Source organism: Loxodonta africana, unplaced genomic scaffold (genome assembly GCF_030014295.1).
Source record: "Loxodonta africana isolate mLoxAfr1 unplaced genomic scaffold, mLoxAfr1.hap2 scaffold_28, whole genome shotgun sequence".
NCBI lineage: Eukaryota > Metazoa > Chordata > Mammalia > Proboscidea > Elephantidae > Loxodonta > Loxodonta africana.
Window position 1 is genome coordinate 2,208,632 of NW_026975002.1, and position 288,358 is coordinate 2,496,989.

Sequence of the window (288,358 nt, forward strand, 5' to 3'; positions counted from 1 at the left end):
TAACTACACCATTTATTCCCTCTTTTTTGTTTTGGTGTCATCATTTACATATTGATGTCTTTGGTTCCCTGTTTTTAGCCTTTTAGCTTTGTTTTATTTTTAAAATTCTTTATTTGGGTTGGTATCTGGGTGGTCTGTCCTGCATCCAAATATCAGATTATTGTTTAATGTTTTTGGTTCTCTATTCGAAGGACTCTCTTTAATATTTCTTGTAAGTTTGGTCTGGTTTTTACAAATTCCCTTAATTTCTGCGTATCTGGAAATATTCTAATGTTGCCATTGTATATGAGAGACAGTTTTACTGAATATAGAATTGCCGACTGGGTTTTTTTTTGCCTTCAACCTTTTATATAGGTTTTCCCACTGTCTTCTTGCCTACGTGGTTTTAGCTACATAGTTGGAGATTAGTTTTATTGGTTCCCCTTTTTAGATAGGTGACTTTATTTTTCCTTAGCTGATCTCAGGATTCTTTGTCTTTGGTCCTTTTTATTTGCACATTTGTTTATAAGTCTTGGTGACTTTCTTTGGGCTCTATCCTGTGTGGGGTTCATTGCGCTTCTTGGATGGGTATCTTCTTGTCTTTCATGATGATAGATAGCGAAGTTTTCTGCCAGGATTACTTTGACAATTGTCTCTGTGTTTTGCATTGCACCCAGCCCCATCCATTGGATCTCTTATCATATGCAAGTTTTTCCTCTTGATAGTGTCCCACATAATTATTAGGATTTCTTCATTCTTTTTTCTGATTTTTCCTCAAATTGGTATCAAGGGACTTTTCTTTAATTTCACTAATCTGTCTTCCATCGTTTCAATTCTGGTCCTATATCCTTCTTTTGAGTTGTCTGTTTCTGAAATTTTATTCTTAATCTTTTGGCTTTCTAGTTGATGTTTTTGTATGGTTTCTAGTTGTTTCATTTTTATATTGTTTTCCTGCATTCTTTATCGCTTTTATGAGTTGTAAACAACTTGACAACAATGGGTTTTTTGTTTGTTTGTTGCTTTCTTTCATTTTGTCAGTGCCTTCCTCGATTTTGTCTATATTTTTCTTGGTTTTGCCTGTGTTTTCACAGGCTGTTTCTTACCCCCGGCAGTTTTTTTGTTCTTTATTTCAGTCACTTGCTGACTCCATCCTGTCCTGCTTCTTTTTGTGATTTGATATTGTCTGTTGTTTCCGAAGCATCAAGAAATTATTATATGTATTTATTTACTGTGTGTTTGTTGAACCCTGAAATTTTGTTTTGTTTTGATATATCCAAGTAGGCTGGGCCTGTGTTTTGCTCTGGTCTCTAATTTTGCCATTTTGATGCTCTCACTACCCTTCTCAGGGTTGGTGGAGGAATGACTGACTGCATGTGTGAGTGTGGGTCTCTCCTGGGGCTGTTGAGGATATAGGTGGTGTTTCTGTTGAGGTGGTGTGTTTGTCTGTCCAGCTGGACCCTGGCTGTGGGTGCAGTGGGTGATCTTCCTAGTTTTGGGGTTGGGTGCTGTGTGTGTGCTCTGCTGATTGCAGGGTGGTTGGGTTTGGGGTATCTGGGTTGTTGGTCCCCAGATGAGTTGTCTGGAAACTCTCATCAATGGTTCCAGGTGAGCAGGGTTATGTGGGGATGTTTAGAATTAGAATATAGAACACAGAAGAATATACAATACACATTATAGAAGAATATACACAGTAGACTATACAATACAGAATATAGATTATACAAGAGCATATAATACAGAATTTAGAATATAGAAAGTAGAATGTAGAATACACAATATAAAATGTAGAATAAAGACTATAGAATAGAATACAGATTATAAAATACAGAAAATTATGGAATGTAGAATGTAAAATATAGAAGAATACACTATATTCTATTTTCAAAGTTCTTTTACATTCTGGATTCTATCTTCAGTGTTCTATGTTCCATATTCTATATTTCAAATTCTCTATTTTCTGTAATCTATGTTCTTCTATATTCTATATTTTTGTATATTCTATATTCCATACTCTGCATTCTATATTCAATGTTCTATATTCTATATTTTTCTACATACAATATTCTTCTATATTCTATATTTCATATTCCATATTCTACATTGTATATTTTAAATTCTTCCATATTCTATGCTCTATATTCTGTATTCTACATTCTAAATTCTTTATTCTATGTTCTTCCATATTCTATATATTTTTCTGTATTCTATATTCCACAGTCTACATTCTTCCTTCTATATTCTACATTTTTCTATATTCTATATTCTTCTATAGTGTATATTTTGTTTTACATTCTATATTCTTATTCCATTATCTTCTATATTCTATAATCTATATTCTTCTATATTCTGTGTTCTTTATGCTTTATTTATATTCTATATTTTGTATTCTACATTTTATATTCTTCTATATTCTATATTTTCTATATTCTAGATTCCATCCTGTGTTCTGTATTCAATGTTCTTTTTCCATATTCTATAATTTTCTGTATTCTATATTCTACATTCTATACTCTTCTATAGTCTGTATCATATATTGTTCTATATTGTATATTCTGTATTTTGCATTCTACATTCTATATTCCATAATCTTCTATATTGTATAATGTATACTCTCTATATTATGTATTTTTATTCTATATTTTATATTCTGTATTCTACATTCTATTTTCTAAATTCTATATTTTCTAATTCCTTTGATTTTATTCTCTATTTTTTTCTAGTCTATATTTTTAATAATTTTCTGTATTCTATTTTCCATATTGCATATTCTGTATACTCTATTCTACATTCTATATTCTCTTATATTCTATCTTCTATATTTAATTCTACATTCTATATTCCAGAATCTTCAATATTCTACAATCTATATTCTTCCATATTCTACGTTCTTTATTCTATATTTTGTATTCTACTTTGTACATATGCTATTCTATATTTATCTCTATATTTTTCTATATTCTCTATTCCATACCCTGTATTCTATATCACATATTGTATATTCTGTGTTCTATATTCAATATTTTTTATATACTATATTCTTCTGTATTCTATATTATATATTCCATATTCTACATTCTGCATTCTATATTCTATAGTCTTCTATGTTCTGTATTCTATACTCTTCTACATTCTTATTCTACATTCTATATTCTTCTCTTATAATCTATATTCTTCTATCTGCTATATTCTGTATTGTACATTCTGAATTTTATATTAAATATTCTACAGTCTACATTCTATATTCTAAATTTTGTAATACTCTTTTTCTTCTCTATACTCTATTCCACATTCTATGTTCTCTATTCTACATTCTATATTCCATTTTCTTCTATATTCTACGTTTCCTATTCTAAATTTTTCTGAATTCTATGTTCTTCTATATTCTATATTTTTTAGTATTTATTCTACCTTCTAATCTCTATATTCTATATTCTTCTGTAATCTAATATTCTCTTGTATTCTCTATTCCATATTCTCTATTCTACATTCTATATTCTTCTATAGTCTGTAATCTATATTCTTCTACTTTCTTTATTCTATATTGTTCAATAGTATATATCCGATACCTTATATTCCATATTTGTCCATATTCTATTTTCTTCTACGTTCTATCTTCTATTTTCTGTAGTCTGTCGTCTATATTCTGTATTCTTCTATATTCTGCATTCTATATCCTATATCTTCTATATTCTAAATTTTTGCTCTATATTTTCCTATATTCTGTATTCTGTTTGTCAGTTTTCTATATTCTTCTATAATTATACTCTACATTCTCCTATTGTCCATATTCCATATTCTTCTATACTCTATATTCTTTTTTCTTTTATATTCTGCATTGTATTTTCTATGTCCTATGTTCTTCTATATACTATATTCCTCTATATTCTATGTTCTACGTTCTAAATTTCTCTATATTCTATACTTTATATTCTACATTCTAAATTCTATATTCTCCTATGTTCTATATTCTTTTATATTCTCTTTCTATATTTTTACATATTCTAGGTTCTATATTCCATACTCTGTATTCTATATTGTATATTCAAAGTTCTATGTTCTACATTCTTTGTTTTTATATATACTATATTTTTCTGTGTGGTATATTCTATGTTCCATATTCTATAGTCTACATTCTGTATTCTTTTATATTTTACTTTCTACATTCCATAATTCTTTGTATTCTACAATCTGTATTCTATAGTCTTTATTCTGTATTTTATATTCTGTAGTCTACATTCTATATTCTAAATTCTGTATTCTATGTTCTTCAGTAATCTATATTCTTTGTTGTATAGTTTTCTACTGTGTACATTCTTCTATAATGTATATTCTGTATTCTTCTGTATTCTATATCCTAATTCTTCTATATTCTCTATTCCATATTCTGTATTCTTCAATATTCTGTATTCTACATTCTACTATATTCTTTTTCTTGTATTTCCCATACCCTTGTATATTCTATATTCTTCTATATTCCGTATTCTATGTTCTCCTATATTCTATATTTTACACTGTACATTCTATATTCCATTATTTTCTATATTGTATGATTTATAATCTATACTTTCGTGTATTCTTCACTGTATACTTTGCATTGTGTAATCTGTATTCTACATTGTACATTTTATATTCTTCTGCATTCTATATTCTAAATTTATATTCTATTTTCTTCTATATCCTGTATTCTTTAAGCTATATTCTTCTGTAACGTATATTCTATATTCTTCTTTATTCCAAATCCTCTATACACTATATTGTTCTGTTTACAAAGTTCTTTTATATTCTGTATTCTATCTTCTGTGTTCTATGTTCCATATTCTATATTTTAAATTTTCTATATTCTATAATCTATATTCTTCTATATTCTATATTTTTGTATATTCTATATTCCATACTCTGTTATTTTATATTTGATGTTCTACATTCTACGTTTTTCCACATACACTATTCTTCTATATTCTATATTTCATATTTCATATTCTATATTCTACATTCCACATTGTATATCTTAAATTCTTCCATATTCTATGCTCTGTATTCTATATTCTACATTCTAAATTCTATATTCTTCCATATACTTCTAGTCTATATTTTTCTATATACTATATTTTTCTGTATTCTCTATTCCATATTCTTCCTTCTATATTCTACTATATTCTGTACTCTATATTCTTCTATATTGTAGTCTGTATTTTAAAGTCTATATTCTACATTCCGTTATCTTCTACATTCTATAATCTATATTCTGTGTTCTTTACCCTTTATTTTATATTCTATATTTTGTATTCTACATTCTATATTTTTCTATACTCTATATTTTCTATATTACATATTCCATACTCTGTGTTCTATATTCAATGTTCTTTTTCTATATTCTATATTTTTCTATACAATTTTCTGTATTCTATATTCTTCATTCTTTACTCTATATTTTTCTATAGTCTGTATCATATATTTTTCTATATTGTAAATTCTGTATTTTACATTCTACATTCTATATTCCATAATCTTCTATATTGTATAATGTATATTCTCTATACTATGTATTTTTGTTCTATGTTTTATATTCTATATTCTGTATTCTACATTCTGTATTCTACATTCTGTATTCTAAATTCTTTATTTTTCTATATTCCATTGTCTGTATTCTATATTCAATGTTGTTTTCTATATTCTATATTTTTCATAATTTTATGTACTCTATATTCCATATTGCATATTCTGTAAACTATATTCTACATTCTATATTTTCTTATATTCCATCTTCTATATTTAATTCTATATTCCAGAATATTCTATATTCTATAATCTATATTCTTCTGTATTCTATGTTCTTTATTCTACTTTGTACATACTCTACATTCTTTAAGTCTATTCTATATTTTTCTATATTCTCTATTCCATACTCTGTATTCTATATTCCATATTCGATGTTCTATATTTTTTATATCCTATATTCTTCTGTATTCTACGTTCTATATTCCATATGCTATATTCTACATTCTGCATTTTATATTCTTCTATGTTCTGTATTCTATACTCTTCTACATTCTTATTCTACATTCTATACTGTTCTGTTGTAATCTATATTCTTCTACCTGCTATATTCCATATTGTACGTTCTAAATTCTATATTCAATATTCTAGTCTACATTCTATATTCTCAATTTTTCAATATTCTTTATTCTTCTCTATTCCCTATCCCATATTCTATATTCTCCATTCTACATTCCATTTTCTTCTATATTCTATATTCTGCATTTTATATTCTAAATTTTTTCTGAATTCTATATTCTATATTTTTTATGTATATTCTACCTTCTAATCTCTATATTCTATATTCTTCTGTAATCTATTCTCTTATACTCTCTATTCTACATTCTTCTATATTTTGACATCTGTATTTTTCTACTTTATTCTCTATTCTTCAATACTGTATATCCTATACCCTATATTCCATTTGTCAATAGTCTATTTTTTTCTACATTCTATCTTCTAAATTCTGTAGTCTGTCATCTATATTCTTTATTCTTCTATATTCTGCATTCTATATCCTATATCTTCTAAATTTATGCTCTATGTTTTCCTATATTCTGTATTCTATATTTTTCAATATTCTACATTCTTCTATAATTATATTCCACATTCTCCTATTTTCCATATTCCTTATTCTTCTATACTCTGTATTTTTCTGTATTCTTTTTTCTTTTATATTCTGTATTGTATCTTCTATGTTCTTCTATATACTATATTCCTCTATATTCTATAGTCCATATTCTATATTCTACGTTCTAAATTCTTCTATATTCTATATTTTATACTCTACATTCTAAATTCTATATTCTTTTATATTCTATTTCTATATTCTTCCATAATCTAGGTTCTATATTCCATTCTCTGTATTTTATATTGTATATTTAAAGTTCTATGTTCAGTATTCTTTATCTTTCTATATACTGTTTTTCCGTATGGTATATCCTATGTTCCATATTCTATATCCTATATTCTACATTCTGTGTTCTTCTATAGTATGCATTCTATATTCTTCTGTATTTTACATTCTACATTTCATAATTTTCTATATTCTATAATCCATAATCAATACTCTCCATTTTATATTTTATATTTTGTATTCTACATTCTTTTCTTTTATTCTACATTCTAGTTTCTATATTCCAAATTCTGTATTCTATGTTCTTCTATAATCTATATTCTGTATCGTATAGTTCTATAGGGTAGCCCGCATGCATGAACAGGCCCGAATAGCGGAGCCCCGCAGGTGAGGAAAAGCCCGAAAGGACGCAGACAAGAATAGTCTCGAAAGGAAAGCCCCGCAGGCATGAATAGGCCCGAACAGAGAGTTCTGCAAGCAAGTATAGGCCCAAATGGAGAATCCCGCAGGCAAGGATAGGCCCAAACTGAGAGTCCCACAGGCAAGAATATCCCCTAATAGAGGAGCCCCACAGGCAAGAACAGGCCCAAATAGCAGAGCCCCGCACGCAGAAAAAGGCCTCAATAACGGAGCTCCACAGGCACAAAGAGGCCGGAATAAGAGGAGCCCCGCAAACAAGAGGAAGCCTGAAAGGAGAGTCCCGCAGGCAAAAATAGTCCCGAACTGGGACTCACGCAGGCAAGAATAGTCCCGAACCGGGACTCAGGCAAGCAAGAAAAGGCCCTTACACAGTCCCGCGGGCAAGAATAGGCCTGAATAGAAGAGCCCCGCAGGCAAGAATAGGCCCGAACAGAGTCCCGCAGGCCAGAATAGGCTTTAACGGAGAGTCCCGCAGGCGAGAATAGGCCAGAATGGAGAGTCCCGAAGGCCAGAATAAGCCCGAACGGAGATTCCCACAGGCCAGAACAGAGGAGCCCTGTAGGCAAGAATAGGCCTCAACAGGGTCCTGCAGGCAAAAACGGACCTGAACGGAGAGTCCCGCAGGAAAGAATAGGCCCAAATGGAGAGTGCTGCAGGCAAGAATAGGCCAGAACGGAGATTCCTGTAGCCAAGAATAGGCCCGAACAGAGTCCCGAAGGCAAGAATAGGACCGCACAGAGGAGTCCCGCAGGCAAGAACATGCCCGAATAGAGGAGCCCCACACGCAAGAACAGGCCGGAATAGCGGAGCCTGGCACGTACGAACACGCCGAATAGCGGAACCGCCACACAAGAACACTCACGAATACCGGAGCTCCGCAGGCACGAGCAGGCCCCAAGAGCGGAGCCCCGCACTGACGAACGGCCCCAATAGCAGAAGCCCGCACGTGCGGACACGCCGAATAGCGGAGCCCCGCACGCATGAACAGGCCCGAATAACGGGGCCCGCAGGCTCAAACAGGCCCGAATAACGGAGGCCCGCAGGCTGAAACAGGCCCGAATAACGGAGCTCCGTAGGCACGAGCAGGCCCAAATAGAAGAGCCCCGCAGGCAAGAGGAGGAACGAAAGGATGCTCCCGCAGGCAAGATTAGGCCCGAACGGAGGTTCCACAGGCAAGAATAGGCCCAAACGAATGATCCCACAGGCAAGAATAGGACCGAACGGAGTGTCCCACAGGCACGAATGGGCCCGAACGGAAGGTTCCGCAGGCGAGAATAGGCCCGGACGCAGAGTCCCGCAGGCCAGGATAGGCCCGAATAGCGGAGCCCCACAGGTAAGAAGAGCCCCTAACGGAGAGGCCTGCAGGCGAGAACAGGCCGGAACAGAGAGTCCCACAGGCAAGAACAGGCCAGAACAGAGGAGCCCTGTAGGCAAGAATAGGCCCCGACGGAGAGTCCCGCAGGCAAGAATAGACCTGAACGGAGAGTCCTGCAGAAAAGAATATAGAATGTTGAGTACAGTATAGAGAATATGGAATATAGAATACACAAAAATATAGTATATGTAAATATATAGAAAATAGAAGATTGAATATAGAAAAATATAGAATATAGAAAAATTGCAAATGTTTAATATAGAATGTAGAATATAGAAGATTTTAAAATGTAGCCTATACAATATGGAATATAGAATACAGAAGAATATAGCATAGAGAAAAATATAGAATATAGAACATAGAACATCGAATATAGAATAGAGACTATGGTTTATAGGATATAGGAAAATATAGAATATAGAAGATAGAATTTAGAATGTGGAATATAGAATATAGAAGAATTTAGAATATAGAATATGGAATATAGAAGGAAATAGTACATAGGAGAAAACTGAACATAGAACACAGAAGATAGAATACAGAATGTAAAAGAATATAGAAAATAGTAGAATATAGAATATACAAGAATATGGAATACAGAAGAATATAGAATACAGAAGAATATAAACAAGAATATGGATTATAGAATATACATTACAGAAGAATATTGAATATAAATTTAGAATATAGAAGAATGGAGAATAGAGAAGGCTGTAGAAAATACAAGAAAAAGAAGATAGTAGAATGTAGAATACACAATATGGAAGAATAGAGAATATAGAAGAATTAGAATATAGAATACAGAAGAATATAGAATATACATTATAGAAGAATATACACAGTAGAAGACTATACAATACAGAATATAGATTATACAAGAACATGTAATACAGAATTTAGAATATAGAAAGTAGAATGTAGAATACAGAAATAGAATATAAAATATAGAATAAAGACTATAGAATACAGATTATAGAATATAGAATATAGAAAATTATGGAATGTACAATGTAAAATATAGAATACACTATATTCTTCTATTTCAAAGTTCTTTTGCATTCTGTATTCTATCTTCAGTGTTCTGTGTTCCATATTCTATATTTTAAATTCTCTATATTCTATAATCTATGTTCTTCTATATTCTATATTTTTGTATATTCTATATCCCATACTCTGTATTCTATATTTTTCTACATACAGTATTCTTCTATATTCCATATTCTATATTCTACATTGTGTATTTTAAATTCTTCCATATTCTATGTTCTGTATTCTACATTCTAAATTCTTTATTCTATGTTCTTCCATATTCTATATTTTTCTATATACTATAATTTTCTGTATTCTGCATTCCATATTCTACATTCTTCCTTCTATATTTTATATTATTCTATATTCTGAATTCTATATTCTTCTATATTGTAGATTCTGTATTTTACATTCCATATTCCATTATTTCTATATTCTATAATCTATATTCTTCTATATTCTGTGTTCTTTATGCTTTATTTCATGCTCTATATTTTGTATTCTACATTGTATGTTCTTCTATATTCTATTTTTTCTATATTCTATATTCCATACTCTGTGTTCTATATTCAATGTTCTTTTTCTATATTCTATATTTTTTTGTATAATTTTCTGTATTCTATATTCTATATTCTTCTATAGTCTGTACCATATATTGTTCTATATTGTATATTTTACATTGTACATTCTATATTCCATAATCTTCTATATGCTATAATGTATATTCTCTATATTATGTATTTTTTATTCTATATTTTATATTCTGTATTCTACATTCTATATTTTTCTATATTCCATTGTCTGTATTCTATATTCAATGTTTTTTCCTATAGTCTATATTTTTTTTATAATTTCAGTATTCTATATTCCATATTGCATATTCTGTAAACTGTATTCTACATTCTATATTCTCTTATATTCCATCTTCTATATTCCAGAATCTTCTATATTCTGTAATGTATATTCTTCTATATTCTATGTTCCTTATTCTATATTTTATACTCTATATTCTCTATTGTACTTTGTACATACTCTATATTCTATATTTATCTCTATTCTATGCTTTTCTATATTCTCTATTAATACCCTGTATTGTATTCTATATTCCAAATTCCTCTGTATTCTATATTCCACATTCTAAATTCTATGTTCTTCTATATTCTATATTTTCCTTTTTTTTATATTCCATACTCTCTATTCTATATTCGATGTTCTATGTTGTATATTCTATATTTTTCTTTATACTATATTCTTCTGTATTCTATATTCCATAAAGTATATTCTACATTCTATATTCTAAAATCTTCTATATTCTACATTCTGTATTCTACATTCTTCTATATGCTATGTTCTATATTCAATCTTCCATTTTCTATATTTTTACATATACTATATTTTTGTGTATTCTATATTCCATATTCTTGATACTATATTCAACATTCTATGTTCTTCTATATTCCGTATTCCATATTCTCCTACATTCTATATTCCATAATCTTCTGTATTGTATAATTTATAATCTTATATATTCTATAATCTATATTCTCCTATATTCTTCATTCTATATTTTGCATCCTGTAATCTGTATTTCACATTGTACATTTTATATTCTTCTGTATTCTATATTCTAAACATATATTCTATGTTCTTCTATATTCTGTTATCCATGCTATATTCTTCTATAATGTATATTCTGTATCCTTATTTATTCCAAATCCTCTATACACTATATTCTTTTATTTTCAAAGTTCTTTTATATTCTGTATTCTATCTTCAGTGTTCTATGTTCCATATTCTATATTTGAAATTCTTTACATTCTATAATCTATGTTCTTCTGTATTCTATATTTTTCTATATTCTATAGTCCATACTCTAGTCTATATTCGATGTTCTATATTCTATATTTTTCTACATACAATATTCCTCTATATTCTATATTGCACATTTCATATTCCATATTCTACTTTCTGCATTGTATATTTTAAATTCCTCCATATTCTATGTTGTATTCTATTTTCTTCCATATTCGTCTATATTTTTCTACATACTATATTTTTCTGTATTCTATATTCCATATTCTTCATTCTTCCTTCTATATTCTATATTCATCTATATTCTGTATTCTATATTCTTCTGTATGTATATTCTGCATTTTATATTCTATATTCCATTATCTTCTATATTCTTTATATTGTTCTATATTCTGTGTTCTTTATGCTTTATTTCATATTCTATATTTTGTATTCTACATTCTATATTCTATGTTCTTCTACATTCTATATTCCATACTCTGTGTTGCATATTCAGTGTTCTTTTTCTATATTATATACTTTTCTATATAATTTTCTGTATTCTACATTCTATACTCTATATTCTCCCATAGTCTGTATCATATATTCTTCTATATTGTATATTCTGTATTTTACATTCTACATTCCGTAATCTTCTATATTTGTAATGTTTATTCTCTATGTTATGTATTTTTATTCTATGTTTTATATCCTTTATTCTGTATTTTTCTATGTTCCATTGTCTGTATTCTATATTCAATTTTTTTATATAGTGTATATATTTTATAATTTTCCATATTTTATATTCCATATTGCATATTCTGTATACTATATTCTGCATTCTATATTCTCTTATATTCCATCTCCTATATTCTGTATTTAATTCTACATTCTGTATTCCAGAATCTTCTATAATCTATATTCCTCTATATTCTATGTTCTATATTCTATATTTTATATTCTAAATTCTACTTTCTACATATTCTATTCTATAAAAAAAATTTTTTTTTATATTCTATAGTCTATATTTATCTCTATTCTATATTTTTTCTATATTCTCTATTTCATACTCTGTATTCTATATTCCATAGTCAATGTTCTATATTCTATATTTTTATATACTCTATTCTTCTGTATTCTACATTCTATATTCCTTATTCTGTATTCTACGTTCTATATTCTTCTATGTTCTGCATTCTATACTCTTCTACATTCTTATTCTATATTCTTCACTTATAATCTATATTCTTCTATCAGCTGTATTGTATATTGTACATTCTAAATTCTATATTCAATATTCTGCAGTCTACATTCTATATTTTAAAATTTTCAATATTCTTTATTCTTCTCTGTACCCTATTCCATATTCCATGTTCTCCATTCTACATTTTATATTCAATTTTTTTCTATATTTTACATTTTATGTTCTAAATTTTTCTGAATTCTGTATTCTTCTATCTTCTATATTTTTATTGTATATTCTGCCTTCTAATCTCTATATTCTTCTGTAATCTAATATTCTCTTTTATAGTCTATTCCGTATTCTCTATTCTACATTCTATATTCTTCTATAGTTTGTAATCTATATTCTTCTACTTTCTGTATTCTGTATTCTTCAGTAGTGTATATCCTATACCCTATATTTGTGAGTATTCTATTTTCTTCTGCGTTCTGTCTTCTATATTCTGTAGTCTGTCATCTATTTTCTTTATTCTTCTATATTCTGCATTCATATATCTGTATCTTCTATATTCTAAATTTATGCTCTATGTTTTCCTATATTCTGTATTCTCTATTTTTCAACATTCTATATTCTTCTATAATTATATTCTACATTCTCATATTTCCATATTCTATATTCTTCTATGATCTATATTCTTTTTTCTTTTATATTCTGTATTGTATCTTCTATGTTCTATATTCTATATACTATATTCCTCTGTATTCTATAGTCCATATTCTATATTCTACATTCTAAATTCTTCTATACTCTATATTCTGTATTTTATATTCTATATTCTACATTCTATATTCTTCTATGTTCTATATTCTTTTATATTCTATTTCTATATTTTTCCATAGTCTAGGTTGTATATTCCATATTCTGTATTCTGTACTGTATATTCTATGTTCTATATTCTAAAATCTTCTATATTCTACATTCTGTATTCTAAATTCTACAGTCTATATTCTTCTAGATTCTATATTCTAGATTTTTCTGTATTCTATGTTCTATATTCAATTTTCTTTTTTCTATATTTTACATATACTATATTTTTGTGTATTCTATATTCCATATTCTTGATACTATATTCAACATTCCATATTCTTGTATATTCTGTATTCCATTTTCTCCTATATTCTACATTTTACATTCTACATTGTATTTTCCATAATCATGTCTATTGTATAATTTATAATCTTCTGTATTCTGTAATTTATATTCTCCTATATTCTTCATTCTATAGTTTGCATTCTATAATCGCTATTCTACATTGTACATATTATATTCTTCTGTATTCTATATTCTGAATTTATATTCTATTTTCTTCTATATTCTGTATTCTTTATGCTATGTTCTTCTATAATGTATATTCTGTACTCTTCTTTATTCCAAATCTTCTATACACTATATTCTTCTATTTTCAAAGTTCTTTTATATTCTGTATTGTATCTTCAGTGTTCTCTGTATCATATTCTATATTTTAAAGTCTCTATATTCTGTGATCTGTGTTCTTCGATGTTTTTCTACATTCTCTATTTTTGTATATTCTCTATTCCATACTCTGTATTCTATATTTGATGTTCTATATTCCATATTTGTCTTCATACAATATTCTTCCATATTCTACATTGCATATTTTATATTCCACATTCTATATTTTAAATTCCTCTATATTCTGTATTCTATAGTCAACGTTCTTCCAGATTCTCTTTTTACATACTATATTTTTCTATATTCTATACTGCATATTCTACATTTGTCCTATATTCTTCTATATTGTGTATTCTATATTTTACATTCTATATTCTATAATATATATTCTATGTTCTGTGTAATTTATACTTTATTTCATAATGTGTGTTTTGTATTCTACATTCTATATTCTATGTTCAATATTCTGAATTCTTCTATACTCTATATTTTCTATATTCTCTATTCCATACTCTATGTTCTATATTGAATGTTCATTTTCTAAATGCGGCAAACGGGTCGTCCGTATCCCCACAACCATAAACCATTGGACTGATGGGGCCCAGGCAGCCAGGATTTCGGCCTTGCCTTCGGAGCCCGGCCACATACGCAGAAATCCACCAGAGGCGGGGACATGGAGAGAGCAAAAACTTGGAAAATGGCAGTGACTCCTTGATTTCCCTGGCATCGGCCTTTCTGAGCGGCATGCTTTCTTTCCTAGTAGGATAAGGCACTGACGGAGAAAGGAATGGCTTATGTATGGAGGAAAGGTGTGTGCTTAGAGGGTGACGATGCTGAGACCAGGTTGGGATCTTTAGTCCCAGGAGAGGCCACTGGCAGCTGTGGGTCAATGTTCTCTGCCCATCCCACTTGGCAGGGAGAGCTTTTCACCACACAAAGCACCCGCAGAATTATTCGTCGCCGGAGAGGTTGCATCTGCCCACGAGTTCCACCTGGCCAGGGTCCGCCCCCACTGTATTGCACATGTCGATCAAAAGAAGCTAAGACCTTCCAGAGAGACTACCTACTATTCTATAGCCACGGGGAAGTGGTACATCCAGAAGCCTACCCCGTTTCATCTCCAGGCTCTCTCTCAGGCCCCTCATACTTGTGATGTGTCTCAGGGGTAGAATGAAGAGATTTCTCTGAATGACCACATACAGAGAGGGGCCATAGATGCTGAGGAAGGGCGCCTTGCCTACTGGTACCCTAGTGTAAGTGGAAAAGAGGTACTCCCTGCTGTCCCAGTGTGTCGAACGTGTCCACATAAGCAGTTGCCTACTGTGAAGTTATTCCCTGGGTGCCCTCGATTTTGTGGCCAAGGACAGAAGGGGCCGTTGCGTGTCCATGGGTAAAATGGAGGGCTATGCGGAACCGGCCGGTTAGGCTGGACCTCTCCTATTGGCTCAGAGTTTGTGACCCGTCCACGTCAGAAGTTCTGGCCAGCCTTGCGGTGGCTGTCTCCATGGTGATTGGGAAAGAAGCCTTAGGCCCCGCACTCAGCCTTCACCTGGCACACCTGGCCTCTTTACCGTCATCTAGACCGCTGTGTAGATGAAAGAAAGGATGTTGGCCACTGACCACGTGTCCTCATTTCCTTTGAAGGATTAGGCTCCTTGCCTGGGCAGAAGACAGACACGGGCAGCCTGAGCCTAGACACCTAGTGACCTGTGACACTGCAGACAGTGATAGATGTTGATGTCCACGCTCAGGTATCCGCAGGTGGCGGATCGAGAGTGGTCGGAGGTGAAGTATAACTAGAGGTGACACACTCACAAGGGCACGGGCCAAAGGTCGGGAAAAATAGCTGAGGTCGTGGAGCTCTAGCGGAGCCAGTCTAGGGCCGAGGCCTCCCTCCTGTACGTGGCAAAGAGGTGATCCGTATGCCGCCATGCGCAGCCTCTGGACTGCTGGGGCCCTGGATGCCCGGATTTCGGCCTTGTCTTCGGAGAAGTGACGCACATGCAGTGTGCCACCGGAGGCTGTGGCCCAGCAGAGGGCAAAATCTTGAAAATGCGGGCTTCAGTTGACTTTACCTGTGCTCTCCTTTGGCTGAGTGCCATCGTGTGTTTCCTAGCAGGAGAAGGCATTCGTGGAGAGAGGCGGATTCCCTGTGTGCAGGCAAAGTGTGTGCTGAGATGATGAGTTGCTGGAGACCGGGGTGGACTCTTCAGACCCAGGATAGGCCTCTGGCAGGTATGTGTCAATGTTTTCTGCCCTTCGCACTCAGCCAGGTATTTGCATACAATGTTACCAGCGGAAGTAGTAGTCTCCGGAGAGGCTGCCGCATGTCAGCAAGCTTCACCTGGCCAGGGTCCGCCGGTGATGTAGCTACCCCATCAGTCACTACTCTCTAGACCTTCCAGATAAACTACCAGATCTTGTCTGCCCATGGGCAACCAGTAGAGCCAGAGGCCTTCCCCCTTTGCTCTTTGGTCTCTAGGCACTCTATCAGGCACTCCAAGCTGTGAAGTGACTCAGGGGGAGAAGGAAGAGATTTCAGAGAATGAACACATCCAGAGAGAGACAGAGAGAGGCAAGAGATGCTGAGTGGGGATGCCTTGCGTAGTGATATCCTCAGGAAAGTGGGAAAGAGGTACCTGGCCTGCTCTGCCAATGCCCTGAACCAGTCCGCACCAGGGGCTCCCCTGTGCCTGCGTAGGCTTTCCCAGGGTGTGCTCAAATCCTGTGGCCACTAGGTGTCATAGGTCATAATGGAGGGCCCTGTGTCATCTGCCTGGCGGGCCAGATCTCTGCCATTGGCTCAGTCTTGTCACCGGGCCCATCATACGCTCCGCCTACTCTTCCGGTGGTGGGACTGTCTCCATGGTGATGGCAAAGGAGCCTTAGTCCCGCCCACCTGGCCTTGACTTCACCTAGCTGGCCTGCTGACCCTCACTCAGACCTCTGTGTTGATAAAAATTAATGTCGGCCAGTGCCCAGGTGTCAGCATCTGGGATAAAGGATTCCGGACCTTGCCTGGGGCAGAAGGCAGCCTAGGTCAGCTGGTACCTGGAAGTCTAGTGACTCGTGGCACTGCTGCCAGTGACAGACAAATGGTGACTCCCACACTCACATATCCCCTGGTGGCAGAATGATAGTGATGGGTGGAGAAACATGGCTCTGGAGCACTCGCGCAATGGGGCACCGGCCAAAGGCCAGGGCCAGTAGTGGACGTCGCGGAGCTGAATGGCGAGCCAGTGAAGGGCCCAAGGATTCCTCTTGTATGTGGGAAACATGTCATCCGGGTCCCCACGTCCATAAACCACTGGATTGCTGGGGCCCAGGATGCCAGGATTTCGGCCTTGCCTTCGCAGCCCGGCCACATAGGCAGCCTTCCACCGGAGGCGGGGATATGTAGACAGCAAAAATGTGGAAAATGGCAGTGTCTCCTCGATTTCTCTGGCATCGGCCTTTTTGAGCGGCATGCTTTTTTCCTAGTAGGATGAGGCACCGACGGAGAAAGGCAGGATTATGTGTGCAGGAAAGGTATGTGCTGAGAAGGTGACAAGGTTGAGACCAGGTTGGGATCTTTAGTCCCAGGAAGGGCCCCTGGCAGGTGTGGGTCAATGTTCTGTGCCCATCCCACTTGGCGTGGGGAGGTTTACACCATACAAAGCAGCAGCGGAATTATTCTTCCCCCAGAGGTTGCATGTGCCCACAAGCTCCACCTGGCCAGGGTCCGCCCCTACCGTATTGCCCATGTCGATCAACAGAAGCTGAGAGCTTCCAGAGAGACTAACTGCTATTCTCTAGCCACGGGGAAGCGGTATAGCCAGAAGCCTCCCCTGTTTCATCTCCAGGTTCCCTCTCAGGCCCCTCGTAGTTGTGATGTGTCTCAGGGGTAGAAAAAAGAGATTTCTTTAAAAGAACACATACAAAGAGGGGCCATAGATGCTGAGGAAGGGCGCCTTGCCTACTGATATCGTAGCGTAAGTGGAAAAGAGGTACCTGCCTGCTGTCCCAGTATGTCGAACGTGTCCACATCAGGGGTTGCCTACTGTGAAGTTATTCCCTGGGTGCCCTCGATTTTGTGGCCAAGGACAGAAGGGGCCGTTGCGTGTCCGTGGGTAAAATGGAGGGCTCTGCGGAACCGGCCGGTTAGGCTGGACCTCTCCTATTGGCTCAGAGTTTGTGACCCGTCCCCGTCAGAAGTTCCGGCCAGCCTTGCGGTGGCTGTCTCCATGGTGATTGGGAAGGAAGCCTTAGGCCCCGCACTCAGCTTTCACCTGGCCCACCTGGCCTCTTTACCCTCATCTAGACCGCTGTGTAGATGAAAGAAAGGATGTCGGCCAGTGACCACGCGTCCTCATTTCCTTTGAAGGATTAAGCTCCTTGCCTGGGCAGAAGACAGCCAAGGTCAGCCTGAGCCTAGAAACCTAGTGACCTGTGACACTGCAGACAGTGATAGATGTTGATGTCCACGCTCAGGTATCCGCAGGTGGCGGATCGAGAGTGGTCGGAGGTGTAGTGTAACTAGAGGTGACACACTCACAAGGGCACGGGCCAAAGGTCGGGAAAAATAGCTGAGGTCGTGGAGCTCTAGCGGAGCCAGTCTAGGGCCGAGGCCTCCCTCCTGTACGTGGCAAAGAGGTGATCCGTATGCCGCCATGCGCAGCCTCTGGACTGCTGGGGCCCTGGATGCCCGGATTTCGGCCTTGTCTTCGGAGAAGTGACGCACATGCAGTATGCCACCGGAGGCTGTGGCCCAGCAGAGGGCAAAATCTTGAAAATGCGGGCTTCAGTTGACTTTACCTGTGCTCTCCTTTGGCTGAGTGCCATCGTGTGTTTCCTAGCAGGAGAAGGCATTCGTGGAGAGAGGCGGATTCCCTGTGTGCAGGCAAAGTGTGTGCTGAGATGATGAGTTGCTGGAGACCGGGGTGGACTCTTCAGACCCAGGATAGGCCTCTGGCAGGTATGTGTCAATGTTTTCTGCCCTTCGCACTCAGCCAGGTATTTGCATACAATGTTACCAGCGGAAGTAGTAGTCTCCGGAGAGGCTGCCGCATGTCAGCAAGCTTCACCTGGCCAGGGTCCGCCGGTGATGTAGCTACCCCATCAGTCACTACTCTCTAGACCTTCCAGATAAACTACCAGATCTTGTCTGCCCATGGGCAACCAGTAGAGCCAGAGGCCTTCCCCCTTTGCTCTTTGGTCTCTAGGCACTCTATCAGGCACTCCAAGCTGTGAAGTGACTCAGGGGGAGAAGGAAGAGATTTCAGAGAATGAACACATCCAGAGAGAGACAGAGAGAGGCAAGAGATGCTGAGTGGGGATGCCTTGCGTAGTGATATCCTCAGGAAAGTGGGAAAGAGGTACCTGGCCTGCTCTGCCAATGCCCTGAACCAGTCCGCACCAGGGGCTCCCCTGTGCCTGCGTAGGCTTTCCCAGGGTGTGCTCAAATCCTGTGGCCACTAGGTGTCATAGGTCATAATGGAGGGCCCTGTGTCATCTGCCTGGCGGGCCAGATCTCTGCCATTGGCTCAGTCTTGTCACCGGGCCCATCATACGCTCCGCCTACTCTTCCGGTGGTGGGACTGTCTCCATGGTGATGGCAAAGGAGCCTTAGTCCCGCCCACCTGGCCTTGACTTCACCTAGCTGGCCTGCTGACCCTCACTCAGACCTCTGTGTTGATAAAAATTAATGTCGGCCAGTGCCCAGGTGTCAGCATCTGGGATAAAGGATTCCGGACCTTGCCTGGGGCAGAAGGCAGCCTAGGTCAGCTGGTACCTGGAAGTCTAGTGACTCGTGGCACTGCTGCCAGTGACAGACAAATGGTGACTCCCACACTCACATATCCCCTGGTGGCAGAATGATAGTGATGGGTGGAGAAACATGGCTCCGGAGCACTCGCGCAATGGGGCACCGGCCAAAGGCCAGGGCCAGTAGTGGACGTCGCGGAGCTGAATGGCGAGCCAGTGAAGGGCCCAAGGATTCCTCTTGTATGTGGGAAACATGTCATCCGGGTCCCCACGTCCATAAACCACTGGATTGCTGGGGCCCAGGATGCCAGGATTTCGGCCTTGCCTTCGCAGCCCGGCCACATAGGCAGCCTTCCACCGGAGGCGGGGATATGTAGACAGCAAAAATGTGGAAAATGGCAGTGTCTCCTCGATTTCTCTGGCATCGGCCTTTTTGAGCGGCATGCTTTTTTCCTAGTAGGATGAGGCACCGACGGAGAAAGGCAGGATTATGTGTGCAGGAAAGGTATGTGCTGAGAAGGTGACAAGGTTGAGACCAGGTTGGGATCTTTAGTCCCAGGAAGGGCCCCTGGCAGGTGTGGGTCAATGTTCTGTGCCCATCCCACTTGGCGTGGGGAGGTTTACACCATACAAAGCAGCAGCGGAATTATTCTTCCCCCAGAGGTTGCATGTGCCCACAAGCTCCACCTGGCCAGGGTCCGCCCCTACCGTATTGCCCATGTCGATCAACAGAAGCTGAGAGCTTCCAGAGAGACTAACTGCTATTCTCTAGCCACGGGGAAGCGGTACAGCCAGAAGCCTCCCCTGTTTCATCTCCAGGTTCCCTCTCAGGCCCCTCGTAGTTGTGATGTGTCTCAGGGGTAGAAAAAAGAGATTTCTTTAAAAGAACACATACAAAGAGGGGCCATAGATGCTGAGGAAGGGCGCCTTGCCTACTGATATCGTAGCGTAAGTGGAAAAGAGGTACCTGCCTGCTGTCCCAGTATGTCGAACGTGTCCACATCAGGGGTTGCCTACTGTGAAGTTATTCCCTGGGTGCCCTCGATTTTGTGGCCAAGGACAGAAGGGGCCGTTGCGTGTCCGTGGGTAAAATGGAGGGCTCTGCGGAACCGGCCGGTTAGGCTGGACCTCTCCTATTGGCTCAGAGTTTGTGACCCGTCCCCGTCAGAAGTTCCGGCCAGCCTTGCGGTGGCTGTCTCCATGGTGATTGGGAAGGAAGCCTTAGGCCCCGCACTCAGCTTTCACCTGGCCCACCTGGCCTCTTTACCCTCATCTAGACCGCTGTGTAGATGAAAGAAAGGATGTCGGCCAGTGACCACGCGTCCTCATTTCCTTTGAAGGATTAAGCTCCTTGCCTGGGCAGAAGACAGCCAAGGTCAGCCTGAGCCTAGAAACCTAGTGACCTGTGACACTGCAGACAGTGATAGATGTTGATGTCCACGCTCAGGTATCCGCAGGTGGCGGATCGAGAGTGGTCGGAGGTGTAGTGTAACTAGAGGTGACACACTCACAAGGGCACGGGCCAAAGGTCGGGAAAAATAGCTGAGGTCGTGGAGCTCTAGCGGAGCCAGTCTAGGGCCGAGGCCTCCCTCCTGTACGTGGCAAAGAGGTGATCCGTATGCCGCCATGCGCAGCCTCTGGACTGCTGGGGCCCTGGATGCCCGGATTTCGGCCTTGTCTTCGGAGAAGTGACGCACATGCAGTATGCCACCGGAGGCTGTGGCCCAGCAGAGGGCAAAATCTTGAAAATGCGGGCTTCAGTTGACTTTACCTGTGCTCTCCTTTGGCTGAGTGCCATCGTGTGTTTCCTAGCAGGAGAAGGCATTCGTGGAGAGAGGCGGATTCCCTGTGTGCAGGCAAAGTGTGTGCTGAGATGATGAGTTGCTGGAGACCGGGGTGGACTCTTCAGACCCAGGATAGGCCTCTGGCAGGTATGTGTCAATGTTTTCTGCCCTTCGCACTCAGCCAGGTATTTGCATACAATGTTACCAGCGGAAGTAGTAGTCTCCGGAGAGGCTGCCGCATGTCAGCAAGCTTCACCTGGCCAGGGTCCGCCGGTGATGTAGCTACCCCATCAGTCACTACTCTCTAGACCTTCCAGATAAACTACCAGATCTTGTCTGCCCATGGGCAACCAGTAGAGCCAGAGGCCTTCCCCCTTTGCTCTTTGGTCTCTAGGCACTCTATCAGGCACTCCAAGCTGTGAAGTGACTCAGGGGGAGAAGGAAGAGATTTCAGAGAATGAACACATCCAGAGAGAGACAGAGAGAGGCAAGAGATGCTGAGTGGGGATGCCTTGCGTAGTGATATCCTCAGGAAAGTGGGAAAGAGGTACCTGGCCTGCTCTGCCAATGCCCTGAACCAGTCCGCACCAGGGGCTCCCCTGTGCCTGCGTAGGCTTTCCCAGGGTGTGCTCAAATCCTGTGGCCACTAGGTGTCATAGGTCATAATGGAGGGCCCTGTGTCATCTGCCTGGCGGGCCAGATCTCTGCCATTGGCTCAGTCTTGTCACCGGGCCCATCATACGCTCCGCCTACTCTTCCGGTGGTGGGACTGTCTCCATGGTGATGGCAAAGGAGCCTTAGTCCCGCCCACCTGGCCTTGACTTCACCTAGCTGGCCTGCTGACCCTCACTCAGACCTCTGTGTTGATAAAAATTAATGTCGGCCAGTGCCCAGGTGTCAGCATCTGGGATAAAGGATTCCGGACCTTGCCTGGGGCAGAAGGCAGCCTAGGTCAGCTGGTACCTGGAAGTCTAGTGACTCGTGGCACTGCTGCCAGTGACAGACAAATGGTGACTCCCACACTCACATATCCCCTGGTGGCAGAATGATAGTGATGGGTGGAGAAACATGGCTCCGGAGCACTCGCGCAATGGGGCACCGGCCAAAGGCCAGGGCCAGTAGTGGACGTCGCGGAGCTGAATGGCGAGCCAGTGAAGGGCCCAAGGATTCCTCTTGTATGTGGGAAACATGTCATCCGGGTCCCCACGTCCATAAACCACTGGATTGCTGGGGCCCAGGATGCCAGGATTTCGGCCTTGCCTTCGCAGCCCGGCCACATAGGCAGCCTTCCACCGGAGGCGGGGATATGTAGACAGCAAAAATGTGGAAAATGGCAGTGTCTCCTCGATTTCTCTGGCATCGGCCTTTTTGAGCGGCATGCTTTTTTCCTAGTAGGATGAGGCACCGACGGAGAAAGGCAGGATTATGTGTGCAGGAAAGGTATGTGCTGAGAAGGTGACAAGGTTGAGACCAGGTTGGGATCTTTAGTCCCAGGAAGGGCCCCTGGCAGGTGTGGGTCAATGTTCTGTGCCCATCCCACTTGGCGTGGGGAGGTTTACACCATACAAAGCAGCAGCGGAATTATTCTTCCCCCAGAGGTTGCATGTGCCCACAAGCTCCACCTGGCCAGGGTCCGCCCCTACCGTATTGCCCATGTCGATCAACAGAAGCTGAGAGCTTCCAGAGAGACTAACTGCTATTCTCTAGCCACGGGGAAGCGGTACAGCCAGAAGCCTCCCCTGTTTCATCTCCAGGTTCCCTCTCAGGCCCCTCGTAGTTGTGATGTGTCTCAGGGGTAGAAAAAAGAGATTTCTTTAAAAGAACACATACAAAGAGGGGCCATAGATGCTGAGGAAGGGCGCCTTGCCTACTGATATCGTAGCGTAAGTGGAAAAGAGGTACCTGCCTGCTGTCCCAGTATGTCGAACGTGTCCACATCAGGGGTTGCCTACTGTGAAGTTATTCCCTGGGTGCCCTCGATTTTGTGGCCAAGGACAGAAGGGGCCGTTGCGTGTCCGTGGGTAAAATGGAGGGCTCTGCGGAACCGGCCGGTTAGGCTGGACCTCTCCTATTGGCTCAGAGTTTGTGACCCGTCCCCGTCAGAAGTTCCGGCCAGCCTTGCGGTGGCTGTCTCCATGGTGATTGGGAAGGAAGCCTTAGGCCCCGCACTCAGCTTTCACCTGGCCCACCTGGCCTCTTTACCCTCATCTAGACCGCTGTGTAGATGAAAGAAAGGATGTCGGCCAGTGACCACGCGTCCTCATTTCCTTTGAAGGATTAAGCTCCTTGCCTGGGCAGAAGACAGCCAAGGTCAGCCTGAGCCTAGAAACCTAGTGACCTGTGACACTGCAGACAGTGATAGATGTTGATGTCCACGCTCAGGTATCCGCAGGTGGCGGATCGAGAGTGGTCGGAGGTGTAGTGTAACTAGAGGTGACACACTCACAAGGGCACGGGCCAAAGGTCGGGAAAAATAGCTGAGGTCGTGGAGCTCTAGCGGAGCCAGTCTAGGGCCGAGGCCTCCCTCCTGTACGTGGCAAAGAGGTGATCCGTATGCCGCCATGCGCAGCCTCTGGACTGCTGGGGCCCTGGATGCCCGGATTTCGGCCTTGTCTTCGGAGAAGTGACGCACATGCAGTGTGCCACCGGAGGCTGTGGCCCAGCAGAGGGCAAAATCTTGAAAATGCGGGCTTCAGTTGACTTTACCTGTGCTCTCCTTTGGCTGAGTGCCATCGTGTGTTTCCTAGCAGGAGAAGGCATTCGTGGAGAGAGGCGGATTCCCTGTGTGCAGGCAAAGTGTGTGCTGAGATGATGAGTTGCTGGAGACCGGGGTGGACTCTTCAGACCCAGGATAGGCCTCTGGCAGGTATGTGTCAATGTTTTCTGCCCTTCGCACTCAGCCAGGTATTTGCATACAATGTTACCAGCGGAAGTAGTAGTCTCCGGAGAGGCTGCCGCATGTCAGCAAGCTTCACCTGGCCAGGGTCCGCCGGTGATGTAGCTACCCCATCAGTCACTACTCTCTAGACCTTCCAGATAAACTACCAGATCTTGTCTGCCCATGGGCAACCAGTAGAGCCAGAGGCCTTCCCCCTTTGCTCTTTGGTCTCTAGGCACTCTATCAGGCACTCCAAGCTGTGAAGTGACTCAGGGGGAGAAGGAAGAGATTTCAGAGAATGAACACATCCAGAGAGAGACAGAGAGAGGCAAGAGATGCTGAGTGGGGATGCCTTGCGTAGTGATATCCTCAGGAAAGTGGGAAAGAGGTACCTGGCCTGCTCTGCCAATGCCCTGAACCAGTCCGCACCAGGGGCTCCCCTGTGCCTGCGTAGGCTTTCCCAGGGTGTGCTCAAATCCTGTGGCCACTAGGTGTCATAGGTCATAATGGAGGGCCCTGTGTCATCTGCCTGGCGGGCCAGATCTCTGCCATTGGCTCAGTCTTGTCACCGGGCCCATCATACGCTCCGCCTACTCTTCCGGTGGTGGGACTGTCTCCATGGTGATGGCAAAGGAGCCTTAGTCCCGCCCACCTGGCCTTGACTTCACCTAGCTGGCCTGCTGACCCTCACTCAGACCTCTGTGTTGATAAAAATTAATGTCGGCCAGTGCCCAGGTGTCAGCATCTGGGATAAAGGATTCCGGACCTTGCCTGGGGCAGAAGGCAGCCTAGGTCAGCTGGTACCTGGAAGTCTAGTGACTCGTGGCACTGCTGCCAGTGACAGACAAATGGTGACTCCCACACTCACATATCCCCTGGTGGCAGAATGATAGTGATGGGTGGAGAAACATGGCTCCGGAGCACTCGCGCAATGGGGCACCGGCCAAAGGCCAGGGCCAGTAGTGGACGTCGCGGAGCTGAATGGCGAGCCAGTGAAGGGCCCAAGGATTCCTCTTGTATGTGGGAAACATGTCATCCGGGTCCCCACGTCCATAAACCACTGGATTGCTGGGGCCCAGGATGCCAGGATTTCGGCCTTGCCTTCGCAGCCCGGCCACATAGGCAGCCTTCCACCGGAGGCGGGGATATGTAGACAGCAAAAATGTGGAAAATGGCAGTGTCTCCTCGATTTCTCTGGCATCGGCCTTTTTGAGCGGCATGCTTTTTTCCTAGTAGGATGAGGCACCGACGGAGAAAGGCAGGATTATGTGTGCAGGAAAGGTATGTGCTGAGAAGGTGACAAGGTTGAGACCAGGTTGGGATCTTTAGTCCCAGGAAGGGCCCCTGGCAGGTGTGGGTCAATGTTCTGTGCCCATCCCACTTGGCGTGGGGAGGTTTACACCATACAAAGCAGCAGCGGAATTATTCTTCCCCCAGAGGTTGCATGTGCCCACAAGCTCCACCTGGCCAGGGTCCGCCCCTACCGTATTGCCCATGTCGATCAACAGAAGCTGAGAGCTTCCAGAGAGACTAACTGCTATTCTCTAGCCACGGGGAAGCGGTACAGCCAGAAGCCTCCCCTGTTTCATCTCCAGGTTCCCTCTCAGGCCCCTCGTAGTTGTGATGTGTCTCAGGGGTAGAAAAAAGAGATTTCTTTAAAAGAACACATACAAAGAGGGGCCATAGATGCTGAGGAAGGGCGCCTTGCCTACTGATATCGTAGCGTAAGTGGAAAAGAGGTACCTGCCTGCTGTCCCAGTATGTCGAACGTGTCCACATCAGGGGTTGCCTACTGTGAAGTTATTCCCTGGGTGCCCTCGATTTTGTGGCCAAGGACAGAAGGGGCCGTTGCGTGTCCGTGGGTAAAATGGAGGGCTCTGCGGAACCGGCCGGTTAGGCTGGACCTCTCCTATTGGCTCAGAGTTTGTGACCCGTCCCCGTCAGAAGTTCCGGCCAGCCTTGCGGTGGCTGTCTCCATGGTGATTGGGAAGGAAGCCTTAGGCCCCGCACTCAGCCTTCACCTGGCCCACCTGGCTGTGTAGATGAAAGAAGGGATGTCGACCAGTGACCACGCGTCCTCATTTCCTTTGAAGGATTAAGCTCCTTGCCTGGGCAGAAGACAGCCAAGGTCAGCCTGAGCCTAGAAACCTAGTGACCTGTGACACTGCAGACAGTGATAGATGTTGATGTCCACGCTCAGGTATCCGCAGGTGGCGGATCGAGAGTGGTCGGAGGTGTAGTGTAACTAGAGGTGACACACTCACAAGGGCACGGGCCAAAGGTCGGGAAAAATAGCTGAGGTCGTGGAGCTCTAGCGGAGCCAGTCTAGGGCCGAGGCCTCCCTCCTGTACGTGGCAAAGAGGTGATCCGTATGCCGCCATGCGCAGCCTCTGGACTGCTGGGGCCCTGGATGCCCGGATTTCGGCCTTGTCTTCGGAGAAGTGACGCACATGCAGTATGCCACCGGAGGCTGTGGCCCAGCAGAGGGCAAAATCTTGAAAATGCGGGCTTCAGTTGACTTTACCTGTGCTCTCCTTTGGCTGAGTGCCATCGTGTGTTTCCTAGCAGGAGAAGGCATTCGTGGAGAGAGGCGGATTCCCTGTGTGCAGGCAAAGTGTGTGCTGAGATGATGAGTTGCTGGAGACCGGGGTGGACTCTTCAGACCCAGGATAGGCCTCTGGCAGGTATGTGTCAATGTTTTCTGCCCTTCGCACTCAGCCAGGTATTTGCATACAATGTTACCAGCGGAAGTAGTAGTCTCCGGAGAGGCTGCCGCATGTCAGCAAGCTTCACCTGGCCAGGGTCCGCCGGTGATGTAGCTACCCCATCAGTCACTACTCTCTAGACCTTCCAGATAAACTACCAGATCTTGTCTGCCCATGGGCAACCAGTAGAGCCAGAGGCCTTCCCCCTTTGCTCTTTGGTCTCTAGGCACTCTATCAGGCACTCCAAGCTGTGAAGTGACTCAGGGGGAGAAGGAAGAGATTTCAGAGAATGAACACATCCAGAGAGAGACAGAGAGAGGCAAGAGATGCTGAGTGGGGATGCCTTGCGTAGTGATATCCTCAGGAAAGTGGGAAAGAGGTACCTGGCCTGCTCTGCCAATGCCCTGAACCAGTCCGCACCAGGGGCTCCCCTGTGCCTGCGTAGGCTTTCCCAGGGTGTGCTCAAATCCTGTGGCCACTAGGTGTCATAGGTCATAATGGAGGGCCCTGTGTCATCTGCCTGGCGGGCCAGATCTCTGCCATTGGCTCAGTCTTGTCACCGGGCCCATCATACGCTCCGCCTACTCTTCCGGTGGTGGGACTGTCTCCATGGTGATGGCAAAGGAGCCTTAGTCCCGCCCACCTGGCCTTGACTTCACCTAGCTGGCCTGCTGACCCTCACTCAGACCTCTGTGTTGATAAAAATTAATGTCGGCCAGTGCCCAGGTGTCAGCATCTGGGATAAAGGATTCCGGACCTTGCCTGGGGCAGAAGGCAGCCTAGGTCAGCTGGTACCTGGAAGTCTAGTGACTCGTGGCACTGCTGCCAGTGACAGACAAATGGTGACTCCCACACTCACATATCCCCTGGTGGCAGAATGATAGTGATGGGTGGAGAAACATGGCTCCGGAGCACTCGCGCAATGGGGCACCGGCCAAAGGCCAGGGCCAGTAGTGGACGTCGCGGAGCTGAATGGCGAGCCAGTGAAGGGCCCAAGGATTCCTCTTGTATGTGGGAAACATGTCATCCGGGTCCCCACGTCCATAAACCACTGGATTGCTGGGGCCCAGGATGCCAGGATTTCGGCCTTGCCTTCGCAGCCCGGCCACATAGGCAGCCTTCCACCGGAGGCGGGGATATGTAGACAGCAAAAATGTGGAAAATGGCAGTGTCTCCTCGATTTCTCTGGCATCGGCCTTTTTGAGCGGCATGCTTTTTTCCTAGTAGGATGAGGCACCGACGGAGAAAGGCAGGATTATGTGTGCAGGAAAGGTATGTGCTGAGAAGGTGACAAGGTTGAGACCAGGTTGGGATCTTTAGTCCCAGGAAGGGCCCCTGGCAGGTGTGGGTCAATGTTCTGTGCCCATCCCACTTGGCGTGGGGAGGTTTACACCATACAAAGCAGCAGCGGAATTATTCTTCCCCCAGAGGTTGCATGTGCCCACAAGCTCCACCTGGCCAGGGTCCGCCCCTACCGTATTGCCCATGTCGATCAACAGAAGCTGAGAGCTTCCAGAGAGACTAACTGCTATTCTCTAGCCACGGGGAAGCGGTACAGCCAGAAGCCTCCCCTGTTTCATCTCCAGGTTCCCTCTCAGGCCCCTCGTAGTTGTGATGTGTCTCAGGGGTAGAAAAAAGAGATTTCTTTAAAAGAACACATACAAAGAGGGGCCATAGATGCTGAGGAAGGGCGCCTTGCCTACTGATATCGTAGCGTAAGTGGAAAAGAGGTACCTGCCTGCTGTCCCAGTATGTCGAACGTGTCCACATCAGGGGTTGCCTACTGTGAAGTTATTCCCTGGGTGCCCTCGATTTTGTGGCCAAGGACAGAAGGGGCCGTTGCGTGTCCGTGGGTAAAATGGAGGGCTCTGCGGAACCGGCCGGTTAGGCTGGACCTCTCCTATTGGCTCAGAGTTTGTGACCCGTCCCCGTCAGAAGTTCCGGCCAGCCTTGCGGTGGCTGTCTCCATGGTGATTGGGAAGGAAGCCTTAGGCCCCGCACTCAGCTTTCACCTGGCCCACCTGGCCTCTTTACCCTCATCTAGACCGCTGTGTAGATGAAAGAAAGGATGTCGGCCAGTGACCACGCGTCCTCATTTCCTTTGAAGGATTAAGCTCCTTGCCTGGGCAGAAGACAGCCAAGGTCAGCCTGAGCCTAGAAACCTAGTGACCTGTGACACTGCAGACAGTGATAGATGTTGATGTCCACGCTCAGGTATCCGCAGGTGGCGGATCGAGAGTGGTCGGAGGTGTAGTGTAACTAGAGGTGACACACTCACAAGGGCACGGGCCAAAGGTCGGGAAAAATAGCTGAGGTCGTGGAGCTCTAGCGGAGCCAGTCTAGGGCCGAGGCCTCCCTCCTGTACGTGGCAAAGAGGTGATCCGTATGCCGCCATGCGCAGCCTCTGGACTGCTGGGGCCCTGGATGCCCGGATTTCGGCCTTGTCTTCGGAGAAGTGACGCACATGCAGTGTGCCACCGGAGGCTGTGGCCCAGCAGAGGGCAAAATCTTGAAAATGCGGGCTTCAGTTGACTTTACCTGTGCTCTCCTTTGGCTGAGTGCCATCGTGTGTTTCCTAGCAGGAGAAGGCATTCGTGGAGAGAGGCGGATTCCCTGTGTGCAGGCAAAGTGTGTGCTGAGATGATGAGTTGCTGGAGACCGGGGTGGACTCTTCAGACCCAGGATAGGCCTCTGGCAGGTATGTGTCAATGTTTTCTGCCCTTCGCACTCAGCCAGGTATTTGCATACAATGTTACCAGCGGAATTAGTAGTCTCCGGAGAGGCTGCCGCATGTCAGCAAGCTTCACCTGGCCAGGGTCCGCCGGTGATGTAGCTACCCCATCAGTCACTACTCTCTAGACCTTCCAGATAAACTACCAGATCTTGTCTGCCCATGGGCAACCAGTAGAGCCAGAGGCCTTCCCCCTTTGCTCTTTGGTCTCTAGGCACTCTATCAGGCACTCCAAGCTGTGAAGTGACTCAGGGGGAGAAGGAAGAGATTTCAGAGAATGAACACATCCAGAGAGAGACAGAGAGAGGCAAGAGATGCTGAGTGGGGATGCCTTGCGTAGTGATATCCTCAGGAAAGTGGGAAAGAGGTACCTGGCCTGCTCTGCCAATGCCCTGAACCAGTCCGCACCAGGGGCTCCCCTGTGCCTGCGTAGGCTTTCCCAAGGTGTGCTCAAATCCTGTGGCCACTAGGTGTCATAGGTCATAATGGAGGGCCCTGTGTCATCTGCCTGGCGGGCCAGATCTCTGCCATTGGCTCAGTCTTGTCACCGGGCCCATCATACGCTCCGCCTACTCTTCCGGTGGTGGGACTGTCTCCATGGTGATGGCAAAGGAGCCTTAGTCCCGCCCACCTGGCCTTGACTTCACCTAGCTGGCCTGCTGACCCTCACTCAGACCTCTGTGTTGATAAAAATTAATGTCGGCCAGTGCCCAGGTGTCAGCATCTGGGATAAAGGATTCCGGACCTTGCCTGGGGCAGAAGGCAGCCTAGGTCAGCTGGTACCTGGAAGTCTAGTGACTCGTGGCACTGCTGCCAGTGACAGACAAATGGTGACTCCCACACTCACATATCCCCTGGTGGCAGAATGATAGTGATGGGTGGAGAAACATGGCTCCGGAGCACTCGCGCAATGGGGCACCGGCCAAAGGCCAGGGCCAGTAGTGGACGTCGCGGAGCTGAATGGCGAGCCAGTGAAGGGCCCAAGGATTCCTCTTGTATGTGGGAAACATGTCATCCGGGTCCCCACGTCCATAAACCACTGGATTGCTGGGGCCCAGGATGCCAGGATTTCGGCCTTGCCTTCGCAGCCCGGCCACATAGGCAGCCTTCCACCGGAGGCGGGGATATGTAGACAGCAAAAATGTGGAAAATGGCAGTGTCTCCTCGATTTCTCTGGCATCGGCCTTTTTGAGCGGCATGCTTTTTTCCTAGTAGGATGAGGCACCGACGGAGAAAGGCAGGATTATGTGTGCAGGAAAGGTATGTGCTGAGAAGGTGACAAGGTTGAGACCAGGTTGGGATCTTTAGTCCCAGGAAGGGCCCCTGGCAGGTGTGGGTCAATGTTCTGTGCCCATCCCACTTGGCGTGGGGAGGTTTACACCATACAAAGCAGCAGCGGAATTATTCTTCCCCCAGAGGTTGCATGTGCCCACAAGCTCCACCTGGCCAGGGTCCGCCCCTACCGTATTGCCCATGTCGATCAACAGAAGCTGAGAGCTTCCAGAGAGACTAACTGCTATTCTCTAGCCACGGGGAAGCGGTACAGCCAGAAGCCTCCCCTGTTTCATCTCCAGGTTCCCTCTCAGGCCCCTCGTAGTTGTGATGTGTCTCAGGGGTAGAAAAAAGAGATTTCTTTAAAAGAACACATACAAAGAGGGGCCATAGATGCTGAGGAAGGGCGCCTTGCCTACTGATATCGTAGCGTAAGTGGAAAAGAGGTACCTGCCTGCTGTCCCAGTATGTCGAACGTGTCCACATCAGGGGTTGCCTACTGTGAAGTTATTCCCTGGGTGCCCTCGATTTTGTGGCCAAGGACAGAAGGGGCCGTTGCGTGTCCGTGGGTAAAATGGAGGGCTCTGCGGAACCGGCCGGTTAGGCTGGACCTCTCCTATTGGCTCAGAGTTTGTGACCCGTCCCCGTCAGAAGTTCCGGCCAGCCTTGCGGTGGCTGTCTCCATGGTGATTGGGAAGGAAGCCTTAGGCCCCGCACTCAGCTTTCACCTGGCCCACCTGGCCTCTTTACCCTCATCTAGACCGCTGTGTAGATGAAAGAAAGGATGTCGGCCAGTGACCACGCGTCCTCATTTCCTTTGAAGGATTAAGCTCCTTGCCTGGGCAGAAGACAGCCAAGGTCAGCCTGAGCCTAGAAACCTAGTGACCTGTGACACTGCAGACAGTGATAGATGTTGATGTCCACGCTCAGGTATCCGCAGGTGGCGGATCGAGAGTGGTCGGAGGTGTAGTGTAACTAGAGGTGACACACTCACAAGGGCACGGGCCAAAGGTCGGGAAAAATAGCTGAGGTCGTGGAGCTCTAGCGGAGCCAGTCTAGGGCCGAGGCCTCCCTCCTGTACGTGGCAAAGAGGTGATCCGTATGCCGCCATGCGCAGCCTCTGGACTGCTGGGGCCCTGGATGCCCGGATTTCGGCCTTGTCTTCGGAGAAGTGACGCACATGCAGTATGCCACCGGACGCTGTGGCCCAGCAGAGGGCAAAATCTTGAAAATGCGGGCTTCAGTTGACTTTACCTGTGCTCTCCTTTGGCTGAGTGCCATCGTGTGTTTCCTAGCAGGAGAAGGCATTCGTGGAGAGAGGCGGATTCCCTGTGTGCAGGCAAAGTGTGTGCTGAGATGATGAGTTGCTGGAGACCGGGGTGGACTCTTCAGACCCAGGATAGGCCTCTGGCAGGTATGTGTCAATGTTTTCTGCCCTTCGCACTCAGCCAGGTATTTGCATACAATGTTACCAGCGGAAGTAGTAGTCTCCGGAGAGGCTGCCGCATGTCAGCAAGCTTCACCTGGCCAGGGTCCGCCGGTGATGTAGCTACCCCATCAGTCACTACTCTCTAGACCTTCCAGATAAACTACCAGATCTTGTCTGCCCATGGGCAACCAGTAGAGCCAGAGGCCTTCCCCCTTTGCTCTTTGGTCTCTAGGCACTCTATCAGGCACTCCAAGCTGTGAAGTGACTCAGGGGGAGAAGGAAGAGATTTCAGAGAATGAACACATCCAGAGAGAGACAGAGAGAGGCAAGAGATGCTGAGTGGGGATGCCTTGCGTAGTGATATCCTCAGGAAAGTGGGAAAGAGGTACCTGGCCTGCTCTGCCAATGCCCTGAACCAGTCCGCACCAGGGGCTCCCCTGTGCCTGCGTAGGCTTTCCCAAGGTGTGCTCAAATCCTGTGGCCACTAGGTGTCATAGGTCATAATGGAGGGCCCTGTGTCATCTGCCTGGCGGGCCAGATCTCTGCCATTGGCTCAGTCTTGTCACCGGGCCCATCATACGCTCCGCCTACTCTTCCGGTGGTGGGACTGTCTCCATGGTGATGGCAAAGGAGCCTTAGTCCCGCCCACCTGGCCTTGACTTCACCTAGCTGGCCTGCTGACCCTCACTCAGACCTCTGTGTTGATAAAAATTAATGTCGGCCAGTGCCCAGGTGTCAGCATCTGGGATAAAGGATTCCGGACCTTGCCTGGGGCAGAAGGCAGCCTAGGTCAGCTGGTACCTGGAAGTCTAGTGACTCGTGGCACTGCTGCCAGTGACAGACAAATGGTGACTCCCACACTCACATATCCCCTGGTGGCAGAATGATAGTGATGGGTGGAGAAACATGGCTCCGGAGCACTCGCGCAATGGGGCACCGGCCAAAGGCCAGGGCCAGTAGTGGACGTCGCGGAGCTGAATGGCGAGCCAGTGAAGGGCCCAAGGATTCCTCTTGTATGTGGGAAACATGTCATCCGGGTCCCCACGTCCATAAACCACTGGATTGCTGGGGCCCAGGATGCCAGGATTTCGGCCTTGCCTTCGCAGCCCGGCCACATAGGCAGCCTTCCACCGGAGGCGGGGATATGTAGACAGCAAAAATGTGGAAAATGGCAGTGTCTCCTCGATTTCTCTGGCATCGGCCTTTTTGAGTGGCATGCTTTTTTCCTAGTAGGATGAGGCACCGACGGAGAAAGGCAGGATTATGTGTGCAGGAAAGGTATGTGCTGAGAAGGTGACAAGGTTGAGACCAGGTTGGGATCTTTAGTCCCAGGAAGGGCCCCTGGCAGGTGTGGGTCAATGTTCTGTGCCCATCCCACTTGGCGTGGGGAGGTTTACACCATACAAAGCAGCAGCGGAATTATTCTTCCCCCAGAGGTTGCATGTGCCCACAAGCTCCACCTGGCCAGGGTCCGCCCCTACCGTATTGCCCATGTCGATCAACAGAAGCTGAGAGCTTCCAGAGAGACTAACTGCTATTCTCTAGCCACGGGGAAGCGGTACAGCCAGAAGCCTCCCCTGTTTCATCTCCAGGTTCCCTCTCAGGCCCCTCGTAGTTGTGATGTGTCTCAGGGGTAGAAAAAAGAGATTTCTTTAAAAGAACACATACAAAGAGGGGCCATAGATGCTGAGGAAGGGCGCCTTGCCTACTGATATCGTAGCGTAAGTGGAAAAGAGGTACCTGCCTGCTGTCCCAGTATGTCGAACGTGTCCACATCAGGGGTTGCCTACTGTGAAGTTATTCCCTGGGTGCCCTCGATTTTGTGGCCAAGGACAGAAGGGGCCGTTGCGTGTCCGTGGGTAAAATGGAGGGCTCTGCGGAACCGGCCGGTTAGGCTGGACCTCTCCTATTGGCTCAGAGTTTGTGACCCGTCCCCGTCAGAAGTTCCGGCCAGCCTTGCGGTGGCTGTCTCCATGGTGATTGGGAAGGAAGCCTTAGGCCCCGCACTCAGCTTTCACCTGGCCCACCTGGCCTCTTTACCCTCATCTAGACCGCTGTGTAGATGAAAGAAAGGATGTCGGCCAGTGACCACACGTCCTCATTTCCTTTGAAGGATTAAGCTCCTTGCCTGGGCAGAAGACAGCCAAGGTCAGCCTGAGCCTAGAAACCTAGTGACCTGTGACACTGCAGACAGTGATAGATGTTGATGTCCACGCTCAGGTATCCGCAGGTGGCGGATCGAGAGTGGTCGGAGGTGTAGTGTAACTAGAGGTGACACACTCACAAGGGCACGGGCCAAAGGTCGGGAAAAATAGCTGAGGTCGTGGAGCTCTAGCGGAGCCAGTCTAGGGCCGAGGCCTCCCTCCTGTACGTGGCAAAGAGGTGATCCGTATGCCGCCATGCGCAGCCTCTGGACTGCTGGGGCCCTGGATGCCCGGATTTCGGCCTTGTCTTCGGAGAAGTGACGCACATGCAGTATGCCACCGGAGGCTGTGGCCCAGCAGAGGGCAAAATCTTGAAAATGCGGGCTTCAGTTGACTTTACCTGTGCTCTCCGTTGGCTGAGTGCCATCGTGTGTTTCCTAGCAGGAGAAGGCATTCGTGGAGAGAGGCGGATTCCCTGTGTGCAGGCAAAGTGTGTGCTGAGATGATGAGTTGCTGGAGACCGGGGTGGACTCTTCAGACCCAGGATAGGCCTCTGGCAGGTATGTGTCAATGTTTTCTGCCCTTCGCACTCAGCCAGGTATTTGCATACAATGTTACCAGCGGAAGTAGTAGTCTCCGGAGAGGCTGCCGCATGTCAGCAAGCTTCACCTGGCCAGGGTCCGCCGGTGATGTAGCTACCCCATCAGTCACTACTCTCTAGACCTTCCAGATAAACTACCAGATCTTGTCTGCCCATGGGCAACCAGTAGAGCCAGAGGCCTTCCCCCTTTGCTCTTTGGTCTCTAGGCACTCTATCAGGCACTCCAAGCTGTGAAGTGACTCAGGGGGAGAAGGAAGAGATTTCAGAGAATGAACACATCCAGAGAGAGACAGAGAGAGGCAAGAGATGCTGAGTGGGGATGCCTTGCGTAGTGATATCCTCAGGAAAGTGGGAAAGAGGTACCTGGCCTGCTCTGCCAATGCCCTGAACCAGTCCGCACCAGGGGCTCCCCTGTGCCTGCGTAGGCTTTCCCAAGGTGTGCTCAAATCCTGTGGCCACTAGGTGTCATAGGTCATAATGGAGGGCCCTGTGTCATCTGCCTGGCGGGCCAGATCTCTGCCATTGGCTCAGTCTTGTCACCGGGCCCATCATACGCTCCGCCTACTCTTCCGGTGGTGGGACTGTCTCCATGGTGATGGCAAAGGAGCCTTAGTCCCGCCCACCTGGCCTTGACTTCACCTAGCTGGCCTGCTGACCCTCACTCAGACCTCTGTGTTGATAAAAATTAATGTCGGCCAGTGCCCAGGTGTCAGCATCTGGGATAAAGGATTCCGGACCTTGCCTGGGGCAGAAGGCAGCCTAGGTCAGCTGGTACCTGGAAGTCTAGTGACTCGTGGCACTGCTGCCAGTGACAGACAAATGGTGACTCCCACACTCACATATCCCCTGGTGGCAGAATGATAGTGATGGGTGGAGAAACATGGCTCCGGAGCACTCGCGCAATGGGGCACCGGCCAAAGGCCAGGGCCAGTAGTGGACGTCGCGGAGCTGAATGGCGAGCCAGTGAAGGGCCCAAGGATTCCTCTTGTATGTGGGAAACATGTCATCCGGGTCCCCACGTCCATAAACCACTGGATTGCTGGGGCCCAGGATGCCAGGATTTCGGCCTTGCCTTCGCAGCCCGGCCACATAGGCAGCCTTCCACCGGAGGCGGGGATATGTAGACAGCAAAAATGTGGAAAATGGCAGTGTCTCCTCGATTTCTCTGGCATCGGCCTTTTTGAGCGGCATGCTTTTTTCCTAGTAGGATGAGGCACCGACGGAGAAAGGCAGGATTATGTGTGCAGGAAAGGTATGTGCTGAGAAGGTGACAAGGTTGAGACCAGGTTGGGATCTTTAGTCCCAGGAAGGGCCCCTGGCAGGTGTGGGTCAATGTTCTGTGCCCATCCCACTTGGCGTGGGGAGGTTTACACCATACAAAGCAGCAGCGGAATTATTCTTCCCCCAGAGGTTGCATGTGCCCACAAGCTCCACCTGGCCAGGGTCCGCCCCTACCGTATTGCCCATGTCGATCAACAGAAGCTGAGAGCTTCCAGAGAGACTAACTGCTATTCTCTAGCCACGGGGAAGCGGTACAGCCAGAAGCCTCCCCTGTTTCATCTCCAGGTTCCCTCTCAGGCCCCTCGTAGTTGTGATGTGTCTCAGGGGTAGAAAAAAGAGATTTCTTTAAAAGAACACATACAAAGAGGGGCCATAGATGCTGAGGAAGGGCGCCTTGCCTACTGATATCGTAGCGTAAGTGGAAAAGAGGTACCTGCCTGCTGTCCCAGTATGTCGAACGTGTCCACATCAGGGGTTGCCTACTGTGAAGTTATTCCCTGGGTGCCCTCGATTTTGTGGCCAAGGACAGAAGGGGCCGTTGCGTGTCCGTGGGTAAAATGGAGGGCTCTGCGGAACCGGCCGGTTAGGCTGGACCTCTCCTATTGGCTCAGAGTTTGTGACCCGTCCCCGTCAGAAGTTCCGGCCAGCCTTGCGGTGGCTGTCTCCATGGTGATTGGGAAGGAAGCCTTAGGCCCCGCACTCAGCTTTCACCTGGCCCACCTGGCCTCTTTACCCTCATCTAGACCGCTGTGTAGATGAAAGAAAGGATGTCGGCCAGTGACCACGCGTCCTCATTTCCTTTGAAGGATTAAGCTCCTTGCCTGGGCAGAAGACAGCCAAGGTCAGCCTGAGCCTAGAAACCTAGTGACCTGTGACACTGCAGACAGTGATAGATGTTGATGTCCACGCTCAGGTATCCGCAGGTGGCGGATCGAGAGTGGTCGGAGGTGTAGTGTAACTAGAGGTGACACACTCACAAGGGCACGGGCCAAAGGTCGGGAAAAATAGCTGAGGTCGTGGAGCTCTAGCGGAGCCAGTCTAGGGCCGAGGCCTCCCTCCTGTACGTGGCAAAGAGGTGATCCGTATGCCGCCATGCGCAGCCTCTGGACTGCTGGGGCCCTGGATGCCCGGATTTCGGCCTTGTCTTCGGAGAAGTGACGCACATGCAGTATGCCACCGGAGGCTGTGGCCCAGCAGAGGGCAAAATCTTGAAAATGCGGGCTTCAGTTGACTTTACCTGTGCTCTCCTTTGGCTGAGTGCCATCGTGTGTTTCCTAGCAGGAGAAGGCATTCGTGGAGAGAGGCGGATTCCCTGTGTGCAGGCAAAGTGTGTGCTGAGATGATGAGTTGCTGGAGACCGGGGTGGACTCTTCAGACCCAGGATAGGCCTCTGGCAGGTATGTGTCAATGTTTTCTGCCCTTCGCACTCAGCCAGGTATTTGCATACAATGTTACCAGCGGAAGTAGTAGTCTCCGGAGAGGCTGCCGCATGTCAGCAAGCTTCACCTGGCCAGGGTCCGCCGGTGATGTAGCTAACCCATCAGTCACTACTCTCTAGACCTTCCAGATAAACTACCAGATCTTGTCTGCCCATGGGCAACCAGTAGAGCCAGAGGCCTTCCCCCTTTGCTCTTTGGTCTCTAGGCACTCTATCAGGCACTCCAAGCTGTGAAGTGACTCAGGGGAAAAGGAAGAGATTTCAGAGAATGAACACATCCAGAGAGAGACAGAGAGAGGCAAGAGATGCTGAGTGGGGATGCCTTGCGTAGTGATATCCTCAGGAAAGTGGGAAAGAGGTACCTGGCCTGCTCTGCCAATGCCCTGAACCAGTCCGCACCAGGGGCTCCCCTGTGCCTGCGTAGGCTTTCCCAGGGTGTGCTCAAATCCTGTGGCCACTAGGTGTCATAGGTCATAATGGAGGGCCCTGTGTCATCTGCCTGGCGGGCCAGATCTCTGCCATTGGCTCAGTCTTGTCACCGGGCCCGTCATACGCTCCGCCTACTCTTCCGGTGGTGGGACTGTCTCCATGGTGATGGCAAAGGAGCCTTAGTCCCGCCCACCTGGCCTTGACTTCACCTAGCTGGCCTGCTGACCCTCACTCAGACCTCTGTGTTGATAAAAATTAATGTCGGCCAGTGCCCAGGTGTCAGCATCTGGGATAAAGGATTCCGGACCTTGCCTGGGGCAGAAGGCAGCCTAGGTCAGCTGGTACCTGGAAGTCTAGTGACTCGTGGCACTGCTGCCAGTGACAGACAAATGGTGACTCCCACACTCACATATCCCCTGGTGGCAGAATGATAGTGATGGGTGGAGAAACATGGCTCCGGAGCACTCGCGCAATGGGGCACCGGCCAAAGGCCAGGGCCAGTAGTGGACGTCGCGGAGCTGAATGGCGAGCCAGTGAAGGGCCCAAGGATTCCTCTTGTATGTGGGAAACATGTCATCCGGGTCCCCACGTCCATAAACCACTGGATTGCTGGGGCCCAGGATGCCAGGATTTCGGCCTTGCCTTCGCAGCCCGGCCACATAGGCAGCCTTCCACCGGAGGCGGGGATATGTAGACAGCAAAAATGTGGAAAATGGCAGTGTCTCCTCGATTTCTCTGGCATCGGCCTTTTTGAGCGGCATGCTTTTTTCCTAGTAGGATGAGGCACCGACGGAGAAAGGCAGGATTATGTGTGCAGGAAAGGTATGTGCTGAGAAGGTGACAAGGTTGAGACCAGGTTGGGATCTTTAGTCCCAGGAAGGGCCCCTGGCAGGTGTGGGTCAATGTTCTGTGCCCATCCCACTTGGCGTGGGGAGGTTTACACCATACAAAGCAGCAGCGGAATTATTCTTCCCCCAGAGGTTGCATGTGCCCACAAGCTCCACCTGGCCAGGGTCCGCCCCTACCGTATTGCCCATGTCGATCAACAGAAGCTGAGAGCTTCCAGAGAGACTAACTGCTATTCTCTAGCCACGGGGAAGCGGTACAGCCAGAAGCCTCCCCTGTTTCATCTCCAGGTTCCCTCTCAGGCCCCTCGTAGTTGTGATGTGTCTCAGGGGTAGAAAAAAGAGATTTCTTTAAAAGAACACATACAAAGAGGGGCCATAGATGCTGAGGAAGGGCGCCTTGCCTACTGATATCGTAGCGTAAGTGGAAAAGAGGTACCTGCCTGCTGTCCCAGTATGTCGAACGTGTCCACATCAGGGGTTGCCTACTGTGAAGTTATTCCCTGGGTGCCCTCGATTTTGTGGCCAAGGACAGAAGGGGCCGTTGCGTGTCCGTGGGTAAAATGGAGGGCTCTGCGGAACCGGCCGGTTAGGCTGGACCTCTCCTATTGGCTCAGAGTTTGTGACCCGTCCCCGTCAGAAGTTCCGGCCAGCCTTGCGGTGGCTGTCTCCATGGTGATTGGGAAGGAAGCCTTAGGCCCCGCACTCAGCCTTCACCTGGCCCACCTGGCTGTGTAGATGAAAGAAGGGATGTCGACCAGTGACCACGCGTCCTCATTTCCTTTGAAGGATTAAGCTCCTTGCCTGGGCAGAAGACAGCCAAGGTCAGCCTGAGCCTAGACACCTAGTGACCTGTGACACTGCAGACAGTGATAGATGTTGATGTCCACGCTCAGGTATCCGCAGGTGGCGGATCGAGAGTGGTCGGAGGTGAAGTGTAACTAGAGGTGACACACTGACAAGGGCACGGGCCAAAGGTCGGGAAAAATAGCTGAGGTCGTGGAGCTCTAGCGGAGCCAGTCTAGGGCCGAGGCCTCCCTCCTGTACGTGGCAAAGAGGTGATCCGTATGCCGCCATGCGCAGCCTCTGGACTGCTGGGGCCCTGGATGCCCGGATTTCGGCCTTGTCTTCGGAGAAGTGACGCACATGCAGTGTGCCACCGGAGGCTGTGGCCCAGCAGAGGGCAAAATCTTGAAAATGCGGGCTTCAGTTGACTTTGCCTGTGCTCTCCTTTGGCTGAGTGCCATCGTGTGTTTCCTAGCAGGAGAAGGCATTCGTGGAGAGAGGCGGATTCCCTGTGTGCAGGCAAAGTGTGTGCTGAGATGATGAGTTGCTGGAGACCGGGGTGGACTCTTCAGACCCAGGATAGGCCTCTGGCAGGTATGTGTCAATGTTTTCTGCCCTTCGCACTCAGCCAGGTATTTGCATACAATGTTACCAGCGGAATTAGTAGTCTCCGGAGAGGCTGCCGCATGTCAGCAAGCTTCACCTGGCCAGGGTCCGCCGGTGATGTAGCTACCCCATCAGTCACTACTCTCTAGACCTTCCAGATAAACTACCAGATCTTGTCTGCCCATGGGCAACCAGTAGAGCCAGAGGCCTTCCCCCTTTGCTCTTTGGTCTCTAGGCACTCTATCAGGCACTCCAAGCTGTGAAGTGACTCAGGGGGAGAAGGAAGAGATTTCAGAGAATGAACACATCCAGAGAGAGACAGAGAGAGGCAAGAGATGCTGAGTGGGGATGCCTTGCGTAGTGATATCCTCAGGAAAGTGGGAAAGAGGTACCTGGCCTGCTCTGCCAATGCCCTGAACCAGTCCGCACCAGGGGCTCCCCTGTGCCTGCGTAGGCTTTCCCAGGGTGTGCTCAAATCCTGTGGCCACTAGGTGTCATAGGTCATAATGGAGGGCCCTGTGTCATCTGCCTGGCGGGCCAGATCTCTGCCATTGGCTCAGTCTTGTCACCGGGCCCATCATACGCTCCGCCTACTCTTCCGGTGGTGGGACTGTCTCCATGGTGATGGCAAAGGAGCCTTAGTCCCGCCCACCTGGCCTTGACTTCACCTAGCTGGCCTGCTGACCCTCACTCAGACCTCTGTGTTGATAAAAATTAATGTCGGCCAGTGCCCAGGTGTCAGCATCTGGGATAAAGGATTCCGGACCTTGCCTGGGGCAGAAGGCAGCCTAGGTCAGCTGGTACCTGGAAGTCTAGTGACTCGTGGCACTGCTGCCAGTGACAGACAAATGGTGACTCCCACACTCACATATCCCCTGGTGGCAGAATGATAGTGATGGGTGGAGAAACATGGCTCCGGAGCACTCGCGCAATGGGGCACCGGCCAAAGGCCAGGGCCAGTAGTGGACGTCGCGGAGCTGAATGGCGAGCCAGTGAAGGGCCCAAGGATTCCTCTTGTATGTGGGAAACATGTCATCCGGGTCCCCACGTCCATAAACCACTGGATTGCTGGGGCCCAGGATGCCAGGATTTCGGCCTTGCCTTCGCAGCCCGGCCACATAGGCAGCCTTCCACCGGAGGCGGGGATATGTAGACAGCAAAAATGTGGAAAATGGCAGTGTCTCCTCGATTTCTCTGGCATCGGCCTTTTTGAGCGGCATGCTTTTTTCCTAGTAGGATGAGGCACCGACGGAGAAAGGCAGGATTATGTGTGCAGGAAAGGTATGTGCTGAGAAGGTGACAAGGTTGAGACCAGGTTGGGATCTTTAGTCCCAGGAAGGGCCCCTGGCAGGTGTGGGTCAATGTTCTGTGCCCATCCCACTTGGCGTGGGGAGGTTTACACCATACAAAGCAGCAGCGGAATTATTCTTCCCCCAGAGGTTGCATGTGCCCACAAGCTCCACCTGGCCAGGGTCCGCCCCTACCGTATTGCCCATGTCGATCAACAGAAGCTGAGAGCTTCCAGAGAGACTAACTGCTATTCTCTAGCCACGGGGAAGCGGTACAGCCAGAAGCCTCCCCTGTTTCATCTCCAGGTTCCCTCTCAGGCCCCTCGTAGTTGTGATGTGTCTCAGGGGTAGAAAAAAGAGATTTCTTTAAAAGAACACATACAAAGAGGGGCCATAGATGCTGAGGAAGGGCGCCTTGCCTACTGATATCGTAGCGTAAGTGGAAAAGAGGTACCTGCCTGCTGTCCCAGTATGTCGAACGTGTCCACATCAGGGGTTGCCTACTGTGAAGTTATTCCCTGGGTGCCCTCGATTTTGTGGCCAAGGACAGAAGGGGCCGTTGCGTGTCCGTGGGTAAAATGGAGGGCTCTGCGGAACCGGCCGGTTAGGCTGGACCTCTCCTATTGGCTCAGAGTTTGTGACCCGTCCCCGTCAGAAGTTCCGGCCAGCCTTGCGGTGGCTGTCTCCATGGTGATTGGGAAGGAAGCCTTAGGCCCCGCACTCAGCCTTCACCTGGCCCACCTGGCTGTGTAGATGAAAGAAAGGATGTCGGCCAGTGACCACGCATCCTCATTTCCTTTGAAGGATTAAGCTCCTTGCCTGGGCAGAAGACAGCCAAGTTCAGCCTGAGCCTAGACACCTAGTGACCTGTGACACTGCAGACAGTGATAGATGTTGATGTCCACGCTCAGGTATCCGCAGGTGGCGGATCGAGAGTGGTCGGAGGTGAAGTGTAACTAGAGGTGACACACTGACAAGGACACGGGCCAAAGGTCGGGAAAAATAGCTGAGGTCGTGGAGCTCTAGCGGAGCCAGTCTAGGGCCGAGGCCTCCCTCCTGTACGTGGCAAAGAGGTGATCCGTATGCCGCCATGCGCAGCCTCTGGACTGCTGGGGCCCTGGATGCCCGGATTTCGGCCTTGTCTTCGGAGAAGTGACGCACATGCAGTATGCCACCGGAGGCTGTGGCCCAGCAGAGGGCAAAATCTTGAAAATGCGGGCTTCAGTTGACTTTGCCTGTGCTCTCCTTTGGCTGAGTGCCATCGTGTGTTTCCTAGCAGGAGAAGGCATTCGTGGAGAGAGGCGGATTCCCTGTGTGCAGGCAAAGTGTGTGCTGAGATGATGAGTTGCTGGAGACCGGGGTGGACTCTTCAGACCCAGGATAGGCCTCTGGCAGGTATGTGTCAATGTTTTCTGCCCTTCGCACTCAGCCAGGTATTTGCATACAATGTTACCAGCGGAATTAGTAGTCTCCGGAGAGGCTGCCGCATGTCAGCAAGCTTCACCTGGCCAGGGTCCGCCGGTGATGTAGCTACCCCATCAGTCACTACTCTCTAGACCTTCCAGATAAACTACCAGATCTTGTCTGCCCATGGGCAACCAGTAGAGCCAGAGGCCTTCCCCCTTTGCTCTTTGGTCTCTAGGCACTCTATCAGGCACTCCAAGCTGTGAAGTGACTCAGGGGGAGAAGGAAGAGATTTCAGAGAATGAACACATCCAGAGAGAGACAGAGAGAGGCAAGAGATGCTGAGTGGGGATGCCTTGCGTAGTGATATCCTCAGGAAAGTGGGAAAGAGGTACCTGGCCTGCTCTGCCAATGCCCTGAACCAGTCCGCACCAGGGGCTCCCCTGTGCCTGCGTAGGCTTTCCCAGGGTGTGCTCAAATCCTGTGGCCACTAGGTGTCATAGGTCATAATGGAGGGCCCTGTGTCATCTGCCTGGCGGGCCAGATCTCTGCCATTGGCTCAGTCTTGTCACCGGGCCCATCATACGCTCCGCCTACTCTTCCGGTGGTGGGACTGTCTCCATGGTGATGGCAAAGGAGCCTTAGTCCCGCCCACCTGGCCTTGACTTCACCTAGCTGGCCTGCTGACCCTCACTCAGACCTCTGTGTTGATAAAAATTAATGTCGGCCAGTGCCCAGGTGTCAGCATCTGGGATAAAGGATTCCGGACCTTGCCTGGGGCAGAAGGCAGCCTAGGTCAGCTGGTACCTGGAAGTCTAGTGACTCGTGGCACTGCTGCCAGTGACAGACAAATGGTGACTCCCACACTCACATATCCCCTGGTGGCAGAATGATAGTGATGGGTGGAGAAACATGGCTCCGGAGCACTCGCGCAATGGGGCACCGGCCAAAGGCCAGGGCCAGTAGTGGACGTCGCGGAGCTGAATGGCGAGCCAGTGAAGGGCCCAAGGATTCCTCTTGTATGTGGGAAACATGTCATCCGGGTCCCCACGTCCATAAACCACTGGATTGCTGGGGCCCAGGATGCCAGGATTTCGGCCTTGCCTTCGCAGCCCGGCCACATAGGCAGCCTTCCACCGGAGGCGGGGATATGTAGACAGCAAAAATGTGGAAAATGGCAGTGTCTCCTCGATTTCTCTGGCATCGGCCTTTTTGAGCGGCATGCTTTTTTCCTAGTAGGATGAGGCACCGACGGAGAAAGGCAGGATTATGTGTGCAGGAAAGGTATGTGCTGAGAAGGTGACAAGGTTGAGACCAGGTTGGGATCTTTAGTCCCAGGAAGGGCCCCTGGCAGGTGTGGGTCAATGTTCTGTGCCCATCCCACTTGGCGTGGGGAGGTTTACACCATACAAAGCAGCAGCGGAATTATTCTTCCCCCAGAGGTTGCATGTGCCCACAAGCTCCACCTGGCCAGGGTCCGCCCCTACCGTATTGCCCATGTCGATCAACAGAAGCTGAGAGCTTCCAGAGAGACTAACTGCTATTCTCTAGCCACGGGGAAGCGGTACAGCCAGAAGCCTCCCCTGTTTCATCTCCAGGTTCCCTCTCAGGCCCCTCGTAGTTGTGATGTGTCTCAGGGGTAGAAAAAAGAGATTTCTTTAAAAGAACACATACAAAGAGGGGCCATAGATGCTGAGGAAGGGCGCCTTGCCTACTGATATCGTAGCGTAAGTGGAAAAGAGGTACCTGCCTGCTGTCCCAGTATGTCGAACGTGTCCACATCAGGGGTTGCCTACTGTGAAGTTATTCCCTGGGTGCCCTCGATTTTGTGGCCAAGGACAGAAGGGGCCGTTGCGTGTCCGTGGGTAAAATGGAGGGCTCTGCGGAACCGGCCGGTTAGGCTGGACCTCTCCTATTGGCTCAGAGTTTGTGACCCGTCCCCGTCAGAAGTTCCGGCCAGCCTTGCGGTGGCTGTCTCCATGGTGATTGGGAAGGAAGCCTTAGGCCCCACACTCAGCCTTCACCTGGCCCACCTGGCTGTGTAGATGAAAGAAGGGATGTCGACCAGTGACCACGCGTCCTCATTTCCTTTGAAGGATTAAGCTCCTTGCCTGGGCAGAAGACAGCCAAGGTCAGCCTGAGCCTAGACACCTAGTGACCTGTGACACTGCAGACAGTGATAGATGTTGATGTCCACGCTCAGGTATCCGCAGGTGGCGGATCGAGAGTGGTCGGAGGTGAAGTGTAACTAGAGGTGACACACTGACAAGGGCACGGGCCAAAGGTCGGGAAAAATAGCTGAGGTCGTGGAGCTCTAGCGGAGCCAGTCTAGGGCCGAGGCCTCCCTCCTGTACGTGGCAAAGAGGTGATCCGTATGCCGCCATGCGCAGCCTCTGGACTGCTGGGGCCCTGGATGCCCGGATTTCGGCCTTGTCTTCGGAGAAGTGACGCACATGCAGTGTGCCACCGGAGGCTGTGGCCCAGCAGAGGGCAAAATCTTGAAAATGCGGGCTTCAGTTGACTTTGCCTGTGCTCTCCTTTGGCTGAGTGCCATCGTGTGTTTCCTAGCAGGAGAAGGCATTCGTGGAGAGAGGCGGATTCCCTGTGTGCAGGCAAAGTGTGTGCTGAGATGATGAGTTGCTGGAGACCGGGGTGGACTCTTCAGACCCAGGATAGGCCTCTGGCAGGTATGTGTCAATGTTTTCTGCCCTTCGCACTCAGCCAGGTATTTGCATACAATGTTACCAGCGGAATTAGTAGTCTCCGGAGAGGCTGCCGCATGTCAGCAAGCTTCACCTGGCCAGGGTCCGCCGGTGATGTAGCTACCCCATCAGTCACTATTCTCTAGACCTTCCAGATAAACTACCAGATCTTGTCTGCCCATGGGCAACCAGTAGAGCCAGAGGCCTTCCCCCTTTGCTCTTTGGTCTCTAGGCACTCTATCAGGCACTCCAAGCTGTGAAGTGACTCAGGGGGAGAAGGAAGAGATTTCAGAGAATGAACACATCCAGAGAGAGACAGAGAGAGGCAAGAGATGCTGAGTGGGGATGCCTTGCGTAGTGATATCCTCAGGAAAGTGGGAAAGAGGTACCTGGCCTGCTCTGCCAATGCCCTGAACCAGTCCGCACCAGGGGCTCCCCTGTGCCTGCGTAGGCTTTCCCAGGGTGTGCTCAAATCCTGTGGCCACTAGGTGTCATAGGTCATAATGGAGGGCCCTGTGTCATCTGCCTGGCGGGCCGGATCTCTGCCATTGGCTCAGTCTTGTCACCGGGCCCATCATAAGCTCCGCCTACTCTTCCGGTGGGGGGACTGTCTCCATGGTGATGGCAAAGGAGCCTTAGTCCCGCCCACCTGGCCTTGACTTCACCTAGCTGGCCTGCTGACCCTCACTCAGACCTCTGTGTTGATAAAAATTAATGTCGGCCAGTGCCCAGGTGTCAGCATCTGGGATAAAGGATTCCGGACCTTGCCTGGGGCAGAAGGCAGCCTAGGTCAGCTGGTACCTGGAAGTCTAGTGACTCGTGGCACTGCTGCCAGTGACAGACAAATGGTGACTCCCACACTCACATATCCCCTGGTGGCAGAATGATAGTGATGGGTGGAGAAACATGGCTCCGGAGCACTCGCGCAATGGGGCACCGGCCAAAGGCCAGGGCCAGTAGTGGACGTCGCGGAGCTGAATGGCGAGCCAGTGAAGGGCCCAAGGATTCCTCTTGTATGTGGGAAACATGTCATCCGGGTCCCCACGTCCATAAACCACTGGATTGCTGGGGCCCAGGATGCCAGGATTTCGGCCTTGCCTTCGCAGCCCGGCCACATAGGCAGCCTTCCACCGGAGGCGGGGATATGTAGACAGCAAAAATGTGGAAAATGGCAGTGTCTCCTCGATTTCTCTGGCATCGGCCTTTTTGAGCGGCATGCTTTTTTCCTAGTAGGATGAGGCACCGACGGAGAAAGGCAGGATTATGTGTGCAGGAAAGGTATGTGCTGAGAAGGTGACAAGGTTGAGACCAGGTTGGGATCTTTAGTCCCAGGAAGGGCCCCTGGCAGGTGTGGGTCAATGTTCTGTGCCCATCCCACTTGGCGTGGGGAGGTTTACACCATACAAAGCAGCAGCGGAATTATTCTTCCCCCAGAGGTTGCATGTGCCCACAAGCTCCACCTGGCCAGGGTCCGCCCCTACCGTATTGCCCATGTCGATCAACAGAAGCTGAGAGCTTCCAGAGAGACTAACTGCTATTCTCTAGCCACGGGGAAGCGGTACAGCCAGAAGCCTCCCCTGTTTCATCTCCAGGTTCCCTCTCAGGCCCCTCGTAGTTGTGATGTGTCTCAGGGGTAGAAAAAAGAGATTTCTTTAAAAGAACACATACAAAGAGGGGCCATAGATGCTGAGGAAGGGCGCCTTGCCTACTGATATCGTAGCGTAAGTGGAAAAGAGGTACCTGCCTGCTGTCCCAGTATGTCGAACGTGTCCACATCAGGGGTTGCCTACTGTGAAGTTATTCCCTGGGTGCCCTCGATTTTGTGGCCAAGGACAGAAGGGGCCGTTGCGTGTCCGTGGGTAAAATGGAGGGCTCTGCGGAACCGGCCGGTTAGGCTGGACCTCTCCTATTGGCTCAGAGTTTGTGACCCGTCCCCGTCAGAAGTTCCGGCCAGCCTTGCGGTGGCTGTCTCCATGGTGATTGGGAAGGAAGCCTTAGGCCCCGCACTCAGCCTTCACCTGGCCCACCTGGCTGTGTAGATGAAAGAAGGGATGTCGGCCAGTGACCACGCGTCCTCATTTCCTTTGAAGGATTAAGCTCCTTGCCTGGGCAGAAGACAGCCAAGTTCAGCCTGAGCCTAGACACCTAGTGACCTGTGACACTGCAGACAGTGATAGATGTTGATGTCCACGCTCAGGTATCCGCAGGTGGCGGATCGAGAGTGGTCGGAGGTGAAGTGTAACTAGAGGTGACACACTGACAAGGGCACGGGCCAAAGGTCGGGAAAAATAGCTGAGGTCGTGGAGCTCTAGCGGAGCCAGTCTAGGGCCGAGGCCTCCCTCCTGTACGTGGCAAAGAGGTGATCCGTATGCCGCCATGCGCAGCCTCTGGACTGCTGGGGCCCTGGATGCCCGGATTTCGGCCTTGTCTTCGGAGAAGTGACGCACATGCAGTATGCCACCGGAGGCTGTGGCCCAGCAGAGGGCAAAATCTTGAAAATGCGGGCTTCAGTTGACTTTACCTGTGCTCTCCTTTGGCTGAGTGCCATCGTGTGTTTCCTAGCAGGAGAAGGCATTCGTGGAGAGAGGCGGATTCCCTGTGTGCAGGCAAAGTGTGTGCTGAGATGATGAGTTGCTGGAGACCGGGGTGGACTCTTCAGACCCAGGATAGGCCTCTGGCAGGTATGTGTCAATGTTTTCTGCCCTTCGCACTCAGCCAGGTATTTGCATACAATGTTACCAGCGGAATTAGTAGTCTCCGGAGAGGCTGCCGCATGTCAGCAAGCTTCACCTGGCCAGGGTCCGCCGGTGATGTAGCTACCCCATCAGTCACTACTCTCTAGACCTTCCAGATAAACTACCAGATCTTGTCTGCCCATGGGCAACCAGTAGAGCCAGAGGCCTTCCCCCTTTGCTCTTTGGTCTCTAGGCACTCTATCAGGCACTCCAAGCTGTGAAGTGACTCAGGGGGAGAAGGAAGAGATTTCAGAGAATGAACACATCCAGAGAGAGACAGAGAGAGGCAAGAGATGCTGAGTGGGGATGCCTTGCGTAGTGATATCCTCAGGAAAGTGGGAAAGAGGTACCTGGCCTGCTCTGCCAATGCCCTGAACCAGTCCGCACCAGGGGCTCCCCTGTGCCTGCGTAGGCTTTCCCAGGGTGTGCTCAAATCCTGTGGCCACTAGGTGTCATAGGTCATAATGGAGGGCCCTGTGTCATCTGCCTGGCGGGCCAGATCTCTGCCATTGGCTCAGTCTTGTCACCGGGCCCATCATACGCTCCGCCTACTCTTCCGGTGGTGGGACTGTCTCCATGGTGATGGCAAAGGAGCCTTAGTCCCGCCCACCTGGCCTTGACTTCACCTAGCTGGCCTGCTGACCCTCACTCAGACCTCTGTGTTGATAAAAATTAATGTCGGCCAGTGCCCAGGTGTCAGCATCTGGGATAAAGGATTCCGGACCTTGCCTGGGGCAGAAGGCAGCCTAGGTCAGCTGGTACCTGGAAGTCTAGTGACTCGTGGCACTGCTGCCAGTGACAGACAAATGGTGACTCCCACACTCACATATCCCCTGGTGGCAGAATGATAGTGATGGGTGGAGAAACATGGCTCCGGAGCACTCGCGCAATGGGGCACCGGCCAAAGGCCAGGGCCAGTAGTGGACGTCGCGGAGCTGAATGGCGAGCCAGTGAAGGGCCCAAGGATTCCTCTTGTATGTGGGAAACATGTCATCCGGGTCCCCACGTCCATAAACCACTGGATTGCTGGGGCCCAGGATGCCAGGATTTCGGCCTTGCCTTCGCAGCCCGGCCACATAGGCAGCCTTCCACCGGAGGCGGGGATATGTAGACAGCAAAAATGTGGAAAATGGCAGTGTCTCCTCGATTTCTCTGGCATCGGCCTTTTTGAGCGGCATGCTTTTTTCCTAGTAGGATGAGGCACCGACGGAGAAAGGCAGGATTATGTGTGCAGGAAAGGTATGTGCTGAGAAGGTGACAAGGTTGAGACCAGGTTGGGATCTTTAGTCCCAGGAAGGGCCCCTGGCAGGTGTGGGTCAATGTTCTGTGCCCATCCCACTTGGCGTGGGGAGGTTTACACCATACAAAGCAGCAGCGGAATTATTCTTCCCCCAGAGGTTGCATGTGCCCACAAGCTCCACCTGGCCAGGGTCCGCCCCTACCGTATTGCCCATGTCGATCAACAGAAGCTGAGAGCTTCCAGAGAGACTAACTGCTATTCTCTAGCCACGGGGAAGCGGTACAGCCAGAAGCCTCCCCTGTTTCATCTCCAGGTTCCCTCTCAGGCCCCTCGTAGTTGTGATGTGTCTCAGGGGTAGAAAAAAGAGATTTCTTTAAAAGAACACATACAAAGAGGGGCCATAGATGCTGAGGAAGGGCGCCTTGCCTACTGATATCGTAGCGTAAGTGGAAAAGAGGTACCTGCCTGCTGTCCCAGTATGTCGAACGTGTCCACATCAGGGGTTGCCTACTGTGAAGTTATTCCCTGGGTGCCCTCGATTTTGTGGCCAAGGACAGAAGGGGCCGTTGCGTGTCCGTGGGTAAAATGGAGGGCTCTGCGGAACCGGCCGGTTAGGCTGGACCTCTCCTATTGGCTCAGAGTTTGTGACCCGTCCCCGTCAGAAGTTCCGGCCAGCCTTGCGGTGGCTGTCTCCATGGTGATTGGGAAGGAAGCCTTAGGCCCCGCACTCAGCCTTCACCTGGCCCACCTGGCCTCTTTACCCTCATCTAGACCGCTGTGTAGATGAAAGAAAGGATGTCGGCCAGTGGCCACGCGTCCTCATTTCCTTTGAAGGATTAAGCTCCTTGCCTGGGCAGAAGACAGCCAAGGTCAGCCTGAGCCTAGACACCTAGTGACCTGTGACACTGCAGACAGTGATAGATGTTGATGTCCACGCTCAGGTATCCGCAGGTGGCGGATCGAGAGTGGTCGGAGGTGAAGTGTAACTAGAGGTGACACACTCACAAGGGCACGGGCCAAAGGTCGGGAAAAATAGCTGAGGTCGTGGAGCTCTAGCGGAGCCAGTCTAGGGCCGAGGCCTCCCTCCTGTACGTGGCAAAGAGGTGATCCGTATGCCGCCATGCGCAGCCTCTGGACTGCTGGGGCCCTGGATGCCCGGATTTCGGCCTCGTCTTCGGAGAAATGACGCACATGCAGTGTGCCACCGGAGGCTGTGGCCCAGCAGAGGGCAAAATCTTGAAAATGCGGGCTTCAGTTGACTTTGCCTGTGCTCTCCTTTGGCTGAGTGCCATCGTGTGTTTCCTAGCAGGAGAAGGCATTCGTGGAGAGAGGCGGATTCCCTGTGTGCAGGCAAAGTGTGTGCTGAGATGATGAGTCGCTGGAGACCGGGGTGGACTCTTCAGACCCAGGATAGGCCTCTGGCAGGTATGTGTCAATGTTTTCTGCCCTTCGCACTCAGCCAGGTATTTGCATACAATGTTAACAGCGGAAGTAGTAGTCTCCGGAGAGGCTGCCGCATGTCAGCAAGCTTCACCTGGCCAGGGTCCGCCGGTGATGTAGCTACCCCATCAGTCACTACTCTCTAGACCTTCCAGATAAACTACCAGATCTTGTCTGCCCATGGGCAACCAGTAGAGCCAGAGGCCTTCCCCCTTTGCTCTTTGGTCTCTAGGCACTCTATCAGGCACTCCAAGCTGTGAAGTGACTCAGGGGGAGAAGGAAGAGATTTCAGAGAATGAACACATCCAGAGAGAGACAGAGAGAGGCAAGAGATGCTGAGTGGGGATGCCTTGCGTAGTGATATCCTCAGGAAAGTGGGAAAGAGGTACCTGGCCTGCTCTGCCAATGCCCTGCACCAGTCCGCACCAGGGGCTCCCCTGTGCCTGCGTAGGCTTTCCCAGGGTGTGCTCAAATCCTGTGGCCACTAGGTGTCATAGGTCATAATGGAGGGCCCTGTGTCATCTGCCTGGCGGGCCAGATCTCTGCCATTGGCTCAGTCTTGTCACCGGGCCCATCATAAGCTCCGCCTACTCTTCCGGTGGGGGGACTGTCTCCATGGTGATGGCAAAGGAGCCTTAGTCCCGCCCACCTGGCCTTGACTTCACCTAGCTGGCCTGCTGACTCTCACTCAGACCTCTGTGTTGATAAAAATTAATGTCGGCCAGTGCCCAGGTGTCAGCATCTGGGATAAAGGATTCCGGACCTTGCCTGGGGCAGAAGGCAGCCTAGGTCAGCTGGTACCTGGAAGTCTAGTGACTCGTGGCACTGCTGCCAGTGACAGACAAATGGTGACTCCCACACTCACATATCCCCTGGTGGCAGAATGATAGTGATGGGTGGAGAAACATGGCTCCGGAGCACTCGCGCAATGGGGCACCGGCCAAAGGCCAGGGCCAGTAGTGGACGTCGCGGAGCTGAATGACGAGCCAGTGAAGGGCCCAAGGATTCCTCTTGTATGTGGGAAACATGTCATCCGGGTCCCCACGTCCATAAACCACTGGATTGCTGGGGCCCAGGATGCCAGGATTTCGGCCTTGCCTTCGCAGCCCGGCCACATAGGCAGCCTTCCACCGGAGGGGGGGATATGTAGACAGCAAAAATGTGGAAAATGGCAGTGTCTCCTCCATTTCTCTGGCATCGGCCTTTTTGAGCGGCATGCTTTTTTCCTAGTAGGATGAGGCACCGACGGAGAAAGGCAGGATTATGTGTGCAGGAAAGGTATGTGCTGAGAAGGTGACAAGGTTGAGACCAGGTTGGGATCTTTAGTCCCAGGAAGGGCCCCTGGCAGGTGTGGGTCAATGTTCTGTGCCCATCCCACTTGGCGTGGGGAGGTTTACACCATACAAAGCAGCAGCGGAATTATTCTTCCCCCAGAGGTTGCATGTGCCCACAAGCTCCACCTGGCCAGGGTCCGCCCCTACCGTATTGCCCATGTCGATCAACAGAAGCTGAGAGCTTCCAGAGAGACTAACTGCTATTCTCTAGCCACGGGGAAGCGGTACAGCCAGAAGCCTCCCCTGTTTCATCTCCAGGTTCCCTCTCAGGCCCCTCATAGTTGTGATGTGTCTCAGGGGTAGAAAAAAGAGATTTCTTTAAAAGAACACATACAAAGAGGGGCCATAGATGCTGAGGAAGGGCGCCTTGCCTACTGATATCGTAGCGTAAGTGGAAAAGAGGTACCTGCCTGCTGTCCCAGTATGTCGAACGTGTCCACATCAGGGGTTGCCTACTGTGAAGTTATTCCCTGGGTGCCCTCGATTTTGTGGCCAAGGACAGAAGGGGCCGTTGCGTGTCCGTGGGTAAAATGGAGGGCTCTGCGGAACCGGCCGGTTAGGCTGGACCTCTCCTATTGGCTCAGAGTTTGTGACCCGTCCCCGTCAGAAGTTCCGGCCAGCCTTGCGGTGGCTGTCTCCATGGTGATTGGGAAGGAAGCCTTAGGCCCCGCACTCAGCCTTCACCTGGCCCACCTGGCCTCTTTACCCTCATCTAGACCGCTGTGTAGATGAAAGAAAGGATGTCGGCCAGTGGCCACGCGTCCTCATTTCCTTTGAAGGATTAAGCTCCTTGCCTGGGCAGAAGACAGCCAAGGTCAGCCTGAGCCTAGACACCTAGTGACCTGTGACACTGCAGACAGTGATAGATGTTGATGTCCACGCTCAGGTATCCGCAGGTGGCGGATCGAGAGTGGTCGGAGGTGAAGTGTAACTAGAGGTGACACACTCACAAGGGCACGGGCCAAAGGTCGGGAAAAATAGCTGAGGTCGTGGAGCTCTAGCGGAGCCAGTCTAGGGCCGAGGCCTCCCTCCTGTACGTGGCAAAGAGGTGATCCGTATGCCGCCATGCGCAGCCTCTGGACTGCTGGGGCCCTGGATGCCCGGATTTCGGCCTCGTCTTCGGAGAAGTGACGCACATGCAGTGTGCCACCGGAGGCTGTGGCCCAGCAGAGGGCAAAATCTTGAAAATGCGGGCTTCAGTTGACTTTGCCTGTGCTCTCCTTTGGCTGAGTGCCATCGTGTGTTTCCTAGCAGGAGAAGGCATTCGTGGAGAGAGGCGGATTCCCTGTGTGCAGGCAAAGTGTGTGCTGAGATGATGAGTCGCTGGAGACCGGGGTGGACTCTTCAGACCCAGGATAGGCCTCTGGCAGGTATGTGTCAATGTTTTCTGCCCTTCGCACTCAGCCAGGTATTTGCATACAATGTTACCAGCGGAAGTAGTAGTCTCCGGAGAGGCTGCCGCATGTCAGCAAGCTTCACCTGGCCAGGGTCCGCCGGTGATGTAGCTACCCCATCAGTCACTACTCTCTAGACCTTCCAGATAAACTACCAGATCTTGTCTGCCCATGGGCAACCAGTAGAGCCAGAGGCCTTCCCCCTTTGCTCTTTGGTCTCTAGGCACTCTATCAGGCACTCCAAGCTGTGAAGTGACTCAGGGGGAGAAGGAAGAGATTTCAGAGAATGAACACATCCAGAGAGAGACAGAGAGAGGCAAGAGATGCTGAGTGGGGATGCCTTGCGTAGTGATATCCTCAGGAAAGTGGGAAAGAGGTACCTGGCCTGCTCTGCCAATGCCCTGCACCAGTCCGCACCAGGGGCTCCCCTGTGCCTGCGTAGGCTTTCCCAGGGTGTGCTCAAATCCTGTGGCCACTAGGTGTCATAGGTCATAATGGAGGGCCCTGTGTCATCTGCCTGGCGGGCCAGATCTCTGCCATTGGCTCAGTCTTGTCACCGGGCCCATCATAAGCTCCGCCTACTCTTCCGGTGGGGGGACTGTCTCCATGGTGATGGCAAAGGAGCCTTAGTCCCGCCCACCTGGCCTTGACTTCACCTAGCTGGCCTGCTGACTCTCACTCAGACCTCTGTGTTGATAAAAATTAATGTCGGCCAGTGCCCAGGTGTCAGCATCTGGGATAAAGGATTCCGGACCTTGCCTGGGGCAGAAGGCAGCCTAGGTCAGCTGGTACCTGGAAGTCTAGTGACTCGTGGCACTGCTGCCAGTGACAGACAAATGGTGACTCCCACACTCACATATCCCCTGGTGGCAGAATGATAGTGATGGGTGGAGAAACATGGCTCCGGAGCACTCGCGCAATGGGGCACCGGCCAAAGGCCAGGGCCAGTAGTGGACGTCGCGGAGCTGAATGACGAGCCAGTGAAGGGCCCAAGGATTCCTCTTGTATGTGGGAAACATGTCATCCGGGTCCCCACGTCCATAAACCACTGGATTGCTGGGGCCCAGGATGCCAGGATTTCGGCCTTGCCTTCGCAGCCCGGCCACATAGGCAGCCTTCCACCGGAGGGGGGGATATGTAGACAGCAAAAATGTGGAAAATGGCAGTGTCTCCTCCATTTCTCTGGCATCGGCCTTTTTGAGCGGCATGCTTTTTTCCTAGTAGGATGAGGCACCGACGGAGAAAGGCAGGATTATGTGTGCAGGAAAGGTATGTGCTGAGGAGGTGACAAGGTTGAGACCAGGTTGGGATCTTTAGTCCCAGGAAGGGCCCCTGGCAGGTGTGGGTCAATGTTCTGTGCCCATCCCACTTGGCGTGGGGAGGTTTACACCATACAAAGCAGCAGCGGAATTATTCTTCCCCCAGAGGTTGCATGTGCCCACAAGCTCCACCTGGCCAGGGTCCGCCCCTACCGTATTGCCCATGTCGATCAACAGAAGCTGAGAGCTTCCAGAGAGACTAACTGCTATTCTCTAGCCACGGGGAAGCGGTACAGCCAGAAGCCTCCCCTGTTTCATCTCCAGGTTCCCTCTCAGGCCCCTCATAGTTGTGATGTGTCTCAGGGGTAGAAAAAAGAGATTTCTTTAAAAGAACACATACAAAGAGGGGCCATAGATGCTGAGGAAGGGCGCCTTGCCTACTGATATCGTAGCGTAAGTGGAAAAGAGGTACCTGCCTGCTGTCCCAGTATGTCGAACGTGTCCACATCAGGGGTTGCCTACTGTGAAGTTATTCCCTGGGTGCCCTCGATTTTGTGGCCAAGGACAGAAGGGGCCGTTGCGTGTCCGTGGGTAAAATGGAGGGCTCTGCGGAACCGGCCGGTTAGGCTGGACCTCTCCTATTGGCTCAGAGTTTGTGACCCGTCCCCGTCAGAAGTTCCGGCCAGCCTTGCGGTGGCTGTCTCCATGGTGATTGGGAAGGAAGCCTTAGGCCCCGCACTCAGCCTTCACCTGGCCCACCTGGCCTCTTTACCCTCATCTAGACCGCTGTGTAGATGAAAGAAAGGATGTCGGCCAGTGGCCACGCGTCCTCATTTCCTTTGAAGGATTAAGCTCCTTGCCTGGGCAGAAGACAGCCAAGGTCAGCCTGAGCCTAGACACCTAGTGACCTGTGACACTGCAGACAGTGATAGATGTTGATGTCCACGCTCAGGTATCCGCAGGTGGCGGATCGAGAGTGGTCGGAGGTGAAGTGTAACTAGAGGTGACACACTCACAAGGGCACGGGCCAAAGGTCGGGAAAAATAGCTGAGGTCGTGGAGCTCTAGCGGAGCCAGTCTAGGGCCGAGGCCTCCCTCCTGTACGTGGCAAAGAGGTGATCCGTATGCCGCCATGCGCAGCCTCTGGACTGCTGGGGCCCTGGATGCCCGGATTTCGGCCTCGTCTTCGGAGAAGTGACGCACATGCAGTGTGCCACCGGAGGCTGTGGCCCAGCAGAGGGCAAAATCTTGAAAATGCGGGCTTCAGTTGACTTTGCCTGTGCTCTCCTTTGGCTGAGTGCCATCGTGTGTTTCCTAGCAGGAGAAGGCATTCGTGGAGAGAGGCGGATTCCCTGTGTGCAGGCAAAGTGTGTGCTGAGATGATGAGTCGCTGGAGACCGGGGTGGACTCTTCAGACCCAGGATAGGCCTCTGGCAGGTATGTGTCAATGTTTTCTGCCCTTCGCACTCAGCCAGGTATTTGCATACAATGTTACCAGCGGAAGTAGTAGTCTCCGGAGAGGCTGCCGCATGTCAGCAAGCTTCACCTGGCCAGGGTCCGCCGGTGATGTAGCTACCCCATCAGTCACTACTCTCTAGACCTTCCAGATAAACTACCAGATCTTGTCTGCCCATGGGCAACCAGTAGAGCCAGAGGCCTTCCCCCTTTGCTCTTTGGTCTCTAGGCACTCTATCAGGCACTCCAAGCTGTGAAGTGACTCAGGGGGAGAAGGAAGAGATTTCAGAGAATGAACACATCCAGAGAGAGACAGAGAGAGGCAAGAGATGCTGAGTGGGGATGCCTTGCGTAGTGATATCCTCAGGAAAGTGGGAAAGAGGTACCTGGCCTGCTCTGCCAATGCCCTGCACCAGTCCGCACCAGGGGCTCCCCTGTGCCTGCGTAGGCTTTCCCAGGGTGTGCTCAAATCCTGTGGCCACTAGGTGTCATAGGTCATAATGGAGGGCCCTGTGTCATCTGCCTGGCGGGCCAGATCTCTGCCATTGGCTCAGTCTTGTCACCGGGCCCATCATAAGCTCCGCCTACTCTTCCGGTGGGGGGACTGTCTCCATGGTGATGGCAAAGGAGCCTTAGTCCCGCCCACCTGGCCTTGACTTCACCTAGCTGGCCTGCTGACTCTCACTCAGACCTCTGTGTTGATAAAAATTAATGTCGGCCAGTGCCCAGGTGTCAGCATCTGGGATAAAGGATTCCGGACCTTGCCTGGGGCAGAAGGCAGCCTAGGTCAGCTGGTACCTGGAAGTCTAGTGACTCGTGGCACTGCTGCCAGTGACAGACAAATGGTGACTCCCACACTCACATATCCCCTGGTGGCAGAATGATAGTGATGGGTGGAGAAACATGGCTCCGGAGCACTCGCGCAATGGGGCACCGGCCAAAGGCCAGGGCCAGTAGTGGACGTCGCGGAGCTGAATGACGAGCCAGTGAAGGGCCCAAGGATTCCTCTTGTATGTGGGAAACATGTCATCCGGGTCCCCACGTCCATAAACCACTGGATTGCTGGGGCCCAGGATGCCAGGATTTCGGCCTTGCCTTCGCAGCCCGGCCACATAGGCAGCCTTCCACCGGAGGGGGGGATATGTAGACAGCAAAAATGTGGAAAATGGCAGTGTCTCCTCCATTTCTCTGGCATCGGCCTTTTTGAGCGGCATGCTTTTTTCCTAGTAGGATGAGGCACCGACGGAGAAAGGCAGGATTATGTGTGCAGGAAAGGTATGTGCTGAGGAGGTGACAAGGTTGAGACCAGGTTGGGATCTTTAGTCCCAGGAAGGGCCCCTGGCAGGTGTGGGTCAATGTTCTGTGCCCATCCCACTTGGCGTGGGGAGGTTTACACCATACAAAGCAGCAGCGGAATTATTCTTCCCCCAGAGGTTGCATGTGCCCACAAGCTCCACCTGGCCAGGGTCCGCCCCTACCGTATTGCCCATGTCGATCAACAGAAGCTGAGAGCTTCCAGAGAGACTAACTGCTATTCTCTAGCCACGGGGAAGCGGTACAGCCAGAAGCCTCCCCTGTTTCATCTCCAGGTTCCCTCTCAGGCCCCTCATAGTTGTGATGTGTCTCAGGGGTAGAAAAAAGAGATTTCTTTAAAAGAACACATACAAAGAGGGGCCATAGATGCTGAGGAAGGGCGCCTTGCCTACTGATATCGTAGCGTAAGTGGAAAAGAGGTACCTGCCTGCTGTCCCAGTATGTCGAACGTGTCCACATCAGGGGTTGCCTACTGTGAAGTTATTCCCTGGGTGCCCTCGATTTTGTGGCCAAGGACAGAAGGGGCCGTTGCGTGTCCGTGGGTAAAATGGAGGGCTCTGCGGAACCGGCCGGTTAGGCTGGACCTCTCCTATTGGCTCAGAGTTTGTGACCCGTCCCCGTCAGAAGTTCCGGCCAGCCTTGCGGTGGCTGTCTCCATGGTGATTGGGAAGGAAGCCTTAGGCCCCGCACTCAGCCTTCACCTGGCCCACCTGGCCTCTTTACCCTCATCTAGACCGCTGTGTAGATGAAAGAAAGGATGTCGGCCAGTGGCCACGCGTCCTCATTTCCTTTGAAGGATTAAGCTCCTTGCCTGGGCAGAAGACAGCCAAGGTCAGCCTGAGCCTAGACACCTAGTGACCTGTGACACTGCAGACAGTGATAGATGTTGATGTCCACGCTCAGGTATCCGCAGGTGGCGGATCGAGAGTGGTCGGAGGTGAAGTGTAACTAGAGGTGACACACTCACAAGGGCACGGGCCAAAGGTCGGGAAAAATAGCTGAGGTCGTGGAGCTCTAGCGGAGCCAGTCTAGGGCCGAGGCCTCCCTCCTGTACGTGGCAAAGAGGTGATCCGTATGCCGCCATGCGCAGCCTCTGGACTGCTGGGGCCCTGGATGCCCGGATTTCGGCCTCGTCTTCGGAGAAGTGACGCACATGCAGTGTGCCACCGGAGGCTGTGGCCCAGCAGAGGGCAAAATCTTGAAAATGCGGGCTTCAGTTGACTTTGCCTGTGCTCTCCTTTGGCTGAGTGCCATCGTGTGTTTCCTAGCAGGAGAAGGCATTCGTGGAGAGAGGCGGATTCCCTGTGTGCAGGCAAAGTGTGTGCTGAGATGATGAGTCGCTGGAGACCGGGGTGGACTCTTCAGACCCAGGATAGGCCTCTGGCAGGTATGTGTCAATGTTTTCTGCCCTTCGCACTCAGCCAGGTATTTGCATACAATGTTACCAGCGGAAGTAGTAGTCTCCGGAGAGGCTGCCGCATGTCAGCAAGCTTCACCTGGCCAGGGTCCGCCGGTGATGTAGCTACCCCATCAGTCACTACTCTCTAGACCTTCCAGATAAACTACCAGATCTTGTGTGCCCATGGGCAACCAGTAGAGCCAGAGGCCTTCCCCCTTTGCTCTTTGGTCTCTAGGCACTCTATCAGGCACTCCAAGCTGTGAAGTGACTCAGGGGGAGAAGGAAGAGATTTCAGAGAATGAACACATCCAGAGAGAGACAGAGAGAGGCAAGAGATGCTGAGTGGGGATGCCTTGCGTAGTGATATCCTCAGGAAAGTGGGAAAGAGGTACCTGGCCTGCTCTGCCAATGCCCTGCACCAGTCCGCACCAGGGGCTCCCCTGTGCCTGCGTAGGCTTTCCCAGGGTGTGCTCAAATCCTGTGGCCACTAGGTGTCATAGGTCATAATGGAGGGCCCTGTGTCATCTGCCTGGCGGGCCAGATCTCTGCCATTGGCTCAGTCTTGTCACCGGGCCCATCATACGCTCCGCCTACTCTTCCGGTGGGGGGACTGTCTCCATGGTGATGGCAAAGGAGCCTTAGTCCCGCCCACCTGGCCTTGACTTCACCTGGCTGGCCTGCTGACCCTCACTCAGACCTGTGTGTTGATAAAAATTAATGTCGGCCAGTGCCCAGGTGTCAGCATCTGGGATAAAGGATTCCGGACCTTGCCTGGGGCAGAAGGCAGCCTAGGTCAGCTGGTACCTGGAAGTCTAGTGACTCGTGGCACTGCTGCCAGTGACAGACAAATGGTGACTCCCACACTCACATATCCCCTGGTGGCAGAATGATAGTGATGGGTGGAGAAACATGGCTCCGGAGCACTCGCGCAATGGGGCACCGGCCAAAGGCCAGGGCCAGTAGTGGACGTCGCGGAGCTGAATGGCGAGCCAGTGAAGGGCCCAAGGATTCCTCTTGTATGTGGGAAACATGTCATCCGGGTCCCCACGTCCATAAACCACTGGATTGCTGGGGCCCAGGATACCAGGATTTCGGCCTTGCCTTCGCAGCCCGGCCACATAGGCAGCCTTCCACCGGAGGCGGGGGTATGTAGACAGCAAAAATGTGGAAAATGGCAGTGTCTCCTCGATTTCTCTGGCATCGGCCTTTTTGAGCGGCATGCTTTTTTCCTAGTAGGATGAGGCACCGACGGAGAAAGGCAGGATTATGTGTGCAGGAAAGGTATGTGCTGAGAAGGTGACAAGGTTGAGACCAGGTTGGGATCTTTAGTCCCAGGAAGGGCCCCTGGCAGGTGTGGGTCAATGTTCTGTGCCCATCCCACTTGGCGTGGGGAGGTTTACACCATACAAAGCAGCAGCGGAATTATTCTTCCCCCAGAGGTTGCATGTGCCCACAAGCTCCACCTGGCCAGGGTCCGCCCCTACCGTATTGCCCATGTCGATCAACAGAAGCTGAGAGCTTCCAGAGAGACTAACTGCTATTCTCTAGCCACGGGGAAGCGGTACAGCCAGAAGCCTCCCCTGTTTCATCTCCAGGTTCCCTCTCAGGCCCCTCATAGTTGTGATGTGTCTCAGGGGTAGAAAAAAGAGATTTCTTTAAAAGAACACATACAAAGAGGGGCCATAGATGCTGAGGAAGGGCGCCTTGCCTACTGATATCGTAGCGTAAGTGGAAAAGAGGTACCTGCCTGCTGTCCCAGTATGTCGAACGTGTCCACATCAGGGGTTGCCTACTGTGAAGTTATTCCCTGGGTGCCCTCGATTTTGTGGCCAAGGACAGAAGGGGCCGTTGCGTGTCCGTGGGTAAAATGGAGGGCTCTGCGGAACCGGCCGGTTAGGCTGGACCTCTCCTATTGGCTCAGAGTTTGTGACCCGTCCCCGTCAGAAGTTCCGGCCAGCCTTGCGGTGGCTGTCTCCATGGTGATTGGGAAGGAAGCCTTAGGCCCCGCACTCAGCCTTCACCTGGCCCACCTGGCTGTGTAGATGAAAGAAAGGATGTCGGCCAGTGACCACGCGTCCTCATTTCCTTTGAAGGATTAAGCTCCTTGCCTGGGCAGAAGACAGCCAAGGTCAGCCTGAGCCTAGACATCTAGTGACCTGTGACACTGCAGACAGTGATAGATGTTGATGTCCACGCTCAGGTATCCGCAGGTGGCGGATCGAGAGTGGTCGGAGGTGAAGTGTAACTAGAGGTGACACACTCACAAGGGCACGGGCCAAAGGTCGGGAAAAATAGCTGAGGTCGTGGAGCTCTAGCAGAGCCAGTGTAGGGCCGAGGCCTCCCTCCTGTACGTGGCAAAGAGGTGATCCGTATGCAGCCATGCGCAGCCTCTGGACTGCTGGGGCCCTGGATGTTCGGATTTCGGCCTCGTCTTCGGAGAAGTGACGCACATGCAGTGTGCCACCGGAGGCTGTGGCCCAGCAGAGGGCAAAATCTTGAAAATGCGGGCTTCAGTTGACTTTGCCTGTGCTCTCCTTTGGCTGAGTGCCATCGTGTGTTTCCTAGCAGGAGAAGGCATTCGTGGAGAGAGGCGGATTCCCTGTGTGCAGGCAAAGTGTGTGCTGAGATGATGAGTCGCTGGAGACCGGGGTGGACTCTTCAGACCCAGGATAGGCCTCTGGCAGGTATGTGTCAATGTTTTCTGCCCTTCGCACTCAGCCAGGTATTTGCATACAATGTTACCAGCGGAATTAGTAGTCTCCGGAGAGGCTGCCACATGTCAGCAAGCTTCACCTGGCCAGGGTCCGCCGGTGATGTAGCTACCCCATCAGTCACTACTCTCTAGACCTTCCAGATAAACTACCAGATCTTGTGTGCCCATGGGCAACCAGTAGAGCCAGAGGCCTTCCCCCTTTGCTCTTTGGTCTCTAGGCACTCTATCAGGCACTCCAAGCTGTGAAGTGACTCAGGGGGAGAAGGAAGAGATTTCAGAGAATGAACACATCCAGAGAGAGACAGAGAGAGGCAAGAGATGCTGAGTGGGGATGCCTTGCGTAGTGATATCCTCAGGAAAGTGGGAAAGAGGTACCTGGCCTGCTCTGCCAATGCCCTGAACCAGTCCGCACCAGGGGCTCCCCTGTGCCTGCGTAGGCTTTCCCAGGGTGTGCTCAAATCCTGTGGCCACTAGGTGTCATAGGTCATAATGGAGGGCCCTGTGTCATCTGCCTGGCGGGCCAGATCTCTGCCATTGGCTCAGTCTTGTCACCGGGCCCGTCATACGCTCCGCCTACTCTTCCGGTGGTGGGACTGTCTCCATGGTGATGGCAAAGGAGCCTTAGTCCCGCCCACCTGGCCTTGACTTCACCTAGCTGGCCTGCTGACCCTCACTCAGACCTCTGTGTTGATAAAAATTAATGTCGGCCAGTGCCCAGGTGTCAGCATCTGGGATAAAGGATTCCGGACCTTGCCTGGGGCAGAAGGCAGCCTAGGTCAGCTGGTACCTGGAAGTCTAGTGACTCGTGGCACTGCTGCCAGTGACAGACAAATGGTGACTCCCACACTCACATATCCCCTGGTGGCAGAATGATAGTGATGGGTGGAGAAACATGGCTCCGGAGCACTCGCGCAATGGGGCACCGGCCAAAGGCCAGGGCCAGTAGTGGACGTCGCGGAGCTGAATGGCGAGCCAGTGAAGGGCCCAAGGATTCCTCTTGTATGTGGGAAACATGTCATCCGGGTCCCCACGTCCATAAACCACTGGATTGCTGGGGCCCAGGATGCCAGGATTTCGGCCTTGCCTTCGCAGCCCGGCCACATAGGCAGCCTTCCACCGGAGGCGGGGGTATGTAGACAGCAAAAATGTGGAAAATGGCAGTGTCTCCTCGATTTCTCTGGCATCGGCCTTTTTGAGCGGCATGCTTTTTTCCTAGTAGGATGAGGCACCGACGGAGAAAGGCAGGATTATGTGTGCAGGAAAGGTATGTGCTGAGAAGGTGACAAGGTTGAGACCAGGTTGGGATCTTTAGTCCCAGGAAGGGCCCCTGGCAGGTGTGGGTCAATGTTCTGTGCCCATCCCACTTGGCGTGGGGAGGTTTACACCATACAAAGCAGCAGCGGAATTATTCTTCCCCCAGAGGTTGCATGTGCCCACAAGCTCCACCTGGCCAGGGTCCGCCCCTACCGTATTGCCCATGTCGATCAACAGAAGCTGAGAGCTTCCAGAGAGACTAACTGCTATTCTCTAGCCACGGGGAAGCGGTACAGCCAGAAGCCTCCCCTGTTTCATCTCCAGGTTCCCTCTCAGGCCCCTCGTAGTTGTGATGTGTCTCAGGGGTAGAAAAAAGAGATTTCTTTAAAAGAACACATACAAAGAGGGGCCATAGATGCTGAGGAAGGGCGCCTTGCCTACTGATATCGTAGCGTAAGTGGAAAAGAGGTACCTGCCTGCTGTCCCAGTATGTCGAACGTGTCCACATCAGGGGTTGCCTACTGTGAAGTTATTCCCTGGGTGCCCTCGATTTTGTGGCCAAGGACAGAAGGGGCCGTTGCGTGTCCGTGGGTAAAATGGAGGGCTCTGCGGAACCGGCCGGTTAGGCTGGACCTCTCCTATTGGCTCAGAGTTTGTGACCCGTCCCCGTCAGAAGTTCCGGCCAGCCTTGCGGTGGCTGTCTCCATGGTGATTGGGAAGGAAGCCTTAGGCCCCGCACTCAGCCTTCACCTGGCCCACCTGGCCTCTTTACCCTCATCTAGACCGCTGTGTAGATGAAAGAAAGGATGTCGGCCAGTGGCCACGCGTCCTCATTTCCTTTGAAGGATTAAGCTCCTTGCCTGGGCAGAAGACAGCCAAGGTCAGCCTGAGCCTAGACACCTAGTGACCTGTGACACTGCAGACAGTGATAGATGTTGATGTCCACGCTCAGGTATCCGCAGGTGGCGGATCGAGAGTGGTCGGAGGTGAAGTGTAACTAGAGGTGACACACTCACAAGGGCACGGGCCAAAGGTCGGGAAAAATAGCTGAGGTCGTGGAGCTCTAGCGGAGCCAGTCTAGGGCCGAGGCCTCCCTCCTGTACGTGGCAAAGAGGTGATCCGTATGCCGCCATGCGCAGCCTCTGGACTGCTGGGGCCCTGGATGCCCGGATTTCGGCCTCGTCTTCGGAGAAGTGACGCACATGCAGTGTGCCACCGGAGGCTGTGGCCCAGCAGAGGGCAAAATCTTGAAAATGCGGGCTTCAGTTGACTTTGCCTGTGCTCTCCTTTGGCTGAGTGCCATCGTGTGTTTCCTAGCAGGAGAAGGCATTCGTGGAGAGAGGCGGATTCCCTGTGTGCAGGCAAAGTGTGTGCTGAGATGATGAGTCGCTGGAGACCGGGGTGGACTCTTCAGACCCAGGATAGGCCTCTGGCAGGTATGTGTCAATGTTTTCTGCCCTTCGCACTCAGCCAGGTATTTGCATACAATGTTACCAGCGGAAGTAGTAGTCTCCAGAGAGGCTGCCGCATGTCAGCAAGCTTCACCTGGCCAGGGTCCGCCGGTGATGTAGCTACCCCATCAGTCACTACTCTCTAGACCTTCCAGATAAACTACCAGATCTTGTGTGCCCATGGGCAACCAGTAGAGCCAGAGGCCTTCCCCCTTTGCTCTTTGGTCTCTAGGCACTCTATCAGGCACTCCAAGCTGTGAAGTGACTCAGGGGGAGAAGGAAGAGATTTCAGAGAATGAACACATCCAGAGAGAGACAGAGAGAGGCAAGAGATGCTGAGTGGGGATGCCTTGCGTAGTGATATCCTCAGGAAAGTGGGAAAGAGGTACCTGGCCTGCTCTGCCAATGCCCTGCACCAGTCCGCACCAGGGGCTCCCCTGTGCCTGCGTAGGCTTTCCCAGGGTGTGCTCAAATCCTGTGGCCACTAGGTGTCATAGGTCATAATGGAGGGCCCTGTGTCATCTGCCTGGCGGGCCAGATCTCTGCCATTGGCTCAGTCTTGTCACCGGGCCCATCATACGCTCCGCCTACTCTTCCGGTGGTGGGACTGTCTCCATGGTGATGGCAAAGGAGCCTTAGTCCCGCCCACCTGGCCTTGACTTCACCTAGCTGGCCTGCTGACTCTCACTCAGACCTCTGTGTTGATAAAAATTAATGTCGGCCAGTGCCCAGGTGTCAGCATCTGGGATAAAGGATTCCGGACCTTGCCTGGGGCAGAAGGCAGCCTAGGTCAGCTGGTACCTGGAAGTCTAGTGACTCGTGGCACTGCTGCCAGTGACAGACAAATGGTGACTCCCACACTCACATATCCCCTGGTGGCAGAATGATAGTGATGGGTGGAGAAACATGGCTCCGGAGCACTCGCGCAATGGGGCACCGGCCAAAGGCCAGGGCCAGTAGTGGACGTCGCGGAGCTGAATGACGAGCCAGTGAAGGGCCCAAGGATTCCTCTTGTATGTGGGAAACATGTCATCCGGGTCCCCACGTCCATAAACCACTGGATTGCTGGGGCCCAGGATGCCAGGATTTCGGCCTTGCCTTCGCAGCCCGGCCACATAGGCAGCCTTCCACCGGAGGCGGGGATATGTAGACAGCAAAAATGTGGAAAATGGCAGTGTCTCCTCCATTTCTCTGGCATCGGCCTTTTTGAGCGGCATGCTTTTTTCCTAGTAGGATGAGGCACCGACGGAGAAAGGCAGGATTATGTGTGCAGGAAAGGTATGTGCTGAGGAGGTGACAAGGTTGAGACCAGGTTGGGATCTTTAGTCCCAGGAAGGGCCCCTGGCAGGTGTGGGTCAATGTTCTGTGCCCATCCCACTTGGCGTGGGGAGGTTTACACCATACAAAGCAGCAGCGGAATTATTCTTCCCCCAGAGGTTGCATGTGCCCACAAGCTCCACCTGGCCAGGGTCCGCCCCTACCGTATTGCCCATGTCGATCAACAGAAGCTGAGAGCTTCCAGAGAGACTAACTGCTATTCTCTAGCCACGGGGAAGCGGTACAGCCAGAAGCCTCCCCTGTTTCATCTCCAGGTTCCCTCTCAGGCCCCTCATAGTTGTGATGTGTCTCAGGGGTAGAAAAAAGAGATTTCTTTAAAAGAACACATACAAAGAGGGGCCATAGATGCTGAGGAAGGGCGCCTTGCCTACTGATATCGTAGCGTAAGTGGAAAAGAGGTACCTGCCTGCTGTCCCAGTATGTCGAACGTGTCCACATCAGGGGTTGCCTACTGTGAAGTTATTCCCTGGGTGCCCTCGATTTTGTGGCCAAGGACAGAAGGGGCCGTTGCGTGTCCGTGGGTAAAATGGAGGGCTCTGCGGAACCGGCCGGTTAGGCTGGACCTCTCCTATTGGCTCAGAGTTTGTGACCCGTCCCCGTCAGAAGTTCCGGCCAGCCTTGCGGTGGCTGTCTCCATGGTGATTGGGAAGGAAGCCTTAGGCCCCGCACTCAGCCTTCACCTGGCCCACCTGGCCTCTTTACCCTCATCTAGACCGCTGTGTAGATGAAAGAAAGGATGTCGGCCAGTGGCCACGCGTCCTCATTTCCTTTGAAGGATTAAGCTCCTTGCCTGGGCAGAAGACAGCCAAGGTCAGCCTGAGCCTAGACACCTAGTGACCTGTGACACTGCAGACAGTGATAGATGTTGATGTCCACGCTCAGGTATCCGCAGGTGGCGGATCGAGAGTGGTCGGAGGTGAAGTGTAACTAGAGGTGACACACTCACAAGGGCACGGGCCAAAGGTCGGGAAAAATAGCTGAGGTCGTGGAGCTCTAGCGGAGCCAGTCTAGGGCCGAGGCCTCCCTCCTGTACGTGGCAAAGAGGTGATCCGTATGCCGCCATGCGCAGCCTCTGGACTGCTGGGGCCCTGGATGCCCGGATTTCGGCCTCGTCTTCGGAGAAGTGACGCACATGCAGTGTGCCACCGGAGGCTGTGGCCCAGCAGAGGGCAAAATCTTGAAAATGCGGGCTTCAGTTGACTTTGCCTGTGCTCTCCTTTGGCTGAGTGCCATCGTGTGTTTCCTAGCAGGAGAAGGCATTCGTGGAGAGAGGCGGATTCCCTGTGTGCAGGCAAAGTGTGTGCTGAGATGATGAGTCGCTGGAGACCGGGGTGGACTCTTCAGACCCAGGATAGGCCTCTGGCAGGTATGTGTCAATGTTTTCTGCCCTTCGCACTCAGCCAGGTATTTGCATACAATGTTACCAGCGGAAGTAGTAGTCTCCGGAGAGGCTGCCGCATGTCAGCAAGCTTCACCTGGCCAGGGTCCGCCGGTGATGTAGCTACCCCATCAGTCACTACTCTCTAGACCTTCCAGATAAACTACCAGATCTTGTCTGCCCATGGGCAACCAGTAGAGCCAGAGGCCTTCCCCCTTTGCTCTTTGGTCTCTAGGCACTCTATCAGGCACTCCAAGCTGTGAAGTGACTCAGGGGGAGAAGGAAGAGATTTCAGAGAATGAACACATCCAGAGAGAGACAGAGAGAGGCAAGAGATGCTGAGTGGGGATGCCTTGCGTAGTGATATCCTCAGGAAAGTGGGAAAGAGGTACCTGGCCTGCTCTGCCAATGCCCTGCACCAGTCCGCACCAGGGGCTCCCCTGTGCCTGCGTAGGCTTTCCCAGGGTGTGCTCAAATCCTGTGGCCACTAGGTGTCATAGGTCATAATGGAGGGCCCTGTGTCATCTGCCTGGCGGGCCAGATCTCTGCCATTGGCTCAGTCTTGTCACCGGGCCCATCATACGCTCCGCCTACTCTTCCGGTGGTGGGACTGTCTCCATGGTGATGGCAAAGGAGCCTTAGTCCCGCCCACCTGGCCTTGACTTCACCTGGCTGGCCTGCTGACCCTCACTCAGACCTCTGTGTTGATAAAAATTAATGTCGGCCAGTGCCCAGGTGTCAGCATCTGGGATAAAGGATTCCGGACCTTGCCTGGGGCAGAAGGCAGCCTAGGTCAGCTGGTACCTGGAAGTCTAGTGACTCGTGGCACTGCTGCCAGTGACAGACAAATGGTGACTCCCACACTCACATATCCCCTGGTGGCAGAATGATAGTGATGGGTGGAGAAACATCGCTCCGGAGCACTCGCACAATGGGGCACCGGCCAAAGGCCAGGGCCAGTAGTGGACGTCGCGGAGCTGAATGGCGAGCCAGTGAAGGGCCCAAGGATTCCTCTTGTATGTGGGAAACATGTCATCCGGGTCCCCACGTCCATAAACCACTGGATTGCTGGGGCCCAGGATGCCAGGATTTCGGCCTTGCCTTCGCAGCCCGGCCACATAGGCAGCCTTCCACCGGAGGCGGGGGTATGTAGACAGCAAAAATGTGGAAAATGGCAGTGTCTCCTCGATTTCTCTGGCATCGGCCTTTTTGAGCGGCATGCTTTTTTCCTAGTAGGATGAGGCACCGACGGAGAAAGGCAGGATTATGTGTGCAGGAAAGGTATGTGCTGAGAAGGTGACAAGGTTGAGACCAGGTTGGGATCTTTAGTCCCAGGAAGGGCCCCTGGCAGGTGTGGGTCAATGTTCTGTGCCCATCCCACTTGGCGTGGGGAGGTTTACACCATACAAAGCAGCAGCGGAATTATTCTTCCCCCAGAGGTTGCATGTGCCCACAAGCTCCACCTGGCCAGGGTCCGCCCCTACCGTATTGCCCATGTCGATCAACAGAAGCTGAGAGCTTCCAGAGAGACTAACTGCTATTCTCTAGCCACGGGGAAGCGGTACAGCCAGAAGCCTCCCCTGTTTCATCTCCAGGTTCCCTCTCAGGCCCCTCATAGTTGTGATGTGTCTCAGGGGTAGAAAAAAGAGATTTCTTTAAAAGAACACATACAAAGAGGGGCCATAGATGCTGAGGAAGGGCGCCTTGCCTACTGATATCGTAGCGTAAGTGGAAAAGAGGTACCTGCCTGCTGTCCCAGTATGTCGAACGTGTCCACATCAGGGGTTGCCTACTGTGAAGTTATTCCCTGGGTGCCCTCGATTTTGTGGCCAAGGACAGAAGGGGCCGTTGCGTGTCCGTGGGTAAAATGGAGGGCTCTGCGGAACCGGCCGGTTAGGCTGGACCTCTCCTATTGGCTCAGAGTTTGTGACCCGTCCCCGTCAGAAGTTCCGGCCAGCCTTGCGGTGGCTGTCTCCATGGTGATTGGGAAGGAAGCCTTAGGCCCCGCACTCAGCCTTCACCTGGCCCACCTGGCCTCTTTACCCTCATCTAGACCGCTGTGTAGATGAAAGAAAGGATGTCGGCCAGTGGCCACGCGTCCTCATTTCCTTTCAAGGATTAAGCTCCTTGCCTGGGCAGAAGACAGCCAAGGTCAGCCTGAGCCTAGACACCTAGTGACCTGTGACACTGCAGACAGTGATAGATGTTGATGTCCACGCTCAGGTATCCGCAGGTGGCGGATCGAGAGTGGTCGGAGGTGAAGTGTAACTAGAGGTGACACACTCACAAGGGCACGGGCCAAAGGTCGGGAAAAATAGCTGAGGTCGTGGAGCTCTAGCGGAGCCAGTCTAGGGCCGAGGCCTCCCTCCTGTACGTGGCAAAGAGGTGATCCGTATGCCGCCATGCGCAGCCTCTGGACTGCTGGGGCCCTGGATGCCCGGATTTCGGCCTCGTCTTCGGAGAAGTGACGCACATGCAGTGTGCCACCGGAGGCTGTGGCCCAGCAGAGGGCAAAATCTTGAAAATGCGGGCTTCAGTTGACTTTGCCTGTGCTCTCCTTTGGCTGAGTGCCATCGTGTGTTTCCTAGCAGGAGAAGGCATTCGTGGAGAGAGGCGGATTCCCTGTGTGCAGGCAAAGTGTGTGCTGAGATGATGAGTCGCTGGAGACCGGGGTGGACTCTTCAGACCCAGGATAGGCCTCTGGCAGGTATGTGTCAATGTTTTCTGCCCTTCGCACTCAGCCAGGTATTTGCATACAATGTTACCAGCGGAAGTAGTAGTCTCCGGAGAGGCTGCCGCATGTCAGCAAGCTTCACCTGGCCAGGGTCCGCCGGTGATGTAGCTACCCCATCAGTCACTACTCTCTAGACCTTCCAGATAAACTACCAGATCTTGTCTGCCCATGGGCAACCAGTAGAGCCAGAGGCCTTCCCCCTTTGCTCTTTGGTCTCTAGGCACTCTATCAGGCACTCCAAGCTGTGAAGTGACTCAGGGGGAGAAGGAAGAGATTTCAGAGAATGAACACATCCAGAGAGAGACAGAGAGAGGCAAGAGATGCTGAGTGGGGATGCCTTGCGTAGTGATATCCTCAGGAAAGTGGGAAAGAGGTACCTGGCCTGCTCTGCCAATGCCCTGCACCAGTCCGCACCAGGGGCTCCCCTGTGCCTGCGTAGGCTTTCCCAGGGTGTGCTCAAATCCTGTGGCCACTAGGTGTCATAGGTCATAATGGAGGGCCCTGTGTCATCTGCCTGGCGGGCCAGATCTCTGCCATTGGCTCAGTCTTGTCACCGGGCCCATCATACGCTCCGCCTACTCTTCCGGTGGTGGGACTGTCTCCATGGTGATGGCAAAGGAGCCTTAGTCCCGCCCACCTGGCCTTGACTTCACCTGGCTGGCCTGCTGACCCTCACTCAGACCTCTGTGTTGATAAAAATTAATGTCGGCCAGTGCCCAGGTGTCAGCATCTGGGATAAAGGATTCCGGACCTTGCCTGGGGCAGAAGGCAGCCTAGGTCAGCTGGTACCTGGAAGTCTAGTGACTCGTGGCACTGCTGCCAGTGACAGACAAATGGTGACTCCCACACTCACATATCCCCTGGTGGCAGAATGATAGTGATGGGTGGAGAAACATCGCTCCGGAGCACTCGCACAATGGGGCACCGGCCAAAGGCCAGGGCCAGTAGTGGACGTCGCGGAGCTGAATGGCGAGCCAGTGAAGGGCCCAAGGATTCCTCTTGTATGTGGGAAACATGTCATCCGGGTCCCCACGTCCATAAACCACTGGATTGCTGGGGCCCAGGATGCCAGGATTTCGGCCTTGCCTTCGCAGCCCGGCCACATAGGCAGCCTTCCACCGGAGGCGGGGGTATGTAGACAGCAAAAATGTGGAAAATGGCAGTGTCTCCTCGATTTCTCTGGCATCGGCCTTTTTGAGCGGCATGCTTTTTTCCTAGTAGGATGAGGCACCGACGGAGAAAGGCAGGATTATGTGTGCAGGAAAGGTATGTGCTGAGAAGGTGACAAGGTTGAGACCAGGTTGGGATCTTTAGTCCCAGGAAGGGCCCCTGGCAGGTGTGGGTCAATGTTCTGTGCCCATCCCACTTGGCGTGGGGAGGTTTACACCATACAAAGCAGCAGCGGAATTATTCTTCCCCCAGAGGTTGCATGTGCCCACAAGCTCCACCTGGCCAGGGTCCGCCCCTACCGTATTGCCCATGTCGATCAACAGAAGCTGAGAGCTTCCAGAGAGACTAACTGCTATTCTCTAGCCACGGGGAAGCGGTACAGCCAGAAGCCTCCCCTGTTTCATCTCCAGGTTCCCTCTCAGGCCCCTCATAGTTGTGATGTGTCTCAGGGGTAGAAAAAAGAGATTTCTTTAAAAGAACACATACAAAGAGGGGCCATAGATGCTGAGGAAGGGCGCCTTGCCTACTGATATCGTAGCGTAAGTGGAAAAGCGGTACCTGCCTGCTGTCCCAGTATGTCGAACGTGTCCACATCAGGGGTTGCCTACTGTGAAGTTATTCCCTGGGTGCCCTCGATTTTGTGGCCAAGGACAGAAGGGGCCGTTGCGTGTCCGTGGGTAAAATGGAGGGCTCTGCGGAACCGGCCGGTTAGGCTGGACCTCTCCTATTGGCTCAGAGTTTGTGACCCGTCCCCGTCAGAAGTTCCGGCCAGCCTTGCGGTGGCTGTCTCCATGGTGATTGGGAAGGAAGCCTTAGGCCCCGCACTCAGCCTTCACCTGGCCCACCTGGCCTCTTTACCCTCATCTAGACCGCTGTGTAGATGAAAGAAAGGATGTCGGCCAGTGGCCACGCGTCCTCATTTCCTTTGAAGGATTAAGCTCCTTGCCTGGGCAGAAGACAGCCAAGGTCAGCCTGAGCCTAGACACCTAGTGACCTGTGACACTGCAGACAGTGATAGATGTTGATGTCCACGCTCAGGTATCCGCAGGTGGCGGATCGAGAGTGGTCGGAGGTGAAGTGTAACTAGAGGTGACACACTCACAAGGGCACGGGCCAAAGGTCGGGAAAAATAGCTGAGGTCGTGGAGCTCTAGCGGAGCCAGTCTAGGGCCGAGGCCTCCCTCCTGTACGTGGCAAAGAGGTGATCCGTATGCCGCCATGCGCAGCCTCTGGACTGCTGGGGCCCTGGATGCCCGGATTTCGGCCTCGTCTTCGGAGAAGTGACGCACATGCAGTGTGCCACCGGAGGCTGTGGCCCAGCAGAGGGCAAAATCTTGAAAATGCGGGCTTCAGTTGACTTTGCCTGTGCTCTCCTTTGGCTGAGTGCCATCGTGTGTTTCCTAGCAGGAGAAGGCATTCGTGGAGAGAGGCGGATTCCCTGTGTGCAGGCAAAGTGTGTGCTGAGATGATGAGTCGCTGGAGACCGGGGTGGACTCTTCAGACCCAGGATAGGCCTCTGGCAGGTATGTGTCAATGTTTTCTGCCCTTCGCACTCAGCCAGGTATTTGCATACAATGTTACCAGCGGAAGTAGTAGTCTCCGGAGAGGCTGCCGCATGTCAGCAAGCTTCACCTGGCCAGGGTCCGCCGGTGATGTAGCTACCCCATCAGTCACTACTCTCTAGACCTTCCAGATAAACTACCAGATCTTGTCTGCCCATGGGCAACCAGTAGAGCCAGAGGCCTTCCCCCTTTGCTCTTTGGTCTCTAGGCACTCTATCAGGCACTCCAAGCTGTGAAGTGACTCAGGGGGAGAAGGAAGAGATTTCAGAGAATGAACACATCCAGAGAGAGACAGAGAGAGGCAAGAGATGCTGAGTGGGGATGCCTTGCGTAGTGATATCCTCAGGAAAGTGGGAAAGAGGTACCTGGCCTGCTCTGCCAATGCCCTGCACCAGTCCGCACCAGGGGCTCCCCTGTGCCTGCGTAGGCTTTCCCAGGGTGTGCTCAAATCCTGTGGCCACTAGGTGTCATAGGTCATAATGGAGGGCCCTGTGTCATCTGCCTGGCGGGCCAGATCTCTGCCATTGGCTCAGTCTTGTCACCGGGCCCATCATACGCTCCGCCTACTCTTCCGGTGGGGGGACTGTCTCCATGGTGATGGCAAAGGAGCCTTAGTCCCGCCCACCTGGCCTTGACTTCACCTGGCTGGCCTGCTGACCCTCACTCAGACCTGTGTGTTGATAAAAATTAATGTCGGCCAGTGCCCAGGTGTCAGCATCTGGGATAAAGGATTCCGGACCTTGCCTGGGGCAGAAGGCAGCCTAGGTCAGCTGGTACCTGGAAGTCTAGTGACTCGTGGCACTGCTGCCAGTGACAGACAAATGGTGACTCCCACACTCACATATCCCCTGGTGGCAGAATGATAGTGATGGGTGGAGAAACATGGCTCCGGAGCACTCGCGCAATGGGGCACCGGCCAAAGGCCAGGGCCAGTAGTGGACGTCGCGGAGCTGAATGGCGAGCCAGTGAAGGGCCCAAGGATTCCTCTTGTATGTGGGAAACATGTCATCCGGGTCCCCACGTCCATAAACCACTGGATTGCTGGGGCCCAGGATACCAGGATTTCGGCCTTGCCTTCGCAGCCCGGCCACATAGGCAGCCTTCCACCGGAGGCGGGGGTATGTAGACAGCAAAAATGTGGAAAATGGCAGTGTCTCCTCGATTTCTCTGGCATCGGCCTTTTTGAGCGGCATGCTTTTTTCCTAGTAGGATGAGGCACCGACGGAGAAAGGCAGGATTATGTGTGCAGGAAAGGTATGTGCTGAGAAGGTGACAAGGTTGAGACCAGGTTGGGATCTTTAGTCCCAGGAAGGGCCCCTGGCAGGTGTGGGTCAATGTTCTGTGCCCATCCCACTTGGCGTGGGGAGGTTTACACCATACAAAGCAGCAGCGGAATTATTCTTCCCCCAGAGGTTGCATGTGCCCACAAGCTCCACCTGGCCAGGGTCCGCCCCTACCGTATTGCCCATGTCGATCAACAGAAGCTGAGAGCTTCCAGAGAGACTAACTGCTATTCTCTAGCCACGGGGAAGCGGTACAGCCAGAAGCCTCCCCTGTTTCATCTCCAGGTTCCCTCTCAGGCCCCTCATAGTTGTGATGTGTCTCAGGGGTAGAAAAAAGAGATTTCTTTAAAAGAACACATACAAAGAGGGGCCATAGATGCTGAGGAAGGGCGCCTTGCCTACTGATATCGTAGCGTAAGTGGAAAAGAGGTACCTGCCTGCTGTCCCAGTATGTCGAACGTGTCCACATCAGGGGTTGCCTACTGTGAAGTTATTCCCTGGGTGCCCTCGATTTTGTGGCCAAGGACAGAAGGGGCCGTTGCGTGTCCGTGGGTAAAATGGAGGGCTCTGCGGAACCGGCCGGTTAGGCTGGACCTCTCCTATTGGCTCAGAGTTTGTGACCCGTCCCCGTCAGAAGTTCCGGCCAGCCTTGCGGTGGCTGTCTCCATGGTGATTGGGAAGGAAGCCTTAGGCCCCGCACTCAGCCTTCACCTGGCCCACCTGGCCTCTTTACCCTCATCTAGACCGCTGTGTAGATGAAAGAAAGGATGTCGGCCAGTGGCCACGCGTCCTCATTTCCTTTGAAGGATTAAGCTCCTTGCCTGGGCAGAAGACAGCCAAGGTCAGCCTGAGCCTAGACACCTAGTGACCTGTGACACTGCAGACAGTGATAGATGTTGATGTCCACGCTCAGGTATCCGCAGGTGGCGGATCGAGAGTGGTCGGAGGTGAAGTGTAACTAGAGGTGACACACTGACAAGGGCACGGGCCAAAGGTCGGGAAAAATAGCTGAGGTCGTGGAGCTCTAGCGGAGCCAGTCTAGGGCCGAGGCCTCCCTCCTGTACGTGGCAAAGAAGTGATCCGTATGCCACCATGCGCAGCCTCTGGACTGCTGGGGCCCTGGATGCCCGGATTTTGGCCTCGTCTTCGGAGAAGTGACGCACATGCAGTGTGCCACCGGAGGCTGTGGCCCAGCAGAGGGCAAAATCTTGAAAATGCGGGCTTCAGTTGACTTTGCCTGTGCTCTCCTTTGGCTGAGTGCCATCGTGTGTTTCCTAGCAGGAGAAGGCATTCGTGGAGAGAGGCGGATTCCCTGTGTGCAGGCAAAGTGTGTGCTGGATGATGAGTCGCTGGAGACCGGGGTGGACTCTTCAGACCCAGGATAGGCCTCTGGCAGGTATGTGTCGATGTTTTCTGCCCCTCGCACTCAGCCAGGTATTTGCATACAATGTTACCAGCGGAAGTAGTAGTCTCCGGAGAGGCTGCCACATGTCAGCAAGCTTCACCTGGCCAGGGTCCGCCGGTGATGTAGCTACCCCATCAGTCACTACTCTCTAGACCTTCCAGATAAACTACCAGATCTTGTCTGCCCATGGGCAACCAGTAGAGCCAGAGGCCTTCCCCCTTTGCTCTTTGGTCTCTAGGCACTCTATCAGGCACTCCAAGCTGTGAAGTGACTCAGGGGGAGAAGGAAGAGATTTCAGAGAATGAACACATCCAGAGAGAGACAGAGAGAGGCAAGAGATGCTGAGTGGGGATGCCTTGCGTAGTGATATCCTCAGGAAAGTGGGAAAGAGGTACCTGGCCTGCTCTGCCAATGCCCTGCACCAGTCCGCACCAGGGGCTCCCCTGTGCCTGCGTAGGCTTTCCCAGGGTGTGCTCAAATCCTGTGGCCACTAGGTGTCATAGGTCATAATGGAGGGCCCTGTGTCATCTGCCTGGCGGGCCAGATCTCTGCCATTGGCTCAGTCTTGTCACCGGGCCCATCATACGCTCCGCCTACTCTTCCGGTGGTGGGACTGTCTCCATGGTGATGGCAAAGGAGCCTTAGTCCCGCCCACCTGGCCTTGACTTCACCTGGCTGGCCTGCTGACCCTCACTCAGACCTCTGTGTTGATAAAAATTAATGTCGGCCAGTGCCCAGGTGTCAGCATCTGGGATAAAGGATTCCGGACCTTGCCTGGGGCAGAAGGCAGCCTAGGTCAGCTGGTACCTGGAAGTCTAGTGACTCGTGGCACTGCTGCCAGTGACAGACAAATGGTGACTCCCACACTCACATATCCCCTGGTGGCAGAATGATAGTGATGGGTGGAGAAACATCGCTCCGGAGCACTCGCACAATGGGGCACCGGCCAAAGGCCAGGGCCAGTAGTGGACGTCGCGGAGCTGAATGGCGAGCCAGTGAAGGGCCCAAGGATTCCTCTTGTATGTGGGAAACATGTCATCCGGGTCCCCACGTCCATAAACCACTGGATTGCTGGGGCCCAGGATGCCAGGATTTCGGCCTTGCCTTCGCAGCCCGGCCACATAGGCAGCCTTCCACCGGAGGCGGGGGTATGTAGACAGCAAAAATGTGGAAAATGGCAGTGTCTCCTCGATTTCTCTGGCATCGGCCTTTTTGAGCGGCATGCTTTTTTCCTAGTAGGATGAGGCACCGACGGAGAAAGGCAGGATTATGTGTGCAGGAAAGGTATGTGCTGAGAAGGTGACAAGGTTGAGACCAGGTTGGGATCTTTAGTCCCAGGAAGGGCCCCTGGCAGGTGTGGGTCAATGTTCTGTGCCCATCCCACTTGGCGTGGGGAGGTTTACACCATACAAAGCAGCAGCGGAATTATTCTTCCCCCAGAGGTTGCATGTGCCCACAAGCTCCACCTGGCCAGGGTCCGCCCCTACCGTATTGCCCATGTCGATCAACAGAAGCTGAGAGCTTCCAGAGAGACTAACTGCTATTCTCTAGCCACGGGGAAGCGGTACAGCCAGAAGCCTCCCCTGTTTCATCTCCAGGTTCCCTCTCAGGCCCCTCATAGTTGTGATGTGTCTCAGGGGTAGAAAAAAGAGATTTCTTTAAAAGAACACATACAAAGAGGGGCCATAGATGCTGAGGAAGGGCGCCTTGCCTACTGATATCGTAGCGTAAGTGGAAAAGAGGTACCTGCCTGCTGTCCCAGTATGTCGAACGTGTCCACATCAGGGGTTGCCTACTGTGAAGTTATTCCCTGGGTGCCCTCGATTTTGTGGCCAAGGACAGAAGGGGCCGTTGCGTGTCCGTGGGTAAAATGGAGGGCTCTGCGGAACCGGCCGGTTAGGCTGGACCTCTCCTATTGGCTCAGAGTTTGTGACCCGTCCCCGTCAGAAGTTCCGGCCAGCCTTGCGGTGGCTGTCTCCATGGTGATTGGGAAGGAAGCCTTAGGCCCCGCACTCAGCCTTCACCTGGCCCACCTGGCCTCTTTACCCTCATCTAGACCGCTGTGTAGATGAAAGAAAGGATGTCGGCCAGTGGCCACGCGTCCTCATTTCCTTTGAAGGATTAAGCTCCTTGCCTGGGCAGAAGACAGCCAAGGTCAGCCTGAGCCTAGACACCTAGTGACCTGTGACACTGCAGACAGTGATAGATGTTGATGTCCACGCTCAGGTATCCGCAGGTGGCGGATCGAGAGTGGTCGGAGGTGAAGTGTAACTAGAGGTGACACACTGACAAGGGCACGGGCCAAAGGTCGGGAAAAATAGCTGAGGTCGTGGAGCTCTAGCGGAGCCAGTCTAGGGCCGAGGCCTCCCTCCTGTACGTGGCAAAGAGGTGATCCGTATGCCACCATGCGCAGCCTCTGGACTGCTGGGGCCCTGGATGCCCGGATTTCGGCCTCGTCTTCGGAGAAGTGACGCACATGCAGTGTGCCACCGGAGGCTGTGGCCCAGCAGAGGGCAAAATCTTGAAAATGCGGGCTTCAGTTGACTTTGCCTGTGCTCTCCTTTGGCTGAGTGCCATCGTGTGTTTCCTAGCAGGAGAAGGCATTCGTGGAGAGAGGCGGATTCCCTGTGTGCAGGCAAAGTGTGTGCTGAGATGATGAGTCGCTGGAGACCGGGGTGGACTCTTCAGACCCAGGATAGGCCTCTGGCAGGTATGTGTCAATGTTTTCTGCCCTTCGCACTCAGCCAGGTATTTGCATACAATGTTACCAGCGGAAGTAGTAGTCTCCGGAGAGGCTGCCGCATGTCAGCAAGCTTCACCTGGCCAGGGTCCGCCGGTGATGTAGCTACCCCATCAGTCACTACTCTCTAGACCTTCCAGATAAACTACCAGATCTTGTCTGCCCATGGGCAACCAGTAGAGCCAGAGGCCTTCCCCCTTTGCTCTTTGGTCTCTAGGCACTCTATCAGGCACTCCAAGCTGTGAAGTGACTCAGGGGGAGAAGGAAGAGATTTCAGAGAATGAACACATCCAGAGAGAGACAGAGAGAGGCAAGAGATGCTGAGTGGGGATGCCTTGCGTAGTGATATCCTCAGGAAAGTGGGAAAGAGGTACCTGGCCTGCTCTGCCAATGCCCTGAACCAGTCCGCACCAGGGGCTCCCCTGTGCCTGCGTAGGCTTTCCCAGGGTGTGCTCAAATCCTGTGGCCACTAGGTGTCATAGGTCATAATGGAGGGCCCTGTGTCATCTGCCTGGCGGGCCAGATCTCTGCCATTGGCTCAGTCTTGTCACCGGGCCCATCATACGCTCCGCCTACTCTTCCGGTGGTGGGACTGTCTCCATGGTGATGGCAAAGGAGCCTTAGTCCCGCCCACCTGGCCTTGACTTCACCTAGCTGGCCTGCTGACCCTCACTCAGACCTCTGTGTTGATAAAAATTAATGTCGGCCAGTGCCCAGGTGTCAGCATCTGGGATAAAGGATTCCGGACCTTGCCTGGGGCAGAAGGCAGCCTAGGTCAGCTGGTACCTGGAAGTCTAGTGACTCGTGGCACTGCTGCCAGTGACAGACAAATGGTGACTCCCACACTCACATATCCCCTGGTGGCAGAATGATAGTGATGGGTGGAGAAACATGGCTCCGGAGCACTCGCGCAATGGGGCACCGGCCAAAGGCCAGGGCCAGTAGTGGACGTCGCGGAGCTGAATGGCGAGCCAGTGAAGGGCCCAAGGATTCCTCTTGTATGTGGGAAACATGTCATCCGGGTCCCCACGTCCATAAACCACTGGATTGCTGGGGCCCAGGATGCCAGGATTTCGGCCTTGCCTTCGCAGCCCGGCCACATAGGCAGCCTTCCACCGGAGGCGGGGATATGTAGACAGCAAAAATGTGGAAAATGGCAGTGTCTCCTCGATTTCTCTGGCATCGGCCTTTTTGAGCGGCATGCTTTTTTCCTAGTAGGATGAGGCACCGACGGAGAAAGGCAGGATTATGTGTGCAGGAAAGGTATGTGCTGAGAAGGTGACAAGGTTGAGACCAGGTTGGGATCTTTAGTCCCAGGAAGGGCCCCTGGCAGGTGTGGGTCAATGTTCTGTGCCCATCCCACTTGGCGTGGGGAGGTTTACACCATACAAAGCAGCAGCGGAATTATTCTTCCCCCAGAGGTTGCATGTGCCCACAAGCTCCACCTGGCCAGGGTCCGCCCCTACCGTATTGCCCATGTCGATCAACAGAAGCTGAGAGCTTCCAGAGAGACTAACTGCTATTCTCTAGCCACGGGGAAGCGGTACAGCCAGAAGCCTCCCCTGTTTCATCTCCAGGTTCCCTCTCAGGCCCCTCATAGTTGTGATGTGTCTCAGGGGTAGAAAAAAGAGATTTCTTTAAAAGAACACATACAAAGAGGGGCCATAGATGCTGAGGAAGGGCGCCTTGCCTACTGATATCGTAGCGTAAGTGGAAAAGAGGTACCTGCCTGCTGTCCCAGTATGTCGAACGTGTCCACATCAGGGGTTGCCTACTGTGAAGTTATTCCCTGGGTGCCCTCGATTTTGTGGCCAAGGACAGAAGGGGCCGTTGCGTGTCCGTGGGTAAAATGGAGGGCTCTGCGGAACCGGCCGGTTAGGCTGGACCTCTCCTATTGGCTCAGAGTTTGTGACCCGTCCCCGTCAGAAGTTCCAGCCAGCCTTGCGGTGGCTGTCTCCATGGTGATTGGGAAGGAAGCCTTAGGCCCCGCACTCAGCCTTCACCTGGCCCACCTGGCTGTGTAGATGAAAGAAAGGATGTCGGCCAGTGACCACGCGTCCTCATTTCCTTTGAAGGATTAAGCTCCTTGCCTGGGCAGAAGACAGCCAAGGTCAGCCTGAGCCTAGACACCTAGTGACCTGTGACACTGCAGACAGTGATAGATGTTGATGTCCACGCTCAGGTATCCGCAGGTGGCGGATCGAGAGTGGTCGGAGGTGAAGTGTAACTAGAGGTGACACACTCACAAGGGCACGGGCCAAAGGTCGGGAAAAATAGCTGAGGTCGTGGAGCTCTAGCGGAGCCAGTCTAGGGCCGAGGCCTCCCTCCTGTACATGGCAAAGATGTAATCCATATGCCGCCATGCGCAGACTCTGGACTGCTGGGGCCCTGGATGCCCGGATTTCGGCCTCGTCTTCGGAGAAGTGACGCACATGCAGTGTGCCACCGGAGGCTGTGGCCCAGCAGAGGGCAAAATCTTGAAAATGCGGGCTTCAGTTGACTTTGCCTGTGCTCTCCTTTGGCTGAGTGCCATCGTGTGTTTCCTAGCAGGAGAAGGCATTCGTGGAGAGAGGCGGATTCCCTGTGTGCGGGCAAAGTGTGTGCTGAGATGATGAGTCGCTGGAGTCCGCGGTGGACTCTTCAGACCCAGGATAGGCCTCTGGCAGGTATGTGTCAATGTTTTCTGCCCTTCGCACTCAGCCAGGTATTTGCATACAATGTTACCAGCGGAAGTAGTAGTCTCCGGAGAGGCTGCCACAAGTCAGCAAGCTTCACCTGGCCAGGGTCCGCCGGTGATGTAGCTACCCCATCAGTCACTACTCTCTAGACCTTCCAGATAAACTACCAGATCTTGTGTGCCCATGGGCAACCAGTAGAGCCAGAGGCCTTCCCCCTTTGCTCTTTGGTCTCTAGGCACTCTATCAGGCACTCCAAGCTGTGAAGTGACTCAGGGGGAGAAGGAAGAGATTTCAGAGAATGAACACATCCAGAGAGAGACAGAGAGAGGCAAGAGATGCTGAGTGGGGATGCCTTGCGTAGTGATATCCTGAGGAAAGTGACAAGCTTCACCTGGCCAGGTCGGCCCGTGATGTAGCTCCCCAATCAATGGCTACTCTCTAGACCTTCCAGATAGACTAGCAGATCTTCTCTGCCCATGGGCAACCAGTAGAGCCGAGGCCTTCCCCCTTTGCTCTTTCGTCTCTATTCCCTCTGTCAGGCACTCCAAGGTGTGAAGTGACAAGGGGGAGAAGGAAGAGATTTCAGAGAACGAACACATCCAGAGAGAGACAGAGAGAGGCAAGAGATGCTGAGTGGGGATGCCTTGCGTAGTGATATCCTGAGGAAAGTGGGAAAGAGGTACCTGGCCTGCTCTGCCAATGCCCTGAAGCAGTCCGCACCAGGGGCTCCCTTGTGCCTGCGTAGCCTTTCCCAGGGTGTGCTCAAATCCTGTGGCCACTAGGTGTCATAGGTCAGAATGGAGGGCCCTGTGTCATCTGCCTGGCGGGCCGGATCTCTGCCATTGGCTCAAGTCTTGTCAGCAGGCCCATCACAAGCTCCGCCCACTCTTGCGGGGGGGACTGTCTCTATGGTGATGGCAAAGGAGTCTTAGCCCCGCCCACCTGGCCTTCACTTCACCTACCTGGCCCGCTGACCCTCACTGAGACCTCTGTGTTGCTCCAAATGAATGTCCGCCAGTGCCCGGGTGTCAGCATCTGGGATAAAGGATTCGGGACCTTGCCTGGGGCAGAAGGCAGCCTAGGTCAGCGGGTACCTGGAAGTCTACTGCCTTGTGACACTGCTGCCAGTGACAAATGGTGACTCCCACACTCACATATCGCCTGGTGGCAGAATGATAGTGATGGGCGGAGAAACATCGCTCCGGAGCACACGTTCCGTGGGGCACCAGCCAAAGCAAAGGCCAGGGCCGGTAGTGGACGTCGTGGAGCTGAATGGCGAGCCAGTGAAGGGCCCAAGGGTCCCTCCTGTATGTGGCGAACAGGTCATCCGTGTCCCCACGTCCATAAACCATGGGACTGCTGGGGCCCAGGCTGCCAGGATTTCGGCCTTGCCATCGGAGCCCGGCCACATACGTGGCCTTGCAGCGGAGGCGGGGACATGTAGACAGCCAAAATTTGGAAAATGGCAGTGTTTCCTCGAGTTCCCTGGCATCGGCCTTTTTGAGCGGCTTGCTTTTTTTCCTGGTAGGAGAGGGCCCTGACGGAGAAAGGCAGGATTACGTGTGCAGGAAAGGTGTCTGCTGAGAGGGTGACGACGTTGAGACCATGTTGGGATCTTTAGTCCCAGGAGAGGCCCCTGGCGGGTGTGGGTCAGTGTTCTCTACCCATCCCACTTGGCGGGGGGAGGCTTTCACCATACAAAGCAGCAGTGGAATTGTCCGTCGCCGGAGGGGTTGCATCTGCCCACAAGCTCCACCTGGCCAGGGTCCGCCCCTACTGTATTGTCCATGTCAGTCAACAGAAGCTAAGACCTTCCAGAGAGACTCCCTGCTCTTCTCTACCCACGGGGAAGCAGTACAGCCAGAAGCCTCCCCCGTTCCATCTCTAGGCTCTCTCTCAGGCCCCTCATACTTCTGATGTGTCTCAGGGGTAGAAGGAAGAGATTTCTCCGAATGAACACATACACAGAGGGGCCATAGATGCTGAGGAAGGGCGCCTTGCCTACTGATATCCTAGCGTAAGTGGAAAAGTGGTACCTGCCTGCTGGCCCCGTGTGTGGAACGTGTCCACATCAGGGGCTGCCTACTGTGAGGTGATTCCCTGGGTGCCCTGGATTTTGTGGCCCAAAAGAGAAGGGGCCGTCGTGTGTCCATGGGTAAAATGGAGGGCACTGCGGAAGTGGCCGCTTAGGCTGGACCTCTCCTATTGGCTCGGTGTTTGTGACCCGTCCCCGTCAGAAGTTCCAGCCAGCCTTGCGGTGGCTGTCTCCATGGTGATTGGGAAAGAAGCCTTAGGCCCCGCACTCAGCCGTCACCTGGCCTACCTGGCCTCTTTAGCCTCATCTAGACCGCTGTGCGGATGAAAGAACGAATGTCGGCCAATGACCACATGTCCTCGTTGCCTTTGAAGGATTAGGCTCCTTGCCTGGGCAGAAGACAGCCAAGGTCAGCCTGAGCCTAGACACCTAGTGGCCTGTGACACTGCAGGCAGTGACAGATGTTCATTTTCATGCTCATGTATCCGCAGGTGGCGGATTCAGAGTGGTCGGAGAAGAAGTGTAACTAGGGATGACACAGACACGAGGGCACGGGCCAAAGGTCAGGGAAAATAGCTGAGATCGTGGAGCTCTAGCGGAGCCAGTGTAGGGCCCAGGCCTCCCTCCTGTACGTGGCAAAGAGGTGATCCATATGCCGCCATGCGCAGACTCTGGACTGCTGGGGCCCTGGATGCCCGGATTGCGGCCTTGTCTTCGGAGAAGTGACACACATGCACTGTGCCAGCGGAGGCTGTGGTCCAGCAGAGGGCAAAATCTTGAAAATGGGGGCTTCAGTTGACTTTGCCTGTGCTCTCCTTTGGCTGAGTGCCATCGTGTGTTTCCTAGCAGGAGAAGGCATTCGTGGAGAGAGGTGGATTCCATGTGTGCAGGCAAAGTGTGTGCTGAGATGATGAGTGGCTGGAGACCAGGGTGGACTCTTCAGACCCAGGATAGACCTCTGGCAAGTATGTGTCAATGTTTCTGCCCATGGCACTCAGCCGGGTATTTGCATAGAATGTTCTCCACGGAATTAGTAGTCTCCGGAGAGGCTGCTGCATGTCAGCAAGCTTCACCTGGCCAGGTCGGCCCGTGATGTAGCTCCCCAATCAATGGCTACTCTCTAGACCTTCCAGATAGACTAGCAGATCTTCTCTGCCCATGGGCAACCAGTAGAGCCAGAGGCCTTCCCCCTTTGCTCTTTCGTCTCTAGGCCCTCTGTCAGGCACTCCAAGGTGTGAAGTGACAAGGGGGAGAAGGAAGGGATTTCAGAGAACGAACACATCCAGAGAGAGACAGAGAGAGGCAAGAGATGCTGAGTGGGGATGCCTTGCGTAGTGATATCCTGAGGAAAGTGGGAAAGAGGTACCTGGCCTGCTCTGCCAATGCCCTGAAGCAGTCCGCACCAGGGGCTCCCTTGTGCCTGCGTAGCCTTTCCCAGGGTGTGCTCAAATCCTGTGGCCACTAGGTGTCATAGGTCAGAATGGAGGGCCCTGTGTCATCTGCCTGGCGGGCCGGATCTCTGCCATTGGCTCAAGTCTTGTCAGCAGGCCCATCACAAGCTCCGCCCACTCTTGCGGGGGGGACTGTCTCTATGGTGATGGCAAAGGAGTCTTAGCCCCGCCCACCTAGCCTTGACTTCACCTACCTGGCCCGCTGACCCTCACTGAGACCTCTGTGTTGCTCCAAATGAATGTCCGCCAGTGCCCGGGTGTCAGCATCTGGGATAAAGGATTCGGGACCTTGCCTGGGGCAGAAGGCAGCCTAGGTCAGCGGGTACCTGGAAGTCTACTGCCTTGTGACACTGCTGCCAGTGACAAATGGTGACTCCCACACTCACATATCGCCTGGTGGCAGAATGATAGTGATGGGCGGAGAAACATCGCTCCGGAGCACACGTTCCGTGGGGCACCAGCCAAAACAAAGGCCAGGGCCGGTAGTGGACGTCGTGGAGCTGAATGGCGAGCCAGTGAAGGGCCCAAGGGTCCCTCCTGTATGTGGCGAACAGGTCATCCGTGTCCCCACGTCCATAAACCATGGGACTGCTGGGGCCCAGGCTGCCAGGATTTCGGCCTTGCCTTCGGAGCCCGGCCACATACGCGGCCTTGCAGCGGAGGCGGGGACGTATAGACAGCCAAAATTTGGAAAATGGCAGTGTTTCCTCGAGTTCCCTGGCATCGGCCTTTTTGAGCGGCTTGCTTTTTTTCCTGGTAGGAGAGGGCCCTGACGGAGAAAGGCAGGATTACGTGTGCAGGAAAGGTGTGTGCTGAGAGGGTGACGACGTTGAGACCATGTTGGGATCTTTAGTCCCAGGAGAGGCCCCTGGCGGGTGTGGGTCAGTGTTCTCTACCCATCCCACTTGGCGGGGGGAGGTTTTCACCATACAAAGCAGCAGCGGAATTATCCGTCGCCGGAGGGGTTGCATCTGCCCACAAGCTCCACCTGGCCAGGGTCCGCCCCTACTGTATTGTCCATGTCAGTCAACGGAAGCTAAGACCTTCCAGACAGACTACCTGTTCTTCTCTACCCACGGGGAAGCAGTACAGCCAGAAGCCTCCCCCGTTCCATCTCTAGGCTCTCTCTCAGGCCCCTCATACTTCTGATGTGTCTCAGGGGTAGAAGGAAGAGATTTCTCCGAATGAACACATACACAGAGGGGCCATAGATGCTGAGGAAGGGCGCCTTGCCTACTGATATCCTAGCGTAAGTGGAAAAGTGGTACCTGCCTGCTGGCCCCGTGTGTGGAACGTGTCCACATCAGGGGCTGCCTACTGTGAGGTGATTCCCTGGGTGCCCTGGATTTTGTGGCCCAAAAGAGAAGGGGCCGTCGTGTGTCCATGGGTAAAATGGAGGGCACTGCGGAAGTGGCCGCTTAGGCTGGACCTCTCCTATTGGCTCGGTGTTTGTGACCCGTCCCCGTTAGAAGTTCCAGCCAGCCTTGCGGTGGCTGTCTCCATGGTGATTGGGAAAGAAGCCTTAGGCCCCGCACTCAGCCGTCACCTGGCCTACCTGGCCTCTTTAGCCTCATCTAGACCGCTGTGCGGATGAAAGAACGAATGTCGGCCAATGACCACATGTCCTCGTTGCCTTTGAAGGATTAGGCTCCTTGCCTGGGCAGAAGACAGCCAAGGTCAGCCTGAGCCTAGACACCTAGTGACCTGTGACACTGCAGGCAGTGACAGATGTTCATTTTCATGCTCATGTATCCGCAGGTGGCGGATTCAGAGTGGTCGGAGAAGAAGTGTAACTAGGGATGACACAGACACGAGGGCACGGGCCAAAGGTCAGGGAAAATAGCTGAGATCGTGGAGCTCTAGCGGAGCCAGTGTAGTGCCCAGGCCTCCCTCCTGTACGTGGCAAAGAGGTGATCCATATGCCGCCATGCGCAGACTCTGGACTGCTGGGGCCCTGGACGCCCAGATTGCGGCCTTGTCTTCGGAGAAGTGACACACATGCACTGTGCCAGCGGAGGCTGTGGCCCAGCAGAGGGCAAAATCTTGAAAATGGGGGCTTCAGTTGACTTTGCCTCTGCTCTCCTTTGGCTGAGTGCCATCGTGTGTTTCCTAGCAGGAGAAGGCATTCGTGGAGAGAGGCGGATTCCCTGTGTGCAGGCAAAGTGTGTGCTGAGATGATGAGTGGCTGGAGACCAGGGTGGACTCTTCAGACCCAGGATAGACCTCTGGCAGGTATGTGTCAATGTTTCTGCCCATGGCACTCAGCCGGGTATTTGCATAGAATGTTCTCCGCGGAATTAGTAGTCTCCGGAGAGGCTGCTGCATGTCAGCAAACTTCACCTGGCCAGGTCCGCCCGTGATGTAGCTCCCCAATCAATGGCTACTCTCTAGACCTTCCAGATAGACTAGCAGATCTTCTCTGCCCATGGGCAACCAGTAGAGCCAGAGGCCTTCCCCCTTTGCTCTTTCGTCTCTAGGCCCTCTGTCAGGCACTCCAAGGTGTGAAGTGACAAGGGGGAGAAGGAAGAGATTTCAGAGAACGAACACATCCAGAGAGAGACAGAGAGAGGCAAGAGATGCTGAGTGGGGATGCCTTGCGTAGTGATATCCTGAGGAAAGTGGGAAAGAGGTACCTGGCCTGCTCTGCCAATGCCCTGAAGCAGTCCGCACCAGGGGCTCCCTTGTGCCTGCGTAGCCTTTCCCAGGGTGTGCTCAAATCCTGTGGCCACTAGGTGTCATAGGTCAGAATGGAGGGCCCTGTGTCATCTGCCTGGCGGGCCGGATCTCTGCCATTGGCTCAAGTCTTGTCAGCAGGCCCATCACAAGCTCCGCCCACTCTTGCGGGGGGGACTGTCTCTATGGTGATGGCAAAGGAGTCTTAGCCCCGCCCACCTGGCCTTCACTTCACCTACCTGGCCCGCTGACCCTCACTGAGACCTCTGTGTTGCTCCAAATGAATGTCCGCCAGTGCCCGGGTGTCAGCATCTGGGATAAAGGATTCGGGACCTTGCCTGGGGCAGAAGGCAGCCTAGGTCAGCGGGTACCTGGAAGTCTACTGCCTTGCGACACTGCTGCCAGTGACAAATGGTGACTCCCACACTCACATATCGCCTGGTGGCAGAATGATAGTGATGGGCGGAGAAACATCGCTCCGGAGCACCCGTTCCGTGGGGCACCAGCCAAAGCAAAGGCCAGGGCCGGTAGTGGACGTCGTGGAGCTGAATGGCGAGCCAGTGAAGGGCCCAAGGGTCCCTCCTGTATGTGGCGAACAGGTCATCCGTGTCCCCACGTCCATAAACCATGGGACTGCTGGGGCCCAGGCTGCCAGGATTTCGGCCTTGCCATCGGAGCCCGGCCACATACGCGGCCTTGCAGCGGAGGCGGGGACGTGTAGATAGCCAAAATTTGGAAAATGGCAGTGTTTCCTCGAGTTCCCTGGCATCGGCCTTTTTGAGCGGCTTGCTTTTTTTCCTGGTAGGAGAGGGCCCTGACGGAGAAAGGCAGGATTACGTGTGCAGGAAAGGTGTGTGCTGAGAGGATGACGACGTTGAGACCATGTTGGGATCTTTAGTCCCAGGAGAGGCCCCTGGCGGGTGTGGTCAGTGTTCTCTACCCATCCCACTTGGCGGGGGGACGTTTTCACCATACAAAGCAGCAGCGGAATTATCCGTCGCCGGAGGGGTTGCATCTGCCCACAAGCTCCACCTGGCCAGGGTCCGCCCCTACTGTATTGCGCATGTCAATCAACAGAAGCTAAGACCTTCCAGAGAGACTACCTGCTGTTCTCTACCCACTGGGAAGCGGTCCAGCCAGAAGCCTCCCCCGTTTCATCTCCAGGCTCTCTCTCAGGCCCCTCATACTTGTGATGTGTCTCAGGGGTAGAATGAAGAGATTCCTCTGAATGAACACATCCAGAGAGGCCACAGATGCAGAGGAAGGGCGCCTTGCCTACTGATATCCTAGCGTAGGTGGAAAAGAGGTACCTGCCTACTGTCCCAGTGTGTCGAAGGTGTTCACATCAGGGGTTGCCTACTGTGAAGTTATTCCCTGGGTGCCCTCGATTTTGTGGCCAAAGACGCAAGGGGCCATTGCTTGTCCATGAGTAAAATGGAAGACTCTGTGGAACTGGCCGGATAGGCTGGACCTCTCCTATTGGCTCAGTGTTTGTGACTCATCCCCGTCAGAAGTTCCACCCAGCCTTTCGGTGGTGTCTCCATGGTGATTGGGAAAGAAGCCTTAGCCCCCGCACTCAGCCTTCCTCTAGCCTACCTAGCCTCTTTACCCTCATCTAGACCGCTGTGTGGATGAAAGAAAGGATGTCGGCCAGTGAGCACGTGTCCTGATTTCCTTGGAAGGATTAGGCTCCTTGCCTGGGCAGAAGACAGCCAAGGTCAGCCTGAGCCTAGACACCTAGTGACCTGTGACGCTGCAGCCAGTGATAGATGTTGACTTCCACGCTCAGGTATCCGCAGGTGGCGCGACAGTGTGGTCGGAAGAGAAGTGTAACTAGAGATGACACGCTCACGAGGGCACGGGCCAAAGGTCAGGGAAAATAGCTGAGGTCGTGGAGCTGTAGCAGAGCCAGTCTAGGACCCAGGCCTCCCTGCCGTACGAGGCAAAGAGGTGATCCATATGCCGCCATCCGTAGACTGTGGAGGGCTGGGGCCCTGGATGCCCGGATTTGGGCCTTGTCTACCGAGAAGTGACGCACATGCAGTGTGCCACCGGAGGCTGTGGAGCAGCAGAGGGCAAAATCTTGAAAATGGGGCCTTCCGTTGACTTTGCCTGTGCTCTCCTTTGGCTGAGTGACATCGTGTGTTTCCTAGCAGGTGAAGGCATTCGTGGAGAGAGGCGGTTTCCATGCGTGCAGGCAAAGTGTGTGCTGAGATGATGAGTTGCTGGAGACCAGGGTGGACTCCTCAGACCCAGAATAGGCCTCTGGCAGGTATGTGTCAATGTTTTCTGTCCATGGTACTCAGCCGGCTATTTGCATAGAATGTTATCAGCGGGATTAGTATTCTCCAGAGAGGCTGCCACATGTCAGCAAGCTTCACCTGGCCAGGTCCGCCCGTGATGTAGCTCCCCAATCAATGGCTACTCTCTAGACCTTCCAGATAGACGAGCAGATCTTCTCTGCCCATGGGCAACCAGTAGAGCCAGAGGCCTTCCCCCTTTGCTCTTTTGTCTCTAGGCACTCTGTCAGGCACTCCAAGCTATGAATTGACTCAGGGGGAGAAGGAAAGAGATTTCAGAGAATGAAAACATCCCGAGAGAGACCGAGAGAGGGATGCAAGAGATGCTGAGTGGAGATGCCTTGCGTACTGATATCCTCAGGAAAGTGGGAAAGAGGTATCTGGACTGCTCTGCCACTGCCCTGAAGCAGTCCGCACCAGGGGCTCCCTTGTGCCTGCGTAGCCTTTCCCAGGGTGTGCTCCAACGCTGTGGCCACTAGGTGTCATAGGTCACAGTGGAGGGCCCTGTGTCATCTGCCTGGCGGGCCGGATCTCTGCCATTGGCTGAGTCTTGTCACCAGGCCCATCACAAGCTCCACCCACTCTTGCGGTGGGGGGACTGTCTCTATGGTGATGGCAAAGAATCCTCAGCCCCGCCCACCTGGCCTTGACTTCACCTACCTGGCCCGCTGACCCTCACTCAGACCTCTGTGTTGATAAAAATGAATGTCCACCAGTGCCTAGGTGTCAGCATCTGGGATAAAGGATTGGGGACCTTGCCTGGGGCAGAAGGCAGCCTAGGTCAGCGGGTACCTGGAAGTCTAGTGACTTGGGACACTGCTGCCAGTGACAAATGGTGACTCCCACACTCACATATCCCCTGGTGGCAGAATGATAGTGGTGGGTGGAGAAACATGGCTCCAGAGCACACGTTCAATGGGGCACCAGCCAAAGCAAAGGCCAGGGCCAGCAGTGGACGTCGTGGAGCTGAATGGCGAGCCAGTGAAGGGCCCAAGGGTCCCTCCTGTATGTGGCAAACAGGTCATCCGTGTCCCCAAGTCCATAAACCATTGGTCTGCTGGGGCCCAGGCTGCCAGGATTTCGGCCTTGCCTTCGGAGCCCGGCCACATACGCGGCCTTGCACTGGAGGCGGGGACATGTAGACAGCAAAAATGTGGAGAATGGCAGTGTTTCCTCGATTTCCCTGGCATTGGCCTTTTTGAGCAGCTTGCTTTTTTTCCTGGTGGGATAGGGTCCTGACGGAGAAAGGCAGGATTCTGTGTGCAGGAAGAGTGTGTGCTGAGAGGGTGACGACGTTGAGACCATGTTGGGATCTTTAGTCCCAGGAAAGGTCCCTGGTGGGTGTGGGTCAATGTTCTCTACCCATCCCCCTTGGCGGGCAGAGGTTTTTGCCATACAAAGCAGCAGCGGAATTATTCGTGGCCAGAGAGGTTGCATCTGCCCACAAGCTCCACCTGGCCAGGGTCCGCCCCTACTGTATTGCGCATGTCAATCAACAGAAGCTAAGACCTTCCAGAGAGACTACCTGCTGTTCTCTACCCACTGGGAAGCGGTCCAGCCAGAAGCCTCCCCCGTTTCATCTCCAGGCTCTCTCTCAGGCCCCTCATACTTGTGATGTGTCTCAGGGGTAGAATGAAGAGATTCCTCTGAATGAACACATCCAGAGAGGCCACAGATGCAGAGGAAGGGCGCCTTGCCTACTGATATCCTAGCGTAGGTGGAAAAGAGGTACCTGCCTACTGTCCCAGTGTGTCGAAGGTGTTCACATCAGGGGTTGCCTACTGTGAAGTTATTCCCTGGATGCCCTCGATTTTGTGGCCAAAGACGCAAGGGGCCATTGCTTGTCCATGAGTAAAATGGAAGACTCTGTGGAACTGGCCGGATAGGCTGGACCTCTCCTATTGGCTCAGTGTTTGTGACTCGTCCCCGTCAGAAGTTCCGCCCAGCCTTTCGGTGGTGTCTCCATGGTGATTGGGAAAGAAGCCTTAGCCCCCGCACTCAGCCTTCCTCTAGCCTACCTAGCCTCTTTACCCTCATCTAGACCGCTGTGTGGATGAAAGAAAGGATGTCGGCCAGTGAGCACGTGTCCTGATTTCCTTGGAAGGATTAGGCTCCTTGCCTGGGCAGAAGACAGCCAAGGTCAGCCTGAGCCTAGACACCTAGTGACCTGTGACGCTGCAGCCAGTGATAGATGTTGACTTCCACGCTCAGGTATCCGCAGGTGGCGCAACAGTGTGGTCGGAAGAGAAGTGTAACTAGAGATGACACGCTCACGAGGGCACGGGCCAAAGGTCAGGGAAAATAGCTGAGGTCGTGGAGCTGTAGCAGAGCCAGTCTAGGACCCAGGCCTCCCTGCCGTACGAGGCAAAGAGGTGATCCATATGCCGCCATCCGTAGACTGTGGAGGGCTGGGGCCCTGGATGCCCGGATTTGGGCCTTGTCTACCGAGAAGTGACGCACATGCAGTGTGCCACCGGAGGCTGTGGAGCAGCAGAGGGCAAAATCTTGAAAATGGGGCCTTCCGTTGACTTTGCCTGTGCTCTCCTTTGGCTGAGTGACATCGTGTGTTTCCTAGCAGGTGAAGGCATTCGTGGAGAGAGGCGGTTTCCATGCGTGCAGGCAAAGTGTGTGCTGAGATGATGAGTTGCTGGAGACCAGGGTGGACTCCTCAGACCCAGAATAGGCCTCTGGCAGGTATGTGTCAATGTTTTCTGTCCATGGTACTCAGCCGGCTATTTGCATAGAATGTTATCAGCGGGATTAGTATTCTCCAGAGAGGCTGCCACATGTCAGCAAGCTTCACCTGGCCAGGTCCGCCCGTGATGTAGCTCCCCAATCAATGGCTACTCTCTAGACCTTCCAGATAGACGAGCAGATCTTCTCTGCCCATGGGCAACCAGTAGAGCCAGAGGCCTTCCCCCTTTGCTCTTTTGTCTCTAGGCACTCTGTCAGGCACTCCAAGCTATGAATTGACTCAGGGGGAGAAGGAAAGAGATTTCAGAGAATGAAAACATCCCGAGAGAGACCGAGAGAGGGATGCAAGAGATGCTGAGTGGAGATGCCTTGCGTACTGATATCCTCAGGAAAGTGGGAAAGAGGTATCTGGACTGCTCTGCCACTGCCCTGAAGCAGTCCGCACCAGGGGCTCCCTTGTGCCTGCGTAGCCTTTCCCAGGGTGTGCTCCAACGCTGTGGCCACTAGGTGTCATAGGTCACAGTGGAGGGCCCTGTGTCATCTGCCTGGCGGGCCGGATCTCTGCCATTGGCTGAGTCTTGTCACCAGGCCCATCACAAGCTCCACCCACTCTTGCGGTGGGGGGACTGTCTCTATGGTGATGGCAAAGAATCCTCAGCCCCGCCCACCTGGCCTTGACTTCACCTACCTGGCCCGCTGACCCTCACTCAGACCTCTGTGTTGATAAAAATGAATGTCCACCAGAGCCTAGGTGTCAGCATCTGGGATAAAGGATTGGGGACCTTGCCTGGGGCAGAAGGCAGCCTAGGTCAGCGGGTACCTGGAAGTCTAGTGACTTGGGACACTGCTGCCAGTGACAAATGGTGACTCCCACACTCACATATCCCCTGGTGGCAGAATGATAGTGGTGGGTGGAGAAACATGGCTCCGGAGCACACGTTCAATGGGGCACCAGCCAAAGCAAAGGCCAGGGCCAGCAGTGGACGTCGTGGAGCTGAATGGCGAGCCAGTGAAGGGCCCAAGGATCCCTCCTGTATGTGGCAAACAGGTCATCCGTGTCCCCATGTCCATAAACCATTGGTCTGCTGGGGCCCAGGCTGCCAGGATTTCGGCCTTGCCTTCGGAGCCCGGCCACATACGCGGCCTTGCACTGGAGGCGGGGACATGTAGACAGCAAAAATGTGGAGAATGGCAGTGTTTCCTCGATTTCCCTGGCATTGGCCTTTTTGAGCAGCTTGCTTTTTTTCCTGGTGGGATAGGGTCCTGACGGAGAAAGGCAGGATTCTGTGTGCAGGAAGGGTGTGTGCTGAGAGGGTGACGACGTTGAGACCATGTTGGGATCTTTAGTCCCAGGAAAGGTCCCTGGTGGGTGTGGGTCAATGTTCTCTACCCATCCCCCTTGGCGGGCAGAGGTTTTTGCCATACAAAGCAGCAGCGGAATTATTCGTGGCCAGAGAGGTTGCATCTGCCCACAAGCTCCACCTGGCCAGGGTCCGCCCCTACTGTATTGCGCATGTCAATCAACAGAAGCTAAGACCTTCCAGAGAGACTACCTGCTGTTCTCTACCCACTGGGAAGCGGTCCAGCCAGAAGCCTCCCCCGTTTCATCTCCAGGCTCTCTCTCAGGCCCCTCATACTTGTGATGTGTCTCAGGGGTAGAATGAAGAGATTCCTCTGAATGAACACATCCAGAGAGGCCACAGATGCAGAGGAAGGGCGCCTTGCCTACTGATATCCTAGCGTAGGTGGAAAAGAGGTACCTGCCTACTGTCCCAGTGTGTCGAAGGTGTTCACATCAGGGGTTGCCTACTGTGAAGTTATTCCCTGGGTGCCCTCGATTTTGTGGCCAAAGACGCAAGGGGCCATTGCTTGTCCATGAGTAAAATGGAGGACTCTGTGGAACTGGCCGGATAGGCTGGACCTCTCCTATTGGCTCAGTGTTTGTGACTCGTCCCCGTCAGAAGTTCCGCCCAGCCTTTCGGTGGTGTCTCCATGGTGATTGGGAAAGAAGCCTTAGCCCCCGCACTCAGCCTTCCTCTAGCCTACCTAGCCTCTTTACCCTCATCTAGACCGCTGTGTGGATGAAAGAAAGGATGTCGGCCAGTGAGCACGTGTCCTGATTTCCTTGGAAGGATTAGGCTCCTTGCCTGGGCAGAAGACAGCCAAGGTCAGCCTGAGCCTAGACACCTAGTGACCTGTGACGCTGCAGCCAGTGATAGATGTTGACTTCCACGCTCAGGTATCCGCAGGTGGCGCGACAGTGTGGTCGGAAGAGAAGTGTAACTAGAGATGACACGCTCACGAGGGCACGGGCCAAAGGTCAGGGAAAATAGCTGAGGTCGTGGAGCTGTAGCAGAGCCAGTCTAGGACCCAGGCCTCCCTGCCGTACGAGGCAAAGAGGTGATCCATATGCCGCCATCCGTAGACTGTGGAGGGCTGGGGCCCTGGATGCCCGGATTTGGGCCTTGTCTACCGAGAAGTGACGCACATGCAGTGTGCCACCGGAGGCTGTGGAGCAGCAGAGGGCAAAATCTTGAAAATGGGGCCTTCCGTTGACTTTGCCTGTGCTCTCCTTTGGCTGAGTGACATCGTGTGTTTCCTAGCAGGTGAAGGCATTCGTGGAGAGAGGCGGTTTCCATGCGTGCAGGCAAAGTGTGTGCTGAGATGATGAGTTGCTGGAGACCAGGGTGGACTCCTCAGACCCAGAATAGGCCTCTGGCAGGTATGTGTCAATGTTTTCTGTCCATGGTACTCAGCCGGCTATTTGCATAGAATGTTATCAGCGGGATTAGTATTCTCCAGAGAGGCTGCCACATGTCAGCAAGCTTCACCTGGCCAGGTCCGCCCGTGATGTAGCTCCCCAATCAATGGCTACTCTCTAGACCTTCCAGATAGACGAGCAGATCTTCTCTGCCCATGGGCAACCAGTAGAGCCAGAGGCCTTCCCCCTTTGCTCTTTTGTCTCTAGGCACTCTGTCAGGCACTCCAAGCTATGAATTGACTCAGGGGGAGAAGGAAAGAGATTTCAGAGAATGAAAACATCCCGAGAGAGACCGAGAGAGGGATGCAAGAGATGCTGAGTGGAGATGCCTTGCGTACTGATATCCTCAGGAAAGTGGGAAAGAGGTATCTGGACTGCTCTGCCACTGCCCTGAAGCAGTCCGCACCAGGGGCTCCCTTGTGCCTGCGTAGCCTTTCCCAGGGTGTGCTCCAACGCTGTGGCCACTAGGTGTCATAGGTCACAGTGGAGGGCCCTGTGTCATCTGCCTGGCGGGCCGGATCTCTGCCATTGGCTGAGTCTTGTCACCAGGCCCATCACAAGCTCCACCCACTCTTGCGGTGGGGGGACTGTCTCTATGGTGATGGCAAAGAATCCTCAGCCCCGCCCACCTGGCCTTGACTTCACCTACCTGGCCCGCTGACCCTCACTCAGACCTCTGTGTTGATAAAAATGAATGTCCACCAGTGCCTAGGTGTCAGCATCTGGGATAAAGGATTGGGGACCTTGCCTGGGGCAGAAGGCAGCCTAGGTCAGCGGGTACCTGGAAGTCTAGTGACTTGGGACACTGCTGCCAGTGACAAATGGTGACTCCCACACTCACATATCCCCTGGTGGCAGAATGATAGTGGTGGGTGGAGAAACATGGCTCCGGAGCACACGTTCAATGGGGCACCAGCCAAAGCAAAGGCCAGGGCCAGCAGTGGACGTCGTGGAGCTGAATGGCGAGCCAGTGAAGGGCCCAAGGATCCCTCCTGTATGTGGCAAACAGGTCATCCGTGTCCCCATGTCCATAAACCATTGGTCTGCTGGGGCCCAGGCTGCCAGGATTTCGGCCTTGCCTTCGGAGCCCGGCCACATACGCGGCCTTGCACTGGAGGCGGGGACATGTAGACAGCAAAAATGTGGAGAATGGCAGTGTTTCCTCGATTTCCCTGGCATTGGCCTTTTTGAGCAGCTTGCTTTTTTTCCTGGTGGGATAGGGTCCTGACGGAGAAAGGCAGGATTCTGTGTGCAGGAAGGGTGTGTGCTGAGAGGGTGACGACGTTGAGACCATGTTGGGATCTTTAGTCCCAGGAAAGGTCCCTGGTGGGTGTGGGTCAATGTTCTCTACCCATCCCCCTTGGCGGGCAGAGGTTTTTGCCATACAAAGCAGCAGCGGAATTATTCGTGGCCAGAGAGGTTGCATCTGCCCACAAGCTCCACCTGGCCAGGGTCCGCCCCTACTGTATTGCGCATGTCAATCAACAGAAGCTAAGACCTTCCAGAGAGACTACCTGCTGTTCTCTACCCACTGGGAAGCGGTCCAGCCAGAAGCCTCCCCCGTTTCATCTCCAGGCTCTCTCTCAGGCCCCTCATACTTGTGATGTGTCTCAGGGGTAGAATGAAGAGATTCCTCTGAATGAACACATCCAGAGAGGCCACAGATGCAGAGGAAGGGCGCCTTGCCTACTGATATCCTAGCGTAGGTGGAAAAGAGGTACCTGCCTACTGTCCCAGTGTGTCGAAGGTGTTCACATCAGGGGTTGCCTACTGTGAAGTTATTCCCTGGGTGCCCTCGATTTTGTGGCCAAAGACGCAAGGGGCCATTGCTTGTCCATGAGTAAAATGGAGGACTCTGTGGAACTGGCCGGATAGGCTGGACCTCTCCTATTGGCTCAGTGTTTGTGACTCGTCCCCGTCAGAAGTTCCGCCCAGCCTTTCGGTGGTGTCTCCATGGTGATTGGGAAAGAAGCCTTAGCCCCCGCACTCAGCCTTCCTCTAGCCTACCTAGCCTCTTTACCCTCATCTAGACCGCTGTGTGGATGAAAGAAAGGATGTCGGCCAGTGAGCACGTGTCCTGATTTCCTTGGAAGGATTAGGCTCCTTGCCTGGGCAGAAGACAGCCAAGGTCAGCCTGAGCCTAGACACCTAGTGACCTGTGACGCTGCAGCCAGTGATAGATGTTGACTTCCACGCTCAGGTATCCGCAGGTGGCGCGACAGTGTGGTCGGAAGAGAAGTGTAACTAGAGATGACACGCTCACGAGGGCACGGGCCAAAGGTCAGGGAAAATAGCTGAGGTCGTGGAGCTGTAGCAGAGCCAGTCTAGGACCCAGGCCTCCCTGCCGTACGAGGCAAAGAGGTGATCCATATGCCGCCATCCGTAGACTGTGGAGGGCTGGGGCCCTGGATGCCCGGATTTGGGCCTTGTCTACCGAGAAGTGACGCACATGCAGTGTGCCACCGGAGGCTGTGGAGCAGCAGAGGGCAAAATCTTGAAAATGGGGCCTTCCGTTGACTTTGCCTGTGCTCTCCTTTGGCTGAGTGACATCGTGTGTTTCCTAGCAGGTGAAGGCATTCGTGGAGAGAGGCGGTTTCCATGCGTGCAGGCAAAGTGTGTGCTGAGATGATGAGTTGCTGGAGACCAGGGTGGACTCCTCAGACCCAGAATAGGCCTCTGGCAGGTATGTGTCAATGTTTTCTGTCCATGGTACTCAGCCGGCTATTTGCATAGAATGTTATCAGCGGGATTAGTATTCTCCAGAGAGGCTGCCACATGTCAGCAAGCTTCACCTGGCCAGGTCCGCCCGTGATGTAGCTCCCCAATCAATGGCTACTCTCTAGACCTTCCAGATAGACGAGCAGATCTTCTCTGCCCATGGGCAACCAGTAGAGCCAGAGGCCTTCCCCCTTTGCTCTTTTGTCTCTAGGCACTCTGTCAGGCACTCCAAGCTATGAATTGACTCAGGGGGAGAAGGAAAGAGATTTCAGAGAATGAAAACATCCCGAGAGAGACCGAGAGAGGGATGCAAGAGATGCTGAGTGGAGATGCCTTGCGTACTGATATCCTCAGGAAAGTGGGAAAGAGGTATCTGGACTGCTCTGCCACTGCCCTGAAGCAGTCCGCACCAGGGGCTCCCTTGTGCCTGCGTAGCCTTTCCCAGGGTGTGCTCCAACGCTGTGGCCACTAGGTGTCATAGGTCACAGTGGAGGGCCCTGTGTCATCTGCCTGGCGGGCCGGATCTCTGCCATTGGCTCAGTCTTGTCACCAGGCCCATCACAAGCTCCACCCACTCTTGCGGTGGGGGGACTGTCTCTATGGTGATGGCAAAGAATCCTCAGCCCCGCCCACCTGGCCTTGACTTCACCTACCTGGCCCGCTGACCCTCACTCAGACCTCTGTGTTGATAAAAATGAATGTCCACCAGAGCCTAGGTGTCAGCATCTGGGATAAAGGATTGGGGACCTTGCCTGGGGCAGAAGGCAGCCTAGGTCAGCGGGTACCTGGAAGTCTAGTGACTTGGGACACTGCTGCCAGTGACAAATGGTGACTCCCACACTCACATATCCCCTGGTGGCAGAATGATAGTGGTGGGTGGAGAAACATGGCTCCGGAGCACACGTTCAATGGGGCACCAGCCAAAGCAAAGGCCAGGGCCAGCAGTGGACGTCGTGGAGCTGAATGGCGAGCCAGTGAAGGGCCCAAGGATCCCTCCTGTATGTGGCAAACAGGTCATCCGTGTCCCCATGTCCATAAACCATTGGTCTGCTGGGGCCCAGGCTGCCAGGATTTCGGCCTTGCCTTCGGAGCCCGGCCACATACGCGGCCTTGCACTGGAGGCGGGGACATGTAGACAGCAAAAATGTGGAGAATGGCAGTGTTTCCTCGATTTCCCTGGCATTGGCCTTTTTGAGCAGCTTGCTTTTTTTCCTGGTGGGATAGGGTCCTGACGGAGAAAGGCAGGATTCTGTGTGCAGGAAGAGTGTGTGCTGAGAGGGTGACGACGTTGAGACCATGTTGGGATCTTTAGTCCCAGGAAAGGTCCCTGGTGGGTGTGGGTCAATGTTCTCTACCCATCCCCCTTGGCGGGCAGAGGTTTTTGCCATACAAAGCAGCAGCGGAATTATTCGTGGCCAGAGAGGTTGCATCTGCCCACAAGCTCCACCTGGCCAGGGTCCGCCCCTACTGTATTGCGCATGTCAATCAACAGAAGCTAAGACCTTCCAGAGAGACTACCTGCTGTTCTCTACCCACTGGGAAGCGGTCCAGCCAGAAGCCTCCCCCGTTTCATCTCCAGGCTCTCTCTCAGGCCCCTCATACTTGTGATGTGTCTCAGGGGTAGAATGAAGAGATTCCTCTGAATGAACACATCCAGAGAGGCCACAGATGCAGAGGAAGGGCGCCTTGCCTACTGATATCCTAGCGTAGGTGGAAAAGAGGTACCTGCCTACTGTCCCAGTGTGTCGAAGGTGTTCACATCAGGGGTTGCCTACTGTGAAGTTATTCCCTGGGTGCCCTCGATTTTGTGGCCAAAGACGCAAGGGGCCATTGCTTGTCCATGAGTAAAATGGAGGACTCTGTGGAACTGGCCGGATAGGCTGGACCTCTCCTATTGGCTCAGTGTTTGTGACTCGTCCCCGTCAGAAGTTCCGCCCAGCCTTTCGGTGGTGTCTCCATGGTGATTGGGAAAGAAGCCTTAGCCCCCGCACTCAGCCTTCCTCTAGCCTACCTAGCCTCTTTACCCTCATCTAGACCGCTGTGTGGATGAAAGAAAGGATGTCGGCCAGTGAGCACGTGTCCTGATTTCCTTGGAAGGATTAGGCTCCTTGCCTGGGCAGAAGACAGCCAAGGTCAGCCTGAGCCTAGACACCTAGTGACCTGTGACGCTGCAGCCAGTGATAGATGTTGACTTCCACGCTCAGGTATCCGCAGGTGGCGCGACAGTGTGGTCGGAAGAGAAGTGTAACTAGAGATGACACGCTCACGAGGGCACGGGCCAAAGGTCAGGGAAAATAGCTGAGGTCGTGGAGCTGTAGCAGAGCCAGTCTAGGACCCAGGCCTCCCTGCCGTACGAGGCAAAGAGGTGATCCATATGCCGCCATCCGTAGACTGTGGAGGGCTGGGGCCCTGGATGCCCGGATTTGGGCCTTGTCTACCGAGAAGTGACGCACATGCAGTGTGCCACCGGAGGCTGTGGAGCAGCAGAGGGCAAAATCTTGAAAATGGGGCCTTCCGTTGACTTTGCCTGTGCTCTCCTTTGGCTGAGTGACATCGTGTGTTTCCTAGCAGGTGAAGGCATTCGTGGAGAGAGGCGGTTTCCATGCGTGCAGGCAAAGTGTGTGCTGAGATGATGAGTTGCTGGAGACCAGGGTGGACTCCTCAGACCCAGAATAGGCCTCTGGCAGGTATGTGTCAATGTTTTCTGTCCATGGTACTCAGCCGGCTATTTGCATAGAATGTTATCAGCGGGATTAGTATTCTCCAGAGAGGCTGCCACATGTCAGCAAGCTTCACCTGGCCAGGTCCGCCCGTGATGTAGCTCCCCAATCAATGGCTACTCTCTAGACCTTCCAGATAGACGAGCAGATCTTCTCTGCCCATGGGCAACCAGTAGAGCCAGAGGCCTTCCCCCTTTGCTCTTTTGTCTCTAGGCACTCTGTCAGGCACTCCAAGCTATGAATTGACTCAGGGGGAGAAGGAAAGAGATTTCAGAGAATGAAAACATCCCGAGAGAGACCGAGAGAGGGATGCAAGAGATGCTGAGTGGAGATGCCTTGCGTACTGATATCCTCAGGAAAGTGGGAAAGAGGTATCTGGACTGCTCTGCCACTGCCCTGAAGCAGTCCGCACCAGGGGCTCCCTTGTGCCTGCGTAGCCTTTCCCAGGGTGTGCTCCAACGCTGTGGCCACTAGGTGTCATAGGTCACAGTGGAGGGCCCTGTGTCATCTGCCTGGCGGGCCGGATCTCTGCCATTGGCTGAGTCTTGTCACCAGGCCCATCACAAGCTCCACCCACTCTTGCGGTGGGGGGACTGTCTCTATGGTGATGGCAAAGAATCCTCAGCCCCGCCCACCTGGCCTTGACTTCACCTACCTGGCCCGCTGACCCTCACTCAGACCTCTGTGTTGATAAAAATGAATGTCCACCAGTGCCTAGGTGTCAGCATCTGGGATAAAGGATTGGGGACCTTGCCTGGGGCAGAAGGCAGCCTAGGTCAGCGGGTACCTGGAAGTCTAGTGACTTGGGACACTGCTGCCAGTGACAAATGGTGACTCCCACACTCACATATCCCCTGGTGGCAGAATGATAGTGGTGGGTGGAGAAACATGGCTCCGGAGCACACGTTCAATGGGGCACCAGCCAAAGCAAAGGCCAGGGCCAGCAGTGGACGTCGTGGAGCTGAATGGCGAGCCAGTGAAGGGCCCAAGGATCCCTCCTGTATGTGGCAAACAGGTCATCCGTGTCCCCATGTCCATAAACCATTGGTCTGCTGGGGCCCAGGCTGCCAGGATTTCGGCCTTGCCTTCGGAGCCCGGCCACATACGCGGCCTTGCACTGGAGGCGGGGACATGTAGACAGCAAAAATGTGGAGAATGGCAGTGTTTCCTCGATTTCCCTGGCATTGGCCTTTTTGAGCAGCTTGCTTTTTTTCCTGGTGGGATAGGGTCCTGACGGAGAAAGGCAGGATTCTGTGTGCAGGAAGGGTGTGTGCTGAGAGGGTGACGACGTTGAGACCATGTTGGGATCTTTAGTCCCAGGAAAGGTCCCTGGTGGGTGTGGGTCAATGTTCTCTACCCATCCCCCTTGGCGGGCAGAGGTTTTTGCCATACAAAGCAGCAGCGGAATTATTCGTGGCCAGAGAGGTTGCATCTGCCCACAAGCTCCACCTGGCCAGGGTCCGCCCCTACTGTATTGCGCATGTCAATCAACAGAAGCTAAGACCTTCCAGAGAGACTACCTGCTGTTCTCTACCCACTGGGAAGCGGTCCAGCCAGAAGCCTCCCCCGTTTCATCTCCAGGCTCACTCTCAGGCCCCTCATACTTGTGATGTGTCTCAGGGGTAGAATGAAGAGATTCCTCTGAATGAACACATCCAGAGAGGCCACAGATGCAGAGGAAGGGCGCCTTGCCTACTGATATCCTAGCGTAGGTGGAAAAGAGGTACCTGCCTACTGTCCCAGTGTGTCGAAGGTGTTCACATCAGGGGTTGCCTACTGTGAAGTTATTCCCTGGGTGCCCTCGATTTTGTGGCCAAAGACGCAAGGGGCCATTGCTTGTCCATGAGTAAAATGGAGGACTCTGTGGAACTGGCCGGATAGGCTGGACCTCTCCTATTGGCTCAGTGTTTGTGACTCGTCCCCGTCAGAAGTTCCGCCCAGCCTTTCGGTGGTGTCTCCATGGTGATTGGGAAAGAAGCCTTAGCCCCCGCACTCAGCCTTCCTCTAGCCTACCTAGCCTCTTTACCCTCATCTAGACCGCTGTGTGGATGAAAGAAAGGATGTCGGCCAGTGAGCACGTGTCCTGATTTCCTTGGAAGGATTAGGCTCCTTGCCTGGGCAGAAGACAGCCAAGGTCAGCCTGAGCCTAGACACCTAGTGACCTGTGACGCTGCAGCCAGTGATAGATGTTGACTTCCACGCTCAGGTATCCGCAGGTGGCGCGACAGTGTGGTCGGAAGAGAAGTGTAACTAGAGATGACACGCTCACGAGGGCACGGGCCAAAGGTCAGGGAAAATAGCTGAGGTCGTGGAGCTGTAGCAGAGCCAGTCTAGGACCCAGGCCTCCCTGCCGTACGAGGCAAAGAGGTGATCCATATGCCGCCATCCGTAGACTGTGGAGGGCTGGGGCCCTGGATGCCCGGATTTGGGCCTTGTCTACCGAGAAGTGACGCACATGCAGTGTGCCACCGGAGGCTGTGGAGCAGCAGAGGGCAAAATCTTGAAAATGGGGCCTTCCGTTGACTTTGCCTGTGCTCTCCTTTGGCTGAGTGACATCGTGTGTTTCCTAGCAGGTGAAGGCATTCGTGGAGAGAGGCGGTTTCCATGCGTGCAGGCAAAGTGTGTGCTGAGATGATGAGTTGCTGGAGACCAGGGTGGACTCCTCAGACCCAGAATAGGCCTCTGGCAGGTATGTGTCAATGTTTTCTGTCCATGGTACTCAGCCGGCTATTTGCATAGAATGTTATCAGCGGGATTAGTATTCTCCAGAGAGGCTGCCACATGTCAGCAAGCTTCACCTGGCCAGGTCCGCCCGTGATGTAGCTCCCCAATCAATGGCTACTCTCTAGACCTTCCAGATAGACGAGCAGATCTTCTCTGCCCATGGGCAACCAGTAGAGCCAGAGGCCTTCCCCCTTTGCTCTTTTGTCTCTAGGCACTCTGTCAGGCACTCCAAGCTATGAATTGACTCAGGGGGAGAAGGAAAGAGATTTCAGAGAATGAAAACATCCCGAGAGAGACCGAGAGAGGGATGCAAGAGATGCTGAGTGGAGATGCCTTGCGTACTGATATCCTCAGGAAAGTGGGAAAGAGGTATCTGGACTGCTCTGCCACTGCCCTGAAGCAGTCCGCACCAGGGGCTCCCTTGTGCCTGCGTAGCCTTTCCCAGGGTGTGCTCCAACGCTGTGGCCACTAGGTGTCATAGGTCACAGTGGAGGGCCCTGTGTCATCTGCCTGGCGGGCCGGATCTCTGCCATTGGCTGAGTCTTGTCACCAGGCCCATCACAAGCTCCACCCACTCTTGCGGTGGGGGGACTGTCTCTATGGTGATGGCAAAGAATCCTCAGCCCCGCCCACCTGGCCTTGACTTCACCTACCTGGCCCGCTGACCCTCACTCAGACCTCTGTGTTGATAAAAATGAATGTCCACCAGTGCCTAGGTGTCAGCATCTGGGATAAAGGATTGGGGACCTTGCCTGGGGCAGAAGGCAGCCTAGGTCAGCGGGTACCTGGAAGTCTAGTGACTTGGGACACTGCTGCCAGTGACAAATGGTGACTCCCACACTCACATATCCCCTGGTGGCAGAATGATAGTGGTGGGTGGAGAAACATGGCTCCGGAGCACACGTTCAATGGGGCACCAGCCAAAGCAAAGGCCAGGGCCAGCAGTGGACGTCGTGGAGCTGAATGGCGAGCCAGTGAAGGGCCCAAGGATCCCTCCTGTATGTGGCAAACAGGTCATCCGTGTCCCCATGTCCATAAACCATTGGTCTGCTGGGGCCCAGGCTGCCAGGATTTCGGCCTTGCCTTCGGAGCCCGGCCACATACGCGGCCTTGCACTGGAGGCGGGGACATGTAGACAGCAAAAATGTGGAGAATGGCAGTGTTTCCTCGATTTCCCTGGCATTGGCCTTTTTGAGCAGCTTGCTTTTTTTCCTGGTGGGATAGGGTCCTGACGGAGAAAGGCAGGATTCTGTGTGCAGGAAGGGTGTGTGCTGAGAGGGTGACGACGTTGAGACCATGTTGGGATCTTTAGTCCCAGGAAAGGTCCCTGGTGGGTGTGGGTCAATGTTCTCTACCCATCCCCCTTGGCGGGCAGAGGTTTTCGCCATACAAAGCAGCAGCGGAATTATTCGTGGCCAGAGAGGTTGCATCTGCCCACAAGCTCCACCTGGCCAGGGTCCGCCCCTACTGTATTGCGCATGTCAATCAACAGAAGCTAAGACCTTCCAGAGAGACTACCTGCTGTTCTCTACCCACTGGGAAGCGGTCCAGCCAGAAGCCTCCCCCGTTTCATCTCCAGGCTCTCTCTCAGGCCCCTCATACTTGTGATGTGTCTCAGGGGTAGAATGAAGAGATTCCTCTGAATGAACACATCCAGAGAGGCCACAGATGCAGAGGAAGGGCGCCTTGCCTACTGATATCCTAGCGTAGGTGGAAAAGAGGTACCTGCCTACTGTCCCAGTGTGTCGAAGGTGTTCACATCAGGGGTTGCCTACTGTGAAGTTATTCCCTGGGTGCCCTCGATTTTGTGGCCAAAGACGCAAGGGGCCATTGCTTGTCCATGAGTAAAATGGAGGACTCTGTGGAACTGGCCGGATAGGCTGGACCTCTCCTATTGGCTCAGTGTTTGTGACTCGTCCCCGTCAGAAGTTCCGCCCAGCCTTTCGGTGGTGTCTCCATGGTGATTGGGAAAGAAGCCTTAGCCCCCGCACTCAGCCTTCCTCTAGCCTACCTAGCCTCTTTACCCTCATCTAGACCGCTGTGTGGATGAAAGAAAGGATGTCGGCCAGTGAGCACGTGTCCTGATTTCCTTGGAAGGATTAGGCTCCTTGCCTGGGCAGAAGACAGCCAAGGTCAGCCTGAGCCTAGACATCTAGTGACCTGTGACGCTGCAGCCAGTGATAGATGTTGACTTCCACGCTCAGGTATCCGCAGGTGGCGCGACAGTGTGGTCGGAAGAGAAGTGTAACTAGAGATGACACGCTCACGAGGGCACGGGCCAAAGGTCAGGGAAAATAGCTGAGGTCGTGGAGCTGTAGCAGAGCCAGTCTAGGACCCAGGCCTCCCTGCCGTACGAGGCAAAGAGGTGATCCATATGCCGCCATCCGTAGACTGTGGAGGGCTGGGGCCCTGGATGCCCGGATTTGGGCCTTGTCTACCGAGAAGTGACGCACATGCAGTGTGCCACCGGAGGCTGTGGAGCAGCAGAGGGCAAAATCTTGAAAATGGGGCCTTCCGTTGACTTTGCCTGTGCTCTCCTTTGGCTGAGTGACATCGTGTGTTTCCTAGCAGGTGAAGGCATTCGTGGAGAGAGGCGGTTTCCATGCGTGCAGGCAAAGTGTGTGCTGAGATGATGAGTTGCTGGAGACCAGGGTGGACTCCTCAGACCCAGAATAGGCCTCTGGCAGGTATGTGTCAATGTTTTCTGTCCATGGTACTCAGCCGGCTATTTGCATAGAATGTTATCAGCGGGATTAGTATTCTCCAGAGAGGCTGCCACATGTCAGCAAGCTTCACCTGGCCAGGTCCGCCCGTGATGTAGCTCCCCAATCAATGGCTACTCTCTAGACCTTCCAGATAGACGAGCAGATCTTCTCTGCCCATGGGCAACCAGTAGAGCCAGAGGCCTTCCCCCTTTGCTCTTTTGTCTCTAGGCACTCTGTCAGGCACTCCAAGCTATGAATTGACTCAGGGGGAGAAGGAAAGAGATTTCAGAGAATGAAAACATCCCGAGAGAGACCGAGAGAGGGATGCAAGAGATGCTGAGTGGAGATGCCTTGCGTACTGATATCCTCAGGAAAGTGGGAAAGAGGTATCTGGACTGCTCTGCCACTGCCCTGAAGCAGTCCGCACCAGGGGCTCCCTTGTGCCTGCGTAGCCTTTCCCAGGGTGTGCTCCAACGCTGTGGCCACTAGGTGTCATAGGTCACAGTGGAGGGCCCTGTGTCATCTGCCTGGCGGGCCGGATCTCTGCCATTGGCTGAGTCTTGTCACCAGGCCCATCACAAGCTCCACCCACTCTTGCGGTGGGGGGACTGTCTCTATGGTGATGGCAAAGAATCCTCAGCCCCGCCCACCTGGCCTTGACTTCACCTACCTGGCCCGCTGACCCTCACTCAGACCTCTGTGTTGATAAAAATGAATGTCCACCAGTGCCTAGGTGTCAGCATCTGGGATAAAGGATTGGGGACCTTGCCTGGGGCAGAAGGCAGCCTAGGTCAGCGGGTACCTGGAAGTCTAGTGACTTGGGACACTGCTGCCAGTGACAAATGGTGACTCCCACACTCACATATCCCCTGGTGGCAGAATGATAGTGGTGGGTGGAGAAACATGGCTCCGGAGCACACGTTCAATGGGGCACCAGCCAAAGCAAAGGCCAGGGCCAGCAGTGGACGTCGTGGAGCTGAATGGCGAGCCAGTGAAGGGCCCAAGGATCCCTCCTGTATGTGGCAAACAGGTCATCCGTGTCCCCATGTCCATAAACCATTGGTCTGCTGGGGCCCAGGCTGCCAGGATTTCGGCCTTGCCTTCGGAGCCCGGCCACATACGCGGCCTTGCACTGGAGGCGGGGACATGTAGACAGCAAAAATGTGGAGAATGGCAGTGTTTCCTCGATTTCCCTGGCATTGGCCTTTTTGAGCAGCTTGCTTTTTTTCCTGGTGGGATAGGGTCCTGACGGAGAAAGGCAGGATTCTGTGTGCAGGAAGGGTGTGTGCTGAGAGGGTGACGACGTTGAGACCATGTTGGGATCTTTAGTCCCAGGAAAGGTCCCTGGTGGGTGTGGGTCAATGTTCTCTACCCATCCCCCTTGGCGGGCAGAGGTTTTCGCCATACAAAGCAGCAGCGGAATTATTCGTGGCCAGAGAGGTTGCATCTGCCCACAAGCTCCACCTGGCCAGGGTCCGCCCCTACTGTATTGCGCATGTCAATCAACAGAAGCTAAGACCTTCCAGAGAGACTACCTGCTGTTCTCTACCCACTGGGAAGCGGTCCAGCCAGAAGCCTCCCCCGTTTCATCTCCAGGCTCTCTCTCAGGCCCCTCATACTTGTGATGTGTCTCAGGGGTAGAATGAAGAGATTCCTCTGAATGAACACATCCAGAGAGGCCACAGATGCAGAGGAAGGGCGCCTTGCCTACTGATATCCTAGCGTAGGTGGAAAAGAGGTACCTGCCTACTGTCCCAGTGTGTCGAAGGTGTTCACATCAGGGGTTGCCTACTGTGAAGTTATTCCCTGGGTGCCCTCGATTTTGTGGCCAAAGACGCAAGGGGCCATTGCTTGTCCATGAGTAAAATGGAGGACTCTGTGGAACTGGCCGGATAGGCTGGACCTCTCCTATTGGCTCAGTGTTTGTGACTCGTCCCCGTCAGAAGTTCCGCCCAGCCTTTCGGTGGTGTCTCCATGGTGATTGGGAAAGAAGCCTTAGCCCCCGCACTCAGCCTTCCTCTAGCCTACCTAGCCTCTTTACCCTCATCTAGACCGCTGTGTGGATGAAAGAAAGGATGTCGGCCAGTGAGCACGTGTCCTGATTTCCTTGGAAGGATTAGGCTCCTTGCCTGGGCAGAAGACAGCCAAGGTCAGCCTGAGCCTAGACATCTAGTGACCTGTGACGCTGCAGCCAGTGATAGATGTTGACTTCCACGCTCAGGTATCCGCAGGTGGCGCGACAGTGTGGTCGGAAGAGAAGTGTAACTAGAGATGACACGCTCACGAGGGCACGGGCCAAAGGTCAGGGAAAATAGCTGAGGTCGTGGAGCTGTAGCAGAGCCAGTCTAGGACCCAGGCCTCCCTGCCGTACGAGGCAAAGAGGTGATCCATATGCCGCCATCCGTAGACTGTGGAGGGCTGGGGCCCTGGATGCCCGGATTTGGGCCTTGTCTACCGAGAAGTGACGCACATGCAGTGTGCCACCGGAGGCTGTGGAGCAGCAGAGGGCAAAATCTTGAAAATGGGGCCTTCCGTTGACTTTGCCTGTGCTCTCCTTTGGCTGAGTGACATCGTGTGTTTCCTAGCAGGTGAAGGCATTCGTGGAGAGAGGCGGTTTCCATGCGTGCAGGCAAAGTGTGTGCTGAGATGATGAGTTGCTGGAGACCAGGGTGGACTCCTCAGACCCAGAATAGGCCTCTGGCAGGTATGTGTCAATGTTTTCTGTCCATGGTACTCAGCCGGCTATTTGCATAGAATGTTATCAGCGGGATTAGTATTCTCCAGAGAGGCTGCCACATGTCAGCAAGCTTCACCTGGCCAGGTCCGCCCGTGATGTAGCTCCCCAATCAATGGCTACTCTCTAGACCTTCCAGATAGACGAGCAGATCTTCTCTGCCCATGGGCAACCAGTAGAGCCAGAGGCCTTCCCCCTTTGCTCTTTTGTCTCTAGGCACTCTGTCAGGCACTCCAAGCTATGAATTGACTCAGGGGGAGAAGGAAAGAGATTTCAGAGAATGAAAACATCCCGAGAGAGACCGAGAGAGGGATGCAAGAGATGCTGAGTGGAGATGCCTTGCGTACTGATATCCTCAGGAAAGTGGGAAAGAGGTATCTGGACTGCTCTGCCACTGCCCTGAAGCAGTCCGCACCAGGGGCTCCCTTGTGCCTGCGTAGCCTTTCCCAGGGTGTGCTCCAACGCTGTGGCCACTAGGTGTCATAGGTCACAGTGGAGGGCCCTGTGTCATCTGCCTGGCGGGCCGGATCTCTGCCATTGGCTGAGTCTTGTCACCAGGCCCATCACAAGCTCCACCCACTCTTGCGGTGGGGGGACTGTCTCTATGGTGATGGCAAAGAATCCTCAGCCCCGCCCACCTGGCCTTGACTTCACCTACCTGGCCCGCTGACCCTCACTCAGACCTCTGTGTTGATAAAAATGAATGTCCACCAGTGCCTAGGTGTCAGCATCTGGGATAAAGGATTGGGGACCTTGCCTGGGGCAGAAGGCAGCCTAGGTCAGCGGGTACCTGGAAGTCTAGTGACTTGGGACACTGCTGCCAGTGACAAATGGTGACTCCCACACTCACATATCCCCTGGTGGCAGAATGATAGTGGTGGGTGGAGAAACATGGCTCCGGAGCACACGTTCAATGGGGCACCAGCCAAAGCAGAGGCCAGGGCCAGCAGTGGACGTCGTGGAGCTGAATGGCGAGCCAGTGAAGGGCCCAAGGATCCCTCCTGTATGTGGCAAACAGGTCATCCGTGTCCCCATGTCCATAAACCATTGGTCTGCTGGGGCCCAGGCTGCCAGGATTTCGGCCTTGCCTTCGGAGCCCGGCCACATACGCGGCCTTGCACTGGAGGCGGGGACATGTAGACAGCAAAAATGTGGAGAATGGCAGTGTTTCCTCGATTTCCCTGGCATTGGCCTTTTTGAGCAGCTTGCTTTTTTTCCTGGTGGGATAGGGTCCTGACGGAGAAAGGCAGGATTCTGTGTGCAGGAAGGGTGTGTGCTGAGAGGGTGACGACGTTGAGACCATGTTGGGATCTTTAGTCCCAGGAAAGGTCCCTGGTGGGTGTGGGTCAATGTTCTCTACCCATCCCCCTTGGCGGGCAGAGGTTTTTGCCATACAAAGCAGCAGCGGAATTATTCGTGGCCAGAGAGGTTGCATCTGCCCACAAGCTCCACCTGGCCAGGGTCCGCCCCTACTGTATTGCGCATGTCAATCAACAGAAGCTAAGACCTTCCAGAGAGACTACCTGCTGTTCTCTACCCACTGGGAAGCGGTCCAGCCAGAAGCCTCCCCCGTTTCATCTCCAGGCTCACTCTCAGGCCCCTCATACTTGTGATGTGTCTCAGGGGTAGAATGAAGAGATTCCTCTGAATGAACACATCCAGAGAGGCCATAGATGCTGAGGAAGGGCGCCTTGCCTGCTGATATCCTAGCGTAAGTGGAAAAGAGGTACCTGCCTGCTGGCCCAGTGTGTCGAACGTGTCCACATCAGGGGTTGCCGACTGTGAAGTTATTCCCTGGGTGCCCCGGATTTTGTGGCCAAAGACGCAAGGGGCCGTTGTCTGTCCATGAGTAAAATGGAGGGGTCTGCGGAACTGGCCGGTTAGGCTGGACCTCTCCTATTGGCTCAGTGTTTGTGACTCGTCCCCGTCAGAAGTTCCGGCCAGCCTTGCGGTGGCTGTCTCCATGGTGATTGGGAAAGAAGCCTTAGGCCCCGCACTCAGCCTTCACCTGGCCTCCCTGGCCTCTTTACCCTCACGTAGACTGCTGTGTGGATAAAAGAAAGGATGTTGGCCAGTGAGCACGTGTCCTGATTTCCTTGGAAGGATTAGGCTCTTTGCCTGGGCAGAAGACAGCCAAGGTCAGCCTGAGCCTAGACACCTAGTGACCTGTGACACTGCAGCCAGTGATAGATGTTCATTTTCATGCTCAGGTATCCGCAGGTGGCGGATTCAGAGTGGTCGGAGAAGAATTGTAACTCGGGATCACACACTCACGAGGGCACGGGCCAAAGGTCAGGGAAAATAGCTGAGGTCGTGGAGCTCTAGCGGAGACAGTGTAGGGCCCGGGCCTCCCTCCCGTACGTGGCAAAGAGGTGATCCATATGCCGCCATGCGCAGACTCTGGACGGCTGGGGCCCTGGATGCCCAGACCTCGGCCTCGTCTACCGAGAAGTGACGCACATGCAGTGTGCCACCGGAGGCTGTGGAGCAGCAGAAGGCAAAATCTTGAAAATGGGGGCTTCAGTTGACTTTGCCTGTGCTCTCCTTTGGCTGAGTGACATCGTGTGTTTCCTAGCGGGTGAAGGCATTCGTGGAGAGAGGCGGTTTCCACGCGTGCAGGCAAAGTGTGTGCTGAGATGATGAGTTGCTGGAGACCAGGGTGGACTCCTCAGACCCAGAATAGGCCTCTGGCAGGTATGTGTCAAGGTTTTCTGCCCATGGCACTCACCCGGGTATTTGCATAGAATGTTATCAGCAGAATTAGTAGTCTCCAGAGAGGCTGCCACATGTCAGCAAGCTTCACGTGGCCAGGGTCCGCCCGTGATGTTGCTCCCCAATCAATCACTACTCTCTAGACCTTCCAGATAGACTACCAGAACTTCTCTGCCCATGGGCAACCAGTAGAGCCAGAGGCCTTCCCCCTTTGCTCTTTGGTCTCTAGGCCCTCTGTCAGGCACTCCAAGCTGTGAAGTGACTCAGGGGGAGAAGGAAAGAGATTTCAGAGAAGGAACACATCCAGAGAGAGACAGAGAGAGAGAGGCAAGAGATGCTGAGTGGGGATGCCTTGCGTACTGATATCCTCAGGAAAGTGGGAAAGAGGTACCTGGCCTGCTCTGCCACTGCCCTGAAGCAGTCCGCACCAGGGGCTCCCTTGTGCCTGCGTAGCCTTTCCCAGGGTGTGCTCCAACCCTGTGGCCACTCGGTGTCATAGGTCACAATGGAGGGCCCTGTGTCATCTGCCTGGCGGGCTGGACCTCTGCCATTGGCTCAGTCTAGTCACCAGGCCCGGTGTAAGCTCCGCCCACTCTTCCGGTCAGGGAAGTCTCTCTATGGTGATGGCAAAGAAGCCTTAATCCCGCCCACCTGGCCTTGACTTCACCTACCCGGCCCGCTGACCCTCGCTCCGACCTCTGTGTTGATAAAAATGAATGTCCGCCAGTGGCCAGGTGTCAGCATGTGGGATAAAGGATTGGGGACCTTGCCTGGGGCAGAAGGCAGCCTAGGTCAGCGGGTACCTGGAAGTCTAGTGACTTGTGACACTGCTGCCAGTGAGAAATGGTGACTCCCACACTCACGTATCCCCTGGTGGCAGAATGATAGTGGCGGGTGGAGAAACATGGCTCCGGAGCACACGTTCAACGGGGCAGCAGCCAAAGCAAAGGCCAGGGCCAGTAGTGGACGTCGTGGAGCTGAATGGCGAGCCAGTGAAGGGCCCAAGGATCCCTCCTGTATGTGGCCAACAGGTCATCCGTGTCCCCACGTCCATAAAGCATTGGACTCCTGGGGCCCAGGCTGCCGGGATTTCGGCCTTGCCTTCGGAGCCCGGCCACTTACGCAGCCTTGCACCCGAGGCGGGGACACGTAGACAGCAAAAATGTGGAAAATGGCAGTGTTCCCTCGATTTCCCTGGCATCGGCCTTTTTGAGCGGCTTGCTTTTTTTCCTGGTAGGATAGGGCCCTGACGGAGAAAGGCAGGATTATGTGTGCAGGAAAGGTGTGTGCTGAGAGGGTGACGACGTTGAGACCGTGTTGGGATCTTTAGTCCCAGGAAAGGCCCCTGGCGGGTGTGGGTCAATGTTCTCTACCCATCCCACTTGGCGGGGGGAGGTTTTCACCATACAAAGCAGCAGCGGAATTATTCGTCGCCGGAGAGGTTGCATCTGCCCACAAGCTCCACCTGGCCGGGGTCCGCCCCTCCCGTATTGCGCATGTCAATCAACAGAAGCTAAGACCTTCCAGAGAGACTACCTGCTATTCTGTCCCCACGGGGAAGCAGTACAGCCAGAAGCCTCCCCCGTTCCATCTCTAGGCTCTCTCTCAGGTCCCTCATACCTGTCATGTGTCTCAGGGGTAGAATGAAGAGATTCCTCTGAATGAACACATCCAGAGAGGCCATAGATGCTGAGGAAGGGCGCCTTGCCTGCTGATATCCTAGCGTAAGTGGAAAAGAGGTACCTGCCTGCTGGCCCAGTGTGTCGAACGTGTCCACATCAGGGGTTGCCGACTGTGAAGTTATTCCCTGGGTGCCCCGGATTTTGTGGCCAAAGACGCAAGGGGCCGTTGTCTGTCCATGAGTAAAATGGAGGGGTCTGCGGAACTGGCCGGTTAGGCTGGACCTCTCCTATTGGCTCAGTGTTTGTGACTCGTCCCCGTCAGAAGTTCCGGCCAGCCTTGCGGTGGCTGTCTCCATGGTGATTGGGAAAGAAGCCTTAGGCCCCGCACTCAGCCTTCACCTGGCCTCCCTGGCCTCTTTACCCTCACGTAGACTGCTGTGTGGATAAAAGAAAGGATGTTGGCCAGTGAGCACGTGTCCTGATTTCCTTGGAAGGATTAGGCTCTTTGCCTGGGCAGAAGACAGCCAAGGTCAGCCTGAGCCTAGACACCTAGTGACCTGTGACACTGCAGCCAGTGATAGATGTTCATTTTCATGCTCAGGTATCCGCAGGTGGCGGATTCAGAGTGGTCGGAGAAGAATTGTAACTCGGGATCACACACTCACGAGGGCACGGGCCAAAGGTCAGGGAAAATAGCTGAGGTCGTGGAGCTCTAGCGGAGACAGTGTAGGGCCCGGGCCTCCCTCCCGTACGTGGCAAAGAGGTGATCCATATGCCGCCATGCGCAGACTCTGGACGGCTGGGGCCCTGGATGCCCGGATCTCGGCCTCGTCTACCGAGAAGTGACGCACATGCAGTGTGCCACCGGAGGCTGTGGAGCAGCAGAAGGCAAAATCTTGAAAATGGGGGCTTCAGTTGACTTTGCCTGTGCTCTCCTTTGGCTGAGTGACATCGTGTGTTTCCTAGCGGGTGAAGGCATTCGTGGAGAGAGGCGGTTTCCACGCGTGCAGGCAAAGTGTGTGCTGAGATGATGAGTTGCTGGAGACCAGGGTGGACTCCTCAGACCCAGAATAGGCCTCTGGCAGGTATGTGTCAAGGTTTTCTGCCCATGGCACTCACCCGGGTATTTGCATAGAATGTTATCAGCAGAATTAGTAGTCTCCAGAGAGGCTGCCACATGTCAGCAAGCTTCACGTGGCCAGGGTCCGCCCGTGATGTTGCTCCCCAATCAATCACTACTCTCTAGACCTTCCAGATAGACTACCAGAACTTCTCTGCCCATGGGCAACCAGTAGAGCCAGAGGCCTTCCCCCTTTGCTCTTTGGTCTCTAGGCCCTCTGTCAGGCACTCCAAGCTGTGAAGTGACTCAGGGGGAGAAGGAAAGAGATTTCAGAGAAGGAACACATCCAGAGAGAGACAGAGAGAGAGAGGCAAGAGATGCTGAGTGGGGATGCCTTGCGTACTGATATCCTCAGGAAAGTGGGAAAGAGGTACCTGGCCTGCTCTGCCACTGCCCTGAAGCAGTCCGCACCAGGGGCTCCCTTGTGCCTGCGTAGCCTTTCCCAGGGTGTGCTCCAACCCTGTGGCCACTAGGTGTCATAGGTCACAATGGAGGGCCCTGTGTCATCTGCCTGGCGGGCTGGACCTCTGCCATTGGCTCAGTCTAGTCACCAGGCCCGGTGTAAGCTCCGCCCACTCTTCCGGTCAGGGAAGTCTCTCTATGGTGATGGCAAAGAAGCCTTAATCCCGCCCACCTGGCCTTGACTTCACCTACCCGGCCCGCTGACCCTCGCTCCGACCTCTGTGTTGATAAAAATGAATGTCCGCCAGTGGCCAGGTGTCAGCATGTGGGATAAAGGATTGGGGACCTTGCCTGGGGCAGAAGGCAGCCTAGGTCAGCGGGTACCTGGAAGTCTAGTGACTTGTGACACTGCTGCCAGTGAGAAATGGTGACTCCCACACTCACGTATCCCCTGGTGGCAGAATGATAGTGGCGGGTGGAGAAACATGGCTCCGGAGCACACGTTCAACGGGGCAGCAGCCAAAGCAAAGGCCAGGGCCAGTAGTGGACGTCGTGGAGCTGAATGGCGAGCCAGTGAAGGGCCCAAGGATCCCTCCTGTATGTGGCCAACAGGTCATCCGTGTCCCCACGTCCATAAAGCATTGGACTCCTGGGGCCCAGGCTGCCGGGATTTCGGCCTTGCCTTCGGAGCCCGGCCACTTACGCAGCCTTGCACCCGAGGCGGGGACACGTAGACAGCAAAAATGTGGAAAATGGCAGTGTTCCCTCGATTTCCCTGGCATCGGCCTTTTTGAGCGGCTTGCTTTTTTTCCTGGTAGGATAGGGCCCTGACGGAGAAAGGCAGGATTATGTGTGCAGGAAAGGTGTGTGCTGAGAGGGTGACGACGTTGAGACCGTGTTGGGATCTTTAGTCCCAGGAAAGGCCCCTGGCGGGTGTGGGTCAATGTTCTCTACCCATCCCACTTGGCGGGGGGAGGTTTTCACCATACAAAGCAGCAGCGGAATTATTCGTCGCCGGAGAGGTTGCATCTGCCCACAAGCTCCACCTGGCCGGGGTCCGCCCCTCCCGTATTGCGCATGTCAATCAACAGAAGCTAAGACCTTCCAGAGAGACTACCTGCTATTCTGTCCCCACGGGGAAGCAGTACAGCCAGAAGCCTCCCCCGTTCCATCTCTAGGCTCTCTCTCAGGTCCCTCATACCTGTCATGTGTCTCAGGGGTAGAATGAAGAGATTCCTCTGAATGAACACATCCAGAGAGGCCATAGATGCTGAGGAAGGGCGCCTTGCCTGCTGATATCCTAGCGTAAGTGGAAAAGAGGTACCTGCCTGCTGGCCCAGTGTGTCGAACGTGTCCACATCAGGGGTTGCCGACTGTGAAGTTATTCCCTGGGTGCCCCGGATTTTGTGGCCAAAGACGCAAGGGGCCGTTGTCTGTCCATGAGTAAAATGGAGGGGTCTGCGGAACTGGCCGGTTAGGCTGGACCTCTCCTATTGGCTCAGTGTTTGTGACTCGTCCCCGTCAGAAGTTCCGGCCAGCCTTGCGGTGGCTGTCTCCATGGTGATTGGGAAAGAAGCCTTAGGCCCCGCACTCAGCCTTCACCTGGCCTCCCTGGCCTCTTTACCCTCACGTAGACTGCTGTGTGGATAAAAGAAAGGATGTTGGCCAGTGAGCACGTGTCCTGATTTCCTTGGAAGGATTAGGCTCTTTGCCTGGGCAGAAGACAGCCAAGGTCAGCCTGAGCCTAGACACCTAGTGACCTGTGACACTGCAGCCAGTGATAGATGTTCATTTTCATGCTCAGGTATCCGCAGGTGGCGGATTCAGAGTGGTCGGAGAAGAATTGTAACTCGGGATCACACACTCACGAGGGCACGGGCCAAAGGTCAGGGAAAATAGCTGAGGTCGTGGAGCTCTAGCGGAGACAGTGTAGGGCCCGGGCCTCCCTCCCGTACGTGGCAAAGAGGTGATCCATATGCCGCCATGCGCAGACTCTGGACGGCTGGGGCCCTGGATGCCCGGATCTCGGCCTCGTCTACCGAGAAGTGACGCACATGCAGTGTGCCACCGGAGGCTGTGGAGCAGCAGAAGGCAAAATCTTGAAAATGGGGGCTTCAGTTGACTTTGCCTGTGCTCTCCTTTGGCTGAGTGACATCGTGTGTTTCCTAGCGGGTGAAGGCATTCGTGGAGAGAGGCGGTTTCCACGCGTGCAGGCAAAGTGTGTGCTGAGATGATGAGTTGCTGGAGACCAGGGTGGACTCCTCAGACCCAGAATAGGCCTCTGGCAGGTATGTGTCAAGGTTTTCTGCCCATGGCACTCACCCGGGTATTTGCATAGAATGTTATCAGCAGAATTAGTAGTCTCCAGAGAGGCTGCCACATGTCAGCAAGCTTCACGTGGCCAGGGTCCGCCCGTGATGTTGCTCCCCAATCAATCACTACTCTCTAGACCTTCCAGATAGACTACCAGAACTTCTCTGCCCATGGGCAACCAGTAGAGCCAGAGGCCTTCCCCCTTTGCTCTTTGGTCTCTAGGCCCTCTGTCAGGCACTCCAAGCTGTGAAGTGACTCAGGGGGAGAAGGAAAGAGATTTCAGAGAAGGAACACATCCAGAGAGAGACAGAGAGAGAGAGGCAAGAGATGCTGAGTGGGGATGCCTTGCGTACTGATATCCTCAGGAAAGTGGGAAAGAGGTACCTGGCCTGCTCTGCCACTGCCCTGAAGCAGTCCGCACCAGGGGCTCCCTTGTGCCTGCGTAGCCTTTCCCAGGGTGTGCTCCAACCCTGTGGCCACTCGGTGTCATAGGTCACAATGGAGGGCCCTGTGTCATCTGCCTGGCGGGCTGGACCTCTGCCATTGGCTCAGTCTAGTCACCAGGCCCGGTGTAAGCTCCGCCCACTCTTCCGGTCAGGGAAGTCTCTCTATGGTGATGGCAAAGAAGCCTTAATCCCGCCCACCTGGCCTTGAGTTCACCTACCCGGCCCGCTGACCCTCGCTCCGACCTCTGTGTTGATAAAAATGAATGTCCGCCAGTGGCCAGGTGTCAGCATGTGGGATAAAGGATTGGGGACCTTGCCTGGGGCAGAAGGCAGCCTAGGTCAGCGGGTACCTGGAAGTCTAGTGACTTGTGACACTGCTGCCAGTGAGAAATGGTGACTCCCACACTCACGTATCCCCTGGTGGCAGAATGATAGTGGCGGGTGGAGAAACATGGCTCCGGAGCACACGTTCAACGGGGCAGCAGCCAAAGCAAAGGCCAGGGCCAGTAGTGGACGTCGTGGAGCTGAATGGCGAGCCAGTGAAGGGCCCAAGAATCCCTCCGGTATGTGGCCAACAGGTCATCCGTGTCCCCACGTCCATAAAGCATTGGACTCCTGGGGCCCAGGCTGCCGGGATTTCGGCCTTGCCTTCGGAGCCCGGCCACTTACGCAGCCTTGCACCCGAGGCGGGGACACGTAGACAGCAAAAATGTGGAAAATGGCAGTGTTCCCTCGATTTCCCTGGCATCGGCCTTTTTGAGCGGCTTGCTTTTTTTCCTGGTAGGATAGGGCCCTGACGGAGAAAGGCAGGATTATGTGTGCAGGAAAGGTGTGTGCTGAGAGGGTGACGACGTTGAGACCATGTTGAGATCTTTAGTCCCAGGAAAGGCCCCTGGCGGGTGTGGGTCAATGTTCTCTACCCATCCCACTTGGCGGGGGGAGGTTTTCACCATACAAAGCAGCAGCGGAATTATTCGTCGCCGGAGAGGTTGCATCTGCGCACAAGCTCCACCTGGCCGGGGTCCGCCCCTCCCGTATTGCGCATGTCAATCAACAGAAGCTAAGACCTTCCAGAGAGACTACCTGCTATTCTGTCCCCACGGGGAAGCAGTACAGCCAGAAGCCTCCCCCGTTCCATCTCTAGGCTCTCTCTCAGGTCCCTCATACCTGTCATGTGTCTCAGGGGTAGAATGAAGAGATTCCTCTGAATGAACACATCCAGAGAGGCCATAGATGCTGAGGAAGGGCGCCTTGCCTGCTGATATCCTAGCGTAAGTGGAAAAGAGGTACCTGCCTGCTGGCCCAGTGTGTCGAACGTGTCCACATCAGGGGTTGCCGACTGTGAAGTTATTCCCTGGGTGCCCCGGATTTTGTGGCCAAAGACGCAAGGGGCCGTTGTCTGTCCATGAGTAAAATGGAGGGGTCTGCGGAACTGGCCGGTTAGGCTGGACCTCTCCTATTGGCTCAGTGTTTGTGACTCGTCCCCGTCAGAAGTTCCGGCCAGCCTTGCGGTGGCTGTCTCCATGGTGATTGGGAAAGAAGCCTTAGGCCCCGCACTCAGCCTTCACCTGGCCTCCCTGGCCTCTTTACCCTCACGTAGACTGCTGTGTGGATAAAAGAAAGGATGTTGGCCAGTGAGCACGTGTCCTGATTTCCTTGGAAGGATTAGGCTCTTTGCCTGGGCAGAAGACAGCCAAGGTCAGCCTGAGCCTAGACACCTAGTGACCTGTGACACTGCAGCCAGTGATAGATGTTCATTTTCATGCTCAGGTATCCGCAGGTGGCGGATTCAGAGTGGTCGGAGAAGAATTGTAACTCGGGATCACACACTCACGAGGGCACGGGCCAAAGGTCAGGGAAAATAGCTGAGGTCGTGGAGCTCTAGCGGAGACAGTGTAGGGCCCGGGCCTCCCTCCCGTACGTGGCAAAGAGGTGATCCATATGCCGCCATGCGCAGACTCTGGACGGCTGGGGCCCTGGATGCCCGGATCTCGGCCTCGTCTACCGAGAAGTGACGCACATGCAGTGTGCCACCGGAGGCTGTGGAGCAGCAGAAGGCAAAATCTTGAAAATGGGGGCTTCAGTTGACTTTGCCTGTGCTCTCCTTTGGCTGAGTGACATCGTGTGTTTCCTAGCGGGTGAAGGCATTCGTGGAGAGAGGCGGTTTCCACGCGTGCAGGCAAAGTGTGTGCTGAGATGATGAGTTGCTGGAGACCAGGGTGGACTCCTCAGACCCAGAATAGGCCTCTGGCAGGTATGTGTCAAGGTTTTCTGCCCATGGCACTCACCCGGGTATTTGCATAGAATGTTATCAGCAGAATTAGTAGTCTCCAGAGAGGCTGCCACATGTCAGCAAGCTTCACGTGGCCAGGGTCCGCCCGTGATGTTGCTCCCCAATCAATCACTACTCTCTAGACCTTCCAGATAGACTACCAGAACTTCTCTGCCCATGGGCAACCAGTAGAGCCAGAGGCCTTCCCCCTTTGCTCTTTGGTCTCTAGGCCCTCTGTCAGGCACTCCAAGCTGTGAAGTGACTCAGGGGGAGAAGGAAAGAGATTTCAGAGAAGGAACACATCCAGAGAGAGACAGAGAGAGAGAGGCAAGAGATGCTGAGTGGGGATGCCTTGCGTACTGATATCCTCAGGAAAGTGGGAAAGAGGTACCTGGCCTGCTCTGCCACTGCCCTGAAGCAGTCCGCACCAGGGGCTCCCTTGTGCCTGCGTAGCCTTTCCCAGGGTGTGCTCCAACCCTGTGGCCACTCGGTGTCATAGGTCACAATGGAGGGCCCTGTGTCATCTGCCTGGCGGGCTGGACCTCTGCCATTGGCTCAGTCTAGTCACCAGGCCCGGTGTAAGCTCCGCCCACTCTTCCGGTCAGGGAAGTCTCTCTATGGTGATGGCAAAGAAGCCTTAATCCCGCCCACCAGGCCTTGACTTCACCTACCCGGCCCGCTGACCCTCGCTCCGACCTCTGTGTTGATAAAAATGAATGTCCGCCAGTGGCCAGGTGTCAGCATGTGGGATAAAGGATTGGGGACCTTGCCTGGGGCAGAAGGCAGCCTAGGTCAGCGGGTACCTGGAAGTCTAGTGACTTGTGACACTGCTGCCAGTGAGAAATGGTGACTCCCACACTCACGTATCCCCTGGTGGCAGAATGATAGTGGCGGGTGGAGAAACATGGCTCCGGAGCACACGTTCAACGGGGCAGCAGCCAAAGCAAAGGCCAGGGCCAGTAGTGGACGTCGTGGAGCTGAATGGCGAGCCAGTGAAGGGCCCAAGGATCCCTCCGGTATGTGGCCAACAGGTCATCCGTGTCCCCACGTCCATAAAGCATTGGACTCCTGGGGCCCAGGCTGCCGGGATTTCGGCCTTGCCTTCGGAGCCCGGCCACTTACGCAGCCTTGCACCCGAGGCGGGGACACGTAGACAGCAAAAATGTGGAAAATGGCAGTGTTCCCTCGATTTCCCTGGCATCGGCCTTTTTGAGCGGCTTGCTTTTTTTCCTGGTAGGATAGGGCCCTGACGGAGAAAGGCAGGATTATGTGTGCAGGAAAGGTGTGTGCTGAGAGGGTGACGACGTTGAGACCGTGTTGGGATCTTTAGTCCCAGGAAAGGCCCCTGGCGGGTGTGGGTCAATGTTCTCTACCCATCCCACTTGGCGGGGGGAGGTTTTCACCATACAAAGCAGCAGCGGAATTATTCGTCGCCGGAGAGGTTGCATCTGCCCACAAGCTCCACCTGGCCGGGGTCCGCCCCTCCCGTATTGCGCATGTCAATCAACAGAAGCTAAGACCTTCCAGAGAGACTACCTGCTATTCTGTCCCCACGGGGAAGCAGTACAGCCAGAAGCCTCCCCCGTTCCATCTCTAGGCTCTCTCTCAGGTCCCTCATACCTGTCATGTGTCTCAGGGGTAGAATGAAGAGATTCCTCTGAATGAACACATCCAGAGAGGCCATAGATGCTGAGGAAGGGCGCCTTGCCTGCTGATATCCTAGCGTAAGTGGAAAAGAGGTACCTGCCTGCTGGCCCAGTGTGTCGAACGTGTCCACATCAGGGGTTGCCGACTGTGAAGTTATTCCCTGGGTGCCCCGGATTTTGTGGCCAAAGACGCAAGGGGCCGTTGTCTGTCCATGAGTAAAATGGAGGGGTCTGCGGAACTGGCCGGTTAGGCTGGACCTCTCCTATTGGCTCAGTGTTTGTGACTCGTCCCCGTCAGAAGTTCCGGCCAGCCTTGCGGTGGCTGTCTCCATGGTGATTGGGAAAGAAGCCTTAGGCCCCGCACTCAGCCTTCACCTGGCCTCCCTGGCCTCTTTACCCTCACGTAGACTGCTGTGTGGATAAAAGAAAGGATGTTGGCCAGTGAGCACGTGTCCTGATTTCCTTGGAAGGATTAGGCTCTTTGCCTGGGCAGAAGACAGCCAAGGTCAGCCTGAGCCTAGACACCTAGTGACCTGTGACACTGCAGCCAGTGATAGATGTTCATTTTCATGCTCAGGTATCCGCAGGTGGCGGATTCAGAGTGGTCGGAGAAGAATTGTAACTCGGGATCACACACTCACGAGGGCACGGGCCAAAGGTCAGGGAAAATAGCTGAGGTCGTGGAGCTCTAGCGGAGACAGTGTAGGGCCCGGGCCTCCCTCCCGTACGTGGCAAAGAGGTGATCCATATGCCGCCATGCGCAGACTCTGGACGGCTGGGGCCCTGGATGCCCGGACCTCGGCCTCGTCTACCGAGAAGTGACGCACATGCAGTGTGCCACCGGAGGCTGTGGAGCAGCAGAAGGCAAAATCTTGAAAATGGGGGCTTCAGTTGACTTTGCCTGTGCTCTCCTTTGGCTGAGTGACATCGTGTGTTTCCTAGCGGGTGAAGGCATTCGTGGAGAGAGGCGGTTTCCACGCGTGCAGGCAAAGTGTGTGCTGAGATGATGAGTTGCTGGAGACCAGGGTGGACTCCTCAGACCCAGAATAGGCCTCTGGCAGGTATGTGTCAAGGTTTTCTGCCCATGGCACTCACCCGGGTATTTGCATAGAATGTTATCAGCAGAATTAGTAGTCTCCAGAGAGGCTGCCACATGTCAGCAAGCTTCACGTGGCCAGGGTCCGCCCGTGATGTTGCTCCCCAATCAATCACTACTCTCTAGACCTTCCAGATAGACTACCAGAACTTCTCTGCCCATGGGCAACCAGTAGAGCCAGAGGCCTTCCCCCTTTGCTCTTTGGTCTCTAGGCCCTCTGTCAGGCACTCCAAGCTGTGAAGTGACTCAGGGGGAGAAGGAAAGAGATTTCAGAGAAGGAACACATCCAGAGAGAGACAGAGAGAGAGAGGCAAGAGATGCTGAGTGGGGATGCCTTGCGTACTGATATCCTCAGGAAAGTGGGAAAGAGGTACCTGGCCTGCTCTGCCACTGCCCTGAAGCAGTCCGCACCAGGGGCTCCCTTGTGCCTGCGTAGCCTTTCCCAGGGTGTGCTCCAACCCTGTGGCCACTCGGTGTCATAGGTCACAATGGAGGGCCCTGTGTCATCTGCCTGGCGGGCTGGACCTCTGCCATTGGCTCAGTCTAGTCACCAGGCCCGGTGTAAGCTCCGCCCACTCTTCCGGTCAGGGAAGTCTCTCTATGGTGATGGCAAAGAAGCCTTAATCCCGCCCACCTGGCCTTGACTTCACCTACCCGGCCCGCTGACCCTCGCTCCGACCTCTGTGTTGATAAAAATGAATGTCCGCCAGTGGCCAGGTGTCAGCATGTGGGATAAAGGATTGGGGACCTTGCCTGGGGCAGAAGGCAGCCTAGGTCAGCGGGTACCTGGAAGTCTAGTGACTTGTGACACTGCTGCCAGTGAGAAATGGTGACTCCCACACTCACGTATCCCCTGGTGGCAGAATGATAGTGGCGGGTGGAGAAACATGGCTCCGGAGCACACGTTCAACGGGGCAGCAGCCAAAGCAAAGGCCAGGGCCAGTAGTGGACGTCGTGGAGCTGAATGGCGAGCCAGTGAAGGGCCCAAGGATCCCTCCTGTATGTGGCCAACAGGTCATCCGTGTCCCCACGTCCATAAAGCATTGGACTCCTGGGGCCCAGGCTGCCGGGATTTCGGCCTTGCCTTCGGAGCCCGGCCACTTACGCAGCCTTGCACCCGAGGCGGGGACACGTAGACAGCAAAAATGTGGAAAATGGCAGTGTTCCCTCGATTTCCCTGGCATCGGCCTTTTTGAGCGGCTTGCTTTTTTTCCTGGTAGGATAGGGCCCTGACGGAGAAAGGCAGGATTATGTGTGCAGGAAAGGTGTGTGCTGAGAGGGTGACGACGTTGAGACCGTGTTGGGATCTTTAGTCCCAGGAAAGGCCCCTGGCGGGTGTGGGTCAATGTTCTCTACCCATCCCACTTGGCGGGGGGAGGTTTTCACCATACAAAGCAGCAGCGGAATTATTCGTCGCCGGAGAGGTTGCATCTGCCCACAAGCTCCACCTGGCCGGGGTCCGCCCCTCCCGTATTGCGCATGTCAATCAACAGAAGCTAAGACCTTCCAGAGAGACTACCTGCTATTCTGTCCCCACGGGGAAGCAGTACAGCCAGAAGCCTCCCCCGTTCCATCTCTAGGCTCTCTCTCAGGTCCCTCATACCTGTCATGTGTCTCAGGGGTAGAATGAAGAGATTCCTCTGAATGAACACATCCAGAGAGGCCATAGATGCTGAGGAAGGGCGCCTTGCCTGCTGATATCCTAGCGTAAGTGGAAAAGAGGTACCTGCCTGCTGGCCCAGTGTGTCGAACGTGTCCACATCAGGGGTTGCCGACTGTGAAGTTATTCCCTGGGTGCCCCGGATTTTGTGGCCAAAGACGCAAGGGGCCGTTGTCTGTCCATGAGTAAAATGGAGGGGTCTGCGGAACTGGCCGGTTAGGCTGGACCTCTCCTATTGGCTCAGTGTTTGTGACTCGTCCCCGTCAGAAGTTCCGGCCAGCCTTGCGGTGGCTGTCTCCATGGTGATTGGGAAAGAAGCCTTAGGCCCCGCACTCAGCCTTCACCTGGCCTCCCTGGCCTCTTTACCCTCACGTAGACTGCTGTGTGGATAAAAGAAAGGATGTTGGCCAGTGAGCACGTGTCCTGATTTCCTTGGAAGGATTAGGCTCTTTGCCTGGGCAGAAGACAGCCAAGGTCAGCCTGAGCCTAGACACCTAGTGACCTGTGACACTGCAGCCAGTGATAGATGTTCATTTTCATGCTCAGGTATCCGCAGGTGGCGGATTCAGAGTGGTCGGAGAAGAATTGTAACTCGGGATCACACACTCACGAGGGCACGGGCCAAAGGTCAGGGAAAATAGCTGAGGTCGTGGAGCTCTAGCGGAGACAGTGTAGGGCCCGGGCCTCCCTCCCGTACGTGGCAAAGAGGTGATCCATATGCCGCCATGCGCAGACTCTGGACGGCTGGGGCCCTGGATGCCCGGACCTCGGCCTCGTCTACCGAGAAGTGACGCACATGCAGTGTGCCACCGGAGGCTGTGGAGCAGCAGAAGGCAAAATCTTGAAAATGGGGGCTTCAGTTGACTTTGCCTGTGCTCTCCTTTGGCTGAGTGACATCGTGTGTTTCCTAGCGGGTGAAGGCATTCGTGGAGAGAGGCGGTTTCCACGCGTGCAGGCAAAGTGTGTGCTGAGATGATGAGTTGCTGGAGACCAGGGTGGACTCCTCAGACCCAGAATAGGCCTCTGGCAGGTATGTGTCAAGGTTTTCTGCCCATGGCACTCACCCGGGTATTTGCATAGAATGTTATCAGCAGAATTAGTAGTCTCCAGAGAGGCTGCCACATGTCAGCAAGCTTCACGTGGCCAGGGTCCGCCCGTGATGTTGCTCCCCAATCAATCACTACTCTCTAGACCTTCCAGATAGACTACCAGAACTTCTCTGCCCATGGGCAACCAGTAGAGCCAGAGGCCTTCCCCCTTTGCTCTTTGGTCTCTAGGCCCTCTGTCAGGCACTCCAAGCTGTGAAGTGACTCAGGGGGAGAAGGAAAGAGATTTCAGAGAAGGAACACATCCAGAGAGAGACAGAGAGAGAGAGGCAAGAGATGCTGAGTGGGGATGCCTTGCGTACTGATATCCTCAGGAAAGTGGGAAAGAGGTACCTGGCCTGCTCTGCCACTGCCCTGAAGCAGTCCGCACCAGGGGCTCCCTTGTGCCTGCGTAGCCTTTCCCAGGGTGTGCTCCAACCCTGTGGCCACTCGGTGTCATAGGTCACAATGGAGGGCCCTGTGTCATCTGCCTGGCGGGCTGGACCTCTGCCATTGGCTCAGTCTAGTCACCAGGCCCGGTGTAAGCTCCGCCCACTCTTCCGGTCAGGGAAGTCTCTCTATGGTGATGGCAAAGAAGCCTTAATCCCGCCCACCTGGCCTTGACTTCACCTACCCGGCCCGCTGACCCTCGCTCCGACCTCTGTGTTGATAAAAATGAATGTCCGCCAGTGGCCAGGTGTCAGCATGTGGGATAAAGGATTGGGGACCTTGCCTGGGGCAGAAGGCAGCCTAGGTCAGCGGGTACCTGGAAGTCTAGTGACTTGTGACACTGCTGCCAGTGAGAAATGGTGACTCCCACACTCACGTATCCCCTGGTGGCAGAATGATAGTGGCGGGTGGAGAAACATGGCTCCGGAGCACACGTTCAACGGGGCAGCAGCCAAAGCAAAGGCCAGGGCCAGTAGTGGACGTCGTGGAGCTGAATGGCGAGCCAGTGAAGGGCCCAAGGATCCCTCCTGTATGTGGCCAACAGGTCATCCGTGTCCCCACGTCCATAAAGCATTGGACTCCTGGGGCCCAGGCTGCCGGGATTTCGGCCTTGCCTTCGGAGCCCGGCCACTTACGCAGCCTTGCACCCGAGGCGGGGACACGTAGACAGCAAAAATGTGGAAAATGGCAGTGTTCCCTCGATTTCCCTGGCATCGGCCTTTTTGAGCGGCTTGCTTTTTTTCCTGGTAGGATAGGGCCCTGACGGAGAAAGGCAGGATTATGTGTGCAGGAAAGGTGTGTGCTGAGAGGGTGACGACGTTGAGACCGTGTTGGGATCTTTAGTCCCAGGAAAGGCCCCTGGCGGGTGTGGGTCAATGTTCTCTACCCATCCCACTTGGCGGGGGGAGGTTTTCACCATACAAAGCAGCAGCGGAATTATTCGTCGCCGGAGAGGTTGCATCTGCCCACAAGCTCCACCTGGCCGGGGTCCGCCCCTCCCGTATTGCGCATGTCAATCAACAGAAGCTAAGACCTTCCAGAGAGACTACCTGCTATTCTGTCCCCACGGGGAAGCAGTACAGCCAGAAGCCTCCCCCGTTCCATCTCTAGGCTCTCTCTCAGGTCCCTCATACCTGTCATGTGTCTCAGGGGTAGAATGAAGAGATTCCTCTGAATGAACACATCCAGAGAGGCCATAGATGCTGAGGAAGGGCGCCTTGCCTGCTGATATCCTAGCGTAAGTGGAAAAGAGGTACCTGCCTGCTGGCCCAGTGTGTCGAACGTGTCCACATCAGGGGTTGCCGACTGTGAAGTTATTCCCTGGGTGCCCCGGATTTTGTGGCCAAAGACGCAAGGGGCCGTTGTCTGTCCATGAGTAAAATGGAGGGGTCTGCGGAACTGGCCGGTTAGGCTGGACCTCTCCTATTGGCTCAGTGTTTGTGACTCGTCCCCGTCAGAAGTTCCGGCCAGCCTTGCGGTGGCTGTCTCCATGGTGATTGGGAAAGAAGCCTTAGGCCCCGCACTCAGCCTTCACCTGGCCTCCCTGGCCTCTTTACCCTCACGTAGACTGCTGTGTGGATAAAAGAAAGGATGTTGGCCAGTGAGCACGTGTCCTGATTTCCTTGGAAGGATTAGGCTCTTTGCCTGGGCAGAAGACAGCCAAGGTCAGCCTGAGCCTAGACACCTAGTGACCTGTGACACTGCAGCCAGTGATAGATGTTCATTTTCATGCTCAGGTATCCGCAGGTGGCGGATTCAGAGTGGTCGGAGAAGAATTGTAACTCGGGATCACACACTCACGAGGGCACGGGCCAAAGGTCAGGGAAAATAGCTGAGGTCGTGGAGCTCTAGCGGAGACAGTGTAGGGCCCGGGCCTCCCTCCCGTACGTGGCAAAGAGGTGATCCATATGCCGCCATGCGCAGACTCTGGACGGCTGGGGCCCTGGATGCCCAGACCTCGGCCTCGTCTACCGAGAAGTGACGCACATGCAGTGTGCCACCGGAGGCTGTGGAGCAGCAGAAGGCAAAATCTTGAAAATGGGGGCTTCAGTTGACTTTGCCTGTGCTCTCCTTTGGCTGAGTGACATCGTGTGTTTCCTAGCGGCTGAAGGCATTCGTGGAGAGAGGCGGTTTCCACGCGTGCAGGCAAAGTGTGTGCTGAGATGATGAGTTGCTGGAGACCAGGGTGGACTCCTCAGACCCAGAATAGGCCTCTGGCAGGTATGTGTCAAGGTTTTCTGCCCATGGCACTCACCCGGGTATTTGCATAGAATGTTATCAGCAGAATTAGTAGTCTCCAGAGAGGCTGCCACATGTCAGCAAGCTTCACGTGGCCAGGGTCCGCCCGTGATGTTGCTCCCCAATCAATCACTACTCTCTAGACCTTCCAGATAGACTACCAGAACTTCTCTGCCCATGGGCAACCAGTAGAGCCAGAGGCCTTCCCCCTTTGCTCTTTGGTCTCTAGGCCCTCTGTCAGGCACTCCAAGCTGTGAAGTGACTCAGGGGGAGAAGGAAAGAGATTTCAGAGAAGGAACACATCCAGAGAGAGACAGAGAGAGAGAGGCAAGAGATGCTGAGTGGGGATGCCTTGCGTACTGATATCCTCAGGAAAGTGGGAAAGAGGTACCTGGCCTGCTCTGCCACTGCCCTGAAGCAGTCCGCACCAGGGGCTCCCTTGTGCCTGCGTAGCCTTTCCCAGGGTGTGCTCCAACCCTGTGGCCACTCGGTGTCATAGGTCACAATGGAGGGCCCTGTGTCATCTGCCTGGCGGGCTGGACCTCTGCCATTGGCTCAGTCTAGTCACCAGGCCCGGTGTAAGCTCCGCCCACTCTTCCGGTCAGGGAAGTCTCTCTATGGTGATGGCAAAGAAGCCTTAATCCCGCCCACCTGGCCTTGACTTCACCTACCCGGCCCGCTGACCCTCGCTCCGACCTCTGTGTTGATAAAAATGAATGTCCGCCAGTGGCCAGGTGTCAGCATGTGGGATAAAGGATTGGGGACCTTGCCTGGGGCAGAAGGCAGCCTAGGTCAGCGGGTACCTGGAAGTCTAGTGACTTGTGACACTGCTGCCAGTGAGAAATGGTGACTCCCACACTCACGTATCCCCTGGTGGCAGAATGATAGTGGCGGGTGGAGAAACATGGCTCCGGAGCACACGTTCAACGGGGCAGCAGCCAAAGCAAAGGCCAGGGCCAGTAGTGGACGTCGTGGAGCTGAATGGCGAGCCAGTGAAGGGCCCAAGGATCCCTCCTGTATGTGGCCAACAGGTCATCCGTGTCCCCACGTCCATAAAGCATTGGACTCCTGGGGCCCAGGCTGCCGGGATTTCGGCCTTGCCTTCGGAGCCCGGCCACTTACGCAGCCTTGCACCCGAGGCGGGGACACGTAGACAGCAAAAATGTGGAAAATGGCAGTGTTCCCTCGATTTCCCTGGCATCGGCCTTTTTGAGCGGCTTGCTTTTTTTCCTGGTAGGATAGGGCCCTGACGGAGAAAGGCAGGATTATGTGTGCAGGAAAGGTGTGTGCTGAGAGGGTGACGACGTTGAGACCGTGTTGGGATCTTTAGTCCCAGGAAAGGCCCCTGGCGGGTGTGGGTCAATGTTCTCTACCCATCCCACTTGGCGGGGGGAGGTTTTCACCATACAAAGCAGCAGCGGAATTATTCGTCGCCGGAGAGGTTGCATCTGCCCACAAGCTCCACCTGGCCGGGGTCCGCCCCTCCCGTATTGCGCATGTCAATCAACAGAAGCTAAGACCTTCCAGAGAGACTACCTGCTATTCTGTCCCCACGGGGAAGCAGTACAGCCAGAAGCCTCCCCCGTTCCATCTCTAGGCTCTCTCTCAGGTCCCTCATACCTGTCATGTGTCTCAGGGGTAGAATGAAGAGATTCCTCTGAATGAACACATCCAGAGAGGCCATAGATGCTGAGGAAGGGCGCCTTGCCTGCTGATATCCTAGCGTAAGTGGAAAAGAGGTACCTGCCTGCTGGCCCAGTGTGTCGAACGTGTCCACATCAGGGGTTGCCGACTGTGAAGTTATTCCCTGGGTGCCCCGGATTTTGTGGCCAAAGACGCAAGGGGCCGTTGTCTGTCCATGAGTAAAATGGAGGGGTCTGCGGAACTGGCCGGTTAGGCTGGACCTCTCCTATTGGCTCAGTGTTTGTGACTCGTCCCCGTCAGAAGTTCCGGCCAGCCTTGCGGTGGCTGTCTCCATGGTGATTGGGAAAGAAGCCTTAGGCCCCGCACTCAGCCTTCACCTGGCCTCCCTGGCCTCTTTACCCTCACGTAGACTGCTGTGTGGATAAAAGAAAGGATGTTGGCCAGTGAGCACGTGTCCTGATTTCCTTGGAAGGATTAGGCTCTTTGCCTGGGCAGAAGACAGCCAAGGTCAGCCTGAGCCTAGACACCTAGTGACCTGTGACACTGCAGCCAGTGATAGATGTTCATTTTCATGCTCAGGTATCCGCAGGTGGCGGATTCAGAGTGGTCGGAGAAGAATTGTAACTCGGGATCACACACTCACGAGGGCACGGGCCAAAGGTCAGGGAAAATAGCTGAGGTCGTGGAGCTCTAGCGGAGACAGTGTAGGGCCCGGGCCTCCCTCCCGTACGTGGCAAAGAGGTGATCCATATGCCGCCATGCGCAGACTCTGGACGGCTGGGGCCCTGGATGCCCGGATCTCGGCCTCGTCTACCGAGAAGTGACGCACATGCAGTGTGCCACCGGAGGCTGTGGAGCAGCAGAAGGCAAAATCTTGAAAATGGGGGCTTCAGTTGACTTTGCCTGTGCTCTCCTTTGGCTGAGTGACATCGTGTGTTTCCTAGCGGGTGAAGGCATTCGTGGAGAGAGGCGGTTTCCACGCGTGCAGGCAAAGTGTGTGCTGAGATGATGAGTTGCTGGAGACCAGGGTGGACTCCTCAGACCCAGAATAGGCCTCTGGCAGGTATGTGTCAAGGTTTTCTGCCCATGGCACTCACCCGGGTATTTGCATAGAATGTTATCAGCAGAATTAGTAGTCTCCAGAGAGGCTGCCACATGTCAGCAAGCTTCACGTGGCCAGGGTCCGCCCGTGATGTTGCTCCCCAATCAATCACTACTCTCTAGACCTTCCAGATAGACTACCAGAACTTCTCTGCCCATGGGCAACCAGTAGAGCCAGAGGCCTTCCCCCTTTGCTCTTTGGTCTCTAGGCCCTCTGTCAGGCACTCCAAGCTGTGAAGTGACTCAGGGGGAGAAGGAAAGAGATTTCAGAGAAGGAACACATCCAGAGAGAGACAGAGAGAGAGAGGCAAGAGATGCTGAGTGGGGATGCCTTGCGTACTGATATCCTCAGGAAAGTGGGAAAGAGGTACCTGGCCTGCTCTGCCACTGCCCTGAAGCAGTCCGCACCAGGGGCTCCCTTGTGCCTGCGTAGCCTTTCCCAGGGTGTGCTCCAACCCTGTGGCCACTCGGTGTCATAGGTCACAATGGAGGGCCCTGTGTCATCTGCCTGGCGGGCTGGACCTCTGCCATTGGCTCAGTCTAGTCACCAGGCCCGGTGTAAGCTCCGCCCACTCTTCCGGTCAGGGAAGTCTCTCTATGGTGATGGCAAAGAAGCCTTAATCCCGCCCACCTGGCCTTGACTTCACCTACCCGGCCCGCTGACCCTCGCTCCGACCTCTGTGTTGATAAAAATGAATGTCCGCCAGTGGCCAGGTGTCAGCATGTGGGATAAAGGATTGGGGACCTTGCCTGGGGCAGAAGGCAGCCTAGGTCAGCGGGTACCTGGAAGTCTAGTGACTTGTGACACTGCTGCCAGTGAGAAATGGTGACTCCCACACTCACGTATCCCCTGGTGGCAGAATGATAGTGGCGGGTGGAGAAACATGGCTCCGGAGCACACGTTCAACGGGGCAGCAGCCAAAGCAAAGGCCAGGGCCAGTAGTGGACGTCGTGGAGCTGAATGGCGAGCCAGTGAAGGGCCCAAGGATCCCTCCTGTATGTGGCCAACAGGTCATCCGTGTCCCCACGTCCATAAAGCATTGGACTCCTGGGGCCCAGGCTGCCGGGATTTCGGCCTTGCCTTCGGAGCCCGGCCACTTACGCAGCCTTGCACCCGAGGCGGGGACACGTAGACAGCAAAAATGTGGAAAATGGCAGTGTTCCCTCGATTTCCCTGGCATCGGCCTTTTTGAGCGGCTTGCTTTTTTTCCTGGTAGGATAGGGCCCTGACGGAGAAAGGCAGGATTATGTGTGCAGGAAAGGTGTGTGCTGAGAGGGTGACGACGTTGAGACCGTGTTGGGATCTTTAGTCCCAGGAAAGGCCCCTGGCGGGTGTGGGTCAATGTTCTCTACCCATCCCACTTGGCGGGGGGAGGTTTTCACCATACAAAGCAGCAGCGGAATTATTCGTCGCCGGAGAGGTTGCATCTGCCCACAAGCTCCACCTGGCCGGGGTCCGCCCCTCCCGTATTGCGCATGTCAATCAACAGAAGCTAAGACCTTCCAGAGAGACTACCTGCTATTCTGTCCCCACGGGGAAGCAGTACAGCCAGAAGCCTCCCCCGTTCCATCTCTAGGCTCTCTCTCAGGTCCCTCATACCTGTCATGTGTCTCAGGGGTAGAATGAAGAGATTCCTCTGAATGAACACATCCAGAGAGGCCATAGATGCTGAGGAAGGGCGCCTTGCCTGCTGATATCCTAGCGTAAGTGGAAAAGAGGTACCTGCCTGCTGGCCCAGTGTGTCGAACGTGTCCACATCAGGGGTTGCCGACTGTGAAGTTATTCCCTGGGTGCCCCGGATTTTGTGGCCAAAGACGCAAGGGGCCGTTGTCTGTCCATGAGTAAAATGGAGGGGTCTGCGGAACTGGCCGGTTAGGCTGGACCTCTCCTATTGGCTCAGTGTTTGTGACTCGTCCCCGTCAGAAGTTCCGGCCAGCCTTGCGGTGGCTGTCTCCATGGTGATTGGGAAAGAAGCCTTAGGCCCCGCACTCAGCCTTCACCTGGCCTCCCTGGCCTCTTTACCCTCACGTAGACTGCTGTGTGGATAAAAGAAAGGATGTTGGCCAGTGAGCACGTGTCCTGATTTCCTTGGAAGGATTAGGCTCTTTGCCTGGGCAGAAGACAGCCAAGGTCAGCCTGAGCCTAGACACCTAGTGACCTGTGACACTGCAGCCAGTGATAGATGTTCATTTTCATGCTCAGGTATCCGCAGGTGGCGGATTCAGAGTGGTCGGAGAAGAATTGTAACTCGGGATCACACACTCACGAGGGCACGGGCCAAAGGTCAGGGAAAATAGCTGAGGTCGTGGAGCTCTAGCGGAGACAGTGTAGGGCCCGGGCCTCCCTCCCGTACGTGGCAAAGAGGTGATCCATATGCCGCCATGCGCAGACTCTGGACGGCTGGGGCCCTGGATGCCCGGATCTCGGCCTCGTCTACCGAGAAGTGACGCACATGCAGTGTGCCACCGGAGGCTGTGGAGCAGCAGAAGGCAAAATCTTGAAAATGGGGGCTTCAGTTGACTTTGCCTGTGCTCTCCTTTGGCTGAGTGACATCGTGTGTTTCCTAGCGGGTGAAGGCATTCGTGGAGAGAGGCGGTTTCCACGCGTGCAGGCAAAGTGTGTGCTGAGATGATGAGTTGCTGGAGACCAGGGTGGACTCCTCAGACCCAGAATAGGCCTCTGGCAGGTATGTGTCAAGGTTTTCTGCCCATGGCACTCACCCGGGTATTTGCATAGAATGTTATCAGCAGAATTAGTAGTCTCCAGAGAGGCTGCCACATGTCAGCAAGCTTCACGTGGCCAGGGTCCGCCCGTGATGTTGCTCCCCAATCAATCACTACTCTCTAGACCTTCCAGATAGACTACCAGAACTTCTCTGCCCATGGGCAACCAGTAGAGCCAGAGGCCTTCCCCCTTTGCTCTTTGGTCTCTAGGCCCTCTGTCAGGCACTCCAAGCTGTGAAGTGACTCAGGGGGAGAAGGAAAGAGATTTCAGAGAAGGAACACATCCAGAGAGAGACAGAGAGAGAGAGGCAAGAGATGCTGAGTGGGGATGCCTTGCGTACTGATATCCTCAGGAAAGTGGGAAAGAGGTACCTGGCCTGCTCTGCCACTGCCCTGAAGCAGTCCGCACCAGGGGCTCCCTTGTGCCTGCGTAGCCTTTCCCAGGGTGTGCTCCAACCCTGTGGCCACTCGGTGTCATAGGTCACAATGGAGGGCCCTGTGTCATCTGCCTGGCGGGCTGGACCTCTGCCATTGGCTCAGTCTAGTCACCAGGCCCGGTGTAAGCTCCGCCCACTCTTCCGGTCAGGGAAGTCTCTCTATGGTGATGGCAAAGAAGCCTTAATCCCGCCCACCTGGCCTTGACTTCACCTACCCGGCCCGCTGACCCTCGCTCCGACCTCTGTGTTGATAAAAATGAATGTCCGCCAGTGGCCAGGTGTCAGCATGTGGGATAAAGGATTGGGGACCTTGCCTGGGGCAGAAGGCAGCCTAGGTCAGCGGGTACCTGGAAGTCTAGTGACTTGTGACACTGCTGCCAGTGAGAAATGGTGACTCCCACACTCACGTATCCCCTGGTGGCAGAATGATAGTGGCGGGTGGAGAAACATGGCTCCGGAGCACACGTTCAACGGGGCAGCAGCCAAAGCAAAGGCCAGGGCCAGTAGTGGACGTCATGGAGCTGAATGGCGAGCCAGTGAAGGGCCCAAGGATCCCTCCTGTATGTGGCCAACAGGTCATCCGTGTCCCCACGTCCATAAAGCATTGGACTCCTGGGGCCCAGGCTGCCGGGATTTCGGCCTTGCCTTCGGAGCCCGGCCACTTACGCAGCCTTGCACCCGAGGCGGGGACACGTAGACAGCAAAAATGTGGAAAATGGCAGTGTTCCCTCGATTTCCCTGGCATCGGCCTTTTTGAGCGGCTTGCTTTTTTTCCTGGTAGGATAGGGCCCTGACGGAGAAAGGCAGGATTATGTGTGCAGGAAAGGTGTGTGCTGAGAGGGTGACGACGTTGAGACCGTGTTGGGATCTTTAGTCCCAGGAAAGGCCCCTGGCGGGTGTGGGTCAATGTTCTCTACCCATCCCACTTGGCGGGGGGAGGTTTTCACCATACAAAGCAGCAGCGGAATTATTCGTCGCCGGAGAGGTTGCATCTGCCCACAAGCTCCACCTGGCCGGGGTCTGCCCCTCCCGTATTGCGCATGTCAATCAACAGAAGCTAAGACCTTCCAGAGAGACTACCTGCTATTCTGTCCCCACGGGGAAGCAGTACAGCCAGAAGCCTCCCCCGTTCCATCTCTAGGCTCTCTCTCAGGTCCCTCATACCTGTCATGTGTCTCAGGGGTAGAATGAAGAGATTCCTCTGAATGAACACATCCAGAGAGGCCATAGATGCTGAGGAAGGGCGCCTTGCCTGCTGATATCCTAGCGTAAGTGGAAAAGAGGTACCTGCCTGCTGGCCCAGTGTGTCGAACGTGTCCACATCAGGGGTTGCCGACTGTGAAGTTATTCCCTGGGTGCCCCGGATTTTGTGGCCAAAGACGCAAGGGGCCGTTGTCTGTCCATGAGTAAAATGGAGGGGTCTGCGGAACTGGCCGGTTAGGCTGGACCTCTCCTATTGGCTCAGTGTTTGTGACTCGTCCCCGTCAGAAGTTCCGGCCAGCCTTGCGGTGGCTGTCTCCATGGTGATTGGGAAAGAAGCCTTAGGCCCCGCACTCAGCCTTCACCTGGCCTCCCTGGCCTCTTTACCCTCACGTAGACTGCTGTGTGGATAAAAGAAAGGATGTTGGCCAGTGAGCACGTGTCCTGATTTCCTTGGAAGGATTAGGCTCTTTGCCTGGGCAGAAGACAGCCAAGGTCAGCCTGAGCCTAGACACCTAGTGACCTGTGACACTGCAGCCAGTGATAGATGTTCATTTTCATGCTCAGGTATCCGCAGGTGGCGGATTCAGAGTGGTCGGAGAAGAATTGTAACTCAGGATCACACACTCACGAGGGCACGGGCCAAAGGTCAGGGAAAATAGCTGAGGTCGTGGAGCTCTAGCGGAGACAGTGTAGGGCCCGGGCCTCCCTCCCGTACGTGGCAAAGAGGTGATCCATATGCCGCCATGCGCAGACTCTGGACGGCTGGGGCCCTGGATGCCCGGATCTCGGCCTCGTCTACCGAGAAGTGACGCACATGCAGTGTGCCACCGGAGGCTGTGGAGCAGCAGAAGGCAAAATCTTGAAAATGGGGGCTTCAGTTGACTTTGCCTGTGCTCTCCTTTGGCTGAGTGACATCGTGTGTTTCCTAGCGGGTGAAGGCATTCGTGGAGAGAGGCGGTTTCCACGCGTGCAGGCAAAGTGTGTGCTGAGATGATGAGTTGCTGGAGACCAGGGTGGACTCCTCAGACCCAGAATAGGCCTCTGGCAGGTATGTGTCAAGGTTTTCTGCCCATGGCACTCACCCGGGTATTTGCATAGAATGTTATCAGCAGAATTAGTAGTCTCCAGAGAGGCTGCCACATGTCAGCAAGCTTCACGTGGCCAGGGTCCGCCCGTGATGTTGCTCCCCAATCAATCACTACTCTCTAGACCTTCCAGATAGACTACCAGAACTTCTCTGCCCATGGGCAACCAGTAGAGCCAGAGGCCTTCCCCCTTTGCTCTTTGGTCTCTAGGCCCTCTGTCAGGCACTCCAAGCTGTGAAGTGACTCAGGGGGAGAAGGAAAGAGATTTCAGAGAAGGAACACATCCAGAGAGAGACAGAGAGAGAGAGGCAAGAGATGCTGAGTGGGGATGCCTTGCGTACTGATATCCTCAGGAAAGTGGGAAAGAGGTACCTGGCCTGCTCTGCCACTGCCCTGAAGCAGTCCGCACCAGGGGCTCCCTTGTGCCTGCGTAGCCTTTCCCAGGGTGTGCTCCAACCCTGTGGCCACTCGGTGTCATAGGTCACAATGGAGGGCCCTGTGTCATCTGCCTGGCGGGCTGGACCTCTGCCATTGGCTCAGTCTAGTCACCAGGCCCGGTGTAAGCTCCGCCCACTCTTCCGGTCAGGGAAGTCTCTCTATGGTGATGGCAAAGAAGCCTTAATCCCGCCCACCTGGCCTTGACTTCACCTACCCGGCCCGCTGACCCTCGCTCCGACCTCTGTGTTGATAAAAATGAATGTCCGCCAGTGGCCAGGTGTCAGCATGTGGGATAAAGGATTGGGGACCTTGCCTGGGGCAGAAGGCAGCCTAGGTCAGCGGGTACCTGGAAGTCTAGTGACTTGTGACACTGCTGCCAGTGAGAAATGGTGACTCCCACACTCACGTATCCCCTGGTGGCAGAATGATAGTGGCGGGTGGAGAAACATGGCTCCGGAGCACACGTTCAACGGGGCAGCAGCCAAAGCAAAGGCCAGGGCCAGTAGTGGACGTCGTGGAGCTGAATGGCGAGCCAGTGAAGGGCCCAAGGATCCCTCCTGTATGTGGCCAACAGGTCATCCGTGTCCCCACGTCCATAAAGCATTGGACTCCTGGGGCCCAGGCTGCCGGGATTTCGGCCTTGCCTTCGGAGCCCGGCCACTTACGCAGCCTTGCACCCGAGGCGGGGACACGTAGACAGCAAAAATGTGGAAAATGGCAGTGTTCCCTCGATTTCCCTGGCATCGGCCTTTTTGAGCGGCTTGCTTTTTTTCCTGGTAGGATAGGGCCCTGACGGAGAAAGGCAGGATTATGTGTGCAGGAAAGGTGTGTGCTGAGAGGGTGACGACGTTGAGACCGTGTTGGGATCTTTAGTCCCAGGAAAGGCCCCTGGCGGGTGTGGGTCAATGTTCTCTACCCATCCCACTTGGCGGGGGGAGGTTTTCACCATACAAAGCAGCAGCGGAATTATTCGTCGCCGGAGAGGTTGCATCTGCCCACAAGCTCCACCTGGCCGGGGTCCGCCCCTCCCGTATTGCGCATGTCAATCAACAGAAGCTAAGACCTTCCAGAGAGACTACCTGCTATTCTGTCCCCACGGGGAAGCAGTACAGCCAGAAGCCTCCCCCGTTCCATCTCTAGGCTCTCTCTCAGGTCCCTCATACCTGTCATGTGTCTCAGGGGTAGAATGAAGAGATTCCTCTGAATGAACACATCCAGAGAGGCCATAGATGCTGAGGAAGGGCGCCTTGCCTGCTGATATCCTAGCGTAAGTGGAAAAGAGGTACCTGCCTGCTGGCCCAGTGTGTCGAACGTGTCCACATCAGGGGTTGCCGACTGTGAAGTTATTCCCTGGGTGCCCCGGATTTTGTGGCCAAAGACGCAAGGGGCCGTTGTCTGTCCATGAGTAAAATGGAGGGGTCTGCGGAACTGGCCGGTTAGGCTGGACCTCTCCTATTGGCTCAGTGTTTGTGACTCGTCCCCGTCAGAAGTTCCGGCCAGCCTTGCGGTGGCTGTCTCCATGGTGATTGGGAAAGAAGCCTTAGGCCCCGCACTCAGCCTTCACCTGGCCTCCCTGGCCTCTTTACCCTCACGTAGACTGCTGTGTGGATAAAAGAAAGGATGTTGGCCAGTGAGCACGTGTCCTGATTTCCTTGGAAGGATTAGGCTCTTTGCCTGGGCAGAAGACAGCCAAGGTCAGCCTGAGCCTAGACACCTAGTGACCTGTGACACTGCAGCCAGTGATAGATGTTCATTTTCATGCTCAGGTATCCGCAGGTGGCGGATTCAGAGTGGTCGGAGAAGAATTGTAACTCGGGATCACACACTCACGAGGGCACGGGCCAAAGGTCAGGGAAAATAGCTGAGGTCGTGGAGCTCTAGCGGAGACAGTGTAGGGCCCGGGCCTCCCTCCCGTACGTGGCAAAGAGGTGATCCATATGCCGCCATGCGCAGACTCTGGACGGCTGGGGCCCTGGATGCCCGGATCTCGGCCTCGTCTACCGAGAAGTGACGCACATGCAGTGTGCCACCGGAGGCTGTGGAGCAGCAGAAGGCAAAATCTTGAAAATGGGGGCTTCAGTTGACTTTGCCTGTGCTCTCCTTTGGCTGAGTGACATCGTGTGTTTCCTAGCGGGTGAAGGCATTCGTGGAGAGAGGCGGTTTCCACGCGTGCAGGCAAAGTGTGTGCTGAGATGATGAGTTGCTGGAGACCAGGGTGGACTCCTCAGACCCAGAATAGGCCTCTGGCAGGTATGTGTCAAGGTTTTCTGCCCATGGCACTCACCCGGGTATTTGCATAGAATGTTATCAGCAGAATTAGTAGTCTCCAGAGAGGCTGCCACATGTCAGCAAGCTTCACGTGGCCAGGGTCCGCCCGTGATGTTGCTCCCCAATCAATCACTACTCTCTAGACCTTCCAGATAGACTACCAGAACTTCTCTGCCCATGGGCAACCAGTAGAGCCAGAGGCCTTCCCCCTTTGCTCTTTGGTCTCTAGGCCCTCTGTCAGGCACTCCAAGCTGTGAAGTGACTCAGGGGGAGAAGGAAAGAGATTTCAGAGAAGGAACACATCCAGAGAGAGACAGAGAGAGAGAGGCAAGAGATGCTGAGTGGGGATGCCTTGCGTACTGATATCCTCAGGAAAGTGGGAAAGAGGTACCTGGCCTGCTCTGCCACTGCCCTGAAGCAGTCCGCACCAGGGGCTCCCTTGTGCCTGCGTAGCCTTTCCCAGGGTGTGCTCCAACCCTGTGGCCACTCGGTGTCATAGGTCACAATGGAGGGCCCTGTGTCATCTGCCTGGCGGGCTGGACCTCTGCCATTGGCTCAGTCTAGTCACCAGGCCCGGTGTAAGCTCCGCCCACTCTTCCGGTCAGGGAAGTCTCTCTATGGTGATGGCAAAGAAGCCTTAATCCCGCCCACCTGGCCTTGACTTCACCTACCCGGCCCGCTGACCCTCGCTCCGACCTCTGTGTTGATAAAAATGAATGTCCGCCAGTGGCCAGGTGTCAGCATGTGGGATAAAGGATTGGGGACCTTGCCTGGGGCAGAAGGCAGCCTAGGTCAGCGGGTACCTGGAAGTCTAGTGACTTGTGACACTGCTGCCAGTGAGAAATGGTGACTCCCACACTCACGTATCCCCTGGTGGCAGAATGATAGTGGCGGGTGGAGAAACATGGCTCCGGAGCACACGTTCAACGGGGCAGCAGCCAAAGCAAAGGCCAGGGCCAGTAGTGGACGTCGTGGAGCTGAATGGCGAGCCAGTGAAGGGCCCAAGGATCCCTCCTGTATGTGGCCAACAGGTCATCCGTGTCCCCACGTCCATAAAGCATTGGACTCCTGGGGCCCAGGCTGCCGGGATTTCGGCCTTGCCTTCGGAGCCCGGCCACTTACGCAGCCTTGCACCCGAGGCGGGGACACGTAGACAGCAAAAATGTGGAAAATGGCAGTGTTCCCTCGATTTCCCTGGCATCGGCCTTTTTGAGCGGCTTGCTTTTTTTCCTGGTAGGATAGGGCCCTGACGGAGAAAGGCAGGATTATGTGTGCAGGAAAGGTGTGTGCTGAGAGGGTGACGACGTTGAGACCGTGTTGGGATCTTTAGTCCCAGGAAAGGCCCCTGGCGGGTGTGGGTCAATGTTCTCTACCCATCCCACTTGGCGGGGGGAGGTTTTCACCATACAAAGCAGCAGCGGAATTATTCGTCGCCGGAGAGGTTGCATCTGCCCACAAGCTCCACCTGGCCGGGGTCCGCCCCTCCCGTATTGCGCATGTCAATCAACAGAAGCTAAGACCTTCCAGAGAGACTACCTGCTATTCTGTCCCCACGGGGAAGCAGTACAGCCAGAAGCCTCCCCCGTTCCATCTCTAGGCTCTCTCTCAGGTCCCTCATACCTGTCATGTGTCTCAGGGGTAGAATGAAGAGATTCCTCTGAATGAACACATCCAGAGAGGCCATAGATGCTGAGGAAGGGCGCCTTGCTGCTGATATCCTAGCGTAAGTGGAAAAGAGGTACCTGCCTGCTGGCCCAGTGTGTCGAACGTGTCCACATCAGGGGTTGCCGACTGTGAAGTTATTCCCTGGGTGCCCCGGATTTTGTGGCCAAAGACGCAAGGGGCCGTTGTCTGTCCATGAGTAAAATGGAGGGGTCTGCGGAACTGGCCGGTTAGGCTGGACCTCTCCTATTGGCTCAGTGTTTGTGACTCGTCCCCGTCAGAAGTTCCGGCCAGCCTTGCGGTGGCTGTCTCCATGGTGATTGGGAAAGAAGCCTTAGGCCCCGCACTCAGCCTTCACCTGGCCTCCCTGGCCTCTTTACCCTCACGTAGACTGCTGTGTGGATAAAAGAAAGGATGTTGGCCAGTGAGCACGTGTCCTGATTTCCTTGGAAGGATTAGGCTCTTTGCCTGGGCAGAAGACAGCCAAGGTCAGCCTGAGCCTAGACACCTAGTGACCTGTGACACTGCAGCCAGTGATAGATGTTCATTTTCATGCTCAGGTATCCGCAGGTGGCGGATTCAGAGTGGTCGGAGAAGAATTGTAACTCGGGATCACACACTCACGAGGGCACGGGCCAAAGGTCAGGGAAAATAGCTGAGGTCGTGGAGCTCTAGCGGAGACAGTGTAGGGCCCGGGCCTCCCTCCCGTACGTGGCAAAGAGGTGATCCATATGCCGCCATGCGCAGACTCTGGACGGCTGGGGCCCTGGATGCCCGGATCTCGGCCTCGTCTACCGAGAAGTGACGCACATGCAGTGTGCCACCGGAGGCTGTGGAGCAGCAGAAGGCAAAATCTTGAAAATGGGGGCTTCAGTTGACTTTGCCTGTGCTCTCCTTTGGCTGAGTGACATCGTGTGTTTCCTAGCGGGTGAAGGCATTCGTGGAGAGAGGCGGTTTCCACGCGTGCAGGCAAAGTGTGTGCTGAGATGATGAGTTGCTGGAGACCAGGGTGGACTCCTCAGACCCAGAATAGGCCTCTGGCAGGTATGTGTCAAGGTTTTCTGCCCATGGCACTCACCCGGGTATTTGCATAGAATGTTATCAGCAGAATTAGTAGTCTCCAGAGAGGCTGCCACATGTCAGCAAGCTTCACGTGGCCAGGGTCCGCCCGTGATGTTGCTCCCCAATCAATCACTACTCTCTAGACCTTCCAGATAGACTACCAGAACTTCTCTGCCCATGGGCAACCAGTAGAGCCAGAGGCCTTCCCCCTTTGCTCTTTGGTCTCTAGGCCCTCTGTCAGGCACTCCAAGCTGTGAAGTGACTCAGGGGGAGAAGGAAAGAGATTTCAGAGAAGGAACACATCCAGAGAGAGACAGAGAGAGAGAGGCAAGAGATGCTGAGTGGGGATGCCTTGCGTACTGATATCCTCAGGAAAGTGGGAAAGAGGTACCTGGCCTGCTCTGCCACTGCCCTGAAGCAGTCCGCACCAGGGGCTCCCTTGTGCCTGCGTAGCCTTTCCCAGGGTGTGCTCCAACCCTGTGGCCACTCGGTGTCATAGGTCACAATGGAGGGCCCTGTGTCATCTGCCTGGCGGGCTGGACCTCTGCCATTGGCTCAGTCTAGTCACCAGGCCCGGTGTAAGCTCCGCCCACTCTTCCGGTCAGGGAAGTCTCTCTATGGTGATGGCAAAGAAGCCTTAATCCGGCCCACCTGGCCTTGACTTCACCTACCCGGCCCGCTGACCCTCGCTCCGACCTCTGTGTTGATAAAAATGAATGTCCGCCAGTGGCCAGGTGTCAGCATGTGGGATAAAGGATTGGGGACCTTGCCTGGGGCAGAAGGCAGCCTAGGTCAGCGGGTACCTGGAAGTCTAGTGACTTGTGACACTGCTGCCAGTGAGAAATGGTGACTCCCACACTCACGTATCCCCTGGTGGCAGAATGATAGTGGCGGGTGGAGAAACATGGCTCCGGAGCACACGTTCAACGGGGCAGCAGCCAAAGCAAAGGCCAGGGCCAGTAGTGGACGTCGTGGAGCTGAATGGCGAGCCAGTGAAGGGCCCAAGGATCCCTCCTGTATGTGGCCAACAGGTCATCCGTGTCCCCACGTCCATAAAGCATTGGACTCCTGGGGCCCAGGCTGCCGGGATTTCGGCCTTGCCTTCGGAGCCCGGCCACTTACGCAGCCTTGCACCCGAGGCGGGGACACGTAGACAGCAAAAATGTGGAAAATGGCAGTGTTCCCTCGATTTCCCTGGCATCGGCCTTTTTGAGCGGCTTGCTTTTTTTCCTGGTAGGATAGGGCCCTGACGGAGAAAGGCAGGATTATGTGTGCAGGAAAGGTGTGTGCTGAGAGGGTGACGACGTTGAGACCGTGTTGGGATCTTTAGTCCCAGGAAAGGCCCCTGGCGGGTGTGGGTCAATGTTCTCTACCCATCCCACTTGGCGGGGGGAGGTTTTCACCATACAAAGCAGCAGCGGAATTATTCGTCGCCGGAGAGGTTGCATCTGCCCACAAGCTCCACCTGGCCGGGGTCCGCCCCTCCCGTATTGCGCATGTCAATCAACAGAAGCTAAGACCTTCCAGAGAGACTACCTGCTATTCTGTCCCCACGGGGAAGCAGTACAGCCAGAAGCCTCCCCCGTTCCATCTCTAGGCTCTCTCTCAGGTCCCTCATACCTGTCATGTGTCTCAGGGGTAGAATGAAGAGATTCCTCTGAATGAACACATCCAGAGAGGCCATAGATGCTGAGGAAGGGCGCCTTGCCTGCTGATATCCTAGCGTAAGTGGAAAAGAGGTACCTGCCTGCTGGCCCAGTGTGTCGAACGTGTCCACATCAGGGGTTGCCGACTGTGAAGTTATTCCCTGGGTGCCCCGGATTTTGTGGCCAAAGACGCAAGGGGCCGTTGTCTGTCCATGAGTAAAATGGAGGGGTCTGCGGAACTGGCCGGTTAGGCTGGACCTCTCCTATTGGCTCAGTGTTTGTGACTCGTCCCCGTCAGAAGTTCCGGCCAGCCTTGCGGTGGCTGTCTCCATGGTGATTGGGAAAGAAGCCTTAGGCCCCGCACTCAGCCTTCACCTGGCCTCCCTGGCCTCTTTACCCTCACGTAGACTGCTGTGTGGATAAAAGAAAGGATGTTGGCCAGTGAGCACGTGTCCTGATTTCCTTGGAAGGATTAGGCTCTTTGCCTGGGCAGAAGACAGCCAAGGTCAGCCTGAGCCTAGACACCTAGTGACCTGTGACACTGCAGCCAGTGATAGATGTTCATTTTCATGCTCAGGTATCCGCAGGTGGCGGATTCAGAGTGGTCGGAGAAGAATTGTAACTCGGGATCACACACTCACGAGGGCACGGGCCAAAGGTCAGGGAAAATAGCTGAGGTCGTGGAGCTCTAGCGGAGACAGTGTAGGGCCCGGGCCTCCCTCCCGTACGTGGCAAAGAGGTGATCCATATGCCGCCATGCGCAGACTCTGGACGGCTGGGGCCCTGGATGCCCGGACCTCGGCCTCGTCTACCGAGAAGTGACGCACATGCAGTGTGCCACCGGAGGCTGTGGAGCAGCAGAAGGCAAAATCTTGAAAATGGGGGCTTCAGTTGACTTTGCCTGTGCTCTCCTTTGGCTGAGTGACATCGTGTGTTTCCTAGCGGGTGAAGGCATTCGTGGAGAGAGGCGGTTTCCACGCGTGCAGGCAAAGTGTGTGCTGAGATGATGAGTTGCTGGAGACCAGGGTGGACTCCTCAGACCCAGAATAGGCCTCTGGCAGGTATGTGTCAAGGTTTTCTGCCCATGGCACTCACCCGGGTATTTGCATAGAATGTTATCAGCAGAATTAGTAGTCTCCAGAGAGGCTGCCACATGTCAGCAAGCTTCACGTGGCCAGGGTCCGCCCGTGATGTTGCTCCCCAATCAATCACTACTCTCTAGACCTTCCAGATAGACTACCAGAACTTCTCTGCCCATGGGCAACCAGTAGAGCCAGAGGCCTTCCCCCTTTGCTCTTTGGTCTCTAGGCCCTCTGTCAGGCACTCCAAGCTGTGAAGTGACTCAGGGGGAGAAGGAAAGAGATTTCAGAGAAGGAACACATCCAGAGAGAGACAGAGAGAGAGAGGCAAGAGATGCTGAGTGGGGATGCCTTGCGTACTGATATCCTCAGGAAAGTGGGAAAGAGGTACCTGGCCTGCTCTGCCACTGCCCTGAAGCAGTCCGCACCAGGGGCTCCCTTGTGCCTGCGTAGCCTTTCCCAGGGTGTGCTCCAACCCTGTGGCCACTCGGTGTCATAGGTCACAATGGAGGGCCCTGTGTCATCTGCCTGGCGGGCTGGACCTCTGCCATTGGCTCAGTCTAGTCACCAGGCCCGGTGTAAGCTCCGCCCACTCTTCCGGTCAGGGAAGTCTCTCTATGGTGATGGCAAAGAAGCCTTAATCCCGCCCACCTGGCCTTGACTTCACCTACCCGGCCCGCTGACCCTCGCTCCGACCTCTGTGTTGATAAAAATGAATGTCCGCCAGTGGCCAGGTGTCAGCATGTGGGATAAAGGATTGGGGACCTTGCCTGGGGCAGAAGGCAGCCTAGGTCAGCGGGTACCTGGAAGTCTAGTGACTTGTGACACTGCTGCCAGTGAGAAATGGTGACTCCCACACTCACGTATCCCCTGGTGGCAGAATGATAGTGGCGGGTGGAGAAACATGGCTCCGGAGCACACGTTCAACGGGGCAGCAGCCAAAGCAAAGGCCAGGGCCAGTAGTGGACGTCGTGGAGCTGAATGGCGAGCCAGTGAAGGGCCCAAGGATCCCTCCTGTATGTGGCCAACAGGTCATCCGTGTCCCCACGTCCATAAAGCATTGGACTCCTGGGGCCCAGGCTGCCGGGATTTCGGCCTTGCCTTCGGAGCCCGGCCACTTACGCAGCCTTGCACCCGAGGCGGGGACACGTAGACAGCAAAAATGTGGAAAATGGCAGTGTTCCCTCGATTTCCCTGGCATCGGCCTTTTTGAGCGGCTTGCTTTTTTTCCTGGTAGGATAGGGCCCTGACGGAGAAAGGCAGGATTATGTGTGCAGGAAAGGTGTGTGCTGAGAGGGTGACGACGTTGAGACCGTGTTGGGATCTTTAGTCCCAGGAAAGGCCCCTGGCGGGTGTGGGTCAATGTTCTCTACCCATCCCACTTGGCGGGGGGAGGTTTTCACCATACAAAGCAGCAGCGGAATTATTCGTCGCCGGAGAGGTTGCATCTGCCCACAAGCTCCACCTGGCCGGGGTCCGCCCCTCCCGTATTGCGCATGTCAATCAACAGAAGCTAAGACCTTCCAGAGAGACTACCTGCTATTCTGTCCCCACGGGGAAGCAGTACAGCCAGAAGCCTCCCCCGTTCCATCTCTAGGCTCTCTCTCAGGTCCCTCATACCTGTCATGTGTCTCAGGGGTAGAATGAAGAGATTCCTCTGAATGAACACATCCAGAGAGGCCATAGATGCTGAGGAAGGGCGCCTTGCCTGCTGATATCCTAGCGTAAGTGGAAAAGAGGTACCTGCCTGCTGGCCCAGTGTGTCGAACGTGTCCACATCAGGGGTTGCCGACTGTGAAGTTATTCCCTGGGTGCCCCGGATTTTGTGGCCAAAGACGCAAGGGGCCGTTGTCTGTCCATGAGTAAAATGGAGGGGTCTGCGGAACTGGCCGGTTAGGCTGGACCTCTCCTATTGGCTCAGTGTTTGTGACTCGTCCCCGTCAGAAGTTCCGGCCAGCCTTGCGGTGGCTGTCTCCATGGTGATTGGGAAAGAAGCCTTAGGCCCCGCACTCAGCCTTCACCTGGCCTCCCTGGCCTCTTTACCCTCACGTAGACTGCTGTGTGGATAAAAGAAAGGATGTTGGCCAGTGAGCACGTGTCCTGATTTCCTTGGAAGGATTAGGCTCTTTGCCTGGGCAGAAGACAGCCAAGGTCAGCCTGAGCCTAGACACCTAGTGACCTGTGACACTGCAGCCAGTGATAGATGTTCATTTTCATGCTCAGGTATCCGCAGGTGGCGGATTCAGAGTGGTCGGAGAAGAATTGTAACTCGGGATCACACACTCACGAGGGCACGGGCCAAAGGTCAGGGAAAATAGCTGAGGTCGTGGAGCTCTAGCGGAGACAGTGTAGGGCCCGGGCCTCCCTCCCGTACGTGGCAAAGAGGTGATCCATATGCCGCCATGCGCAGACTCTGGACGGCTGGGGCCCTGGATGCCCGGATCTCGGCCTCGTCTACCGAGAAGTGACGCACATGCAGTGTGCCACCGGAGGCTGTGGAGCAGCAGAAGGCAAAATCTTGAAAATGGGGGCTTCAGTTGACTTTGCCTGTGCTCTCCTTTGGCTGAGTGACATCGTGTGTTTCCTAGCGGGTGAAGGCATTCGTGGAGAGAGGCGGTTTCCACGCGTGCAGGCAAAGTGTGTGCTGAGATGATGAGTTGCTGGAGACCAGGGTGGACTCCTCAGACCCAGAATAGGCCTCTGGCAGGTATGTGTCAAGGTTTTCTGCCCATGGCACTCACCCGGGTATTTGCATAGAATGTTATCAGCAGAATTAGTAGTCTCCAGAGAGGCTGCCACATGTCAGCAAGCTTCACGTGGCCAGGGTCCGCCCGTGATGTTGCTCCCCAATCAATCACTACTCTCTAGACCTTCCAGATAGACTACCAGAACTTCTCTGCCCATGGGCAACCAGTAGAGCCAGAGGCCTTCCCCCTTTGCTCTTTGGTCTCTAGGCCCTCTGTCAGGCACTCCAAGCTGTGAAGTGACTCAGGGGGAGAAGGAAAGAGATTTCAGAGAAGGAACACATCCAGAGAGAGACAGAGAGAGAGAGGCAAGAGATGCTGAGTGGGGATGCCTTGCGTACTGATATCCTCAGGAAAGTGGGAAAGAGGTACCTGGCCTGCTCTGCCACTGCCCTGAAGCAGTCCGCACCAGGGGCTCCCTTGTGCCTGCGTAGCCTTTCCCAGGGTGTGCTCCAACCCTGTGGCCACTCGGTGTCATAGGTCACAATGGAGGGCCCTGTGTCATCTGCCTGGCGGGCTGGACCTCTGCCATTGGCTCAGTCTAGTCACCAGGCCCGGTGTAAGCTCCGCCCACTCTTCCGGTCAGGGAAGTCTCTCTATGGTGATGGCAAAGAAGCCTTAATCCCGCCCACCTGGCCTTGACTTCACCTACCCGGCCCGCTGACCCTCGCTCCGACCTCTGTGTTGATAAAAATGAATGTCCGCCAGTGGCCAGGTGTCAGCATGTGGGATAAAGGATTGGGGACCTTGCCTGGGGCAGAAGGCAGCCTAGGTCAGCGGGTACCTGGAAGTCTAGTGACTTGTGACACTGCTGCCAGTGAGAAATGGTGACTCCCACACTCGCGTATCCCCTGGTGGCAGAATGATAGTGGCGGGTGGAGAAACATGGCTCCGGAGCACACGTTCAACGGGGCAGCAGCCAAAGCAAAGGCCAGGGCCAGTAGTGGACGTCGTGGAGCTGAATGGCGAGCCAGTGAAGGGCCCAAGGATCCCTCCTGTATGTGGCCAACAGGTCATCCGTGTCCCCACGTCCATAAAGCATTGGACTCCTGGGGCCCAGGCTGCCGGGATTTCGGCCTTGCCTTCGGAGCCCGGCCACTTACGCAGCCTTGCACCCGAGGCGGGGACACGTAGACAGCAAAAATGTGGAAAATGGCAGTGTTCCCTCGATTTCCCTGGCATCGGCCTTTTTGAGCGGCTTGCTTTTTTTCCTGGTAGGATAGGGCCCTGACGGAGAAAGGCAGGATTATGTGTGCAGGAAAGGTGTGTGCTGAGAGGGTGACGACGTTGAGACCGTGTTGGGATCTTTAGTCCCAGGAAAGGCCCCTGGCGGGTGTGGGTCAATGTTCTCTACCCATCCCACTTGGCGGGGGGAGGTTTTCACCATACAAAGCAGCAGCGGAATTATTCGTCGCCGGAGAGGTTGCATCTGCCCACAAGCTCCACCTGGCCGGGGTCCGCCCCTCCCGTATTGCGCATGTCAATCAACAGAAGCTAAGACCTTCCAGAGAGACTACCTGCTATTCTGTCCCCACGGGGAAGCAGTACAGCCAGAAGCCTCCCCCGTTCCATCTCTAGGCTCTCTCTCAGGTCCCTCATACCTGTCATGTGTCTCAGGGGTAGAATGAAGAGATTCCTCTGAATGAACACATCCAGAGAGGCCATAGATGCTGAGGAAGGGCGCCTTGCCTGCTGATATCCTAGCGTAAGTGGAAAAGAGGTACCTGCCTGCTGGCCCAGTGTGTCGAACGTGTCCACATCAGGGGTTGCCGACTGTGAAGTTATTCCCTGGGTGCCCCGGATTTTGTGGCCAAAGACGCAAGGGGCCGTTGTCTGTCCATGAGTAAAATGGAGGGGTCTGCGGAACTGGCCGGTTAGGCTGGACCTCTCCTATTGGCTCAGTGTTTGTGACTCGTCCCCGTCAGAAGTTCCGGCCAGCCTTGCGGTGGCTGTCTCCATGGTGATTGGGAAAGAAGCCTTAGGCCCCGCACTCAGCCTTCACCTGGCCTCCCTGGCCTCTTTACCCTCACGTAGACTGCTGTGTGGATAAAAGAAAGGATGTTGGCCAGTGAGCACGTGTCCTGATTTCCTTGGAAGGATTAGGCTCTTTGCCTGGGCAGAAGACAGCCAAGGTCAGCCTGAGCCTAGACACCTAGTGACCTGTGACACTGCAGCCAGTGATAGATGTTCATTTTCATGCTCAGGTATCCGCAGGTGGCGGATTCAGAGTGGTCGGAGAAGAATTGTAACTCGGGATCACACACTCACGAGGGCACGGGCCAAAGGTCAGGGAAAATAGCTGAGGTCGTGGAGCTCTAGCGGAGACAGTGTAGGGCCCGGGCCTCCCTCCCGTACGTGGCAAAGAGGTGATCCATATGCCGCCATGCGCAGACTCTGGACGGCTGGGGCCCTGGATGCCCGGACCTCGGCCTCGTCTACCGAGAAGTGACGCACATGCAGTGTGCCACCGGAGGCTGTGGAGCAGCAGAAGGCAAAATCTTGAAAATGGGGGCTTCAGTTGACTTTGCCTGTGCTCTCCTTTGGCTGAGTGACATCGTGTGTTTCCTAGCGGGTGAAGGCATTCGTGGAGAGAGGCGGTTTCCACGCGTGCAGGCAAAGTGTGTGCTGAGATGATGAGTTGCTGGAGACCAGGGTGGACTCCTCAGACCCAGAATAGGCCTCTGGCAGGTATGTGTCAAGGTTTTCTGCCCATGGCACTCACCCGGGTATTTGCATAGAATGTTATCAGCAGAATTAGTAGTCTCCAGAGAGGCTGCCACATGTCAGCAAGCTTCACGTGGCCAGGGTCCGCCCGTGATGTTGCTCCCCAATCAATCACTACTCTCTAGACCTTCCAGATAGACTACCAGAACTTCTCTGCCCATGGGCAACCAGTAGAGCCAGAGGCCTTCCCCCTTTGCTCTTTGGTCTCTAGGCCCTCTGTCAGGCACTCCAAGCTGTGAAGTGACTCAGGGGGAGAAGGAAAGAGATTTCAGAGAAGGAACACATCCAGAGAGAGACAGAGAGAGAGAGGCAAGAGATGCTGAGTGGGGATGCCTTGCGTACTGATATCCTCAGGAAAGTGGGAAAGAGGTACCTGGCCTGCTCTGCCACTGCCCTGAAGCAGTCCGCACCAGGGGCTCCCTTGTGCCTGCGTAGCCTTTCCCAGGGTGTGCTCCAACCCTGTGGCCACTCGGTGTCATAGGTCACAATGGAGGGCCCTGTGTCATCTGCCTGGCGGGCTGGACCTCTGCCATTGGCTCAGTCTAGTCACCAGGCCCGGTGTAAGCTCCGCCCACTCTTCCGGTCAGGGAAGTCTCTCTATGGTGATGGCAAAGAAGCCTTAATCCCGCCCACCTGGCCTTGACTTCACCTACCCGGCCCGCTGACCCTCGCTCCGACCTCTGTGTTGATAAAAATGAATGTCCGCCAGTGGCCAGGTGTCAGCATGTGGGATAAAGGATTGGGGACCTTGCCTGGGGCAGAAGGCAGCCTAGGTCAGCGGGTACCTGGAAGTCTAGTGACTTGTGACACTGCTGCCAGTGAGAAATGGTGACTCCCACACTCACGTATCCCCTGGTGGCAGAATGATAGTGGCGGGTGGAGAAACATGGCTCCGGAGCACACGTTCAACGGGGCAGCAGCCAAAGCAAAGGCCAGGGCCAGTAGTGGACGTCGTGGAGCTGAATGGCGAGCCAGTGAAGGGCCCAAGGATCCCTCCTGTATGTGGCCAACAGGTCATCCGTGTCCCCACGTCCATAAAGCATTGGACTCCTGGGGCCCAGGCTGCCGGGATTTCGGCCTTGCCTTCGGAGCCCGGCCACTTACGCAGCCTTGCACCCGAGGCGGGGACACGTAGACAGCAAAAATGTGGAAAATGGCAGTGTTCCCTCGATTTCCCTGGCATCGGCCTTTTTGAGCGGCTTGCTTTTTTTCCTGGTAGGATAGGGCCCTGACGGAGAAAGGCAGGATTATGTGTGCAGGAAAGGTGTGTGCTGAGAGGGTGACGACGTTGAGACCGTGTTGGGATCTTTAGTCCCAGGAAAGGCCCCTGGCGGGTGTGGGTCAATGTTCTCTACCCATCCCACTTGGCGGGGGGAGGTTTTCACCATACAAAGCAGCAGCGGAATTATTCGTCGCCGGAGAGGTTGCATCTGCCCACAAGCTCCACCTGGCCGGGGTCCGCCCCTCCCGTATTGCGCATGTCAATCAACAGAAGCTAAGACCTTCCAGAGAGACTACCTGCTATTCTGTCCCCACGGGGAAGCAGTACAGCCAGAAGCCTCCCCCGTTCCATCTCTAGGCTCTCTCTCAGGTCCCTCATACCTGTCATGTGTCTCAGGGGTAGAATGAAGAGATTCCTCTGAATGAACACATCCAGAGAGGCCATAGATGCTGAGGAAGGGCGCCTTGCCTGCTGATATCCTAGCGTAAGTGGAAAAGAGGTACCTGCCTGCTGGCCCAGTGTGTCGAACGTGTCCACATCAGGGGTTGCCGACTGTGAAGTTATTCCCTGGGTGCCCCGGATTTTGTGGCCAAAGACGCAAGGGGCCGTTGTCTGTCCATGAGTAAAATGGAGGGGTCTGCGGAACTGGCCGGTTAGGCTGGACCTCTCCTATTGGCTCAGTGTTTGTGACTCGTCCCCGTCAGAAGTTCCGGCCAGCCTTGCGGTGGCTGTCTCCATGGTGATTGGGAAAGAAGCCTTAGGCCCCGCACTCAGCCTTCACCTGGCCTCCCTGGCCTCTTTACCCTCACGTAGACTGCTGTGTGGATAAAAGAAAGGATGTTGGCCAGTGAGCACGTGTCCTGATTTCCTTGGAAGGATTAGGCTCTTTGCCTGGGCAGAAGACAGCCAAGGTCAGCCTGAGCCTAGACACCTAGTGACCTGTGACACTGCAGCCAGTGATAGATGTTCATTTTCATGCTCAGGTATCCGCAGGTGGCGGATTCAGAGTGGTCGGAGAAGAATTGTAACTCGGGATCACACACTCACGAGGGCACGGGCCAAAGGTCAGGGAAAATAGCTGAGGTCGTGGAGCTCTAGCGGAGACAGTGTAGGGCCCGGGCCTCCCTCCCGTACGTGGCAAAGAGGTGATCCATATGCCGCCATGCGCAGACTCTGGACGGCTGGGGCCCTGGATGCCCGGATCTCGGCCTCGTCTACCGAGAAGTGACGCACATGCAGTGTGCCACCGGAGGCTGTGGAGCAGCAGAAGGCAAAATCTTGAAAATGGGGGCTTCAGTTGACTTTGCCTGTGCTCTCCTTTGGCTGAGTGACATCGTGTGTTTCCTAGCGGGTGAAGGCATTCGTGGAGAGAGGCGGTTTCCACGCGTGCAGGCAAAGTGTGTGCTGAGATGATGAGTTGCTGGAGACCAGGGTGGACTCCTCAGACCCAGAATAGGCCTCTGGCAGGTATGTGTCAAGGTTTTCTGCCCATGGCACTCACCCGGGTATTTGCATAGAATGTTATCAGCAGAATTAGTAGTCTCCAGAGAGGCTGCCACATGTCAGCAAGCTTCACGTGGCCAGGGTCCGCCCGTGATGTTGCTCCCCAATCAATCACTACTCTCTAGACCTTCCAGATAGACTACCAGAACTTCTCTGCCCATGGGCAACCAGTAGAGCCAGAGGCCTTCCCCCTTTGCTCTTTGGTCTCTAGGCCCTCTGTCAGGCACTCCAAGCTGTGAAGTGACTCAGGGGGAGAAGGAAAGAGATTTCAGAGAAGGAACACATCCAGAGAGAGACAGAGAGAGAGAGGCAAGAGATGCTGAGTGGGGATGCCTTGCGTACTGATATCCTCAGGAAAGTGGGAAAGAGGTACCTGGCCTGCTCTGCCACTGCCCTGAAGCAGTCCGCACCAGGGGCTCCCTTGTGCCTGCGTAGCCTTTCCCAGGGTGTGCTCCAACCCTGTGGCCACTCGGTGTCATAGGTCACAATGGAGGGCCCTGTGTCATCTGCCTGGCGGGCTGGACCTCTGCCATTGGCTCAGTCTAGTCACCAGGCCCGGTGTAAGCTCCGCCCACTCTTCCGGTCAGGGAAGTCTCTCTATGGTGATGGCAAAGAAGCCTTAATCCCGCCCACCTGGCCTTGACTTCACCTACCCGGCCCGCTGACCCTCGCTCCGACCTCTGTGTTGATAAAAATGAATGTCCGCCAGTGGCCAGGTGTCAGCATGTGGGATAAAGGATTGGGGACCTTGCCTGGGGCAGAAGGCAGCCTAGGTCAGCGGGTACCTGGAAGTCTAGTGACTTGTGACACTGCTGCCAGTGAGAAATGGTGACTCCCACACTCACGTATCCCCTGGTGGCAGAATGATAGTGGCGGGTGGAGAAACATGGCTCCGGAGCACACGTTCAACGGGGCAGCAGCCAAAGCAAAGGCCAGGGCCAGTAGTGGACGTCGTGGAGCTGAATGGCGAGCCAGTGAAGGGCCCAAGGATCCCTCCTGTATGTGGCCAACAGGTCATCCGTGTCCCCACGTCCATAAAGCATTGGACTCCTGGGGCCCAGGCTGCCGGGATTTCGGCCTTGCCTTCGGAGCCCGGCCACTTACGCAGCCTTGCACCCGAGGCGGGGACACGTAGACAGCAAAAATGTGGAAAATGGCAGTGTTCCCTCGATTTCCCTGGCATCGGCCTTTTTGAGCGGCTTGCTTTTTTTCCTGGTAGGATAGGGCCCTGACGGAGAAAGGCAGGATTATGTGTGCAGGAAAGGTGTGTGCTGAGAGCGTGACGACGTTGAGACCGTGTTGGGATCTTTAGTCCCAGGAAAGGCCCCTGGCAGGTGTGGGTCAATGTTCTCTACCCATCCCACTTGGCGGGGGGAGGTTTTCACCATACAAAGCAGCAGCGGAATTATTCGTCGCCGGAGAGGTTGCATCTGCCCACAAGCTCCACCTGGCCGGGGTCCGCCCCTCCCGTATTGCGCATGTCAATCAACAGAAGCTAAGACCTTCCAGAGAGACTACCTGCTATTCTGTCCCCACGGGGAAGCAGTACAGCCAGAAGCCTCCCCCGTTCCATCTCTAGGCTCTCTCTCAGGTCCCTCATACCTGTCATGTGTCTCAGGGGTAGAATGAAGAGATTCCTCTGAATGAACACATCCAGAGAGGCCATAGATGCTGAGGAAGGGCGCCTTGCTGCTGATATCCTAGCGTAAGTGGAAAAGAGGTACCTGCCTGCTGGCCCAGTGTGTCGAACGTGTCCACATCAGGGGTTGCCGACTGTGAAGTTATTCCCTGGGTGCCCCGGATTTTGTGGCCAAAGACGCAAGGGGCCGTTGTCTGTCCATGAGTAAAATGGAGGGGTCTGCGGAACTGGCCGGTTAGGCTGGACCTCTCCTATTGGCTCAGTGTTTGTGACTCGTCCCCGTCAGAAGTTCCGGCCAGCCTTGCGGTGGCTGTCTCCATGGTGATTGGGAAAGAAGCCTTAGGCCCCGCACTCAGCCTTCACCTGGCCTCCCTGGCCTCTTTACCCTCACGTAGACTGCTGTGTGGATAAAAGAAAGGATGTTGGCCAGTGAGCACGTGTCCTGATTTCCTTGGAAGGATTAGGCTCTTTGCCTGGGCAGAAGACAGCCAAGGTCAGCCTGAGCCTAGACACCTAGTGACCTGTGACACTGCAGCCAGTGATAGATGTTCATTTTCATGCTCAGGTATCCGCAGGTGGCGGATTCAGAGTGGTCGGAGAAGAATTGTAACTCGGGATCACACACTCACGAGGGCACGGGCCAAAGGTCAGGGAAAATAGCTGAGGTCGTGGAGCTCTAGCGGAGACAGTGTAGGGCCCGGGCCTCCCTCCCGTACGTGGCAAAGAGGTGATCCATATGCCGCCATGCGCAGACTCTGGACGGCTGGGGCCCTGGATGCCCGGATCTCGGCCTCGTCTACCGAGAAGTGACGCACATGCAGTGTGCCACCGGAGGCTGTGGAGCAGCAGAAGGCAAAATCTTGAAAATGGGGGCTTCAGTTGACTTTGCCTGTGCTCTCCTTTGGCTGAGTGACATCGTGTGTTTCCTAGCGGGTGAAGGCATTCGTGGAGAGAGGCGGTTTCCACGCGTGCAGGCAAAGTGTGTGCTGAGATGATGAGTTGCTGGAGACCAGGGTGGACTCCTCAGACCCAGAATAGGCCTCTGGCAGGTATGTGTCAAGGTTTTCTGCCCATGGCACTCACCCGGGTATTTGCATAGAATGTTATCAGCAGAATTAGTAGTCTCCAGAGAGGCTGCCACATGTCAGCAAGCTTCACGTGGCCAGGGTCCGCCCGTGATGTTGCTCCCCAATCAATCACTACTCTCTAGACCTTCCAGATGGACTACCAGAACTTCTCTGCCCATGGGCAACCAGTAGAGCCAGAGGCCTTCCCCCTTTGCTCTTTGGTCTCTAGGCCCTCTGTCAGGCACTCCAAGCTGTGAAGTGACTCAGGGGGAGAAGGAAAGAGATTTCAGAGAAGGAACACATCCAGAGAGAGACAGAGAGAGAGAGGCAAGAGATGCTGAGTGGGGATGCCTTGCGTACTGATATCCTCAGGAAAGTGGGAAAGAGGTACCTGGCCTGCTCTGCCACTGCCCTGAAGCAGTCCGCACCAGGGGCTCCCTTGTGCCTGCGTAGCCTTTCCCAGGGTGTGCTCCAACCCTGTGGCCACTCGGTGTCATAGGTCACAATGGAGGGCCCTGTGTCATCTGCCTGGCGGGCTGGACCTCTGCCATTGGCTCAGTCTAGTCACCAGGCCCGGTGTAAGCTCCGCCCACTCTTCCGGTCAGGGAAGTCTCTCTATGGTGATGGCAAAGAAGCCTTAATCCCGCCCACCTGGCCTTGACTTCACCTACCCGGCCCGCTGACCCTCGCTCCGACCTCTGTGTTGATAAAAATGAATGTCCGCCAGTGGCCAGGTGTCAGCATGTGGGATAAAGGATTGGGGACCTTGCCTGGGGCAGAAGGCAGCCTAGGTCAGCGGGTACCTGGAAGTCTAGTGACTTGTGACACTGCTGCCAGTGAGAAATGGTGACTCCCACACTCACGTATCCCCTGGTGGCAGAATGATAGTGGCGGGTGGAGAAACATGGCTCCGGAGCACACGTTCAACGGGGCAGCAGCCAAAGCAAAGGCCAGGGCCAGTAGTGGACGTCGTGGAGCTGAATGGCGAGCCAGTGAAGGGCCCAAGGATCCCTCCTGTATGTGGCCAACAGGTCATCCGTGTCCCCACGTCCATAAAGCATTGGACTCCTGGGGCCCAGGCTGCCGGGATTTCGGCCTTGCCTTCGGAGCCCGGCCACTTACGCAGCCTTGCACCCGAGGCGGGGACACGTAGACAGCAAAAATGTGGAAAATGGCAGTGTTCCCTCGATTTCCCTGGCATCGGCCTTTTTGAGCGGCTTGCTTTTTTTCCTGGTAGGATAGGGCCCTGACGGAGAAAGGCAGGATTATGTGTGCAGGAAAGGTGTGTGCTGAGAGGGTGACGACGTTGAGACCGTGTTGGGATCTTTAGTCCCAGGAAAGGCCCCTGGCGGGTGTGGGTCAATGTTCTCTACCCATCCCACTTGGCGGGGGGAGGTTTTCACCATACAAAGCAGCAGCGGAATTATTCGTCGCCGGAGAGGTTGCATCTGCCCACAAGCTCCACCTGGCCGGGGTCCGCCCCTCCCGTATTGCGCATGTCAATCAACAGAAGCTAAGACCTTCCAGAGAGACTACCTGCTATTCTGTCCCCACGGGGAAGCAGTACAGCCAGAAGCCTCCCCCGTTCCATCTCTAGGCTCTCTCTCAGGTCCCTCATACCTGTCATGTGTCTCAGGGGTAGAATGAAGAGATTCCTCTGAATGAACACATCCAGAGAGGCCATAGATGCTGAGGAAGGGCGCCTTGCCTGCTGATATCCTAGCGTAAGTGGAAAAGAGGTACCTGCCTGCTGGCCCAGTGTGTCGAACGTGTCCACATCAGGGGTTGCCGACTGTGAAGTTATTCCCTGGGTGCCCCGGATTTTGTGGCCAAAGACGCAAGGGGCCGTTGTCTGTCCATGAGTAAAATGGAGGGGTCTGCGGAACTGGCCGGTTAGGCTGGACCTCTCCTATTGGCTCAGTGTTTGTGACTCGTCCCCGTCAGAAGTTCCGGCCAGCCTTGCGGTGGCTGTCTCCATGGTGATTGGGAAAGAAGCCTTAGGCCCCGCACTCAGCCTTCACCTGGCCTCCCTGGCCTCTTTACCCTCACGTAGACTGCTGTGTGGATAAAAGAAAGGATGTTGGCCAGTGAGCACGTGTCCTGATTTCCTTGGAAGGATTAGGCTCTTTGCCTGGGCAGAAGACAGCCAAGGTCAGCCTGAGCCTAGACACCTAGTGACCTGTGACACTGCAGCCAGTGATAGATGTTCATTTTCATGCTCAGGTATCCGCAGGTGGCGGATTCAGAGTGGTCGGAGAAGAATTGTAACTCGGGATCACACACTCACGAGGGCACGGGCCAAAGGTCAGGGAAAATAGCTGAGGTCGTGGAGCTCTAGCGGAGACAGTGTAGGGCCCGGGCCTCCCTCCCGTACGTGGCAAAGAGGTGATCCATATGCCGCCATGCGCAGACTCTGGACGGCTGGGGCCCTGGATGCCCGGATCTCGGCCTCGTCTACCGAGAAGTGACGCACATGCAGTGTGCCACCGGAGGCTGTGGAGCAGCAGAAGGCAAAATCTTGAAAATGGGGGCTTCAGTTGACTTTGCCTGTGCTCTCCTTTGGCTGAGTGACATCGTGTGTTTCCTAGCGGGTGAAGGCATTCGTGGAGAGAGGCGGTTTCCACGCGTGCAGGCAAAGTGTGTGCTGAGATGATGAGTTGCTGGAGACCAGGGTGGACTCCTCAGACCCAGAATAGGCCTCTGGCAGGTATGTGTCAAGGTTTTCTGCCCATGGCACTCACCCGGGTATTTGCATAGAATGTTATCAGCAGAATTAGTAGTCTCCAGAGAGGCTGCCACATGTCAGCAAGCTTCACGTGGCCAGGGTCCGCCCGTGATGTTGCTCCCCAATCAATCACTACTCTCTAGACCTTCCAGATAGACTACCAGAACTTCTCTGCCCATGGGCAACCAGTAGAGCCAGAGGCCTTCCCCCTTTGCTCTTTGGTCTCTAGGCCCTCTGTCAGGCACTCCAAGCTGTGAAGTGACTCAGGGGGAGAAGGAAAGAGATTTCAGAGAAGGAACACATCCAGAGAGAGACAGAGAGAGAGAGGCAAGAGATGCTGAGTGGGGATGCCTTGCGTACTGATATCCTCAGGAAAGTGGGAAAGAGGTACCTGGCCTGCTCTGCCACTGCCCTGAAGCAGTCCGCACCAGGGGCTCCCTTGTGCCTGCGTAGCCTTTCCCAGGGTGTGCTCCAACCCTGTGGCCACTCGGTGTCATAGGTCACAATGGAGGGCCCTGTGTCATCTGCCTGGCGGGCTGGACCTCTGCCATTGGCTCAGTCTAGTCACCAGGCCCGGTGTAAGCTCCGCCCACTCTTCCGGTCAGGGAAGTCTCTCTATGGTGATGGCAAAGAAGCCTTAATCCCGCCCACCTGGCCTTGACTTCACCTACCCGGCCCGCTGACCCTCGCTCCGACCTCTGTGTTGATAAAAATGAATGTCCGCCAGTGGCCAGGTGTCAGCATGTGGGATAAAGGATTGGGGACCTTGCCTGGGGCAGAAGGCAGCCTAGGTCAGCGGGTACCTGGAAGTCTAGTGACTTGTGACACTGCTGCCAGTGAGAAATGGTGACTCCCACACTCGCGTATCCCCTGGTGGCAGAATGATAGTGGCGGGTGGAGAAACATGGCTCCGGAGCACACGTTCAACGGGGCAGCAGCCAAAGCAAAGGCCAGGGCCAGTAGTGGACGTCGTGGAGCTGAATGGCGAGCCAGTGAAGGGCCCAAGGATCCCTCCTGTATGTGGCCAACAGGTCATCCGTGTCCCCACGTCCATAAAGCATTGGACTCCTGGGGCCCAGGCTGCCGGGATTTCGGCCTTGCCTTCGGAGCCCGGCCACTTACGCAGCCTTGCACCCGAGGCGGGGACACGTAGACAGCAAAAATGTGGAAAATGGCAGTGTTCCCTCGATTTCCCTGGCATCGGCCTTTTTGAGCGGCTTGCTTTTTTTCCTGGTAGGATAGGGCCCTGACGGAGAAAGGCAGGATTATGTGTGCAGGAAAGGTGTGTGCTGAGAGGGTGACGACGTTGAGACCGTGTTGGGATCTTTAGTCCCAGGAAAGGCCCCTGGCGGGTGTGGGTCAATGTTCTCTACCCATCCCACTTGGCGGGGGGAGGTTTTCACCATACAAAGCAGCAGCGGAATTATTCGTCGCCGGAGAGGTTGCATCTGCCCACAAGCTCCACCTGGCCGGGGTCCGCCCCTCCCGTATTGCGCATGTCAATCAACAGAAGCTAAGACCTTCCAGAGAGACTACCTGCTATTCTGTCCCCACGGGGAAGCAGTACAGCCAGAAGCCTCCCCCGTTCCATCTCTAGGCTCTCTCTCAGGTCCCTCATACCTGTCATGTGTCTCAGGGGTAGAATGAAGAGATTCCTCTGAATGAACACATCCAGAGAGGCCATAGATGCTGAGGAAGGGCGCCTTGCCTGCTGATATCCTAGCGTAAGTGGAAAAGAGGTACCTGCCTGCTGGCCCAGTGTGTCGAACGTGTCCACATCAGGGGTTGCCGACTGTGAAGTTATTCCCTGGGTGCCCCGGATTTTGTGGCCAAAGACGCAAGGGGCCGTTGTCTGTCCATGAGTAAAATGGAGGGGTCTGCGGAACTGGCCGGTTAGGCTGGACCTCTCCTATTGGCTCAGTGTTTGTGACTCGTCCCCGTCAGAAGTTCCGGCCAGCCTTGCGGTGGCTGTCTCCATGGTGATTGGGAAAGAAGCCTTAGGCCCCGCACTCAGCCTTCACCTGGCCTCCCTGGCCTCTTTACCCTCACGTAGACTGCTGTGTGGATAAAAGAAAGGATGTTGGCCAGTGAGCACGTGTCCTGATTTCCTTGGAAGGATTAGGCTCTTTGCCTGGGCAGAAGACAGCCAAGGTCAGCCTGAGCCTAGACACCTAGTGACCTGTGACACTGCAGCCAGTGATAGATGTTCATTTTCATGCTCAGGTATCCGCAGGTGGCGGATTCAGAGTGGTCGGAGAAGAATTGTAACTCGGGATCACACACTCACGAGGGCACGGGCCAAAGGTCAGGGAAAATAGCTGAGGTCGTGGAGCTCTAGCGGAGACAGTGTAGGGCCCGGGCCTCCCTCCCGTACGTGGCAAAGAGGTGATCCATATGCCGCCATGCGCAGACTCTGGACGGCTGGGGCCCTGGATGCCCGGATCTCGGCCTCGTCTACCGAGAAGTGACGCACATGCAGTGTGCCACCGGAGGCTGTGGAGCAGCAGAGGGCAAAATCTTGAAAATGGGGGCTTCAGTTGACTTTGCCTGTGCTTCTCCTTTGGCTGAGTGACATCGTGTGTTTCCTAGCAGGTGAAGACATTCGTGGAGAGAGGCGGTTTCCATGCGTGCAGGCAAAGTGTGTGCTGAGATGATGAGTTGCTGGAGACCAGGGTGGACTCTTCAGACCCAAAATAGTCCTCTGGCAGGTATACACGATATGAAGCGATTTGACCTTGTTTGATTCAAAACGATGTGACTCGACTCGATTCACCTGATTCGATTCGACGCTGTTCGGTGACAGTCAGTGCGATTCTGCTTGATTCCGCTCGATTAGGTGTGATTCGGCAGTATGCAGCTCTTTTCGGCTGTATTCAGCTCCATTCGTCTCTATTCAGCTTATTCGGCTCTATTCGACTGTATTCGACTCTACTCTTTTCCAGTCGATTCTACTCCATTCTATTCCTTCTATTCTGTTCTAATCTCTTCTATTCCACTCTACTCTGTTCTATTCTCCCCTCCCCTCCCCTCCCCTCCCCTTCTCTAATCTATACGTCTCGATTGGATTTGACGCGTTGAACGCGATTCGAGGCGATGAAGCTTGAATCGGCTCGATTCGGCTCGATTTGGCTCTATTCGGCTCAGTTAGGCTCCATTCAGCTTGTTTTGGCTTGAATCGCTTCGAATCTGCTCGATTTGGCCTTCTTCGGCCCTATTCTGCTCTATTCGACTCTTTTCTACTCTATTCGTTTCTATTTGACTCCATTCTACTCCATTCTATTCATTCCACACTATTCTACACTATTCTACTCTATTCTGCTCTACCCTACCCAACACCACCCTAATTTACTCTACTTGCTTCTACAGGATTCCTCTCATTTTGTCTGCATTTGGCTCTATTCAGCTCTATTCTACTCTTCTCTACTCTATTGTATTGTTTCTACTCTGTTCTGTACTATTCTACTCTATTCTACCCTACCCTATGCTACCCAACTCTAAGGTATTGTAATCCACTTGATTGGATTTAATTCAACCCATTTCAATGCGATTCGGCTCGATTTGGCTCTGTTCAAATCTATTCTACTCTACTCTAACCGACTCTTTTCTGTATTCGTTCTGTGTTGTTGTGTTCTATTTTGTTGTGTTCTGTTCTCTTTTATTCTATTCTACTCTATTCTACCCTACTCTAGCCTACCCGAACCTCCCCTACTCTAGTCTATTCAATTGAATTCGAGAAATTTTGACGCGACTAGGGGCCGAATCGGTGTGATTCATGTCCATTCGGCTCCATTTGTCTCGAATAGTGTCGATTCAGCTCGATTAGGCTCGATTTGGCTCCATTAGGCTCGATTCACTGGATTCGGCTCGATTTCGCTCAATTCAGCTCGATTTGGCCCTCTTTGGCCCTCTTCGGCTCTCTTCAGCTCTTTTCTACTCTACTCGATTCCATTGCACACCATTCTACTCCATTCTACGCTCTTCTACTATACCCTACTGTAATTGATTCGATGGGATTCGACGCCAGTCGACGCGGTTTGTCTCGTTTCGTCTCCATTCAGCTTGATTCGACTCTGTTCTACTCTACTCTATTCTACTCTACACTATTCTGCTCTGCTCTACCCTTTTCTACTCTATTCTATTGTATCCTTTCCATTCTCTTCTACTGTGTTCAAGTCTACTCTATTCCATCCTACCCTAATCTAATCTATTCTACTGGATTCGATTCCACGCATCTCGATGCGATTCGGCTCAAATCGGCTCCTTTCCACTCCATTCATCCCCAATCGGCTCAAATCGGTTCGATTCAGCTCTAATCGGCTCCATTCGGCTCCAGTCAGCTCGAATAGGCTCTATTCAGCTCTATTCGGCTCTATTAGACTCTACTCAACTCTATTATCTCTTTTCGACTCCACTCGACTCCATGCTACACCATTCTACTCCATCCTAAACTATTCTCTACTGTATTGTATTGTACTCTACCCTACTCTAGTCTATTCTAATAGATTGGATTGGATTGGATTGGAATTGATCAGATTCAATGCAATTCGACGGGATTCGACGCGATACGGCACGATTCCATGGGATTCGGCGTGATTCGTCTTGGTTTCTATCCATTTAGCTCTTTTGGGCTCTATTTGGCTCTATTCGGCAATGTTCGACTCTGCTCTACTCTACTCTTCTATACTCTGCTCGTCTCGACCCTATTCTTTCAGTTCTGTTCTGTTCTGTTCTACTGCACTCTATTCTACCCTACCCTACCCTAACTTAGCCTACTGTAATCTGTTCTATGCTATTCGACACACTTGAGTGGGATTCGACCTGATTCGGGTCATATCGGCTCGATTCATCTCCTTTCTGCTCCATTAAACTCGATTCGGTTCTATTCGGCTCTTTTCCACTCTATTCGGCTCTTTTTGGCAGTATTCGACTCTATTTGACTCTAGTCTACTCGATTCTTTCTGTTCTGTTCTATTCTACTCTATTCTATTCTTCTCTACCCTACCCTAACCTTACCTTCCCCACACTAATCTATTTGATTCGATTTGACACGTTTCAAACGACTCGACATGATTCATCTCGATTCACCTTGAAATTGGTCAATTCGGCTGTATTCAGCTCTGTTTGGCTCTTTTCGGCTCTCTTCAACTCAATTTGACTCTATTCTACTGGACCCGACTCTACTTAATTCTATTCTCTTCTTTCTATTGTGTTCTGTTGTGTTGTAGTCTAGCCTCTCCTGCCGTACCCTCCTCTACTCTAATCTATTCGATTCAACGCATTTCGACGCGATTCCATGTGATTAGGCTTGAATCGGCTCGATTTAGCTCTATTTGGCTTGAATTGGGTCAATTCGTCTCGATTCTGCTCAATTCAGCATAATTAGGCTCGAGTGAACCTTATTCAGCCCTGTTCAGCTCTACTCAACCCTTTCTACTTTATTTGTCTCTATTTGGCTCCATTCAACTCCCTTCCACACCATTCTACTCTTTTCTACTCTATTCTATTCTGTTCTACCCTACCCTACTCTAATCTATTCTAATCGATTCGATTCATCACGATTTGTCTCCTTTCCTCTCCATTTGAATCGATTCGGCTTGAATTGGATCTATTCATCTATATTCTGCACTACCCGACTCTGACTATTCCACTCTACTCAACTCTACTCCATTCTACTCTTGGTATTCTCTTCTGTTCTACTCTATTCTATTCTTCTGTGCCCTTCCCTACTGAATCCCAGTCTAACCTACACTACTCTAATCTATTCAATTTAATTCGATTCCATTCAGTTTGACACCATTCGACCCGATTTGAGACAATTCGACGGGATTCGGTGAGATTCCGCAAGATTTGATGCGTTTTGGTGGGATTTGATGGAATTCGACGAGATCCGATGCAATAGGATGCAATTAAGTGTGTTTTGGCTCGATTTTGCTGGGTTCAGATTGTCTCTATTTGGCTCATTTCAGCTCCACTAGGCTCCATTCATCCCGAATCTGGTCGACTCGACTCGATTCGGCTCATTTTGGCCATATTTGGTCCTATTCAGCGTTATCCGGCTCTATTCAACTCTTTTCTACTCTCTGCATCTGTGTTCGAATCCATTTGACTCCATTCCACACCATTCTATTCCATTCTACACTACTGTATTCTACAAAACCCTCCCCCACCCTAGCCTATCCTAATCTAGTCTGCTCTTTTCTAGTCTCCTTTTCTATTTTCTCGATTCCATCCTATGCTACTCTACCATACCCTACACTAAGCTAACCTACCCTGACCTATGCTGTTCTATTCTGTTTCCTTCTATTTTCTCTGTTCCACCGTATGCTTCCCTACCTTATGCTACCCCACCGTACCATACTCTACTACTTAGGGTTACTCAATAAGGGTCCTAATTAAGGGGAGTAGTTCGGGCAAGGGTACTCCTTAAGGCAAGGGTACTAGTTCAGGCTACTAGTTAAGGCCAGGGTACTAGTTAAGGCCAGGCTACTAGTTAAGGCATGGGTACTTGTTGAGGGTACTGGTTAAGGCAAGGGTACCAGTTCAGGCTACTTGTTAAGGACATACTACTAGTGAAGGCAAGGGTACTAGTGAAGACTACTGGTTAAGGCAAGGGTACTTGTTAGGACTACTAGTTAAGGCAAGGGTACTAGATTAGGCTAAGAGTTTAGGCAAGAGTACTCGTTCAGATTACTGACTTAGGGTACTATTCAAGACTAGTTGTCTAGGCTACTGCTCTCTGCCACTAGTCTAGCTGACTAGTCCAGCTTACTAGTCTAGGCTTCTACTCTAGCCTTCTCTTGTCTACTCTAATGTAGTCTACTTGCATCTACCCTAGTCTTCCTATCCTAAACTACCCTACCCTAACCTATTCTAATCGATTCCATTTGATTCGATTCAAAGCATTTCGATGCCACTGGAGACCATCATGCTTGAGTCGGCTCGATTCAGCTCGATTTGGCTCGAATCGCTTCAATTCAGCTCGTTTCCACTCGGTTCAGCCTTATTCGGCCCTATTTGGCTCGATTCAACTCTTTTCTACTCTATTTGTCTTTGTTCGACTCCATTTGACTCCACTCTTCTCCATTCTACGCTATTCTACTCTATTCTGTTCTACTCTACCCTACGATACTCTAATCTATTCGATTGGATGCGATTCGAAGCAATTCGGTGTGATCCATCTCGTTTTGTTTCCATTTGACTCGATTCGGCCAGAATTGGCTCTATTCAGCTATATCCTGCACTCTTTGACTCTATTTGACTCAATTCTACTCTGCTCTACTCTTGTCTGCTTTACTCTCTCTACTCTACCCTACTGTACTATATTCTGTACTATTCTGTTCTATTCTACCCACCCGCCCCTCCCCTACCCTTCCCTAATCTATTTGATTAGATTCGATGTGAAGTATTTCCACGCGATTTGACGCGATTAGGCTTGAATCAGCTCGATTCAGTTCGAATCGGCTCTATTCGGCTCGACTTGGCTCCATTTCACTCCATTCGGCTCGATTAGGCTCGAATTCCATCGATTCTGCTGGATTCTGCTCGATTAGGCCTTATTTGGGCCTATTCGGCCCTATTCTGCTCTATTAGACTCTTTTGTACTCTATTCATATCTATCCGTCTCTATTGGACTCCGTTCAACTCCATTCCTCACTATTTTCCTCTCTTCTATTCTACCCTTCCCTACCCTAATCTCTTCTAATCGATTCGATTTGATTTGACGCGATTCGAAGCAACCGGACGTAATTCGTCTCATTTTGTCTCCACTGGGCTCAATTCGGCTATGTTCTCTCTCTTTGACTCTATTCTATTCTGTTGTATTCTTTCTGTTCTGTTCTATTCTCTCCTATTCTGTTGTACTCTATTCTTTTCTACCCTACCCGACCCAACGGCACCCCACCCAAACCTACCCTACTTTAATCTATTGGATTCAATTCGATTCCGTGCAACGCGATTTGATAGGACTTGACTGGATTCGGCAAGATCTGAAGGGATTTGATGAGATTCCATGCGACTCGACGTGATTCAGTAGGATTCTCTGAGGTTTGACGCAATTCGAAGTTATTCGACGTGATTCGATGGGATTCGACACGATATGAAGCAATTTGACCTTGTTTGATTCAAAACGATGTGACTCGACTCGATTCGACCTGATTCGATTCGACGCTGTTCGGTGACAGTCAGTGCGATTCTGCTTGATTCCGCTCGATTAGGTGTGATTCGGCAGTATACAGCTCTTTTCGGCTGTATTCAGCTCCATTCGTCTCTATTCAGCTTATTCGGCTCTATTCGACTGTATTCAACTCTACTCTTTTCCACTCGATTCTACTCGATTCTATTCCTTCTATTCTGTTCTAATCTCTTCTATTCCACTCTACTCTGTTCTATTCTCCCCTCCCCTCCCCTCCCCTCCCCTTCTCTAATCTATACGTCTCGATTGGATTTGACGCGTTGAACGCGATTCGAGGCGATGAAGCTTGAATCGGCTCGATTCGGCTCGATTTGGCTCTATTCGGCTCAGTTAGGCTCCATTCAGCTTGTTTTGGCTTGAATCGCTTCGAATCTGCTCGATTTGGCCTTCTTCGGCCCTATTCTGCTCTATTCGACTCTTTTCTACTCTATTCGTTTCTATTTGACTCCATTCTACTCCATTCTATTCATTCCACACTATTCTACACTATTCTACTCTATTCTGCTCTACCCTACCCAACACCACCCTAATTTACTCTACTTGCTTCTACAGGATTCCTCTCATTTTGTCTGCATTTGGCTCTATTCAGCTCTATTCTACTCTTCTCTACTCTATTGTATTGTTTCTACTCTGTTCTGTACTATTCTACTCTATTCTACCCTACCCTATGCTACCCAACTCTAAGGTATTGTAATCCACTTGATTGGATTTGATTCAACCCATTTCGATGCGATTCGGCTCGATTTGGCTCTGTTCAAATCTATTCTACTCTACTCTAACCGACTCTTTTCTGTATTCGTTCTGTGTTGTTGTGTTCTATTTTGTTGTGTTCTGTTCTCTTTTATTCTATTCTACTCTATTCTACCCTACTCTAGCCTACCCGAACCTCCCCTACTCTAGTCTATTCAATTGAATTCGAGAAATTTTGACGCGACTAGGGGCCGAATCGGTGTGATTCATGTCCATTCGGCTCCATTTGTCTCGAATAGTGTCGATTCAGCTCGATTAGGCTCGATTTGGCTCCATTAGGCTCGATTCACTGGATTCGGCTCGATTTCGCTCAATTCAGCTCGATTTGGCCCTCTTTGGCCCTCTTCGGCTCTCTTCAGCTCTTTTCTACTCTACTCGATTCCATTGCACACCATTCTACTCCATTCTACGCTCTTCTACTATACCCTACTGTAATTGATTCGATGGGATTCGACGCCAGTCGACGCGGTTTGTCTCGTTTCGTCTCCATTCAGCTTGATTCGACTCTGTTCTACTCTACTCTATTCTACTCTACACTATTCTGCTCTGCTCTACCCTTTTCTACTCTATTCTATTGTATCCTTTCCATTCTCTTCTACTGTGTTCAAGTCTACTCTATTCCATCCTACCCTAATCTAATCTATTCTACTGGATTCGATTCCACGCATCTCGATGCGATTCGGCTCAAATCGGCTCCTTTCCACTCCATTCATCCCCAATCGGCTCAAATCGGTTCGATTCAGCTCTAATCGGCTCCATTCGGCTCCAGTCAGCTCGAATAGGCTCTATTCAGCTCTATTCGGCTCTATTAGACTCTACTCAACTCTATTATCTCTTTTCGACTCCACTCGACTCCATGCTACACCATTCTACTCCATCCTAAACTATTCTCTACTGTATTGTATTGTACTCTACCCTACTCTAGTCTATTCTAATAGATTGGATTGGATTGGATTGGAATTGATCAGATTCAATGCAATTCGACGGGATTCGACGCGATACGGCACGATTCCACGGGATTCGGCGTGATTCGTCTTGGTTTCTATCCATTTAGCTCTTTTGGGCTCTATTTGGCTCTATTCGGCAATGTTCGACTCTGCTCTACTCTACTCTTCTATACTCTGCTCGTCTCGACCCTATTCTTTCAGTTCTGTTCTGTTCTGTTCTACTGCACTCTATTCTACCCTACCCTACCCTAACTTAGCCTACTGTAATCTGTTCTATGCTATTCGACACACCTGAATGGGATTCGACCTGATTCGGGTCATATCGGCTCGATTCATCTCCTTTCTGCTCCTTTAAACTCGATTCGGTTCTATTCGGCTCTTTCCCACTCTATTCGGCTCTTTTTGGCAGTATTCGACTCTATTTGACTCTAGTCTACTCGATTCTTTCTGTTCTGTTCTATTCTACTCTATTCTATTCTTCTCTACCCTACCCTAACCTTACCTTCCCCACACTAATCTATTTGATTCGATTCGACACGTTTCAAACGACTCGACATGATTCATCTCGATTCACCTTGAATTTGGTCAATTCGGCTGTATTCAGCTCTGTTTGGCTCTTTTCGGCTCTCTTCAACTCAATTTGACTCTATTCTACTGGACCCGACTCTACTTAATTCTATTCTCTTCTTTCTATTGTGTTCTGTTGTGTTGTAGTCTAGCCTCTCCTGCCGTACCCTCCTCTACTCTAATCTATTCGATTCAACGCATTTCGACGCGATTCCATGTGATTAGGCTTGAATCGGCTCGATTTAGCTCTATTTGGCTTGAATTGGGTCAATTCGTCTCGATTCTGCTCAATTCAGCATAATTAGGCTCGAGTGAACCTTATTCAGCCCTGTTCAGCTCTACTCAACCCTTTCTACTTTATTTGTCTCTATTTGGCTCCATTCAACTCCCTTCCACACCATTCTACTCTTTTCTACTCTATTCTATTCTGTTCTACCCTACCCTACTCTAATCTATTCTAATCGATTCGATTCATCACGATTTGTCTCCTTTCCTCTCCATTCGAATCGATTCGGCTTGAATTGGATCTATTCATCTATATTCTGCACTACCCGACTCTGACTATTCCACTCTACTCAACTCTACTCCGCTCTACTCTTGATATTCTCTTCTGTTCTACTCTATTCTATTCTTCTGTGCCCTTCCCTTCTGAATCCCAGTCTAACCTACACTACTCTAATCTATTCAATTTAATTCGATTCCATTCAGTTTGACACCATTCGACCCGATTTGAGACAATTCGACGGGATTCGGTGAGATTCCGCGAGATTTGATGCGTTTTGGTGGGATTTGATGGAATTCGACGAGATCCGATGCAATAGGATGCAATTAAGTGTGTTTTGGCTCGATTTTGCTGGGTTCAGATTGTCTCTATTTGGCTCATTTCAGCTCCACTAGGCTCCATTCATCCCGAATCTGATCGACTCGACTCGATTCGGCTCATTTTGGTCATATGTGGTCCTATTCAGCGTTATTCGGCTCTATTCAACTCTTTTCTACTCTCTGCATCTGTGTTCGAATCCATTTGACTCCATTCCACACCATTCTATTCCATTCTACACTACTGTATTCTACAAAACCCTCCCCCACCCTAGCCTATCCTAATCTAGTCTGCTCTTTTCTAGTCTCCTTTTCTAATTTCTCTGTTCCATCCTATGCTACTCTACCATACCCTGCACTAAGCTAACCTACCCTGACCTATGCTGTTCTATTCTATTTCCTTCTATTTTCTCTGTTCCACCGTATGCTTCCCTACCCTATGCTACCCGACCGTACCATACTCTACTACTTAGGGTTACTCAATAAGGGTCCTAATTAAGGGGAGTAGTTCGGGCAAGGGTACTCCTTAAGGCAAGTGTACTAGTTCAGGCTACTAGTTAAGGCCAGGGTACTAGTTATGCAAGGGCACTAGTTAAGGCCAGGCTACTAGTTAAGGCATGGGTACTTGTTGAGGGTACTGGTTAAGGCAAGGGTACCAGTTCAGGCTACTTGTTAAGGACATACTACTAGTGAAGGCAAGGGTACTAGTGAAGACTACTGGTTAAGGCAAGGGTACTTGTTAGGACTACTAGTTAAGGCAAGGGTACTAGATTAGGCTAAGAGTTCAGGCAAGGGTACTCGTTCAGATTACTGACTTAGGGTACTATTCAAGACTAGTTGTCTAGGCTACTGCTCTATGCCACTAGCCTAGCTGACTAGTCCAGCTTACTAGTCTAGGCTTCTACTCTAGCCTTCTCTTGTCTACTCTAATGTAGTCTACTTGCATCTACCCTAGTCTTCCTATCCTAAACTACCCTACCCTAACCTATTCTAATCGATTCCATTTGATTCGATTCAAAGCATTTCGATGCGACCGGACACCATCACGCTTGAGTCGGCTCGATTCCGCAACATCAGCTCGATTCAGCTCGATTTGGCTCGAATCGCTTCAATTCAGCTCGTTTCCACTCGGTTCAGCCTTATTCGGCCCTATTTGGCTCGATTCGACTCTTTTCTACTCTATTTGTCTCTGTTCGACTCCATTTGACTCCACTCTTCTCCATTCTATGCTATTCTACTCTATTCTGTTCTACTCTACCCTACGATACTCTAATCTATTCGATTGGATGCGATTCTTAGCAATTCGGTGTGATTCATCTCGTTTTGTTTCCATTTGACTCGATTCGGCCAGAATTGGCTCTATTCAGCTATATCCTGCACTCTTTGACTCTATTTGACTCAATTCTACTCTGCTCTACTCTTGTCTGCTTTACTCTCTCTACTCTACCCTACTGTACTATATTCTATTCTGTACTATTCTGTTCTAGTCTACCCACCCGCCCCTCCCCTACCCTTCCCTAATCTATTTGATTAGATTCGATGTGACGTATTTCCACGCGATTTGACGCGATTAGGCTTGAATCAGCTCGATTCAGTTCGAATCGGCTCTATTCGGCTCGACTTGGCTCCATTTCACTCCATTCGGCTCGATTAGGCTCGAATTCCATCGATTCTGCTGGATTCTGCTCGATTAGGCCTTATTTGGGCCTATTCGGCCCTATTCTGCTCTATTAGACTCTTTTGTACTCTATTCATATCTATCCGTCTCTATTGGACTCCGTTCAACTCCATTCCTCACTATTTTCCTCTCTTCTATTCTACCCTTCCCTACCCTAATCTCTTCTAATCGATTCGATTTGATTTGACGCGATTCGAAGCAACCGGACGTGATTCGTCTCATTTTGTCTCCACTCGGCTCAATTCGGCTATGTTCTCTGTCTTTGACTCTACTCTATTCTGTTGTATTCTTTCTGTTCTGCTCTATTCTCCCCTATTCTGTTGTACTCTATTCTATTCTACCCTACCCGACCCAACGGCACCCCACCCGAACCTTCCCTACTTTAATCTATTGGATGCAATTCGATTCCGTGCAACGCGATTTGATAGGACTTGACTGGATTCGGCAAATCTGAAGGGATTTGATGAGATTCCATGCGACTCGACGTGATTCAGTAGGATTCTCTGAGGTTTGACGCAATTCGAAGTTATTCGACGTGATTCGATGGGATTCGACACGATATGAAGCAATTTGACCTTGTTTGATTCAAAACGATGTGACTCGACTCGATTCGACCTGATTCGATTCAACGCTGTTCGGTGACAGTCAGTGCGATTCTGCTTGATTCCGCTCGATTAGGTGTGATTCGGCAGTATACAGCTCTTTTCGGCTGTATTCAGCTCCATTCGTCTCTATTCAGCTTATTCGGCTCTATTCGACTGTATTCGACTCTACTCTTTTCCACTCGATTCTACTCGATTCTATTCCTTCTATTCTGTTCTAATCTCTTCTATTCCACTCTACTCTGTTCTATTCTCCCCTCCCCTCCCCTCCCCTCCCCTTCTCTAATCTATACGTCTCGATTGAATTTGACGCGTTGAACGCGATTCGAGGCGATGAAGCTTGAATCGGCTCGATTCGGCTCGATTTGGCTCTATTCGGCTCAGTTAGGCTCCATTCAGCTTGTTTTGGCTTGAATCGCTTCGAATCTGCTCGATTTGGCCTTCTTCGGCCCTATTCTGCTCTATTCGACTCTTTTCTACTCTATTCGTTTCTACTTGACTCCATTCTACTCCATTCTATTCATTCCACACTATTCTACTCTATTCTGCTCTACCCTACCCAACACCACTCTAATTTACTCTACTTGCTTCTACACGATTCCTCTCATTTTGTCTGCATTTGGCTCTATTCAGCTCTATTCTACTCTTCTCTACTCTATTGTATTGTTTCTACTCTGTTCTGTACTATTCTACTCTATTCTACCCTACCCTATGCTACCCAACTCTAAGGTATTGTAATCCACTTGATTGGATTTGATTCAACCCATTTCAACGCGATTCGGCTCGATTTGGCTCTGTTCAAATCTATTCTACTCTACTCTATTCCCCTCTACTCTACTCTAGCCTACTCTTTTCTGCATTCGTTCTGTGTTGTTCTGTTCTATTTTGTTGTGTTCTGTTCTGTTTTATTCTATTCTACTCTATTCTACCCTACTCTAGCCTACCCGAACCTCCCCTACTCTAGTCTATTCAATTGAATTCGAGAAATTTTGACGCGACTAGGGGCCGAATCGGTGTGATTCATGTCCATTCGGCTCCATTTGTCTCGAATAGTGTCGATTCAGCTCGATTAGGCTCGATTTGGCTCCATTAGGCTCGATTCACTGGATTCGGCTCGATTTCGCTCAATTCAGCTCGATTTGGCCCTCTTTGGCCCTCTTCGGCTCTCTTCAGCTCTTTTCTACTCTACTCGATTCCATTGCACACCATTCTACTCCATTCTACGCTCTTCTACTATACCCTACTGTAATTGATTCGATGGGATTCGACGCCATTCGACGCGATTTGTCTCGTTTCGTCTCCATTCAGCTTGATTCGACTCTGTTCTACTCTACTCTATTCTACTCTACACTATTCTGCTCTGCTCTACCCTTTTCTACTCTATTCTATTGTATCCTTTCCATTCTCTTCTACTGTGTTCAAGTCTACTCTATTCCATCCTACCCTAATCTAATCTATTCTACTGGATTCGATTCCACGCATCTCGATGCGATTCGGCTCAAATCGGCTCCTTTCCACTCCATTCATCCCCAATCGGCTCAAATCGGTTCGATTCAGCTCTAATCGGCTCCATTCGGCTCCAGTCAGCTCGAATAGGCTCTATTCAGCTCTATCCGGCTCTATTAGGCTCTACTCAACTCTATTATCTCTTTTCGACTCCACTCGACTCCATGCTACACCATTCTACTCCATCCTAAACTATTCTCTACTGTATTGTATTGTACTCTACCCTACTCTAGTCTATTCTACTTGATTGGATTGGAATTGATCAGATTCAATGCAATTCGACGGGATTCAACGCGATACGGCACGATTCCACGGGATTCGGCGTGATTCGTCTTGGTTTCTATCCATTTAGCTCTTTTGGGCTCTATTTGGCTCTATTCGGCAATGTTCGACTCTGCTCTACTCTACTCTTCTATACTCTGCTCGTCTCGACCCTATTCTTTCAGTTCTGTTCTGTTCTGTTCTACTGCACTCTATTCTACCCTACCCTACCCTAACTTAGCCTACTGTAATCTGTTCTATGCTATTCGACACACTTGAATGGGATTCGACCTGATTCGGGTCATATCGGCTCGATTCATCTCCTTTCTGCTCCTTTAAACTCGATTCGGTTCTATTCGGCTCTTTTCCACTCTATTCGGCTCTTTTTGGCAGTATTCGACTCTATTTGACTCTAGTCTACTCGATTCTTTCTGTTCTGTTCTATTCTACTCTATTCTATTCTTCTCTACCCTACCCTAACCTTACCTTCCCCACACTAATCTATTTGATTCGATTCGACACGTTTCAAACGACTCGACATGATTCATCTCGATTCACCTTGAATTTGGTCAATTCGGCTGTATTCAGCTCTGTTTGGCTCTTTTCGGCTCTCTTCAACTCAATTTGACTCTATTCTACTGGACCCGACTCTACTTAATTCTATTCTCTTCTTTCTATTGTGTTCTGTTGTGTTGTAGTCTAGCCTCTCCTGCCGTACCCTCCTCTACTCTAATCTATTCGATTCAACGCATTTCGACGCGATTCCATGTGATTAGGCTTGAATCGGCTCGATTTAGCTCTATTTGGCTTGAATTGGGTCAATTCGTCTCGATTCTGCTCAATTCAGCATAATTAGGCTCGAGTGAACCTTATTCAGCTCTGTTCAGCTCTACTCAACCCTTTCTACTTTATTTGTCTCTATTTGGCTCCATTCAACTCCCTTCCACACCATTCTACTCTTTTCTACTCTATTCTATTCTGTTCTACCCTACCCTACTCTAATCTATTCTAATCGATTCGATTCATCACGATTTGTCTCCTTTCCTCTCCATTCGAATCGATTCGGCTTGAATTGGATCTATTCATCTATATTCTGCACTACCCGACTCTGACTATTCCACTCTACTCAACTCTACTCCATTCTACTCTTGGTATTCTCTTCTGTTCTACTCTATTCTATTCTTCTGTGCCCTTCCCTACTGAATCCCAGTCTAACCTACACTACTCTAATCTATTCAATTTAATTCGATTCCATTCAGTTTGACACCATTCGACCCGATTTGAGACAATTCGACGGGATTCGGTGAGATTCCGCGAGATTTGATGCGTTTTGGTGGGATTTGATGGAATTCGACGAGATCCGATGCAATAGGATGCAATTAAGTGTGTTTTGGCTCGATTTTGCTGGGTTCAGATTGTCTCTATTTGGCTCATTTCAGCTCCACTAGGCTCCATTCATCCCGAATCTGATCGACTCAACTCGATTCTGCTCATTTTGGTCATATGTGGTCCTATTCAGCGTTATTCGGCTCTATTCAACTCTTTTCTACTCTCTGCATCTCTGTTCCAATCCATTTGACTCCATTCCACACCATTCTATTCCATTCTACACTACTGTATTCTACAAAACCCTCCCCCACCCTAGCCTATCCTAATCTAGTCTGCTCTTTTCTAGTCTCCTTTTCTATTTTCTCGATTCCATCCTATGCTACTCTACCATACCCTGCACTAAGCTAACCTACCCTGACCTATGCTGTTCTATTCTATTTCCTTCTATTTTCTCTGTTCCACCGTATGCTTCCCTACCTTATGCTACCCCACCGTACCATACTCTACTACTTAGGGTTACTCAATAAGGGTCCTAATTAAGGGGAGTGGTTCGGGCAAGGGTACTCCTTAAGGCAAGGGTACTAGTTCAGGCTACTAGTTAAGGACAGGGTACTAGTTAAGGCCAGGCTACTAGTTAAGGCATGGGTACTTGTTGAGGGTACTGGTTAAGGCAAGGGTACCAGTTCAGGCTACTTGTTAAGGACATACTACTAGTGAAGGCAAGGGTACTAGTGAAGACTACTGGTTAAGGCAAGGGTACTTGTTAGGACTACTAGTTAAGGCAAGGGTACTAGATTAGGCTAAGAGTTCAGGCAAGGGTACTCGTTCAGATTACTGACTTAGGGTACTATTCAAGACTAGTTGTCTAGGCTACTGCTCTATGCCACTAGCCTAGCTGACTAGTCCAGCTTACTAGTCTAGGCTTCTACTCTAGCCTTCTCTTGTCTACTCTAATGTAGTCTACTTGCATCTACCCTAGTCTTCCTATCCTAAACTACCCTACCCTAACCTATTCTAATCGATTCCATTTGATTCGATTCAAAGCATTTCGATGCGACCGGACACCATCACGCTTGAGTCGGCTCGATTCCGCAACATCAGCTCGATTCAGCTCGATTTGGCTCGAATCGCTTCAATTCAGCTCGTTTCCACTCGGTTCAGCCTTATTCGGCCCTATTTGGCTCGATTCGACTCTTTTCTACTCTATTTGTCTCTGTTCGACTCCATTTGACTCCACTCTTCTCCATTCTATGCTATTCTACTCTATTCTGTTCTACTCTACCCTACGATACTCTAATCTATTCGATTGGATGCGATTCTTAGCAATTCGGTGTGATTCATCTCGTTTTGTTTCCATTTGACTCGATTCGGCCAGAATTGGCTCTATTCAGCTATATCCTGCACTCTTTGACTCTATTTGACTCAATTCTACTCTGCTCTACTCTTGTCTGCTTTACTCTCTCTACTCTACCCTACTGTACTATATTCTATTCTGTACTATTCTGTTCTATTCTACCCACCCGCCCCTCCCCTACCCTTCCCTAATCTATTTGATTAGATTCGATGTGACGTATTTCCACGCGATTTGACGCGATTAGGCTTGAATCAGCTCGATTCAGTTCGAATCGGCTCTATTCGGCTCGACTTGGCTCCATTTCACTCCATTCGGCTCGATTAGGCTCGAATTCCATCGATTCTGCTGGATTCTGCTCGATTAGGCCTTATTTGGGCCTATTCGGCCCTATTCTGCTCTATTAGACTCTTTTGTACTCTATTCATATCTATCCGTCTCTATTGGACTCCGTTCAACTCCATTCCTCACTATTTTCCTCTCTTCTATTCTACCCTTCCCTACCCTAATCTCTTCTAATCGATTCGATTTGATTTGACGCGATTCGAAGCAACCGGACGTGATTCGTCTCATTTTGTCTCCACTCGGCTCAATTCGGCTATGTTCTCTGTCTTTGACTCTACTCTATTCTGTTGTATTCTTTCTGTTCTGCTCTATTCTCCCCTATTTTGTTGTACTCTATTCTATTCTACCCTACCCGACCCAACGGCACCCCACCCGAACCTTCCCTACTTTAATCTATTGGATGCAATTCGATTCCGTGCAACGCGATTTGATAGGACTTGACTGGATTCGGCAAATCTGAAGGGATTTGATGAGATTCCATGCGACTCGACGTGATTCAGTAGGATTCTCTGAGGTTTGACGCAATTCGAAGTTATTCGACGTGATTCGATGGGATTCGACACGATATGAAGCAATTTGACCTTGTTTGATTCAAAACGATGTGACTCGACTCGATTCGACATGATTCGATTCAACGCTGTTCGGTGACAGTCAGTGCGATTCTGCTTGATTCCGCTCGATTAGGTGTGATTCGGCAGTATACAGCTCTTTTCGGCTGTATTCAGCTCCATTCGTCTCTATTCAGCTTATTCGGCTCTATTCGACTGTATTCGACTCTACTCTTTTCCACTCGATTCTACTCGATTCTATTCCTTCTATTCTGTTCTAATCTCTTCTATTCCACTCTACTCTGTTCTATTCTCCCCTCCCCTCCCCTCCCCTCCCCTTCTCTAATCTATACGTCTCGATTGAATTTGACGCGTTGAACGCGATTCGAGGCGATGAAGCTTGAATCGGCTCGATTCGGCTCGATTTGGCTCTATTCGGCTCAGTTAGGCTCCATTCAGCTTGTTTTGGCTTGAATCGCTTCGAATCTGCTCGATTTGGCCTTCTTCGGCCCTATTCTGCTCTATTCGACTCTTTTCTACTCTATTCGTTTCTACTTGACTCCATTCTACTCCATTCTATTCATTCCACACTATTCTACTCTATTCTGCTCTACCCTACCCAACACCACTCTAATTTACTCTACTTGCTTCTACACGATTCCTCTCATTTTGTCTGCATTTGGCTCTATTCAGCTCTATTCTACTCTTCTCTACTCTATTGTATTGTTTCTACTCTGTTCTGTACTATTCTACTCTATTCTACCCTACCCTATGCTACCCAACTCTAAGGTATTGTAATCCACTTGATTGGATTTGATTCAACCCATTTCGACGCGATTCGCCTCGATTTGGCTCTGTTCAAATCTATTCTACTCTACTCTATTCCCCTCTACTCTACTCTAGCCTACTCTTTTCTGTATTCGTTCTGTGTTGTTCTGTTCTATTTTGTTGTGTTCTGTTCTGTTTTATTCTATTCTACTCTATTCTACCCTACTCTAGCCTACCCGAACCTCCCCTACTCTAGTCTATTCAATTGAATTCGAGAAATTTTGACGCGACTAGGGGCCGAATCGGTGTGATTCATGTCCATTCGGCTCCATTTGTCTCGAATAGTGTCGATTCAGCTCGATTTGGCTCCATTAGGCTCGATTCACTGGATTCGGCTCGATTTCGCTCAATTCAGCTCGATTTGGCCCTCTTTGGCCCTCTTCGGCTCTCTTCAGCTCTTTTCTACTCTACTCGATTCCATTGCACACCATTCTACTCCATTCTACGCTCTTCTACTATACCCTACTGTAATTGATTCGATGGGATTCGACGCCATTCGACGCGATTTGTCTCGTTTCGTCTCCATTCAGCTTGATTCGACTCTGTTCTACTCTACTCTATTCTACTCTACACTATTCTGCTCTGCTCTACCCTTTTCTACTCTATTCTATTGTATCCTTTCCATTCTCTTCTACTGTGTTCAAGTCTACTCTATTCCATCCTACCCTAATCTAATCTATTCTACTGGATTCGATTCCACGCATCTCGATGCGATTCGGCTCAAATCGGCTCCTTTCCACTCCATTCATCCCCAATCGGCTCAAATCGGTTCGATTCAGCTCTAATCGGCTCCATTCGGCTCCAGTCAGCTCGAATAGGCTCTATTCAGCTCTATCCGGCTCTATTAGGCTCTACTCAACTCTATTATCTCTTTTCGACTCCACTCGACTCCATGCTACACCATTCTACTCCATCCTAAACTATTCTCTACTGTATTGTATTGTACTCTACCCTACTCTAGTCTATTCTACTTGATTGGATTGGAATTGATCAGATTCAATGCAATTCGACGGGATTCAACGCGATACGGCACGATTCCACGGGATTCGGCGTGATTCGTCTTGGTTTCTATCCATTTAGCTCTTTTGGGCTCTATTTGGCTCTATTCGGCAATGTTCGACTCTGCTCTACTCTACTCTTCTATACTCTGCTCGTCTCGACCCTATTCTTTCAGTTCTGTTCTGTTCTGTTCTACTGCACTCTATTCTACCCTACCCTACCCTAACTTAGCCTACTGTAATCTGTTCTATGCTATTCGACACACTTGAATGGGATTCGACCTGATTCGGGTCATATCGGCTCGATTCATCTCCTTTCTGCTCCTTTAAACTCGATTCGGTTCTATTCGGCTCTTTTCCACTCTATTCGGCTCTTTTTGGCAGTATTCGACTCTATTTGACTCTAGTCTACTCGATTCTTTCTGTTCTGTTCTATTCTACTCTATTCTATTCTTCTCTACCCTACCCTAACCTTACCTTCCCCACACTAATCTATTTGATTCGATTCGACACGTTTCAAACGACTCGACATGATTCATCTCGATTCACCTTGAATTTGGTCAATTCGGCTGTATTCAGCTCTGTTTGGCTCTTTTCGGCTCTCTTCAACTCAATTTGACTCTATTCTACTGGACCCGACTCTACTTAATTCTATTCTCTTCTTTCTATTGTGTTCTGTTGTGTTGTAGTCTAGCCTCTCCTGCCGTACCCTCCTCTACTCTAATCTATTCGATTCAACGCATTTTGACGCGATTCCATGTGATTAGGCTTGAATCGGCTCGATTTAGCTCTATTTGGCTTGAATTGGGTCAATTCGTCTCGATTCTGCTCAATTCAGCATAATTAGGCTCGAGTGAACCTTATTCAGCCCTGTTCAGCTCTACTCAACCCTTTCTACTTTATTTGTCTCTATTTGGCTCCATTCAACTCCCTTCCACACCATTCTACTCTTTTCTACTCTATTCTATTCTGTTCTACCCTACCCTACTCTAATCTATTCTAATCGATTCGATTCATCACGATTTGTCTCCTTTCCTCTCCATTCGAATCGATTCGGCTTGAATTGGATCTATTCATCTATATTCTGCACTACCCGACTCTGACTATTCCACTCTACTCAACTCTACTCCATTCTACTCTTGGTATTCTCTTCTGTTCTACTCTATTCTATTCTTCTGTGCCCTTCCCTACTGAATCCCAGTCTAACCTACACTACTCTAATCTATTCAATTTAATTCGATTCCATTCAGTTTGACACCATTCGACCCGATTTGAGACAATTCGACGGGATTCGGTGAGATTCCGCGAGATTTGATGCGTTTTGGTGGGATTTGATGGAATTCGACGAGATCCGATGCAATAGGATGCAATTAAGTGTGTTTTGGCTCGATTTTGCTGGGTTCAGATTGTCTCTATTTGGCTCATTTCAGCTCCACTAGGCTCCATTCATCCCGAATCTGATCGACTCGACTCGATTCGGCTCATTTTGGTCATATGTGGTCCTATTCAGCGTTATTCGGCTCTATTCAACTCTTTTCTACTCTCTGCATCTCTGTTCGAATCCATTTGACTCCATTCCACACCATTCTATTCCATTCTACACTACTGTATTCTACAAAACCCTCCCCCACCCTAGCCTATCCTAATCTAGTCTGCTCTTTTCTAGGCTCCTTTTCTATTTTCTCTGTTCCATCCTATGCTACTCTACCATACCCTGCACTAAGCTAACCTACCCTGACCTATGCTGTTCTATTCTATTTCCTTCTATTTTCTCTGTTCCACCGTATGCTTCCCTACCCTATGCTACCCCACCGTACCATACTCTACTACTTAGGGTTACTCAATAAGGGTCCTAATTAAGGGGAGTAGTTCGGGCAAGGGTACTCCTTAAGGCAAGTGTACTAGTTCAGGCTACTAGTTAAGGCCAGGGTACTAGTTATGCAAGGGCACTAGTTAAGGCCAGGCTACTAGTTAAGGCATGGGTACTTGTTGAGGGTACTGGTTAAGGCAAGGGTACCAGTTCAGGCTACTTGTTAAGGACATACTACTAGTGAAGGCAAGGGTACTAGTGAAGACTACTGGTTAAGGCAAGGGTACTTGTTAGGACTACTAGTTAAGGCAAGGGTACTAGATTAGGCTAAGAGTTCAGGCAAGGGTACTCGTTCAGATTACTGACTTAGGGTACTATTCAAGACTAGTTGTCTAGGCTACTGCTCTATGCCACTAGCCTAGCTGACTAGTCCAGCTTACTAGTCTAGGCTTCTACTCTAGCCTTCTCTTGTCTACTCTAATGTAGTCTACTTGCATCTACCCTAGTCTTCCTATCCTAAACTACCCTACCCTAACCTATTCTAATCGATTCCATTTGATTCGATTCAAAGCATTTCGATGCGACCGGACACCATCACGCTTGAGTCGGCTCGATTCCGCAACATCAGCTCGATTCAGCTCGATTTGGCTCGAATCGCTTCAATTCAGCTCGTTTCCACTCGGTTCAGCCTTATTCGGCCCTATTTGGCTCGATTCGACTCTTTTCTACTCTATTTGTCTCTGTTCGACTCCATTTGACTCCACTCTTCTCCATTCTATGCTATTCTACTCTATTCTGTTCTACTCTACCCTACGATACTCTAATCTATTCGATTGGATGCGATTCTTAGCAATTCGGTGTGATTCATCTCGTTTTGTTTCCATTTGACTCGATTCGGCCAGAATTGGCTCTATTCAGCTATATCCTGCACTCTTTGACTCTATTTGACTCAATTCTACTCTGCTCTACTCTTGTCTGCTTTACTCTCTCTACTCTACCCTACTGTACTATATTCTATTCTGTACTATTCTGTTCTATTCTACCCACCCGCCCCTCCCCTACCCTTCCCTAATCTATTTGATTAGATTCGATGTGACGTATTTCCACGCGATTTGACGCGATTAGGCTTGAATCAGCTCGATTCAGTTCGAATCGGCTCTATTCGGCTCGACTTGGCTCCATTTCACTCCATTCGGCTCGATTAGGCTCGAATTCCATCGATTCTGCTGGATTCTGCTCGATTAGGCCTTATTTGGGCCTATTCGGCCCTATTCTGCTCTATTAGACTCTTTTGTACTCTATTCATATCTATCCGTCTCTATTGGACTCCGTTCAACTCCATTCCTCACTATTTTCCTCTCTTCTATTCTACCCTTCCCTACCCTAATCTCTTCTAATCGATTCGATTTGATTTGACGCGATTCGAAGCAACCGGACGTGATTCGTCTCGTTTTGTCTCCACTCGGCTCAATTCGGCTATGTTCTCTCTCTTTGACTCTATTCTATTCTGTTGTATTCTTTCTGTTCTGTTCTATTCTCTAATATTCTGTTGTACTCTGTTCTATTCTACCCTACCCGACCCAACGGCACCCCACCCGAACCTTCCCTACTTTAATCTATTGGATGCAATTCGATTCCGTGCAACGCGATTTGATAGGACTTGACTGGATTCGGCAAATCTGAAGGGATTTGATGAGATTCCATGCGACTCGACGTGATTCAGTAGGATTCTCTGAGGTTTGACGCAATTCGAAGTTATTCGACGTGATTCGATGGGATTCGACACGATATGAAGCAATTTGACCTTGTTTGATTCAAAACGATGTGACTCGACTCGATTCGACATGATTCGATTCAACGCTGTTCGGTGACAGTCAGTGCGATTCTGCTTGATTCCGCTCGATTAGGTGTGATTCGGCAGTATACAGCTCTTTTCGGCTGTATTCAGCTCCATTCGTCTCTATTCAGCTTATTCGGCTCTATTCGACTGTATTCGACTCTACTCTTTTCCACTCGATTCTACTCGATTCTATTCCTTCTATTCTGTTCTAATCTCTTCTATTCCACTCTACTCTGTTCTATTCTCCCCTCCCCTCCCCTCCCCTTCTCTAATCTATACGTCTCGATTGGATTTGACGCGTTGAACGCGATTCGAGGCGATGAAGCTTGAATCGGCTCGATTCGGCTCGATTTGGCTCTATTCGGCTCAGTTAGGCTCCATTCAGCTTGTTTTGGCTTGAATCGCTTCGAATCTGCTCGATTTGGCCTTCTTCGGCCCTATTCTGCTCTATTCGACTCTTTTCTACTCTATTCGTTTCTACTTGACTCCATTCTACTCCATTCTATTCATTCCACACTATTCTACTCTATTCTGCTCTACCCTACCCAACACCACTCTAATTTACTCTACTTACTTCTACACGATTCCTCTCATTTTGTCTGCATTTGGCTCTATTCAGCTCTATTCTACTCTTCTCTACTCTATTGTATTGTTTCTACTCTGTTCTGTACTATTCTACTCTATTCTACCCTACCCTATGCTACCCAACTCTAAGGTATTGTAATCCACTTGATTGGATTTGATTCAACCCATTTCGACGCGATTCGCCTCGATTTGGCTCTGTTCAAATCTATTCTTCTCTACTCTATTCCCCTCTACTCTACTCTAGCCTACTCTTTTCTGTATTCGTTCTGTGTTGTTGTGTTCTATTTTGTTGTGTTCTGTTCTGTTTTATTCTATTCTACTCTATTCTACCCTACTCTAGCCTACCCGAACCTCCCCTACTCTAGTCTATTCAATTGAATTCGAGAAATTTTGACGCGACTAGGGGCCGAATCGGTGTGATTCATGTCCATTCGGCTCCATTTGTCTCGAATAGTGTCGATTCAGCTCGATTAGCCTCGATTTGGCTCCATTAGGCTCGATTCACTGGATTCGGCTCGATTTCTCTCAATTCAGCTCGATTTGGCCCTCTTTGGCCCTCTTCGGCTCTCTTCAGCTCTTTTCTACTCTACTCGATTCCATTGCACACCATTCTACTCCATTCTACGCTCTTCTACTATACCCTACTGTAATTGATTCGATGGGATTCGACGCCAGTCGACGCGATTTGTCTCGTTTCGTCTCCATTCAGCTTGATTCGACTCTGTTCTACTCTACTCTATTCTACTCTACACTATTCTGCTCTGCTCTACCCTTTTCTACTCTATTCTATTGTATCCTTTCCATTCTCTTCTACTGTGTTCAAGTCTACTCTATTCCATCCTACCCTAATCTAATCTATTCTACTGGATTCGATTCCACGCATCTCGATGCGATTCGGCTCAAATCGGCTCCTTTCCACTCCATTCATCCCCAATCGGCTCAAATCGGTTCGATTCAGCTCTAATCGGCTCCATTCGGCTCTAGTCAGCTCGAATAGGCTCTATTCAGCTCTATCCGGCTCTATTAGGCTCTACTCAACTCTATTATCTCTTTTCGACTCCACTCGACTCCATGCTACACCATTCTACTCCATCCTAAACTTTTCTCTACTGTATTGTATTGTACTCTACCCTACTCTAGTCTATTCTATTTGATTGGATTGGAATTGATCAGATTCAATGCAATTCGACGGGATTCAACGCGATACGGCACGATTCCACGGGATTCGGCGTGATTCGTCTTGGTTTCTATCCATTTAGCTCTTTTGGGCTCTATTTGGCTCTATTCGGCAATGTTCGACTCTGCTCTACTCTACTCTTCTATACTCTGCTCGTCTCGACCCTATTCTTTCAGTTCTGTTCTGTTCTGTTCTACTGCACTCTATTCTACCCTACCCTACCCTAACTTAGCCTACTGTAATCTGTTCTATGCTATTCGACACACCTGAATGGGATTCGACCTGATTCGGGTCATATCGGCTCGATTCATCTCCTTTCTGCTCCATTAAACTCGATTCGGTTCTATTCGGCTCTTTTCCACTCTATTCGGCTCTTTTTGGCAGTATTCGACTCTATTTGACTCTAGTCTACTCGATTCTTTCTGTTCTGTTCTATTCTACTCTATTCTATTCTTCTCTACCCTACCCTAACCTTACCTTCCCCACACTAATCTATTTGATTCGATTCGACACGTTTCAAACGACTCGACATGATTCATCTCGATTCACCTTGAATTTGGTCAATTCGGCTGTATTCAGCTCTGTTTGGCTCTTTTCGGCTCTCTTCAACTCAATTTGACTCTATTCTACTGGACCCGACTCTACTTAATTCTATTCTCTTCTTTCTATTGTGTTCTGTTGTGTTGTAGTCTAGCCTCTCCTGCCGTACCCTCCTCTACTCTAATCTATTCGATCCAACGCATTTCGACGCGATTCCATGTGATTAGGCTTGAATCGGCTCGATTTAGCTCTATTTGGCTTGAATTGGGTCAATTCGTCTCGATTCTGCTCAATTCAGCATAATTAGGCTCGAGTGAACCTTATTCAGCCCTGTTCAGCTCTACTCAACCCTTTCTACTTTATTTGTCTCTATTTGGCTCCATTCAACTCCCTTCCACACCATTCTACTCTTTTCTACTCTATTCTATTCTGTTCTACCCTACCCTACTCTAATCTATTCTAATCGATTCGATTCATCACGATTTGTCTCCTTTCCTCTCCATTCGAATCGATTCGGCTTGAATTGGATCTATTCATCTATATTCTGCACTACCCGACTCTGACTATTCCACTCTACTCAACTCTACTCCATTCTACTCTTGGTATTCTCTTCTGTTCTACTCTATTCTATTCTTCTGTGCCCTTCCCTACTGAATCCCAGTCTAACCTACACTACTCTAATCTATTCAATTTAATTCGATTCCATTCAGTTTGACACCATTCGACCCGATTTGAGACAATTCGACGGGATTCGGTGAGATTCCGCGAGATTTGATGCGTTTTGGTGGGATTTGATGGAATTCGACGAGATCCGATGCAATAGGATGCAATTAAGTGTGTTTTGGCTCGATTTTGCTGGGTTCAGATTGTCTCTATTTGGCTCATTTCAGCTCCACTAGGCTCCATTCATCCCGAATCTGATCGACTCGACTCGATTCGGCTCATTTTGGTCATATGTGGTCCTATTCAGCGTTATTCGGCTCTATTCAACTCTTTTCTACTCTCTGCATCTCTGTTCGAATCCATTTGACTCCATTCCACACCATTCTATTCCATTCTACACTACTGTATTCTACAAAACCCTCCCCCACCCTAGCCTATCCTAATCTAGTCTGCTCTTTTCTAGGCTCCTTTTCTATTTTCTCTGTTCCATCCTATGCTACTCTACCATACCCTGCACTAAGCTAACCTACCCTGACCTATGCTGTTCTATTCTATTTCCTTCTATTTTCTCTGTTCCACCGTATGCTTCCCTACCCTATGCTACCCCACCGTACCATACTCTACTACTTAGGGTTACTCAATAAGGGTCCTAATTAAGGGGAGTAGTTCGGGCAAGGGTACTCCTTAAGGCAAGTGTACTAGTTCAGGCTACTAGTTAAGGCCAGGGTACTAGTTATGCAAGGGCACTAGTTAAGGCCAGGCTACTAGTTAAGGCATGGGTACTTGTTGAGGGTACTGGTTAAGGCAAGGGTACCAGTTCAGGCTACTTGTTAAGGACATACTACTAGTGAAGGCAAGGGTACTAGTGAAGACTACTGGTTAAGGCAAGGGTACTTGTTAGGACTACTAGTTAAGGCAAGGGTACTAGATTAGGCTAAGAGTTCAGGCAAGGGTACTCGTTCAGATTACTGACTTAGGGTACTATTCAAGACTAGTTGTCTAGGCTACTGCTCTATGCCACTAGCCTAGCTGACTAGTCCAGCTTACTAGTCTAGGCTTCTACTCTAGCCTTCTCTTGTCTACTCTAATGTAGTCTACTTGCATCTACCCTAGTCTTCCTATCCTAAACTACCCTACCCTAACCTATTCTAATCGATTCCATTTGATTCGATTCAAAGCATTTCGATGCGACCGGACACCATCACGCTTGAGTCGGCTCGATTCCGCAACATCAGCTCGATTCAGCTCGATTTGGCTCGAATCGCTTCAATTCAGCTCGTTTCCACTCGGTTCAGCCTTATTCGGCCCTATTTGGCTCGATTCGACTCTTTTCTACTCTATTTGTCTCTGTTCGACTCCATTTGACTCCACTCTTCTCCATTCTATGCTATTCTACTCTATTCTGTTCTACTCTACCCTACGATACTCTAATCTATTCGATTGGATGCGATTCTTAGCAATTCGGTGTGATTCACCTCGTTTTGTTTCCATTTGACTCGATTCGGCCAGAATTGGCTCTATTCAGCTATATCCTGCACTCTTTGACTCTATTTGACTCAATTCTACTCTGCTCTACTCTTGTCTGCTTTACTCTCTCTACTCTACCCTACTGTACTATATTCTATTCTGTACTATTCTGTTCTAGTCTACCCACCCGCCCCTCCCCTACCCTTCCCTAATCTATTTGATTAGATTCGATGTGACGTATTTCCACGCGATTTGACGCGATTAGGCTTGAATCAGCTCGATTCAGTTCGAATCGGCTCTATTCGGCTCGACTTGGCTCCATTTCACTCCATTCGGCTCGATTAGGCTCGAATTCCATCGATTCTGCTGGATTCTGCTCGATTAGGCCTTATTTGGGCCTATTCGGCCCTATTCTGCTCTATTAGACTCTTTTGTACTCTATTCATATCTATCCGTCTCTATTGGACTCCGTTCAACTCCATTCCTCACTATTTTCCTCTCTTCTATTCTACCCTTCCCTACCCTAATCTCTTCTAATCGATTCGATTTGATTTGACGCGATTCGAAGCAACCGGACGTGATTCGTCTCGTTTTGTCTCCACTCGGCTCAATTCGGCTATGTTCTCTCTCTTTGACTCTATTCTATTCTGTTGTATTCTTTCTGTTCTGTTCTATTCTCTAATATTCTGTTGTACTCTGTTCTATTCTACCCTACCCGACCCAACGGCACCCCACCCGAACCTTCCCTACTTTAATCTGTTGGATGCAATTCGATTCCGTGCAACGCGATTTGATAGGACTTGACTGGATTCGGCAAATCTGAAGGGATTTGATGAGATTCCATGCGACTCGACGTGATTCAGTAGGATTCTCTGAGGTTTGACGCAATTCGAAGTTATTCGACGTGATTCGATGGGATTCGACACGATATGAAGCAATTTGACCTTGTTTGATTCAAAACGATGTGACTCGACTCGATTCGACCTGATTCGATTCAACGCTGTTCGGTGACAGTCAGTGCGATTCTGCTTGATTCCGCTCGATTAGGTGTGATTCGGCAGTATACAGCTCTTTTCGGCTGTATTCAGCTCCATTCGTCTCTATTCAGCTTATTCGGCTCTATTCGACTGTATTCGACTCTACTCTTTTCCACTCGATTCTACTCGATTCTATTCCTTCTATTCTGTTCTAATCTCTTCTATTCCACTCTACTCTGTTCTATTCTCCCCTCCCCTCCCCTCCCCTCCCCTTCTCTAATCTATACGTCTCGATTGGATTTGACGCGTTGAACGCGATTCGAGGCGATGAAGCTTGAATCGGCTCGATTCGGCTCGATTTGGCTCTATTCGGCTCAGTTAGGCTCCATTCAGCTTGTTTTGGCTTGAATCGCTTCGAATCTGCTCGATTTGGCCTTCTTCGGCCCTATTCTGCTCTATTCGACTCTTTTCTACTCTATTCGTTTCTACTTGACTCCATTCTACTCCATTCTATTCATTCCACACTATTCTACTCTATTCTGCTCTACCCTACCCAACACCACTCTAATTTACTCTACTTGCTTCTACACGATTCCTCTCATTTTGTCTGCATTTGGCTCTATTCAGCTCTATTCTACTCTTCTCTACTCTATTGTATTGTTTCTACTCTGTTCTGTACTATTCTACTCTATTCTACCCTACCCTATGCTACCCAACTCTAAGGTATTGTAATCCACTTGATTGGATTTGATTCAACCCATTTCGACGCGATTCGGCTCGATTTGGCTCTGTTCAAATCTATTCTACTCTACTCTACTCCCCTCTGCTCTACTCTAGCCTACTCTTTTCTGTATTCGTTCTGTGTTGTTCTGTTCTATTTTGTTGTGTTCTGTTCTGTTTTATTCTATTCTACTCTATTCTACCCTACTCTAGCCTACCCGAACCTCCCCTACTCTAGTCTATTCAATTGAATTCGAGAAATTTTGACGCGACTAGGGGCCGAATCGGTGTGATTCATGTCCATTCGGCTCCATTTGTCTCGAATAGTGTCGATTCAGCTCGATTAGCCTCGATTTGGCTCCATTAGGCTCGATTCACTGGATTCGGCTCGATTTCGCTCAATTCAGCTCGATTTGGCCCTCTTTGGCCCTCTTCGGCTCTCTTCAGCTCTTTTCTACTCTACTCGATTCCATTGCACACCATTCTACTCCATTCTACGCTCTTCTACTATACCCTACTGTAATTGATTCGATGGGATTCGACGCCAGTCGACGCGATTTGTCTCGTTTCGTCTCCATTCAGCTTGATTCGACTCTGTTCTACTCTACTCTATTCTACTCTACACTATTCTGCTCTGCTCTACCCTTTTCTACTCTATTCTATTGTATCCTTTCCATTCTCTTCTACTGTGTTCAAGTCTACTCTATTCCATCCTACCCTAATCTAATCTATTCTACTGGATTCGATTCCACGCATCTCGATGCGATTCGGCTCAAATCGGCTCCTTTCCACTCCATTCATCCCCAATCGGCTCAAATCGGTTCGATTCAGCTCTAATCGGCTCCATTCGGCTCCAGTCAGCTCGAATAGGCTCTATTCAGCTCTATCCGGCTCTATTAGGCTCTACTCAACTCTATTATCTCTTTTCGACTCCACTCGACTCCATGCTACACCATTCTACTCCATCCTAAACTATTCTCTACTGTATTGTTTTGTACTCTACCCTACTCTAGTCTATTCTACTTGATTGGATTGGAATTGATCAGATTCAATGCATTTCGACGGGATTCGACGCGATACGGCACGATTCCACGGGATTCGGCGTGATTCGTCTTGGTTTCTATCCATTTAGCTCTTTTGGGCTCTATTTGGCTCTATTCGGCAATGTTCGACTCTGCTCTACTCTACTCTTCTATACTCTGCTCGTCTCGACCCTATTCTTTCAGTTCTGTTCTGTTCTGTTCTACTGCACTCTATTCTACCCTACCCTACCCTAACTTAGCCTACTGTAATCTGTTCTATGCTATTCGACACACCTGAATGGGATTCGACCTGATTCGGGTCATATCGGCTCGATTCATCTCCTTTCTGCTCCATTAAACTCGATTCGGTTCTATTCGGCTCTTTCCCACTCTATTCGGCTCTTTTTGGCAGTATTCGACTCTATTTGACTCTAGTCTACTCGATTCTTTCTGTTCTGTTCTATTCTACTCTATTCTATTCTTCTCTACCCTACCCTAACCTTACCTTCCCCACACTAATCTATTTGATTCGATTCGACACATTTCAAACGACTCGACATGATTCATCTCGATTCACCTTGAATTTGGTCAATTCGGCTGTATTCAGCTCTGTTTGGCTCTTTTCGGCTCTCTTCAACTCAATTTGACTCTATTCTACTGGACCCGACTCTACTTAATTCTATTCTCTTCTTTCTATTGTGTTCTGTTGTGTTGTAGTCTAGCCTCTCCTGCCGTACCCTCCTCTACTCTAATCTATTCGATTCAACGCATTTTGACGCGATTCCATGTGATTAGGCTTGAATCGGCTCGATTTAGCTCTATTTGGCTTGAATTGGGTCAATTCGTCTCGATTCTGCTCAATTCAGCATAATTAGGCTCGAGTGAACCTTATTCAGCCCTGTTCAGCTCTACTCAACCCTTTCTACTTTATTTGTCTCTATTTGGCTCCATTCAACTCCCTTCCACACCATTCTACTCTTTCTACTCTATTCTATTCTGTTCTACCCTACCCTACTCTAATCTATTCTAATCGATTCGATTCATCACGATTTGTCTCCTTTCCTCTCCATTCGAATCGATTCGGCTTGAATTGGATCTATTCATCTATATTCTGCACTACACCCGACTCTGACTATTCCACTCTACTCAACTCTACTCCATTCTACTCTTGGTATTCTCTTCTGTTCTACTCTATTCTATTCTTCTGTGCCCTTCCCTACTGAATCCCAGTCTAACCTACACTACTCTAATCTATTCAATTTAATTCGATTCCATTCAGTTTGACACCATTCGACCCGATTTGAGACAATTCGACGGGATTCGGTGAGATTCCGCGAGATTTGATGCGTTTTGGTGGGATTAATACTATCTCTCTATGTCCGATGCAATAGGATGCAATTAAGTGTGTTTTGGCTCGATTTTGCTGGGTTCAGATTGTCTCTATTTGGCTCATTTCAGCTCCACTAGGCTCCATTCATCCCGAATCTGATCGACTCGACTCGATTCGGCTCATTTTGGTCATATGTGGTCCTATTCAGCGTTATTCGGCTCTATTCAACTCTTTTCTACTCTCTGCATCTCTGTTCGAATCCATTTGACTCCATTCCACACCATTCTATTCCATTCTACACTACTGTATTCTACAAAACCCTCCCCCACCCTAGCCTATCCTAATCTAGTCTGCTCTTTTCTAGGCTCCTTTTCTATTTTCTCTGTTCCATCCTATGCTACTCTACCATACCCTGCACTAAGCTAACCTACCCTGACCTATGCTGTTCTATTCTATTTCCTTCTATTTTCTCTGTTCCACCGTATGCTTCCCTACCCTATGCTACCCCACCGTACCATACTCTACTACTTAGGGTTACTCAATAAGGGTCCTAATTAAGGGGAGTAGTTCGGGCAAGGGTACTCCTTAAGGCAAGTGTACTAGTTCAGGCTACTAGTTAAGGCCAGGGTACTAGTTATGCAAGGGCACTAGTTAAGGCCAGGCTACTAGTTAAGGCATGGGTACTTGTTGAGGGTACTGGTTAAGGCAAGGGTACCAGTTCAGGCTACTTGTTAAGGACATACTACTAGTGAAGGCAAGGGTACTAGTGAAGACTACTGGTTAAGGCAAGGGTACTTGTTAGGACTACTAGTTAAGGCAAGGGTACTAGATTAGGCTAAGAGTTCAGGCAAGGGTACTCGTTCAGATTACTGACTTAGGGTACTATTCAAGACTAGTTGTCTAGGCTACTGCTCTATGCCACTAGCCTAGCTGACTAGTCCAGCTTACTAGTCTAGGCTTCTACTCTAGCCTTCTCTTGTCTACTCTAATGTAGTCTACTTGCATCTACCCTAGTCTTCCTATCCTAAACTACCCTACCCTAACCTATTCTAATCGATTCCATTTGATTCGATTCAAAGCATTTCGATGCGACCGGACACCATCACGCTTGAGTCGGCTCGATTCCGCAACATCAGCTCGATTCAGCTCGATTTGGCTCGAATCGCTTCAATTCAGCTCGTTTCCACTCGGTTCAGCCTTATTCGGCCCTATTTGGCTTGATTCGACTCTTTTCTACTCTATTTGTCTCTGTTCGACTCCATTTGACTCCACTCTTCTCCATTCTATGCTATTCTACTCTATTCTGTTCTACTCTACCCTACGATACTCTAATCTATTCGATTGGATGCGATTCTTAGCAATTCGGTGTGATTCATCTCGTTTTGTTTCCATTTGACTCGATTCGGCCAGAATTGGCTCTATTCAGCTATATCCTGCACTCTTTGACTCTATTTGACTCAATTCTACTCTGCTCTACTCTTGTCTGCTTTACTCTCTCTACTCTACCCTACTGTACTATATTCTATTCTGTACTATTCTGTTCTAGTCTACCCACCCGCCCCTCCCCTACCCTTCCCTAATCTATTTGATTAGATTCGATGTGACGTATTTCCACGCGATTTGACGCGATTAGGCTTGAATCAGCTCGATTCAGTTCGAATCGGCTCTATTCGGCTCGACTTGGCTCCATTTCACTCCATTCGGCTCGATTAGGCTCGAATTCCATCGATTCTGCTGGATTCTGCTCGATTAGGCCTTATTTGGGCCTATTCGGCCCTATTCTGCTCTATTAGACTCTTTTGTACTCTATTCATATCTATCCGTCTCTATTGGACTCCGTTCAACTCCATTCCTCACTATTTTCCTCTCTTCTATTCTACCCTTCCCTACCCTAATCTCTTCTAATCGATTCGATTTGATTTGACGCGATTCGAAGCAACCGGACGTGATTCGTCTCGTTTTGTCTCCACTCGGCTCAATTCGGCTATGTTCTCTCTCTTTGACTCTATTCTATTCTGTTGTATTCTTTCTGTTCTGTTCTTTTCTCTCCTATTCTGTTGTACTCTGTTCTATTCTACCCTACCCGACCCAACGGCACCCCACCCGAACCTTCCCTACTTTAATCTATTGGATGCAATTCGATTCCGTGCAACGCGATTTGATAGGACTTGACTGGATTTGGCAAATCTGAAGGGATTTGATGAGATTCCATGCGACTCGACGTGATTCAGTAGGATTCTCTGAGGTTTGACGCAATTCGAAGTTATTCGACGTGATTCGATGGGATTCGACACGATATGAAGCAATTTGACCTTGTTTGAATCAAAAGGATGTGACTCGACTCGATTCGACCTGATTCGATTCAACGCTGTTCGGTGACAGTCAGTGCGATTCTGCTTGATTCCGCTCGATTAGGTGTGATTCGGCAGTATACAGCTCTTTTCGGCTGTATTCAGCTCCATTCGTCTCTATTCAGCTTATTCGGCTCTATTCGACTGTATTCGACTCTACTCTTTTCCACTCGATTCTATTCCTTCTATTCTGTTCTAATCTCTTCTATTCCACTCTACTCTGTTCTATTCTCCCCTCCCCTCCCCTCCCCTTCTCTAATCTATACGTCTCGATTGGATTTGACGCGTTGAACGCGATTCGAGGCGATGAAGCTTGAATCGGCTCTATTCGGCTCAGTTAGGCTCCATTCAGCTTGTTTTGGCTTGAATCGCTTCGAATCTGCTCGATTTGGCCTTCTTCGGCCCTATTCTGCTCTATTCGACTCTTTTCTACTCTATTCGTTTCTACTTGACTCCATTCTACTCCATTCTATTCATTCCACACTATTCTACTCTATTCTGCTCTACCCTACCCAACACCACTCTAATTTACTCTACTTACTTCTACACGATTCCTCTCATTTTGTCTGCATTTGGCTCTATTCAGCTCTATTCTACTCTTCTCTACTCTATTGTATTGTTTCTACTCTGTTCTGTACTATTCTACTCTATTCTACCCTACCCTATGCTACCCAACTCTAAGGTATTGTAATCCACTTGATTGGATTTGATTCAACCCATTTCGACGCGATTCGCCTCGATTTGGCTCTGTTCAAATCTATTCTTCTCTACTCTATTCCCCTCTACTCTACTCTAGCCTACTCTTTTCTGTATTCGTTCTGTGTTGTTGTGTTCTATTTTGTTGTGTTCTGTTCTGTTTTATTCTATTCTACTCTATTCTACCCTACTCTAGCCTACCCGAACCTCCCCTACTCTAGTCTATTCAATTGAATTCGAGAAATTTTGACGCGACTAGGGGCCGAATCGGTGTGATTCATGTCCATTCGGCTCCATTTGTCTCGAATAGTGTCGATTCAGCTCGATTAGGCTCGATTTGGCTCCATTAGGCTCGATTCACTGGATTCGGCTCGATTTCTCTCAATTCAGCTCGATTTGGCCCTCTTTGGCCCTCTTCGGCTCTCTTCAGCTCTTTTCTACTCTACTCGATTCCATTGCACACCATTCTACTCCATTCTACGCTCTTCTACTATACCCTACTGTAATTGATTCGATGGGATTCGACGCCATTCGACGCGATTTGTCTCGTTTCGTCTCCATTCAGCTTGATTCGACTCTGTTCTACTCTACTCTATTCTACTCTACACTATTCTGCTCTGCTCTACCCTTTTCTACTCTATTCTATTGTATCCTTTCCATTCTCTTCTACTGTGTTCAAGTCTACTCTATTCCATCCTACCCTAATCTAATCTATTCTACTGGATTCGATTCCACGCATCTCGATGCGATTCGGCTCAAATCGGCTCCTTTCCACTCCATTCATCCCCAATCGGCTCAAATCGGTTCGATTCAGCTCTAATCGGCTCCATTCGGCTCGAATAGGCTCTATTCAGCTCTATTCGGCTCTTTTAGGCTCTACTCAACTCTATTATCTCTTTTCGACTCCACTCGACTCCATGCTACACCATTCTACTCCATCCTAAACTATTCTCTACTGTATTGTATTGTACTCTACCCTACTCTAGTCTATTCTATTTGATTGGATTGGAATTGATCAGATTCAATGCAATTCGACGGGATTCGACGCGATACGGCACGATTCCACGGGATTCGGCGTGATTCGTCTTGGTTTCTATCCATTTAGCTCTTTTGGGCTCTATTTGGCTCTATTCGGCAATGTTCGACTCTGCTCTACTCTACTCTTCTATACTCTGCTCGTCTCGACCCTATTCTTTCAGTTCTGTTCTGTTCTGTTCTACTGCACTCTATTCTACCCTACCCTACCCTAACTTAGCCTACTGTAATCTGTTCTATGCTATTCGACACACTTGAATGGGATTCGACCTGATTCGGGTCATATCGGCTCGATTCATCTCCTTTCTGCTCCATTAAACTCGATTCGGTTCTATTCGGCTCTTTCCCACTCTATTCGGCTCTTTTTGGCAGTATTCGACTCTATTTGACTCTAGTCTACTCGATTCTTTCTGTTCTGTTCTATTCTACTCTATTCTATTCTTCTCTACCCTACCCTAACCTTACCTTCCCCACACTAATCTATTTGATTCGATTCGACACGTTTCAAACGACTCGACATGATTCATCTCGATTCACCTTGAATTTGGTCAATTCGGCTGTATTCAGCTCTGTTTGGCTCTTTTCGGCTCTCTTCAACTCAATTTGACTCTATTCTACTGGACCCGACTCTACTTAATTCTATTCTCTTCTTTCTTTTGTGTTCTGTTGTGTTGTAGTCTAGCCTCTCCTGCCGTACCCTCCTCTACTCTAATCTATTCGATCCAACGCATTTCGACGCGATTCCATGTGATTAGGCTTGAATCGGCTCGATTTAGCTCTATTTGGCTTGAATTGGGTCAATTCGTCTCGATTCTGCTCAATTCAGCATAATTAGGCTCGAGTGAACCTTATTCAGCCCTGTTCAGCTCTACTCAACCCTTTCTACTTTATTTGTCTCTATTTGGCTCCATTCAACTCCCTTCCACACCATTCTACTCTTTTCTACTCTATTCTATTCTGTTCTACCCTACCCTACTCTAATCTATTCTAATCGATTCGATTCATCACGATTTGTCTCCTTTCCTCTCCATTCGAATCGATTCGGCTTGAATTGGATCTATTCATCTATATTCTGCACTACCCGACTCTGACTATTCCACTCTACTCAACTCTACTCCATTCTACTCTTGGTATTCTCTTCTGTTCTACTCTATTCTATTCTTCTGTGCCCTTCCCTTCTGAATCCCAGTCTAACCTACACTACTCTAATCTATTCAATTTAATTCGATTCCATTCAGTTTGACACCATTCGACCCGATTTGAGACAATTCGACGGGATTCGGTGAGATTCCGCGAGATTTGATGCGTTTTGGTGGGATTTGATGGAATTCGACGAGATCCGATGCAATAGGATGCAATTAAGTGTGTTTTGGCTCGATTTTGCTGGGTTCAGATTGTCTCTATTTGGCTCATTTCAGCTCCACTAGGCTCCATTCATCCCGAATCTGATTGACTCGACTCGATTCGGCTCATTTTGGTCATATGTGGTCCTATTCAGCGTTATTCGGCTCTATTCAACTCTTTTCTACTCTCTGCATCTCTGTTCGAATCCATTTGACTCCATTCCACACCATTCTATTCCATTCTACACTACTGTATTCTACAAAACCCTCCCCCACCCTAGCCTATCCTAATCTAGTCTGCTCTTTTCTAGTCTCCTTTTCTATTTTCTCGATTCCATCCTATGCTACTCTACCATACCCTGCACTAAGCTAACCTACCCTGACCTATGCTGTTCTATTCTATTTCCTTCTATTTTCTCTGTTCCACCGTATGCTTCCCTACCCTATGCTACCCCACCGTACCATACTCTACTACTTAGGGTTACTCAATAAGGGTCCTAATTAAGGGGAGTAGTTCGGGCAAGGGTACTCCTTAAGGCAAGTGTACTAGTTCAGGCTACTAGTTAAGGCCAGGGTACTAGTTATGCAAGGGCACTAGTTAAGGCCAGGCTACTAGTTAAGGCATGGGTACTTGTTGAGGGTACTGGTTAAGGCAAGGGTACCAGTTCAGGCTACTTGTTAAGGACATACTACTAGTGAAGGCAAGGGTACTAGTGAAGACTACTGGTTAAGGCAAGGGTACTTGTTAGGACTACTAGTTAAGGCAAGGGTACTAGATTAGGCTAAGAGTTCAGGCAAGGGTACTCGTTCAGATTACTGACTTAGGGTACTATTCAAGACTAGTTGTCTAGGCTACTGCTCTATGCCACTAGCCTAGCTGACTAGTCCAGCTTACTAGTCTAGGCTTCTACTCTAGCCTTCTCTTGTCTACTCTAATGTAGTCTACTTGCATCTACCCTAGTCTTCCTATCCTAAACTACCCTACCCTAACCTATTCTAATCGATTCCATTTGATTCGATTCAAAGCATTTCGATGCGACCGGACACCATCACGCTTGAGTCGGCTCGATTCCGCAACATCAGCTCGATTCAGCTCGATTTGGCTCGAATCGCTTCAATTCAGCTCGTTTCCACTCGGTTCAGCCTTATTCGGCCCTATTTGGCTCGATTCGACTCTTTTCTACTCTATTTGTCTCTGTTCGACTCCATTTGACTCCACTCTTCTCCATTCTATGCTATTCTACTCTATTCTGTTCTACTCTACCCTACGATACTCTAATCTATTCGATTGGATGCGATTCTTAGCAATTCGGTGTGATTTATCTCGTTTTGTTTCCATTTGACTCGATTCGGCCAGAATTGGCTCTATTCAGCTATATCCTGCACTCTTTGACTCTATTTGACTCAATTCTACTCTGCTCTACTCTTGTCTGCTTTACTCTCTCTACTCTACCCTACTGTACTATATTCTATTCTGTACTATTCTGTTCTAGTCTACCCACCCGCCCCTCCCCTACCCTTCCCTAATCTATTTGATTAGATTCGATGTGACGTATTTCCACGCGATTTGACGCGATTAGGCTTGAATCAGCTCGATTCAGTTCGAATCGGCTCTATTCGGCTCGACTTGGCTCCATTTCACTCCATTCGGCTCGAATTCCATCGATTCTGCTGGATTCTGCTCGATTAGGCCTTATTTGGGCCTATTCGGCCCTATTCTGCTCTATTAGACTCTTTTGTACTCTATTCATATCTATCCGTCTCTATTGGACTCCGTTCAACTCCATTCCTCACTATTTTCCTCTCTTCTATTCTACCCTTCCCTACCCTAATCTCTTCTAATCGATTCGATTTGATTTGACGCGATTCGAAGCAACCGGACGTGATTCGTCTCGTTTTGTCTCCACTCGGCTCAATTCGGCTATGTTCTCTCTCTTTGACTCTATTCTATTCTGTTGTATTCTTTCTGTTCTGTTCTATTCTCTCCTATTCTGTTGTACTCTGTTCTATTCTACCCTACCCGACCCAACGGCACCCCACCCGAACCTTCCCTACTTTAATCTATTGGATGCAATTCGATTCCGTGCAACGCGATTTGATAGGACTTGACTGGATTCGGCAAATCTGAAGGGATTTGATGAGATTCCATGCGACTCGACGTGATTCAGTAGGATTCTCTGAGGTTTGACGCAATTCGAAGTTATTCGACGTGATTCGATGGGATTCGACACGATATGAAGCAATTTGACCTTGTTTGATTCAAAACGATGTGACTCGACTCGATTCGACCTGATTCGATTCAACGCTGTTCGGTGACAGTCAGTGCGATTCTGCTTGATTCCGCTCGATTAGGTGTGATTCGGCAGTATACAGCTCTTTTCGGCTGTATTCAGCTCCATTCGTCTCTATTCAGCTTATTCGGCTCTATTCGACTGTATTCGACTCTACTCTTTTCCACTCGATTCTACTCGATTCTATTCCTTCTATTCTGTTCTAATCTCTTCTATTCCACTCTACTCTGTTCTATTCTCCCCTCCCCTCCCCTCCCCTTCTCTAATCTATACGTCTCGATTGGATTTGACGCGTTGAACGCGATTCGAGGCGATGAAGCTTGAATCGGCTCGATTCGGCTCGATTTGGCTCTATTCGGCTCAGTTAGGCTCCATTCAGCTTGTTTTGGCTTGAATCGCTTCGAATCTGCTCGATTTGGCCTTCTTCGGCCCTATTCTGCTCTATTCGACTCTTTTCTACTCTATTCGTTTCTACTTGACTCCATTCTACTCCATTCTATTCATTCCACACTATTCTACTCTATTCTGCTCTACCCTACCCAACACCACTCTAATTTACTCTACTTACTTCTACACGATTCCTCTCATTTTGTCTGCATTTGGCTCTATTCAGCTCTATTCTACTCTTCTCTACTCTATTGTATTGTTTCTACTCTGTTCTGTACTATTCTACTCTATTCTACCCTACCCTATGCTACCCAACTCTAAGGTATTGTAATCCACTTGATTGGATTTGATTCAACCCATTTCGACGCGATTCGCCTCGATTTGGCTCTGTTCAAATCTATTCTTCTCTACTCTATTCCCCTCTACTCTACTCTAGCCTACTCTTTTCTGTATTCGTTCTGTGTTGTTGTGTTCTATTTTGTTGTGTTCTGTTCTGTTTTATTCTATTCTACTCTATTCTACCCTACTCTAGCCTACCCGAACCTCCCCTACTCTAGTCTATTCAATTGAATTCGAGAAATTTTGACGCGACTAGGGGCCGAATCGGTGTGATTCATGTCCATTCGGCTCCATTTGTCTCGAATAGTGTCGATTCAGCTCGATTAGGCTCGATTTGGCTCCATTAGGCTCGATTCACTGGATTCGGCTCGATTTCTCTCAATTCAGCTCGATTTGGCCCTCTTTGGCCCTCTTTGGCTCTCTTCAGCTCTTTTCTACTCTACTCGATTCCATTGCACACCATTCTACTCCATTCTACGCTCTTCTACTATACCCTACTGTAATTGATTCGATGGGATTCGACGCCATTCGACGCGATTTGTCTCGTTTCGTCTCCATTCAGCTTGATTCGACTCTGTTCTACTCTACTCTATTCTACTCTACACTATTCTGCTCTGCTCTACCCTTTTCTACTCTATTCTATTGTATCCTTTCCATTCTCTTCTACTGTGTTCAAGTCTACTCTATTCCATCCTACCCTCATCTAATCTATTCTACTGGATTCGATTCCACGCATCTCGATGCGATTCGGCTCAAATCGGCTCCTTTCCACTCCATTCATCCCCAATCGGCTCAAATCGGTTCGATTCAGCTCTAATCGGCTCCATTCGGCTCCATTCAGCTCGAATACGCTCTATTCAGCTCTATTCGGCTCTATTAGGCTCTACTCAACTCTATTATCTCTTTTCGACTCCACTCGACTCCATGCTACACCATTCTACTCCATCCTAAACTATTCTCTACTGTATTGTATTGTACTCTACCCTACTCTAGTCTATTCTATTTGATTGGATTGGAATTGATCAGATTCAATGCAATTCGACGGGATTCGACGCGATACGGCACGATTCCACGGGATTCGGCGTGATTCGTCTTGGTTTCTATCCATTTAGCTCTTTTGGGCTCTATTTGGCTCTATTCGGCAATGTTCGACTCTGCTCTACTCTACTCTTCTATACTCTGCTCGTCTCGACCCTATTCTTTCAGTTCTGTTCTGTTCTGTTCTACTGCACTCTATTCTACCCTACCCTACCCTAACTTAGCCTACTGTAATCTGTTCTATGCTATTCGACACACTTGAATGGGATTCGACCTGATTCGGGTCATATCGGCTCGATTCATCTCCTTTCTGCTCCATTAAACTCGATTCGGTTCTATTCGGCTCTTTTCCACTCTATTCGGCTCTTTTTGGCAGTATTCGACTCTATTTGACTCTAGTCTACTCGATTCTTTCTGTTCTGTTCTATTCTACTCTATTCTATTCTTCTCTACCCTACCCTAGCCTTACCTTCCCCACACTAATCTATTTGATTCGATTCGACACGTTTCAAACGACTCGACATGATTCATCTCGATTCACCTTGAATTTGGTCAATTCGGCTGTATTCAGCTCTCTTTGGCTCTTTTCGGCTCTCTTCAACTCAATTTGACTCTATTCTACTGGACCCGACTCTACTTAATTCTATTCTCTTCTTTCTATTGTGTTCTGTTGTGTTGTAGTCTAGCCTCTCCTGCCGTACCCTCCTCTACTCTAATCTATTCGATCCAACGCATTTCGACGCGATTCCATGTGATTAGGCTTGAATCGGCTCGATTTAGCTCTATTTGGCTTGAATTGGGTCAATTCGTCTCGATTCTGCTCAATTCAGCATAATTAGGCTCGAGTGAACCTTATTCAGCCCTGTTCAGCTCTACTCAACCCTTTCTACTTTATTTGTCTCTATTTGGCTCCATTCAACTCCCTTCCACACCATTCTACTCTTTTCTACTCTATTCTATTCTGTTCTACCCTACCCTACTCTAATCTATTCTAATCGATTCGATTCATCACGATTTGTCTCCTTTCCTCTCCATTCGAATCGATTCGGCTTGAATTGGATCTATTCATCTATATTCTGCACTACCCGACTCTGACTATTCCACTCTACTCAACTCTACTCCGTTCTACTCTTGGTATTCTCTTCTGTTCTACTCTATTCTATTCTTCTGTGCCCTTCCCTACTGAATCCCAGTCTAACCTACACTACTCTAATCTATTCAATTTAATTCGATTCCATTCAGTTTGACACCATTCGACCCGATTTGAGACAATTCGACGGGATTCGGTGAGATTCCGCGAGATTTGATGCGTTTTGGTGGGATTTGATGGAATTCGACGAGATCCGATGCAATAGGATGCAATTAAGTGTGTTTTGGCTCGATTTTGCTGGGTTCAGATTGTCTCTATTTGGCTCATTTCAGCTCCACTAGGCTCCATTCATCCCGAATCTGATCGACTCGACTCGATTCGGCTCATTTTGGTCATATGTGGTCCTATTCAGCGTTATTCGGCTCTATTCAACTCTTTTCTACTCTCTGCATCTCTGTTCGAATCCATTTGACTCCATTCCACACCATTCTATTCCATTCTACACTACTGTATTCTACAAAACCCTCCCCCACCCTAGCCTATCCTAATCTAGTCTGCTCTTTTCTAGGCTCCTTTTCTATTTTCTCTGTTCCATCCTATGCTACTCTACCATACCCTGCACTAAGCTAACCTACCCTGACCTATGCTGTTCTATTCTATTTCCTTCTATTTTCTCTGTTCCACCGTATGCTTCCCTACCCTATGCTACCCCACCGTACCATACTCTACTACTTAGGGTTACTCAATAAGGGTCCTAATTAAGGGGAGTAGTTCGGGCAAGGGTACTCCTTAAGGCAAGTGTACTAGTTCAGGCTACTAGTTAAGGCCAGGGTACTAGTTATGCAAGGGCACTAGTTAAGGCCAGGCTACTAGTTAAGGCATGGGTACTTGTTGAGGGTACTGGTTAAGGCAAGGGTACCAGTTCAGGCTACTTGTTAAGGACATACTACTAGTGAAGGCAAGGGTACTAGTGAAGACTACTGGTTAAGGCAAGGGTACTTGTTAGGACTACTAGTTAAGGCAAGGGTACTAGATTAGGCTAAGAGTTCAGGCAAGGGTACTCGTTCAGATTACTGACTTAGGGTACTATTCAAGACTAGTTGTCTAGGCTACTGCTCTATGCCACTAGCCTAGCTGACTAGTCCAGCTTACTAGTCTAGGCTTCTACTCTAGCCTTCTCTTGTCTACTCTAATGTAGTCTACTTGCATCTACCCTAGTCTTCCTATCCTAAACTACCCTACCCTAACCTATTCTAATCGATTCCATTTGATTCGATTCAAAGCATTTTGATGCGACCGGACACCATCACGCTTGAGTCGGCTCGATTCCGCAACATCAGCTCGATTCAGCTCGATTTGGCTCGAATCGCTTCAATTCAGCTCGTTTCCACTCGGTTCAGCCTTATTCGGCCCTATTTGGCTCGATTCGACTCTTTTCTACTCTATTTGTCTCTGTTCGACTCCATTTGACTCCACTCTTCTCCATTCTATGCTATTCTACTCTATTCTGTTCTACTCTACCCTACGATACTCTAATCTATTCGATTGGATGCGATTCTTAGCAATTCGGTGTGATTCATCTCGTTTTGTTTCCATTTGACTCGATTCGGCCAGAATTGGCTCTATTCAGCTATATCCTGCACTCTTTGACTCTATTTGACTCAATTCTACTCTGCTCTACTCTTGTCTGCTTTACTCTCTCTACTCTACCCTACTGTACTATATTCTATTCTGTACTATTCTGTTCTAGTCTACCCACCCGCCCCTCCCCTACCCTTCCCTAATCTATTTGATTAGATTCGATGTGACGTATTTCCACGCGATTTGACGCGATTAGGCTTGAATCAGCTCGATTCAGTTCGAATCGGCTCTATTCGGCTCGACTTGGCTCCATTTCACTCCATTCGGCTCGATTAGGCTCGAATTCCATCGATTCTGCTGGATTCTGCTCGATTAGGCCTTATTTGGGCCTATTCGGCCCTATTCTGCTCTATTAGACTCTTTTGTACTCTATTCATATCTATCCGTCTCTATTGGACTCCGTTCAACTCCATTCCTCACTATTTTCCTCTCTTCTATTCTACCCTTCCCTACCCTAATCTCTTCTAATCGATTCGATTTGATTTGACGCGATTCGAAGCAACCGGACGTGATTCGTCTCGTTTTGTCTCCACTCGGCTCAATTCGGCTATGTTCTCTCTCTTTGACTCTATTCTATTCTGTTGTATTCTTTCTGTTCTGTTCTATTCTCTCCTATTCTGTTGTACTCTGTTCTATTCTACCCTACCCGACCCAACGGCACCCCACCCGAACCTTCCCTACTTTAATCTATTGGATGCAATTCGATTCCGTGCAACGCGATTTGATAGGACTTGACTGGATTCGGCAAATCTGAAGGGATTTGATGAGATTCCATGCGACTCGACGTGATTCAGTAGGATTCTCTGAGGTTTGACGCAATTCGAAGTTATTCGACGTGATTCGATGGGATTCGACACGATATGAAGCAATTTGACCTTGTTTGATTCAAAACGATGTGACTCGACTCGATTCGACCTGATTCGATTCAACGCTGTTCGGTGACAGTCAGTGCGATTCTGCTTGATTCCGCTCGATTAGGTGTGATTCGGCAGTATACAGCTCTTTTCGGCTGTATTCAGCTCCATTCGTCTCTATTCAGCTTATTCGGCTCTATTCGACTGTATTCGACTCTACTCTTTTCCACTCGATTCTACTCGATTCTATTCCTTCTATTCTGTTCTAATCTCTTCTATTCCACTCTACTCTGTTCTATTCTCCCCTCCCCTCCCCTCCCCTTCTCTAATCTATACGTCTCGATTGGATTTGACGCGTTGAACGCGATTCGAGGCGATGAAGCTTGAATCGGCTCGATTCGGCTCGATTTGGCTCTATTCGGCTCAGTTAGGCTCCATTCAGCTTGTTTTGGCTTGAATCGCTTCGAATCTGCTCGATTTGGCCTTCTTCGGCCCTATTCTGCTCTATTCGACTCTTTTCTACTCTATTCGTTTCTACTTGACTCCATTCTACTCCATTCTATTCATTCCACACTATTCTACTCTATTCTGCTCTACCCTACCCAACACCACTCTAATTTACTCTACTTACTTCTACACGATTCCTCTCATTTTGTCTGCATTTGGCTCTATTCAGCTCTATTCTACTCTTCTCTACTCTATTGTATTGTTTCTACTCTGTTCTGTACTATTCTACTCTATTCTACCCTACCCTATGCTACCCAACTCTAAGGTATTGTAATCCACTTGATTGGATTTGATTCAACCCATTTCGACGCGATTCGCCTCGATTTGGCTCTGTTCAAATCTATTCTTCTCTACTCTATTCCCCTCTACTCTACTCTAGCCTACTCTTTTCTGTATTCGTTCTGTGTTGTTGTGTTCTATTTTGTTGTGTTCTGTTCTGTTTTATTCTATTCTACTCTATTCTACCCTACTCTAGCCTACCCGAACCTCCCCTACTCTAGTCTATTCAATTGAATTCGAGAAATTTTGACGCGACTAGGGGCCGAATCGGTGTGATTCATGTCCATTCGGCTCCATTTGTCTCGAATAGTGTCGATTCAGCTCGATTAGGCTCGATTTGGCTCCATTAGGCTCGATTCACTGGATTCGGCTCGATTTCTCTCAATTCAGCTCGATTTGGCCCTCTTTGGCCCTCTTTGGCTCTCTTCAGCTCTTTTCTACTCTACTCGATTCCATTGCACACCATTCTACTCCATTCTACGCTCTTCTACTATACCCTACTGTAATTGATTCGATGGGATTCGACGCCATTCGACGCGATTTGTCTCGTTTCGTCTCCATTCAGCTTGATTCGACTCTGTTCTACTCTACTCTATTCTACTCTACACTATTCTGCTCTGCTCTACCCTTTTCTACTCTATTCTATTGTATCCTTTCCATTCTCTTCTACTGTGTTCAAGTCTACTCTATTCCATCCTACCCTCATCTAATCTATTCTACTGGATTCGATTCCACGCATCTCGATGCGATTCGGCTCAAATCGGCTCCTTTCCACTCCATTCATCCCCAATCGGCTCAAATCGGTTCGATTCAGCTCTAATCGGCTCCATTCGGCTCCATTCAGCTCGAATACGCTCTATTCAGCTCTATTCGGCTCTATTAGGCTCTACTCAACTCTATTATCTCTTTTCGACTCCACTCGACTCCATGCTACACCATTCTACTCCATCCTAAACTATTCTCTACTGTATTGTATTGTACTCTACCCTACTCTAGTCTATTCTATTTGATTGGATTGGAATTGATCAGATTCAATGCAATTCGACGGGATTCGACGCGATACGGCACGATTCCACGGGATTCGGCGTGATTCGTCTTGGTTTCTATCCATTTAGCTCTTTTGGGCTCTATTTGGCTCTATTCGGCAATGTTCGACTCTGCTCTACTCTACTCTTCTATACTCTGCTCGTCTCGACCCTATTCTTTCAGTTCTGTTCTGTTCTGTTCTACTGCACTCTATTCTACCCTACCCTACCCTAACTTAGCCTACTGTAATCTGTTCTATGCTATTCGACACACCTGAATGGGATTCGACCTGATTCGGGTCATATCGGCTCGATTCATCTCCTTTCTGCTCCATTAAACTCGATTCGGTTCTATTCGGCTCTTTTCCACTCTATTCGGCTCTTTTTGGCAGTATTCGACTCTATTTGACTCTAGTCTACTCGATTCTTTCTGTTCTGTTCTATTCTACTCTATTCTATTCTTCTCTACCCTACCCTAACCTTACTTTCCCCACACTAATCTATTTGATTTGATTCGACACGTTTCAAACGACTCGACATGATTCATCTCGATTCACCTTGAATTTGGTCAATTCGGCTGTATTCAGCTCTCTTTGGCTCTTTTCGGCTCTCTTCAACTCAATTTGACTCTATTCTACTGGACCCGACTCTACTTAATTCTATTCTCTTCTTTCTATTGTGTTCTGTTGTGTTGTAGTCTAGCCTCTCCTGCCGTACCCTCCTCTACTCTAATCTATTCGATCCAACGCATTTCGACGCGATTCCATGTGATTAGGCTTGAATCGGCTCGATTTAGCTCTATTTGGCTTGAATTGGGTCAATTCGTCTCGATTCTGCTCAATTCAGCATAATTAGGCTCGAGTGAACCTTATTCAGCCCTGTTCAGCTCTACTCAACCCTTTCTACTTTATTTGTCTCTATTTGGCTCCATTCAACTCCCTTCCACACCATTCTACTCTTTTCTACTCTATTCTATTCTGTTCTACCCTACCCTACTCTATTCTAATCGATTCGATTCATCACGATTTGTCTCCTTTCCTCTCCATTCGAATCGATTCGGCTTGAATTGGATCTATTCATCTATATTCTGCACTACCCGACTCTGACTATTCCACTCTACTCAACTCTACTCCATTCTACTCTTGGTATTCTCTTCTGTTCTACTCTATTCTATTCTTCTGTGCCCTTCCCTACTGAATCCCAGTCTAACCTACACTACTCTAATCTATTCAATTTAGTTCGATTCCATTCAGTTTGACACCATTCGACCCGATTTGAGACAATTCGACGGGATTCGGTGAGATTCCGCGAGATTTGATGCGTTTTGGTGGGATTTGATGGAATTCGACGAGATCCGATGCAATAGGATGCAATTAAGTGTGTTTTGGCTCGATTTTGCTGGGTTCAGATTGTCTCTATTTGGCTCATTTCAGCTCCACTAGGCTCCATTCATCCCGAATCTGATCGACTCGACTCGATTCGGCTCATTTTGGTCATATGTGGTCCTATTCAGCGTTATTCGGCTCTATTCAACTCTTTTCTACTCTCTGCATCTCTGTTCGAATCCATTTGACTCCATTCCACACCATTCTATTCCATTCTACACTACTGTATTCTACAAAACCCTCCCCCACCCTAGCCTATCCTAATCTAGTCTGCTCTTTTCTAGGCTCCTTTTCTATTTTCTCTGTTCCATCCTATGCTACTCTACCATACCCTGCACTAAGCTAACCTACCCTGACCTATGCTGTTCTATTCTATTTCCTTCTATTTTCTCTGTTCCACCGTATGCTTCCCTACCCTATGCTACCCCACCGTACCATACTCTACTACTTAGGGTTACTCAATAAGGGTCCTAATTAAGGGGAGTAGTTCGGGCAAGGGTACTCCTTAAGGCAAGTGTACTAGTTCAGGCTACTAGTTAAGGCCAGGGTACTAGTTATGCAAGGGCACTAGTTAAGGCCAGGCTACTAGTTAAGGCATGGGTACTTGTTGAGGGTACTGGTTAAGGCAAGGGTACCAGTTCAGGCTACTTGTTAAGGACATACTACTAGTGAAGGCAAGGGTACTAGTGAAGACTACTGGTTAAGGCAAGGGTACTTGTTAGGACTACTAGTTAAGGCAAGGGTACTAGATTAGGCTAAGAGTTCAGGCAAGGGTACTCGTTCAGATTACTGACTTAGGGTACTATTCAAGACTAGTTGTCTAGGCTACTGCTCTATGCCACTAGCCTAGCTGACTAGTCCAGCTTACTAGTCTAGGCTTCTACTCTAGCCTTCTCTTGTCTACTCTAATGTAGTCTACTTGCATCTACCCTAGTCTTCCTATCCTAAACTACCCTACCCTAACCTATTCTAATCGATTCCATTTGATTCGATTCAAAGCATTTCGATGCGACCGGACACCATCACGCTTGAGTCGGCTCGATTCCGCAACATCAGCTCGATTCAGCTCGATTTGGCTCGAATCGCTTCAATTCAGCTCGTTTCCACTCGGTTCAGCCTTATTCGGCCCTATTTGGCTCGATTCGACTCTTTTCTACTCTATTTGTCTCTGTTCGACTCCATTTGACTCCACTCTTCTCCATTCTATGCTATTCTACTCTATTCTGTTCTACTCTACCCTACGATACTCTAATCTATTCGATTGGATGCGATTCTTAGCAATTCGGTGTGATTCATCTCGTTTTGTTTCCATTTGACTCGATTCGGCCAGAATTGGCTCTATTCAGCTATATCCTGCACTCTTTGACTCTATTTGACTCAATTCTACTCTGCTCTACTCTTGTCTGCTTTACTCTCTCTACTCTACCCTACTGTACTATATTCTATTCTGTACTATTCTGTTCTAGTCTACCCACCCGCCCCTCCCCTACCCTTCCCTAATCTATTTGATTAGATTCGATGTGACGTATTTCCACGCGATTTGACGCGATTAGGCTTGAATCAGCTCGATTCAGTTCGAATCGGCTCTATTCGGCTCGACTTGGCTCCATTTCACTCCATTCGGCTCGATTAGGCTCGAATTCCATCGATTCTGCTGGATTCTGCTCGATTAGGCCTTATTTGGGCCTATTCGGCCCTATTCTGCTCTATTAGACTCTTTTGTACTCTATTCATATCTATCCGTCTCTATTGGACTCCGTTCAACTCCATTCCTCACTATTTTCCTCTCTTCTATTCTACCCTTCCCTACCCTAATCTCTTCTAATCGATTCGATTTGATTTGACGCGATTCGAAGCAACCGGACGTGATTCGTCTCGTTTTGTCTCCACTCGGCTCAATTCGGCTATGTTCTCTCTCTTTGACTCTATTCTATTCTGTTGTATTCTTTCTGTTCTGTTCTATTCTCTAATATTCTGTTGTACTCTGTTCTATTCTACCCTACCCGACCCAACGGCACCCCACCCGAACCTTCCCTACTTTAATCTGTTGGATGCAATTCGATTCCGTGCAACGCGATTTGATAGGACTTGACTGGATTCGGCAAATCTGAAGGGATTTGATGAGATTCCATGCGACTCGACGTGATTCAGTAGGATTCTCTGAGGTTTGACGCAATTCGAAGTTATTCGACGTGATTCGATGGGATTCGACACGATATGAAGCAATTTGACCTTGTTTGATTCAAAACGATGTGACTCGACTCGATTCGACCTGATTCGATTCAACGCTGTTCGGTGACAGTCAGTGCGATTCTGCTTGATTCCGCTCGATTAGGTGTGATTCGGCAGTATACAGCTCTTTTCGGCTGTATTCAGCTCCATTCGTCTCTATTCAGCTTATTCGGCTCTATTCGACTGTATTCGACTCTACTCTTTTCCACTCGATTCTACTCGATTCTATTCCTTCTATTCTGTTCTAATCTCTTCTATTCCACTCTACTCTGTTCTATTCTCCCCTCCCCTCCCCTCCCCTTCTCTAATCTATACGTCTCGATTGGATTTGACGCGTTGAACGCGATTCGAGGCGATGAAGCTTGAATCGGCTCGATTCGGCTCGATTTGGCTCTATTCGGCTCAGTTAGGCTCCATTCAGCTTGTTTTGGCTTGAATCGCTTCGAATCTGCTCGATTTGGCCTTCTTCGGCCCTATTCTGCTCTATTCGACTCTTTTCTACTCTATTCGTTTCTACTTGACTCCATTCTACTCCATTCTATTCATTCCACACTATTCTACTCTATTCTGCTCTACCCTACCCAACACCACTCTAATTTACTCTACTTACTTCTACACGATTCCTCTCATTTTGTCTGCATTTGGCTCTATTCAGCTCTATTCTACTCTTCTCTACTCTATTGTATTGTTTCTACTCTGTTCTGTACTATTCTACTCTATTCTACCCTACCCTATGCTACCCAACTCTAAGGTATTGTAATCCACTTGATTGGATTTGATTCAACCCATTTCGACGCGATTCGCCTCGATTTGGCTCTGTTCAAATCTATTCTTCTCTACTCTATTCCCCTCTACTCTACTCTAGCCTACTCTTTTCTGTATTCGTTCTGTGTTGTTGTGTTCTATTTTGTTGTGTTCTGTTCTGTTTTATTCTATTCTACTCTATTCTACCCTACTCTAGCCTACCCGAACCTCCCCTACTCTAGTCTATTCAATTGAATTCGAGAAATTTTGACGCGACTAGGGGCCGAATCGGTGTGATTCATGTCCATTCGGCTCCATTTGTCTCGAATAGTGTCGATTCAGCTCGATTAGGCTCGATTTGGCTCCATTAGGCTCGATTCACTGGATTCGGCTCGATTTCTCTCAATTCAGCTCGATTTGGCCCTCTTTGGCCCTCTTTGGCTCTCTTCAGCTCTTTTCTACTCTACTCGATTCCATTGCACACCATTCTACTCCATTCTACGCTCTTCTACTATACCCTACTGTAATTGATTCGATGGGATTCGACGCCATTCGACGCGATTTGTCTCGTTTCGTCTCCATTCAGCTTGATTCGACTCTGTTCTACTCTACTCTATTCTACTCTACACTATTCTGCTCTGCTCTACCCTTTTCTACTCTATTCTATTGTATCCTTTCCATTCTCTTCTACTGTGTTCAAGTCTACTCTATTCCATCCTACCCTCATCTAATCTATTCTACTGGATTCGATTCCACGCATCTCGATGCGATTCGGCTCAAATCGGCTCCTTTCCACTCCATTCATCCCCAATCGGCTCAAATCGGTTCGATTCAGCTCTAATCGGCTCCATTCGGCTCCATTCAGCTCGAATACGCTCTATTCAGCTCTATTCGGCTCTATTAGGCTCTACTCAACTCTATTATCTCTTTTCGACTCCACTCGACTCCATGCTACACCATTCTACTCCATCCTAAACTATTCTCTACTGTATTGTATTGTACTCTACCCTACTCTAGTCTATTCTATTTGATTGGATTGGAATTGATCAGATTCAATGCAATTCGACGGGATTCGACGCGATACGGCACGATTCCACGGGATTCGGCGTGATTCGTCTTGGTTTCTATCCATTTAGCTCTTTTGGGCTCTATTTGGCTCTATTCGGCAATGTTCGACTCTGCTCTACTCTACTCTTCTATACTCTGCTCGTCTCGACCCTATTCTTTCAGTTCTGTTCTGTTCTGTTCTACTGCACTCTATTCTACCCTACCCTACCCTAACTTAGCCTACTGTAATCTGTTCTATGCTATTCGACACACCTGAATGGGATTCGACCTGATTCGGGTCATATCGGCTCGATTCATCTCCTTTCTGCTCCATTAAACTCGATTCGGTTCTATTCGGCTCTTTTCCACTCTATTCGGCTCTTTTTGGCAGTATTCGACTCTATTTGACTCTAGTCTACTCGATTCTTTCTGTTCTGTTCTATTCTACTCTATTCTATTCTTCTCTACCCTACCCTAACCTTACTTTCCCCACACTAATCTATTTGATTTGATTCGACACGTTTCAAACGACTCGACATGATTCATCTCGATTCACCTTGAATTTGGTCAATTCGGCTGTATTCAGCTCTCTTTGGCTCTTTTCGGCTCTCTTCAACTCAATTTGACTCTATTCTACTGGACCCGACTCTACTTAATTCTATTCTCTTCTTTCTATTGTGTTCTGTTGTGTTGTAGTCTAGCCTCTCCTGCCGTACCCTCCTCTACTCTAATCTATTCGATCCAACGCATTTCGACGCGATTCCATGTGATTAGGCTTGAATCGGCTCGATTTAGCTCTATTTGGCTTGAATTGGGTCAATTCGTCTCGATTCTGCTCAATTCAGCATAATTAGGCTCGAGTGAACCTTATTCAGCCCTGTTCAGCTCTACTCAACCCTTTCTACTTTATTTGTCTCTATTTGGCTCCATTCAACTCCCTTCCACACCATTCTACTCTTTTCTACTCTATTCTATTCTGTTCTACCCTACCCTACTCTAATCTATTCTAATCGATTCGATTCATCACGATTTGTCTCCTTTCCTCTCCATTCGAATCGATTCGGCTTGAATTGGATCTATTCATCTATATTCTGCACTACCCGACTCTGACTATTCCACTCTACTCAACTCTACTCCATTCTACTCTTGGTATTCTCTTCTGTTCTACTCTATTCTATTCTTCTGTGCCCTTCCCTACTGAATCCCAGTCTAACCTACACTACTCTAATCTATTCAATTTAATTCGATTCCATTCAGTTTGACACCATTCGACCCGATTTGAGACAATTCGACGGGATTCGGTGAGATTCCGCGAGATTTGATGCGTTTTGGTGGGATTTGATGGAATTCGACGAGATCCGATGCAATAGGATGCAATTAAGTGTGTTTTGGCTCGATTTTGCTGGGTTCAGATTGTCTCTATTTGGCTCATTTCAGCTCCACTAGGCTCCATTCATCCCGAATCTGATCGACTCGACTCGATTCGGCTCATTTTGGTCATATGTGGTCCTATTCAGCGTTATTCGGCTCTATTCAACTCTTTTCTACTCTCTGCATCTCTGTTCGAATCCATTTGACTCCATTCCACACCATTCTATTCCATTCTACACTACTGTATTCTACAAAACCCTCCCCCACCCTAGCCTATCCTAATCTAGTCTGCTCTTTTCTAGGCTCCTTTTCTATTTTCTCTGTTCCATCCTATGCTACTCTACCATACCCTGCACTAAGCTAACCTACCCTGACCTATGCTGTTCTATTCTATTTCCTTCTATTTTCTCTGTTCCACCGTATGCTTCCCTACCCTATGCTACCCCACCGTACCATACTCTACTACTTAGGGTTACTCAATAAGGGTCCTAATTAAGGGGAGTAGTTCGGGCAAGGGTACTCCTTAAGGCAAGTGTACTAGTTCAGGCTACTAGTTAAGGCCAGGGTACTAGTTATGCAAGGGCACTAGTTAAGGCCAGGCTACTAGTTAAGGCATGGGTACTTGTTGAGGGTACTGGTTAAGGCAAGGGTACCAGTTCAGGCTACTTGTTAAGGACATACTACTAGTGAAGGCAAGGGTACTAGTGAAGACTACTGGTTAAGGCAAGGGTACTTGTTAGGACTACTAGTTAAGGCAAGGGTACTAGATTAGGCTAAGAGTTCAGGCAAGGGTACTCGTTCAGATTACTGACTTAGGGTACTATTCAAGACTAGTTGTCTAGGCTACTGCTCTATGCCACTAGCCTAGCTGACTAGTCCAGCTTACTAGTCTAGGCTTCTACTCTAGCCTTCTCTTGTCTACTCTAATGTAGTCTACTTGCATCTACCCTAGTCTTCCTATCCTAAACTACCCTACCCTAACCTATTCTAATCGATTCCATTTGATTCGATTCAAAGCATTTCGATGCGACCGGACACCATCACGCTTGAGTCGGCTCGATTCCGCAACATCAGCTCGATTCAGCTCGATTTGGCTCGAATCGCTTCAATTCAGCTCGTTTCCACTCGGTTCAGCCTTATTCGGCCCTATTTGGCTCGATTCGACTCTTTTCTACTCTATTTGTCTCTGTTCGACTCCATTTGACTCCACTCTTCTCCATTCTATGCTATTCTACTCTATTCTGTTCTACTCTACCCTACGATACTCTAATCTATTCGATTGGATGCGATTCTTAGCAATTCGGTGTGATTCATCTCGTTTTGTTTCCATTTGACTCGATTCGGCCAGAATTGGCTCTATTCAGCTATATCCTGCACTCTTTGACTCTATTTGACTCAATTCTACTCTGCTCTACTCTTGTCTGCTTTACTCTCTCTACTCTACCCTACTGTACTATATTCTATTCTGTACTATTCTGTTCTAGTCTACCCACCCGCCCCTCCCCTACCCTTCCCTAATCTATTTGATTAGATTCGATGTGACGTATTTCCACGCGATTTGACGCGATTAGGCTTGAATCAGCTCGATTCAGTTCGAATCGGCTCTATTCGGCTCGACTTGGCTCCATTTCACTCCATTCGGCTCGATTAGGCTCGAATTCCATCGATTCTGCTGGATTCTGCTCGATTAGGCCTTATTTGGGCCTATTCGGCCCTATTCTGCTCTATTAGACTCTTTTGTACTCTATTCATATCTATCCGTCTCTATTGGACTCCGTTCAACTCCATTCCTCACTATTTTCCTCTCTTCTATTCTACCCTTCCCTACCCTAATCTCTTCTAATCGATTCGATTTGATTTGACGCGATTCGAAGCAACCGGACGTGATTCGTCTCGTTTTGTCTCCACTCGGCTCAATTCGGCTATGTTCTCTCACTTTGACTCTATTCTATTCTGTTGTATTCTTTCTGTTCTGTTCTTTTCTCTCCTATTCTGTTGTACTCTGTTCTATTCTACCCTACCCGACCCAACGGCACCCCACCCGAACCTTCCCTACTTTAATCTATTGGATGCAATTCGATTCCGTGCAACGCGATTTGATAGGACTTGACTGGATTTGGCAAATCTGAAGGGATTTGATGAGATTCCATGCGACTCGACGTGATTCAGTAGGATTCTCTGAGGTTTGACGCAATTCGAAGTTATTCGACGTGATTCGATGGGATTCGACACGATATGAAGCAATTTGACCTTGTTTGATTCAAAACGATGTGACTCGACTCGATTCGACCTGATTCGATTCAACGCTGTTCGGTGACAGTCAGTGCGATTCTGCTTGATTCCGCTCGATTAGGTGTGATTCGGCAGTATACAGCTCTTTTCGGCTGTATTCAGCTCCATTCGTCTCTATTCAGCTTATTCGGCTCTATTCGACTGTATTCGACTCTACTCTTTTCCACTCGATTCTATTCCTTCTATTCTGTTCTAATCTCTTCTATTCCACTCTACTCTGTTCTATTCTCCCCTCCCCTCCCCTCCCCTTCTCTAATCTATACGTCTCGATTGGATTTGACGCGTTGAACGCGATTCGAGGCGATGAAGCTTGAATCGGCTCGATTCGGCTCGATTTGGCTCTATTCGGCTCAGTTAGGCTCCATTCAGCTTGTTTTGGCTTGAATCGCTTCGAATCTGCTCGATTTGGCCTTCTTCGGCCCTATTCTGCTCTATTCGACTCTTTTCTACTCTATTCGTTTCTACTTGACTCCATTCTACTCCATTCTATTCATTCCACACTATTCTACTCTATTCTGCTCTACCCTACCCAACACCACTCTAATTTACTCTACTTACTTCTACACGATTCCTCTCATTTTGTCTGCATTTGGCTCTATTCAGCTCTATTCTACTCTTCTCTACTCTATTGTATTGTTTCTACTCTGTTCTGTACTATTCTACTCTATTCTACCCTACCCTATGCTACCCAACTCTAAGGTATTGTAATCCACTTGATTGGATTTGATTCAACCCATTTCGACGCGATTCGCCTCGATTTGGCTCTGTTCAAATCTATTCTTCTCTACTCTATTCCCCTCTACTCTACTCTAGCCTACTCTTTTCTGTATTCGTTCTGTGTTGTTGTGTTCTATTTTGTTGTGTTCTGTTCTGTTTTATTCTATTCTACTCTATTCTACCCTACTCTAGCCTACCCGAACCTCCCCTACTCTAGTCTATTCAATTGAATTCGAGAAATTTTGACGCGACTAGGGGCCGAATCGGTGTGATTCATGTCCATTCGGCTCCATTTGTCTCGAATAGTGTCGATTCAGCTCGATTAGGCTCGATTTGGCTCCATTAGGCTCGATTCACTGGATTCGGCTCGATTTCGCTCAATTCAGCTCGATTTGGCCCTCTTTGGCCCTCTTCGGCTCTCTTCAGCTCCTTTCTACTCTACTCGATTCCATTGCACACCATTCTACTCCATTCTACGCTCTTCTACTATACCCTACTGTAATTGATTCGATGGGATTCGACGCCATTCGACGCGATTTGTCTCGTTTCGTCTCCATTCAGCTTGATTCGACTCTGTTCTACTCTACTCTATTCTACTCTACACTATTCTGCTCTGCTCTACCCTTTTCTACTCTATTCTATTGTATCCTTTCCATTCTCTTCTACTGTGTTCAAGTCTACTCTATTCCATCCTACCCTCATCTAATCTATTCTACTGGATTCGATTCCACGCATCTCGATGCGATTCGGCTCAAATCGGCTCCTTTCCACTCCATTCATCCCCAATCGGCTCAAATCGGTTCGATTCAGCTCTAATCGGCTCCATTCGGCTCCATTCAGCTCGAATAGGCTCTATTCAGCTCTATTCGGCTCTATTAGGCTCTACTCAACTCTATTATCTCTTTTCGACTCCACTCGACTCCATGCTACACCATTCTACTCCATACTAAACTATTCTCTACTGTATTGTATTGTACTCTACCCTACTGTAGTCTATTCTATTTGATTGGATTGGAATTGATCAGATTCAATGCAATTCGACGGGATTCGACGCGATACGGCACGATTCCACGGGATTCGGCGTGATTCGTCTTGGTTTCTATCCATTTAGCTCTTTTGGGCTCTATTTGGCTCTATTCGGCAATGTTCGACTCTGCTCTACTCTACTCTTCTATACTCTGCTCGTCTCGACCCTATTCTTTCAGTTCTGTTCTGTTCTGTTCTACTGCACTCTATTCTACCCTACCCTACCCTAACTTAGCCTACTGTAATCTGTTCTATGCTATTCGACACACCTGAATGGGATTCGACCTGATTCGGGTCATATCGGCTCGATTCATCTCCTTTCTGCTCCATTAAACTCGATTCGGTTCTATTCGGCTCTTTCCCACTCTATTCGGCTCTTTTTGGCAGTATTCGACTCTATTTGACTCTAGTCTACTCGATTCTTTCTGTTCTGTTCTATTCTACTCTATTCTATTCTTCTCTACCCTACCCTAACCTTACCTTCCCCACACTAATCTATTTGATTCGATTCGACACGTTTCAAACGACTCGACATGATTCATCTCGATTCACCTTGAATTTGGTCAATTCGGCTGTATTCAGCTCTCTTTGGCTCTTTTCGGCTCTCTTCAACTCAATTTGACTCTATTCTACTGGACCCGACTCTACTTAATTCTATTCTCTTCTTTCTATTGTGTTCTGTTGTGTTGTAGTCTAGCCTCTCCTGCCGTACCCTCCTCTACTCTAATCTATTCGATCCAACGCATTTCGACGCGATTCCATGTGATTAGGCTTGAATCGGCTCGATTTAGCTCTATTTGGCTTGAATTGGGTCAATTCGTCTCGATTCTGCTCAATTCAGCATAATTAGGCTCGAGTGAACCTTATTCAGCCCTGTTCAGCTCTACTCAACCCTTTCTACTTTATTTGTCTCTATTTGGCTCCATTCAACTCCCTTCCACACCATTCTACTCTTTTCTACTCTATTCTATTCTGTTCTACCCTACCCTACTCTATTCTAATCGATTCGATTCATCACGATTTGTCTCCTTTCCTCTCCATTCGAATCGATTCGGCTTGAATTGGATCTATTCATCTATATTCTGCACTACCCGACTCTGACTATTCCACTCTACTCAACTCTACTCCATTCTACTCTTGGTATTCTCTTCTGTTCTACTCTATTCTATTCTTCTGTGCCCTTCCCTACTGAATCCCAGTCTAACCTACACTACTCTAATCTATTCAATTTAGTTCGATTCCATTCAGTTTGACACCATTCGACCCGATTTGAGACAATTCGACGGGATTCGGTGAGATTCCGCGAGATTTGATGCGTTTTGGTGGGATTTGATGGAATTCGACGAGATCCGATGCAATAGGATGCAATTAAGTGTGTTTTGGCTCGATTTTGCTGGGTTCAGATTGTCTCTATTTGGCTCATTTCAGCTCCACTAGGCTCCATTCATCCCGAATCTGATCGACTCGACTCGATTCGGCTCATTTTGGTCATATGTGGTCCTATTCAGCGTTATTCGGCTCTATTCAACTCTTTTCTACTCTCTGCATCTCTGTTCGAATCCATTTGACTCCATTCCACACCATTCTATTCCATTCTACACTACTGTATTCTACAAAACCCTCCCCCACCCTAGCCTATCCTAATCTAGTCTGCTCTTTTCTAGGCTCCTTTTCTATTTTCTCTGTTCCATCCTATGCTACTCTACCATACCCTGCACTAAGCTAACCTACCCTGACCTATGCTGTTCTATTCTATTTCCTTCTATTTTCTCTGTTCCACCGTATGCTTCCCTACCCTATGCTACCCCACCGTACCATACTCTACTACTTAGGGTTACTCAATAAGGGTCCTAATTAAGGGGAGTAGTTCGGGCAAGGGTACTCCTTAAGGCAAGTGTACTAGTTCAGGCTACTAGTTAAGGCCAGGGTACTAGTTATGCAAGGGCACTAGTTAAGGCCAGGCTACTAGTTAAGGCATGGGTACTTGTTGAGGGTACTGGTTAAGGCAAGGGTACCAGTTCAGGCTACTTGTTAAGGACATACTACTAGTGAAGGCAAGGGTACTAGTGAAGACTACTGGTTAAGGCAAGGGTACTTGTTAGGACTACTAGTTAAGGCAAGGGTACTAGATTAGGCTAAGAGTTCAGGCAAGGGTACTCGTTCAGATTACTGACTTAGGGTACTATTCAAGACTAGTTGTCTAGGCTACTGCTCTATGCCACTAGCCTAGCTGACTAGTCCAGCTTACTAGTCTAGGCTTCTACTCTAGCCTTCTCTTGTCTACTCTAATGTAGTCTACTTGCATCTACCCTAGTCTTCCTATCCTAAACTACCCTACCCTAACCTATTCTAATCGATTCCATTTGATTCGATTCAAAGCATTTCGATGCGACCGGACACCATCACGCTTGAGTCGGCTCGATTCCGCAACATCAGCTCGATTCAGCTCGATTTGGCTCGAATCGCTTCAATTCAGCTCGTTTCCACTCGGTTCAGCCTTATTCGGCCCTATTTGGCTCGATTCGACTCTTTTCTACTCTATTTGTCTCTGTTCGACTCCATTTGACTCCACTCTTCTCCATTCTATGCTATTCTACTCTATTCTGTTCTACTCTACCCTACGATACTCTAATCTATTCGATTGGATGCGATTCTTAGCAATTCGGTGTGATTCATCTCGTTTTGTTTCCATTTGACTCGATTCGGCCAGAATTGGCTCTATTCAGCTATATCCTGCACTCTTTGACTCTATTTGACTCAATTCTACTCTGCTCTACTCTTGTCTGCTTTACTCTCTCTACTCTACCCTACTGTACTATATTCTATTCTGTACTATTCTGTTCTAGTCTACCCACCCGCCCCTCCCCTACCCTTCCCTAATCTATTTGATTAGATTCGATGTGACGTATTTCCACGCGATTTGACGCGATTAGGCTTGAATCAGCTCGATTCAGTTCGAATCGGCTCTATTCGGCTCGACTTGGCTCCATTTCACTCCATTCGGCTCGATTAGGCTCGAATTCCATCGATTCTGCTGGATTCTGCTCGATTAGGCCTTATTTGGGCCTATTCGGCCCTATTCTGCTCTATTAGACTCTTTTGTACTCTATTCATATCTATCCGTCTCTATTGGACTCCGTTCAACTCCATTCCTCACTATTTTCCTCTCTTCTATTCTACCCTTCCCTACCCTAATCTCTTCTAATCGATTCGATTTGATTTGACGCGATTCGAAGCAACCGGACGTGATTCGTCTCGTTTTGTCTCCACTCGGCTCAATTCGGCTATGTTCTCTCTCTTTGACTCTATTCTATTCTGTTGTATTCTTTCTGTTCTGTTCTATTCTCTAATATTCTGTTGTACTCTGTTCTATTCTACCCTACCCGACCCAACGGCACCCCACCCGAACCTTCCCTACTTTAATCTGTTGGATGCAATTCGATTCCGTGCAACGCGATTTGATAGGACTTGACTGGATTCGGCAAATCTGAAGGGATTTGATGAGATTCCATGCGACTCGACGTGATTCAGTAGGATTCTCTGAGGTTTGACGCAATTCGAAGTTATTCGACGTGATTCGATGGGATTCGACACGATATGAAGCAATTTGACCTTGTTTGATTCAAAACGATGTGACTCGACTCGATTCGACCTGATTCGATTCAACGCTGTTCGGTGACAGTCAGTGCGATTCTGCTTGATTCCGCTCGATTAGGTGTGATTCGGCAGTATACAGCTCTTTTCGGCTGTATTCAGCTCCATTCGTCTCTATTCAGCTTATTCGGCTCTATTCGACTGTATTCGACTCTACTCTTTTCCACTCGATTCTACTCGATTCTATTCCTTCTATTCTGTTCTAATCTCTTCTATTCCACTCTACTCTGTTCTATTCTCCCCTCCCCTCCCCTCCCCTTCTCTAATCTATACGTCTCGATTGGATTTGACGCGTTGAACGCGATTCGAGGCGATGAAGCTTGAATCGGCTCGATTCGGCTCGATTTGGCTCTATTCGGCTCAGTTAGGCTCCATTCAGCTTGTTTTGGCTTGAATCGCTTCGAATCTGCTCGATTTGGCCTTCTTCGGCCCTATTCTGCTCTATTCGACTCTTTTCTACTCTATTCGTTTCTACTTGACTCCATTCTACTCCATTCTATTCATTCCACACTATTCTACTCTATTCTGCTCTACCCTACCCAACACCACTCTAATTTACTCTACTTACTTCTACACGATTCCTCTCATTTTGTCTGCATTTGGCTCTATTCAGCTCTATTCTACTCTTCTCTACTCTATTGTATTGTTTCTACTCTGTTCTGTACTATTCTACTCTATTCTACCCTACCCTATGCTACCCAACTCTAAGGTATTGTAATCCACTTGATTGGATTTGATTCAACCCATTTCGACGCGATTCGCCTCGATTTGGCTCTGTTCAAATCTATTCTTCTCTACTCTATTCCCCTCTACTCTACTCTAGCCTACTCTTTTCTGTATTCGTTCTGTGTTGTTGTGTTCTATTTTGTTGTGTTCTGTTCTGTTTTATTCTATTCTACTCTATTCTACCCTACTCTAGCCTACCCGAACCTCCCCTACTCTAGTCTATTCAATTGAATTCGAGAAATTTTGACGCGACTAGGGGCCGAATCGGTGTGATTCATGTCCATTCGGCTCCATTTGTCTCGAATAGTGTCGATTCAGCTCGATTAGGCTCGATTTGGCTCCATTAGGCTCGATTCACTGGATTCGGCTCGATTTCTCTCAATTCAGCTCGATTTGGCCCTCTTTGGCCCTCTTTGGCTCTCTTCAGCTCTTTTCTACTCTACTCGATTCCATTGCACACCATTCTACTCCATTCTACGCTCTTCTACTATACCCTACTGTAATTGATTCGATGGGATTCGACGCCATTCGACGCGATTTGTCTCGTTTCGTCTCCATTCAGCTTGATTCGACTCTGTTCTACTCTACTCTATTCTACTCTACACTATTCTGCTCTGCTCTACCCTTTTCTACTCTATTCTATTGTATCCTTTCCATTCTCTTCTACTGTGTTCAAGTCTACTCTATTCCATCCTACCCTCATCTAATCTATTCTACTGGATTCGATTCCACGCATCTCGATGCGATTCGGCTCAAATCGGCTCCTTTCCACTCCATTCATCCCCAATCGGCTCAAATCGGTTCGATTCAGCTCTAATCGGCTCCATTCGGCTCCATTCAGCTCGAATACGCTCTATTCAGCTCTATTCGGCTCTATTAGGCTCTACTCAACTCTATTATCTCTTTTCGACTCCACTCGACTCCATGCTACACCATTCTACTCCATCCTAAACTATTCTCTACTGTATTGTATTGTACTCTACCCTACTCTAGTCTATTCTATTTGATTGGATTGGAATTGATCAGATTCAATGCAATTCGACGGGATTCGACGCGATACGGCACGATTCCACGGGATTCGGCGTGATTCGTCTTGGTTTCTATCCATTTAGCTCTTTTGGGCTCTATTTGGCTCTATTCGGCAATGTTCGACTCTGCTCTACTCTACTCTTCTATACTCTGCTCGTCTCGACCCTATTCTTTCAGTTCTGTTCTGTTCTGTTCTACTGCACTCTATTCTACCCTACCCTACCCTAACTTAGCCTACTGTAATCTGTTCTATGCTATTCGACACACCTGAATGGGATTCGACCTGATTCGGGTCATATCGGCTCGATTCATCTCCTTTCTGCTCCATTAAACTCGATTCGGTTCTATTCGGCTCTTTTCCACTCTATTCGGCTCTTTTTGGCAGTATTCGACTCTATTTGACTCTAGTCTACTCGATTCTTTCTGTTCTGTTCTATTCTACTCTATTCTATTCTTCTCTACCCTACCCTAACCTTACTTTCCCCACACTAATCTATTTGATTTGATTCGACACGTTTCAAACGACTCGACATGATTCATCTCGATTCACCTTGAATTTGGTCAATTCGGCTGTATTCAGCTCTCTTTGGCTCTTTTCGGCTCTCTTCAACTCAATTTGACTCTATTCTACTGGACCCGACTCTACTTAATTCTATTCTCTTCTTTCTATTGTGTTCTGTTGTGTTGTAGTCTAGCCTCTCCTGCCGTACCCTCCTCTACTCTAATCTATTCGATCCAACGCATTTCGACGCGATTCCATGTGATTAGGCTTGAATCGGCTCGATTTAGCTCTATTTGGCTTGAATTGGGTCAATTCGTCTCGATTCTGCTCAATTCAGCATAATTAGGCTCGAGTGAACCTTATTCAGCCCTGTTCAGCTCTACTCAACCCTTTCTACTTTATTTGTCTCTATTTGGCTCCATTCAACTCCCTTCCACACCATTCTACTCTTTTCTACTCTATTCTATTCTGTTCTACCCTACCCTACTCTATTCTAATCGATTCGATTCATCACGATTTGTCTCCTTTCCTCTCCATTCGAATCGATTCGGCTTGAATTGGATCTATTCATCTATGTTCTGCACTACCCGACTCTGACTATTCCACTCTACTCAACTCTACTCCATTCTACTCTTGGTATTCTCTTCTGTTCTACTCTATTCTATTCTTCTGTGCCCTTCCCTACTGAATCCCAGTCTAACCTACACTACTCTAATCTATTCAATTTAGTTCGATTCCATTCAGTTTGACACCATTCGACCCGATTTGAGACAATTCGACGGGATTCGGTGAGATTCCGCGAGATTTGATGCGTTTTGGTGGGATTTGATGGAATTCGACGAGATCCGATGCAATAGGATGCAATTAAGTGTGTTTTGGCTCGATTTTGCTGGGTTCAGATTGTCTCTATTTGGCTCATTTCAGCTCCACTAGGCTCCATTCATCCCGAATCTGATCGACTCGACTCGATTCGGCTCATTTTGGTCATATGTGGTCCTATTCAGCGTTATTCGGCTCTATTCAACTCTTTTCTACTCTCTGCATCTCTGTTCGAATCCATTTGACTCCATTCCACACCATTCTATTCCATTCTACACTACTGTATTCTACAAAACCCTCCCCCACCCTAGCCTATCCTAATCTAGTCTGCTCTTTTCTAGGCTCCTTTTCTATTTTCTCTGTTCCATCCTATGCTACTCTACCATACCCTGCACTAAGCTAACCTACCCTGACCTATGCTGTTCTATTCTATTTCCTTCTATTTTCTCTGTTCCACCGTATGCTTCCCTACCCTATGCTACCCCACCGTACCATACTCTACTACTTAGGGTTACTCAATAAGGGTCCTAATTAAGGGGAGTAGTTCAGGCAAGGGTACTCCTTAAGGCAAGTGTACTAGTTCAGGCTACTAGTTAAGGCCAGGGTACTAGTTATGCAAGGGCACTAGTTAAGGCCAGGCTACTAGTTAAGGCATGGGTACTTGTTGAGGGTACTGGTTAAGGCAAGGGTACCAGTTCAGGCTACTTGTTAAGGACATACTACTAGTGAAGGCAAGGGTACTAGTGAAGACTACTGGTTAAGGCAAGGGTACTTGTTAGGACTACTAGTTAAGGCAAGGGTACTAGATTAGGCTAAGAGTTCAGGCAAGGGTACTCGTTCAGATTACTGACTTAGGGTACTATTCAAGACTAGTTGTCTAGGCTACTGCTCTATGCCACTAGCCTAGCTGACTAGTCCAGCTTACTAGTCTAGGCTTCTACTCTAGCCTTCTCTTGTCTACTCTAATGTAGTCTACTTGCATCTACCCTAGTCTTCCTATCCTAAACTACCCTACCCTAACCTATTCTAATCGATTCCATTTGATTCGATTCAAAGCATTTCGATGCGACCGGACACCATCACGCTTGAGTCGGCTCGATTCCGCAACATCAGCTCGATTCAGCTCGATTTGGCTCGAATCGCTTCAATTCAGCTCGTTTCCACTCGGTTCAGCCTTATTCGGCCCTATTTGGCTCGATTCAACTCTTTTCTACTCTATTTGTCTTTGTTCGACTCCATTTGACTCCACTCTTCTCCATTCTACGCTATTCTACTCTATTCTGTTCTACTCTACCCTACGATACTCTAATCTATTCGATTGGATGCGATTCGAAGCAATTCGGTGTGATCCATCTCGTTTTGTTTCCATTTGACTCGATTCGGCCAGAATTGGCTCTATTCAGCTATATCCTGCACTCTTTGACTCTATTTGACTCAATTCTACTCTGCTCTACTCTTGTCTGCTTTACTCTCTCTACTCTACCCTACTGTACTATATTCTGTACTATTCTGTTCTATTCTACCCACCCGCCCCTCCCCTACCCTTCCCTAATCTATTTGATTAGATTCGATGTGAAGTATTTCCACGCGATTTGACGCGATTAGGCTTGAATCAGCTCGATTCAGTTCGAATCGGCTCTATTCGGCTCGACTTGGCTCCATTTCACTCCATTCGGCTCGATTAGGCTCGAATTCCATCGATTCTGCTGGATTCTGCTCGATTAGGCCTTATTTGGGCCTATTCGGCCCTATTCTGCTCTATTAGACTCTTTTGTACTCTATTCATATCTATCCGTCTCTATTGGACTCCGTTCAACTCCATTCCTCACTATTTTCCTCTCTTCTATTCTACCCTTCCCTACCCTAATCTCTTCTAATCGATTCGATTTGATTTGACGCGATTCGAAGCAACCGGACGTAATTCGTCTCATTTTGTCTCCACTGGGCTCAATTCGGCTATGTTCTCTCTCTTTGACTCTATTCTATTCTGTTGTATTCTTTCTGTTCTGTTCTATTCTCTCCTATTCTGTTGTACTCTATTCTTTTCTACCCTACCCGACCCAACGGCACCCCACCCAAACCTACCCTACTTTAATCTATTGGATTCAATTCGATTCCGTGCAACGCGATTTGATAGGACTTGACTGGATTCGGCAAGATCTGAAGGGATTTGATGAGATTCCATGCGACTCGACGTGATTCAGTAGGATTCTCTGAGGTTTGACGCAATTCGAAGTTATTCGACGTGATTCGATGGGATTCGACACGATATGAAGCAATTTGACCTTGTTTGATTCAAAACGATGTGACTCGACTCGATTCGACCTGATTCGATTCGACGCTGTTCGGTGACAGTCAGTGCGATTCTGCTTGATTCCGCTCGATTAGGTGTGATTCGGCAGTATACAGCTCTTTTCGGCTGTATTCAGCTCCATTCGTCTCTATTCAGCTTATTCGGCTCTATTCGACTGTATTCGACTCTACTCTTTTCCACTCGATTCTACTCGATTCTATTCCTTCTATTCTGTTCTAATCTCTTCTATTCCACTCTACTCTGTTCTATTCTCCCCTCCCCTCCCCTCCCCTCCCCTTCTCTAATCTATACGTCTCGATTGGATTTGACGCGTTGAACGCGATTCGAGGCGATGAAGCTTGAATCGGCTCGATTCGGCTCGATTTGGCTCTATTCGGCTCAGTTAGGCTCCATTCAGCTTGTTTTGGCTTGAATCGCTTCGAATCTGCTCGATTTGGCCTTCTTCGGCCCTATTCTGCTCTATTCGACTCTTTTCTACTCTATTCGTTTCTATTTGACTCCATTCTACTCCATTCTATTCATTCCACACTATTCTACACTATTCTACTCTATTCTGCTCTACCCTACCCAACACCACCCTAATTTACTCTACTTGCTTCTACAGGATTCCTCTCATTTTGTCTGCATTTGGCTCTATTCAGCTCTATTCTACTCTTCTCTACTCTATTGTATTGTTTCTACTCTGTTCTGTACTATTCTACTCTATTCTACCCTACCCTATGCTACCCAACTCTAAGGTATTGTAATCCACTTGATTGGATTTGATTCAACCCATTTCGATGCGATTCGGCTCGATTTGGCTCTGTTCAAATCTATTCTACTCTACTCTAACCGACTCTTTTCTGTATTCGTTCTGTGTTGTTGTGTTCTATTTTGTTGTGTTCTGTTCTCTTTTATTCTATTCTACTCTATTCTACCCTACTCTAGCCTACCCGAACCTCCCCTACTCTAGTCTATTCAATTGAATTCGAGAAATTTTGACGCGACTAGGGGCCGAATCGGTGTGATTCATGTCCATTCGGCTCCATTTGTCTCGAATAGTGTCGATTCAGCTCGATTAGGCTCGATTTGGCTCCATTAGGCTCGATTCACTGGATTCGGCTCGATTTCGCTCAATTCAGCTCGATTTGGCCCTCTTTGGCCCTCTTCGGCTCTCTTCAGCTCTTTTCTACTCTACTCGATTCCATTGCACACCATTCTACTCCATTCTACGCTCTTCTACTATACCCTACTGTAATTGATTCGATGGGATTCGACGCCAGTCGACGCGGTTTGTCTCGTTTCGTCTCCATTCAGCTTGATTCGACTCTGTTCTACTCTACTCTATTCTACTCTACACTATTCTGCTCTGCTCTACCCTTTTCTACTCTATTCTATTGTATCCTTTCCATTCTCTTCTACTGTGTTCAAGTCTACTCTATTCCATCCTACCCTAATCTAATCTATTCTACTGGATTCGATTCCACGCATCTCGATGCGATTCGGCTCAAATCGGCTCCTTTCCACTCCATTCATCCCCAATCGGCTCAAATCGGTTCGATTCAGCTCTAATCGGCTCCATTCGGCTCCAGTCAGCTCGAATAGGCTCTATTCAGCTCTATTCGGCTCTATTAGACTCTACTCAACTCTATTATCTCTTTTCGACTCCACTCGACTCCATGCTACACCATTCTACTCCATCCTAAACTATTCTCTACTGTATTGTATTGTACTCTACCCTACTCTAGTCTATTCTAATAGATTGGATTGGATTGGATTGGAATTGATCAGATTCAATGCAATTCGACGGGATTCGACGCGATACGGCACGATTCCATGGGATTCGGCGTGATTCGTCTTGGTTTCTATCCATTTAGCTCTTTTGGGCTCTATTTGGCTCTATTCGGCAATGTTCGACTCTGCTCTACTCTACTCTTCTATACTCTGCTCGTCTCGACCCTATTCTTTCAGTTCTGTTCTGTTCTGTTCTGTTCTACTGCACTGTATTCTACCCTACCCTACCCTAACTTAGCCTACTGTAATCTGTTCTATGCTATTCGACACACTTGAATGGGATTCGACCTGATTCGGGTCATATCGGCTCGATTCATCTCCTTTCTGCTCCATTAAACTCGATTCGGTTCTATTCGGCTCTTTTCCACTCTATTCGGCTCTTTTTGGCAGTATTCGACTCTATTTGACTCTAGTCTACTCGATTCTTTCTGTTCTGTTCTATTCTACTCTATTCTATTCTTCTCTACCCTACCCTAACCTTACCTTCCCCACACTAATCTATTTGATTCGATTCGACACGTTTCAAACGACTCGACATGATTCATCTCGATTCACCTTGAATTTGGTCAATTCGGCTGTATTCAGCTCTGTTTGGCTCTTTTCGGCTCTCTTCAACTCAATTTGACTCTATTCTACTGGACCCGACTCTACTTAATTCTATTCTCTTCTTTCTATTGTGTTCTGTTGTGTTGTAGTCTAGCCTCTCCTGCCGTACCCTCCTCTACTCTAATCTATTCGATTCAACGCATTTCGACGCGATTCCATGTGATTAGGCTTGAATCGGCTCGATTTAGCTCTATTTGGCTTGAATTGGGTCAATTCGTCTCGATTCTGCTCAATTCAGCATAATTAGGCTCGAGTGAACCTTATTCAGCCCTGTTCAGCTCTACTCAACCCTTTCTACTTCATTTGTCTCTATTTGGCTCCATTCAACTCCCTTCCACACCATTCTACTCTTTTCTATTCTGTTCTACCCTACCCTACTCTAATCTATTCTAATCGATTCGATTCATCACGATTTGTCTCCTTTCCTCTCCATTCGAATCGATTCGGCTTGAATTGGATCTATTCATCTATATTCTGCACTACCCGACTCTGACTATTCCACTCTACTCAACTCTACTCCATTCTACTCTTGGTATTCTCTTCTGTTCTACTCTATTCTATTCTTCTGTGCCCTTCCCTACTGAATCCCAGTCTAACCTACACTACTCTAATCTATTCAATTTAATTCGATTCCATTCAGTTTGACACCATTCGACCCGATTTGAGACAATTCGACGGGATTCGGTGAGATTCCGCGAGATTTGATGCGTTTTGGTGGGATTTGATGGAATTCGACGAGATCCGATGCAATAGGATGCAATTAAGTGTGTTTTGGCTCGATTTTGCTGGGTTCAGATTGTCTCTATTTGGCTCATTTCAGCTCCACTAGGCTCCATTCATCCCGAATCTGGTCGACTCGACTCGATTCGGCTCATTTTGGCCATATTTGGTCCTATTCAGCGTTATTCGGCTCTATTCAACTCTTTTCTACTCTCTTCATCTGTGTTCGAATCCATTTGACTCCATTCCACACCATTCTATTCCATTCTACACTACTGTATTCTACAAAACCCTCCCCCACCCTAGCCTATCCTAATCTAGTCTGCTCTTTTCTAGTCTCCTTTTCTATTTTCTCGATTCCATCCTATGCTACTCTACCATACCCTGCACTAAGCTAACCTACCCTGACCTATGCTGTTCTATTCTATTTCCTTCTATTTTCTCTGTTCCACCGTATGCTTCCCTACCTTATGCTACCCCACCGTACCATACTCTACTACTTAGGGTTACTCAATAAGGGTCCTAATTAAGGGGAGTGGTTCGGGCAAGGGTACTCCTTAAGGCAAGGGTACTAGTTCAGGCTACTAGTTAAGGCCAGGGTACTAGTTAAGGCCAGGCTACTAGTTAAGGCATGGGTACTTGTTGAGGGTACTGGTTAAGGCAAGGGTACCAGTTCAGGCTACTTGTTAAGGACATACTACTAGTGAAGGCAAGGGTACTAGTGAAGACTACTGGTTAAGGCAAGGGTACTTGTTAGGACTACTAGTTAAGGCAAGGGTACTAGATTAGGCTAAGAGTTCAGGCAAGGGTACTCGTTCAGATTACTGACTTAGGGTACTATTCAAGACTAGTTGTCTAGGCTACTGCTCTATGCCACTAGTCTAGCTGACTAGTCCAGCTTACTAGTCTAGGCTTCTACTCTAGCCTTCTCTTGTCTACTCTAATGTAGTCTACTTGCATCTACCCTAGTCTTCCTATCCTAAACTACCCTACCCTAACCTATTCTAATCGATTCCATTTGATTCGATTCAAAGCATTTCGATGCCACTGGAGACCATCATGCTTGAGTCGGCTCGATTCAGCTCGATTTGGCTCGAATCGCTTCAATTCAGCTCGTTTCCACTCGGTTCAGCCTTATTCGGCCCTATTTGGCTCGATTCGACTCTTTTCTACTCTATTTGTCTCTGTTCGACTCCATTTGACTCCACTCTTCTCCATTCTACGCTATTCTACTCTATTCTGTTCTACTCTACCCTACGATACTCTAATCTATTCGATTGGATGCGATTCTTAGCAATTCGGTGTGATTCATCTCGTTTTGTTTCCATTTGACTCGATTCGGCCAGAATTGGCTCTATTCAGCTATATCCTGCACTCTTTGACTCTATTTGACTCAATTCTACTCTGCTCTACTCTTGTCTGCTTTACTCTCTCTACTCTACCCTACTGTACTATATTCTATTCTGTACTATTCTGTTCTATTCTACCCACCCGCCCCTCCCCTACCCTTCCCTAATCTATTTGATTAGATCCGATGTGACGTATTTCCACGCGATTTGACGCGATTAGGCTTGAATCAGCTCGATTCAGTTCGAATCGGCTCTATTCGGCTCGACTTGGCTCCATTTCACTCCATTCGGCTCGATTAGGCTCGAATTCCATCGATTCTGCTGGATTCTGCTCGATTAGGCCTTATTTGGGCCTATTCGGCCCTATTCTGCTCTATTAGACTCTTTTGTACTCTATTCATATCTATCCGTCTCTATTGGACTCCGTTCAACTCCATTCCTCACTATTTTCCTCTCTTCTATTCTATCCTTCCCTACCCTAATCTCTTCTAATCGATTCGATTTGATTTGACGCGATTCGAAGCAACCGGACGTGATTCGTCTCGTTTTGTCTCCACTCGGCTCAATTCGGCTATGTTCTCTGTCTTTGACTCTATTCTATTCTGTTGTATTCTTTCTGTTCTGTTCTATTCTCTCCTATTCTGTTGTACTCTATTCTATTCTACCCTACCCGACCCAACGGCACCCCACCCGAACCTTCCCTACTTTAATCTATTGGATGCAATTCGATTCCGTGCAACGCGATTTGATAGGACTTGACTGGATTCGGCAAATCTGAAGGGATTTGATGAGATTCCATGCGACTCGACGTGATTCAGTAGGATTCTCTGAGGTTTGACGCAATTCGAAGTTATTCGACGTGATTCGATGGGATTCGACACGATATGAAGCAATTTGACCTTGTTTGATTCAAAACGATGTGACTCGACTCGATTCGACCTGATTCGATTCAACGCTGTTCGGTGACAGTCAGTGCGATTCTGCTTGATTCCGCTCGATTAGGTGTGATTCGGCAGTATACAGCTCTTTTCGGCTGTATTCAGCTCCATTCGTCTCTATTCAGCTTATTCGGCTCTATTCGACTGTATTCGACTCTACTCTTTTCCACTCGATTCTACTCGATTCTATTCCTTCTATTCTGTTCTAATCTCTTCTATTCCACTCTACTCTGTTCTATTCTCCCCTCCCCTCCCCTCCCCTCCCCTTCTCTAATCTATACGTCTCGATTGGATTTGATGCGTTGAACGCGATTCGAGGCGATGAAGCTTGAATCGGCTCGATTCGGCTCGATTTGGCTCTATTCGGCTCAGTTAGGCTCCATTCAGCTTGTTTTGGCTTGAATCGCTTCGAATCTGCTCGATTTGGCCTTCTTCGGCCCTATTCTGCTCTATTCGACTCTTTTCTACTCTATTCGTTTCTACTTGACTCCATTCTACTCCATTCTATTCATTCCACACTATTCTACTCTATTCTGCTCTACCCTACCCAACACCACTCTAATTTACTCTACTTGCTTCTACACGATTCCTCTCATTTTGTCTGCATTTGGCTCTATTCAGCTCTATTCTACTCTTCTCTACTCTATTGTATTGTTTCTACTCTGTTCTGTACTATTCTACTCTATTCTACCCTACCCTATGCTACCCAACTCTAAGGTATTGTAATCCACTTGATTGGATTTGATTCAACCCATTTCAACGCGATTCGGCTCGATTTGGCTCTGTTCAAATCTATTCTACTCTACTCTATTCCCCTCTACTCTACTCTAGCCTACTCTTTTCTGCATTCGTTCTGTGTTGTTCTGTTCTATTTTGTTGTGTTCTGTTCTGTTTTATTCTATTCTACTCTATTCTACCCTACTCTAGCCTACCCGAACCTCCCCTACTCTAGTCTATTCAATTGAATTCGAGAAATTTTGACGCGACTAGGGGCCGAATCGGTGTGATTCATGTCCATTCGGCTCCATTTGTCTCGAATAGTGTCGATTCAGCTCGATTAGGCTCGATTTGGCTCCATTAGGCTCGATTCACTGGATTCGGCTCGATTTCGCTCAATTCAGCTCGATTTGGCCCTCTTTGGCCCTCTTCGGCTCTCTTCAGCTCTTTTCTACTCTACTCGATTCCATTGCACACCATTCTACTCCATTCTACGCTCTTCTACTATACCCTACTGTAATTGATTCGATGGGATTCGACGCCAGTCGACGCGGTTTGTCTCGTTTCGTCTCCATTCAGCTTGATTCGACTCTGTTCTACTCTACTCTATTCTACTCTACACTATTCTGCTCTGCTCTACCCTTTTCTACTCTATTCTATTGTATCCTTTCCATTCTCTTCTACTGTGTTCAAGTCTACTCTATTCCATCCTACCCTAATCTAATCTATTCTACTGGATTCGATTCCACGCATCTCGATGCGATTCGGCTCAAATCGGCTCCTTTCCACTCCATTCATCCCCAATCGGCTCAAATCGGTTCGATTCAGCTCTAATCGGCTCCATTCGGCTCCAGTCAGCTCGAATAGGCTCTATTCAGCTCTATTCGGCTCTATTAGACTCTACTCAACTCTATTATCTCTTTTCGACTCCACTCGACTCCATGCTACACCATTCTACTCCATCCTAAACTATTCTCTACTGTATTGTATTGTACTCTACCCTACTCTAGTCTATTCTAATAGATTGGATTGGATTGGATTGGAATTGATCAGATTCAATGCAATTCGACGGGATTCGACGCGATACGGCACGATTCCACGGGATTCGGCGTGATTCGTCTTGGTTTCTATCCATTTAGCTCTTTTGGGCTCTATTTGGCTCTATTCGGCAATGTTCGACTCTGCTCTACTCTACTCTTCTATACTCTGCTCGTCTCGACCCTATTCTTTCAGTTCTGTTCTGTTCTGTTCTACTGCACTCTATTCTACCCTACCCTACCCTAACTTAGCCTACTGTAATCTGTTCTATGCTATTCGACACACCTGAATGGGATTCGACCTGATTCGGGTCATATCGGCTCGATTCATCTCCTTTCTGCTCCTTTAAACTCGATTCGGTTCTATTCGGCTCTTTCCCACTCTATTCGGCTCTTTTTGGCAGTATTCGACTCTATTTGACTCTAGTCTACTCGATTCTTTCTGTTCTGTTCTATTCTACTCTATTCTATTCTTCTCTACCCTACCCTAACCTTACCTTCCCCACACTAATCTATTTGATTCGATTCGACACGTTTCAAACGACTCGACATGATTCATCTCGATTCACCTTGAATTTGGTCAATTCGGCTGTATTCAGCTCTGTTTGGCTCTTTTCGGCTCTCTTCAACTCAATTTGACTCTATTCTACTGGACCCGACTCTACTTAATTCTATTCTCTTCTTTCTATTGTGTTCTGTTGTGTTGTAGTCTAGCCTCTCCTGCCGTACCCTCCTCTACTCTAATCTATTCGATTCAACGCATTTCGACGCGATTCCATGTGATTAGGCTTGAATCGGCTCGATTTAGCTCTATTTGGCTTGAATTGGGTCAATTCGTCTCGATTCTGCTCAATTCAGCATAATTAGGCTCGAGTGAACCTTATTCAGCCCTGTTCAGCTCTACTCAACCCTTTCTACTTTATTTGTCTCTATTTGGCTCCATTCAACTCCCTTCCACACCATTCTACTCTTTTCTACTCTATTCTATTCTGTTCTACCCTACCCTACTCTAATCTATTCTAATCGATTCGATTCATCACGATTTGTCTCCTTTCCTCTCCATTCGAATCGATTCGGCTTGAATTGGATCTATTCATCTATATTCTGCACTACCCGACTCTGACTATTCCACTCTACTCAACTCTACTCCGTTCTACTCTTGATATTCTCTTCTGTTCTACTCTATTCTATTCTTCTGTGCCCTTCCCTTCTGAATCCCAGTCTAACCTACACTACTCTAATCTATTCAATTTAATTCGATTCCATTCAGTTTGACACCATTCGACCCGATTTGAGACAATTCGACGGGATTCGGTGAGATTCCGCGAGATTTGATGCGTTTTGGTGGGATTTGATGGAATTCGACGAGATCCGATGCAATAGGATGCAATTAAGTGTGTTTTGGCTCGATTTTGCTGGGTTCAGATTGTCTCTATTTGGCTCATTTCAGCTCCACTAGGCTCCATTCATCCCGAATCTGATCGACTCGACTCGATTCGGCTCATTTTGGTCATATGTGGTCCTATTCAGCGTTATTCGGCTCTATTCAACTCTTTTCTACTCTCTGCATCTGTGTTCGAATCCATTTGACTCCATTCCACACCATTCTATTCCATTCTACACTACTGTATTCTACAAAACCCTCCCCCACCCTAGCCTATCCTAATCTAGTCTGCTCTTTTCTAGTCTCCTTTTCTAATTTCTCTGTTCCATCCTATGCTACTCTACCATACCCTGCACTAAGCTAACCTACCCTGACCTATGCTGTTCTATTCTATTTCCTTCTATTTTCTCTGTTCCACCGTATGCTTCCCTACCCTATGCTACCCCACCGTACCATACTCTACTACTTAGGGTTACTCAATAAGGGTCCTAATTAAGGGGAGTAGTTCGGGCAAGGGTACTCCTTAAGGCAAGTGTACTAGTTCAGGCTACTAGTTAAGGCCAGGGTACTAGTTATGCAAGGGCACTAGTTAAGGCCAGGCTACTAGTTAAGGCATGGGTACTTGTTGAGGGTACTGGTTAAGGCAAGGGTACCAGTTCAGGCTACTTGTTAAGGACATACTACTAGTGAAGGCAAGGGTACTAGTGAAGACTACTGGTTAAGGCAAGGGTACTTGTTAGGACTACTAGTTAAGGCAAGGGTACTAGATTAGGCTAAGAGTTCAGGCAAGGGTACTCGTTCAGATTACTGACTTAGGGTACTATTCAAGACTAGTTGTCTAGGCTACTGCTCTATGCCACTAGCCTAGCTGACTAGTCCAGCTTACTAGTCTAGGCTTCTACTCTAGCCTTCTCTTGTCTACTCTAATGTAGTCTACTTGCATCTACCCTAGTCTTCCTATCCTAAACTACCCTACCCTAACCTATTCTAATCGATTCCATTTGATTCGATTCAAAGCATTTCGATGCGACCGGACACCATCACGCTTGAGTCGGCTCGATTCCGCAACATCAGCTCGATTCAGCTCGATTTGGCTCGAATCGCTTCAATTCAGCTCGTTTCCACTCGGTTCAGCCTTATTCGGCCCTATTTGGCTCGATTCGACTCTTTTCTACTCTATTTGTCTCTGTTCGACTCCATTTGACTCCACTCTTCTCCATTCTATGCTATTCTACTCTATTCTGTTCTACTCTACCCTACGATACTCTAATCTATTCGATTGGATGCGATTCTTAGCAATTCGGTGTGATTCATCTCGTTTTGTTTCCATTTGACTCGATTCGGCCAGAATTGGCTCTATTCAGCTATATCCTGCACTCTTTGACTCTATTTGACTCAATTCTACTCTGCTCTACTCTTGTCTGCTTTACTCTCTCTACTCTACCCTACTGTACTATATTCTATTCTGTACTATTCTGTTCTAGTCTACCCACCCGCCCCTCCCCTACCCTTCCCTAATCTATTTGATTAGATTCGATGTGACGTATTTCCACGCGATTTGACGCGATTAGGCTTGAATCAGCTCGATTCAGTTCGAATCGGCTCTATTCGGCTCGACTTGGCTCCATTTCACTCCATTCGGCTCGATTAGGCTCGAATTCCATCGATTCTGCTGGATTCTGCTCGATTAGGCCTTATTTGGGCCTATTCGGCCCTATTCTGCTCTATTAGACTCTTTTGTACTCTATTCATATCTATCCGTCTCTATTGGACTCCGTTCAACTCCATTCCTCACTATTTTCCTCTCTTCTATTCTACCCTTCCCTACCCTAATCTCTTCTAATCGATTCGATTTGATTTGACGCGATTCGAAGCAACCGGACGTGATTCGTCTCATTTTGTCTCCACTCGGCTCAATTCGGCTATGTTCTCTGTCTTTGACTCTACTCTATTCTGTTGTATTCTTTCTGTTCTGCTCTATTCTCCCCTATTCTGTTGTACTCTATTCTATTCTACCCTACCCGACCCAACGGCACCCCACCCGAACCTTCCCTACTTTAATCTATTGGATGCAATTCGATTCCGTGCAACGCGATTTGATAGGACTTGACTGGATTCGGCAAATCTGAAGGGATTTGATGAGATTCCATGCGACTCGACGTGATTCAGTAGGATTCTCTGAGGTTTGACGCAATTCGAAGTTATTCGACGTGATTCGATGGGATTCGACACGATATGAAGCAATTTGACCTTGTTTGATTCAAAACGATGTGACTCGACTCGATTCGACCTGATTCGATTCAACGCTGTTCGGTGACAGTGCGATTCTGCTTGATTCCGCTCGATTAGGTGTGATTCGGCAGTATACAGCTCTTTTCGGCTGTATTCAGCTCCATTCGTCTCTATTCAGCTTATTCGGCTCTATTCGACTGTATTCGACTCTACTCTTTTCCACTCGATTCTACTCGATTCTATTCCTTCTATTCTGTTCTAATCTCTTCTATTCCACTCTACTCTGTTCTATTCTCCCCTCCCCTCCCCTCCCCTCCCCTTCTCTAATCTATACGTCTCGATTGAATTTGACGCGTTGAACGCGATTCGAGGCGATGAAGCTTGAATCGGCTCGATTCGGCTCGATTTGGCTCTATTCGGCTCAGTTAGGCTCCATTCAGCTTGTTTTGGCTTGAATCGCTTCGAATCTGCTCGATTTGGCCTTCTTCGGCCCTATTCTGCTCTATTCGACTCTTTTCTACTCTATTCGTTTCTACTTGACTCCATTCTACTCCATTCTATTCATTCCACACTATTCTACTCTATTCTGCTCTACCCTACCCAACACCACTCTAATTTACTCTACTTGCTTCTACACGATTCCTCTCATTTTGTCTGCATTTGGCTCTATTCAGCTCTATTCTACTCTTCTCTACTCTATTGTATTGTTTCTACTCTGTTCTGTACTATTCTACTCTATTCTACCCTACCCTATGCTACCCAACTCTAAGGTATTGTAATCCACTTGATTGGATTTGATTCAACCCATTTCAACGCGATTCGGCTCGATTTGGCTCTGTTCAAATCTATTCTACTCTACTCTATTCCCCTCTACTCTACTCTAGCCTACTCTTTTCTGCATTCGTTCTGTGTTGTTCTGTTCTATTTTGTTGTGTTCTGTTCTGTTTTATTCTATTCTACTCTATTCTACCCTACTCTAGCCTACCCGAACCTCCCCTACTCTAGTCTATTCAATTGAATTCGAGAAATTTTGACGCGACTAGGGGCCGAATCGGTGTGATTCATGTCCATTCGGCTCCATTTGTCTCGAATAGTGTCGATTCAGCTCGATTAGGCTCGATTTGGCTCCATTAGGCTCGATTCACTGGATTCGGCTCGATTTCGCTCAATTCAGCTCGATTTGGCCCTCTTTGGCCCTCTTCGGCTCTCTTCAGCTCTTTTCTACTCTACTCGATTCCATTGCACACCATTCTACTCCATTCTACGCTCTTCTACTATACCCTACTGTAATTGATTCGATGGGATTCGACGCCATTCGACGCGATTTGTCTCGTTTCGTCTCCATTCAGCTTGATTCGACTCTGTTCTACTCTACTCTATTCTACTCTACACTATTCTGCTCTGCTCTACCCTTTTCTACTCTATTCTATTGTATCCTTTCCATTCTCTTCTACTGTGTTCAAGTCTACTCTATTCCATCCTACCCTAATCTAATCTATTCTACTGGATTCGATTCCACGCATCTCGATGCGATTCGGCTCAAATCGGCTCCTTTCCACTCCATTCATCCCCAATCGGCTCAAATCGGTTCGATTCAGCTCTAATCGGCTCCATTCGGCTCCAGTCAGCTCGAATAGGCTCTATTCAGCTCTATCCGGCTCTATTAGGCTCTACTCAACTCTATTATCTCTTTTCGACTCCACTCGACTCCATGCTACACCATTCTACTCCATCCTAAACTATTCTCTACTGTATTGTATTGTACTCTACCCTACTCTAGTCTATTCTACTTGATTGGATTGGAATTGATCAGATTCAATGCAATTCGACGGGATTCAACGCGATACGGCACGATTCCACGGGATTCGGCGTGATTCGTCTTGGTTTCTATCCATTTAGCTCTTTTGGGCTCTATTTGGCTCTATTCGGCAATGTTCGACTCTGCTCTACTCTACTCTTCTATACTCTGCTCGTCTCGACCCTATTCTTTCAGTTCTGTTCTGTTCTGTTCTACTGCACTCTATTCTACCCTACCCTACCCTAACTTAGCCTACTGTAATCTGTTCTATGCTATTCGACACACTTGAATGGGATTCGACCTGATTCGGGTCATATCGGCTCGATTCATCTCCTTTCTGCTCCTTTAAACTCGATTCGGTTCTATTCGGCTCTTTTCCACTCTATTCGGCTCTTTTTGGCAGTATTCGACTCTATTTGACTCTAGTCTACTCGATTCTTTCTGTTCTGTTCTATTCTACTCTATTCTATTCTTCTCTACCCTACCCTAACCTTACCTTCCCCACACTAATCTATTTGATTCGATTCGACACGTTTCAAACGACTCGACATGATTCATCTCGATTCACCTTGAATTTGGTCAATTCGGCTGTATTCAGCTCTGTTTGGCTCTTTTCGGCTCTCTTCAACTCAATTTGACTCTATTCTACTGGACCCGACTCTACTTAATTCTATTCTCTTCTTTCTATTGTGTTCTGTTGTGTTGTAGTCTAGCCTCTCCTGCCGTACCCTCCTCTACTCTAATCTATTCGATTCAACGCATTTCGACGCGATTCCATGTGATTAGGCTTGAATCGGCTCGATTTAGCTCTATTTGGCTTGAATTGGGTCAATTCGTCTCGATTCTGCTCAATTCAGCATAATTAGGCTCGAGTGAACCTTATTCAGCTCTGTTCAGCTCTACTCAACCCTTTCTACTTTATTTGTCTCTATTTGGCTCCATTCAACTCCCTTCCACACCATTCTACTCTTTTCTACTCTATTCTATTCTGTTCTACCCTACCCTACTCTAATCTATTCTAATCGATTCGATTCATCACGATTTGTCTCCTTTCCTCTCCATTCGAATCGATTCGGCTTGAATTGGATCTATTCATCTATATTCTGCACTACCCGACTCTGACTATTCCACTCTACTCAACTCTACTCCATTCTACTCTTGGTATTCTCTTCTGTTCTACTCTATTCTATTCTTCTGTGCCCTTCCCTACTGAATCCCAGTCTAACCTACACTACTCTAATCTATTCAATTTAATTCGATTCCATTCAGTTTGACACCATTCGACCCGATTTGAGACAATTCGACGGGATTCGGTGAGATTCCGCGAGATTTGATGCGTTTTGGTGGGATTTGATGGAATTCGACGAGATCCGATGCAATAGGATGCAATTAAGTGTGTTTTGGCTCGATTTTGCTGGGTTCAGATTGTCTCTATTTGGCTCATTTCAGCTCCACTAGGCTCCATTCATCCCGAATCTGATCGACTCAACTCGATTCTGCTCATTTTGGTCATATGTGGTCCTATTCAGCGTTATTCGGCTCTATTCAACTCTTTTCTACTCTCTGCATCTCTGTTCCAATCCATTTGACTCCATTCCACACCATTCTATTCCATTCTACACTACTGTATTCTACAAAACCCTCCCCCACCCTAGCCTATCCTAATCTAGTCTGCTCTTTTCTAGTCTCCTTTTCTATTTTCTCGATTCCATCCTATGCTACTCTACCATACCCTGCACTAAGCTAACCTACCCTGACCTATGCTGTTCTATTCTATTTCCTTCTATTTTCTCTGTTCCACCGTATGCTTCCCTACCTTATGCTACCCCACCGTACCATACTCTACTACTTAGGGTTACTCAATAAGGGTCCTAATTAAGGGGAGTGGTTCGGGCAAGGGTACTCCTTAAGGCAAGGGTACTAGTTCAGGCTACTAGTTAAGGCCAGGGTACTAGTTAAGGCCAGGCTACTAGTTAAGGCATGGGTACTTGTTGAGGGTACTGGTTAAGGCAAGGGTACCAGTTCAGGCTACTTGTTAAGGACATACTACTAGTGAAGGCAAGGGTACTAGTGAAGACTACTGGTTAAGGCAAGGGTACTTGTTAGGACTACTAGTTAAGGCAAGGGTACTAGATTAGGCTAAGAGTTCAGGCAAGGGTACTCGTTCAGATTACTGACTTAGGGTACTATTCAAGACTAGTTGTCTAGGCTACTGCTCTATGCCACTAGTCTAGCTGACTAGTCCAGCTTACTAGTCTAGGCTTCTACTCTAGCCTTCTCTTGTCTACTCTAATGTAGTCTACTTGCATCTACCCTAGTCTTCCTATCCTAAACTACCCTACCCTAACCTATTCTAATCGATTCCATTTGATTCGATTCAAAGCATTTCGATGCGACCGGACACCATCACGCTTGAGTCGGCTCGATTCCGCAACATCAGCTCGATTCAGCTCGATTTGGCTCGAATCGCTTCAATTCAGCTCGTTTCCACTCGGTTCAGCCTTATTCGGCCCTATTTGGCTCGATTCGACTCTTTTCTACTCTATTTGTCTCTGTTCGACTCCATTTGACTCCACTCTTCTCCATTCTATGCTATTCTACTCTATTCTGTTCTACTCTACCCTACGATACTCTAATCTATTCGATTGGATGCGATTCTTAGCAATTCGGTGTGATTCATCTCGTTTTGTTTCCATTTGACTCGATTCAGCCAGAATTGGCTCTATTCAGCTATATCCTGCACTCTTTGACTCTATTTGACTCAATTCTACTCTGCTCTACTCTTGTCTGCTTTACTCTCTCTACTCTACCCTACTGTACTATATTCTATTCTGTACTATTCTGTTCTATTCTGCCCACCCGCCCCTCCCCTACCCTTCCCTAATCTATTTGATTAGATTCGATGTGACGTATTTCCACGCGATTTGACGCGATTAGGCTTGAATCAGCTCGATTCAGTTCGAATCGGCTCTATTCGGCTCGACTTGGCTCCATTTCACTCCATTCGGCTCGATTAGGCTCGAATTCCATCGATTCTGCTGGATTCTGCTCGATTAGGCCTTATTTGGGCCTATTCGGCCCTATTCTGCTCTATTAGACTCTTTTGTACTCTATTCATATCTATCCGTCTCTATTGGACTCCGTTCAACTCCATTCCTCACTATTTTCCTCTCTTCTATTCTACCCTTCCCTACCCTAATCTCTTCTAATCGATTCGATTTGATTTGACGCGATTCGAAGCAACCGGACGTGATTCGTCTCATTTTGTCTCCACTCGGCTCAATTCGGCTATGTTCTCTGTCTTTGACTCTACTCTATTCTGTTGTATTCTTTCTGTTCTGCTCTATTCTCCCCTATTTTGTTGTACTCTATTCTATTCTACCCTACCCGACCCAACGGCACCCCACCCGAACCTTCCCTACTTTAATCTATTGGATGCAATTCGATTCCGTGCAACGCGATTTGATAGGACTTGACTGGATTCGGCAAATCTGAAGGGATTTGATGAGATTCCATGCGACTCGACGTGATTCAGTAGGATTCTCTGAGGTTTGACGCAATTCGAAGTTATTCGACGTGATTCGATGGGATTCGACACGATATGAAGCAATTTGACCTTGTTTGATTCAAAACGATGTGACTCGACTCGATTCGACATGATTCGATTCAACGCTGTTCGGTGACAGTCAGTGCGATTCTGCTTGATTCCGCTCGATTAGGTGTGATTCGGCAGTATACAGCTCTTTTCGGCTGTATTCAGCTCCATTCGTCTCTATTCAGCTTATTCGGCTCTATTCGACTGTATTCGACTCTACTCTTTTCCACTCGATTCTACTCGATTCTATTCCTTCTATTCTGTTCTAATCTCTTCTATTCCACTCTACTCTGTTCTATTCTCCCCTCCCCTCCCCTCCCCTCCCCTTCTCTAATCTATACGTCTCGATTGAATTTGACGCGTTGAACGCGATTCGAGGCGATGAAGCTTGAATCGGCTCGATTCGGCTCGATTTGGCTCTATTCGGCTCAGTTAGGCTCCATTCAGCTTGTTTTGGCTTGAATCGCTTCGAATCTGCTCGATTTGGCCTTCTTCGGCCCTATTCTGCTCTATTCGACTCTTTTCTACTCTATTCGTTTCTACTTGACTCCATTCTACTCCATTCTATTCATTCCACACTATTCTACTCTATTCTGCTCTACCCTACCCAACACCACTCTAATTTACTCTACTTGCTTCTACACGATTCCTCTCATTTTGTCTGCATTTGGCTCTATTCAGCTCTATTCTACTCTTCTCTACTCTATTGTATTGTTTCTACTCTGTTCTGTACTATTCTACTCTATTCTACCCTACCCTATGCTACCCAACTCTAAGGTATTGTAATCCACTTGATTGGATTTGATTCAACCCATTTCGACGCGATTCGGCTCGATTTGGCTCTGTTCAAATCTATTCTACTCTACTCTATTCCCCTCTACTCTACTCTAGCCTACTCTTTTCTGTATTCGTTCTGTGTTGTTCTGTTCTATTTTGTTGTGTTCTGTTCTGTTTTATTCTATTCTACTCTATTCTACCCTACTCTAGCCTACCCGAACCTCCCCTACTCTAGTCTATTCAATTGAATTCGAGAAATTTTGACGCGACTAGGGGCCGAATCGGTGTGATTCATGTCCATTCGGCTCCATTTGTCTCGAATAGTGTCGATTCAGCTCGATTTGGCTCCATTAGGCTCGATTCACTGGATTCGGCTCGATTTCTCTCAATTCAGCTCGATTTGGCCCTCTTTGGCCCTCTTCGGCTCTCTTCAGCTCTTTTCTACTCTACTCGATTCCATTGCACACCATTCTACTCCATTCTACGCTCTTCTACTATACCCTACTGTAATTGATTCGATGGGATTCGACGCCATTCGACGCGATTTGTCTCGTTTCGTCTCCATTCAGCTTGATTCGACTCTGTTCTACTCTACTCTATTCTACTCTACACTATTCTGCTCTGCTCTACCCTTTTCTACTCTATTCTATTGTATCCTTTCCATTCTCTTCTACTGTGTTCAAGTCTACTCTATTCCATCCTACCCTAATCTAATCTATTCTACTGGATTCGATTCCACGCATCTCGATGCGATTCGGCTCAAATCGGCTCCTTTCCACTCCATTCATCCCCAATCGGCTCAAATCGGTTCGATTCAGCTCTAATCGGCTCCATTCGGCTCCAGTCAGCTCGAATAGGCTCTATTCAGCTCTATCCGGCTCTATTAGGCTCTACTCAACTCTATTATCTCTTTTCGACTCCACTCGACTCCATGCTACACCATTCTACTCCATCCTAAACTATTCTCTACTGTATTGTATTGTACTCTACCCTACTCTAGTCTATTCTACTTGATTGGATTGGAATTGATCAGATTCAATGCAATTCGACGGGATTCAACGCGATACGGCACGATTCCACGGGATTCGGCGTGATTCGTCTTGGTTTCTATCCATTTAGCTCTTTTGGGCTCTATTTGGCTCTATTCGGCAATGTTCGACTCTGCTCTACTCTACTCTTCTATACTCTGCTCGTCTCGACCCTATTCTTTCAGTTCTGTTCTGTTCTGTTCTACTGCACTCTATTCTACCCTACCCTACCCTAACTTAGCCTACTGTAATCTGTTCTATGCTATTCGACACACTTGAATGGGATTCGACCTGATTCGGGTCATATCGGCTCGATTCATCTCCTTTCTGCTCCTTTAAACTCGATTCGGTTCTATTCGGCTCTTTTCCACTCTATTCGGCTCTTTTTGGCAGTATTCGACTCTATTTGACTCTAGTCTACTCGATTCTTTCTGTTCTGTTCTATTCTACTCTATTCTATTCTTCTCTACCCTACCCTAACCTTACCTTCCCCACACTAATCTATTTGATTCGATTCGACACGTTTCAAACGACTCGACATGATTCATCTCGATTCACCTTGAATTTGGTCAATTCGGCTGTATTCAGCTCTCTTTGGCTCTTTTCGGCTCTCTTCAACTCAATTTGACTCTATTCTACTGGACCCGACTCTACTTAATTCTATTCTCTTCTTTCTATTGTGTTCTGTTGTGTTGTAGTCTAGCCTCTCCTGCCGTACCCTCCTCTACTCTAATCTATTCGATTCAACGCATTTTGACGCGATTCCATGTGATTAGGCTTGAATCGGCTCGATTTAGCTCTATTTGGCTTGAATTGGGTCAATTCGTCTCGATTCTGCTCAATTCAGCATAATTAGGCTCGAGTGAACCTTATTCAGCCCTGTTCAGCTCTACTCAACCCTTTCTACTTTATTTGTCTCTATTTGGCTCCATTCAACTCCCTTCCACACCATTCTACTCTTTTCTACTCTATTCTATTCTGTTCTACCCTACCCTACTCTAATCTATTCTAATCGATTCGATTCATCACGATTTGTCTCCTTTCCTCTCCATTCGAATCGATTCGGCTTGAATTGGATCTATTCATCTATATTCTGCACTACCCGACTCTGACTATTCCACTCTACTCAACTCTACTCCATTCTACTCTTGGTATTCTCTTCTGTTCTACTCTATTCTATTCTTCTGTGCCCTTCCCTACTGAATCCCAGTCTAACCTACACTACTCTAATCTATTCAATTTAATTCGATTCCATTCAGTTTGACACCATTCGACCCGATTTGAGACAATTCGACGGGATTCGGTGAGATTCCGCGAGATTTGATGCGTTTTGGTGGGATTTGATGGAATTCGACGAGATCCGATGCAATAGGATGCAATTAAGTGTGTTTTGGCTCGATTTTGCTGGGTTCAGATTGTCTCTATTTGGCTCATTTCAGCTCCACTAGGCTCCATTCATCCCGAATCTGATCGACTCGACTCGATTCGGCTCATTTTGGTCATATGTGGTCCTATTCAGCGTTATTCGGCTCTATTCAACTCTTTTCTACTCTCTGCATCTCTGTTCGAATCCATTTGACTCCATTCCACACCATTCTATTCCATTCTACACTACTGTATTCTACAAAACCCTCCCCCACCCTAGCCTATCCTAATCTAGTCTGCTCTTTTCTAGGCTCCTTTTCTATTTTCTCTGTTCCATCCTATGCTACTCTACCATACCCTGCACTAAGCTAACCTACCCTGACCTATGCTGTTCTATTCTATTTCCTTCTATTTTCTCTGTTCCACCGTATGCTTCCCTACCCTATGCTACCCCACCGTACCATACTCTACTACTTAGGGTTACTCAATAAGGGTCCTAATTAAGGGGAGTAGTTCGGGCAAGGGTACTCCTTAAGGCAAGTGTACTAGTTCAGGCTACTAGTTAAGGCCAGGGTACTAGTTATGCAAGGGCACTAGTTAAGGCCAGGCTACTAGTTAAGGCATGGGTACTTGTTGAGGGTACTGGTTAAGGCAAGGGTACCAGTTCAGGCTACTTGTTAAGGACATACTACTAGTGAAGGCAAGGGTACTAGTGAAGACTACTGGTTAAGGCAAGGGTACTTGTTAGGACTACTAGTTAAGGCAAGGGTACTAGATTAGGCTAAGAGTTCAGGCAAGGGTACTCGTTCAGATTACTGACTTAGGGTACTATTCAAGACTAGTTGTCTAGGCTACTGCTCTATGCCACTAGCCTAGCTGACTAGTCCAGCTTACTAGTCTAGGCTTCTACTCTAGCCTTCTCTTGTCTACTCTAATGTAGTCTACTTGCATCTACCCTAGTCTTCCTATCCTAAACTACCCTACCCTAACCTATTCTAATCGATTCCATTTGATTCGATTCAAAGCATTTCGATGCGACCGGACACCATCACGCTTGAGTCGGCTCGATTCCGCAACATCAGCTCGATTCAGCTCGATTTGGCTCGAATCGCTTCAATTCAGCTCGTTTCCACTCGGTTCAGCCTTATTCGGCCCTATTTGGCTCGATTCGACTCTTTTCTACTCTATTTGTCTCTGTTCGACTCCATTTGACTCCACTCTTCTCCATTCTATGCTATTCTACTCTATTCTGTTCTACTCTACCCTACGATACTCTAATCTATTCGATTGGATGCGATTCTTAGCAATTCGGTGTGATTCATCTCGTTTTGTTTCCATTTGACTCGATTCGGCCAGAATTGGCTCTATTCAGCTATATCCTGCACTCTTTGACTCTATTTGACTCAATTCTACTCTGCTCTACTCTTGTCTGCTTTACTCTCTCTACTCTACCCTACTGTACTATATTCTATTCTGTACTATTCTGTTCTAGTCTACCCACCCGCCCCTCCCCTACCCTTCCCTAATCTATTTGATTAGATTCGATGTGACGTATTTCCACGCGATTTGACGCGATTAGGCTTGAATCAGCTCGATTCAGTTCGAATCGGCTCTATTCGGCTCGACTTGGCTCCATTTCACTCCATTCGGCTCGATTAGGCTCGAATTCCATCGATTCTGCTGGATTCTGCTCGATTAGGCCTTATTTGGGCCTATTCGGCCCTATTCTGCTCTATTAGACTCTTTTGTACTCTATTCATATCTATCCGTCTCTATTGGACTCCGTTCAACTCCATTCCTCACTATTTTCCTCTCTTCTATTCTACCCTTCCCTACCCTAATCTCTTCTAATCGATTCGATTTGATTTGACGCGATTCGAAGCAACCGGACGTGATTCGTCTCGTTTTGTCTCCACTCGGCTCAATTCGGCTATGTTCTCTCTCTTTGACTCTATTCTATTCTGTTGTATTCTTTCTGTTCTGTTCTATTCTCTAATATTCTGTTGTACTCTGTTCTATTCTACCCTACCCGACCCAACGGCACCCCACCCGAACCTTCCCTACTTTAATCTATTGGATGCAATTCGATTCCGTGCAACGCGATTTGATAGGACTTGACTGGATTCGGCAAATCTGAAGGGATTTGATGAGATTCCATGCGACTCGACGTGATTCAGTAGGATTCTCTGAGGTTTGACGCAATTCGAAGTTATTCGACGTGATTCGATGGGATTCGACACGATATGAAGCAATTTGACCTTGTTTGATTCAAAACGATGTGACTCGACTCGATTCGACATGATTCGATTCAACGCTGTTCGGTGACAGTCAGTGCGATTCTGCTTGATTCCGCTCGATTAGGTGTGATTCGGCAGTATACAGCTCTTTTCGGCTGTATTCAGCTCCATTCGTCTCTATTCAGCTTATTCGGCTCTATTCGACTGTATTCGACTCTACTCTTTTCCACTCGATTCTACTCGATTCTATTCCTTCTATTCTGTTCTAATCTCTTCTATTCCACTCTACTCTGTTCTATTCTCCCCTCCCCTCCCCTCCCCTTCTCTAATCTATACGTCTCGATTGGATTTGACGCGTTGAACGCGATTCGAGGCGATGAAGCTTGAATCGGCTCGATTCGGCTCGATTTGGCTCTATTCGGCTCAGTTAGGCTCCATTCAGCTTGTTTTGGCTTGAATCGCTTCGAATCTGCTCGATTTGGCCTTCTTCGGCCCTATTCTGCTCTATTCGACTCTTTTCTACTCTATTCGTTTCTACTTGACTCCATTCTACTCCATTCTATTCATTCCACACTATTCTACTCTATTCTGCTCTACCCTACCCAACACCACTCTAATTTACTCTACTTACTTCTACACGATTCCTCTCATTTTGTCTGCATTTGGCTCTATTCAGCTCTATTCTACTCTTCTCTACTCTATTGTATTGTTTCTACTCTGTTCTGTACTATTCTACTCTATTCTACCCTACCCTATGCTACCCAACTCTAAGGTATTGTAATCCACTTGATTGGATTTGATTCAACCCATTTCGACGCGATTCGCCTCGATTTGGCTCTGTTCAAATCTATTCTTCTCTACTCTATTCCCCTCTACTCTACTCTAGCCTACTCTTTTCTGTATTCGTTCTGTGTTGTTGTGTTCTATTTTGTTGTGTTCTGTTCTGTTTTATTCTATTCTACTCTATTCTACCCTACTCTAGCCTACCCGAACCTCCCCTACTCTAGTCTATTCAATTGAATTCGAGAAATTTTGACGCGACTAGGGGCCGAATCGGTGTGATTCATGTCCATTCGGCTCCATTTGTCTCGAATAGTGTCGATTCAGCTCGATTAGGCTCGATTTGGCTCCATTAGGCTCGATTCACTGGATTCGGCTCGATTTCTCTCAATTCAGCTCGATTTGGCCCTCTTTGGCCCTCTTCGGCTCTCTTCAGCTCTTTTCTACTCTACTCGATTCCATTGCACACCATTCTACTCCATTCTACGCTCTTCTACTATACCCTACTGTAATTGATTCGATGGGATTCGACGCCATTCGACGCGATTTGTCTCGTTTCGTCTCCATTCAGCTTGATTCGACTCTGTTCTACTCTACTCTATTCTACTCTACACTATTCTGCTCTGCTCTACCCTTTTCTACTCTATTCTATTGTATCCTTTCCATTCTCTTCTACTGTGTTCAAGTCTACTCTATTCCATCCTACCCTAATCTAATCTATTCTACTGGATTCGATTCCACGCATCTCGATGCGATTCGGCTCAAATCAGCTCCTTTCCACTCCATTCATCCCCAATCGGCTCAAATCGGTTCGATTCAGCTCTAATCGGCTCCATTCGGCTCTAGTCAGCTCGAATAGGCTCTATTCAGCTCTATCCGGCTCTATTAGGCTCTACTCAACTCTATTATCTCTTTTCGACTCCACTCGACTCCATGCTACACCATTCTACTCCATCCTAAACTTTTCTCTACTGTATTGTATTGTACTCTACCCTACTCTAGTCTATTCTATTTGATTGGATTGGAATTGATCAGATTCAATGCAATTCGACGGGATTCAACGCGATACGGCACGATTCCACGGGATTCGGCGTGATTCGTCTTGGTTTCTATCCATTTAGCTCTTTTGGGCTCTATTTGGCTCTATTCGGCAATGTTCGACTCTGCTCTACTCTACTCTTCTATACTCTGCTCGTCTCGACCCTATTCTTTCAGTTCTGTTCTGTTCTGTTCTACTGCACTCTATTCTACCCTACCCTACCCTAACTTAGCCTACTGTAATCTGTTCTATGCTATTCGACACACCTGAATGGGATTCGACCTGATTCGGGTCATATCGGCTCGATTCATCTCCTTTCTGCTCCATTAAACTCGATTCGGTTCTATTCGGCTCTTTTCCACTCTATTCGGCTCTTTTTGGCAGTATTCGACTCTATTTGACTCTAGTCTACTCGATTCTTTCTGTTCTGTTCTATTCTACTCTATTCTATTCTTCTCTACCCTACCCTAACCTTACCTTCCCCACACTAATCTATTTGATTCGATTCGACACGTTTCAAACGACTCGACATGATTCATCTCGATTCACCTTGAATTTGGTCAATTCGGCTGTATTCAGCTCTGTTTGGCTCTTTTCGGCTCTCTTCAACTCAATTTGACTCTATTCTACTGGACCCGACTCTACTTAATTCTATTCTCTTCTTTCTATTGTGTTCTGTTGTGTTGTAGTCTAGCCTCTCCTGCCGTACCCTCCTCTACTCTAATCTATTCGATCCAACGCATTTCGACGCGATTCCATGTGATTAGGCTTGAATCGGCTCGATTTAGCTCTATTTGGCTTGAATTGGGTCAATTCGTCTCGATTCTGCTCAATTCAGCATAATTAGGCTCGAGTGAACCTTATTCAGCCCTGTTCAGCTCTACTCAACCCTTTCTACTTTATTTGTCTCTATTTGGCTCCATTCAACTCCCTTCCACACCATTCTACTCTTTTCTACTCTATTCTATTCTGTTCTACCCTACCCTACTCTAATCTATTCTAATCGATTCGATTCATCACGATTTGTCTCCTTTCCTCTCCATTCGAATCGATTCGGCTTGAATTGGATCTATTCATCTATATTCTGCACTACCCGACTCTGACTATTCCACTCTACTCAACTCTACTCCATTCTACTCTTGGTATTCTCTTCTGTTCTACTCTATTCTATTCTTCTGTGCCCTTCCCTACTGAATCCCAGTCTAACCTACACTACTCTAATCTATTCAATTTAATTCGATTCCATTCAGTTTGACACCATTCGACCCGATTTGAGACAATTCGACGGGATTCGGTGAGATTCCGCGAGATTTGATGCGTTTTGGTGGGATTTGATGGAATTCGACGAGATCCGATGCAATAGGATGCAATTAAGTGTGTTTTGGCTCGATTTTGCTGGGTTCAGATTGTCTCTATTTGGCTCATTTCAGCTCCACTAGGCTCCATTCATCCCGAATCTGATCGACTCGACTCGATTCGGCTCATTTTGGTCATATGTGGTCCTATTCAGCGTTATTCGGCTCTATTCAACTCTTTTCTACTCTCTGCATCTCTGTTCGAATCCATTTGACTCCATTCCACACCATTCTATTCCATTCTACACTACTGTATTCTACAAAACCCTCCCCCACCCTAGCCTATCCTAATCTAGTCTGCTCTTTTCTAGGCTCCTTTTCTATTTTCTCTGTTCCATCCTATGCTACTCTACCATACCCTGCACTAAGCTAACCTACCCTGACCTATGCTGTTCTATTCTATTTCCTTCTATTTTCTCTGTTCCACCGTATGCTTCCCTACCCTATGCTACCCCACCGTACCATACTCTACTACTTAGGGTTACTCAATAAGGGTCCTAATTAAGGGGAGTAGTTCGGGCAAGGGTACTCCTTAAGGCAAGTGTACTAGTTCAGGCTACTAGTTAAGGCCAGGGTACTAGTTATGCAAGGGCACTAGTTAAGGCCAGGCTACTAGTTAAGGCATGGGTACTTGTTGAGGGTACTGGTTAAGGCAAGGGTACCAGTTCAGGCTACTTGTTAAGGACATACTACTAGTGAAGGCAAGGGTACTAGTGAAGACTACTGGTTAAGGCAAGGGTACTTGTTAGGACTACTAGTTAAGGCAAGGGTACTAGATTAGGCTAAGAGTTCAGGCAAGGGTACTCGTTCAGATTACTGACTTAGGGTACTATTCAAGACTAGTTGTCTAGGCTACTGCTCTATGCCACTAGCCTAGCTGACTAGTCCAGCTTACTAGTCTAGGCTTCTACTCTAGCCTTCTCTTGTCTACTCTAATGTAGTCTACTTGCATCTACCCTAGTCTTCCTATCCTAAACTACCCTACCCTAACCTATTCTAATCGATTCCATTTGATTCGATTCAAAGCATTTCGATGCGACCGGACACCATCACGCTTGAGTCGGCTCGATTCCGCAACATCAGCTCGATTCAGCTCGATTTGGCTCGAATCGCTTCAATTCAGCTCGTTTCCACTCGGTTCAGCCTTATTCGGCCCTATTTGGCTCGATTCGACTCTTTTCTACTCTATTTGTCTCTGTTCGACTCCATTTGACTCCACTCTTCTCCATTCTATGCTATTCTACTCTATTCTGTTCTACTCTACCCTACGATACTCTAATCTATTCGATTGGATGCGATTCTTAGCAATTCGGTGTGATTCATCTCGTTTTGTTTCCATTTGACTCGATTCGGCCAGAATTGGCTCTATTCAGCTATATCCTGCACTCTTTGACTCTATTTGACTCAATTCTACTCTGCTCTACTCTTGTCTGCTTTACTCTCTCTACTCTACCCTACTGTACTATATTCTATTCTGTACTATTCTGTTCTAGTCTACCCACCCGCCCCTCCCCTACCCTTCCCTAATCTATTTGATTAGATTCGATGTGACGTATTTCCACGCGATTTGACGCGATTAGGCTTGAATCAGCTCGATTCAGTTCGAATCGGCTCTATTCGGCTCGACTTGGCTCCATTTCACTCCATTCGGCTCGATTAGGCTCGAATTCCATCGATTCTGCTGGATTCTGCTCGATTAGGCCTTATTTGGGCCTATTCGGCCCTATTCTGCTCTATTAGACTCTTTTGTACTCTATTCATATCTATCCGTCTCTATTGGACTCCGTTCAACTCCATTCCTCACTATTTTCCTCTCTTCTATTCTACCCTTCCCTACCCTAATCTCTTCTAATCGATTCGATTTGATTTGACGCGATTCGAAGCAACCGGACGTGATTCGTCTCGTTTTGTCTCCACTCGGCTCAATTCGGCTATGTTCTCTCTCTTTGACTCTATTCTATTCTGTTGTATTCTTTCTGTTCTGTTCTATTCTCTAATATTCTGTTGTACTCTGTTCTATTCTACCCTACCCGACCCAACGGCACCCCACCCGAACCTTCCCTACTTTAATCTGTTGGATGCAATTCGATTCCGTGCAACGCGATTTGATAGGACTTGACTGGATTCGGCAAATCTGAAGGGATTTGATGAGATTCCATGCGACTCGACGTGATTCAGTAGGATTCTCTGAGGTTTGACGCAATTCGAAGTTATTCGACGTGATTCGATGGGATTCGACACGATATGAAGCAATTTGACCTTGTTTGATTCAAAACGATGTGACTCGACTCGATTCGACCTGATTCGATTCAACGCTGTTCGGTGACAGTCAGTGCGATTCTGCTTGATTCCGCTCGATTAGGTGTGATTCGGCAGTATACAGCTCTTTTCGGCTGTATTCAGCTCCATTCGTCTCTATTCAGCTTATTCGGCTCTATTCGACTGTATTCGACTCTACTCTTTTCCACTCGATTCTACTCGATTCTATTCCTTCTATTCTGTTCTAATCTCTTCTATTCCACTCTACTCTGTTCTATTCTCCCCTCCCCTCCCCTCCCCTCCCCTTCTCTAATCTATACGTCTCGATTGGATTTGACGCGTTGAACGCGATTCGAGGCGATGAAGCTTGAATCGGCTCGATTCGGCTCGATTTGGCTCTATTCGGCTCAGTTAGGCTCCATTCAGCTTGTTTTGGCTTGAATCGCTTCGAATCTGCTCGATTTGGCCTTCTTCGGCCCTATTCTGCTCTATTCGACTCTTTTCTACTCTATTCGTTTCTACTTGACTCCATTCTACTCCATTCTATTCATTCCACACTATTCTACTCTATTCTGCTCTACCCTACCCAACACCACTCTAATTTACTCTACTTGCTTCTACACGATTCCTCTCATTTTGTCTGCATTTGGCTCTATTCAGCTCTATTCTACTCTTCTCTACTCTATTGTATTGTTTCTACTCTGTTCTGTACTATTCTACTCTATTCTACCCTACCCTATGCTACCCAACTCTAAGGTATTGTAATCCACTTGATTGGATTTGATTCAACCCATTTCGACGCGATTCGGCTCGATTTGGCTCTGTTCAAATCTATTCTACTCTACTCTACTCCCCTCTGCTCTACTCTAGCCTACTCTTTTCTGTATTCGTTCTGTGTTGTTCTGTTCTATTTTGTTGTGTTCTGTTCTGTTTTATTCTATTCTACTCTATTCTACCCTACTCTAGCCTACCCGAACCTCCCCTACTCTAGTCTATTCAATTGAATTCGAGAAATTTTGACACGACTAGGGGCCGAATCGGTGTGATTCATGTCCATTCGGCTCCATTTGTCTCGAATAGTGTCGATTCAGCTCGATTAGCCTCGATTTGGCTCCATTAGGCTCGATTCACTGGATTCGGCTCGATTTCGCTCAATTCAGCTCGATTTGGCCCTCTTTGGCCCTCTTCGGCTCTCTTCAGCTCTTTTCTACTCTACTCGATTCCATTGCACACCATTCTACTCCATTCTACGCTCTTCTACTATACCCTACTGTAATTGATTCGATGGGATTCGACGCCAGTCGACGCGATTTGTCTCGTTTCGTCTCCATTCAGCTTGATTCGACTCTGTTCTACTCTACTCTATTCTACTCTACACTATTCTGCTCTGCTCTACCCTTTTCTACTCTATTCTATTGTATCCTTTCCATTCTCTTCTACTGTGTTCAAGTCTACTCTATTCCATCCTACCCTAATCTAATCTATTCTACTGGATTCGATTCCACGCATCTCGATGCGATTCGGCTCAAATCGGCTCCTTTCCACTCCATTCATCCCCAATCGGCTCAAATCGGTTCGATTCAGCTCTAATCGGCTCCATTCGGCTCCAGTCAGCTCGAATAGGCTCTATTCAGCTCTATCCGGCTCTATTAGGCTCTACTCAACTCTATTATCTCTTTTCGACTCCACTCGACTCCATGCTACACCATTCTACTCCATCCTAAACTATTCTCTACTGTATTGTTTTGTACTCTACCCTACTCTAGTCTATTCTACTTGATTGGATTGGAATTGATCAGATTCAATGCATTTCGACGGGATTCGACGCGATACGGCACGATTCCACGGGATTCGGCGTGATTCGTCTTGGTTTCTATCCATTTAGCTCTTTTGGGCTCTATTTGGCTCTATTCGGCAATGTTCGACTCTGCTCTACTCTACTCTTCTATACTCTGCTCCTCTCGACCCTATTCTTTCAGTTCTGTTCTGTTCTGTTCTACTGCACTCTATTCTACCCTACCCTACCCTAACTTAGCCTACTGTAATCTGTTCTATGCTATTCGACACACCTGAATGGGATTCGACCTGATTCGGGTCATATCGGCTCGATTCATCTCCTTTCTGCTCCATTAAACTCGATTCGGTTCTATTCGGCTCTTTCCCACTCTATTCGGCTCTTTTTGGCAGTATTCGACTCTATTTGACTCTAGTCTACTCGATTCTTTCTGTTCTGTTCTATTCTACTCTATTCTATTCTTCTCTACCCTACCCTAACCTTACCTTCCCCACACTAATCTATTTGATTCGATTCGACACATTTCAAACGACTCGACATGATTCATCTCGATTCACCTTGAATTTGGTCAATTCGGCTGTATTCAGCTCTGTTTGGCTCTTTTCGGCTCTCTTCAACTCAATTTGACTCTATTCTACTGGACCCGACTCTACTTAATTCTATTCTCTTCTTTCTATTGTGTTCTGTTGTGTTGTAGTCTAGCCTCTCCTGCCGTACCCTCCTCTACTCTAATCTATTCGATTCAACGCATTTTGACGCGATTCCATGTGATTAGGCTTGAATCGGCTCGATTTAGCTCTATTTGGCTTGAATTGGGTCAATTCGTCTCGATTCTGCTCAATTCAGCATAATTAGGCTCGAGTGAACCTTATTCAGCCCTGTTCAGCTCTACTCAACCCTTTCTACTTTATTTGTCTCTATTTGGCTCCATTCAACTCCCTTCCACACCATTCTACTCTTTTCTACTCTATTCTATTCTGTTCTACCCTACCCTACTCTAATCTATTCTAATCGATTCGATTCATCACGATTTGTCTCCTTTCCTCTCCATTCGAATCGATTCGGCTTGAATTGGATCTATTCATCTATATTCTGCACTACCCGACTCTGACTATTCCACTCTACTCAACTCTACTCCGTTCTACTCTTGGTATTCTCTTCTGTTCTACTCTATTCTATTCTTCTGTGCCCTTCCCTACTGAATCCCAGTCTAACCTACACTACTCTAATCTATTCAATTTAATTCGATTCCATTCAGTTTGACACCATTCGACCCGATTTGAGACAATTCGACGGGATTCGGTGAGATTCCGCGAGATTTGATGCGTTTTGGTGGGATTTGATGGAATTCGACGAGATCCGATGCAATAGGATGCAATTAAGTGTGTTTTGGCTCGATTTTGCTGGGTTCAGATTGTCTCTATTTGGCTCATTTCAGCTCCACTAGGCTCCATTCATCCCGAATCTGATCGACTCGACTCGATTCGGCTCATTTTGGTCATATGTGGTCCTATTCAGCGTTATTCGGCTCTATTCAACTCTTTTCTACTCTCTGCATCTCTGTTCGAATCCATTTGACTCCATTCCACACCATTCTATTCCATTCTACACTACTGTATTCTACAAAACCCTCCCCCACCCTAGCCTATCCTAATCTAGTCTGCTCTTTTCTAGGCTCCTTTTCTATTTTCTCTGTTCCATCCTATGCTACTCTACCATACCCTGCACTAAGCTAACCTACCCTGACCTATGCTGTTCTATTCTATTTCCTTCTATTTTCTCTGTTCCACCGTATGCTTCCCTACCCTATGCTACCCCACCGTACCATACTCTACTACTTAGGGTTACTCAATAAGGGTCCTAATTAAGGGGAGTAGTTCGGGCAAGGGTACTCCTTAAGGCAAGTGTACTAGTTCAGGCTACTAGTTAAGGCCAGGGTACTAGTTATGCAAGGGCACTAGTTAAGGCCAGGCTACTAGTTAAGGCATGGGTACTTGTTGAGGGTACTGGTTAAGGCAAGGGTACCAGTTCAGGCTACTTGTTAAGGACATACTACTAGTGAAGGCAAGGGTACTAGTGAAGACTACTGGTTAAGGCAAGGGTACTTGTTAGGACTACTAGTTAAGGCAAGGGTACTAGATTAGGCTAAGAGTTCAGGCAAGGGTACTCGTTCAGATTACTGACTTAGGGTACTATTCAAGACTAGTTGTCTAGGCTACTGCTCTATGCCACTAGCCTAGCTGACTAGTCCAGCTTACTAGTCTAGGCTTCTACTCTAGCCTTCTCTTGTCTACTCTAATGTAGTCTACTTGCATCTACCCTAGTCTTCCTATCCTAAACTACCCTACCCTAACCTATTCTAATCGATTCCATTTGATTCGATTCAAAGCATTTCGATGCGACCGGACACCATCACGCTTGAGTCGGCTCGATTCCGCAACATCAGCTCGATTCAGCTCGATTTGGCTCGAATCGCTTCAATTCAGCTCGTTTCCACTCGGTTCAGCCTTATTCGGCCCTATTTGGCTTGATTCGACTCTTTTCTACTCTATTTGTCTCTGTTCGACTCCATTTGACTCCACTCTTCTCCATTCTATGCTATTCTACTCTATTCTGTTCTACTCTACCCTACGATACTCTAATCTATTCGATTGGATGCGATTCTTAGCAATTCGGTGTGATTCATCTCGTTTTGTTTCCATTTGACTCGATTCGGCCAGAATTGGCTCTATTCAGCTATATCCTGCACTCTTTGACTCTATTTGACTCAATTCTACTCTGCTCTACTCTTGTCTGCTTTACTCTCTCTACTCTACCCTACTGTACTATATTCTATTCTGTACTATTCTGTTCTAGTCTACCCACCCGCCCCTCCCCTACCCTTCCCTAATCTATTTGATTAGATTCGATGTGACGTATTTCCACGCGATTTGACGCGATTAGGCTTGAATCAGCTCGATTCAGTTCGAATCGGCTCTATTCGGCTCGACTTGGCTCCATTTCACTCCATTCGGCTCGATTAGGCTCGAATTCCATCGATTCTGCTGGATTCTGCTCGATTAGGCCTTATTTGGGCCTATTCGGCCCTATTCTGCTCTATTAGACTCTTTTGTACTCTATTCATATCTATCCGTCTCTATTGGACTCCGTTCAACTCCATTCCTCACTATTTTCCTCTCTTCTATTCTACCCTTCCCTACCCTAATCTCTTCTAATCGATTCGATTTGATTTGACGCGATTCGAAGCAACCGGACGTGATTCGTCTCGTTTTGTCTCCACTCGGCTCAATTCGGCTATGTTCTCTCTCTTTGACTCTATTCTATTCTGTTGTATTCTTTCTGTTCTGTTCTTTTCTCTCCTATTCTGTTGTACTCTGTTCTATTCTACCCTACCCGACCCAACGGCACCCCACCCGAACCTTCCCTACTTTAATCTATTGGATGCAATTCGATTCCGTGCAACGCGATTTGATAGGACTTGACTGGATTTGGCAAATCTGAAGGGATTTGATGAGATTCCATGCGACTCGACGTGATTCAGTAGGATTCTCTGAGGTTTGACGCAATTCGAAGTTATTCGACGTGATTCGATGGGATTCGACACGATATGAAGCAATTTGACCTTGTTTGAATCAAAAGGATGTGACTCGACTCGATTCGACCTGATTCGATTCAACGCTGTTCGGTGACAGTCAGTGCGATTCTGCTTGATTCCGCTCGATTAGGTGTGATTCGGCAGTATACAGCTCTTTTCGGCTGTATTCAGCTCCATTCGTCTCTATTCAGCTTATTCGGCTCTATTCGACTGTATTCGACTCTACTCTTTTCCACTCGATTCTATTCCTTCTATTCTGTTCTAATCTCTTCTATTCCACTCTACTCTGTTCTATTCTCCCCTCCCCTCCCCTCCCCTTCTCTAATCTATACGTCTCGATTGGATTTGACGCGTTGAACGCGATTCGAGGCGATGAAGCTTGAATCGGCTCGATTCGGCTCGATTTGGCTCTATTCGGCTCAGTTAGGCTCCATTCAGCTTGTTTTGGCTTGAATCGCTTCGAATCTGCTCGATTTGGCCTTCTTCGGCCCTATTCTGCTCTATTCGACTCTTTTCTACTCTATTCGTTTCTACTTGACTCCATTCTACTCCATTCTATTCATTCCACACTATTCTACTCTATTCTGCTCTACCCTACCCAACACCACTCTAATTTACTCTACTTACTTCTACACGATTCCTCTCATTTTGTCTGCATTTGGCTCTATTCAGCTCTATTCTACTCTTCTCTACTCTATTGTATTGTTTCTACTCTGTTCTGTACTATTCTACTCTATTCTACCCTACCCTATGCTACCCAACTCTAAGGTATTGTAATCCACTTGATTGGATTTGATTCAACCCATTTCGACGCGATTCGCCTCGATTTGGCTCTGTTCAAATCTATTCTTCTCTACTCTATTCCCCTCTACTCTACTCTAGCCTACTCTTTTCTGTATTCGTTCTGTGTTGTTGTGTTCTATTTTGTTGTGTTCTGTTCTGTTTTATTCTATTCTACTCTATTCTACCCTACTCTAGCCTACCCGAACCTCCCCTACTCTAGTCTATTCAATTGAATTCGAGAAATTTTGACGCGACTAGGGGCCGAATCGGTGTGATTCATGTCCATTCGGCTCCATTTGTCTCGAATAGTGTCGATTCAGCTCGATTAGGCTCGATTTGGCTCCATTAGGCTCGATTCACTGGATTCGGCTCGATTTCTCTCAATTCAGCTCGATTTGGCCCTCTTTGGCCCTCTTCGGCTCTCTTCAGCTCTTTTCTACTCTACTCGATTCCATTGCACACCATTCTACTCCATTCTACGCTCTTCTACTATACCCTACTGTAATTGATTCGATGGGATTCGACGCCATTCGACGCGATTTGTCTCGTTTCGTCTCCATTCAGCTTGATTCGACTCTGTTCTACTCTACTCTATTCTACTCTACACTATTCTGCTCTGCTCTACCCTTTTCTACTCTATTCTATTGTATCCTTTCCATTCTCTTCTACTGTGTTCAAGTCTACTCTATTCCATCCTACCCTAATCTAATCTATTCTACTGGATTCGATTCCACGCATCTCGATGCGATTCGGCTCAAATCGGCTCCTTTCCACTCCATTCATCCCCAATCGGCTCAAATCGGTTCGATTCAGCTCTAATCGGCTCCATTCGGCTCGAATAGGCTCTATTCAGCTCTATTCGGCTCTTTTAGGCTCTACTCAACTCTATTATCTCTTTTCGACTCCACTCGACTCCATGCTACACCATTCTACTCCATCCTAAACTATTCTCTACTGTATTGTATTGTACTCTACCCTACTCTAGTCTATTCTATTTGATTGGATTGGAATTGATCAGATTCAATGCAATTCGACGGGATTCGACGCGATACGGCACGATTCCACGGGATTCGGCGTGATTCGTCTTGGTTTCTATCCATTTAGCTCTTTTGGGCTCTATTTGGCTCTATTCGGCAATGTTCGACTCTGCTCTACTCTACTCTTCTATACTCTGCTCGTCTCGACCCTATTCTTTCAGTTCTGTTCTGTTCTGTTCTACTGCACTCTATTCTACCCTACCCTACCCTAACTTAGCCTACTGTAATCTGTTCTATGCTATTCGACACACTTGAATGGGATTCGACCTGATTCGGGTCATATCGGCTCGATTCATCTCCTTTCTGCTCCATTAAACTCGATTCGGTTCTATTCGGCTCTTTCCCACTCTATTCGGCTCTTTTTGGCAGTATTCGACTCTATTTGACTCTAGTCTACTCGATTCTTTCTGTTCTGTTCTATTCTACTCTATTCTATTCTTCTCTACCCTACCCTAACCTTACCTTCCCCACACTAATCTATTTGATTCGATTCGACACGTTTCAAACGACTCGACATGATTCATCTCGATTCACCTTGAATTTGGTCAATTCGGCTGTATTCAGCTCTGTTTGGCTCTTTTCGGCTCTCTTCAACTCAATTTGACTCTATTCTACTGGACCCGACTCTACTTAATTCTATTCTCTTCTTTCTTTTGTGTTCTGTTGTGTTGTAGTCTAGCCTCTCCTGCCGTACCCTCCTCTACTCTAATCTATTCGATCCAACGCATTTCGACGCGATTCCATGTGATTAGGCTTGAATCGGCTCGATTTAGCTCTATTTGGCTTGAATTGGGTCAATTCGTCTCGATTCTGCTCAATTCAGCATAATTAGGCTCGAGTGAACCTTATTCAGCCCTGTTCAGCTCTACTCAACCCTTTCTACTTTATTTGTCTCTATTTGGCTCCATTCAACTCCCTTCCACACCATTCTACTCTTTTCTACTCTATTCTATTCTGTTCTACCCTACCCTACTCTAATCTATTCTAATCGATTCGATTCATCACGATTTGTCTCCTTTCCTCTCCATTCGAATCGATTCGGCTTGAATTGGATCTATTCATCTATATTCTGCACTACCCGACTCTGACTATTCCACTCTACTCAACTCTACTCCATTCTACTCTTGGTATTCTCTTCTGTTCTACTCTATTCTATTCTTCTGTGCCCTTCCCTTCTGAATCCCAGTCTAACCTACACTACTCTAATCTATTCAATTTAATTCGATTCCATTCAGTTTGACACCATTCGACCCGATTTGAGACAATTCGACGGGATTCGGTGAGATTCCGCGAGATTTGATGCGTTTTGGTGGGATTTGATGGAATTCGACGAGATCCGATGCAATAGGATGCAATTAAGTGTGTTTTGGCTCGATTTTGCTGGGTTCAGATTGTCTCTATTTGGCTCATTTCAGCTCCACTAGGCTCCATTCATCCCGAATCTGATTGACTCGACTCGATTCGGCTCATTTTGGTCATATGTGGTCCTATTCAGCGTTATTCGGCTCTATTCAACTCTTTTCTACTCTCTGCATCTCTGTTCGAATCCATTTGACTCCATTCCACACCATTCTATTCCATTCTACACTACTGTATTCTACAAAACCCTCCCCCACCCTAGCCTATCCTAATCTAGTCTGCTCTTTTCTAGTCTCCTTTTCTATTTTCTCGATTCCATCCTATGCTACTCTACCATACCCTGCACTAAGCTAACCTACCCTGACCTATGCTGTTCTATTCTATTTCCTTCTATTTTCTCTGTTCCACCGTATGCTTCCCTACCCTATGCTACCCCACCGTACCATACTCTACTACTTAGGGTTACTCAATAAGGGTCCTAATTAAGGGGAGTAGTTCGGGCAAGGGTACTCCTTAAGGCAAGTGTACTAGTTCAGGCTACTAGTTAAGGCCAGGGTACTAGTTATGCAAGGGCACTAGTTAAGGCCAGGCTACTAGTTAAGGCATGGGTACTTGTTGAGGGTACTGGTTAAGGCAAGGGTACCAGTTCAGGCTACTTGTTAAGGACATACTACTAGTGAAGGCAAGGGTACTAGTGAAGACTACTGGTTAAGGCAAGGGTACTTGTTAGGACTACTAGTTAAGGCAAGGGTACTAGATTAGGCTAAGAGTTCAGGCAAGGGTACTCGTTCAGATTACTGACTTAGGGTACTATTCAAGACTAGTTGTCTAGGCTACTGCTCTATGCCACTAGCCTAGCTGACTAGTCCAGCTTACTAGTCTAGGCTTCTACTCTAGCCTTCTCTTGTCTACTCTAATGTAGTCTACTTGCATCTACCCTAGTCTTCCTATCCTAAACTACCCTACCCTAACCTATTCTAATCGATTCCATTTGATTCGATTCAAAGCATTTTGATGCGACCGGACACCATCACGCTTGAGTCGGCTCGATTCCGCAACATCAGCTCGATTCAGCTCGATTTGGCTCGAATCGCTTCAATTCAGCTCGTTTCCACTCGGTTCAGCCTTATTCGGCCCTATTTGGCTCGATTCGACTCTTTTCTACTCTATTTGTCTCTGTTCGACTCCATTTGACTCCACTCTTCTCCATTCTATGCTATTCTACTCTATTCTGTTCTACTCTACCCTACGATACTCTAATCTATTCGATTGGATGCGATTCTTAGCAATTCGGTGTGATTTATCTCGTTTTGTTTCCATTTGACTCGATTCGGCCAGAATTGGCTCTATTCAGCTATATCCTGCACTCTTTGACTCTATTTGACTCAATTCTACTCTGCTCTACTCTTGTCTGCTTTACTCTCTCTACTCTACCCTACTGTACTATATTCTATTCTGTACTATTCTGTTCTAGTCTACCCACCCGCCCCTCCCCTACCCTTCCCTAATCTATTTGATTAGATTCGATGTGACGTATTTCCACGCGATTTGACGCGATTAGGCTTGAATCAGCTCGATTCAGTTCGAATCGGCTCTATTCGGCTCGACTTGGCTCCATTTCACTCCATTCGGCTCGAATTCCATCGATTCTGCTGGATTCTGCTCGATTAGGCCTTATTTGGGCCTATTCGGCCCTATTCTGCTCTATTAGACTCTTTTGTACTCTATTCATATCTATCCGTCTCTATTGGACTCCGTTCAACTCCATTCCTCACTATTTTCCTCTCTTCTATTCTACCCTTCCCTACCCTAATCTCTTCTAATCGATTCGATTTGATTTGACGCGATTCGAAGCAACCGGACGTGATTCGTCTCGTTTTGTCTCCACTCGGCTCAATTCGGCTATGTTCTCTCTCTTTGACTCTATTCTATTCTGTTGTATTCTTTCTGTTCTGTTCTATTCTCTCCTATTCTGTTGTACTCTGTTCTATTCTACCCTACCCGACCCAACGGCACCCCACCCGAACCTTCCCTACTTTAATCTATTGGATGCAATTCGATTCCGTGCAACGCGATTTGATAGGACTTGACTGGATTCGGCAAATCTGAAGGGATTTGATGAGATTCCATGCGACTCGACGTGATTCAGTAGGATTCTCTGAGGTTTGACGCAATTCGAAGTTATTCGACGTGATTCGATGGGATTCGACACGATATGAAGCAATTTGACCTTGTTTGATTCAAAACGATGTGACTCGACTCGATTCGACCTGATTCGATTCAACGCTGTTCGGTGACAGTCAGTGCGATTCTGCTTGATTCCGCTCGATTAGGTGTGATTCGGCAGTATACAGCTCTTTTCGGCTGTATTCAGCTCCATTCGTCTCTATTCAGCTTATTCGGCTCTATTCGACTGTATTCGACTCTACTCTTTTCCACTCGATTCTACTCGATTCTATTCCTTCTATTCTGTTCTAATCTCTTCTATTCCACTCTACTCTGTTCTATTCTCCCCTCCCCTCCCCTCCCCTTCTCTAATCTATACGTCTCGATTGGATTTGACGCGTTGAACGCGATTCGAGGCGATGAAGCTTGAATCGGCTCGATTCGGCTCGATTTGGCTCTATTCGGCTCAGTTAGGCTCCATTCAGCTTGTTTTGGCTTGAATCGCTTCGAATCTGCTCGATTTGGCCTTCTTCGGCCCTATTCTGCTCTATTCGACTCTTTTCTACTCTATTCGTTTCTACTTGACTCCATTCTACTCCATTCTATTCATTCCACACTATTCTACTCTATTCTGCTCTACCCTACCCAACACCACTCTAATTTACTCTACTTACTTCTACACGATTCCTCTCATTTTGTCTGCATTTGGCTCTATTCAGCTCTATTCTACTCTTCTCTACTCTATTGTATTGTTTCTACTCTGTTCTGTACTATTCTACTCTATTCTACCCTACCCTATGCTACCCAACTCTAAGGTATTGTAATCCACTTGATTGGATTTGATTCAACCCATTTCGACGCGATTCGCCTCGATTTGGCTCTGTTCAAATCTATTCTTCTCTACTCTATTCCCCTCTACTCTACTCTAGCCTACTCTTTTCTGTATTCGTTCTGTGTTGTTGTGTTCTATTTTGTTGTGTTCTGTTCTGTTTTATTCTATTCTACTCTATTCTACCCTACTCTAGCCTACCCGAACCTCCCCTACTCTAGTCTATTCAATTGAATTCGAGAAATTTTGACGCGACTAGGGGCCGAATCGGTGTGATTCATGTCCATTCGGCTCCATTTGTCTCGAATAGTGTCGATTCAGCTCGATTAGGCTCGATTTGGCTCCATTAGGCTCGATTCACTGGATTCGGCTCGATTTCTCTCAATTCAGCTCGATTTGGCCCTCTTTGGCCCTCTTTGGCTCTCTTCAGCTCTTTTCTACTCTACTCGATTCCATTGCACACCATTCTACTCCATTCTACGCTCTTCTACTATACCCTACTGTAATTGATTCGATGGGATTCGACGCCATTCGACGCGATTTGTCTCGTTTCGTCTCCATTCAGCTTGATTCGACTCTGTTCTACTCTACTCTATTCTACTCTACACTATTCTGCTCTGCTCTACCCTTTTCTACTCTATTCTATTGTATCCTTTCCATTCTCTTCTACTGTGTTCAAGTCTACTCTATTCCATCCTACCCTCATCTAATCTATTCTACTGGATTCGATTCCACGCATCTCGATGCGATTCGGCTCAAATCGGCTCCTTTCCACTCCATTCATCCCCAATCGGCTCAAATCGGTTCGATTCAGCTCTAATCGGCTCCATTCGGCTCCATTCAGCTCGAATACGCTCTATTCAGCTCTATTCGGCTCTATTAGGCTCTACTCAACTCTATTATCTCTTTTCGACTCCACTCGACTCCATGCTACACCATTCTACTCCATCCTAAACTATTCTCTACTGTATTGTATTGTACTCTACCCTACTCTAGTCTATTCTATTTGATTGGATTGGAATTGATCAGATTCAATGCAATTCGACGGGATTCGACGCGATACGGCACGATTCCACGGGATTCGGCGTGATTCGTCTTGGTTTCTATCCATTTAGCTCTTTTGGGCTCTATTTGGCTCTATTCGGCAATGTTCGACTCTGCTCTACTCTACTCTTCTATACTCTGCTCGTCTCGACCCTATTCTTTCAGTTCTGTTCTGTTCTGTTCTACTGCACTCTATTCTACCCTACCCTACCCTAACTTAGCCTACTGTAATCTGTTCTATGCTATTCGACACACTTGAATGGGATTCGACCTGATTCGGGTCATATCGGCTCGATTCATCTCCTTTCTGCTCCATTAAACTCGATTCGGTTCTATTCGGCTCTTTTCCACTCTATTCGGCTCTTTTTGGCAGTATTCGACTCTATTTGACTCTAGTCTACTCGATTCTTTCTGTTCTGTTCTATTCTACTCTATTCTATTCTTCTCTACCCTACCCTAACCTTACTTTCCCCACACTAATCTATTTGATTTGATTCGACACGTTTCAAACGACTCGACATGATTCATCTCGATTCACCTTGAATTTGGTCAATTCGGCTGTATTCAGCTCTCTTTGGCTCTTTTCGGCTCTCTTCAACTCAATTTGACTCTATTCTACTGGACCCGACTCTACTTAATTCTATTCTCTTCTTTCTATTGTGTTCTGTTGTGTTGTAGTCTAGCCTCTCCTGCCGTACCCTCCTCTACTCTAATCTATTCGATCCAACGCATTTCGACGCGATTCCATGTGATTAGGCTTGAATCGGCTCGATTTAGCTCTATTTGGCTTGAATTGGGTCAATTCGTCTCGATTCTGCTCAATTCAGCATAATTAGGCTCGAGTGAACCTTATTCAGCCCTGTTCAGCTCTACTCAACCCTTTCTACTTTATTTGTCTCTATTTGGCTCCATTCAACTCCCTTCCACACCATTCTACTCTTTTCTACTCTATTCTATTCTGTTCTACCCTACCCTACTCTAATCTATTCTAATCGATTCGATTCATCACGATTTGTCTCCTTTCCTCTCCATTCGAATCGATTCGGCTTGAATTGGATCTATTCATCTATATTCTGCACTACCCGACTCTGACTATTCCACTCTACTCAACTCTACTCCGTTCTACTCTTGGTATTCTCTTCTGTTCTACTCTATTCTATTCTTCTGTGCCCTTCCCTACTGAATCCCAGTCTAACCTACACTACTCTAATCTATTCAATTTAATTCGATTCCATTCAGTTTGACACCATTCGACCCGATTTGAGACAATTCGACGGGATTCGGTGAGATTCCGCGAGATTTGATGCGTTTTGGTGGGATTTGATGGAATTCGACGAGATCCGATGCAATAGGATGCAATTAAGTGTGTTTTGGCTCGATTTTGCTGGGTTCAGATTGTCTCTATTTGGCTCATTTCAGCTCCACTAGGCTCCATTCATCCCGAATCTGATCGACTCGACTCGATTCGGCTCATTTTGGTCATATGTGGTCCTATTCAGCGTTATTCGGCTCTATTCAACTCTTTTCTACTCTCTGCATCTCTGTTCGAATCCATTTGACTCCATTCCACACCATTCTATTCCATTCTACACTACTGTATTCTACAAAACCCTCCCCCACCCTAGCCTATCCTAATCTAGTCTGCTCTTTTCTAGGCTCCTTTTCTATTTTCTCTGTTCCATCCTATGCTACTCTACCATACCCTGCACTAAGCTAACCTACCCTGACCTATGCTGTTCTATTCTATTTCCTTCTATTTTCTCTGTTCCACCGTATGCTTCCCTACCCTATGCTACCCCACCGTACCATACTCTACTACTTAGGGTTACTCAATAAGGGTCCTAATTAAGGGGAGTAGTTCGGGCAAGGGTACTCCTTAAGGCAAGTGTACTAGTTCAGGCTACTAGTTAAGGCCAGGGTACTAGTTATGCAAGGGCACTAGTTAAGGCCAGGCTACTAGTTAAGGCATGGGTACTTGTTGAGGGTACTGGTTAAGGCAAGGGTACCAGTTCAGGCTACTTGTTAAGGACATACTACTAGTGAAGGCAAGGGTACTAGTGAAGACTACTGGTTAAGGCAAGGGTACTTGTTAGGACTACTAGTTAAGGCAAGGGTACTAGATTAGGCTAAGAGTTCAGGCAAGGGTACTCGTTCAGATTACTGACTTAGGGTACTATTCAAGACTAGTTGTCTAGGCTACTGCTCTATGCCACTAGCCTAGCTGACTAGTCCAGCTTACTAGTCTAGGCTTCTACTCTAGCCTTCTCTTGTCTACTCTAATGTAGTCTACTTGCATCTACCCTAGTCTTCCTATCCTAAACTACCCTACCCTAACCTATTCTAATCGATTCCATTTGATTCGATTCAAAGCATTTTGATGCGACCGGACACCATCACGCTTGAGTCGGCTCGATTCCGCAACATCAGCTCGATTCAGCTCGATTTGGCTCGAATCGCTTCAATTCAGCTCGTTTCCACTCGGTTCAGCCTTATTCGGCCCTATTTGGCTCGATTCGACTCTTTTCTACTCTATTTGTCTCTGTTCGACTCCATTTGACTCCACTCTTCTCCATTCTATGCTATTCTACTCTATTCTGTTCTACTCTACCCTACGATACTCTAATCTATTCGATTGGATGCGATTCTTAGCAATTCGGTGTGATTCATCTCGTTTTGTTTCCATTTGACTCGATTCGGCCAGAATTGGCTCTATTCAGCTATATCCTGCACTCTTTGACTCTATTTGACTCAATTCTACTCTGCTCTACTCTTGTCTGCTTTACTCTCTCTACTCTACCCTACTGTACTATATTCTATTCTGTACTATTCTGTTCTAGTCTACCCACCCGCCCCTCCCCTACCCTTCCCTAATCTATTTGATTAGATTCGATGTGACGTATTTCCACGCGATTTGACGCGATTAGGCTTGAATCAGCTCGATTCAGTTCGAATCGGCTCTATTCGGCTCGACTTGGCTCCATTTCACTCCATTCGGCTCGATTAGGCTCGAATTCCATCGATTCTGCTGGATTCTGCTCGATTAGGCCTTATTTGGGCCTATTCGGCCCTATTCTGCTCTATTAGACTCTTTTGTACTCTATTCATATCTATCCGTCTCTATTGGACTCCGTTCAACTCCATTCCTCACTATTTTCCTCTCTTCTATTCTACCCTTCCCTACCCTAATCTCTTCTAATCGATTCGATTTGATTTGACGCGATTCGAAGCAACCGGACGTGATTCGTCTCGTTTTGTCTCCACTCGGCTCAATTCGGCTATGTTCTCTCTCTTTGACTCTATTCTATTCTGTTGTATTCTTTCTGTTCTGTTCTATTCTCTCCTATTCTGTTGTACTCTGTTCTATTCTACCCTACCCGACCCAACGGCACCCCACCCGAACCTTCCCTACTTTAATCTATTGGATGCAATTCGATTCCGTGCAACGCGATTTGATAGGACTTGACTGGATTCGGCAAATCTGAAGGGATTTGATGAGATTCCATGCGACTCGACGTGATTCAGTAGGATTCTCTGAGGTTTGACGCAATTCGAAGTTATTCGACGTGATTCGATGGGATTCGACACGATATGAAGCAATTTGACCTTGTTTGATTCAAAACGATGTGACTCGACTCGATTCGACCTGATTCGATTCAACGCTGTTCGGTGACAGTCAGTGCGATTCTGCTTGATTCCGCTCGATTAGGTGTGATTCGGCAGTATACAGCTCTTTTCGGCTGTATTCAGCTCCATTCGTCTCTATTCAGCTTATTCGGCTCTATTCGACTGTATTCGACTCTACTCTTTTCCACTCGATTCTATTCCTTCTATTCTGTTCTAATCTCTTCTATTCCACTCTACTCTGTTCTATTCTCCCCTCCCCTCCCCTCCCCTTCTCTAATCTATACGTCTCGATTGGATTTGACGCGTTGAACGCGATTCGAGGCGATGAAGCTTGAATCGGCTCGATTCGGCTCGATTTGGCTCTATTCGGCTCAGTTAGGCTCCATTCAGCTTGTTTTGGCTTGAATCGCTTCGAATCTGCTCGATTTGGCCTTCTTCGGCCCTATTCTGCTCTATTCGACTCTTTTCTACTCTATTCGTTTCTACTTGACTCCATTCTACTCCATTCTATTCATTCCACACTATTCTACTCTATTCTGCTCTACCCTACCCAACACCACTCTAATTTACTCTACTTACTTCTACACGATTCCTCTCATTTTGTCTGCATTTGGCTCTATTCAGCTCTATTCTACTCTTCTCTACTCTATTGTATTGTTTCTACTCTGTTCTGTACTATTCTACTCTATTCTACCCTACCCTATGCTACCCAACTCTAAGGTATTGTAATCCACTTGATTGGATTTGATTCAACCCATTTCGACGCGATTCGCCTCGATTTGGCTCTGTTCAAATCTATTCTTCTCTACTCTATTCCCCTCTACTCTACTCTAGCCTACTCTTTTCTGTATTCGTTCTGTGTTGTTGTGTTCTATTTTGTTGTGTTCTGTTCTGTTTTATTCTATTCTACTCTATTCTACCCTACTCTAGCCTACCCGAACCTCCCCTACTCTAGTCTATTCAATTGAATTCGAGAAATTTTGACGCGACTAGGGGCCGAATCGGTGTGATTCATGTCCATTCGGCTCCATTTGTCTCGAATAGTGTCGATTCAGCTCGATTAGGCTCGATTTGGCTCCATTAGGCTCGATTCACTGGATTCGGCTCGATTTCTCTCAATTCAGCTCGATTTGGCCCTCTTTGGCCCTCTTTGGCTCTCTTCAGCTCTTTTCTACTCTACTCGATTCCATTGCACACCATTCTACTCCATTCTACGCTCTTCTACTATACCCTACTGTAATTGATTCGATGGGATTCGACGCCATTCGACGCGATTTGTCTCGTTTCGTCTCCATTCAGCTTGATTCGACTCTGTTCTACTCTACTCTATTCTACTCTACACTATTCTGCTCTGCTCTACCCTTTTCTACTCTATTCTATTGTATCCTTTCCATTCTCTTCTACTGTGTTCAAGTCTACTCTATTCCATCCTACCCTCATCTAATCTATTCTACTGGATTCGATTCCACGCATCTCGATGCGATTCGGCTCAAATCGGCTCCTTTCCACTCCATTCATCCCCAATCGGCTCAAATCGGTTCGATTCAGCTCTAATCGGCTCCATTCGGCTCCATTCAGCTCGAATACGCTCTATTCAGCTCTATTCGGCTCTATTAGGCTCTACTCAACTCTATTATCTCTTTTCGACTCCACTCGACTCCATGCTACACCATTCTACTCCATCCTAAACTATTCTCTACTGTATTGTATTGTACTCTACCCTACTCTAGTCTATTCTATTTGATTGGATTGGAATTGATCAGATTCAATGCAATTCGACGGGATTCGACGCGATACGGCACGATTCCACGGGATTCGGCGTGATTCGTCTTGGTTTCTATCCATTTAGCTCTTTTGGGCTCTATTTGGCTCTATTCGGCAATGTTCGACTCTGCTCTACTCTACTCTTCTATACTCTGCTCGTCTCGACCCTATTCTTTCAGTTCTGTTCTGTTCTGTTCTACTGCACTCTATTCTACCCTACCCTACCCTAACTTAGCCTACTGTAATCTGTTCTATGCTATTCGACACACCTGAATGGGATTCGACCTGATTCGGGTCATATCGGCTCGATTCATCTCCTTTCTGCTCCATTAAACTCGATTCGGTTCTATTCGGCTCTTTTCCACTCTATTCGGCTCTTTTTGGCAGTATTCGACTCTATTTGACTCTAGTCTACTCGATTCTTTCTGTTCTGTTCTATTCTACTCTATTCTATTCTTCTCTACCCTACCCTAACCTTACTTTCCCCACACTAATCTATTTGATTTGATTCGACACGTTTCAAACGACTCGACATGATTCATCTCGATTCACCTTGAATTTGGTCAATTCGGCTGTATTCAGCTCTCTTTGGCTCTTTTCGGCTCTCTTCAACTCAATTTGACTCTATTCTACTGGACCCGACTCTACTTAATTCTATTCTCTTCTTTCTATTGTGTTCTGTTGTGTTGTAGTCTAGCCTCTCCTGCCGTACCCTCCTCTACTCTAATCTATTCGATCCAACGCATTTCGACGCGATTCCATGTGATTAGGCTTGAATCGGCTCGATTTAGCTCTATTTGGCTTGAATTGGGTCAATTCGTCTCGATTCTGCTCAATTCAGCATAATTAGGCTCGAGTGAACCTTATTCAGCCCTGTTCAGCTCTACTCAACCCTTTCTACTTTATTTGTCTCTATTTGGCTCCATTCAACTCCCTTCCACACCATTCTACTCTTTTCTACTCTATTCTATTCTGTTCTACCCTACCCTACTCTATTCTAATCGATTCGATTCATCACGATTTGTCTCCTTTCCTCTCCATTCGAATCGATTCGGCTTGAATTGGATCTATTCATCTATATTCTGCACTACCCGACTCTGACTATTCCACTCTACTCAACTCTACTCCATTCTACTCTTGGTATTCTCTTCTGTTCTACTCTATTCTATTCTTCTGTGCCCTTCCCTACTGAATCCCAGTCTAACCTACACTACTCTAATCTATTCAATTTAGTTCGATTCCATTCAGTTTGACACCATTCGACCCGATTTGAGACAATTCGACGGGATTCGGTGAGATTCCGCGAGATTTGATGCGTTTTGGTGGGATTTGATGGAATTCGACGAGATCCGATGCAATAGGATGCAATTAAGTGTGTTTTGGCTCGATTTTGCTGGGTTCAGATTGTCTCTATTTGGCTCATTTCAGCTCCACTAGGCTCCATTCATCCCGAATCTGATCGACTCGACTCGATTCGGCTCATTTTGGTCATATGTGGTCCTATTCAGCGTTATTCGGCTCTATTCAACTCTTTTCTACTCTCTGCATCTCTGTTCGAATCCATTTGACTCCATTCCACACCATTCTATTCCATTCTACACTACTGTATTCTACAAAACCCTCCCCCACCCTAGCCTATCCTAATCTAGTCTGCTCTTTTCTAGGCTCCTTTTCTATTTTCTCTGTTCCATCCTATGCTACTCTACCATACCCTGCACTAAGCTAACCTACCCTGACCTATGCTGTTCTATTCTATTTCCTTCTATTTTCTCTGTTCCACCGTATGCTTCCCTACCCTATGCTACCCCACCGTACCATACTCTACTACTTAGGGTTACTCAATAAGGGTCCTAATTAAGGGGAGTAGTTCGGGCAAGGGTACTCCTTAAGGCAAGTGTACTAGTTCAGGCTACTAGTTAAGGCCAGGGTACTAGTTATGCAAGGGCACTAGTTAAGGCCAGGCTACTAGTTAAGGCATGGGTACTTGTTGAGGGTACTGGTTAAGGCAAGGGTACCAGTTCAGGCTACTTGTTAAGGACATACTACTAGTGAAGGCAAGGGTACTAGTGAAGACTACTGGTTAAGGCAAGGGTACTTGTTAGGACTACTAGTTAAGGCAAGGGTACTAGATTAGGCTAAGAGTTCAGGCAAGGGTACTCGTTCAGATTACTGACTTAGGGTACTATTCAAGACTAGTTGTCTAGGCTACTGCTCTATGCCACTAGCCTAGCTGACTAGTCCAGCTTACTAGTCTAGGCTTCTACTCTAGCCTTCTCTTGTCTACTCTAATGTAGTCTACTTGCATCTACCCTAGTCTTCCTATCCTAAACTACCCTACCCTAACCTATTCTAATCGATTCCATTTGATTCGATTCAAAGCATTTCGATGCGACCGGACACCATCACGCTTGAGTCGGCTCGATTCCGCAACATCAGCTCGATTCAGCTCGATTTGGCTCGAATCGCTTCAATTCAGCTCGTTTCCACTCGGTTCAGCCTTATTCGGCCCTATTTGGCTCGATTCGACTCTTTTCTACTCTATTTGTCTCTGTTCGACTCCATTTGACTCCACTCTTCTCCATTCTATGCTATTCTACTCTATTCTGTTCTACTCTACCCTACGATACTCTAATCTATTCGATTGGATGCGATTCTTAGCAATTCGGTGTGATTCATCTCGTTTTGTTTCCATTTGACTCGATTCGGCCAGAATTGGCTCTATTCAGCTATATCCTGCACTCTTTGACTCTATTTGACTCAATTCTACTCTGCTCTACTCTTGTCTGCTTTACTCTCTCTACTCTACCCTACTGTACTATATTCTATTCTGTACTATTCTGTTCTAGTCTACCCACCCGCCCCTCCCCTACCCTTCCCTAATCTATTTGATTAGATTCGATGTGACGTATTTCCACGCGATTTGACGCGATTAGGCTTGAATCAGCTCGATTCAGTTCGAATCGGCTCTATTCGGCTCGACTTGGCTCCATTTCACTCCATTCGGCTCGATTAGGCTCGAATTCCATCGATTCTGCTGGATTCTGCTCGATTAGGCCTTATTTGGGCCTATTCGGCCCTATTCTGCTCTATTAGACTCTTTTGTACTCTATTCATATCTATCCGTCTCTATTGGACTCCGTTCAACTCCATTCCTCACTATTTTCCTCTCTTCTATTCTACCCTTCCCTACCCTAATCTCTTCTAATCGATTCGATTTGATTTGAGGCGATTCGAAGCAACCGGACGTGATTCGTCTCGTTTTGTCTCCACTCGGCTCAATTCGGCTATGTTCTCTCTCTTTGACTCTATTCTATTCTGTTGTATTCTTTCTGTTCTGTTCTATTCTCTCCTATTCTGTTGTACTCTGTTCTATTCTACCCTACCCGACCCAACGGCACCCCACCCGAACCTTCCCTACTTTAATCTATTGGATGCAATTCGATTCCGTGCAACGCGATTTGATAGGACTTGACTGGATTCGGCAAATCTGAAGGGATTTGATGAGATTCCATGCGACTCGACGTGATTCAGTAGGATTCTCTGAGGTTTGACGCAATTCGAAGTTATTCGACGTGATTCGATGGGATTCGACACGATATGAAGCAATTTGACCTTGTTTGATTCAAAACGATGTGACTCGACTCGATTCGACCTGATTCGATTCAACGCTGTTCGGTGACAGTCAGTGCGATTCTGCTTGATTCCGCTCGATTAGGTGTGATTCGGCAGTATACAGCTCTTTTCGGCTGTATTCAGCTCCATTCGTCTCTATTCAGCTTATTCGGCTCTATTCGACTGTATTCGACTCTACTCTTTTCCACTCGATTCTACTCGATTCTATTCCTTCTATTCTGTTCTAATCTCTTCTATTCCACTCTACTCTGTTCTATTCTCCCCTCCCCTCCCCTCCCCTTCTCTAATCTATACGTCTCGATTGGATTTGACGCGTTGAACGCGATTCGAGGCGATGAAGCTTGAATCGGCTCGATTCGGCTCGATTTGGCTCTATTCGGCTCAGTTAGGCTCCATTCAGCTTGTTTTGGCTTGAATCGCTTCGAATCTGCTCGATTTGGCCTTCTTCGGCCCTATTCTGCTCTATTCGACTCTTTTCTACTCTATTCGTTTCTACTTGACTCCATTCTACTCCATTCTATTCATTCCACACTATTCTACTCTATTCTGCTCTACCCTACCCAACACCACTCTAATTTACTCTACTTACTTCTACACGATTCCTCTCATTTTGTCTGCATTTGGCTCTATTCAGCTCTATTCTACTCTTCTCTACTCTATTGTATTGTTTCTACTCTGTTCTGTACTATTCTACTCTATTCTACCCTACCCTATGCTACCCAACTCTAAGGTATTGTAATCCACTTGATTGGATTTGATTCAACCCATTTCGACGCGATTCGCCTCGATTTGGCTCTGTTCAAATCTATTCTTCTCTACTCTATTCCCCTCTACTCTACTCTAGCCTACTCTTTTCTGTATTCGTTCTGTGTTGTTGTGTTCTATTTTGTTGTGTTCTGTTCTGTTTTATTCTATTCTACTCTATTCTACCCTACTCTAGCCTACCCGAACCTCCCCTACTCTAGTCTATTCAATTGAATTCGAGAAATTTTGACGCGACTAGGGGCCGAATCGGTGTGATTCATGTCCATTCGGCTCCATTTGTCTCGAATAGTGTCGATTCAGCTCGATTAGGCTCGATTTGGCTCCATTAGGCTCGATTCACTGGATTCGGCTCGATTTCTCTCAATTCAGCTCGATTTGGCCCTCTTTGGCCCTCTTTGGCTCTCTTCAGCTCTTTTCTACTCTACTCGATTCCATTGCACACCATTCTACTCCATTCTACGCTCTTCTACTATACCCTACTGTAATTGATTCGATGGGATTCGACGCCATTCGACGCGATTTGTCTCGTTTCGTCTCCATTCAGCTTGATTCGACTCTGTTCTACTCTACTCTATTCTACTCTACACTATTCTGCTCTGCTCTACCCTTTTCTACTCTATTCTATTGTATCCTTTCCATTCTCTTCTACTGTGTTCAAGTCTACTCTATTCCATCCTACCCTCATCTAATCTATTCTACTGGATTCGATTCCACGCATCTCGATGCGATTCGGCTCAAATCGGCTCCTTTCCACTCCATTCATCCCCAATCGGCTCAAATCGGTTCGATTCAGCTCTAATCGGCTCCATTCGGCTCCATTCAGCTCGAATACGCTCTATTCAGCTCTATTCGGCTCTATTAGGCTCTACTCAACTCTATTATCTCTTTTCGACTCCACTCGACTCCATGCTACACCATTCTACTCCATCCTAAACTATTCTCTACTGTATTGTATTGTACTCTACCCTACTCTAGTCTATTCTATTTGATTGGATTGGAATTGATCAGATTCAATGCAATTCGACGGGATTCGACGCGATACGGCACGATTCCACGGGATTCGGCGTGATTCGTCTTGGTTTCTATCCATTTAGCTCTTTTGGGCTCTATTTGGCTCTATTCGGCAATGTTCGACTCTGCTCTACTCTACTCTTCTATACTCTGCTCGTCTCGACCCTATTCTTTCAGTTCTGTTCTGTTCTGTTCTACTGCACTCTATTCTACCCTACCCTACCCTAACTTAGCCTACTGTAATCTGTTCTATGCTATTCGACACACCTGAATGGGATTCGACCTGATTCGGGTCATATCGGCTCGATTCATCTCCTTTCTGCTCCATTAAACTCGATTCGGTTCTATTCGGCTCTTTTCCACTCTATTCGGCTCTTTTTGGCAGTATTCGACTCTATTTGACTCTAGTCTACTCGATTCTTTCTGTTCTGTTCTATTCTACTCTATTCTATTCTTCTCTACCCTACCCTAACCTTACTTTCCCCACACTAATCTATTTGATTTGATTCGACACGTTTCAAACGACTCGACATGATTCATCTCGATTCACCTTGAATTTGGTCAATTCGGCTGTATTCAGCTCTGTTTGGCTCTTTTCGGCTCTCTTCAACTCAATTTGACTCTATTCTACTGGACCCGACTCTACTTAATTCTATTCTCTTCTTTCTATTGTGTTCTGTTGTGTTGTAGTCTAGCCTCTCCTGCCGTACCCTCCTCTACTCTAATCTATTCGATCCAACGCATTTCGACGCGATTCCATGTGATTAGGCTTGAATCGGCTCGATTTAGCTCTATTTGGCTTGAATTGGGTCAATTCGTCTCGATTCTGCTCAATTCAGCATAATTAGGCTCGAGTGAACCTTATTCAGCCCTGTTCAGCTCTACTCAACCCTTTCTACTTTATTTGTCTCTATTTGGCTCCATTCAACTCCCTTCCACACCATTCTACTCTTTTCTACTCTATTCTATTCTGTTCTACCCTACCCTACTCTAATCTATTCTAATCGATTCGATTCATCACGATTTGTCTCCTTTCCTCTCCATTCGAATCGATTCGGCTTGAATTGGATCTATTCATCTATATTCTGCACTACCCGACTCTGACTATTCCACTCTACTCAACTCTACTCCATTCTACTCTTGGTATTCTCTTCTGTTCTACTCTATTCTATTCTTCTGTGCCCTTCCCTACTGAATCCCAGTCTAACCTACACTACTCTAATCTATTCAATTTAATTCGATTCCATTCAGTTTGACACCATTCGACCCGATTTGAGACAATTCGACGGGATTCGGTGAGATTCCGCGAGATTTGATGCGTTTTGGTGGGATTTGATGGAATTCGACGAGATCCGATGCAATAGGATGCAATTAAGTGTGTTTTGGCTCGATTTTGCTGGGTTCAGATTGTCTCTATTTGGCTCATTTCAGCTCCACTAGGCTCCATTCATCCCGAATCTGATCGACTCGACTCGATTCGGCTCATTTTGGTCATATGTGGTCCTATTCAGCGTTATTCGGCTCTATTCAACTCTTTTCTACTCTCTGCATCTCTGTTCGAATCCATTTGACTCCATTCCACACCATTCTATTCCATTCTACACTACTGTATTCTACAAAACCCTCCCCCACCCTAGCCTATCCTAATCTAGTCTGCTCTTTTCTAGGCTCCTTTTCTATTTTCTCTGTTCCATCCTATGCTACTCTACCATACCCTGCACTAAGCTAACCTACCCTGACCTATGCTGTTCTATTCTATTTCCTTCTATTTTCTCTGTTCCACCGTATGCTTCCCTACCCTATGCTACCCCACCGTACCATACTCTACTACTTAGGGTTACTCAATAAGGGTCCTAATTAAGGGGAGTAGTTCGGGCAAGGGTACTCCTTAAGGCAAGTGTACTAGTTCAGGCTACTAGTTAAGGCCAGGGTACTAGTTATGCAAGGGCACTAGTTAAGGCCAGGCTACTAGTTAAGGCATGGGTACTTGTTGAGGGTACTGGTTAAGGCAAGGGTACCAGTTCAGGCTACTTGTTAAGGACATACTACTAGTGAAGGCAAGGGTACTAGTGAAGACTACTGGTTAAGGCAAGGGTACTTGTTAGGACTACTAGTTAAGGCAAGGGTACTAGATTAGGCTAAGAGTTCAGGCAAGGGTACTCGTTCAGATTACTGACTTAGGGTACTATTCAAGACTAGTTGTCTAGGCTACTGCTCTATGCCACTAGCCTAGCTGACTAGTCCAGCTTACTAGTCTAGGCTTCTACTCTAGCCTTCTCTTGTCTACTCTAATGTAGTCTACTTGCATCTACCCTAGTCTTCCTATCCTAAACTACCCTACCCTAACCTATTCTAATCGATTCCATTTGATTCGATTCAAAGCATTTCGATGCGACCGGACACCATCACGCTTGAGTCGGCTCGATTCCGCAACATCAGCTCGATTCAGCTCGATTTGGCTCGAATCGCTTCAATTCAGCTCGTTTCCACTCGGTTCAGCCTTATTCGGCCCTATTTGGCTCGATTCGACTCTTTTCTACTCTATTTGTCTCTGTTCGACTCCATTTGACTCCACTCTTCTCCATTCTATGCTATTCTACTCTATTCTGTTCTACTCTACCCTACGATACTCTAATCTATTCGATTGGATGCGATTCTTAGCAATTCGGTGTGATTCATCTCGTTTTGTTTCCATTTGACTCGATTCGGCCAGAATTGGCTCTATTCAGCTATATCCTGCACTCTTTGACTCTATTTGACTCAATTCTACTCTGCTCTACTCTTGTCTGCTTTACTCTCTCTACTCTACCCTACTGTACTATATTCTATTCTGTACTATTCTGTTCTAGTCTACCCACCCGCCCCTCCCCTACCCTTCCCTAATCTATTTGATTAGATTCGATGTGACGTATTTCCACGCGATTTGACGCGATTAGGCTTGAATCAGCTCGATTCAGTTCGAATCGGCTCTATTCGGCTCGACTTGGCTCCATTTCACTCCATTCGGCTCGATTAGGCTCGAATTCCATCGATTCTGCTGGATTCTGCTCGATTAGGCCTTATTTGGGCCTATTCGGCCCTATTCTGCTCTATTAGACTCTTTTGTACTCTATTCATATCTATCCGTCTCTATTGGACTCCGTTCAACTCCATTCCTCACTATTTTCCTCTCTTCTATTCTACCCTTCCCTACCCTAATCTCTTCTAATCGATTCGATTTGATTTGACGCGATTCGAAGCAACCGGACGTGATTCGTCTCGTTTTGTCTCCACTCGGCTCAATTCGGCTATGTTCTCTCTCTTTGACTCTATTCTATTCTGTTGTATTCTTTCTGTTCTGTTCTTTTCTCTCCTATTCTGTTGTACTCTGTTCTATTGTACCCTACCCGACCCAACGGCACCCCACCCGAACCTTCCCTACTTTAATCTATTGGATGCAATTCGATTCCGTGCAACGCGATTTGATAGGACTTGACTGGATTTGGCAAATCTGAAGGGATTTGATGAGATTCCATGCGACTCGACGTGATTCAGTAGGATTCTCTGAGGTTTGACGCAATTCGAAGTTATTCGACGTGATTCGATGGGATTCGACACGATATGAAGCAATTTGACCTTGTTTGATTCAAAACGATGTGACTCGACTCGATTCGACCTGATTCGATTCAACGCTGTTCGGTGACAGTCAGTGCGATTCTGCTTGATTCCGCTCGATTAGGTGTGATTCGGCAGTATACAGCTCTTTTCGGCTGTATTCAGCTCCATTCGTCTCTATTCAGCTTATTCGGCTCTATTCGACTGTATTCGACTCTACTCTTTTCCACTCGATTCTATTCCTTCTATTCTGTTCTAATCTCTTCTATTCCACTCTACTCTGTTCTATTCTCCCCTCCCCTCCCCTCCCCTTCTCTAATCTATACGTCTCGATTGGATTTGACGCGTTGAACGCGATTCGAGGCGATGAAGCTTGAATCGGCTCGATTCGGCTCGATTTGGCTCTATTCGGCTCAGTTAGGCTCCATTCAGCTTGTTTTGGCTTGAATCGCTTCGAATCTGCTCGATTTGGCCTTCTTCGGCCCTATTCTGCTCTATTCGACTCTTTTCTACTCTATTCGTTTCTACTTGACTCCATTCTACTCCATTCTATTCATTCCACACTATTCTACTCTATTCTGCTCTACCCTACCCAACACCACTCTAATTTACTCTACTTACTTCTACACGATTCCTCTCATTTTGTCTGCATTTGGCTCTATTCAGCTCTATTCTACTCTTCTCTACTCTATTGTATTGTTTCTACTCTGTTCTGTACTATTCTACTCTATTCTACCCTACCCTATGCTACCCAACTCTAAGGTATTGTAATCCACTTGATTGGATTTGATTCAACCCATTTCGACGCGATTCGCCTCGATTTGGCTCTGTTCAAATCTATTCTTCTCTACTCTATTCCCCTCTACTCTACTCTAGCCTACTCTTTTCTGTATTCGTTCTGTGTTGTTGTGTTCTATTTTGTTGTGTTCTGTTCTGTTTTATTCTATTCTACTCTATTCTACCCTACTCTAGCCTACCCGAACCTCCCCTACTCTAGTCTATTCAATTGAATTCGAGAAATTTTGACGCGACTAGGGGCCGAATCGGTGTGATTCATGTCCATTCGGCTCCATTTGTCTCGAATAGTGTCGATTCAGCTCGATTAGGCTCGATTTGGCTCCATTAGGCTCGATTCACTGGATTCGGCTCGATTTCTCTCAATTCAGCTCGATTTGGCCCTCTTTGGCCCTCTTTGGCTCTCTTCAGCTCTTTTCTACTCTACTCGATTCCATTGCACACCATTCTACTCCATTCTACGCTCTTCTACTATACCCTACTGTAATTGATTCGATGGGATTCGACGCCATTCGACGCGATTTGTCTCGTTTCGTCTCCATTCAGCTTGATTCGACTCTGTTCTACTCTACTCTATTCTACTCTACACTATTCTGCTCTGCTCTACCCTTTTCTACTCTATTCTATTGTATCCTTTCCATTCTCTTCTACTGTGTTCAAGTCTACTCTATTCCATCCTACCCTCATCTAATCTATTCTACTGGATTCGATTCCACGCATCTCGATGCGATTCGGCTCAAATCGGCTCCTTTCCACTCCATTCATCCCCAATCGGCTCAAATCGGTTCGATTCAGCTCTAATCGGCTCCATTCGGCTCCATTCAGCTCGAATACGCTCTATTCAGCTCTATTCGGCTCTATTAGGCTCTACTCAACTCTATTATCTCTTTTCGACTCCACTCGACTCCATGCTACACCATTCTACTCCATCCTAAACTATTCTCTACTGTATTGTATTGTACTCTACCCTACTCTAGTCTATTCTATTTGATTGGATTGGAATTGATCAGATTCAATGCAATTCGACGGGATTCGACGCGATACGGCACGATTCCACGGGATTCGGCGTGATTCGTCTTGGTTTCTATCCATTTAGCTCTTTTGGGCTCTATTTGGCTCTATTCGGCAATGTTCGACTCTGCTCTACTCTACTCTTCTATACTCTGCTCGTCTCGACCCTATTCTTTCAGTTCTGTTCTGTTCTGTTCTACTGCACTCTATTCTACCCTACCCTACCCTAACTTAGCCTACTGTAATCTGTTCTATGCTATTCGACACACCTGAATGGGATTCGACCTGATTCGGGTCATATCGGCTCGATTCATCTCCTTTCTGCTCCATTAAACTCGATTCGGTTCTATTCGGCTCTTTTCCACTCTATTCGGCTCTTTTTGGCAGTATTCGACTCTATTTGACTCTAGTCTACTCGATTCTTTCTGTTCTGTTCTATTCTACTCTATTCTATTCTTCTCTACCCTACCCTAACCTTACTTTCCCCACACTAATCTATTTGATTTGATTCGACACGTTTCAAACGACTCGACATGATTCATCTCGATTCACCTTGAATTTGGTCAATTCGGCTGTATTCAGCTCTCTTTGGCTCTTTTCGGCTCTCTTCAACTCAATTTGACTCTATTCTACTGGACCCGACTCTACTTAATTCTATTCTCTTCTTTCTATTGTGTTCTGTTGTGTTGTAGTCTAGCCTCTCCTGCCGTACCCTCCTCTACTCTAATCTATTCGATCCAACGCATTTCGACGCGATTCCATGTGATTAGGCTTGAATCGGCTCGATTTAGCTCTATTTGGCTTGAATTGGGTCAATTCGTCTCGATTCTGCTCAATTCAGCATAATTAGGCTCGAGTGAACCTTATTCAGCCCTGTTCAGCTCTACTCAACCCTTTCTACTTTATTTGTCTCTATTTGGCTCCATTCAACTCCCTTCCACACCATTCTACTCTTTTCTACTCTATTCTATTCTGTTCTACCCTACCCTACTCTATTCTAATCGATTCGATTCATCACGATTTGTCTCCTTTCCTCTCCATTCGAATCGATTCGGCTTGAATTGGATCTATTCATCTATATTCTGCACTACCCGACTCTGACTATTCCACTCTACTCAACTCTACTCCATTCTACTCTTGGTATTCTCTTCTGTTCTACTCTATTCTATTCTTCTGTGCCCTTCCCTACTGAATCCCAGTCTAACCTACACTACTCTAATCTATTCAATTTAATTCGATTCCATTCAGTTTGACACCATTCGACCCGATTTGAGACAATTCGACGGGATTCGGTGAGATTCCGCGAGATTTGATGCGTTTTGGTGGGATTTGATGGAATTCGACGAGATCCGATGCAATAGGATGCAATTAAGTGTGTTTTGGCTCGATTTTGCTGGGTTCAGATTGTCTCTATTTGGCTCATTTCAGCTCCACTAGGCTCCATTCATCCCGAATCTGATCGACTCGACTCGATTCGGCTCATTTTGGTCATATGTGGTCCTATTCAGCGTTATTCGGCTCTATTCAACTCTTTTCTACTCTCTGCATCTCTGTTCGAATCCATTTGACTCCATTCCACACCATTCTATTCCATTCTACACTACTGTATTCTACAAAACCCTCCCCCACCCTAGCCTATCCTAATCTAGTCTGCTCTTTTCTAGGCTCCTTTTCTATTTTCTCTGTTCCATCCTATGCTACTCTACCATACCCTGCACTAAGCTAACCTACCCTGACCTATGCTGTTCTATTCTATTTCCTTCTATTTTCTCTGTTCCACCGTATGCTTCCCTACCCTATGCTACCCCACCGTACCATACTCTACTACTTAGGGTTACTCAATAAGGGTCCTAATTAAGGGGAGTAGTTCAGGCAAGGGTACTCCTTAAGGCAAGTGTACTAGTTCAGGCTACTAGTTAAGGCCAGGGTACTAGTTATGCAAGGGCACTAGTTAAGGCCAGGCTACTAGTTAAGGCATGGGTACTTGTTGAGGGTACTGGTTAAGGCAAGGGTACCAGTTCAGGCTACTTGTTAAGGACATACTACTAGTGAAGGCAAGGGTACTAGTGAAGACTACTGGTTAAGGCAAGGGTACTTGTTAGGACTACTAGTTAAGGCAAGGGTACTAGATTAGGCTAAGAGTTCAGGCAAGGGTACTCGTTCAGATTACTGACTTAGGGTACTATTCAAGACTAGTTGTCTAGGCTACTGCTCTATGCCACTAGCCTAGCTGACTAGTCCAGCTTACTAGTCTAGGCTTCTACTCTAGCCTTCTCTTGTCTACTCTAATGTAGTCTACTTGCATCTACCCTAGTCTTCCTATCCTAAACTACCCTACCCTAACCTATTCTAATCGATTCCATTTGATTCGATTCAAAGCATTTCGATGCGACCGGACACCATCACGCTTGAGTCGGCTCGATTCCGCAACATCAGCTCGATTCAGCTCGATTTGGCTCGAATCGCTTCAATTCAGCTCGTTTCCACTCGGTTCAGCCTTATTCGGCCCTATTTGGCTCGATTCGACTCTTTTCTACTCTATTTGTCTCTGTTCGACTCCATTTGACTCCACTCTTCTCCATTCTATGCTATTCTACTCTATTCTGTTCTACTCTACCCTACGATACTCTAATCTATTCGATTGGATGCGATTCTTAGCAATTCGGTGTGATTCATCTCGTTTTGTTTCCATTTGACTCGATTCGGCCAGAATTGGCTCTATTCAGCTATATCCTGCACTCTTTGACTCTATTTGACTCAATTCTACTCTGCTCTACTCTTGTCTGCTTTACTCTCTCTACTCTACCCTACTGTACTATATTCTATTCTGTACTATTCTGTTCTAGTCTACCCACCCGCCCCTCCCCTACCCTTCCCTAATCTATTTGATTAGATTCGATGTGACGTATTTCCACGCGATTTGACGCGATTAGGCTTGAATCAGCTCGATTCAGTTCGAATCGGCTCTATTCGGCTCGACTTGGCTCCATTTCACTCCATTCGGCTCGATTAGGCTCGAATTCCATCGATTCTGCTGGATTCTGCTCGATTAGGCCTTATTTGGGCCTATTCGGCCCTATTCTGCTCTATTAGACTCTTTTGTACTCTATTCATATCTATCCGTCTCTATTGGACTCCGTTCAACTCCATTCCTCACTATTTTCCTCTCTTCTATTCTACCCTTCCCTACCCTAATCTCTTCTAATCGATTCGATTTGATTTGACGCGATTCGAAGCAACCGGACGTGATTCGTCTCGTTTTGTCTCCACTCGGCTCAATTCGGCTATGTTCTCTCTCTTTGACTCTATTCTATTCTGTTGTATTCTTTCTGTTCTGTTCTATTCTCTAATATTCTGTTGTACTCTGTTCTATTCTACCCTACCCGACCCAACGGCACCCCACCCGAACCTTCCCTACTTTAATCTGTTGGATGCAATTCGATTCCGTGCAACGCGATTTGATAGGACTTGACTGGATTCGGCAAATCTGAAGGGATTTGATGAGATTCCATGCGACTCGACGTGATTCAGTAGGATTCTCTGAGGTTTGACGCAATTCGAAGTTATTCGACGTGATTCGATGGGATTCGACACGATATGAAGCAATTTGACCTTGTTTGATTCAAAACGATGTGACTCGACTCGATTCGACCTGATTCGATTCAACGCTGTTCGGTGACAGTCAGTGCGATTCTGCTTGATTCCGCTCGATTAGGTGTGATTCGGCAGTATACAGCTCTTTTCGGCTGTATTCAGCTCCATTCGTCTCTATTCAGCTTATTCGGCTCTATTCGACTGTATTCGACTCTACTCTTTTCCACTCGATTCTACTCGATTCTATTCCTTCTATTCTGTTCTAATCTCTTCTATTCCACTCTACTCTGTTCTATTCTCCCCTCCCCTCCCCTCCCCTTCTCTAATCTATACGTCTCGATTGGATTTGACGCGTTGAACGCGATTCGAGGCGATGAAGCTTGAATCGGCTCGATTCGGCTCGATTTGGCTCTATTCGGCTCAGTTAGGCTCCATTCAGCTTGTTTTGGCTTGAATCGCTTCGAATCTGCTCGATTTGGCCTTCTTCGGCCCTATTCTGCTCTATTCGACTCTTTTCTACTCTATTCGTTTCTACTTGACTCCATTCTACTCCATTCTATTCATTCCACACTATTCTACTCTATTCTGCTCTACCCTACCCAACACCACTCTAATTTACTCTACTTACTTCTACACGATTCCTCTCATTTTGTCTGCATTTGGCTCTATTCAGCTCTATTCTACTCTTCTCTACTCTATTGTATTGTTTCTACTCTGTTCTGTACTATTCTACTCTATTCTACCCTACCCTATGCTACCCAACTCTAAGGTATTGTAATCCACTTGATTGGATTTGATTCAACCCATTTCGACGCGATTCGCCTCGATTTGGCTCTGTTCAAATCTATTCTTCTCTACTCTATTCCCCTCTACTCTACTCTAGCCTACTCTTTTCTGTATTCGTTCTGTGTTGTTGTGTTCTATTTTGTTGTGTTCTGTTCTGTTTTATTCTATTCTACTCTATTCTACCCTACTCTAGCCTACCCGAACCTCCCCTACTCTAGTCTATTCAATTGAATTCGAGAAATTTTGACGCGACTAGGGGCCGAATCGGTGTGATTCATGTCCATTCGGCTCCATTTGTCTCGAATAGTGTCGATTCAGCTCGATTAGGCTCGATTTGGCTCCATTAGGCTCGATTCACTGGATTCGGCTCGATTTCTCTCAATTCAGCTCGATTTGGCCCTCTTTGGCCCTCTTTGGCTCTCTTCAGCTCTTTTCTACTCTACTCGATTCCATTGCACACCATTCTACTCCATTCTACGCTCTTCTACTATACCCTACTGTAATTGATTCGATGGGATTCGACGCCATTCGACGCGATTTGTCTCGTTTCGTCTCCATTCAGCTTGATTCGACTCTGTTCTACTCTACTCTATTCTACTCTACACTATTCTGCTCTGCTCTACCCTTTTCTACTCTATTCTATTGTATCCTTTCCATTCTCTTCTACTGTGTTCAAGTCTACTCTATTCCATCCTACCCTCATCTAATCTATTCTACTGGATTCGATTCCACGCATCTCGATGCGATTCGGCTCAAATCGGCTCCTTTCCACTCCATTCATCCCCAATCGGCTCAAATCGGTTCGATTCAGCTCTAATCGGCTCCATTCGGCTCCATTCAGCTCGAATACGCTCTATTCAGCTCTATTCGGCTCTATTAGGCTCTACTCAACTCTATTATCTCTTTTCGACTCCACTCGACTCCATGCTACACCATTCTACTCCATCCTAAACTATTCTCTACTGTATTGTATTGTACTCTACCCTACTCTAGTCTATTCTATTTGATTGGATTGGAATTGATCAGATTCAATGCAATTCGACGGGATTCGACGCGATACGGCACGATTCCACGGGATTCGGCGTGATTCGTCTTGGTTTCTATCCATTTAGCTCTTTTGGGCTCTATTTGGCTCTATTCGGCAATGTTCGACTCTGCTCTACTCTACTCTTCTATACTCTGCTCGTCTCGACCCTATTCTTTCAGTTCTGTTCTGTTCTGTTCTACTGCACTCTATTCTACCCTACCCTACCCTAACTTAGCCTACTGTAATCTGTTCTATGCTATTCGACACACCTGAATGGGATTCGACCTGATTCGGGTCATATCGGCTCGATTCATCTCCTTTCTGCTCCATTAAACTCGATTCGGTTCTATTCGGCTCTTTTCCACTCTATTCGGCTCTTTTTGGCAGTATTCGACTCTATTTGACTCTAGTCTACTCGATTCTTTCTGTTCTGTTCTATTCTACTCTATTCTATTCTTCTCTACCCTACCCTAACCTTACTTTCCCCACACTAATCTATTTGATTTGATTCGACACGTTTCAAACGACTCGACATGATTCATCTCGATTCACCTTGAATTTGGTCAATTCGGCTGTATTCAGCTCTGTTTGGCTCTTTTCGGCTCTCTTCAACTCAATTTGACTCTATTCTACTGGACCCGACTCTACTTAATTCTATTCTCTTCTTTCTATTGTGTTCTGTTGTGTTGTAGTCTAGCCTCTCCTGCCGTACCCTCCTCTACTCTAATCTATTCGATCCAACGCATTTCGACGCGATTCCATGTGATTAGGCTTGAATCGGCTCGATTTAGCTCTATTTGGCTTGAATTGGGTCAATTCGTCTCGATTCTGCTCAATTCAGCATAATTAGGCTCGAGTGAACCTTATTCAGCCCTGTTCAGCTCTACTCAACCCTTTCTACTTTATTTGTCTCTATTTGGCTCCATTCAACTCCCTTCCACACCATTCTACTCTTTTCTACTCTATTCTATTCTGTTCTACCCTACCCTACTCTAATCTATTCTAATCGATTCGATTCATCACGATTTGTCTCCTTTCCTCTCCATTCGAATCGATTCGGCTTGAATTGGATCTATTCATCTATATTCTGCACTACCCGACTCTGACTATTCCACTCTACTCAACTCTACTCCATTCTACTCTTGGTATTCTCTTCTGTTCTACTCTATTCTATTCTTCTGTGCCCTTCCCTACTGAATCCCAGTCTAACCTACACTACTCTAATCTATTCAATTTAATTCGATTCCATTCAGTTTGACACCATTCGACCCGATTTGAGACAATTCGACGGGATTCGGTGAGATTCCACGAGATTTGATGCGTTTTGGTGGGATTTGATGGAATTCGACGAGATCCGATGCAATAGGATGCAATTAAGTGTGTTTTGGCTCGATTTTGCTGGGTTCAGATTGTCTCTATTTGGCTCATTTCAGCTCCACTAGGCTCCATTCATCCCGAATCTGATCGACTCGACTCGATTCGGCTCATTTTGGTCATATGTGGTCCTATTCAGCGTTATTCGGCTCTATTCAACTCTTTT